The sequence below is a fragment of the Acomys minous genome (genome assembly GCF_964271855.1).
Source record: "Acomys minous genome assembly, chromosome: 16".
Classification (NCBI taxonomy): domain Eukaryota; kingdom Metazoa; phylum Chordata; class Mammalia; order Rodentia; family Muridae; genus Acomys; species Acomys minous.
In genome coordinates, this window is record NC_140498.1 from 60,063,409 (window position 1) to 60,350,679 (window position 287,271).

The window sequence follows — 287,271 nt, forward strand, 5'->3', positions numbered from 1 at the left end:
TGACAGTTGGTGACAATTATTTAGATACATAAAGAACAAAAAGATTGGAGAACAGACACAGTGAGGGGATTGGCTGGGGAAACAGGCAGGAAGATTGAGAGACCAGGGCTAGAGAACTGGTTTAGTGGTTAAGTGTACTGGCTTGGGCCAGGTGTGGTAGCGCACGTCTTTAATCCCAGCACTTGGGAGGCAGAGGCAGGTGGATCTTTGTGAGTCTGAGACTAGCCTGGTCTACAGAGTGAGTTCCAGGACTGCCAGAGAAACCCTGTCTCCCCCCCAAAAAAATTTTTGTACAGACTCTTTCATGAGGTCCCAAGTTCATTTCCCACTACCCACATAGCAGCTCACAACTGTCTACAACTGTAGTCCCATAGGATCCAACACCCTCTTCTGGTGTGCTGACATACATGCAGACTGAACAACAACAACACGAGTTCAAGACCAGCCTCAGACACATAGCAAGCTCAAGGCTGTCGTGATTTGAGGTCAGTATCGTCTGTAGGGTAGACTCTAGAATCACCAGGGAGCTGGGCCCCTGGGCATGCCTGTGGGAGATTATCTTGATTGTGCTCATTGGTGTGGGAAGGCCCGTGTCATGGGACCGTTCCCTGGCAGGGCATCTTGGACTGTGTAAGTAACGAGATGAAGCTGAGCAGCAGTGCCTCCATTGCTCTCTTGTGACAATCAATGTGACAGGATGCTTTAGTCTTCTGAGGACTTGACTTCCTCATCATGATGGGCTCAATCTTGAACGTGAGCTGAAATAAACCCTCTCACCTTTAAGTTGCTTTGGCTGTGATACTTTGTCACAGCAACAGGAAATGAAAGTAAAACACCTGGGCTATATGAGACCTTGTCCCCCACGGGCTGTGGAAATGGTTTTAGCAAGTAAAGGCACTTGCCATGTAAGCCCAGGCAAGTGGATCGCTGTGAGTTCGAGACCACCCTGGTCTACAAAGTGAGTCCAGGTCAGTCAAGGCTACACAGAGAAACCCTGTCATGAAAAACCAAAAACCAAAAACCAAAACCAAAACCAAACCAAACAAAGAAAGAAAGAAAGAAAAGGAAAGGGCAGCTGATCCCCTGGAGTTAAGTTATTAGCTATTAGTTCAATTCCTGGGTGCTGGGAATTGAACCTAGGTTCTCTGCAAGAACAACAAGACTTGAGCCAGCTCTCCAGCCTCTGAATATTCTTTTCTTTAGATTTTTATTTTATGTACAGCATATGAGTGGTCTATCTTCATGTATGTCTGCATGCCAGAAACAGGGCATCCGATGCCAGTACAGGTGATTGTGAGCCACCATGTGGCTGCTGGCAGTCAAACTCCAGACCTCTGGAAGAACAGACAGTGAGTGCTCTTAACCTCTGAGCCATCTCTCCAGCCCTCCTGAATATTCATTTTTAATATGCTCCCTCATCCCTGAAAATCTGGATGGTGTAGGCTTTTGGGGGAGGGCTCAGAAGCAAAGCAGAGGGGAACCTCAGTAGCACTTCAGACAGCTGCCATAGCGCTGATGATCTTAGGACCGTAAAGGTTGCCTTGCCCAGAAGATTGTGTTGCTGTTTTTGGAAGGACTAGTTCAACACACACTACTCAGCAGCTCCACTCCTCGGTGTATCCTGAGAGGACTGTAGGCAGGGACCAAGCATACACTTCTGCTCAACAGCACGATTTACAAAAAGTGGAAGCCATCTAAACATCCTTCAGCGGACAATGGATAAATAAGATGTGGTCCAGTCACACGAAGGATGGAATATCACTCAGCCATAAAAAGGAAGGAAGGTGAGACATGTTGTACTCTAAACAGTCTGAAAACATGATGCCTTGTGAAATAAGCTAGAGACAGAAGAACACCCAGGAGGAGTCTACGCACAGAAGGTCGTCAGACTTGTCAGGCCTACAGACAGGAAATAAAGTGCTGGATACCTGAGTCGGGGGTGTGGGGGTGGGGAACATGAGAAGTTAGTGATTAATGAGAATGAAGAGCCAGTTTGGGAAAGTGAGTTCAGGAGAGGGACAGACAGAGAGGGAGATAGCTGCACAATTCAAATGTAGTAAATGTTGCCAAGCTTTACATTTCAAAAATGGCTCAGAAGCTGGAGAGATGGCTCAGCAGTTAAACCACTCGCTGCTTATGCTGGGTTGTTTTTATGTCAGCTTGACACACACCTAGACACACGCCTGAGAAGAGGGAATCTCGGTTGAGAAGTTGCTTCCGTCATATGGGCTCGTGGGCAAGTCTACACAGTATTTTCTTGACTGTTCAATTGATGTAGGCGCCCAGCAGTGTCTCACAGAATGGGCCTGGGTTGTATGTACAAAAGCAAACTGAGCAAGCCATGGTCTCTGCTTCTGTCCCTGTCTCCCAAGTCCTTGCCTCGAGTCTCTGCCCTTGCTTCCCTAGTGATAGAGTGTGACCCAAGAGTTGTATGATGAAACAAACCCTCTCCTTCTCAAGTTGCCTATGGACACGGTGTTTATCACAGCCTATGGAAACCCAACTAGAGCACTGCTTTGCAGAAGAACTGAGTTCAGTTCCCAGGACCCATGTGGTTCAGCTCACAACTGTAAATCCAGCTCAAGCGAGATCTGACACCATTTTTTTTCTGGCCTCCGTGGGCACCTAAATGCATGTGCCCATGCTCCCACCCAGACATAAACACATAAATAAAAATATAAACGCATCTCTTTTTAAAGAGATTAAGGTTAGGCGCTAGCAAAATGGCTCAGGAAGAGAAGGTGAGTTCAACCAAGCCTGATGGCCTGAGTTTGATCCCCAGGTCCCACAGGTGAAAGGACAGAACTGACTCCTGCCAGCAGTTATACACACAGATCACAGCGTGCACGCACTCCTGCTACAATAAATAAAAATGTAACAATTTTTTTTTTAAAGAAATGGTTAAGACGGTACATTTTAGGGCTGTAGAGATGGCTGAGCAAGTTAAGAGCGCTGCTGCACTAGCTAAGACTTAAATTCAAATCTCCTAAAACATGAAGGATGTGGGTAGCGGGCAGCGGAACACTTGTAACCCCAGTGCTACGGGAGGTGGAGACGGGAGGATGGCTGGGGCTTGCTGGCCGCCAGCGGGTAGCGGGCAGCGGAACACTTGTAACCCCAGTGCTACGGGAGGTGGAGACGGGAGGATGGCTGGGGCTTGCTGGCCGCCAGCTTAGTTCCATGTTCCATGAGAGACCCTGGCTCAAGGAACTACGGCGAAGGGTAATACAGGACGTTGCGTATCCTCCTCTGGTGCCTGCGTGTGCACAAGTGCCCATAGCTAACAGGCATGGTTGCGTGCGTCTCTTGATCAGGCTCAAGCTTTCCACTGTCCCACCAAGTCCAGTGAGTGGCAACTCCTTGCCCGGAATCTCAAGGGACCCAGGCCCAGGCTGGAGTCCCATACAAGTAATATCTGATGAGGCAGGTTCCACAACCAACTTACTGACCCATTTGTGGTTTTAGTGTGAAATGTCCCTCTAGGCCCACGTGTTTAAATACCTGGTCTCCAGTTGGTGGCGCTGTTTAGCAAGGTTGCGAAAGCTTTAGGCGAGGAGGCAAGTGAAGGGAGGGGCCCTACCGCCTGCCTCCTTGCTGCTTCTTGACTGCAGACATGATGTGACCAGCCAACCACCCTGCCTTTCGTGGCGTGATGAGCTATACTCTCTGGAACTGTAAATCAGCCCCCCCTCACCCCCAGTTCCTCCTCCCTCCCTCAACTTGTTCCTTGTCAGGTGTCTCATTACAGTAACTAAGCAACAAAGGCCTCTAGTGATCTACAGTCACTTTCCATGGCTACATTGCTAGAAGCTGGGTTGGGGACTCCCTTTGCCCCCGATGCAGCCTGTCTCCATGACCAAAGCTTACTCTTCCAGCTTTGTTCATGGAGCCAGGCTGCATCGGGGGCAAGGGGTTGTTGGGAATTTAACTAAGGACCTCTGTGAGAGCAATCAGTGCTCTTAATTTCTGAGCCATCTCTTCAGCCTCAGACCTATACCCTCTTTACTTTTAATCTAAATATAAGGTTTCACTAAACTGCCTTGAACTCCCTCTGAAGTCCAGGCTGGTCTTGAACTTGTGACCTCCTGAGTCTTGGGATGACAGGCCTTCACCACCAGTCCGGGCTCAAAGAAGGTTCTAGAAAGCCCTATGTATGCCCATGTTTTGAGCAGAGGTGGTGGTGATCTCTTTAAGACTTATTTGTAGTATATACTGTCACACAGAGCCCCTACACATAGTAGGACTGGCTTAGGTGCACAGGCTATGGAACTTTTAACCTTTTATTTAGTTTGTGTGTATGAGGGACAGTGTGTACACAAGAGTGCAAAGACAGTCAGAAAAGGGTACCACATCCCCTGGAGCTGCAGTTACAGTCACTTGTGAGCCATTTGCAGTGGGTGGGATCTAAGAGTCCAGCTCAGACCCTCTGCAAGAGCTGCGCACAGTGTGCCTCTTCTGAACTGTCTCTCTAGCCTCTGGCTATGTGACTTGAACAAGGAAGGTAAGGGGTGCCTGAGACACCCTGGGATCATCCAAAAGCCTGGCAAGAAGGGACAAAGCATGCTCACGGCTTGACTGGAACAGGGTGCAGCAGACCCATATGGGAATTGTCACTGCAGAGGGACAAACTGCAGGCTCCTTCAGATTGAACACAGACCATATGGTGAGGAGCTCCAGAAAAACCAAAGACAGCTCCAGGCTGCTTCCAAAGGGGCGACAGTTTATTGGGGGTAAGGTTAATATATAGTTGGTCAAAGGTCATCAGTGCAATTCTGCTCTCCCATCAGGGACAGAACAAGTTAGTCCAGTGTATGGGCTGTGGAGCCAAGGGGGGAGGGCCCAGAGAGTGTCACAGTATAGCAGCAGGAAGAAGAGTGTGAGCTCCCCCACAGGCCCACCCACACCCTGGTCTAGGAACAGGGGTCCCCTGCCAAGGTCCTCATTCCTCAGGCATCTGCTACTGAGCTGTGGGTCTCCTGAGGCAGGAAGCGTCGTTGTCGGAGTGTGGACTTCTCCTCCTCCTGTAGGGACAGGCAATGTTGTGTGTTCCCAGACAGGCTGAATGTCACTTTGTGACCTCATAAGCTAGCCACAAACAGAACTGTCCAGCCCTCACCACTCAAACTCAGTTTCATTTCAGGCCTTGCTTGAAAAATGTCACCTTAGAAACAAGCAGTTTGTACATCCATGACACAGTTCCTGGCTCAGGGGCATTAACACACTTGACACAATCTGGAATATCCTGGGGATGAGTCTCAGTGAGGGAGTGCCTTAATCAAGCTGTCCTGGGAGCATGAGGTGGGGGTATCCTTATTATGTTAATCGTAGTAGAAAGATCTGCCTACTGTGGGTGGCACCATTCCCTATGCAGGGCTGTGGAGAAAAGAGCTGAGTGCAGGCATGCACGCATCTATTGCCTTCCTACTGCAGACCTAATGCTACTGGTTCTCCAAGCTCCTGACTCCTTGTCTTCCCTCGAAAGACTGGGCATAACCTTGAATTTTGAGATAAATAAACCCTTTCTCTCCTGCGTTGCATTGAAGAGTATTTTGTCACAGCAACAGAAGTGAAACCAACGTGGGTTTAGTCTGTCAGGTCCAAGACATGAATACCCACATCTTCACACTGGTGTTCCCATGTCCCCCAGCACCACCCCCAAGACTTCATTCATTCCCCCGGGGTCCCTGGGCTGTCCATTCTTACCACCTCTGAGGCAGTGCTAGGGCTTGCGCCCTCAGGGGAGCCCCCTTCATCCCTTGAGCATTCTGGTCCTGCATCTTCCTCATATTCTGTCAAGCAATCCGATTCCTCTCCTGGGGTGGGAAGTAGCAGGGTGCAGGTGAGGAGACTTGGGACTGGGCTGGTATTTCCAGCAATGCATGGTCCCCATCTCCAGACCCAGCACTTCCAACTCTCAAGGGTCCCTTCAGCTCCTTACCATCAGCACAGCCATCGGAGACGTAGCTTGTTGGGGGTTCAATCCGGGACACAATCTCAGCCAAGTCAGTGAAGCCAGAACTTGGGAAGGCCAGTATCTGTGGGGTGGGGCTGGTGAGGCTTTGGGAGTGGGTGTGGTCCAAGGAGTCTCAAGAGCTCAGAGGGGACCCCAAGACAGTGTCTGACACCTGATGGGCTCAGGAAAACCCAGGGATGTATTGGATCATCTGAGATTTCCAGAATAGAGGGGCTTGGGTTTCCGGAATCCCTGGGTTAGACTGGCCCCAGCAGAAGCATTGTAGGCTTACGTCTGCACGGCGACTCTCATTGAGGTCTGTAGACCTCCGGTCTGTGAGCATTTTCTCAATGACTTCACCACGGGTCCAACCTCCAAACACAGCCTTCCCATACTGGTAACCCACATCCTGTAAGAAACAAGGGGGTAAGGGACTATGCCTGAGACCACTACCTGCGCCTGCATTTACACACAGCTTCCTTCAATAGGCCCATGAAATGCTTGACTTCCGGGAGAGCAGGCATTTGAGCCAAATCTGTTTCCGGGTGATGTATAGCATACCTACCTGCCCAGAGATTTCCAGTTGGTGTTCCTGTCAGACATTACCAACCAATCTCTATTCAAAGGCTTTCCCACTCAGCCCCATGAGGTACTCCAAGTACCAACTAACACAAGATGGTAATGTGCAAAATTATTTTCAAGGTCTGCAAGTACGCAGTACATTTGTGAATAGCGTCATGCTCCATGACTGCAGCAGACATGAATCCATTATGGTACACGCTTCTAGTGATCACAGAGGGACATCAGACATTTTAACTTGGGGCCTCGGGGCAGCAACTATTGATCAATTACAGCAGATGTGGGCTACGGCGTGTTTTGCTACACCCCTCTCCAGACCTACGGCAGGCATTACTAACTGATCACCGCTTTCCTTCTCCACTCATCAGAAACCACTACACAGTGCTTCAGCCAGTGCAGTTGGCACAGAACAAATTTTAGTGCAAACATAAAATGCACGCAGCCATTACTGTTTGATAACCCATCTACTTTCCCGCGGCCCACCCACTCACGTAGATCTGGTCGCACGCAGCCATTACTGTTTGATAACCCATCTACTTCCCGCGGCCCACCCACTCACGTAGATCTGGTCGAACTTCCCGAAGTCCATGGTCTTGAAGCAGTCGATGGACGGGCGCAGGTACTCGCAGTAGGAGCTGGACTTGACGACTTCCAGTTGCCGCACACACGACACGTACGCCAAACGGGACTGGATCTCAGCCATGTCCGGCACCTTCACCTTGTTGGCCCAGGGGTTTAGCCGTTTCCACAGCAACCACCAGCCAGACAGGCTGTCCCCATAGGTGCTGAGATCTGTCTCATCCTGGCTTCCCACGTCGATGGCAATGACTGTTTTGGCCCCCATGCTGCGGGCGATGTCCGCTGTGGAGCCGGGAGGTCAGCAGCCTCTCCCAACAGGGAAGGGACGCCCAACCCAGTCCCAAAGATACCACGATGCAAATGGCCATACTGGGGGGGGGTGAGGGGGGGCATGCAAACACCATGCTGCCATGCAAATGGTGGAAATTTATGCAAATGAAACCAAGGGAAGATGGACCAGTGAGAATGGCAGTTGCGTCTGTAGCTGCCTGACTGCATGTCTGTGCACTACAGAGACTGTTCTGTAGCCAACTCCAGCCCAAGCAAACACCTGACTGGCTATTCAACATTGCGTACCTATCCTTGAGTTTATGTTCCTGGGTGGGCACGTGACCTGCACATGCCTGTGAGTGTCTGTTCACATCCTTCTTGTGTGAGACTCTGTGGGAAGCAGTATGTCTGCTGTGCCTACATGTCTGGCTAGGCCTGTCTGAATGCATGTCAGCAGATGTTTATCTGTGTGTGCATATGTATGTGTATGTGTGTGTGTGTTGTGTGCAGGCTGGAGGTTAACACTGAGTGGTCTCCTCTATCGCTTGGCACCTTAGACATAAAAAAGACTAGGCCGGGCAGTGGTGGTGCACACTTTTAATCCCAGCGCTCGGGAGGCAGAGGCAGGCGGATCTCTGAATTTCAGGTCAGCCTGATCTAGAGAGTTCTAGGACAGCCAGTGCTACTCAAGAGAAACTCTGTCTTGGAAAACAAAACAAAACAAAACAAATTTGAAAAAGGATTTCTTTCTGTGTATGTGTGTGTGTTTGTGTGTGCATGCATGTGCTTATATGCATATGTGTACAATGTCTGAAGAGGCCAGCAGCGGCACCAGATGTCCCTGGAAATGGAGTTAGAGGTAGTTGTGAGGATGTGGTGCTGGAAGTTCAGGTCTTCTGCACGAGCAGTGCACATTACTAACTGCCGAGTCATCAATCCAGCCCTGTACCTTCTTTTTAAAGACAGGTTTCCCACTAAACCTGGAGCTCATCCATTCCACTAGACTGGATGGCCAGCAAATGCTTAGGGAATCCTCCTGTCTGCTTGCGCTCCACAGGACTAGGGTAATGGATGAGCACCCCTGTGCCCATCTTTTTTACATGGGTACTGTGGTGGAGCTCAGGTTATGTCTGTACCATCAACAGAGCCATTTTCCCAGCCCCATATGTGTCTGCATATCCAAGTGTGCCTGTAAGTCTGTGAGCACCTGCTCCCTGTGAGGGACTGTGGCAGTGTTTACGTGTATAGCACATTTACAACGGTGGTAGGCATTGGCCAACTCTGCAAAGGACCATTAGAAAATGCTTTCAGTTCTACCCTGGGCTTTTGACCCTATTGTTGTACTATGACAGAAGCTGCAGACAAGAAGTAGATCATGGCGCATGGCTATCAAAATAAAACCTTACTTATAATCAAGGCTCACGCCTATAATCCCAGCACTTGGGAAGTGGACACAAGACGACTATAAACGCAAAATTATCCTCAGTATGTAGCAAGTTGGAGGCCAGTTTAAAACAAACAAACAACAAACAAAAATAAAACCTTAGGGCCACTGAGATGACTCAGTAGGTAGGGGCACTCACCAAACCATGACGACCAGAGTTCAAACCCCAGGACCCATAGTTTGGAATGAGAAAACTAATTCCTTTAAGTTGTATCTGACCTTAGGCCCAGATTGCACACGATGTGCTATAGCTGGCCATGAGTGTGTGTGTGTGTGTGTGTGTGTGTGTGTGTGTATGTGTTTATGTGTGACTTACATTTCTGGGATGTACACTTTTGAGACTGAGGACCTTTCTTTCTTTCTTTCTTTTTTTTACTTTTTATTTTTCTGTTTTTCAAGACCAGGTTTCTCTGGGTGGCCCTGGCTGTCCTGTAACTCACTCTGTAGACCAGGCTGGCCTCTGCCTCCTCAGTAAGCCACTGTGCCAAGCAGCTTCTTATTGTCCCACCTCCACCTTCCAGGTGCTGGGATCACAGGTATGTGCTACTATGTCTGATGTGTGTCCTTTGCAAATGTTCATGTTACTGTCCACAAACACTCATGTATCTATTTGTGTACATGGATATACGCGCATGCATTTGTCACTCTGTATCTTTGTACAGGCTCTACGTATCCTTTTGAGTTTGTCCAGCCATATGTCCCTGCCTCTTTGAGTCTGCATGTGCAGAAGTCAGCTTGAGCATGTGCCTGGTGACAAATGTCCATGCAGGTGTGAGTGGGCAGCCACTTGCCTGGCAGGTTGTTGATGTAGCCACCGTCCATGAGCAGGTGCCCATCCTTCGGGTCGCACAGCGGGGGCAGGTAGCCCGAGAGCGTCATGCTGGCACGCACATACCGCCACAGGGAGCCTGCCCGGTGGGATACACAGACACAGACACGCACAGACACGCTCAGACACACTTGGAGGCCCGGCCAGCCTTTGGGCTCGCTGACCTGGAACGTTGTTAACGTAACACCCGTCCACCAGCAGGTGCCCGTCCTTGGGGTCGCAGAGTGGGGGCAGGTAGGGACAGTAGGAGGCACTGGCCCGGACGTAACGCCACACGCAGCCTGTGGGGGATGGCGGGAGGGGGTGAGGTGCCCGACAAGCCTCCCAGCTCCCCACCCCTGAGAATGGACATACCTGGGGCCTTCGGGACATTAGTGGGTGGTGGTTAGTGGTCGGTGGACGGGCCCAGGTGGACGGTCACTTGTGTTAACAACGTCCCAGATGTTCAGCTGCCCCTCCCCTATAGCCCACCCTCACACAGCTGGCCAACACGGTGGTAGCAGGGCCAGGCAGGATGGCACCCACCATCTTTGTGGACACGCATGGCGGAAGCAGTGATGTCTGTGGTGACATTGAAGTAAGGCAGCCACAGGTCCTGGGATGGGGTAAAACCAAGGTAGAAGGTGAAAACCCCATGGGAAGAGGTGACAGAGCCCAGTGTGTGGGGGGAGGGTGGCATACCTCAATCTGCTTATCCTGGAAGACACGGTGGATACTTCGGTTAAAGGCCGAGCCAGTAAACATGGAGGTAACAGGATATGTGAGGTCCAATACAGGCTCCAGTACAGAAGTCATGCTCTGAGGATCAAATAGTCAAAAGGAGTTGCTTAGAATCACAGCGAGGTCATTGCTTCAGGAATGTGCACGTACACAGGGATTGTGAGTGTCGCTCAGTACATGATTGCTGTGGCTGGGGTTTGGGGATTAGAGTCATCAGCTAAGAAGTCACAGAGGGGGGTCACCCGAGGTCTCAGTGATATTTCTGTAATAATCTAGGCAGAATCTTCAATGGGATATCTACCCACACTACCAGACCAGGCTATGGCATCATCACAGGTCTCCCTGCATTTCTGGGGCCCTGCAGCCCCATCTCCTCAGACCCCCACAAAACACACCTTGGCCCATTCCCGGGCTCGTTGTTTAGTACGGCTGGCGCTGCGTTCCTCTGCATACAGCGCCCCAATGAAGGAGCCGATAGACGTGCCTCCCACAAGGTCGACTGGCACCCCTGCCTCCTCTAACGCCTTCAGGACCCCAATATGTGAGCAGCCTCTGCAGAATAAAAGGTACTCGGTGAAAAGCTGGGGGTCTGCTAGGACCTGTCCCCAGGTAATTCTCCTGTACTTCCCTTCCTGGCTAAGAAAACTGTGACCAGCTACCAGGCTATGGGAGCTCTCCTATGTAATAAGCCCCATCCCTTAAGCATCCTACCCCCCACCCCCACCCCACCCCCCCACACACACCTTAGGGCAGAGTAAGTAAGAAGTGTCTTTGAATATGCCCCTCCCTTGAATGTGCCCCTCCCCTTCACCTTGCTCCACCACCACCCAGCACCAGGGCAATGGTGTTTCCTGTGAGCACTCTTGCCAAGCGGGAGAAGTCACTGTGCCGGTCTGCACGCCTGGAGAAAACCTTCTCATACAGCTCGTGCTGGGATCCAGGAGAGAATAAAGATGCATTAGGCTATTAGGCTGGGGCAAGAGGGACCAGATTGCTCAGGTACATGTTGAGCTTTAATATCTACATCTCCTCCCCACCCCTGCACTGGTCCAGACTCCGTGTCAGCTTCCTAAGTCCTGCTCCTAGACAGAGGAGGGTATGCCTCCTAGGGGCCCTCTCCAGGCTCTGCCTAAGCCCTGGCCCTGGCTCACTGTGGAGCAGCCTGTACCCCTAAATTTTAACTTTAGGCAGATGAGCCTCTGTACGAAACTCCACCCATCGGCGAAAGAGGGAACGTCAAACCATGCCCACAGGTGAAGGAGTGTGTCCCTAAACTCCAACACAGGGCATGCCACTCAGGGCCTTTCTCTCCAAGCCCACGCCCAAATGTCAACCCCAGAGGGAGGAACAATTATCCTATACCTCCCCCACTCCCCTTGCCCCGCCGCTGCTAGAGCAGAAGTATCCCCCAAACTATACTCCAAGAAGAAAGTGTGCCCACGGCTAGCTCTTCTTCATGTTCCACCCAAGTGCAGGCCTTAGGTAGGAGAGCCAGTGTTCCCTGGGGTCACTCTCTACCCTCACCAGCTTGGCTGGACTGCGGCGTGAGAAGAGGCGGCGTGGACAGCGCAGGTGCAGGTGCCCTGAGCACCAGCTGCGCATGTTGAGCCACTCCACCGTGCGAGTGGGACCAGGGCCTTCCTCCCGGTGCAGCAAAACCAGCTGCTTCAAGGCACGCACGGCAGTGTTCTCTAGCATCTGCTCCAGCTGTGGAAGGCAGAGACAGGCGAAGGTCATGGATACCTTCTCTGCCCATGCCTGGTCAAGCTCAGCTCCATCACAGAACTACAACATGGAAGTGCACATAGCCTTAAAAGGGCACAAGAGGGCAAGGGATCTAACAGGAGCATTTAGCAAGGGGTGGGGGTGGGGTGTCACTGTACACAGTCTCCACACCTGACCAACTGTGGGTTCCTGGTCACCCAGGCCCACAATGAGGATGCAGTCAGCCTGACGTAGACAACGCACAGTCCAGGGCGTCAGCGACGTGTCGGTTTGGTAAAGTACAATGCGATGGGCATCTTCCTGCTGGGCCAGCCACCCTGACAGCCGGAATTCTTGAATGCTGGGATGAGATGAGTGTCATCTTGGAACTTCCCTGGGGTCCCACAACCTCTCCCAATATACAGATAGTGCCCAACAATTCAACTTCATGCCAAAGTGTGGGTGGGGATAGGGGGTGTGTGTCAGAATAGGCAAGGGCATACAAATGTTTATTTTCACATATTTGGTTTGCACTATTGTGTCACATGAAAGCTACAAAGTTAATGCTCAAGAACCATGAAGTTGAGTTATAAAGAAAAACCCCAAACAATTAAAAAAAAACCCTCATAATATTGTAAGTATGTTTTAAGCCATGCTCAAACTATGAGAGCTGCGAGGGCCTCTTGGGGTTTCTGGTGAGGGATTTGCCCACATTGTCTCCCTACTGACCCAGCAGATGGGACACCCTGATTCAGAAGCCTAGCATTCCAGCCCCAATCCCCAATGCCCACACACCTATCCAGCGCTGACGCCCCCAAGCGTGCCCGGATGATGTCACTGTTAAGGAGGAGCGTGGGACCTAGTGGTAGTAGAGGAACGGAAGTTAGGGATCTAGTTCAACACTTGGGAGGCCTCTCCATGAACAGAGTACTTGTCACCCATCCCCGTGGCACGGGGTCCTTTCCCATCCCACCCGCAACGTGCCCACGCCAAGGGATACCACTCATTACAGGTGACTGTGATGTATCCACGCAGGGCCCCAGCGGGCAGACTTCCGGCTCACCGATAGCTTGCAGAGCATGTTGCAGCTCCAGGGTAAAGGCCATCATGGGCACTTCAGCACACACGGGGAGGATAGCGACGGTGGACAGATTGCTGGCTGGGTTGGTCAGTTCTGAGTGCTGCGGCACACTGAGACCAGAGCCTGTGGAGACAACACCAGCAGCAGATTGGCTGAGCAACTGTCTGTCTGGAGAGGTACCCTCGTTCTCCGCCCCACCCCCTTCTCTGCCTCTGCCTATCTCTCTTCCCCATCTCTTCTCCGCCCCCTATACGGCCTCTACTTCCTCTTCATCCTCCTCTGTCCCTGCCTTGTACCCCCAGCCTAGGCTCTCACTGCTCTGAGCTACAGTAGCACCATACTGAGGCCAGGGCTGGAGTACCCAGCATACAATTCCATTCTTGCCCATTTCCTATTACGACTTGGCCGGCACCGCCCACTTTTGACCCTCATCTGCAGTTTAGTTGTTGCTGTTCTTTCTGAGACGCGGTCTCACTCAGCAAAGAGTAACCTTGAAATCTCACCTTCTGCATCCAACCCTCAAGGGCTGGGATAACAGACATGTGCTACTATGCCCGGCTACCCACTGTGCAATGTTAGAACCATTCAAATTCACTGTGCCTATGTAGAGCCCAGCCCATTCTGTCTTGGGCTACTATGTCCCAACCCTGAGCTAGATAAGAACATAGCTCTGACTCCTCTGTCACTTCAGTTTCTCAGCTAACAGCCTAGCTGGAGATGTCATTCTCCACCCCCCCCTTCTTCTTCTTCCTCTTTTTTTTTTTAAAGACAGGGTCTCTCTGTGTTAATCTTGGCTGTCTTGGACTTGCTTTGTAGACCAGGCTGGCCTCGAACTCATAGGGATCCGCCTGCCTCTGCCTCCCAAGTGCTGGGATTGAATGTGTCATTTCCATCTCTTGCCCTGGCCTTACTTTGGACTGTACCTGCTGGTTGCTCCTCCCCCATATGATGACTTTTATGAGCTCTAATACTTTCCAACCCCACCCCCCTCTCTCTAAGTTACTCCTTGAGTGACTCAAAAGCACCAAACTCTGGACTAGGGCTATAGGTCAGTTGGTAGAGTGGCTGGCTTAGCATGCACAAAGCTCTGGGTACCCTCCACAACACCACATAAACCTGATGTGGTGGCAGATGCTTGTCATCTAAACACTCAGATGGTAGAGGCAACAATTCAAGGTCATCCTTGGCTACATAGTGAGTTCAAGGCCAGCCTGAGCAACATGAGACCCTATGTCAAAACAAAACCTGAGCAACATGAGACCCTATGTCAAAACAAAACAAAGGCCCCCAACTACCAAACCATGTGCGGACTTTCCTACATCTTTTCCACATCCAGCTTCAGGTCAACTGTGAAGGCTCGGCCCACAGTCCTCAGAAAGCCCTCTGATCCTTCCTTCTCTCCTGCTCTCTGCCTGCAGCCCTGTGTGTCGATCTTGTTTTGTTTCTCTCTCTGTACTTACTAGCGTATAACACTGGGATCTCCATGTATGTTTTTCAAATGATGTCTTTCCTACCTACATGACTTCGACCTTTATGTCCTGAATGTGACGGGTATGTGAGGGAAAGGTTAGCAAAAATGTAGCCGCTCAGGTGCATTTGGTAGCGTGGCTTGAACAGGCTGCACTGTGGTTTATTCTATCTCATAGAAGCCACACTCCAGTATGAAGAACCACACTTCCTAGCTGACTGATTTAACACTGAAAGCCATTTCCCAAGGTGTCCCTACTGCCATATGCCACTCACAAGCTCTCTTGTTATGATAGTGTGATTCTTTCCCAGGATGCTCCCTCTCCACTGCCCCCCATGGTCCTGAGAGATGGCTCAGCAGGTAAAGGTGTTTCTGTAAAGCTGGATGGCCTGAGTCAATCCTCAGGACCCATATGGTGGAAGGTAGAAAACTGATTCCTCTTACCTTCTCTCTGGCTCTCTCTGTCTCTCTCTGTCTCTGTCTCTGTCTCTCTCTGTCTCTCTCTCTCTCTCTCTCTCTCTCTCTCTCTCTCTCTCTCTCTCTCTCTCTCACACACACACACACACACACACACACACAGTGTTATAAAAGTGTTGCCCTTAGATTCTGCCCACTAGCACACTTTAGACCAATCAACAAATGGCCTAGAAACAGGGACTACATTTCCCAACATACACTAGATCCAAGGTCCTAATCCCACCTCCAATTAAGATTTACCATAGAACTTGGTTTCCCATCATGCTGTTTAGCTTGCTCTGGGCACATCCGACTAAATCCCCCAATATTCTCTGGGGCTGGCTCACCTGGAAAGGGTCCTTGCAATTGCTGCAGATTGCCTAGAATTTTCTGGCTCAGCAAATGAATAAGGCGGGTCACGACCTGAGGTACAGAGGGTTGGGGAAGGGCCAGGGGAAATAGTGTTCAATGAGACGGAAGGGTCCCACCTTCGCTTCCTCACCCGGGAAGCTAGAAATCCTGCTACTTGGGCTGCACCCCTACTAGGACAGCTGGGCACACAGAGGCTCCCGGCTCCTGCTGTCCACCTCCCCAACTAGGAGCTGTACCTGTGGGTACCGACGTTTGATGTGGCCTAAGGTGCCCTCAGGGAGCTTGGCCAGCTCCGTGTCTCGCACAGCATGCACAGTGGTGGCTCGTGGCTGCCGGGTCAGAGCCTCCACCTGGGATACAAAATAAGAATTCACCACAGGTGATAATAGGGACCTGAAGTGACATACTGAGGATGGAGTGAGACTCCTCATCCACCAGACTGAGTGCTTCTGACTCACAAGAAGCCCAGTGGTCTGGGATGGGGCTAAAGTTGGAGGTGCATTCTCCATTGCCATCAGATTGCTCCGATGGTGTGCACGTAGGTGAAGGCCCAAGGAGAGATATGGTGGCTGCCCTTACCACACCAATGAGATCCCCACGGCCATACTCCCCAACTAGCTCCTTCTTGCCACTGCCTCGCTGGATGACACTGCGGAGTCGCCCATTGAGTACAATGTAGGTGCAGTCTGAGCGGTCGCCCTGCCTGGAGTGGGTAAAAAGTGGAGGAGGGTCAGACGACATTATAGATAGGGTTTGAGCAGTCAAGTGGGATGGGGACGGTACCTGTAGAGCGCACGACCGGCCTCCACAGCCGTCCAGTCAATGGCAAAGTCCATCTGGCGCACAAAGGGGGACATCCTTGCAGCCACAGTGTGCGCTGCGCTCAGTACCACACTGGGCTGTGCACGCATGATCCTGCAAGCAAAAAAAGCGGGGAGGGGGGGGGGATGTGGAAACAAGTCTTCTTGGAGAATGGGTGTTGGCTTGGGAATGAAACAGGAAGAATTCACATCTGCCCTAGAAGTTGTTGGGAGGCCCGATCTGGGTGCTCTTTTCTATTCTTCAGAAACGGGGTAGGGGATGAGGTCTTGATCTCCCCGCTCCCCCCAAAATTAACTGGACTTTGGTCATCCAGGTGCCACATGTATCCGCCTCCCCGATCCCAGCCTTACTCGTAGAAGTCGGATTTGGAGATCCGCAGGAAGGTGCAGTCTCTCTGGGCACGGAGTGTGAAGATGAGGGGTTCTCCAGTGAGCACGGCCAGCTGCCCCACCAGCTCCCCTGGCTGTGCCACGAACAGGCACACCTCCTCAGCCTTGTCAATCATGCGCTGGTACACGTGCAGGCAGCCCCAGAGCACGAAGTGCAGGCTTACATCCTGTTGAGAGAGAGATTTGGAGATGAGATGGGCCAGCCACAGCACCTTTCCCCTAAACTTGGGTAAGTGCACCCCACAGGAAAACGTAAAAGAGGGTTAGGAAGAAACGGCTGGGGATATAGCTGCAATGTAAAGAGCTTGCATAGGAAGCCCTGGGTGTCATCCCTAGCATCACCTACACAGACACAGTGATGCACACCTACGATCCCAGCATTTAGCACTCTGGAAGCTGAGGCAGAAACACGTGTGGAAGAGGGTTCAAGGTCACCTTTGACTACATAGTAAGTTTGAGACCACCCTGGGCTATTTGAGACCCTGCCTCAACAACACAAGTAAAAGAAAGAGAAAGAAAAAAAAAAGCAGACCAGCCAGCCAAGTGTGGTGTCACATCTACAATTCTAGCACTTGTGAGGCAGAGGCAGGAAGACAGCTGAGTTTGAAGCCAGCCAGGCCCATGTAGTAAGGCCCTGTCTCAGAAATAAGATGGGATAAAATACAACGGATGAGGGTGTAGCACAGTTGGTAAATGGCTTGCTTAGACATCAGAGGCCCCTTCAATTCCCACCACCACAGCAACTGGTGATGCATGACTCCAGTCCCAGCCCCTCAGGTGGGGGCTGAAGAATCAAAAACTCAACGTTACCCTCAGCAGCTACAAACCCAGTTCAAGACCAGCCTGGGATATTTGAAACCCTGTCATAATTTAAACTCACGGAAGTAGAGGGCTTTGGTAGCATAGACGAAGCCTTGAGTTCAATCCCCAGCACCACATATACCAGGTACCTTGGAGCACACTGTGATCCCCATGCTCAGAGAATGCAGACGTAGGGAAACGGGAAAGGCTGGACACGAGCAATGAGTTTTCACCTGGTGTCCAACATAACTCTTCCCAGGGACGACACCTCATGGATACGAAATTCTCAGTGCTTAATTTACCTGGACAAAATGCTACTGTTTTTTTCATCGAACCTGTACACACAAAACTCTCCCATAGACTAAAGTATTTCTAGGCAACTATTTATACTTTCTAGTACCATGTAAAAAAGTGCTATGCTATACTGCTTAGGAAATGCACCTGTCTAGTAGAGACATACTAATCTTTTTTTTTCTTTTTAAGTTTTTTGAGACAGGGTTTCTCTTTGTAGCTTTGGCTGTCCTAGATTCATTGGCACAGGAGACAACATCCTGAACAGAACACCAACAGCCCAGGCCTTAAGGTCAACAGTTAATAAATGGGACTTCATGAGACTGAGAAGCTTCTGCAAGGCAGAAGACACTGTCAAGAGAACAAAGCGACAGTCTACAGACTGGGAAAAGATCTTCACCAACCCTACATCTGACAAAGGTCTAGTATCCAAAATATATGAAGAACTCAAGAAATTAAACACCACCAAACCGAATAACCCAATTAAGAAATGGGGCTCAGAACTAAACAAAGACTTCTCAACAGAGGAATATGGAATGGCTGAGACACACTTAAAGAAATGCTCAACATCCTTAGTCATCAGGGAAATGCAAATCAAAACGACTCTGAGATTCCATCTTACACACATGAGAATGGCCACCATTAAAAACTCAATTGACAGGCCGGGCGTGGTGGCGCTAGCCTAGTCTATAAGGCGAGTCCAGGACAGCCAAGGCTACACAGAGAAACCCTGCCTTGAAAAACCAAAAAAACAAAAATGAAACAAAAACTCAAGTGACAACACATGCTGTGGAGGATGTGGAGAAAGGGGAACACTCCTTCATTGCTGATGGGAGTGGAAACTTGTACAACCACTTTAGAAACCAATCTGGCACTTTCTCAGAATACTGGGAATAAGCTTACCTCAAGACCCAGCTATTCCACTCGTTGGAATATACCCAGAAGGTGCTCCACTACACAATAAGGACATGTGCTCAACCATGTTCATAGCAGCCAGAACCTAGAAACCACCTAAATGTCCCTCAGTCGAAGAATGGATAAAGAAACTGTGGTATATTTATACTATGGAATACTGCTCAGCTATTAAAAACAAGGAAAGCCTGAAATTTGTGAGCAAATGAATGGAACTAGCGATAATCATCCTGAGTGAGTTAACCCAGACTCAGAAAGACTCACATGGTATATACTCACTTATAATTGGACACTAGCTCAACAGGGACGTCCCCTGAAAGTCTTCACTCACTAGGAGATTGGGATAGATGCAAAGACATCCTATTGGGACTCTAGGTGAAAGAAGTATGGGAGAATGGGGAAACAGAAGGACCCAGAGGGTCCTAGAAACCTACAAGAAGAACATCATGACTGGTACATCTGGACTCAGGGAGGTCTAATCAAACTACTGCACCAACCAAGGGCAATACATGCAGTAAATATTAAAGTCCTACTCAGATCTAGCCAAGGGACAGGACACTATTTACAGTTGTGTGGAAAGCAGGGACTGACTCTGACATGAACTCTGGTGCCTCATATTTGACCACTTCCCCTTGGTGGGGAGGCCTGGTAGCACTCAGAGAAAGGATAAGCAGGCTACCAAGATAAGCCTTGCTAGGCTGTGACCAAATGGTGGGGGGAGGAGGTCCCCTTCTGTCACAGACCTAGGGGAGGGAAATAGGGTGAAAGAGGGAGGGAGGGAGGAACGGGAGGATACAAGCACGAGGATAACAACTGAGATGTAATCTGAATAAATTAAATAAAAAAAGTTTTTCGAGACAGGGTTTCTCTGTGTAGCCTTGGCTGTGCCAGACTTGCTTTGTAGACCAGGCTGGCCTCGAACTCACAGTGATCTGCCTGTCTCTGCCTCCTTAGTGCTGGGATTAAATACAGGCGCCATCACGGCCAGGTGAGACCCACTAGTCTTACACCTATCTAGGTTTTACTTATTTTGTTCTTTCTTGAGACAGGGTCTCACTATTAACTGATAGGCCTGGAATTGCTATGTGGACCTGGCTGGCCTTGAACTCTAGAAATCCACTTATCTATGCCTCAAGAGCGCTAAGATTAAAGGCTTGTGCAGCCTTTTTTAAAAAAAGATGTATTTCTGTTTTATGTGTATAAGGTTCTGCTTGTGTATACCATGTGCACTGTGTGCCTGCCTGGTGCCTTCAACGTTCAGAAGAGGGCAACGGATTCCCTGGATCTGGAATTTCAGGCAGTTGTGAGTTATGCGGGAGCTGGGATTTGGATCTGTGTTCTCTGGAAGAGCAGCAAGTGCTCCTTAGCTATCTCTCCAGCCACATGAAATCATTTTCAGTCCTTGCTGGTTGAATTTTGTAGAGAGGATGATTTTATGTATGTATCAACACTAGAATCTATACCCAGAACAGACATTGCTAATGGATCACCAAACTCTTAGGCCAGATTAAGACCCATGGATTCTTTTGAAAAGAAACCCAGCAGGAAGGCTACAAAAACCTACCCAGAGCCAGGCCTGCGGCAGATGCCTGTAACCCCAGCATTTGAGAGGTAGAGAAAGGAAGATGAGGAGTTCAAGGCCATGTTCAGGCACATAGAGAGTTTAAGGCCAGCCTGGACAACGTAGGATCCTGTCTCACAAAAAATAAAACAGACTATAACCATTGAGATGTAACAAGAATAAATTAATAAAGGAGGAAAAAAAATAAAACAGACACATTTTTGGAGACAGAAATATTAGTGACTGCCAGGCCTGGGGATGGTAGCTAAAGGAATGAGATCTTTTCAAGATGGTCAAATGTCTTAAAATTGATCCCACAACTCACTGAATATATCAAAGCTCAGTAAAGTGTCCACTTAAATAGGCAAACTGTATGAGTTATGAACAACTATTCCTTGAAAAGACCCCTTTTGAGGCTTTTGTAATGACTCAAGAGTAAAGACATTTGCTCTCAGCCAAACTCAATTGCTGGACCCCACACAGTGGAGGGAGAACTGACTTTCAAAGGCTATCTCCTACCTACACACATATGCTGTGGCACACATGCCCACATAATATACTCACATTAAAAAAAAAAAAAAAGAAAAACTTTAAAGCAATACACCCTTTGCTCCTGTGAAATTATTCCATTTGCTCCCCCAACTGCTTTTGTTTCCTACACGAGGCATCTTTCTCTCCATTCCAAGATATTTTAAAGTATTTTTCTTTTTTCACCTCCCCTCCTACCCAGTGCTAGTTATCAGTCTTCAGCCAGGTATAGTGTTGAGGTCAGCACCCAGGAAGCAAAGGCAAGAGGGGCTCTAGCTCAGGACCAGCCTGGACTACACAGTGAATTGCAGGCTAGCCTGGGCTTCTTGAAACCTTAAAAAAAAAAAAAAAAAAAAAGTAGGGCTCATCTGGTAAAGGTACTTGCTTCCAACCCTGACAACTTGAGTTCAATCCCATGTCTTCTCACATGGTGAAAGGAAAGAACAGGTTCCCCCAAGTTGCTCTCTGTCTTACACACACACACACATACACACACAATAAGTATGAAAAGAAAGAAAATTCCTGGCCACTCAAAAGCTAGACAGTGTCACAATTTACTCTCTATCTAGACTGACCTTTCCTCCATCTATACCTAATGAACTGCTCCACCCTTCCTCCTTTGCTGGTTGTCACGTCCTTAGAGGCACTGCCCTGTTTAAGCTGGCTTTGTAGTGTCAAGGATATGCCCTTTGTAGCTCTAAGCGCTCCGAGTTCACAAGGATTTATATGCTTCTTTGAGTGATGTCCACGAGAGCCAAAGGCATATAGTTTCTTCTTGCCTCCTGTCTAGCAGGCAGGACAGGATCCCCAACATGGCAGATGCTCAGTAAATGAAGGTAGCTCTCTTTTGTGGTTCACCTGGCCAGCCAGACACATCCAAGCCCCACCCCTCTATAAATGAGGAATTGAAACAACCTGGACATGGGAAGATCTTTCTCCGTCAACCACTCAACTTGTCTGATGCCAGGCAAAGCACCAACAGTGATGGGGGTGGGGGACGACAAAGTGAAAGATACATACATGCCAGAACCTTCTAAGACAACTTCTGGGTAGTGTTTGGGTTACATATAGGCATTACTAAAATCAAGGTATCACTGGTTTCTGGATTGGGAGTGTGCGTGTGTGCACACAGGTGGATGTGTGCATACGAAAGCCAGGTGGACACCCTAGCTTGTTGTTCCTCACGTGCTGTCCTTGCTTTTGTTATTGTTTGAGACAGCATCTCATTATGTATCCCTGGCTGGCCTAGAAGTCGCTGTATAGACCAGATTGGCCTCAAACTCACAGAAGTCCATCTCTTTGTGCTCCCCAATGCTGGGGCTACAAGTGTGGGCCCTGCACCTGGTCTACCTCACTGTTTGTTTTTTGAGACAAGGTTTAACATTGGGACCTGGTACCTGGTTAGATTAGGCTGGGTGGCTTGCAAGGCCCAGGTCTCCTCCTGCCTCAGCCTCACCTGTGCTGCGCTTACAAACACTATCCTAACTTTTCATATGGGTGCTGGGGTTTCAAACTCCTGTCCTTGGGCTTGCTTGCACAGTAGGTAGCTTACCAATGAGCTGTCAATGATTTGTCAACCCTAGATTAGGAACAGTTCAGTGCAGGACTTGTCGGTGCCTTGAGCATGCTAATGAATTCACTCAGAATTTCCAAAAATGGATAAAAGATTATTCCTCAAAACCGGTTTCACCAGATCCCTTGTTTATGCAGACTGAGTATCCCATATTCAAAGCACTTAGGGACTACAAGTGTTTTATATTCTGAAATTTCCCCCAGGATTTTGGAATGTTCACAGAAGTAAAATGAGGTATCTTGGTGACAGAAGACAGGTATAAACAAGTGTTGATCTTGTCTCATACCTACCTTATATGCATGACCTTGGGCTAATTCTTTTTAGTTTATTTTTAAAAGACATTGTCTTGCCCCATGGTGGTGGTGGCGGCGGCGGCGGCGGCGGCGGCGGCGGCGGCGGCGGCGCACGCCTTTAATCCCAGCACTTGGGAGGCAGAGGCAGGCAGATCTCTGTGACTTCAAGGCCAGCCTGGTCTACAAAGTGAGTCCAGGACAGCCAGGGCTCTCCTCTTGCCTCACCTCTCCAGTGCTGGGATTGTAGGTAAATACCACCACATCAGGCCCTGCATTTTAATGTGTGTATGTGGTTCCTGGGGATGAAACTTGTGTCCTTGTGCCTGCAAAGCACACACCTTACCAACCAAGCCATCCTTCCTACCCCCTTAAAGGTAATTTCATCCACTATTTTTCCGGCTTCTGTTTGACTACAGTCTGTGCCAGGTCAGGACACAGGGGTTTTAGATTTGGGAGCACTGTGGATGTGACATTTTCCATTACAGATGCTGAGCCTTAGAGATGGTGCAGAAAACTCACCTGGGAAGATTCTTATGTACAACAGGGTTTCTCAGTGTTGACACTATTGATATTTTAGTCTGGATGATTCCTTGTACTGCCCAGGGAGCCCAGCATCCTGGGTTAGGGGGCACACGAATGACTCCTTCCCAAGTCATAACAATAAAAAAAAAATGTGCCGGGGGGTGGGGGTGGACACTAGTGAGATGGGTTCTATAAGAAAGCACCTGAGGGAGGGAGGAATGGGAGGATACAAGTGATGGGATAACAATTGAGTTGTAATCTGAATAAATTAATAAAATTTTAAAAAAAAGATGCTAAGGACAAGAAAAAAAAAAAGCTAGAGGAAGCAAGATGTTAAGCAGTACGCTTCCGGCCTCTGCATCAGTGCCTGCCTTCAGGACCCTGCCCTGTTTGAGTTCCTGTCCTGATTTCCTTCAATAATGAAGGAAAATAGGGAAGTGTTAGCCAAATAAACCCTTTCCTCCCCAACATGCTTTTAGGTCATGGCATTTCCTGCAGCAATAAAAACCCTAAGACACATACTTTAAAGAAGAATATGAAGGAACCACTGAGGCCTAGAGAATAACTGAGCGGTTAAGAGCCCTGGGCTGTTCTGGCAGAAGACCTGGGTTCGGTTCCCAGCACCCACAATTAGCAACTCACAGCCATCTGTAACTCCAGATCAATCCCAACAAAGCTAAAACGACCAATAAAGCAAGGCCTCCTGCAGGGGCTACAGACCACTCTGGCCCCTTTGCAGGCAAGGGCCGGGTTCCACTCACTACCGTCCCTGGGTGGGTAGGGGATGCTGTGTGTCCGCACTTCCTCAGCTCATCCACCTGGGATCACACCGACTGACATCAGACTCAGCTGACTTCCTCTCCTGAAAGGAGCCTGTGCCTGCTGTGAGTAGTAGAAGGGATAGTAGAACGCGCCCAGCAAGGGACACGACCTCTCAAGGAGACAACAGGGAGCACTCTCCACCTGAGCACCCCCAACTCCAGCCCAAGTTCCACGGATGGCGCCAACTGTCACTAAAGACACACCAAGCTACACGCCCTTGGGAAGCTTTTCCTGGGCGATCACCTTGGCACTGGTGCAAGGAGCTGATTGGTTCTGCTTATTATCTTCTTTCCATAGACCAAGGAAGCCGAGAACTTTCTAGAGTCTTTGCCCAGGGTCACTCAAGGACTTGGAGACAAAGTGTGGATTTCAGCTAAGGGGCTGGGAGCCAAGTCAGCTATTAAAGCTCTTCCTACTGAAGCGTGAAGTTGAAACTTCAAATCCTACATACGTGGCAGAGCCTACACAAATGCCCGGTGGGCACGGCAGACCGCCTGGAAGCCCAGCCTCAGGAGGACACTGCATCACCAGCACACGCTGGCCAGAGACTAAGCTTATGGTAAACTCTATGCAGGAATGAGACATGGCAATAGAGGATAATTGCTGACATCTACCATGAGCCTGCAGATGCATGCATGCATCCATGTGTACATGCATCAACACAATGAAAAAACTGTATGCACACATATACACACATGAAAACATGGGGAGGAAAAGGAATGCAGATTTCAATTCACACCCATTCACCTCGGATTTCCCTCCTCCATCTCTGAATGTGAGGTCCTAGCTTCATGGCTTCTTCCCTTGGTGGACCTCAGAGTCACCATATAAAGAACAGAGAGATGGAAAGACATGCTGCCACATCCCTGATGCTCTAGAAGCTCCAAAACAGTGGCCCAGGGCTATACAACAACCATGCTACAAGCGTGTGACTGCATAGAGACAACAGAAACAATGGAAGTGGAGTGTTGCTCAGTGGCAAAGCACTTGCCTAACTTTGTGTGTGAAGTGCTGGGTTCCATCACCAGTGCCAAAATTACTGAAAGTTGTAGTAATAATTATAAAGATGAATGAAAAACCACCCTAACTCCATGCCAAGTACCACAACCATGGCAGACAAAATTAAAAGGTAACTGTATCCTTCACCTGTATCCATTTGTTTTGTTATGTTTTTTTGTTTTTTTGAGACAGGGTTTCTCTGTGTAGCCCTGGCTCCTGGCTGTTATGGATTCACTTTGTAGACCAGGCTGGCTTCAAACTAACAAAGATCCACCTGCCTCTGCCTCCTGAGTGCTGGGATTTAAGATGCACGCCACCACGCCTGGCTCTTTGCATCCTTCTTAGCAGAGTTGAGAATGGTCTCTGGGTCAATTCTATAATCCCCCCTCACTATTTTTGGTTTTGTTTTTTGAGACAGGGTTTCTCTGTGTAGCCTTGGCTGTCCTGGACTTGCTTTGTAGACCAGGCTGGCCTCAAACTCACAGCAATCCACCTGCCTCTGCCTCCTGAGTGCTGGGATTAAAGGCATGCGCCACCACCGCCTGGCTGCAATAACTATTTTTATATAAAGATATACAGATTTTTTTTTTTTTGGCTTTTGGAGACCAGGTCTCATGTAGCTCAGACTAGGTGTGAGCTCACTATGTTGCTGAGGATGACTCTGAACGTCTGATCCTCCTGCCTCTGCCTCCCAAGTGCTGGATGACAAGTATGCACCACCATGCTCAGTTTATGTTGTGCTGGGGGTGGAGCTCAAAGCTTCATGCATGCTAGGAGAGCACTCTGCCCATTGGTCCATATCCCCAGACCTATCCCTACCTATTTAGTGAGCACCTATTCTAGCAGAATGAGAAGTTGACCCTTGGGGAAAGGAAAGCAGCAATCACTACACAAAAGCCAGGGGTCAGAGGTCAGAGGAAGAGATATGGGTACCACAGGTCAAAGGTCAGCCTCACCTGGTCCCCTTGGCGGGCTATGATGGTGCCGGCTTTGGCATGATGTAGCAAGACTCTGCTGTTCAGTAAAGAGGGGTCCTGGGGAGGGAGGGGAGTTGAGATGGACCCAGCCAGGTCGTCAGCCTGCCTCCCTCACGCCCCACCCCCCACCACAGTCTGCCCACCTCAATCCGCATCAACTTGGCTAGCTCTCTCTTCGCAGCCTCGAAGATGCTGCTTGTCTGGCGGCCCTGGTAAGGCCCAAAGGGACATCCACCTGTGGCTGACTCATCTTCGCAGTAGCTGTATTCACAGGCACCTGCTGGTTGCTCCCGGAGCTCCTGAGTGGGGGTCTAAGTAAGGGAGGACTTGTGACTTCCTGTGTGCCCTCCCAATTGGCCTTTTCAAGTGACTCACCAACTGGTCAAGACCAGAGTTTTGAAAGGGGGGCCTGTAGTAAGATGGGAGAAAATAGAGGACCTTACCTTAGCGGATGCTGCCTGAGGTCCCCCAGATGCCTCTTCTTGAAGGGAAACAGATATCCGGCCACGCTCATAGGCCATGTCAAAGTCAGAACGCGGGCCACCTTGTAAGCCTATGCATGGAGGAGAAGCGATCAGGCCAACAAAGATGAAACTCGGATGGAGTTTAATGAGGAAATATCTGCCTAGAAGGTGTGAGGTCCTGGGTTCCCCCCACCCCCAGCTCCAAGGAAAATAAGTTTAAAAGTAGGTTAGTAACCACAGCTATAAGCAGTCTTAACTCCATGCTAATGCTGCAACCATGACAGACAGGACTAATTGGTGGCCACATTTTACCTCTGCACCTTAACATTCCCACCAAAAATAAGAACCAAGGAAATAGAATCTATACTCCCATTTTGTAGGTAAGGACACAAAGTCAGGACTGAAAAATAGCATGTCCTGGGTTCAAATACAGACCCTTGAGAGTCCTTTCCACACCATCCGCTCCTCCCCCCTTCCCCCACAGGGCTCCGAACCTGAGATGTCTACTGGCATGGAGATGCAGCGGCTCAGTAGAGGGGCTGAGGGGGCTTCTAGGGATGTGGGCTTCACAGGATCCCCTGGGGGAGACAAACACTCAGGAAGCTGCACTCAATTCCACAGGCCTCAAGCTAGGATGAGGAAGTGAGAACCAGAGGCACCTGGGGGCCACGATCAATTCAAATCCACAAAATTAGGATCAACACGGGCTTGGTGCATCGAGCTTGCCGACCGAGTTCTAGCCCCAGGAGAGAACAAACTCCTTCAAGCTGTCCTCTCACTGGCACAGCTTGCTATGTCGTGTGTATACTCTCCCCCATCAACAAACAAATGTTAACACACACACACACACACACACACACACACACACACACACACACAACTAAGGAACTAGAGAACACAGGGCCCAGAGACTGGGATAAATGGCTTCAAATCCCTGACCAAGAGTAGCGGGTAAGAGTCACCTCAGGTACCTGCAGGTCCCGGCAGTGGGGCTCCAGTGGGGTCAACAGGACGGCCAGAGGTCTCCTTTGGGGTTTCCTCGGTAGCTGACGTGCTGACCACCCGTTTAGAGCCCCGGACAGGGCTGGTGCGGGTTGGGAGGCCAGGGCTAGGGAACAGGCGGAGGGGCTGGATCTCCTGCGGTGGGGGTGAGGGTAGAGAGTCATTTATCGCCTATCCGAGTGTCCCCCATTGTGTCCCCCATATTTTCTTGTGCTTGCGTTCAACTCACATGGCTGAAGAGTTCATTGGTCAGACCCAGGTAATTGTGCAGCGCCAGGAAGGTGACTCTCTGCAGCCTCACCATGATGATCTGTAGGGGCGTGGTCAGGCAAGTGAGCAGGCAGCACCAGTGGGCGTGGTCAGGCAAGTAAGCAGGCAGCACCAGTGGGCGTGGCCAGGCAAGAGACCAGGCAGTCAGCACCAGTGGCCTCCATGGAGGTCTGGTTGCTCACCAGGGAGAAGCAGCAGGTACTGCCTAACCACCATTGCACTGATACAGGGGATAGGTGTGGCCAGGAGTGGGGTGTTCTGGCACCCATGGAAGTGAAAGGCCAGCTGACCTGCACCACTCGCACCAAGCTCTCAGGGTACTTGGTGAAGACAGCGGAGAAGGCTTCTACTGGGAGTCTCAGTACTGTAGAGTCCCTTGCAGCCCTCGCCGACACAGTCCGCTGGGGGTGCTGGTGACCCTGGGAGACGTGGAGAACAAAGAGATGTGCGGTGAAGACCTGCGAGGCCACCCACTGCTTCTTGCAGCCTTCCTGGTTCGAGAGACTACAAGCAGCACCACCAGATCTGGTGAAATAAGGGCCTCCCACCTTTATACCCAGCATGGAACTGTCACTCACGGTGATGACATCAAGGATGCTCAGAAGGCTGTTGACGCTGTCTCCAGGAACCACTTCCTTCACCACACACTCCTTCCCGTCCTGAGACACAGGGGCCGTAGACCAGTGCCAACCTCCTCCTAGTGGCTGCCACCTCCCAACCTACCCTGGTAATAACTGAATTCACAACTCCCCTAACCAGCTGCTGTGTCCTCTGCATCACTCTTTGCCCATCTGTGTGGACCTTTCCAAATGGTCATTCGGTCCTTTGATATATATTTTTTAAAGATTTATTTATTTATCATGTATATAGCATTTTGACTGCATGTATGCCTGCAAACCAGAAGAGGGCACCAGATCTCATTATAGATGGTTGTAAGCCACCATGTGGTTGCTGGGAATCGAACTCAGGACCTTTGGGAGAACAGACAGTGCTCTTAACCTCTGAGCCATCTCCCCAGCCCCCTTTGATATTTACACATACCAGGCAAGTACTCATCGGTGAGCACTTCACTGGGGGATTCAGGCACGGGCTCTACCACTGAGCTCCACACTAAGCCATCACTAACCTGACTTCAGAGTACACATCCCCAAAGGCAGTATCCTAGCTCCAGGGGAAACGCCCAGTGCCCAGCCTCCCACGGTCACCCTGCGAGGTCCACTCACAGGCCCTGGCAGGCAGAGCTCCAGGAGCCCATCTTGAACCACATAGATGCTGGCATCTGGCTGACCAGGCCGAAACACGTAGTCCCCCTGCCCAAGACGCTGGAAAACCATGTGCCGGCAGAGCTCCAGGAAGAGCGGCTTCTCAAAGTGACCCAGCACCCTATAGGATGGGCAGTGGGAAAGGGACGGAAGAGGTCAAAGCAGCCCCAGGCTCTGCAGGAACCCTTAAAACACCCGGACCCTGACACTTACCGAACATTCTTGAGCATGTAGAGCACCTCAGAGGGCAGGTGGGAATTGGCCAGGTCGCCCTCTGTGAGGTCAGCCTCCAGCACAGAAGGTGGGGGCTCCTTCCGCTGTAGGGTTGGAGTCTCCTTCTGGATACGCAAGATCCTGATTGGAGGAGGGGGTTAGAGCAGTGGTTCTCATCTTTCCTAATTCTGTGACCTTTAATACAGTTCCTTATGTTGTGCTGACCCCAACCACAAAATCGTTTTCATTGCTACTTTATAACTGTATTTTTGCAACTGTTAGGAATCTACATTTTCTGATGATCTTAGGCAATCCCTGTAAAAGGGGCATTTGACCTCCAAGGGGGTCACAAGCCACAGGCTGAGAATTGCTGGGTTAGAGGAAGACGTAAGGTTCAGGCAGAACTAACATACCCATTTACCCTTCTCTCTGGTTTATACAGAGCCAACCCTGGCCCACTGTCAGGATCAGGCCCTCTACTTACTTTTACCATTAAAGTTTTATTGGCACACTGCCATGTTAACTCATGGCCATCTTCTCACTTCAGTGGCAGAGCTGACTACCCAGCAGAGAGACTGTATACACCCCACAAAGCCTAAACTGTTTACTGCATGCCCTTTTACAGGGGAAAGTTATGGTGTAAACTTCAGGGCTCTGCAACGGACCCTCTAGTTTCTTAGGGGTTTATTTTATTCATTCATAATTTCACACATATGTCTAATGTACTCTGACCACACCCTCCATTGTCCTAACTTTTTCCTCTTTCTGCCAAACCCTTCCTTTTTGGGAAGTCCGCCTCTTACTTCAATGGGGGTATTTTGCTTGGTTTTGTGGCCCACTGAATTTAGTTAGAGGCGCCCACAGGAGCATGGGATGGGGGCCATTTACTTGAGCAAGGGCAACCTGCCAGTGACTACACCATCGAGGACTACGGCTCAAAGCAATCACTGACAGCCCATTTCTCCCCAGGGAGGGGTGGAGCCTCGGGAACCCCTCTCCCTGGACTCTGCAATTTCAATGATTGACTCCTAATGGCAATCTGAGATTCAGGCTGGCGGCAGAAAAGAAAACTCGTATTTGTCGCAGAAGACCTGAAAGTCAGTCACTCCAGCCAGCCTCGCCAAAACCGTGAGCTGCAAATTCAGCAAGGAGACCCTGTCTCAAGGGCGTAAGACAGAGCAATTGAGCAGTACACCTGACAAGTCTCCTCTGTGCACCCACACACCACACATCCCTATACACTAAGTCAATTAATTAAAACAGAAGGCAGCAACGGGAAATAGAAGAGAAGAAAAAATAAAACAGAGAGAGAGAGAGAGAGAGAGAGAGAGAGAGAGAGAGAGAGAGAAGGCCCATGAGATAGCTTCCTCTTGGGTCTCAGTGAACAGATCTGATGGTGACAGATGCCTGAGCTAGCCTGAGCTAGCCCTCCTCCAGTGTGGAGAATGCAGACACTGCAGCTATTCTAAGAACTTGGCAGAACTTGCTCCTGTGAGTCACAGTGGCTGTGGGGCAGGGCCCTTCACTAGCACAGGAGTCATGAGATAGACCCTTTCATACGAGTTCAATTCATCGATATGGAGAACCCCAGGTAGAATGCTTCAGTTTTATTGCTGGGTTTTGTGTTTGTTTTTGTTTTGTTTCTTTGGTGTTTTTAGGCTGTGTCTCATGTAACCCACCCCGGCTTCAAACTTGCCTAAGTAGCCAATGCTGACCTTTAACTCCTGATCTTCCCACCTCCGCCTCTTTAGCACAGAGATGTCAGGTATGCACCACGCTAGGCTCAGAGAGCATTCGTCTATCAAGGAGATCGTAAGCCTTTCCCTAGTTCAAAGTTCTGATATGATCATCCTGAACTCACAAAGACATCAGGCTAGCGTCTATAACATCATATGATCACCACATCCAGCTCATGGGGCAGAAAAGCTAAAGATACCCTTTTGTGTGCGTGAGTGCTTGAATGTGCATGTGTGCGTGCGTGTGTGTGCATGTGCATGTGCATGTGTGTGTGTGTGTGTGTGTGTGTTTACAGGCCAGAGGACAACCTCGGCTATACTTCCTCGGATCCTGACCAACTTATGTGTTCAAGACAGGGTCTCTCTGTGGTGTGGAACTCACCAAGCAGCCTGTGTTGACCAATGAGTGAGACCCAGGGATCTGCCTGTTTCCACCTCCCCAGTGCTGAGATGACAAGTGAGCTACTATAACCAGCTTTCTTTTTTTAAATATGGGTTTTGAGGATCAGATTCAGATACTGAAGGCTTGCAAGGCCTTTACCAATACAAGCCATCTCCTTAGCCTGATCATGACATATTAGAAACAGCCTTTTTACAAAATCCACAGAAAGCTCTGTGGTGACATGGCTTGTCACACAGTTGAGGGGAAGGGTGGCCCCCTGGTGTTAAACACATCCTTGAGAAACACCTTCAGGTGGACCTCAGGATGCAATATGCCAGAATCACATCTGAACTTACAGAGATCTCTGGTAGAGCCTTCTCAAAGACACTGATAAACACCTGACATAACCTTCCTATGTTTCTAATATAAATTATTATTATTATTATTATTATTATTATTATTATTATTATTTTCGAGACAGAGTTTCTCTGTGTAGCCTTGGCTGTCCTGGACTCACTTTGTAGACCAGGCTGGCCTCGCTCTCACAGCGATCTGCATGCCTCTGCCTCCCGAGTGCTGGGATTAAAGGTGTGCGCCACGACGTCTGGCTGCAAGAAATTATTTTCCTAAAAATTCTAACTTATATTTCTTTATCTGTGTGTGTGTGTGTGTGTGTGTGTGTGTGTGTGCGCACACGTGCGTGTGTGTAAGTTTTCTCCTTCCCCTATGTGGGTTCTAGGAGTACAACTCATGTCTTCAGGCTTGATAAGAAGTGCCTTTCCCCGCTGTGCCACCTTACTGGCCCACAAAGGAATCCTTGAAGAGGCAAACATGATAGGCACAGGCCAATCATTCCCCTCACCCAGGGGGCTGAAACAGAAGGGTCACACCTTCACGGCTTGTCTGAGTTACAGAGAAGACTGGACAACTTACCAAGATCTTGTCTAAAAAAAAAAAAAGTATAGGGTTTGGCTCACTGGTAAAAGCTAAGTCTCTGAGTCTAAGACTGTGTATCACAAAGTAAGTTAAATAAGCTCAATAAAACAAAAAAAGTAGGGCCAGCCAGATGGTTTATGGGTACTTTCTGCAGAGCCTTATAACCTGAGTTCAATTGCTGGGATTCACATGGTAGAAGGAGACAACCAATTGTCACACACATGCTATGACATGTCACACACATGCTATGACATGTGCACCCCCACACACAAACACATATACAATAAGTGAATTCTGGGTTAGTGGTATAGTTCAGTGGCAGAGTGACTACAAAAATGAATGAATGGATGGATGGATGGATGAATCAATAGGGATGTGGCTCAGTTAGTACAGTGTTTGCCCAGCACCACATAGATCAGGCACGGTGACACACACCTATAATTCCAACACAAAAGGGGGCTGGGAATCAATGCTGACTATATAGAAAGTTCCAGGCCAGCCTGAGCTAAATGAGACCTTGCCTCAGAAAACAAAACAAACCCAAGCAAACCACTACAACCCCCCAACCCCCCCACCCCCCACATACCCCACTTGGGGCCCCCAGGGAAAAGAACTATCCAGGGTGAACAACACAGACAGTTTCAGGAGAGATGCTGTCCGCCTTGAGATGTCCTGATGGGAGAAGATTCTCAAGACAGTCCATATGTTTAAAGGACTCTAAAATACATATACTTCGGTGTGAACTGACCCCTGCCCAGCACCCGATATACCCAGTGTCAGTCTTATTACATGTTTAAAGAACTCTAAAATACATATACTTCGGTGTGAACTGACCCCTGCCCAGCACCCGATACACCCAGTGTCAGTCTTACTTCTTAGCAATGTTAAGCATCTTCAGTTTCTTCTTCATGCGGGGCCGGGAAGCTGTGGAGACTGATGTGTCCACCAGGGAAGAAGTGGATTGTGACACCTGGGAGAATTAAGAATTTGGGTTCTCTGGGTGCAGTGGCGCAGGCCTGTAATCCCAGCACTCGGGAGGCAGAGGCAGGCATAGCTCTGTGAGTTCGAGGCCAGCCTGGACTACAAAGCGAGTCTAGGGCAGCCAAGGCTACACAGAGAAACCCTGTCTCAAAAAACGAAGACAACAACAACAACAACAACAAAAATGGGTTCATTTCGAGAGAGCGGAAGGGCAGATCGAAGGGGACCTGAATAAAAGCAGAAGTGTCCACTAATAAGTGTAAACAGGGAAAGGGCAAGGCTTTCGGTGGTCAGCCAGGCCAGCAGGAGGTCCTGGAATTTACCTTCCGCATAATCTTCCGGCCATAGAAAAGCACTTTGTCCCGCTTCCGGAACCGATACCGGGGGCCCTCCGGGGCTGGAGTTTCTGGAGATGGGCAGGAGAGGAGAAGGGGGTGCTTTGAGCTCCGCTCAAGTTCCAGCAAATTCCCCACCCTTGCCGTTTGTGGTCTAAGGGGACTGCAGCTCCCCCTCCATCCCTACAGCCTTCCCCCGCCAAGGGGCCCTCAGAATCCTCACTCTGCACCCGCAGCCTCCGCACCACCAAGAGGATGAGCACGGCGGTGACCAGCACTGCCACTCCGGCGCCGATCATCACGCCCAGCACCTGCGGAACGAACGGCACAGGCTGGGAACCGCATGTCGGTCTCACCAAGCCCTCCTCCAGGGCCTTTGAGATCCCTTCTGCCCCGGAGGAGGTCGTATTCAGCTCGTGACTCGGTGTCCCCATCTGCAGAATGGGTCAATGCGGGCTTTCTTCCCACCCCCCACGGTGGGGGTGGGGGGGGGGAGCGACCGCGTCTTCACTGAGGCTAGCTCTCCCGCGATGCATGCCGGGAAACGTAGTTCCGTCTGCATGCCCTTAGTTCTCGGGGAGAATCGCGTGGCGCACGGCAAGCCCGCCGGGAGTTGTAGTCCTGTGCACAAATTCCCTAACCCTTACCATTCCGGTTTGTAGTGGGGCCTCCATTGGTTGTTTCGGATTAGGTAGCAGGTCTGATGGTATGCAGTCCTGGAAATCGAGGAGCAGAAAGGACCAGAGCAAGGCATCAATGAAGCCTACCCAGCCCGGACCACAGGATCTTCCCCCCGTTTCTTCTCACAAGCCACGCCCCCAGATACCTTTGGCCTGAGTGACGTCTCCATTCGCCAGGATTGGGGAGAGAGCGGCTAGAAGGGGTGCTGCTGAACAGAGGAATGGGAGCAAATTGACCTTCTAGCTCAGATCAAGGGGTGAGAAAGACCATCCCCTAGCTTCCTTCACTTATATTTAAAGCCAACCAGACTTTCTAACGTATTCATCTGCACCAAATGGCCAAAGGGTAGCGGTCCTGAAACCCAGTCAACTGCTCCTAGAACAGGTGTCCTTAGGCCATGATCTCTTCTGACAGTGGCTTCTTCCTTAGCCTTGGCCTTCTGTAGGTCTGGACCAACCAATCCTCAGGCCAGACCCCCTTCTACACCCTATAACGACTTGATGTCCCACTCCGGGAATAACCAGGACCGTAAGACAGGAGGCTGAGGCGACAACTGGACTTGAGGCTTCTGACTCAAGCCTGACCCATCGAGGAAGCTGGAGACAGGGGATAGAGGAACACTGTCATGGACTCTCTTGGAAAAGAGGTTCTAGGGCTCTCGGGGTAGGATGAGCTCTCAAAGTGTTATAGGTTTAAGCTTGGAGAACTGTCACGTAAAAGGAAAGTTACAGGGTCTCCTGTGCGGAGCATCCCTGGGACTAATGGAATGATGCAGTAGGTGTAACCAGGGACGCCGGAATTGGGGGAGGTAGGAGGAACCGCGCACTGGAAAGTTACTGAGAGATCCAGAGACATATATAGCTACTAACGGAGGCACACATAACTACTAACGTAGTCTAGGAGCTGGGAGGGGGCACTTGGGCTTCCTGGAAGATACCGAGGGAGGGAGGAATGCTACCGCGACTCTTCTGGGATGCTAGAAATCTTTTTGATGCCCTGGTACTATTAATGGAAATTTAGAGGGATCGGCAGGTCCCTGAGAATTTACCTGGAAAATTGTTAGATTGACTACTCCCCTTCCGTACTCCAGAACACACCTTGCTATTGACGCGGAAACACCGGAGCAAGGAACTCAGGAACTGGGGGTGGGGTGGGATTAGAGCATCAGAAAGTCGGGACCTACCCGGAATCAGGACAAATCGAACAGGGGCAAAGCTGAAGTTCGCTAACGGTCCTCGAAGGGACACCCTTGCTCGGTCGATGGAAACTCGGATCATCCAGGAGTGGCAACCAGTGTCCACCCAGCGTTGGTCAACACCCCTAGTTTTCTGTCCGCTGCCTTAGACGCAGCACCTTTAAATTATTCCACTGCAGGACACGCCCCAGCCCCAGCCCCGCCTCCCGCCATGCTTGGAAGGTCGCACTGCGCCAGCCATGCCAAATGTGGCGGCCTCTTAAAGGAGCTGACAACTTGTGAAAGGTCTACCTCTCCCGCTACAAATTAGACCACCGCATTTAGGTTCCCTTTTATTTAACAGCCACCCGACATGCCCTCCCTTCCCCAGTGTCCGAGTTGACCAGCCTACGCCCTCACAAGGCCTGTCAGAAGCAGCTCTTTAAAAAGCAAAGTCTAAAAATAAATAAGCTGGGGTCCCAGCAGGACAGAGGATAAAGTCTAGTGACAATCATCTTGGACTCAGTTCACCAGCAGCGACTGGTCTTCCGGGGAGAGTCTGGAAGAGAGAAAAGGCAAGAAGGGGCATCAGATCTCTGTGGCACACACTTCTTCGTCCAGCCGCTATCAATCCCCAACCCAGACCCAGGGCTCCAACCTTCCACAGCAGCAGAGAAGGCTGCAAGCCGAGCCACTTCCGCGACGAAACTTGCCAGACGTGGGACTGTCCTGGCACTGCTCAATGTAGGCCTGGAGTTCACTCTTCTCCGCGCCAGTACCTCCTGGGTGCTGGGGAGAGATGAGCCCCCAAAACCTGGCATGAAAGTTGGTCCTGACCTCTAAAGCTCCTAAGGTCCAGTCAACTGGGCATCCCACTGTTTCTGTCTCACTTCTGGGCATTTGCCATGTGGCTTGCTTCCCTGTAGAAATCCTTCTCACCCCCGGATATGGCCCCAGGGCTCAGGTTTATTGGTTTTGTGGCCTCTGCTGCAGGCCAGGAGTCTAGATTGGGTACTTGGCAATCTAGCTTCCCCGTGGGAATAATGTAACACACAGTCATGAGAAGACTATTCTAAGCAGCTACCTAGCGGCACTGGCTTTTGGATACTTAGGTCTATTTGCTTAGTGTGTGTCTCCTGTGTCTTATGGGGTACAAAGAAAAGGTAGTTTCCTGCAGGCTGTGGGGAGCTAGATGAGAGAAGGCCAAGAACACTGTGTGGGGTGGCAGGGAGGCAGGATCCATCCAGCAAACATGTCCTAAGGAGTGTGGCGTGCACTGGGTACCAGGGAGAATCAACTGGTCATCGTCAGTGAGGAAAGTAAATGATGGTCCATGGACGGATGGCTGCTAGCAATAGGTTTAAGGGGAGCATGGAGGTTACAGTGGGACCCTCCTGTAGTTGGGGATTAGGGTGGGCCTGGGAAAGCTTCTAAGCTGGAGATGTGGCTCAGTTGGTAGAGTAATTGCATAGCATGCAGGAAGTCCCGAGTGACACCCCCAGCACCACAGACACGGGATGTGGCAGTACACATCCACCTACAAGTCCGGCTCTCAGGTGGCGGAAACAGGACAGGAGGAGTTCAAGATGGTTCAGAAAGTTAGTTTTTGCAGCCTGGCGGTGGCACATGCCTTTAATCCTAAGGCAGGGTGAGCTCTATGAGTTCAAGGCTAGCCTGGTCTACAGACTGAGCTTCAGGACAGCTAGAGCTATACAGAGAAACCCTGTCTCAAAACAAACAAAAAAAAAAAAAAAAAAAAGAAAGAAAGAAAAGAAAAGAAAAAAGAAAGAAAAGTTTTTTTGCCACCAAACCTGATGATTGCACATGGTGGAAGGAGTGAGTGAGCTGACTTCCACAAGCTGTTTTCTAATCTCTAAACACACTGTGCTGTGCACAGCCCCCTCCAGCGCCCAAGTAAGTAAGCTTTTTTTTTTTTTTTTTTTTTTTTTTTTTAAGAAAGATCATATGGGAGAAGGAGGAATCCAGTGAGATGGCTCAAAAATTCCTGTAGGTTGTCCTCTGACCTCCACACATGTAACAAGATGCACGTGTACAACTGCTCACACACTCATACAGAACGAGAGAGAGAGAGAGAGACAGAGAGACAGAGAGAGACAGAGAGAGACAGAGACAGAAAGAGACTCGGACATTTTTGTACCCAAGCAGGACAACAGGAGCCTGTCCTTTCCTGCCCATCCAGAAGATTCCAGCTGTGGTAGTCCTAGGCTACTCTCGAGAATGACCCTGACAACCCCAACTACCCTAAACCCAGTTCCAGTCTACTCTCTCCTTGGACTTCCCTCAGCCTCTGGGTCTCCCCGATTCCACCTACCGTGCCCCCAGGACACCTTTGTGAAGCCAGGCAGCCCTTGGAACGCAGGACTGACTATGTTCAGGGGAGGGGAAAGGGGAAACAGGACTGTCGGGCTGAGGGGGGAGGGGAGGGCGTGGGGGGAGGAGGGTAAAAGGCGGCTGACCTTGATGGTGTCGTAGGCGCCAGTGATGAGCGCAATGAAGAGACTCAGCACCATGTAGATGAAGAGGCTGATGAAGGAGTAGAGGTAGAGCTGGGAGAAAAGCCACACCAGGCTACTGTGACCCTGCTGGGCCTGCATGGCGGCGAACGTCACAAACATGTCGTCCCCGTTGATGAGTGAAAAGAGACACTCGGAAACCATGGACAGCGAGCGGAACTGTGGGCAGTGAGCTGGGGTTAGAGGGCAGGTGTGGCTGGAGGCTGTCAGGTTCACTAGGGGTCAGTGGGCAGAAAGACTGGCAGCTGAGCCCAGCTGAGGGTCATCGTATCAACGGCAAGGTCATGGAGTTAACAGAAAGGTCACAGGGTCAAGGACTGGTTCCTCAAGAGTCAGAGGGGCTGACAGGTGGAGTAACCCAGGCCAAGACAGTCGTCAGGGACCACAGAATGACCTAGTCACAGGGTCAGTGTCAGGACCACGGGGAGTCAGAAAGGGTAGGACAGGAAACAGCTACAACGTGCACAGGAGGTGGCTGAGCTGGTCAAGTGCTTCACTAGAAAGCCTGAGGTCCCCAATTTGATCCCCAGCACCTACGTAAGAAGCTGGGTCTGAAAATGTGCTTGTAATCCCAGCACTGGGGAGGTGGAGACAAGAGGGTCCTTTGGGGCTCAGAGGCCAGCTAATTTATCCTCATCATGAGCTAGAGGCCAATTAGACCATGTCTCCAAATAAAAACCAAGGTGGGGCTGGACACAGTGGCCCATGCCTTGAATCCCAGCATCCTCAGGCAGAAGCATGCATGACTGTGAGTTTGAGCTTAGCCTGGTTTATACAGTGAGTTCCAAGACGGTCAGGGCTACACTCTGAGACCTTATCCTCAAACAAAACAAAACTATTAGGTGCATGACTTTCTAGAATGGCAGAAAAGGCTGACCTCTGGCTTCCACATACATGTGCACACAGTACGTACACACACACACACACACACACACACACACACACGAACACATTTACTCACACAAATGAAAAACAAAGTGAAAAAACAAAGCCTACAAGTCTGTAGGTGTGCCAGAGGTCAAGGTAGGGTCATTCAGGTTATCAGGCCAACAACTAAGAGACCAGGGGGTGGGAGGGTGCTGGGGACCTGGGACCCCTTGATGGTAGCTCACAAGACCCCACAGCCCCAAGTATACCTTCACGTGGTAGGGCCCCAGCACAATCCAGCCACAGAAGCAATAGCCCAGGTAGATGACAGCCACACAACAACAGAAACGCATGACGCTGGGCAGTGCCACACGCAGCGTGGCAATCAGGATCTGCAGAGGCATAAAGGGACCACAGTGAAGGCCACAGCCATAACCCAACTAGATCTCCGACAGCAGGGAAGGCCTCACCAATGTGGCCAGAAGAGCTGCTGGGAGGAGTCTAGGACATACCACAGCTGGACTCAGCTGGACGGGCAGGTAGGGACAGCCTCCCATGGTCCTGCCCAGGTACAAGGACACATGTGTCTGTGGTAGGTGGGTATAGGAAAGAGATGTGTGGTTTGGTGATATAGCTCAATTGTAGAGTGTCTAGTATGCACAGGGGACTACATAAAGCCAAGCATCATGGCATACAGGAGTTCAAGGTCATCCTCAACCACAGCAGAGCTAGTCTTTTCATTCAAAAGAAAGAAAGAAAGAAAGAAAGAAAGAAAGAAAGAAAGAAAGAAAGAAAGAAAGAAAGAAAGAAAGAAAGATGCCAGGCCAGACAGATGGCTCAGAGGTTAAGAGCACTGTCTGTTCTTCTGGAGGTCTTGAGTTCAAATCTCAGCAACCACTTGGTGGCTCACAACCATCTACAGTGAGATCTAGTGCCCTCTTCTGGCACGCAGGAACACATGCGGGAACAATACTGTGTAGATAATAAATAAATAAATCTTCAGGGGAAAAAAAAAAGCCAAGTAGTGGTGGTGGTGGTGGACACCTTTAATCCCAACACTCAGGGAGGCAGAGGCAGGCCTTTTTGGTTTTTTGAGACAGAGTTTCTCTGTGTAGCCCTGGCTGTCTGGTGCTTTGTAGACCAGGCTGGCCTTGAATTCACAGAGATCCTTCTGGCCTTGAACTCACAGAGACCCACCTGCGCCTGCCTCTGCCTCCCAGTGCTGGGATTACAGGCACATGCTACCACACCCAGCCCAAGGCAGGCAAATCTTAAGAGTTCGAGGCCAGCCTGGTCTACAGAGTGAGTTTCGGGACAGCTGGGGCTATAAAGAGAAACCCTGTCTTGAAAACAAATTTAAAAATAACAAGAAAGAAAGAAACGAAGGAAGGAAGGAAGGAGAGGAGGAGGAGAGGAGGAAGAGTCTTGTGATAAGTCACTGACTGGCAGGAACTAGTGCTGCTTTGTGTGTTTGGGTTTCTTTGAGCGGCATGGAGCAGACACTCCCCAGGGCGGGGCTCAGGTGCAGAGAGGACTCACATTGTACTTGTGGAAAAATGTCAGGTATCGGATGACACCAACCCAGACGAGCAGTGTGGAGGTGCCGAGGAGGATGCTGCAGACGTCATAGCTGGCTAGGTTCTGTGGGCAGGAGCAGTAAAAAGGTCAACCCACGGGCTGGACTCTACCTAGGGGGAAGGTGGGCCCCAAACAGGAAAAGAGCCGAAGGCAGAGACACAGAACAGGACACTGGTAGGACTCACACCTTTGCCTCGATGCCAATCTTCATGACAGTCCCCGAGATGGTAAGTATGTCACTGGTGACCAAGAGGATGTACCAGCCATTGACGAACTCCAGCCGTTCCCACAGGCTGATCTCCCGACCCCGCCGGCGCCACATGAATGCAACAAACTCCTATGGGAGGAGCCCAGGTGAGGGTCTGCCTAGAAACCTCTAGGCCATCACCCCCACCATAGCCCCAGGGCTGGGCAAGGCGGGCACCAGCGCTCGTGACACCAGGGCCTCACGTTCTGGAGCAGGAAACCACGGAGCAGCGAGCGGGCACACAGCAAGAAAGACAGGGAGCAGGTGAGGATGACCACCACATCAAACAGAAGCCGGAAGCTGTTGTCTCCTGCAAGGAGAGGGTTGAATGTGATAAAAACTCATGTGGGGCCGTAAGAGGCTGGGGTGAGGGTTGGGGCCAGAGAAGGAGCCCGGGAGGAGAGGGAGAAGGCCGTGTGTGCATGGCTAGGGTCGGGCCATCAGAACACTTAGGGGCAGAGTGTCGAAATCTCTGATGAAAACAGTAGGATGGGGCATACCCTTTGTTTGTTTGTTTGTTTGTTTTTGGTTAAGCCAAGCACTCTACGAATAAATCTCCACACTGTTCTGTTTTGCTGTCTGTCTCAAAGACAGGATCTCCTATATCCCAGGCTGACCTCAAACTTACTATGTAGCCAAGGTTGGTGATGAATTCAACCTCCAGAGTACCGGGATTACAAGAAACTAAATTTTGGGGGGGTGCGGGGGGAGGCAGGGTGTTTCTAAACAGGGTTTCTCTGTATAGCCCAAGCTGTCCTAGAACTCACTCTGCAGACCAGGCTGCCTGCCTCTGCCTCCTTAGGGCTGAGATTAAAGGTGTGCACAACCACCACCTGGCTAGGAAAAGCAATTTTTAAAAAAACATTTCAAAGCCCTGAGAATTTGAACATAGATCCTCATATCTTCTAGAAATTTTTTTTTTTTGCCATTGAGCTACATCTCCAGCACTTTTTGTTTTATTTTGAGACAGAGTCTCACATTGCCCAGGATAACCCGGAATCCATTCTGTAGACAAGGATGATCCTCAACTCCTTGTGCTGTGAGATATATATATATATATATATATATATTTTTTTTTTTTTTTTTTTTTTTTGGTTTTTCGAGACAGGGTTTCTCTGTGTAGCCCTGGCTGTCCTGGACTGGACTGGCTTTGTAGACCAGGCTGGCCTCGAACTCACAGTGATCCACCTGCCTCTGCCTCCCGAGTGCTGGGATTAAAGGCGTGCGCCACCACCGCCCGGCTGTGATTATATATTTATTTGAAGTATTGAGGATTAAACCTAAGGCCTTGAGCATGGTAGACAACTACTGTACCACTGGGTTACATCCCCAGCCATTTTTTTTTTTTTGAGACAGCCCTGGCTGTCTTAGACTTGCTTTGTAGCCTAAGCTGGCCTTGAACTCACAGAGATCTACCTGCCTGTGCCTGGAGTGCTGGGACTATAGGCATGCACCACCACACCCAGCCCTCCCCAGTTATCTTTTTACCTTTTGTTTTGAGACAAGGTCTCTTCGATACTGCCCAGGCTGCCTTTGAACTCATCCTGTAGCCCAGCGGCCCCGGCAGATTTTGAATTTGTGAGCATCCTACATCAACCTCCTGAACAGTTGGGATTAGAAGCCTGGTTCCCTTTCAATGAACTTGACTGGGCCCAGGATACTCCCAGGCAGGACAAGAAGCCTGAACAACACTGCTCTGTGGGTCACAGGTAAGGCAGGGTGGCAAGGGCCCCTGGACAGTAGCATCTGAGGCCCAGGAAATGCCTGGGAGGACCAGGATTGTTTTGGGGATACTGGGGGTATCTGAGGGTGGGAAAGTTTACCATGTCTGGAGACATTGGGGTGTCTACACTCCTGGATGTGGGTCTGGGTCTCTAGGCGGATGGGGATCCGTCCACTGTGCGCTTTATTGTCAAATGTGATCTGAAGGGGTAAGGGCAGAGTAAGCCAGAGCATCCCCAAGCACCAACCCCAGCCCCTGTGGCAGGCTGGCCTATCCTCTACCCCGTGGCTCGCATACCATCTTGGGTAAACACTCCTCTGATGCCCCTCAACCAGGCAAGGGGAGCTTGGGAGTCCCGAGGGTCACCCAATTGCTCACCAGGACGCTGAAGGTGTAGCAGTCTGGGATCTCATTGTTGATGAGGCTCTGCAGGTTAATTGTCTTCAGCTGGAAGTGGATGGTGACGTTGATCAGCCTATTGGGGGAAGCGTGGGTGAGGGGCAGGACCCAAGGGCAAGCCATTCCTATTCTGTGCTGACTCCGCAGCTGGCGGAGGAAACGGCTCATTCAGCTACCCACCAGGTCACTGCGTGGTGGCCCCACTCCCCTACCAATGCCATGAAAGTGGCCTCAGATCCAGATGGCTGGACTCCTATCACCTCGACCCACTCCATCCTCAGCTGGACCCTTGGGCCCCTCAAAAGGAAAGGGCAGTACTTGTGGAATTTCAGCGTGAGGTTCTTGTAACTGGTGCTGCCATCCGAGAAATCCAAGTCCTCACTGGGGATGTCGGGGGGTCTGTCAGGAGGATCCACCTGGATGCAGTCTGGGGACAGGCAGTCATACAAGGGACTCAGGGAGTCTCCTACAGCACCGTCAGGCCTTCTTCACTGTTTTAACTCCCACTTTATGCTTTATTGCTTTTTTTCCACACTGGGGATGAAGCGTAGGGCTTATGTTCCAGGCCAGAGTCCACCAGAACTATACCTCCAGCCCATCCCTTCACACTTAACTTTCTGCTGCCTCCACCCAAGGCAGGGTATAATCTTCCTTATACTCTATAGAGATCACAGCATTCCACAGCCCCCTGCCAAAGCTCAGTGTCATGCATTCCACTAAGCACAAGGCACATGTCAAATTATTCATGATTATAGAATCCAATCACACAAACAGACATGTAACAAGGTCAGGAGTTTAGATCTTTTCTTTTTTCTTTCTTTCTTTCTTTCTTTTTTTTTTCACCTTTAGCTCCTCACTGGGGGATTCTAGGCAGGCTCTATACTGTTGAGACGCATCTCTACCCCCTCTGTCAGGATTTAAATCCCAGAAGCCTAAACTCCCAACAGGTAGGCCCTGCCCTGGCTACTTACTCACCAGTGACTACCCTTGGGTCAATGTCAAAGGTATCATTGGCTGGGTCCACATGTCCACGGTGGTAGTAGCGCTGGCAGACAGCCAGAGCCGAGCCATTGGCCCAAGGGCCTCCTCCACCGCGGACATAGGCATACCGACCCAGGGATACCTCAGGTAGTATCAGGTACTGTGGGCAGAGAAGGAGAAGGTCTGTCAGCCTCACCTGTACTGTACTCTGTTCCCCCAACCTCCTCACGGCTGCTCACTGTACCTGGTCCACAGCATAGAAGATGGCTTGGTAGAGCTGCTCCTGCGTATAGGCAGCAAAGGTGTCATCAGCCCCATCAGAGTAGCCCAGCAAGAAGAGATGGCGGAAGGCAATGGTGTTCTCTTCCCGGAATGTCACCACCAGCTGGTTGCTGAGCCCGAAGAGAATGAGCTGCCAAGAAGGAGCCAGAGGTTTGCCCAGCAAAGCACAGGGAGAGGAAGAAGAAAAAGAGAGCCCAAGAGATGTTCCCCCGGGGTGAGACAAGATGCTCCTGGCACTGCACGGGCTAGCCTGTACCTCGCTATGCAGTCAAGGATGACCTTGAACCTGACCATCCAGTCTCCATCTCCCAAGTGCTGGGATGATAAGTGTACACCACAACCCGTAGTTTATACAGTAGTGGGGATGGAACATGGGGCTTCATGCATGCCAGGAAAGCACTGTACCAACTGAACCACATCCCTGGCTGTCTTAGGGTTATTATAGTGATGAAACACCATGACCAAAAAGCGACTTGGGGAGGAAAGGGTTTATTTGGCTTATACTTTCATATCACAGTTCATCACTGAAGAAAGTCAGGACAGGAACTCAAACAGGATAGGAAGCTGGAGGCAGGAGCTGATGCAGAGGCCAAGGGGGTTGCAACTTACTGGCTTTGCTCTGCATGGCTTGTTCAGCCTGCTCTCTTATAGAACCCAGGAGCCTAGGGATGGCACCACTCACAGTGGGCTAGGCTCTCCCCAATCCATCATGAATTTAAGAAAACGCCCAGCGGGCTTGCCTACAGCCAGATCTTATGAAGGTATTCTCTCAATCGAAGTTCCCTCCTGTTCAATGACTCTAGCTTGTGCCGAGTTGACATAAAAACCAGGCTGTTGGCATAAGGTTATTGTGTAATTCAAACGCTGATTTCTTTATATGCCACATCTTGTTGCAAGCCTTGTTCTGAGAATTTCCTGTCTCAATGTTGTATAAACTCTGCTCCCCATTTGCCCCCTTGCATGCCAATAAAGAAGCTTATAGCCAGTTGCTGAGGAGGGGAAAGAACAGGGCTGGGCTTCCTGTCAGGCAGAGAAGGAGGAGCTGGAAGTAGGGACTCAGCCACAGGCAGAGGCGCAGGAGAGACGAAGACGACTCAGCTGCAGCAAAGGACGAACTAAAAAACAAGTAACCTGGGGATTTTGGCAAAGATGGAGTCAGGATGACACAGAGGGTTAAGAACAGACTTAAGCTGCTCAAGATTGTGTTCTGAAGCTTTGTAAACAAGTACAAACGAGTCTCAAGTATTTTGTCTGGTAGTCAGGATAAGAGAGAAACTAAGAGAAACAAACACAGTTTTGTAAAAACAACATTACGCACTTTCGTCTCTTCACTTCCCACTCCTGAAGCTCCATGCTACACGGATCAAAGCATCCCCAATGCACAACACAAGGTGGGTACTACTACACCTCATAGCAGTGGTGAACGGTCAGTATGTATTACTGACTGACAAGCTGCGTGTTAAGCCCACACCTCCAGGATAGGTTCCATGAGAGGTCTACTTTTGCTGAGGGGACATTGGAAGGATGGCATCTGATTGACTGGACTTGAATTCCATCTATTCCATGCTCAGCCATGGGGTGACTTTACACAATTATGTGAGCCTCAGGGGCATTCTGGGTATACAACAGAGGTAAGAGTAGCTAGTCATCCCGAGGAGCTAAAAGGCATTACTGAACACAAATCTCAGACTCATTTCTGACTGGTAATACCACTGACATTGTCATTACGTGGCAGCAAGGGGCTATTCTAAGACCAGAACAGTGGCTATAGCGGCATTTGGCTGGGGCCCTGCCATGTTGGTCTCACCTGCACAGTGACCACCAGGATCTTGACCACCTGCAGCATCAGCTTGCAGGGCTTGCGACCTTTGGCCCGGAACTTGTCACATGGACTCATAAAGAAGTACTTGAGGCGGCGGCGGAGGTCTTCCTCTTCTGGGGGAGTTGTTGGGGTAGCTGAGGTCCCCACCTGGGTCCCATACCCAGGATTGGGGGTCAGCAGCCGCTCAGTCTCTAAAAGAAGGGGAAGAGATCAGGGATGGACAATGCTTTCTGCTTGCTTCCCCAGCAAGGCAAGCTACCACCAACCCTACAGGCAAGAATGAGTGTACCAGAGAGACTAGAGCTTGAACCGTAAAATGGCTCAGCAGGTAAGGTGTTCGCCACCAAGTCTGACAACTCGAGGGTGAGCCTCAGAACCCACAAAGTGGAAGGGGAGAACCCACAAGCTCACGTGCACACACCATAAGTGAATGTAATGAAAAAAAGTATTAAAAAAAAAAACCAATAACACAGGTCTGGGATGTAGCTCCTCTGGTAGAGTGCTTGCCCAGAATACACAAAGCCCTGATCTGACTCCTGCATAGAAGAAACTGAGCACGGTGGTGCACATCTGGCACATCTGGCACCCCAGCCCTTGGGAGCTAGAAGCAGGAGGATCAGGAGATCAGGTCCATCTTTGGCTATACAGAAAGTTTAAGGCCACTTTGAGTTCCACAAGACCCTGGGGGGAGGGAAGGGCAACTTGGGAGGAGGTGGGTAGAAAGGGGGGAAGGCAAGGTGGAGAGATGGCTCAGTGGTTAAGAGTTCTGAGTGCTCTTCCAGAGGACCCGGGTTTGGGTTTGATTCCCAGCACCCACATAGCAGCTCACAACTGTCTGTAACTCCAATATCTAACACCCTCACACAGACATACATGCAAGCAAAACACCAATGCACAATAAATAAATGAATGAATGAACAAATAAATAAATAAGTGAAAGGGGAGCAGGCACAAACTCAACCCTGGAAAGTTAAGGAGGAGGATCACAAACCAGTTCTAGATCACACAAGCCAGCAGGGTGTGGTGGTGTATGCCTTTAATCCCAGCACTCAGGAGGCAAAGGCCGGTAGATCACTGCAAGAGGCCAGCTTGGTCTACAAAGAGAGTTTCAGGACAGCCAGAGCTATTACAGAGAAACCCTGTCTCAAAAAAACTACCCAAGCAAACAAAACAAAAACAAGCCAGGCATGGTGGCACATGCTTTAATCCCAGCACTGGGAGGCAGAGGCAGGTGGATCGCTGTGATTTCAAGGCCAAGGCCAGCCTAGTCTACAAAGGAAGTCTAGGACAGACAGGGCTCTTACACAGAGAAACCCTGTCTCAAAATAAATAAATAACTAAAAATTAAAAAAAAAAGAAAGAAAGAAAGAAAGAAAGAAATCTAAACAGACAAAAACAAGTTCTAGGCCGCATAATGACAGAAAGGCTGGCACATGCCTATAATCCTGGCACTTGTGAGGCAGAGACAGGAGGACCAGAAGTTTAAGGTCATCTTCAGCTATATAACAAGTTTGGGGCCAGCCTGGGATTCTGTCTTAAAGAGAAAGAAGGGGAAAGAAAGGAAATGGAGGGGCTGGAGAGATGACTCAGTGGTTAAGAGCACCACCTGCTCTTCCAAAGGTCCTGAGTTCAATTCCCAGCAACCACATGGTGGCTCACAACCATCTGTAATGTGATGTGATGCCCTCTTCTGCCCTGTGGGTGTCCATGCAGGCAGAGCACTGTATACATAATAAATAAATATTAGAAAAAAAAGAAAAAAAAAGGAAAAGGAGAGGAATATGACTGCCCTTAGATATGGTGGAGAGAAAATTTATTATTGTTAACACATGGGAGAGTGTAGCCAAAAGCAGGAGCATCATGTCCCTAGGCCATGTGAGGAGAGGAGGAGGGAAAGGAAAAAAGGAGGGAGGGGGAACAGGTGCAGCAGCCAGGAGGCCTAAAAGAGAGTACACGCAAGGGCCAGGGACCCGAAAATGGCTGGATTAAGTAGGGAAGGGCAGGGGCTGGAGAGATGGCTCAGTGGTTAAGAGCACTGCCTGCTCTTCCAAAGGATCCGGGTTCAATTCCAAATCGACATGGCAGCTCACAACTGTCTGTAACCTCAATATCTGACACCCTCACATCAATGCACATAAATTAAAACTAAATAAAAATATTTTTTTAAAAAAAGTAGGGAAGGGCAGCCAGGAGGAGGAGAGCCCAGCCTCTGGGCTGAAAAGATAAAGCCCCAGGGATGCCAGCCAGGAAGGCCTCATATCAGGTAGGGACTGAGGGATGCAGGGAGAACCTGGCAGCCAGTGTCCACTTCGACATGCTAAATGGGCACTTCAGCCCTGTGTCCCAGGTTTGAAACCTAACCGTTGGTGGTAAAATGGCTCAGAGAGTAAAGATGTTTGCTGGGAAACCTGACAACCTAAATTCCAATCTTGTAGAGCCTCAACCTTATCTTCCAAATGAGGCTACTACCATCCGCCATAAGCTGAGAACTCAGTACTCAGATGGCCCTTATCAAAGAGCCTAGACTGAGGCTGGTCCCCAAGCCCCAAATGCAACAACCTTCTTGTGGGAGCCCACCCCACCCCCTTATCCAAACTCCAGCCTACAGATAATTAGCGCAGAGCAGAGCCCATAGTCCAAGCATTCTCAGGACAAACCCTCCAAGAATACCCTTTGACCTCATTAGAACCAAACCCATCCCAGGCCACAGGTCTGTCCCTAACAATAATAGACACTGACGTAATAACTCATGTCTGCAAGCCCAGCACTCAGAGGAAGAAGAAGTTCAAGTCTTGCCTGAACTACATAGCGAAACACAGGTCAGCTTGGGTTACAGAACCTGACCCAGAAGAACCCCAAAACAGGCGCGCTGGCAAGGTGACTCAGTAGGTAAAGGTGCTTGTGGGCCAAGCCTGACAGCCTCAGCTCAGTCCTCGGATCCACATGGTAGAAGGAGAGGACAAATTCCTACAGATTGTCCGCTGCAGCCAACAAACTCATCACCCACCAGGGAATCAAGTACTGGGAATCACGCAGCCAAGAGCCAAACCCCACACTTAGTCCATCTCCCTCAACTCGTCCAGGAAGTGGAAATTAAAACCATCTACACCTGCCAGGCGTGGTGGTGCACACCTTTAATCCCAGCACTTGGGAGGCAGAGGCAGGCGGATCGATGTGCATTCGAGGCCAGCCTGGTCTACAAATAAGATTCCGGATAGGCAAGGCTACACAGATAAACCCTGTCTCAAAAAACAAAACAAACAAACAAATAAATAAACAGCAACAACAAAACAAACAAACAAACAAACAAAACTATCCCTAAGGCTGGGATCCAGAAGTCACTTTTGAGAGTCCCGACGGAGCAAGCAGGGAAAAACTCACTCTTCAGTGCATAGCTATAGCTCACTCAGGGGCATGGTGCTCACAAGTGCAATGCAAACACTTGAGAGTTGGTGGTGGGGGAACTGTGAACTGTGGGCCAGTGCGGGAGAGCCAACTATGAGTACAGGAGCAAAGTCCCCAGGTGGCAGCAACTGCTGCAGTCCCAGCCAGCTCTGGTTCTCTCTGTCTCTGTCTCTGTCTCTCTCTGTCCTAGTCCAGCCCTAGTCCAGGTGGCCTCAAACTCATTAGAAGATAACCGTAAATTGCTGATTCTCCTGCCTCCACCTCCCAAATAGTGGGATCACAGGCATGCCTCTGCTCTTAGCTTTCACCCGTACTTGTAGATTTGGGGGGGTTTGTTGTTGTTGTTTGTTCAATTGTTTAAAGACAGAGTGTCACTGCTGGCTTAAATTCAGAGATACACCTGACTTTGCATCTTGAGCCTGAGTGCTGGGATTAAAGGCATACACACAACCATGTCTGGTTAAAATATATACTCCCCGCCCCCAAGACTGGGTTTCTCTGTGTAGCCCTGGCTGTCCTGGACTCACTTTGTAGACCAGGCTGGCCTTGAATTCACATCGACCCGCCAAACTCTGCCTCCCAAGTGCTGGGATTAAGGGCGTGCGCCACCACGCCCAGCAAAATAGATTGTTTTCTTTGTGGTGCTGGTGGTGGTGCTGGTGCTTGTACATGCTATACAAACATTCTGTGCGCCCTTCTTCCAGCCCTAAAGCTGCCAGGATTAAGTTGAGCCATGTCACTACCTGTGGCTCCTCAGGTAGTCACAAACCTGGCTCCTCCCCTTTTCAGTCTAGGTGAGCTTGTTTACAAGCTAGTAGAGAGGAAAGCCAAAAGGCAGGCTGTAACTCCCTAGCTAAGATCACAGCTAACCCCTCCCAGGCACTACTACTAGCCAGGACTCCCACAGGACTGTCTACAGCCAGCACCTAGTAGGGATCAACAGGCAATGCCATCCCCAGATTTCCCCCAGGGACAGGCCTGGAAGCTGGGAGGGCACAATCTCAGTTTAGGAAGGCAAGAGTGCATTGGTTTGGAGAAGTGTAACTGAGTTAGCTCCCTAGTTCATGGAGTCCGTCCCTCTAGCTCTCTTCCCGCCTGTGTTTAGGGAGGCTGCACACTTATTTGGACATTGGCTGCCAAAAGGGAAGCCTTGGGTCTCGGGTGCAGGTCACTGTCCGAGTTCCAGCAAACTAAGCAACAGGAACTTTGGCTATAGCTCAGTGGTAGTGTGCTTTCCTAGTGAGCTGGGCCCTGGGCTCAATCCAGAAGGAGGAGGAGAGGAAGAGGAAGAGGAAGAAGAAGGCTTCATAAGGCCTATAATCCCACTACTCAGAGGCTGAGGAAGGAGCCAGAACCACCATGGCTACAGAGAGACCCTGTCTCAAAACAAAACAAAACAAAACGGGGGGCGGGGGGGTGGGGAGAAAGCAAGCAAAACTAATTTCAGGATCTACAGAATAAGACCCAGACCCAAACAAAACCAAACCACCACCCATAAAAGCCTTGAGCTTTAATACTCTCCTAATGGGAGAAGCTGACTGCTGGCCTGTGTTTACAAACTCTGAGCAGAGACTAGGCTGGGGAAGGCAACACTCTGACGGGTCACAAACAACCTTGGGCAGGGAATGCTTCATAATAACAACAACAATAAAGTCATCCATGGTGACACATACCCAGAATCCCAGGACACGAGAGGTAGAGGCTGGAGTTACCAGGAGTCCTGCCCTCTTAAGCTGGAGACTTTTGGACTATCTGCCTTTCTTTCATAAGGCAACTAGGTTTGTACTGGCCTTCAGGATTGACAACAACAACAACAGCTTTCTGCTGTAGGTTTTAAAGGCTGACGCCCACCCACTGGTTCCAGGAACCACAAGCCTATCTCTGCCCCATAGAGCACCTAAAGAAGTCTGCACCAGGCTTTAAGGAGAAAAACAGCAGAGGTCGGGAAGATGGTGTTCACCCACCACCGAGTTCCAAGAGCCACTGCTTGAGGTCAAGCGATGCTCGACCCATGTACTACCTGGGTTCTGGCTACTATGCAGGCTCCCCACCTGCGGTTAGAGATGTTGTTGGTACCCACCCGTCACCCAGGTTCTTTAATGCGATTTCCCATCTCTCCCATGGGGGCTGTGAGGAACTTCAGAAATGGAAGCTGGGAGTACATCGCCCAGGTTCTAAAGGAGCCGTCTGCCCATCCCTTCCCTATGGAACATCTGAGAAGTCCATACTGGACTACAGGAACGGGAAGCTGGGCGCTCGCCGACCAAGGTCGGGGATGTCGCTGCGCATTCGCTGCCCAGGTTGTAGGAGGCATCTGTCAATCGCTCTCCCATAGGAACCCCAGAAGTCCGCAATGAACTTCAGAACGTCAAGTCTGACACTCGCTGCCCACGGTCAGATATGTCGACCGATGCCCACCCGACACCCAGATTCTGTGCTCTGTGGAAGCTCTCCGCTTGAGATCGGAGATGGCTGGTGCCCACCCGCAGCCCAGGTTCCAGAAGCCGAGCGCCCATCTCTCCATCCAGCACTGGAGAAGCGGAAGGCTCGTCGCCGGAGGTCGCGGAGCCGGGCGCGCCCTCCCGCCGCCCGCGCTCACCTGAGCCGCGCTGGCCCGCCGCGGTGGCCATGGCCGCACGGTGAGCGCGGGATGCGGGCGGGTCGGAGCGCGCACCGCGGTCACTGGGGCCTCGCCAGCTCCCGGCGTAGCTTCAAACCCTCCCGCATCAGCTGACATGCGCCGCGGTCACGTGAGCGGGGTGCCGGAGACGGAACACGTGATCAGGCTCGACACCGCGCACTAAGGCCGGGCTGAGTCCGCCCCAGCGGCGCGCACGCGCCCTCAGCCTCTCCTAGGCTGAAAGCAGTTCCGCGGTCCTAGTGCCGACGAGCAACTCTAACAAAAAGATCTAGGAGACAAAGCTGGCTTCTAGGTATGGCAGGGACTGGTTCCGAACTGGTCGGGGCGTCAGCCTCGTGGTGACGTATATGTCCAGAGCTTGATCTGTTACCCTCCATAGTTTCCGGTGATGACATTACTTCCTAAGCTAAAAAATATCCTCCCCTCTTCTCCCAGAAACCTTTTCTGTTTCCCATTTAACCTACAAGAAAACTGCATTTCCTAAACCAAATGGAACCATTTCCCACCAGCCCAAAGACAGGCCTTTCTGCGCTACTGCAACTGCCAGCCTCCTCCTAGGAGCTGCTAAGAATGTCTACCTTCTAGAAACTCCTACTGGCTTCCCATAGCATTGCAACGACCAGAAAACTTCCCACTTAAATTGACCACTAGTCTAATGTCTACCATTCACTTCTTTACGGCCTCGGCATTTGCAGTCTTGCTTGGAATATGACAGCTAAGAGCACAGGTTCTGCAACGAAGGCAATTCGAGTTCAACTCTAAGCACTTCTAACAACCACCTCAAGGTTTTCCAGAGTGCCTTAAACTGTATGCTGTTTCCTTTTTATTGTTAATGATAATAACAATTTTCGCCTCCTTTGCAAAATGGGATTCACCCCGTTAACTGCCTCCCAGAGCTGTACCAAGGATTAAATGAGAGAATTCAAGACCATCGGGGCTGGAGAGATGGCTCAGAGGTTAAGAGCACTGTTTGCCCTTCCAAAGGCCCCGAGTGCAATTCCCAGCAACCACATGGTGGCTCATGGCCATCTGTAATGAGATCTGGCGGGCAGGCACACATGCGGGCAGAATACTGTATAAATAATAAATACATTGTAATAATAATTAATAAATAAATGTTTTAAAAAGTCAAGACCATCTTACAGAGCTGGGATTGTATCCCTGTTGCTAGGGTGCTAGCTTAGCATGCACAAACTGGGATCACTCCCCAGCACTGCAAAAACAAGGCATGATGGCCCATGCAGTCAGTAATAATCCTTCCTCAAAAGCCAGGCATTGAGGCTAGGGAGATGGCTCCGTGCATGGGCACCGGGTAGGCGGCTTAATGGCCCAGGTGTTTGCCCTGCAAGCATAAAGACATGAATTCAGATCCCTAGAGTTCGCATAAAAACCAAGGCCTGGTACCTACAAGCCCAGCACTGAGGCACAGATGAGAGGATTCCCTAGGACCTGGGGCCAGCCAGTCTAGCCAATCTGTGAGCTCCGCGATAAAACAGGTGAGGGGCTGGAGAGCTGGCGCATCAGTTAGGAGCGCTGGTTCTTTCAGAGGACTAGAGTTCAATTCCCAGCACCCACGTGGATGCTCACAAGTTCCAGTAGGTACAATGCCCTCCTCTTCTGACCTCCAAAGGCACTAGTCGTGCTGCACAGACTTACCTGAAAGCAAAACACTCATATATACTAAAAATAAAATTATAAATAAAAAAGTGGTGGTGGGGGTTTGGAGAGATGGCTCAGTGGTTAAAAGCACTATTTGTTCTTCCAAAGGACCTGGGTTCAATTCCCAGCACCCACATAGCAGGCAGCTCACAACTGTCTGTAACTCCAGTTCCAAGAGATCTGACACCCTCACGCTAAAGCACATAAAATAAAATTAAATAAAAGGGGGAAAAAGTTAAGAGTAATTGAGGAAGATATGAACCTGGACACCTTACCTCCACGTGTACACACACAAACACAGGCACTCACATTCACACCTATAATACATATGCTCACACACACACACACACACACACACACACACACACACACACACACAAGGGGCATGCTGGGACATGTAGAAGATGGATTTTGAGACTAGCTAGGTCTGTGAAATGATACCCTACATCCTACACAAAACAAAAAAAAAATCTCCCCCAGGAGAAGTGGTTTCTCCAGCTAAATCAGAAATCTTGCTATGGTTTTAAAATGGTCCACCATCTGTCCTTAGTTTTGAAATATTTCCAAAGTGTCCAAACTGAAATAGTGTCCAAATTGTGCTAGTTGTGCTTGCTGCTGAGACCCCAGTGAGGCACTGATGCTTATTAGGGTCTGGTGGTTAACACCTGGAACGGCAGCACTCAGGAAACTGAGGCAAGCCCAGACTACATAGCAAGCTCCAGTCCAGGCTAGGTTACAAAATGAGACTCTAGCTCAACAAACAAACAAACAATGTGGTGAAGAGATGGTTTCGACGGTTAAAGCTGGGTCAGTACCAGGACACATATGGCAGTTCACGGCTACCCACAGCTGCAGGTCCAGGTGACCCAGCACTATCCTCTGGCCTTCCAGAGAGGTATCTGCATGCACATGATGCACTTGCATGCACGCAAAGCACGCATACACATAACATAAAAATAAAACAGATGGATCGATAGGTAAAGGTACTTGCTGCCAAACCTAATGACTTGAGGTCAATCCCCTGGACCTTCGTGTAGGAGAAGCAACTCCTAGCTGGGCGTAGTGGCGCACGCCTTTAAGCCCAGCACTTGGGAGGCAGAGGCAGGCGGATTGCTGTGAGTTCAAGGCCAGCCTGGTCTACAAAGTGAGTCTAGGATAGCCAAGGCTACACACACACACACACACACACACACACACACACACACACACACAATGTACTTTTTAACTATAGAGGAGACGGCTTGGTGGTTAGGAGCACTTATTGCTGTTACAGAGAACCTGAGTTCAATTCCCAAATCATGGTTTATAACCATCTGTAACTCCAGGTCCAGGGATGCAGTGTCCTCTTCTGCCCTGTGTGGCTGCTCCGTGCACATGGTGCACAGATATGCATATAAGCAAAACATTTATATACACCAAATACAATAAATATTTTAAGATAAAGCAACAATCACCAAGTGATGCTCTAGCATTTTTGTGTGTGTGTGTGTGACAGTCTTACTACATGGTCCGATTTACCTGCTACAAGCCCCAGAGTGCTTAGGTGACAGGCCTACACACTACAGGCTGACAGATGTTCGCTAAACACATAAAGTGTGCAGCATGAACATCCAACCTCCACTCCTCTGGTGGTTTTTCAAGGGCAAGCTTAGCTCAAGGACCCCATGGATTGTGTGGTGGCCATTAGCGGCTCCCACTAGTGCCCCAGCATGCCAGGAATCCCAGCACTGGAGGAAAATGGGTATGGAAAACACCCACCAAAGTTGAGTGACCTGACTACAGTGACCAGACCCAGGAGAGCAGAGACAAAGGCTGGGAAGGACTGTGGGGCCTTGTATGGGAAGCTAGGAAGCCTATGGATTGTGCCTTAACAGATGTGATGACACCCACGACCCCTACCTGTAGTAGGAGAATTGGAAAAGGCAAGCAACAACACAGAGCCAGGACACAGGAAGATTTTACTATGAATATAACACACACCTTCCCAGACCACCATAGACGCCAGCGCCCCCCTTTATCCATCAGGCCCCAGCAATGCCCCTTTCTCTTTTACCCATTTGGGACTCTCTCCAGTTGGAAGGGTTGGTTTGGGACTGTCATGAGTAGGAGAGGAGGGGTCAGTGCGGGACTTGGGTTTGGGGTCAGGCCTGGGGACTAGATCAGGGTTAGGGCTGGGATCAGATTCTTGGTTAGGACTGGGTACCACATCAGGATCAGCATCATGGCCTGGCTTAGGGTCAGAAGACAGAACAAGATCGGGACTGGAGATAGATCCTGAGTGGAGGATGGGATTTCTGAGTGAATTTAGCACAGAAGTAGGGTCAGGACTTCGGGCAGAGCTGGCACCAGAGCTGAGGTCCAGGCCAGATTCCAGCACAGAAACAGCATTAGGACCCAGGAAAGAGATCTGCCCTGGCCTCATCATAGATGCTGGGCTCAAGGCAGACCCGAGGCCCAGCCCAGCGGCAGCTGCTGCAGCGGCGGCGGCAGCTGCAGCTCCTTCATGCACGCGCTTATGCTTGGTGAGGCTGGAGGCCTGGCCAAAGGCCTTGCCGCAGAGCTGACAACGGTAGGGGCGCTCGCCAGAATGCACGTGGAGGTGCTGCAGGAGCGCCGAACTCTGCCCAAAGGCCTTGGAGCAGTGTGGGCAGGCATAAGGTCGCTCACCAGTGTGGATGCGGAGGTGGTGCTGCAAATTGGAACTCTGCCCGAAGGCCTTGCCGCAGTGAGGACAGCGGTAGGGCCGCTCGGCAGTGTGGGTGCGCTGATGCTGCAGCAACGCTGAGCTCTGCCCAAAGGCCTTGCCGCACTGAGGGCATGGATAGGGACGCTCACCTGTGTGGGTGCGCAGGTGTTTAAGCAGCGCAGAACCTTGCCCAAAACCTTTGGCACACACTGGGCACTTGTGAGGACGAGGGCCACCGTGCGTGCGCAAGTGTTGGGCCAGCAATGAGCCGTGACCAAAGGCCTTGCCACACACGGGGCAGTGGTGTGGCTTCTCTCCGCTGTGGCTGCTGCGATGCTTGAGCAGCGTGGACCTCCAACCGAAGGCCTTGCCGCAGGCAGCACACTGGTAGGGCCGTGCACCTGTGTGGATTCCACGATGCTGGGCCAGTGTGGCGCCGTGGCTGAATGACTTGCCACAGTCGGGACAGCGGTAAGGTTTCTCTCCACTGTGGGTGCGTCGGTGCTGGCTCAGCCCAGAGCTGCGACGGAAGGCTCGGCCGCAATCGGGACAGGAGAAAGGACGTGGTGGACTGGCAGGGGCGGGAAGCACCGCTGGGCTGGTGGCCAAGATTTCGGGGGTAGGAGTGAGGCCTGAGGGAAGGGAATCTACTTCTGGAGCAGCCGGGCTGAGGGTGTCACTGCTTGGGTCGAGAACCAGGGGTACCGGGCCAATGACATCAGGATCTAGGTCGAAACTCGAAGACATAGGATCAAGATCCTGAGAATCTGAGTCTGGTTTCCCCAAGATTGATCTTGGGTCCGCCTCAGGGTCCAGGTCTTCCAAGCTGGCGTCCCCATCTTCTGATACAGTGTTGAGGTCTTCCGACTCTGGCTCAGGGCTTTCAGAAATAGGGTCTGGTTCTTGGGGACTGGGGTCTAGGTCCTCAGGGTCTGAAGGAAGGTCTCCATAAAGGGGTCTAAGGTTCTTGTGGCCTGGGTTCCTAACCAGAACCGAGCGCCTCATGCTGGGGGTAGAATTGCTTGCAGCTTCCGGGACAGGATCTGCAGTATGAGGACAGGAGGTTGGTGGAGGGAGGTTCTGGGGAAGGGAGTGGGGGGATGGCCCTGCCACACAAAAGTCCCTGCTGACCACATACAGATCTTTGTCCTTGTCTCTAGCCACAGGAAGAGTTTTTCTAACTGGTGTCCTAAGCAGGATTTGGAGTAGAGGGACCCAGGCTGGGCATGCTGGAACCTTCCCTTTACAGCTTAAACTTGGACGGGAGGCCATCTTGGGATCTTGTGTTTTAAATAGGGCCTTGCGTCCCCCTGATTGCAACACATATGCAATCAACAGTGGCCTTAGGGCTGGAGAGATGGCTCAGCGGTTAAGAGCACTGGCTGTTCTTCCAGAGGTCCTGAGTTCGATTCCCAGCAACCACATGGTGGCTCCCCACCATCTGTAATGTGATTTGATGCCTTCTTCAGGCCTGCAGGTGTAAATGCAGGCAGAGCACTGTATACATAATAAATAAATATATAAATCTTAAAAAACAAAAACAAAAAAAAACAGTGGCCTTAGATGCATCTTCCTGGCCTCAACCTCCTGAATGCAGAATTACAGGGTACGCAACAACCACATTCAGCTTATGTGGTACTGAAACTCCAAGCCAAGGTTTCCCCCTAAGGTAGGTGAGTGCTCTACGGGTGAGCGTCATCGCCGGGCCCCCATCCTGAGCTCTGTGTAGTAGGGGAACTTGGGTCTTATGCAAGGCAGTTCCGAGGTCTGACAACCCTTCATCTAGGGAAAAGGGCATCAAGGCTCACCAATCGCTTCTCATGAGGTCACAGTGGTCTGAATTCTTGCCCCACCTTGGAAAGTGATGGATGCGGAGGTTCCCGGTGGAGAAAGGAACTTGTGTGGCTTCTCCAACTCAAGTGCATAAGGACTGGAAGCTAATGCTACCTAGTACGCCTTCCCTGTCACGGTGAAAAGTGCGTGGGGGACATTGTCTACTCCCGGGGGGGGGGGGGAACTCTAGACCTCACAGCTTGGGTGGAATACACTCTCTCCTGTCCTACAGGACAAGGGAGGGGTGCATATCTGAGCCTCTCCTGGGGAAGGGGGTGCAAGGAACAATAAGAAGTCCACAGCCAGAGGGTGGAGAGAACTGTTAATATATCTGTTTTCCAACTCGCTAGAAAATTGTGAATTTTAACCCCCCTAGTGAAACCAATAGCTGGGGCCCTGTGTGTGTGTGTGTGTTTGGGGGGGTTTACTGAGAGAACTAGGGGGGCAGAGCAGCAGAGGGATGAGAAAGAATGTTTCCGGGGGAAGGAATTCCTGAACAACAGACTTTATGATTGGGATATGAGGGCTGTGTTAGGGGAAAGGCTAGGGGGCAGATGGAGAGAAAGAATAACATGTTTCAATCTTGGGGCTCAGGGAACTCTTTGTTAGGCTGGGGTCATAGCCAGGAGTCAATACACAGAGGGATGCCGAGTTCCCCCAACAGCCTCTCTACCCAGGCCCCACTGTCGGGAGATTAGTGGACAAGACCCCGGGTCTCCGCCCAGGTTTCTGGAGACAAGGGGGTTTTAGATTGCTTTCCAAGGAAACAGCCTCCTGAACTCCCGTGTTGGATGGAAACTCCCATCTGTCTCTTAAAATGAACCCCTGTGGCAAGGGCAGGTGCACCCCATCACCTCTTGGAAAAACAGACTTCCAGAACTCTACATCCCAGGACTGGAGGGAAAAATAACAATGTGTCGTCCCCCCCTACCCGGGTCCTTTGAGATAACACACCTCTTCCTGTCTACAAACACACTATGGAGTAAAAAGGCTTTTTCTGAAGTCCCACATCAGAGGAACAATACCCCAGGCGTCTGTTGGTTTCCAGAAAGCAAGCACCCCACCCCCCACCCCCTCCACCCCCGCCCATCACCTCCTGAAGCAAAGGCGTCTTGTGCTGTGGGACCCCAGAGCACCTCCACCCATCCGGATCTCAGGATCACTGAGGGAATGGGGGGGTGAGGTGGGGGGTGGTCCCGACGGGGGCGGAATAAATGCACTAGGCCTGAGCTCCTCAGGACCCCCCGCCCCCACCGAATCCACCACCCTGACGCCACAGCTCGCACTCTGCAAAGGGTGCATAGAGGTATCCCGGGGCAGCGCCCCCGCACCCTCTCTTAAATGTAGGGGCCTCCTCCAAACCACCTCCCCCTTTTGTCCAGCCTTCCCCAATCCGGCCCGATCCGTTCTCGGGGTCACTCACCCGATGCCCCTCGCCCCTGCCCGGCCTGGCTGCACCCGCGATGGCCAGCCGGCGTCTCCCCGCCCCGGACTTGCCGGAAACCCCACCGCCCGCCAGCCCCGCTGGCGGCCCCCTCGGCCCAGCGGCCCCGCCAGGCTCTCCCTGGGAGCGAGAGGGGCCGGCCGAGGGCCGCTGCGGGAGCTGCTGGGACTTGTAGTTCGCCCGCGCCCTCGGCGGCCGGCGCCATCGCTGCCCCCGCCCCCCAGGGCCAAGCCTTTGTCCCGGCTGGGGCCACCCGGGCCCCGCGCGCGTCTTTTCTTTGTCTGCGTCCAGCCAGCCCGCGCCACCCTAGCACGGTCCCTCCATGCACCCATATCCCTCTTTCGGCTCCTTCTCCGACTCTGATCTTGATTGTCCCCGTCTGTCCATCTTTCTTCCATTCTGTCCCCTCTTCCTCTCTCTTTTTTCCTTCACCCAATTAAAAAAAAAAAAAAAAAGATTGTGTGTTTGCTTGCGGTGTTGCTCATGGAGAAGTCAGAGGGCAACTTGCAGGAAGGCTCTCTCCTTCCTCCGCAAAGGTCCCAGAGATGGAATCAGTGTCAGCATGCTTGGAGGTGCACCTGTACGTGTTGAACAATCCCTCCAGTCCCCTTTTTTTCTGTCTCCATCTCTACCAGAATCTCTATATTTTTCCTCTTTCGTTTTCTTTGCCTCTAGCCCGGTCATTTTCTCTGCCTTCTTTTGTCTCTGCCTATCTCTGTCTTGGCTTTTCGTGTCCATTTCTCTATCTTGTTTCAAACAGCAGCTACCATGATATCCAAACACAAAAAGTAAAGGGGGCGGGGCTTTGAGAAGCCCTACAATTTATAAATGCATTTGGCTGGGCGGTGGTGGTGCACGCGCCTTTAATCCCAGCTCTCGGGAGGCAGAGGCAGGCGGATCGCTGTGAGTTCGAGGCCAGCCTGATCTACAAAGGGAGTCCAGGGCAGCCAAGGGAACACAGAGAAACCCTGTCCTGGAAAATCAATCAATCAAAGTATTTGTCTTTTCTTCATCCAGTATTATCTTTAAAAAGTTTAGGGCTGTCAAAATGGCTCAGTGGATGACGGTTTGTGGGGTTACAGAGGTGACCCAGTTGGTAGACTGAAGCTTGAGACCTGACTTCAGACTTGTCATCTACGTGGACAGACAGACTCACAGTCAGTGGTGGGCACCTAGAATCCTAGCTTTGAGGTGGCTGAGGCAAGAGGATCCGGGAGGTGGGGGGGTCACTGGGCAGCCAGTCTAGCTGAATCCTGGGTTCCAGGTTCATCGCAAGAGTCTGTCTTGAAAAGTAAGGTTGGAGGGTCAGGGAAGGTGGCTCAGTGGGTAAAGGTACTTGCTGAAAGGTTAAGGATCAAGTTGGATTCCCAAGGGCCCACCTAGTGGAAGGAGAGAACTGTCTCCTACAAGGAGTCTTCTGGCTTCCACATGGAAGCTATCCATACCCCACCACATAAATTAGGTGGGGAACCATTGAGGAAGACCTTGGGAGTCAACTTCTGTATTCCACATATATGTGTGTGTACAGGCGCTCTCTCTCTCTCTCTCTCTCTCTCTCTCTCTCTCTCTCTCTCTCTCTCTCTCTCTCTCACACACACACACACACACACACAGTTGTTTATTTTTAGCAGAATCCTCCCCTTTCACCCCTTGACCCCCAAATACTGAAGTCTGACCCTTCCATATGCTCGGCTACCCAGTCAAATGGCAGGTGGTTGCTGTCACCAGAGGCCGTTCAAAGAGGCTGGCTCAAATGCTGATTTCTGGAACGCCCTTAGGCAGGACTGAAGAAGGCTCTAGGCCAAACATGACACAAAGCCACAGCTCCCTTCACCGCAGAGGGAATAAAAACAAGCCCTGGGCAGCAGCGGGCAGCTGGACCCGGACCTTTGTGGCCTAGGCACAGACAATGGTCACAGGGCGAAACAAATGGCACTGCAAGGCTTACCCTCTGATCATATCTGAGCAAAGACAGACAGAGGAATAGGCTGCGACGACCACACCCCGCCCCCCTTTCCCCACAACACAGATGACTGCCTGCCTGTCTGCCAGCCGCTTTCAACCCTCCCACAGATAAAAGTAGCAGGAATCCCAGCCACAGATGGCACTGACCATAACGGCTTCTGTGTTCCCTAAAAGCACCCAGCACAAGACAATGCCTGCCTTCCACCAAGAAGCCTCTAAACACCCCCCGTCCCTCCCCCATAGAAAGCCTCCTCTTTTCATTTTGGTATCTTTCTTACTGAACACAGAAGTGTGTCTCCCTCCCTTCTTTCTTCCCTGCCTCTCCCTACAAGGGCTCATGTATCCCAGGTTGACCTCAGACTTACTATGTAGCTGAGGCTATCCTTAAACTTCTAATGCTCCTGCCTCCACCCCTCAAGTGCTAGGATGATAGGCATCTACCACCCCAAAAGCAGGACTTTGGTCCCTGTTAGGCCACAAAGCCACACTGTGGCTTTTGTATGTGGGGTTTTGTTTTTAAAACAAAACAACAACAACAACAACAACAACAGCAAAAAACTACATGTATGGAGAGATAGTTTAGGGGTTAACAGAACTGGCAACTCTTGCAGAGGGGTCAGGTTTAATTGCCAGTATTTACAGGGAAGCTCACAACTGAGTCTGTAACTTCAGTTCTGGGGGATCCAACCCCCTTCTCTGGCTTCCTGGGGCACCAGGCATATACGCGGTGCACATACATACATGTAGGCAAACGCTCATATACATAAAATGATTTTTAAAAAATAATGTGTTTATTGTGGGGAAGCATCAGTGCGTACCTATATGTGCAACTTGGATGACAACTTGAGAGTCCCAAGAAATGAAGCCAGGTCCTTGGGCTTGGTGGCCAGTGCCTTCATCCACTGGACCATCATCCTAACAACTGGGAGACAGAGGCAGGAGGTTCAGAAGTTCAAGGTCATTGCTGGCCTGGACTAAAGGAGACCTTGTTTCAAAAACAGAGAAACAGACCAAAAGAAACTGAGAAAACAAAACGGTTCCCAAACAAAACCAAAATAAAAGGAGTCACCTCCTAGCAAGAAAAGGATACTGAATCGTGCAGTCGGCCAAATTTGGAGTTGGCCAAGTTCAGGAAGAGAGGCAAGAAATAGGGCCCAACCGACACAGAACTATAACATCCGTAGGGATTCTGTGGTGTGCTCAGTACACAGCCTACCTGGATGTACACAGCATCCCTGTGGAAAACATTCCTCAGGGAACTAGAAATCTGGTTTACAAAAATAAATAAATAAATAAAAATAAACAAACAGTTCCTTCTTTCATTTTGGAACTTAGCAATATGTTGTTGTTGTTTTAATGTGGCCTAAGGGGTTTTAAAGAAAAAAGATCAGAATGTTGGATGAAGCCCTCAGTGTGGCCGTTCTCCTTGTTAGTATTATTATTACATTTGTTTATTATGCACGAACGTGCATGAGCCAGGGCATTTGTGTGGAGGTTAGTGTAGACCCCCCCTTTTTTAAAAAAGATTTATTTATTATGTGTACAGTGGCTCTGCCTGCATGTACACCAGCAGGCCAGAAGAGGGCATCAGATCACATTACAGATGGGCGTGAATCACCATGTGGTTGCTAGGAATTGAACTCAGAACCTCCGGAAGAGCAGACAGTGCTTTTAACCTGTGAGCCATCTCTCCAGTTCACTCTCATTTTTCAAAAACTCTACTTTATTTGGAGTGCTTAGGCCTCAACCTCCCTCCCAACCTCTCAACTCTACATAAGAGAGAGAAGGTTAGTGGGGAGAGGGGGCCCCTTTACTTCTGACTACTTAGGGTCTTTGGGGGGCTATGCTAATCTCTGTCAACAGCAGATGGAGCCAGCAGGTCCAGCAGTCTCCCCGAACCTGCTGTGTTCTAAAGTGTCCCCTCACTGTCTGTCTCCGGTCTCTTCAAACTGCTACAGGGCACACACCACCACTGCACGCCATGACGCACTCTCTCTGGCCTCTGATTTACATCCTCAGCACCCTAGACCACGCCCCTCTCCATGCGGAACAAGGTAAGCCTTACCGGCTGGCAAAAGTCACGCCTCAAATCAAATAATTAACAGCTGTGGGCAAACTAAAGCACAAACTGAGATCCTCCCACACTTGGGATTAAAACAAACTCATATTTACACAACGCAACTGAGTTTACAAAGAACCCAAAACTTCCGTGACAGGTTAGAGTGTACCTAGCTGGCAGGTCAGTTCTTTCCCTCCGCCACGTGGGTTTTCAGGCGGCAACTCCGAGTCTCCCCAGTTGGCCACAAGTTGTACCTGCTAAGCCATCTCACTGGTCCCTTCAGTGGACCTTAAAAGACATAAGCTTCTTGCACACGTTCTTTGCCAAAGAGACGGTTTCTGCGCCATGTGAAACGGCTGGTGCTGAATTCTCTGTCCTCTCTAAAAGAGGAACATGATGAGGCAGAGATACAACCAGATCATCAGAGGTAATCTAGGAGAATTCTAGATGCCTGCTCTCCTGACATGCTAAATACTCCCTATCCACAGAGCCTAAGCATCACTTTCAGTAGTGAGACCTCACTCAGGTTTATTTACCCTCCAGTTATGAGATGGTCTGGGCAAATGTAGGTCTGTTGCTAGGAGACAGGAGCTAGAACTGTTAAGCCCTAGATTGTAAAGATTATGGTATGGCCAGGCATTTAAGGTACATACCTTTAACCCCAGCACTCAGATGTCAGAAGCATGCAGATCTTTATATGTTCAAGGCCAGCCTGGTCTACACAGTGAGCTCTAGGCTCACCAAGGCCATATAGTGAGACCCTGTATCCATCTATGTGTATGTATACACACACACACACACACACACACACACACACACACACACACACATATATATATATATATATAGAGAGAGAGAGAGAGAGAGAGAGAGAAACAGAAGGATGGCTTAGTTGGTAAAGGTACTTGTTGCCAAGCTGAGCTCAAGCCCCCTCCTCATCCACATTGTACAAAGAGAAAACCAACTCCTACAAGCCGTCCTCTGCCCAAGAGACATGACACATGTGCCCCCCAGTCATCTGCACTAAGTAAATGAATGTAAACAAAACAAAGCAAAACAAAAGAAAAGACCAACAACAAAAATAGACTTTAAGAACCCTGGCAAGCTGGTACCCACCTTTAGTCCCAGTACCCAGGAAGCAGAGGCAGGCAGATCTCTATGAGTTTGAGACAGCCTGGCCTATCTAGAGACTTCTAAGCCAGCCTTAGTAACATAGTGAGAACTTGTCTCCAAAATTAGGGGTGGTGGCGCCTTAAAGAGACAGTTCAGCAGTTAAATGCTCTTGCTGCTTTTGCCGAGGACTAGAGTTCAGTTCCCAGCATCCGCACGGGGTGGTTCACAACTGCCTTATAACTCTAGCTCCAGAGGACATGATGGCTTCGTCTGGCTTCTGTGGATACAACAAAGACACATATAATCATATATAATATAGAACATATATTATAATGTTATATATAATTATATGTTTGTTATATATAATATATATTATATAGTATTATATATTGTATATCATATATTATGTATGCACATATATTATACATTATGTGTATATGTATACAAATACAATACATAGATACATATATACACGCATATAAGTATATACATGCTTGTTTTTCAGGGCAGGGTTTCTCTGTGTAACAGCCCTGGCTGTTTTGAAACTCTTCTTGTAGGCTACACCGGCCTTGAACTCAGACATCCATTTCTGCCTCTTGAGTGCCGGAATTAAAGGGGTGCACTACCATGCCTGGCTAAAAATATTTTTTTGTTTGTTTTTTGAGACAGGGTTTCTCTGTGTAGCCTTGGCTGTCCTGGACTCACTCTGTAGACCAGGCTGGCCTCGAATTCACAGCAATCCGCCTGCCTCTGCCTCCCTAATGCTGGGATTAAAGGCGTGTACCATCACTGCCCAGCTTAAAAAAATATATTTTCAAAAATTAAAAAAAAAATGTATCTTTAAGACCTGAAGGAGTCTGGACTGATGCTGTCCCTGAAGCCCCAGGACTGTTTACCACACTCGACATCTTTGCCCAGTGACTCTGTCCAACACTAGCCATCTTTTCTTTTTTATATTAACTACTCTAAAGATTTTTTAAAAATATATTCATTTTTATTTTTTTGTGTATGAGTGTTTGGCTCACATGTATGTCTGTGCACCACATAGATCCAAGTTCCATCAGGGCCCAGAAGAGGGCATCAGATGCCCTGGAACTGGAGTTACAGACGGTTGGTTGTGCTTCACCATGTGACACTAGGAATTGAACCCAGGTCCTTTGGAAGAGCAGGCAGTGATCTTAACTGCTGAGCCATTTCTCCTGATTTTCAGGAGCATGTGCCTATGCTCATATCTCTGTGTTTCCAGCATGGCCCCTTCTCCTGGCATTTCTCCAGACCTCCCCTTTCATGAGGACTGATGGAGAGGGCAAGATGCCCTCTGCTCTAATAACTTGGCCCATTACTATGAGAAGATATCTGATAAAAGCTCACAGTTTGGGGTTATAGAGATGGCTCAGCCATTATGAGCACTGGCTGAGGGGGATGGAGAGATGGCTCAGAGGTTGAAAGCACTGGCTGTTCTTCCTAAAGGTCCTTTGTTCAATTCCCAACAACCACATGGTGGCTCACAACTATCTATAATGAGATCTGGTGCCTCTTCTGGTGTAAATGCACACAAATCACTGTATAGGTAATAAATAAATAAATCTTAAAACAAAACAAAACAAGCACTGGCTGAATTCCGGGCCACAGTGGCACACACCTTTAATCCCAGCATTTAGAGGCAGAGGCAGGTGGATCTTTGAGTTGGAGGCCAGCCTAATCTACGGACAGCCAGGGTTACACAGAGAAGCCTTGTCTTGAAAAACCAACCAACCAACCAACCAACGAGCACGCCAGCTCTTCCAGAAGACCGGGTTTAATTTTCAGCATCTACAAGGAGGCTCACAGCTATCTATCACTCTGCTTTGAGGGAAGCCATTGTCTCCTAGCTTCCCCAGGCACCATGCCTGTACGTGGTGTGCAGACAACCAACCATATACACCAAGGAAAAAGAAAACCTTACAGAGGGAGGGTACAGTTCATCGTGGTGGGATTTAAAGGTGAAGGAGCCACCGAGGCAGCTGGTCACATTGCTTCCACCATCAGGAAATGGCAGGCAGTGAAGAATGCTGGTACTTAGTGTTGGTTTCAGAATCAGGACAAACCCCTGAGATGCCTATTTAACATAATAAAGCAAACCTAGCCTCCCAGTTCTTCCAAAATTCCTCAGTCCCTGCCTATTGTATCCCCTCCCTCCCTCCTTGAACTCCTCACCCCCAGAGGCTCTTCACTATATAATCCAGACATTTTGGTTCTCTGTCTCTCTCTCCTCTGTCTGTCTGTCTGTCTGTCTGTCTGTCTGTCTCTCTGTTAGTCTCTGTCTCTGTCTTTCTCTGTCTCTGTCTGTCTGTCTCTTCTCTGTCTGTCTCTGTCAGGCTCTGTCTCCTCTCTCTCTCTCTCTCTCTCTCTCTCTCTCTCTCTCTCTCTCTCTCTCTCTCTTTGTCTGTCTCCTCTCTCTTTCTCCTGTCTCTGTCTCTGTCTCTGTCTCTGTCTCTGTCTCTGTCTCTGTCTCTCTCTCTCTCTCTCTCTCTCTCTCTCGGGCAAAATTAATGCCATATTTTATATTTAGTCTATATTCTGCAACAACTGATGCCATAGTCTGTGAATGTTCTGTGAGAACTTGTTCTCCAGGTGACTCCACTTCTTCCTGTGTTCTGGATATGACCATGCACTGCCATAAACTGGACCTGCCAGCAGTCTCCAGAAATCCCACTGGAGTGATTAGATACAATTAACTCCCAATGATCCTCTGAGATAAAACAACTTCCCTGGAGAGTCAGCCTCCTAGACCCAATATAAGATTCTAGATGGCTTGAACTCAGCAGTGACACTTTTAGCTAAGGAATAAGTGTTTCATTATTAGCTAAGGAAATAGTGTTTTATTAGCTAAGGAAATATAAGATTCCAGGTGGCCTGGACTCATCCACCATGACAATAGCGTTGTCAGCCGAGCAAGCAAGTTAAGAATTGCAGGCCAATAATGAGAGCAAACAAAGTAACAGCCAAATGAGTGGAGCAAGTTAAAAATTCTCCACTAGTTTCCATCTTGACCCTGCCCCTATCTCACCCTACCTAGAATTTACTACCGTAGACCCCCTATTGTTAGCCTAGCCTCTCTAACTAACCATTGTCACTAAGTTCTGCTTCTGTAAAAGATATTTAAACCCTGAGGTTTTGTAGGACGGGATCTTCCATCTCCTGGGAGCTTGGTGGACCCTGGTGTTTCGGCTTAATAAAATTCCTTTGCTTTTGCATTCAATCTGGACTCTGTCTCTCAATTGGGCTTCCAGGGATGGACTCAGATGGCCTGAGTCTAGCACTAACCTGTCTGAAGGTTGGCATTCCTTTGACTCCCCCCCCCCAATGCCTGTTTATGGTTTTATCTTTACTTCCCTGTGACCCGAACCCCCAATTAACAGCTTTCCCCCTTATAAACTCATTTCCCTTGAAGCTTGGGATCACCCTCGTATCCTGCTGTGTCAAGGAGGATTGTGATCCGAATCTCAAGCCTGTAATACAGGACCTTGTGTATGTGGCATCGGTATCAAGTCCTGGTAGCCATTTGGTGGGTCTCACAATCTGAATGATCTTGGTATTACACTGGGCAATCTCAGTATTACTTTCTCTCTCTCTCTCTCTCTCTCTCTCTCTCTCTCTCTCTCTCTCTCTCCCTCCCTCCTGCCCTCCCTCTCTCTCTCTCTCCCTCTGTTTCTCTCCCTCTGTCTCCCTCTACCTTCTACCTTCATGGCTCACTCAAGCCTCAACTCCTCTCTCTTTCCCTTCCCTCAAATAAATCTCTCCATTTCGTATCTGTTGTGTGTCGCCTCATTTTTAATCATAACACTTGCTAAAAATAAAACTTGGTCCCTGGGGACCTAAAATCAATTTTCTGGAACTCATATGGTGGAAGGAGAGAACCATTTCTTGCAAATTGTCTTCTGACATCCCCACCCCACCCCTGCCGCAAACCCCACCCCTGTGGCACCTGCACGGATCGTGCACATACCAAATCAATATAAAAAGAAGCAGCTCCCCCCAAAAAGAAGCCAGGTGTGAGCTTTAATGCCAGCACTTGGGAGGCAGAGGCAAGTGGATCTCTGTGAGTTCAAGGTCAACCTGGTCTATAAAATAAGTCTAGGACAGCCAAGGCTACTCAGAGAAACCCTGTCTTGGAAACAAACAAACAAATAAGCCAAAAGAAGTAAAAAGATACATTCTGTTGAGTTAATAATCAATTGATATTTATTGCTGGCTCAGGCAAGGATACATAGGGAGCTGGGGACCCAGAGGGTCTACCTTCTCACTCCAGCAGCCAAAGTAGGTGGGCGTGCCTAGGGGCACATGGCTCTCCTGTATGTTACTTAGCTTCGGTACTACCCGGCCCTGGTACTTGAGAGGAAACTGGTCCTGATATTCGGTGGACAAGAAGCGCTGTCCTCCCAGTGGGGGCTCTATGTGGCTGTATTTGCACTGTGAAGTTAAAGTAAGCAGATCCTTAGGGTTGCCGACTCACCCTGGCCACCTCTAGACCCACTCAGGGGAGGGCACGAAGGACGAGAAGAGACCCCTGGAGCCCACATGGTAGAAGAAGAGAATTACAAGTTGTCCTCTGACCATATGTATATACACATACACATGCGATGGTATATATACACTATGGCATGTGTATGTCTATTCCCATATATATATAGGCGTGTGTATGTCCATTCATGTATACACACACACACACACACACACACACACACACACATATGTATATGTGTGTGCGTGTATATGTGTGTGTCCTCGAACTCACAGATACCTCTGGGGTTAACACTAGTTTGAGGGTGCTTATGAGGGGATGCATCCGTTCCCACTGGCTCACCTTCTGTAACAATTCTTCAGTGATGTAGGCTCGAACTAGTCCATGCGGCTTCATCATCCTTTGGTGGGTGGTTAAAAAGTCTAATTCTGAGATTTGGGTTTGGGGAAATTTGGGGAGCAGAGGAAATGAATCAGAGATATGAGGAACTAAGTAAGGGTGGAAGCACCGATTTTGAACTGAGACTGAGGATGGCGCGAAGTATGGGCGGGGATGGGGGGGGTGGAGGGGGGGAGGGCAGATCAAATGAGCCTGAAGGGCGGGCGGGGCCAGGGAAGGAACTGTGCTGAGCCAGAGGACTGACAGAAGAGGAGAAGGAGGAGGGCTAGAGATGGAGGAGGGGAGAGTAAGGAAGGGGGAGGAGCCTTGGCCAGACCAGAGGGTTGGAGTTTCACGAGGGGTGGTACCATAGCCTGGGTGACGGGAGTTGTCTTTCAAGGTCAGTTCAAGGCAGGTGGTGCTGGGCACTTTGGGGGGCGGAACTTTGGGAATGGGGCGGGGTTTTAGGAAGGAGAGGGACTTGGGGATGTGGGTGAGGCTTCCAGGGAGCCCGTGATTGGAAATTATAGTAGAGTCTTCAGAGATAGGAAGGTCTTTGGAAACGGAGTGAGGCTTTAATTTACAAGTAGGGTTTCTAGGCCTAAGAAGTTCGTGTTTGGTGGCTCGCGACTTTAACTTTTGGATCTCTGAGTTTGAGGCTTGGTGTGCGTGTGTGTGTGTGGGTTAGTACTGGTACCCTGCTTTCAGAAGGGTGGGGCATTAAGAATGAGATGCTGTTTTCATCAATGGACAAACCTTCCAGGGAAAAAGGCAACTCTTTAGAGTTGGAGGAGATGGGGTACAGGGCGGCCTTCAAGGAGGGACAGGTTTTTCTGAACGAGGAGGAGACTTTCCGTGATGGGCGGAGCTTCCAGGAACTAGGGCAGATCTTTGTGGGGTGGGGCAGGGCTCTCAGGGACAGGTAGGCCACACTCACCACCTGTGCCCTCTGGGAGGTTACTCTGCAAAAAAAAAGGGTTGTAGACCCTTTGTATTGGGGTGGCAGCCGGTGGGCAGTAGTCAGAGGCCATGGAGGTTTGGAAGAATTCTCCGAGCAGCTTTGAGTCTCCCAAGGTCACGTGATCCTTGAGTTTTTCATGGGGCACATTTCGTCTTGAAGGCTGAGTCACAGGAGGTGGCTGCAGGAATACAGACTTCTAGGTATGTCCAGCCTAGAGGCTCCAGCCCTGAAAGTCATTCTGTGCAGTGTGGAAAGCTCCCACCCCCTGGGATCCACATGGGCTTAAGTGGTTGGGTTGTATTGTATTTAGAGACAGAACCCTTGAGGCTGATGTTGGTGTATGTCCAACCCAGGACCTATTGGTTTACATTGAAATCCACCTCTTATTCTGCCTTTGAGAGCCCCTCTGTCTGATGAGAGCACACTGCCACCCTTTTCCCACTTTCTGCTGACCTCACCGTAGAAGAACTTTGTGGAGGTAACAAGGCTGCCAGGGCCAGGGCACCAGTTTCCTTTCAGGATGTGTGACTCCGGTGTCTTATCGTGATGAAGGACAAAAGGTTCTGCCAGGGAGAGGGCGTGTCAGTGTTAAGCAACAGAGTCCAAGTTGCAAAGGGAACCAGGGGCCAGCGTGCACACACGGTAGGCTCGTACCTGGCTCCGCGGGGTAGAAGTGGTCATTCATGGTGGTCCTGTCATGGAACAGGCGGTCTCCAGGACTAATGCTCACCTTGTGGATGTGGGCTGCAGTCTGGAACTTGTCATACCTCAGACAAAATAAGTTAGGATCAAGGTAGGTAGGTCCTCAGAATTTTCAGGAAAGGTGATAGGGCCAGGTGACCTATGGCTGAGTCTGGGGCGCATGAATTATTATTTGTATACATTTTTTTAAATGTAGCCCTGGCTGGCCTGGAACTCCTAGAGATCCACCTATCTCTGCCTCAGAGCTGTGTTGGTTAGTTTTGTCAACTCAGCACAAATTAGCACCAACTGGAGAGAGAGACACCCTTAGCTGAGGAATTGTTTCCCTGTGGCCTGTGGTACCTGTCTTTGGGGCACTTTCCTCATTAATGATTGATGTGGGAGGGCATGGGCCCCTGTGGGCGGTGCCACACCTGGGTTGTATTGGAAAGCGGGCAGAGCGAGCATTGGGGATCTAGCCAGTAAGCAGCATTTCTCCGTGGTCTCTGCTACAGTTCCTGCCTCTAGGTTTCTTCTTGAGTTCCCTTGACTTCCCCCTCAGTGACAGAATGTAACCAATAAACCAAACCAACACTTTCCTCCCAAAATTGCTTCTAGCCTTCAAAGCCACAGAAACCCAAATAGGACAGGAGTTCCAGAATTAAAGGCACGTGCCACTATACCCAGCCCTTTTTATTTTTTTTAAAAATTATTTCATGTGTATGCGTTTGCCTGCATACACTTAAGCATACCACACGTATTCCTGGTGCCTACGGAAGCCAGATGAGGGTGTCAGATCTCCTAGAACTGGGGTTACAAATAGTTGTGTCACACCGTGTGGGTACAAGGAACCAAACTCGGGTCCTCTGCAAGAGCAGCAAGTACACTTATCTGATGAGATACCTCCCTAGGTCTTTTTATTTTGAGACAGGGTTTCACTATGTGTTCTTGGCTAGCCCAGAACTATGTAGACTAGGTTAGCCCCAACTTCACAGTGAAGCGCTGTTCTCTGCCTCCCAAGTGCATTCACCACCACATCCAGCCCCCCCTTTTTTTTCAGCTTCCCCCTTTAAAAGGTTTTATTGGCTGGGTGGTAGTAGAGGTGCATGTTTTTAATCTCAGCACTTAGGAGGCAGAGGCAGGTGGATCTCTGTGAGCCCAAGGCCAGTTTGGGCTACACAGAAACCATAAAAACCACACAAAAGTTTTTTTATTTTTTCTGTGTATGAGTATTTTGCCTGCATGTATATCTGTGCACCACATTCATGCCTGGTGCCTGAGGAGACGAGAGAAAGGTGTTCAGATTTCTTGGAACTGGAGTTACAGTTGTGAGCTGCCACGTGGGTGCTAGGAAATCAACCTCGGGTCCTCTGCAACAGCATCTGGTGATGTTCATTAATGAACAGCCCCTCCCATTTGTGTTTTTTTTTAAATGTTTTTTATTCTTATTTTGTATGTCTGTGTGTATGTGCCCCATATATGTGGGTGCTGGCAGATGCTAGAAGAGGGTGTTGGATCTCCTGAAACTTGAGTTACAGGCTGTTGTGAGCCACCTCACGGATGCTGAGAACCACACTCTGGTCCTCTACAAGAGCATCAAGTGCTCTTAACTGTGGAATATCTCTCCTCTTTATTTTGGCATGTGTGCTAGTATATGGTTGTGTATATACAGGGTGTGTGCAAGTGTTAATCTCTCTCTCTCTCTCACTGTCTCTGTCTCTGTCTCTGTCTCTGTCTCTCTCTCTCTCTCTCTCTCTCTGTGTGTGTGTGTGTGTGTGTGTGTGTGTGTGTGTGTGTGTGTGTACTTGCCTGTGTTTGTTCCATGGGGCACACATGGAGGTCAGAGGAGTGCTTGTGGGAATCAGCTTCCTCCTTCCACAATGTGGCTCCAGGGGGACTGAACTCAGGCTTGGCGGCAAGCACCTTTAACCACTGAGCCATCTCATTGGCCTGCTTCTTACTCCTTTTGAGATAGAGTCTCACTATACCTGAAGCTAGTCTGGCAGCTGACAAGCCCCAGTGATCTCCCTGTCTGTGTGCACCATACCACAGGGATGACAGGCACATGGTCACGGCCAGTCTTTTAGGTACGTGCTGAGGACTTGAACTCAGGTCCTCATGCTTGTGCAGTGAGCCATTTCACAATGCTGAGCCATCTCCCTAGCCTCCCACAGGGTTCCCTCAGTACGTAACGTGGCGCTGTAGTGGAGCTTGGGATGGACATTGCCAAGGCAAGTGGAAGTTCCAAAGCCCCAAGTGGTGCACATGCTGCTGAAAGCGAACTGAGGGGAGGCAGCGGCCTTTTGTACCTGTGTGGGGACAGCGCCTGAGGTGTGTAGGTCTGTTTCACGAGTGAGCACAGGGGGCTGTAGCCAGCCTTGCAGTTTCCTAGGTTTATACTGGAAGAGGCCTGCGGGCAAAAGAGGATGGAAAGGTCAGAACGACCCATGCTACTGTGGCTGCCCCCAGCTTCCAGCAGAACCAAATGCTACCTCGATTTACCCTTTTACACATCAAGGCGGGTGGGCCCGGGAGGGCCTGAAAGTGTTTCTTGTAGGAGGTGCCTTCCTGTCCCTTGTAGTTCCACTTCAGGGTGTTGGGGCCACCTAAGGAAGAAGAATGCAGAGGAGAGTGGAAGAGGATGGGGTTAAAGCCACCTGGGATGCGGGCAGCCCTGATTATTCTAGGCCGGTAGTGGATGTAAACATGTTTCTGTTCTGATCCCAAGTGTGGGACGTGAAACAGACTTGTGTGAGGATGTGCGGTTTCGTCTACTGGAAATAGACTTGTGAGAGAACACATGATGTTCGTCCACTAGAAGAGGAACTGCCTCTTGCAGGGGCATGATCTTTGCCAGCTGATCAGCATCCTAGTATGGACTCTGAATATGCCCAAAACAAGAGGCTGAGCTTTTTGGTCTTGGCATCATTTCCTATGGTTTGGCTGTTTTATGGCTCTCCTTCAAGATGCTCCTAGAGGGAACCATTCCAGCAAATGCTTTGAGGTTCTGGGTTCTGGCTGCTGCGGTTGCAGTCCCCTTTGCTGAACTGCTGTGCTGGTTTGCTGTTTGATGGGTCTGCTGGAATCCTACCAACTATGCCAGTGGAATTGCTCCAAGGAACTGGTCTAAAAAGGTCTACTTCTCCTGTTCCCATTAATCTCTTCTCTCTTGACCCGGCCTGCGGGGTTCAACTAAAACTCGGGAGGAGATTCACCTGTTGGAATGCAAGTCACAAAGGAGGAGAGCAAGTCTGAAGTATTGATCAAGCTCTCAAACTTTAATAGCCAGGCAGCAGCTTTTATAAATCAGAAGGCAGGGAAGCATATTGCTATAGAAACGCAACTGCAGGCTTTTCTCAAAACACTGGGAACTCCAGGCAGGGTCATAATGTCCTGCCACACAGGGTATCTGGCTCCCTCTTTGTCTAGTCTAACTGCTAAACCATAACAGGGTCGCTCCATCTCTATCTGTCTTTAGTCTAACGGCCGACCCACAACAGGGTCAGCTAGTTTCTGGTGAAAGGCAAGCTCTGGGGAAAACAGAGACTTAAAAGTGCAGGCTTTGACAAGATGGCTGAACATTGGCCATATGGCCTATTGTCCAAAACACTCTCTCTTATCTAGGGTAGGTGAGTTGGAAGGGGAGGGCGGAATAAGCATTAAAGAACCCTAAATAAAGTAGTTTTAAAAGTTCAACACCTGAGGCTGGAGAGATGGCTCAGTGGTTAAGAGCACTGCCTGCTCTTCCAAAGGTCCTGAGTTCAATTCCCAGCAACCATATAGTGGCTCACAAGCATCTATAATGTAATCTGATGCCTTCTTCTGGTCTGTGGACAGAACACTTTATACATAATAATAAATCTTAAAAAAAAAAGTTCATCACCTACAGGTGGCACCCAATGTGGCTTGGGCATAATGGGTAACAACTTCTAATGCTGTAGAGGAAACTACAGGGTTTGTTGTTGTTGTTGTTGTTGTTGCTTTGTTTTGTTTTGTTTTTGTTTTTTGTTTTTTGCTTTTTTGAGACAGTTTCTCTGTGTAGCCTCGGCTGTCCTGGACTCACTTTGTAGACCAGGCTGGCCTCGAACTCACAGCGATCCGCCTGCCTCTGCCTCCCGAGTGCTGGGATTAAATGCGTGTGCCACCACCTCCCGCCTGAAACTACAGGTTTTGAAGATAGAAAGAATACTGTTTCGGGGTATCAGCAAATGGCAGCTCTGATGCAGGGTTTTTTCCTTGCCTTGTAACCAGAGGGATTTTATTTTATTTTATTTTTTACTTTGTCTTCTTTTTGTATTCCATTTTTAAAAAGATCGGAAGACAAAGGTCCTGAGTTCAAGTCCCAGAAACTACATGGTGGCTCGTAACCATCTAAATGAGATCTGGTGCCCTCTTCTGGCCTGCTGGCTCACATGCAGGTAGAATACTGTATAAATAATAAGGAAATGCTTTTTTTTAAAAAAGATTGGAAGAAAGACATGAGATAGGAAAACTGAAAGTGTCACTAAATTCTATAGTTCCGGAAAAAGATTTCAGAGTTGGCGGTACAACAAGACAGTTTACGGGACGGGGTGGAAGCACGTGGGAAGCCAATAGCACCACTGATTAAAGGAGGAAAAAAAAGGGGGGGAAGTTCCCTGCTCTTGCTGCCCCGCCCTGCTCCATGTGCCAGGTGCTCAGAGCACCTGCCTGTGGAAGGGGCTGGGGAAGAACGGGGAGCCAGGCAGGCCAAAAAGGGTTGCAGAAGAACAGGAAGCTCCATAGGCTAAAAGGGCTTTGGAGGCAAATGCGCCACTAGAAGAGTTCTCTAGGGCGGCTACACAGACACCATCAGCGTTTCCAGTCTTGTGCAACATAGATGGATGCAAATAAATAAGTAAATAAATAAGGAAGACAGGATGTTGAGGTGGTTTGGTGAGTAACAGTGCTTGCCACCAAGCCTGACGAGCGTCGCTTAGGTCCCTGATTTCACGTGGTAAACAGAAGTGACTCCTGCAAGCTGTTCTCTGACCTCCACACTCATACCCTGGGATTGCACACACACATATAAACACACACACACACACACACACACACACACACACACACACACACACAAAAGTGTAAGAAAAAAGAATAACTACCAAGAATTGAGGCAGGTGCCTAGGCCAAGTTCATTTCGCCCTTTCCTTTCCATCCCTCCCTCTCGCTCCACCCCGGGGACAGGGTCTCATGTAGCGCAGGCTGGCCAGGACAGGGTCTCGTGTAGCGCAGGCTGGCCTCACCCTTTCCACACAGCTGAAGAGGGCCTTGGATTCCCGCTTCTTCTGCTTCAGCCTCCCTCAACAGTGCAAGCTGTACCAGCTCAGCCACCACGCCCAGGCACCTACATTCTTTCTTCTATACCCTGTTTTGTTTCAGGGTGACACTGTGTGTCAGCACACTGTTGTAACCACTGCCATAGCTGCTTAGGAACTCTCAGTTCTCAGCCTTCTGAGTGCTGGGGTCGTAGGCTGAATTGGCCTTGTAGTCTCCCACCCACTTTACACCCTTGAGGCTCAGAGACTTGGTGTGGGAGCTGGACAGTGGCAGGTCACTTGTCTACCATGTCTGAAACCCTGAGTTGGGTCCCCAAGCAGGAGGAAAAAAAAAAAAAGATAAGGTTGGGGAGACTTGGTAAAGCACCTGCCTCACAATCATGAAGACCTAGGTTTCCGTCTCCAGAATTCATGTTATTAGAAAGTTGCTAACAGTGGCACAGGTTTGCCGTCTCAGCACTGGGGAGGCAGATGCCAGGGCCTTGCTTGCCAGCCAGTGCAGCCAGACAAGAAAGCTCCAGGCCAGTGGCAGACCCTGGGTAATGAACTGAGAAGCTGGTTCTGGGAAGCCAGGCCCTCCTTCTATTTTTAGATCTAAGCATGTATGTCTTAGAGTATTCTCCACAGCTCTTTGTCCAAGGATGGGCTGTCACCCCTAAGTCAGTGACAAAAAGGTGGTGGTGGGGGATGGAGGAGATAGCAAAACAATCCAAGAATAAAACTTGAGAATATACTTGACAACAGCTAGAAGGCGAACCGTTTCCAACAGACATTACTATTGCTCATCCCATGATGCAAAAGCCCCTGCCATGGGAAAGAGAGGCCTGGTGAGCTCAGTCGCCTGCCTCAACTTCCCTTGTCTCTGTGTCTGTCTCTCTGTCTCTGTCTCTGTCTGTCTCTCTGTAGACCAGGCTGTCCTAGAACTCACAGGGATCCATCTGCCTCTGCCTCCTGAGTGCTGGGATAAAAGGTGTGTGCGACCATGATGTCATTTGGATGTCATTTGCACCTGCTTTCATTTGTTCTTCTGTGTGGGCGCCTCACCTGAGAAGACACTACTCTGCCTGGGACTGTCTCCATCCCTACCTCATTGAGCTTTTCTGGATGCTTTGAGGACCCAGAATGAGAATGTTTTACTAGATTAGGCTAGTTAGTACTGTCTGTCTTCAGGTGTTTTTGGTTTGTTTTTTGTTTTTTCTTCTTCTTCCTGTTATTTTGGCTTGCTGTATACTAATATTCTCACTAATTCAAAACCAAAAGAATGGCTATCCTAGCTCCTTCTCGCCGCTCACAAAACGCCCTGTTTTAAAACAAAAGCTGGAAGGTGCCTGAGCTCTGCTACCCAAGGTTGTCCACTAACTTACACAACTGCTCCCAGACACGCACAAAAGAAGAAATTAGAAACGTACAATCCAAAAGCCCAACTCAAAGGGGGATCCTTTTACTGACAGTAACTGCAAGTGCACTGCAGTCGTTGACGGAAAAATTCCCAAAAACCTAGGGCCTTGTACAGGACCAGTCCAGTGCTGTACCACTGAGCTACATCCCTAACTCTGTTTTGTGAATCTCACTAAGTCACCCAGGCTAGACTTGAACTCATGCTGTAGCCAAGGCTGGTCTTGAACTTCTGTCTCAGCCTCTGAAGTGCCAAGATTACTGGCATGCACAACTTTTTGTTATTTGTGTGGGGGTGGGGGGGGGTGAGGTGGGCTTTGTGAGATATGGAGGGGTCTGAGAACAACTTGCAGAAACCAGTCCGCTTCTACCATGTGGAACCCAAAGATTGAACTCAGGTCATCAGACTTGGCTGCAAGCACCCTTTCCCAGTGTGGCTCACAGTTCCTGGAGCCCACGTTTTCCTGATACCTGGAGCTGGCTGAGTCTTCTGTGGGGTTGTGCAGCACCCTGCATGGTAGGATTTGGAGAGTGAGCCAAGAATTTGCAGCAATCGCCTTCCCTCAGCTCCTGAGTGCTGGGAGTACAGGTGTGAGCCACTGTGCTTAGCACACAGTGGGGGGTGTGTGTGTGTGTGTGTGTGTGTGTGTGTGTGCATGTTTGTGGAGGCCAGATGTCCATGTCCGGTGTCACCCTCAATTGCTATCATATATTTTGAGATACGGTCTCTCACTGAACCTGGAGCTCTCTGATTCAATGAGACTGACTGGCCAGCAAAGGGGGAGGTGGGGAGATCCTCCTGTCTCTTTCTCCCAAGCATGTGTTGCCCTGCCTTGCTCTGACACAGGCATTAGGGAGTGGAACTTGGGTTCTCAGATTTGCACATCAATCAGCGTACTGACTGAGTCATCTCCCCGGCCTTGTTTTATTTGATCTTATTCAAGACCAGGCTGGTCTTGAACTCACTACGTAGCTGAACTCCTGATTCTCCTGCTTCCACGTCCCTGCTGCTGGGATGATTGGTATTGGCCATTATACTTAGTGAATACAGAGCTGGGGTTGCATACCACGGATACATGCATACTTAGTAAATAAATACTACTAAGAACTACATGCTACGTAAAGTAAATATTACAAATGCTAAGTAAATATTACCAACTGAGCCACAACTTGAGCCCTGTTTTAGCAGCAGCATCTTTGGTTGGCAATTAGAAGCACTTTCCTCTCTGTGCTGACAAGTGGCCATTTATGGTGGGGGCGGGGCGCGAGGGGCGAGGACTTGTGGGGCCTCCTCGAGTGCCCTTCGGTGCAACATGGCCAGGGCTCGCGCTCACCCAGGTGGCTGCTGGGCGCCCGGGGCTGAGGGGCGGCGGCGTGTGGCGGATAGTGTGCCTTGTATGAAGTGGACGGGATGCGCAACTGTTGCCTGTCGCCTGAGGGCATGGAGTCTCGGTCGAAGTTGAGGCGTGCGCCACGGATGTCCACGCGGTCGCTCGGCGGCAGCTCCGGCCAGCCATAGTCAGCTTGGGCGGTGGACAGGTTGAGGACCGGACGCCTATCCGCGTGCACGTGCAGGTTGCTGACCTGCATGGCTCGCGTGCGCTCCTCTGTGCCCTTCCTCAGCTCATCCGCCGACTGCGGGTTGTCCAGCGGCACCGAGAACGCATGGTGCATCTCGGATTTGTGCGTCTGGGTAGCCCAGCGTGCTTCCCTTTGTAAGACTGAGGATTGCCATGGTGAAGCAGGGGGCTCGGCTGGGGTGATGAAGGAATGGGCCGGGAAGTCTCTGTGCGTTGTGCATTGCATAGTGCCGTCATGCAGCCGCGGATCGGGACCCAGAGCGAAGTGTGAGGCTTTCAGGAATTCCATGGGTGTAGGGCACACCGGCATCTTGAGGTCTGGGTGCCACCTGCGGGGAGGGGAAGGGGAGGGCGAAGACAAAGGCAAGAGCTGGTGACAAACGCCTCAGCTACCTCAATACAGTGCTGCCTTTCAGTCCTTGGCCTGACCCCAGAAAGAGGAAAGAGACATTCTCTTTCTCTCACTGTGTGTAGAGGGCATTGTGGTATTGTGTCTGTTAATTTTAGCTAGAGCCCTTTTAGAAAAGAAACCTCAGTTGAGAAAATGTTTCTACCAGATTGGCCTGAGGGACATATTCGTCATTGAATGTTGATGTAGGAGGGTCCAACCCACTGAGAGTGGTGCCACCGCTGGGCTGGTGGTCCTGAGTTTTATAAGGCAGCAGGCTAAGCCGGCCATGAGGAGCAAGCCAGTAATCAACATTTCTCCATGTCCTCTGCATCACTTCTTGCCTCTAGGTTCCTTCCTTGACCTCCTCAGATGATTGAGCTACAAGCTCTAATGTGAAATAAACCCTTTCCTCCCCAACTTGATTGTGGTTACGGTGTTTTATCACAGCAGTAAGAATCCTGAGACAGAAGGCAGGCATGGTGGCTCGCTCCGTTCATCACAGCACTTGTGAGGCAGACTTAGGAGGATCTCTGTGAGCCTCTGCCAGTCTGTCCTATAGAGTGAGCCCAGGACAGCGATGGCTCTGTTACGCAAAGAAACCCAGTCTCAAAAAAACAAAAACAACAAGAAAAAAAAAAAAAAAAACCCTGGCCGGGTGGTGGTGGTGCACACCTTTAATCCCAGCACTCCGGAGGCAGAGGCAGGTGGATCGCTGTGAATTCAAGGCCAGCTTGGTCTACAAAGTGAGTCCAAGATAGCCAAGGATACATAGAGAAACCCTGTCTCGAAAAACCAAAAACCAAACCAAACCAAACAAAAAAACCAAAACCAAAACCAAAAACAACAACAAAAAACCAACCAAAACACACACACACACACACACACACACACACACACACACACACACCCTATTCCACAAAAACCCCTGCCACCACCAACAAAAATCCTGAGACACACAGATATCATTTAACAAAAGAGAGATGATGTTGGAGGTTAACTGAGTCGAGAAGACGCGCACTGAAAGCGACCCTGAGCTGGGTCCTAGACAGAAATCAGTGGTTCTCAGCACGTGGGTCAGGACCCCTTCACAGTTGATGGCCCTTTCACAGGAGTCTTCTAAAATCATCAGAAAACACATATATTTACATCATCACTATTCACAACAGTAGCAAAATTACAATTATGAAGTAGCAACAAAAATAATTTTGAGCCGGGCGTGGTGGCGCACGCCTTTAATCCCAGCACTCGGGAGGCAGAGGCAGGCGGATCGCTGTGAGTTCGAGGCCAGCCTGGTCTACAAAGCGAGTCCAGGACAGCCAAGGCTACACAGAGAGACCCTGTCTCGAAAAACCAAAAAAAAAAAAAAAATAATAATTTTATGACCGGGCAGTGGTGGCACACGCCTTTAATCCCAGCACTCTGGAGGCAGAGGCAGGTGGATCGTGTGAGTTCGAGGCCAGCCTGGTCTACAATGTGAGTCCAGGACAGCCAAGGGTACACAGAGAAACCCTGTCTCAAAAAACTAAAAAAAAAAAAAAAAAAAAAATTTATGGTTGGGAGTGGGGGGTTCACCACAACATGAGGAACTGTATTGAAGGGTCACAGCACTAAAAAGGTTAAGGACCACTGACCTAAGTGGTCATGTGAGAGGCTGACTGCAGATCTGCCGCTCCCTTTTCCGCCTTCAGCTCGAGATGGTCAGTCCCTCCAATCAGCCAGCTGTGACTTAGAACAGAGCCACCCCCTCCATCCTCCTTGATGTTCCTTAGAGTCCCCGGCTGCCTACCAGCATTCCTGGCTGCTAGGCTCACCTCCTCCAGAAAACTCTCCCTGACTTCACTGAACTTGGTTTTTGTTTGTTTGTTTTCAAGATAGGGTTTTTAATGTGTATTCTTGTCTGTCCTGGATTTGCTTTGTAGACCAGGCTGGCCTCGAACTTACAGAGATCCGCCTGCCTCTGCCTCCCTGAGTGTTGGGACTAAGCAAGAATTAGATGCTTGATTCTTCAGCACATAAAAATAAACAAATAAAAATCAAGTACACGCATTGGGCTAGCCCTCTGGTTCATGGGCAGAATGCTGGCCCAGCATGCATGAGTCCTTGGTTGAGCTCCAGTACTGTACAAACCAGGTTTGGTGATACAGACCTATCATCCCAGCACTCTGAAGGCAGGGATGAGAAACTCAAGGTCGATCTTATCTGGATAGAGAATTCAAGGTTAGAATGGACTACATAAGATATTGTCTCAAGCCGGGCGGTGGTGGTGCACGCCTTTAATCCCAGCGCTCGGGAGGCAGAGGCAGGCGGATCTCTGTGAGTTCGAGGCCAGCCTGGTCTACAAAGTGAGTCTAGGACAGCCAAGGCTACACAGAGAAACCTTGTCTTGAAAAACCAAAACCAACAACCAACAACAACAACAGCAACAAAACAACAACAAAACCAAAAACACAAAAAGATATTGTCTCAAAAACAAAACAAAACAAAACAAGAGCTGAAGATTGGGGCTCAGTCTGTATTTGATACCCATTAGGTGGCTCTTACAATGCGAGCATCGGAGTGGCAGAAACACTGGGGTCCCTGATGTCCTGCTTAGATAACTCAATGAGCTCCAAGCCCATGAGAAACCTAGTTTCAAAGGAGGCGAATGGCAATTTTGAGAGTGACACCTGAGGTGGTCTTCTGGCCCGTGGCCCCCAAACTTGCTTTGTCTCAGTGATGCCAGAATTTAGAGAGTAGAGGGAGGAGAATGAGACAGTCAGGCTCAGCGTTTAGTGTGAGTTTGAGATCAGCCTGGCCCAGTGAGTGAGTACATGAAATAAGGAACACCGCGCTGCATGGTGACACACCTATAATCCCAAGGCTAGAAGGTGAAGGGAGAAAGGTCGCAAATTCAAGGCCATCCTTGACTGCACAGCAAGTGTGAGGACAGCCTAGGCTGCATGCAACCCCTGGCTCAGGGTGAGGGGTGCAGGGGACAAGGACACTAACTTACCTTCCTGGGTTATTGAATCTTGAACTTGGTGCTTGTCTGGTCCCTCAGACTCCCTCTGGCCCTGGTCATGCCAGGGGGGCTGGTCTTCTGGTCCTTTCTGGAGGTTAACCCAAGGTGGTCTACCCCCTGCTCATTGTGACTTCAAGAATTCTCCCAGATGGTGCTGTCACAAAGGTGTCCTGCTATCTCTTGGGGCAGCCTGGAGAGCCTGGGCTTTAATTCTGTCGGAGACCCAGGCATGCAATTTGAGTTCTCAGAGCCTCAGTTTTGGGATCTGGGAAATGCAATGGAGAATAGAGATGACTTTAAAAGAAGCTGTGTGTGTGTGTGTGTGTGTGTGTGTGTGTGTGTCTGTGTGTGTGTCTGTGTGTGTATATGTGTGTCTCTGTGTGTGTATGTGTCTGTGTCTGTGTGTGTGTAGCTATTACTTTTAAAGTTTTTCTTTTTTTAATTTTTAATTTTATTTTATTATTTATTTATTTGTTTTTTACTTTTAAAGTTTTTCTGTCATTTATATCTTGATGTTGCACACAGGGACTGCTGTCCTTGAGTCACTAGCCCCTTCTATGTCATGCTTGGGCTCATAGACTGCCAAAGAACCTTTAAAATTTTTATCTAATTAGAAAAAAACTTTTAAAATTACACTTTGTGAAGATTACCTTTAACTGTAAACTTAATTGACACAACTGAGAATCACTCGTGTTGTTGTTTTAAGCATTGTGTGCGTGGTGGGGCTTGCCTTCAGGGACTTGGGTGGAGGGGTGTCTACAACTCTGAGAATTGGGAAGGTGTCCCAGCCCTGAGGTGGGACAGTGTCCCAAGAGTACCCTGAGGCACAGGAGTCCAGGAACCTCACTACTCTGAGAGGAAGCTATGCAGCTCCCAGGGAAGGGTTGCCCCAAACCCTGAGGAACTGAGGAGCCTGAGCTCCACTCCTTCTTTGTTCTTCCTTCTCCTCTTCTGGTGAAAGAGTCACAGCAGGCCATAAATCTCTTAAAAGAGACTTATTGAAGGGTCCAGTCCAGGAGTGGCTGCCTCTGCTCCTGGGAGGAGACAGCAGAGAACTTGTAGACACAGTCTTTATATAGGGTTTCTTAGGGGGCGGAGCTTTCTGGGGGCTGAGCTAGGAGGACAGTTAGGGATTGGTGGACTTTTGTCCAGACTTCTCATCCCAAATTAGCATAGTCTGGGATAAGTCCTACTGAGGGCCTGGAGATGGCAGTTACAGAGGTGTGGGGCCGGAGGGCTGCTGGAGCTTTCTCAGGCAGAGACTGGGCTAATTTTCTGCCCACTTTATGTGGTGCTAGGGGTGGCACCCAGGGCTTGGTGCATGCTAAGCAAGCACTCTGCCCACCAAGATGTTCTTTAACTGGATACTTCCCTACTACTTGGAAACATACCGTTGGTTAAGTGAATTCTGACTAATTCGACCTGTCGTGTGTGTGTGTGTGTGTGTGTGTGTGTGTGTGTGTGTGTGTGTGTGTAGTGTGTTGGGATGTTTTAGAAAGTACATAGAGGAGTTCATTTGTGTGAGTTTTGGGGGGAAAGAAGGAAGTCAGGTGTCCTGTCTGGGTTTTTTTTTTCCTTTCTTCCTTTCTTCTTTTCTTTCTTTCTTCCTTTCTTTCTCTCAAGATAGGGTTTCTCTGTGTAGCCTTGGCTGTCCTGGACTCACCTTAGACCTAGACCAGGCTGGCTTCACAGAGACCCACCTGCCTTTGCCTCTCTGAGTGCAGGGATTACAGGCACGTTCCACTGAGCCTGGCCTTTTTTTCCCCCCCAAGACTTATTTATTAGTGAATAATATTCTGCCCGCATGTGAACCTGCACACCAAAAGAGGGCACCAGATCTCATTGTAGATGGTTGTGAGCCACCATGTGGTTGCTGGGAATTGAACTCAGAACCTTTAGAAGAACAGAGAGTGTGCTTAAAAACCTCTGAGCCCTCTCTCCAGTCTTTTTCCTTTTTTTTTTTTTCATTGCTGTAGATGGACTCAGGTCCTCCCACATTGGTGAGCAAGGGCTCTGTTAGTAAGGCAGGCATGGTGGTAATGCACCCGTAATCCCAGCTCTGTAATCTCAGCAGAGTCGAGAAACATCACAAACTCTAGGCCAGACTGGACACCTGTTTAAAAAAAAAAAAAGTGGGTGGGGGCAAGATGGCTCAGCAGGTAGAGGTAGAGGCATTTGCCACCAAGTCTGACAACCTGAGTTTGACCCTGGGACCCACATGGTAAAAGGAGAGATCTGAATTCTGAAAGTTGCCTGACCTCCACATATGCATCATGGCATGCATGTATTCTTACTTCTAATTAAATGGTTAAGGGGAATTTCATTGTATATAAAGTATACTTCAGTAATGCCAGTTAAAAAGAGAATATCTCCCCCGATACACACACAGACACACAAAGACACACAGAGACACACACACACACACATACACACACACACACACACACACACACGAGAGACAGAAACAGGAAGAGAGGGCGGTTGGGATTTTTTGTTTTTGTGCATATGCCTGTGATGTGTGCATGTGTGTTTTCAAGACAGAATTTCTCTGTGTAGTCCTGGCTGTTCTGGAATGCTCACTGTAGTCCAGGCTGGCCTCGAACTCACAGAGATCCACCTGCCTCTGACGCTCCCCAGTGCTGGGATTAAAGTCATGCACTACCACAGTCTATGGAGAGAGATATTTTTTTTTTTTAAAGATGAAGACCAGGTATGTGGTACATGTTTTTAATCCCACCATTTAGGAAGCAGAAGTAGGTGGCTCTCGGTGAGTTTGAGACCAGCCCTGTCTATATAGAGAGTTTCAGGCTAGCCAGTGCTACTTGCTGAGACCCTGTCTAAAAGAGTAAAAATTGAAGTTACAACAAACACCAAAACAATTTGGATGGATTCTTTCTCACAAAAGCAATTCCAGCCAATTGTGACTTTTGTCCCCTGGGTTGAGGCGGGCTCTACTCCCAGGCTGCAACTGACCCCCAGGGCTTCGGTCCAGCCAGCCAGACACAAGCATTTATTTCCTCCTCGTTCTCCTGCTTGCTGGGGATGCAGGCTTTGGAGGGCAGACCTCACGGTAGGAGTGGAAGAGCTCATCAGCAGGGTGCTGGCCTAGCATACATAAAGCCCTGTGTTTCTTGAATATCTGCATCATTATAAGGAAGAACTACAAAGAAACGAAGCAGAGATGAAAAACCGTGATGAGTAGGAGGTTTCAGTTACTCTCATAAACTAGGAATAGAGGTGTCGGGGTGGTGAGATGGCTGGCTCAGGGTATAAAGGTGCTCACCACCAAGGCTGACGACTGAATTCAATCCCTGGGACCCCCCCCCCCCCCCGTGATGGAAGGAGAGAACCAACTCCTGAAGTTGCCAGACAGCCACCTGCACATCACAGCACCTGCACGCCCACCTATGTGCACCCACCATATACAAATGCAAAAAAGAACTGGGCATGCTGCTCATGTGCTGAGACATGATAACAGAACACCCTTGTTTTGTCTTGCTCCTCTAAGGTCACACACAAAGTGGCCTTGTCTCATGTGCGCCTTCTGTGTTGGCAGGAGGACACTGGCTGAGAACCAGCAGTGACTGCCAGCCCGGTGCCTGGCAACTCCAAGGCCAGCTCAGAAGGCCAGGGCTTATGCATTTTGTCCAAGGTCAATGGAACTCAGTTCTTCACTCGCTGGTAGGTGCGTGGCCTGCAAGGTTCAAAGCTGTGTCTCAGGGTGGAAAATGGGGAGTCGGAGGGCTGCAGAGAGCCTGGCAGCACGAAGGGGGGGTTTAAAGAAAAGTATCATGTGAGCACAGGCCCCCTGGGGAGAACACCCATTAAAGGGATCTGGCTGGGTATGTTTGTGCTCACCCGAAACCTCAGCATTTGTAAAGTGGAGGCAGGAGGATTGCTGCAAACTCGAGGCCACCTGAGCCATATAGTGAGTTTCAGAGTGGGAGCCTGTCTCAAATAAGTAAACAGGCATAAAAATCCCAGAGTCGGGTGTGGTTGTACACACACGGCATCCCTGTGCTTGGGTGGTAGGGATGAGAAGATGTCAAGCCCCAAGCCGTCCTCAGCTACATAGCAAGTTCCAGTATAGCCTGCCTCAGTGGCTGGGGAGGTGGCTCAGTTGATAACGGGCTGGCTATGCAAGCAAAAGGACCCAAGTTCAATCCCCCTGAACTCATATTTAAAACAAAAACAAAAACAAAAACAAAACAAGTTGAGGTGACATGCTTATAATTCCAGCACCAGGGAAGGCAGAGACAAATGGATCACTGGGACTTGACAATGAGCCAGCCTAGCCTTAATTGGTGAGTTCCAGGCCAGTGAGAGACCCTACCTCAAAAGTAAGGTGGAATACATTATGATCTGGGCTCTACCTGCGTGTGCACACACGTATCCCCACTTACCAGAGCCCAACCCCACCCCCAAGGGGAAAAAAAAACTAACAACCAGGGAGGAAAATACAGATGCAAGGAACCCTCAGAAGATGTGGTGAGGAAGGCCCGCTGCTAAGATGATGGCATTTAGGCAGGGGTCTGAGGATCATGTATGTAAGGTGTGCATAGGCTACAGAGTGAGACCCTGTCTCAAACGTAAAAGTGGGTAAGAAGTTTAAGAAAATATGAAAAGCATTCCAGGCAGAGGGAACTGTGCAAAGGTCCTGAGGCAAAAAAGGTGCTCCATTTGAAGGAAGGAAGAAAGGATAGGATCAGGAGAGAAGAGGAGAGAGAGAGAGAGAGAGAGAGAGAGAGTAATAGTGGCTGAAGTGGACTGGAGATGTCTTTCAAAAATTAATCAATTATTTAGATAGGAAAGTGCAACATGGGGACCACTTCACATCTGCCAGGTTGGACATCAGAATAAAAAAAGTCATTGCAAAGCGATGATACAGTGAGGCATCAGTCCCAGTGTATTGTGGATGGAGACGTACGTAGAATAGCACAGCTGCTACGCAAACAGGTTGGCAGTTCCTCAGAAGGTTAAACACGCAGCCAGTGAGGTGGCTCAGCAGGGAAAGGTGCCTGCTGAAGGCTTGAGTCTGGACCCAACTGACTCCTGAAAGCTGTCCTCTGACTTCCACACATGTTCAGGGACGTACTCACGCATGCACTTATGTGCACACCCACCCACAGTACATTAAATAAATAAAATGTAAAATCAGTTTTTGAAAGTTAAACACAGAGTTTGGGGTGTATCTCAATGATTGAGTGCTCGCCTACCAAGTGCAAGGCCTTAGGTTCTACTCTCAGCAACACAGACACACAGACAGACACACAGACACAAACACACATACACAAACACACACACAGAGACACAGACACACAGACAGACACATACAGAGACATACAGACAGACAGACACACACACAGACACACAGAAAGTCACACAGATACAAACACACACAGAGACACAGACAGACACACAGACACACAGACACAAACACACATACACAAACACACACACAGAGACACAGACACACAGACACACACAGACACAGACAGACACACACACAGAGACACAGACACACAGACACACACAGACACAGACAGACACACACACACAGAGACACAGACACACACAGACTCACAGGCAGATACAGACACACACAGAGAGACACATACAGACAGAAAGTCACACAGACACACACACACACAGAGACACAGACACACACACACACATATACACACAGGCATACACACACAGACACACAGACATACAGATACAGACAACAGAACACAAATGAACATAGAAGCTGGCTCTGGTGGCTCAGGTTGGGAATCTCAGTACTAGGGAAGTAGGGCTGGCCATCATGCTAACAGAATTGGGGAATTCTGGGTAAAGTGAGACACCCTGTCTCAAAACTAATTGGAGAGCAAATAAAGCTGACACCTCTGGCCCCTGTGTGCACATTCTAGCTATACACACAACAACAACAACAACAACCACAAAAACCAACCACTCCTCCCCACCCCACCCCCAAAAAACGGAGAGAAAAGAAATAATCACCACACGACTCAGTGATTCTATCACTGGGATGGAAACCAGGGACTTGAACAGGTGCGTATTCATGAGTGTTCATAACATCTTTATTCATAAGGGCCAAAATGTGGACAGAGTCCAAATGTCCAACAACAGGTGACTGAATAAGCACATGGTGGTATGTCTATCAAGTGGAATAGTACTTACCCCAGAAGAGACGGAATTCTGATACATGGTATCAAGTTTAAAAAACCTAAAAAAAAAAAAAAAAAAAAAAGGAGCCAATATTAGTAAAAGAGGCATACACATATGGTCATAGTATTAGCTTTCTATTATTGTAACAAAATGTAACCAACTTATTAGAGGGTAAGAGTTATTTTAGTTTATGGTCTTAGAAGCTTCAGTCTATAGTCTCTTGGTTTTATTGTTTGGGCTTGTGGGACTCAGTACATCCTGGCCAGAGTCTCTGATTTTTAGGAAGCAAAGAGAGACAGAAACAGGCCCAGATACAAATATCCCTTTTCAGGGCACATTCCTAAGGATCTAGCTCTCTTTTACTTCACTTTTAAAGCAGTGGTTCTCAAACTGTAGGTAAAGACCCCCACAAGGATCGCATATCAGATATCCAGCACATCAGATACTTAGAACACAATTTATAACTAGCAAAATTATACCCAAGAAGTCGAAACGAAATAATTTTATGGTTGAGGTCACCACAATATGAGGAGCTGTACTAAAGGCTCACAGCATTAGGAAGGTTGAGAACCACTGTTCAGAAACAAACAAGGGCTAAAGAGATGGCCCAGGTGGATCAGGGCCCGGGAGGGGGGGGGGTCTGCTCAAACTATTGCACTAACCAAGGACAATACAAGTACTAAACATCGAACCCCTACTCTGATCTACCCAATGGACATGACATTCTCCACAGTTTTGTGGAGAGCGGGGACTGACTTTGGCATGTACTCTGGTGCCCCATATTTGACCACCTCCCCTTGTTGGGGAGACCTGGTGGAACTCAAAGAAAGAATAAGCAGGCTACCAAGATGAGACTTGATAGCCTATGACCATATAGTGGGGGAGGAGGTCCCCCTTGGTCTTAGACCTAGGGGAGGGGAATAGGGTGAAAGTGGGCAGGAGGGAGAAATAGGAGGATACACGTGATGGGATAACAATTGAGTTGTAATCTGAATAAATTAATAAAATTAAAAAAGAGAGAGAGAGATGGCCCAGGAGTTAAGGACATATGCCATTCTGAGTCCCTATATCAGTCTTGAGAGTGCACATGCACACGAGCACACATCACACACACAACACACACACACACACACACTCATGTACACACATGCATGCACACACTCATGTACGTGCGTGCACACACAGACTAAGAACTGATGGGGAGAGGAGAAGGTCAGAAATGCTAGGCTGCCGACCAGCTGAGCAGGAAGCTTTCACGATCTTCCTCCAGAGTGGGGTGGCTTTTCCGAGATGCGTTTGCCTTTGAGTGACCCATGCTTCTCTAGGAAACCTCCCTAAATCCATTGCTTCACCACGTCAGACTAGAGTGAAACCATTCTTCTCCTTTACTCTGGGCTTTTCCTCTTCTACCTGACCTACACCCCCAACCTCCAACTCAGTGAGCTTTAGTAACCAGCCTTTCTCTATCCTTTATCCACCTACCCATCACTCGCCACCCTGAGCGACTCTCATTGGTTACTTTCAGAATACTGCTCTTGGGGCTGTGACTGTGGTAGAACAGTTACTTGGCAAGCGCAGAGAGCCCTGGGTTTCAACACCAGCCCTGCACAATCCAGATGTGGTGGCACACACACCTGTCGTGCCAGTACTTTTGAGGCAGGAGGATCAGGAGTCTAGGTCCAGTCTTGGCTGTAAATTCTGTAGGATTCCATCCCGGACTACATAAGATCCTGTTTCATAACAAGCACTCGGAATACCTGTGTCCTCCACTCCCCGCCCCACCCCCCCACCCCGACCAAAACAAACCACACACAGCTGGTTAAAAATTGAATCCTCTGGTGCCATCTCCAGGTGGATATGGTTCAAAGGTCTTTAAGTGATCAACCTTTGTCCTTCCTGGAAGAGAGAGTGGAGGAGAACTTTGTATATTTTGTTGTTGTTTTACACACACACACACACACACACACACACACACACACACACACACACACACCCCACATGCCAAGGTGTAACTGTGGAGGTCAGAGAACAGTTTGCCTGCAGTCAGTTCTTCTCCTTCCACTATGTCAGTCCCAAGGGTATCTTCAGGCTTGTTTACAAATGCCTCTACCCATTGAACCATCCTGCCGGCCCGATGTAGCTCTTCTTTACAGTTTTTTTTGTTTGTTTGTTTTAATTTAATTTAATTTTTTTTTAATTTTAGACCTTTTTAAAATTTTTTTTTAATTTTAGACCTCTTATGTAGCGCTAGCTATGCTTGAGCTCCCTAGATCTGGCTGGCCTTGAACTCACTGAGAACCTCTCTGCCTCCTGAATGTTGGGATTAAAGGCAATAAGTCCCTGTCCCTGGCTCACTTACTTCTAACAGCTGCCTTGGAGTCGGTAACGCCGCCTACGGATGCCTTGCAGCTCACGTGCTTGTCATCTCAGCACTGAGGAGACTGAATCAGGAGTTTAGTGTCAGTCTGGGTATAGGATGAATTCGAGAGTACAGGGTGAGTTCGAGGATAGCCTGAGCTACATGAAGTCCAAATGAATGAATGAATGAATACATGAAATCTAAAAGACAAACAAACAAACAAACAAACAAAATCTATCACTCTTCAAAGAAAATGAAAATCCAGATCCCTTGTGAGAGTCTACCAGTCACACATGCTCAGTACAGACAAGCTGCTAAAGCAGGCAATGTGCATCTCACAAGCGAAGGAGAAATTTCTTTTGTATGCCTTGGTGTGCTTTTTATTTGGACTTTCTTTTTTAATGTGGGCGATGAGTTCATTTTGAGACATTTCGCTCGTAAAGTTGCCTAATCTAAACAGCCATGGAGCGGATTGCAACAGGCTCAGAAGGTCATTCTGGGTGCGCTTGGGTATGGAGTACATAACGTGGCAGCAATACAGTCGCAAACTGGGTTCAGGTTAGCACGCCTACGAGGCACCGGCTCTGGGACAAAGGGCAGCAGTTGCGCCTGCGCAGACCTTCAGACCCTTCCGAAAAGTTTTGACCCCGCCTCGGGTGACGTCAAGATCGAGTTTCCATGGCGCTGCTGAATGGTCTAGCTTCCGCGCTGGAGTCCTACAGGACCCGGGACCGCCTGGTGAGAGGAAGTTTGGGGCTCTGCGGGACCGGAGTGATCAGTTTGGTCGGAACTCAGAGATGAGGAAAACTGAGAACAGAACTGGGGTCCTAAAAGGACCGGTATCAGCAGGCAGGTGTCTTACCTGGGATCCTATCTCAGCCTCTCAAGTTGCTGGGATTACAGGTGTGTGCCGGCACACACAACTTGAAACCAACAATTTCTGACAAGCAAATGAAATAATAAAGAAACTGGGTCTGTAGCCTAGTGCTCTCTTAGCATAGACAAAGCCTTAAGACCCATCCTCAGCACTGCATAAACCAGATTATACTGGCACAAGCCTGTGATCTCGGGCACTCAGGAGTTCAATGCCAGCCGGGGGCTACATGAGACCCTGCCTCAAAAACAAAAGAAACGAGACAGGGTGGTGAGCCTGCTGCCTTTCAGTGTTCCAAGTCTCTTATTGAATGGCTTCCTTCTCTCTGTTCTAAGCAAATTGCTATTTTGCCTCCTTTCTCGCTGCTATACCAGGAAGAGTCTGGTGCCCCTGCCTGTGGGCAAAGAGAACCCAGGAGCAGGAAATAGTTTTCTTTTCTTTGTCCCTGTCATTTCAACCATTGGTGACACAAACTAGCACTCATTTGGGAGTCTCCATGGCAACCCCTACCTCCTCCTTTCCTCCTCCCTGTCCCTCCAATCCTTTTCTCTTCTCACCCCCTCTCCTCTCCTTTCTCTATTGAAGCGGGGTTTTTTTTTTTTTTTCATATAGCCCAGGCCGGCCTATAACTCACCATGTAGCCCAGGCTGGCCTTGAACTTTCTTATTCTCCTGCCTCAGCTACCCCAGTGGCACTGGGATAACAGGTGTGCTTCCCACACCTAGCTATGTGGCACCTTTTGTTTTTTTTTTTTTAATTTTTAATTAAAAAAATTTTTTTTTTACCTTTTGAATTTTGATGTCAAGCTGTCATCTAGAAGAACCTCTTCAGAACCTGGGATGCTGACTCAGTTGGTAGAATGCGTGTCTAGCATGCAGGAGGCCCCGGTTTTCTGTCCCCAGCACTGTGTATCCCAGAAGTGTTGCACACCTCTCATCCCAGAGCTTGGGAGGTAGAAACAGGAGGATTAGAAATTCTAGTCATGACCATAGGTTAGTCTGGGCTACATGAGACCTTGTATCAAACTCACAGCTACAATAAAGTTGCATCTTTAAATAAAATAGAGAAAGGGGGCTGGAGAGATGGCTCAGAGGTTAAGAGCGCCACCTGCTCTTCCAAAGGTCCTGAGTTCAATTCCCAGCAACCACATGGTGGCTCACAACCATTTATAATGTGATCTGATGCTTTCTTCCAGCTTGCAGGTATACATGCAGGCAGAACCCTGTATACATACTAAATGAATAAATAAATATCTTTTAAAAATAGAGAAAGGAAAAAAAAAAGGCAATTTTCAGTTTGGGTTGGAAGTTTGCCGACTCTTAGAATGTTTTGGTTTTCCTAGATAGGCTGGCCTTGAACTTGTGGTGATCCTCCGGCCTCTCGGTCTCTCAAGTACTGAGAACTATAGGCCTGAGCCACCGCACTCGGCAACTCTTAGAACCCTTTCCTAAAGGGCCGTGGCTGGGTGTGTGGTGGGGATTGCAGCTCAGCCCGTGATGGACACTGCTTCTGGTCTCCTGCAGATCCGGACACTGGGGTACTCTTGCCAGCTGGTCGGTGGGGTCCTAGTGGAACAAGGCCCCACCAGGTCTGAAGTTGGAAGGCGCTTGTTGGTGGTGTCAGCCCAGCTCAGCCATTGCAGGACTGTCTTGAGACTCTTTGATGACCTGGCCATGTTTGTCTACACTAAGCAGTATGGCCTGGGGACAGAGGTAACATGGCTAATGGGGCTGCAGGGAGAGGGGACTGGACCCTCCCAAGGAGCAGGAGCAATGGCCTCAGTGGGTGTTCCAAGAGTTTGCTCCAAAGTGTTTCGACCGGATATATATATATGTATAAATGGCAGTATTGGCCACTGAACTGGGGCTTTAAAAGTTATTTAAGCATTTTCCTGCTAAACCACCTACACTGCCCCTTAGTGGGGGGATTCTAGGCAGGGGCTCTGCTATTGAGCCACAACCCCAGGTTAAAAAAAAAATGCTGGCTATACAAACTTGGTCATCTTAACTTAGGTCCCTGGAACAGCAGACAGAGAAAACACACTTCTAAAAGTTGTCCTTTGACCCCCTCATGTGTGCTCACTTCTTCCTTTTTCTCCCCCACCCCCAGCCCTCCTGTAAAATGCTTGTTGTGTAATCTGTAATCCCGAGGACCTGAGTGTGATTCCAAAAGCCCACGTAAAATAAGCTGGGTGTGATAGCTTGTGCTTGTAAACCTAGTGTTGGAGAGGCAGAGACATGAAGACCCTTGGGGTACACTGGCCAGTCAGCCTAGCCTATTTAGGGCTGTGAGAGACACAGTCTCAAAAAACAGTGCAGACTGTTGAGAGGGCTCAGTGGCTAAAGTGCTTGCTGTCCAAGTATGAGGACCTGAGTTCAAATCTCCAGGACCCACATACATCTGGATGAGGTAATGTCCAGGACCCACATACATCTGGATGAGGTAATATCCAGGACCCACATACATCTGGATGAGGTAATGGGTCATATGACCCTAGCATTTCTACTGGGAGGCAGAAAGTGGGAACTGGAGAATTCCCAGAAGCATGAAGGACAGGTAGTTTGGTGAGCAGAGTGGGAGACCAAGAGACTCTACCTCAATCAAAACAGAAGGTAAGGACAGACTGATGCCCAGGTCATCTTCCAAATGCCACACAAGTACTGTGGCAAGCAAGCATGCAGCTGTACTCACATACAGGAATGCACACCCACACCCTTACCCTCCCCAACCCCCCACAACCCCCAGCCCTCCTCCCCCATATACATACACCAAGTATTGAAAAACAAAAAAAGGGTGCTGGAGATGGACTGGCAGTTCAAATCAGAGTTCAATTGCCCAGTCCCAACACTAGAGGGCTCACAACTGTAACTCCATCTCTACAGAATCCCATGCCCTCTTGTGGCCTCCAAAAGCACTTGCGCTCATGTGCATAACACACACACACACACACACACACACACACACACACACACACACACACACACACACACATTCCTTTCTCCGGGAGGCTGGGCTGAGAATCTGGTCACAGAGTTTTCTTCAGCCTTCTGGAGGCTAGCTGAAGAAGGCTCTGTCCTGAGAACCGGTAGCGGACCTGGGCAGAGAGGGAGCACAGGGCATCCACTCTCAGCTGAGATTGAGACAATGGGAAAAGCCAGATAACCACCGCACTTGATTAAAATAAAGACAGTCAAGACTCAAAGAGCTAGATTTTAATTCACTAAGCTTAGTGATAAAAGAAAGACAAGGACAGGGAGCTAGGGAGGAAGAAATGGGGAGTGCGCTCCCCAAACCTCCAACTTCTGGATTTTTAAACCAAGGGTACCTGAATAGCAGGGGACACCCCCAGGACACTTCCTGGGGCTTGTCTCTAGGGCACCTATGATACGTTTTTTTCTTCAAAGAGCCAGCTTTTGGCACCTTTTGACTTAGGGTTTGCTTTTGAAGTGTCCCTGCAAGGAACTTGCCCTTTTAACACATTTGGGCCTGGTGGGTCGTTTTGCCAGCAGTGGGGTATGGCTCACCTATGTCTGAGCTAGTGGGAGGGAGTGTCTCCTCTGCCTGCGGACAAGCCCCTGCCCCCCAAATACCCCCACAGAGTTTAAGATCATCTTCAGCTACACAGTGAGTTTGAGACTGTCTTTAAAACAAAGTTGCTGACAGGGTAGTTCCCAGCACCCATGTCCAGCAGTTCACCAATGCCTCTACCTCCAGCTTTAAGAGAGCCTATGCCCTCTTGTGGCCTTGGAGGGTACTCCATACACATGGGCGTGCGTGTATGTGCACACATAAAAATAAGTAAAAATTAAACAGTGACAACAAACCTTTAGTGTCTATGCCAGTCCCCCTGAGGCAATGCCCAGGGCTGGGGTGGGGCTTGGGGTTTTGACAGCTCTTGAAGGGATTCAATTGCCTGATTTGAGACCCAGTGAGCTGTCCAGTGAGCAGAAGCAGAGGAAGTCAGGCCTGCATGGGCCCGCCCCCTTCCCCCCAGCTCTTTTCTTGCACACCTGTTGGCGGTGGGCTGTTTTACCTAGGCGCCAGGGCACACACTGTGGTCATGGAGAAATCTTGTGGCCCAGAGTGACACCGTCCTCAATGGGGCAGTTGGGAGGTCTGACCTGCAGGCCTGTCTTCCCCTCTCGGTTTCACAGGAGGAGGATATCTTCATTCGATGGTTGTCTGTCCTGAGTAACATGGCTGACCAACTGTACTATCCCTGTGAGCATGTCGCCTGGGCTGCTGATGCCAAGGTCCTGCAGGTGGACTCTGCTCGGTGGTGGACACTGAGTACAGCCCTCTGGCTTCTCTCTCTGCTCCTTGGAGCTGTCAAGTAAGTGACATCTGCCAGAGGGAGCACCTCAGGTCCCCAAGTGGTGATACCGTTAGCAGGTTCTAGGGGTGCCAAGCCTTACATATTGCACTAGGAGGCCCAGAGGGGCATGCCTTCACATATTGTGGTTCCCTTCATTATGGCTTAAAAAAAACCAAAAACTTGTGTTCGGGTATTTTGTCTGCATGTATGTCTGTGCATTGTGTGTGTGCAGTGCCCATAGAAGCCAGAAGAGAACGTCCACTCCCCTGGGCCTGGAGTTAGAGACAGTTGGGAGCTGCTGCATGGGTGCTGGGAACCAAACCCAGGTTCTCTGCAAGAGCAGCCAGTGCTCTCGGGTGCCAAGTCATGTCTGCAGCCCCTGCTATTGACCCGCTGTGTTTGTGTCTGGTAAGGTAACTGCTGTAAAAGTTGAGACACAAATGTGGTCCTGTAAACAACACAGATAAGTTAGCTCACTGTGCTGGAGGCCAGAAGCTTGAAATCAGTTCTGTAGGGTAAAGTCCAGGTGGGGCAAGGCTGGTCTTCTCTTTTTCCAGTGTCCAGTGGGCCCTCATTCCGTTGCTTGTAGCCTCTTCCTCCTCCAGAGCCTTAGAGTACCTCTCTGCTCCTGATCCCTCTGCTTCTATCCTCTCTCTCCCTCCCTCTCTCTCTTCTAGATCCATTTATTTATCTATTTATTTCTTATACAGTGCTCTGCCTGCATGTACACCTGTAGGCCAGAAGAGGGCATCAGATCACATTACGGATGGGTGTGAACCACCATGTGGTTGCTGGGAATTGAACTCCAGCCCCACTCCCTCTCTCCTAACATGTATTTATTTTTGAAAGCTTTTAAAGATTTGGTTCCAGATTCTGTTGATGGTTTCCTGCATATGAATGCAGTGCCCATGCCAGAAGAGGGCACTGGGGTTCTGGGCCTGGAGTTACCCGCAGTTGTAAGCTGCCCAACCTGAGTGCTGGGAACTGAATCCACCCTCTGCAAGAGCAGTAGACTTGCTCCTGCCCACTGAGCTCCTTCTTAAGTCCCATAAAAAAAAAAAATGAGTTTATTGATTATTTGCGTTTATGTGTGTATGTAGTATGTGTGTTTTTCCTGTGCAGAGCCCAGAGTGGGACATGGAATTCCTCCTCTGTCACTCATTTTGCCTTTTCCTTTAAGGACATGTCTTGGCCTGAACCCAGAGCTTGTGTTTTGGGCTAGCCTGGCAGCCAGCCAGCCTCAGGGACACCCCACCCTCACCCTCAGCGTTGGGATGGCTGGAGTGTGCACGGCCATTCCCAGCTTACTATGTGGGTGCTTCTTCCTGCACCTAACCCATGGTGCCAAGGTTGCTCCTTCCTCCTCTTCTCCTCGGTCTCTCCTTCTCTTCTGGTCTCTTTTCCAAAAGCCTGAGAACCTTAGCCATGGCTATCTCATTTGCCCTGCCTAGGTGTGATGGCTTTTTATTGGTCAAACATGAATAAGCTCTGAGGAACAAACAATTCAGGGTGCATGAGCCTGCTCATTTGGGCAGATCAGACCAAGGTCCAACATCATCACCATGTGCATCTGGGGTTACAACTCAGGGCATCAGGCTTGGCAGCAAGTCCCTTTACCCTCTGAGCCACCCGCCGGCTCATTTTACTTATCTTGAGATGGAACCTCATTAAGTATCCCAGGCAGGCATTGAATTTGGATCCTTCCCCTTCAGTCTCCCAAGAAGTTGGGGCAGCAGGCCTGTGCCACCATGCCAGGTTCTGATGATTCCATTGGTTATGTGGTCCTCTGACATGCTTGGACAACACCCCGATGTATTTTCATGACTATAGTTTCTTGCTGACCTTAGCTGACCAGGTCCCCTCAAGATTGCTGTCTCCATCCCTGCACACACCGTTGGCTGTCCCCCAGCCTCAGAGACTCTAAAGTGGACATTCAGGCCGGGCTTTTTAATGTACCCTGGGCTGCCTGCTCATGGCCTCCTGTCTGTCACTGGCCCATGCTGGTGGGATCTGGGTTAAGTGATGAGTCCCTTCCTGGGTAAGAATGTGCGTTAGCATGCACGAGGCCCTGGATTTCATCCTCAAAAAGTGCATAAACTAGATGTGCTGGCACGTACCCGTCATTGCAGAACTCGGAGGTGGAGGCACAGGAGCGTCAGGAGCCCATCAAGGTCATCCTATGCAGCAAGTTCAAGGCCAGCTTGGGCTGTGTGAGGATTTGTCCTAGTTTCCTTCTGTTGCTCTGACACCCTCACTGCAAGCACACTGGGGAGAAAAGGGTTTATTTGGCTTATACTTGTAGGTCACAGTCCTCGAGGTGAGTCAGGGCAGGAACTTGAGGCCGAGAGCCACGGAGAAACACACTGCTCGTTGGCTCCCTCACAGGTGGCAGCACCTGCACAGTTTGGATTTGGAGCGCTGAGCAGGGTGAGGGAATGAGTGAAGGGTAGTGACCTTAAAGAAGTGCCGGAGACTTGGGTACATGTTCAGAAAAGCTGGGACTCCATCTAGTGAGCTCCAGGGAAGCCAGGGTTATATAGTGACCCTGCCTCAAAACCAAAACCATCCAAACAACTAACCACCACCACCACCACTACCAATAAATAAATAAATAAATAAATCAAAAGGGGGGGGTGTAGAAAAGCTGCGTGTGTGCACTCTAATGGAGTGGCACCTACTGCTGTTCCACACAGAGATCTCAGTTATTATGTACAGCACAGGAGGAGAGGAGAGGTCTATTATGTGCATTATACAGGGAGGGGTTAGATAGTCTGAGAAGAAAATGTCTGCAGGCAGCAGCCTGACATTAAACATCGGAGTGGAGGATGTTTAGCTGCTGTTGCTAGTTTTGTACACACTGGTCAATCATTCACACTCAGACCCCCTGGGAAACCTTTGCCATCTCTCTGAGCCTCACCCTTTCAGGAGGATTTGCCACTCCCACGGAGAAAGGCACTGGAGTCTTTGACATGGCCATGCCCACAATACATATTCACACAGGACTTTTGCTCCCTAGTAAGTAATATGAGGCCCCGCCCCATGCCCACAGGATAACCTGATCCTCAATCAAGGCTCTCCTCTCGGATGACTCTAGGCTCAGTTTGACAAAGCCAACTAGGAGAGAACCCCAACCTTTGCCTCTTCAAGCAACAGGTCTCTCTTCCAAGGCACAGCCAGTTGCTGTGCAGGAGGCTGCGAAGCAGGACCACAGCTGGCCGGCCATGTATGGACAGTTTCCTGGGCTGAAGGCAGTCGAGGCTCTTGCTGCCTCGGCTGATGTGGGGAGCTGACCCTGTAACCCCCACCTTGCCATACTGCTCTGTCAGGGCATCCCTGTGGTCTCCTGTGTTGCAGGTCCCTGTGGACAGTGCTGAAGCTAAGACAGAAACTGCGGAGCCCCACAGGCACCTTCATCAGGTACCACGTCCTAACCTCTCCTGCGAGGTGTGCAGAGTGGCCACTTCTCTGCCCCATGCCCCTGCTGACCTTTGCAGGGCTGATGTGGGAACTCTGTCCCTGGAGAGTTGTCAACAGATGTCTGCCATGCCTCATAGGGCACCGGTGACAAAGTAACGTTTGGTTTAGTCACGCTCCAACTTGTGGAGACAAACAGCCAGACTGTGGGTGACCCCCAAACAGCTGCATCATTGCAAAGTCTAATCCTAGCATGGTACCTCTGTGCAAATAGGGTAGAATTGCATACAACAGGGCTGGGAGGCCAGACGGAAGTGGCTAGAATGTCCAATGAAGGTCCAGTGACCCTCCCCACTTCTCCATATTTGGGGGAAAGTCAGCAGTCAACAGCCCTAACGGCTGTTAGGTTCAGGGATAGATCACTACAAAAGGGAGGTGCGCACATTTGTGTGTGTGTTATACTTGTGTTGTCTCTGTGATGTATGTGGTGTGTGTTTGCTTGTGTTGTCTCTGTGATATATGTGGTGTTGTGTGTGTTATGCTTGTGTTGTCATTGTGATATATATGGTGTTGTGTGTTATGCTTGTCTTGTCTCTGTGATATATGTGGTGTGTGTGTTATGCTTTTGTTGTCATTGTGATGTATATGGTGTTGTGTTTTATGCTTGTGTTGTCTCTGTGATATATGTGGTTGTGTGTGTTATACTTGTGTTGTCATTGTGATGTATATGGTATGTGTGTGTGCTGTGCTTGTGCTGTCTCTGTGATGTGGTGTGTGTGTTATGCTTGAGTGTCTCTGTAATGTATGTGGTGTGTTATCCTTGTGTTGTCTCTGTGATATATGTGGTATGTGTGTGTTATATATGCTTGCATTGTCTTTGTGATATATGTGGTGTGAGCATACATGTGTGCTTTTGTGCATGCCTGTGTTTGTGGTGTCTTTGTGATGTATGTGGTGTGTGCGCATGTGTGTGTGTTTGTGCTATGTCTGGGCTGCCTCTGTGATGTATGTGGTCTGTGTGTGTGCGCATGTGCTATGCTTGTGGTGCCTCTGTGATGTGTATGTGTGTGTGTGTTTGTGTGTGTGCATGCACACGCGCCTTCACAGAGCTTTAGTCTCTGGGAGAGGAGCAGTGCTTTCCCAAGTAGGAAACAGGCTTGCTAAAATGAGCATTGCAGGCTGAGCCTCTTTCATGGCTGCATCATACAGCAGGGTGGGGATGTGAACTTGAGACAACAGCCACACTTCCTATGCTCCATGCCCAGGGATTATGAAAAGGAAGCATGGAACTTAGTGCTTGATCCTTTCTGGGAGATATGGAAAGGGCAGGCAATGAGTGGCTCCCTCCCCTTTCTCTCCCACAGCCAGCTGCCCAAGAGCAAGCGGAAGGCCATGGAGGCAAAGATGTCGTCAGAGGTTTTAACTCTACTCAGCAACCTGGCTGACCTGGCAAACGCTGTGCACTGGTTGCCTCGAGGTGTCCTGTGGGCTGGACGCTTCCCTCCTTGGCTGGTGGGCCTCATGGGTACCACCTCCTCTCTCCTCAGCATGTACCAGGCTGCCAGGGCTGGCAGACAGGCTGAGGCAGACAGCCTCTGATGAGGCCCTGGGCGTGGTAGGTGGAGGACACTGTGGAGCTGAATGGAGGACTCAGATTCCCAAAGGGGGACCCCCCCCCCGCCAGGGGTCCACCCGTAGTTGCGTACTCCTGGAGCTGGCCCCTGGGTGTGCGGGGAAAGGGGATATAATGAGCTCTCTTCAAGGGCCAGCTAGAGTTTCAGGGAAAGATGCTCCTTTAGGGAGTGGCGGGGGGTGGGCACATGGAATACCTCAGGACTCCCAGAAACAAGGCCAGGCTCTGCTAGAGCCTCCTACCTGCTGGCTTGCCTAAAGGTGAGTGGGAGAGACATGTGGAGCCTCAGGTTGGGCTTTGGAAAGCTAGAATACTGAAATACTTATTAAATATCTTGGAATGGTGCCAGTTTGTATGTGCGGTGATTGGAAGAGTCACTCTCCGGCCTTCCTTCCTTTAGGCCTAAGTCACGTGGTTTGCTCACACAGGTGTCTGGCATGTAAGTGGGAAACCACTCATCTCTACTCCACTCAGCCTGCTGGCCTCTCAGTATCTGGTATCTCAGATTGACCCCTGCCCACCGAGCCATGACTGGGAAGTTCTACACTTCCTGCAGTCCTGGGAGGGGATGGTAGGATGTTGCCTCCAGGAAGGGCCACGCCTCAGTGAGGGAACAATCACGCCAGTCATGTGTCTCAGACCTCAAGGGCCAGGCCATGCTTGCTGGCCTCTCTGAAGATGTGTGGAGTTGTATCCTATATCAAAGAGGCTATGGTTGGCAGGGTCTTTGTTTTGGTTTTAAACACTTTTAAGTTTTTTTTATTACATTTTAGTGTGTGTGTCACAACCTCCACCATCCAAGTCGTGGGGACTGAACTTAGTTTGTCAGGCTTGGCTGCAAACACCTTTGCCTATGGAGCCATCTCATCAGTTCACATGTATGGGTTTCAATCTGAAAGCCGAGAATGATTTTTGAGAGGCTCTGGGCCCAGGCTAGAAGACTGAATACAGCTGCCTTTGAACTTGACATGAGACCAACCTTTTGTGTCAGACACTCCTGATATATAGACCAGGCTTGTTTCCTAAGTGCAGAAATTTCTTTCCTCCCCTCTCCCTCCCCCGCAACTTTTGGTACTAAAGACGGATGACTCACGTGTTCTACTGTCCATGTACGAGGTCCCCTAACTCCCACCTTTCTGGTGTTGGCCAAAGACCAAGAAACTTTTTCACAAGGAAGACGTGGTTGTGAACAACTGGGATGCTGGGACCACTTGGAGTACTGGGGTACAAGAGGGACCCCAGCAGAGTACTCTACTCTTTCCCTTGTGGGTGGGGCTCATGGGTAGGCCAGTGTCAGCCTCCTTTCCCTGTGGTGGTCCTACCTGCTCCAGCTATCAAGAACATCAGCCTGATGTCTTGGTGTCTGGGCCCCACCTGCAGACTGAGCCCAAGGGGCCCTCAGAGCAGTGCCTCACCTAGTCAGGGTGTTAGGCGGACAGAGGCTGAGCTTGAGGCTCAAGCTGTGGGTGGGAAGGCCTAGCCTCTGACACTAACCACATATGCTGCAGGCACAGAAGGACAGATGCTCCCAGAAATGGCGGCTCATCTGCCCCTGTGGTTCTAGATAAGGATGGAACTAAGTTCTCACACGTACTAGCCAAGTCCTCCAGCCCCCCACTGTAGCTTGCTCATTCTGTGCTTGAGACAAGGCCTCATGGGGACCAGGCTGCCTTGAACTTACTAGGCAGTCAAGGATGCTTAAAACATTTGTTTTTTATTTGGAGATAGGGTCTCACTTCATAGCCTTGGCTGGCCCCAAACTCATAGAGGTCTGCCTGTCTTTGCCTTCTGAGTGCTGGCATTAAAGCTGTGTGCCACCCTACTTGATGAAACTTTATATATATATATATACAAAACTTGTGTATGTGCCCTAGTGTATGTATGTACAACATGCATGTCTGGTGCCTATGGAGGGAAGAGGTTGGATCCCCTAGAACTGGAGTTATAATTTGGAGCTGCCATCGGAACCAAACCCAGGTCCTGTGCTCCTAAACATTCAACCACCCTTTCCAGCCCCCAGACCTTAAACATTAAAAAAGAGTGTATGTGTGAATGCAGGCATGAGTAGAGGTCAGAGGCCAACCTCAGGCCCCAGCTGCTTGAGACCCGGTCTCTTCATTGTCCGCGGCTGGCCAGTGGGGTTTCCAGGGATCTCATCTCTACTTCCCATCACACGGTGGGAGTGCTGGGATTGTGGATGCATGCTTCTGAGCCTGGATGTTGACCTGGTTCAGGCCCTCACACTCCCACGGCTTGCGAGCACGTGAGCCATTTCCACAGCCCCACCGTTAGCCCCGGATCCTCCCCCTTCACCTCCCGAGCGCTCAGATTGCAAGCGTGCACCACCACGTGCAACTCACCCAACATGCACGGGTCTGCACCCACAGTACCAGCTCACCCTTCTACATTCATGTTCCCTGCCCCCCCCCCAAATCTCGGCAGGAGACAGCTCCGTGCTCCCCACTCCCAAGTCCAAAGAAGGTCTGCTTCAGCCTGAGGTCCTTTGGATGCTTTTATTGCTAGAATCTGGTCGTAAGTTCTAGGGCGGCTGCAGAGTACCCTGTGGCCAGGATGCTCTGTAACCACTGAAAATAATCATAGGGCAGGCGAAGATCACAATGGACAAGGGATGTCACTCAACCTCAGAGATGGGAATGCTGCTGACTCACCCGCTTTACGAACGAGATCCACCAGGTAGGAACCTGCAGCTGCTGGTGACAGATAAACTGACAACACTGTCCTACTGTGCGCAGTGCACGGCTGAGAACCGCCTGCCACCTGCCGAGGGCTGCACTGACTTCTACCTCAGGGCCATGTGTAAATCATTTGAACTTTTAAATAAACCCAAGAAATCATGGTGTCTGATGGTGAGCCCACCCAGCTCAGGGGTGGGGTTCTGGAATGTTCTCTTCAGAGTGGGAACATAAAAGTCAGCTTTCCTAAAGTGCTCTGATAAATCTCAGTATAAAAATACACAAAACACTGATTAGCAACATGGCACAGATGAGGTCTGGTAACAGAGACACACTCTGGACACAAGACAGAGACAGGGTACGAGCTGTTGGTGAGCTGGGGTCTATGAGCTTAGGGGTGAGGACAAGGGGACCCCCACACCACACCTGGCACTCTCAAGTCATTAGAGAGCACCACTTTCAGCACCCTGTGGCCCACCAGCTGTTGGATTCTTGGTCACCACACCCACAGTTACCCCGAGCCTATGGGTGTTGAAGTCTTGGCTCTGGAGGAGTCTTGTTCATGCCAGTGGCCCCTTCATGTTCCGGTTCCACAGCAGTGGGGATGGCCTGGCTCTCTGCATTTGGTACCACAGGACAGGGCTTCTTGGTAAGGGTTCCCTAGGATGCTGGGCTCTGGGACTGAGAGCCATCAGTGTAGGGCTTGGTCCCTGCTGTCATTACTTCAGAGGGCTGCAACAGGGAAGCCTGGGTGAGGATGACTGTACCTCAGACAGCCAGGCCTCAGTCTGCTGGGAGCTGGAACTCAGACCTGCCCAGCTTTGGGAACAAGCCCAGCCCAGCCCAGCCGTTGTCCTGACTCCTGCACAGGTTGTAGGACTTACTTAGCAAAGGTGACACCAAGATGGCCACCTGTGGCTACTCACTGCCAATGTCACCGGGCCATCCCTTCATATGTCTCTGAAATGTGTTAGCTCTGCCTTTCTGGCAGGCCACTGATGGGAGCAGGGAAAAACCTGCTCATTTCATAGGGACCAAACACTGACTGACTGGGATCTGTGCTGCCCTGCTGAGCCTGGATCCTGCATCTCAGGACATTAGGTTGGGAAAGACACCAACCTAATATAAGAAGTGACAGTCCGGTAACTCCTCTTCAGATTGATTTCAGAACCCACAGACCCAGTCCATTGCTACCTGGCGTCCGCCCGAACCTCCCCACCCCTGTGGCCCCGACACTGCCAAGTTCATTTACTGGTCAAAGCTCCCTGTGGCCTCTGGTGCCTAATGACTCAGGATTCCAGGGGTTATGGAGACTGCCCCTGGAACAGATGTCTTTTCAGATGTGCCTCCTCAGTTTCCCGGCCCCCTGGGTTTGTTGTGCTCTCAAACAGCTCCATGTGGTTTAGCTGGGGTTCCACCTTCAATTTAAAAGACCTTTGTTTGCATGTACGTATATAAAAAGAGGCTTAAGGGACTACCCACACTTTACCACTAACTCTATAGAGAGCGCTGAGACCCAAAACACCAACAGGGCAACCTCAGGTGAGCAAGTGCCTGACGGCTTGGGCAGGGGAAAGACATGGCCAGTGAGGAACACCCATGGGATCCCCAGAAATGGAAAGGGTTATCAGGACAGAAAAGGGTCTGCTCTTGGGGCCATGGCCTCCTCAGAAGAAGATGACATCTTCCTTGCCAACTTCATCCTTGGCGGTGAGTGGTGTGGTTGGCAGCGAGGGTGCCGGGGACGCAGGTGGCAGGGATGTGCCTCCGGACTTGAAGAAAGCCTCAGGGGGCATGGCAGCTGGGGCCGGGGTTGGGGCTGGGAAGCAGGGGTCTAGAAGAGAGGTGGGGGGGGGCACAGAGGTGTTAGAAGCTGCCAGGAGCAGTGGGTAGCCCTAGTGCCCAGTGGCTGGGCTTACCTGGGGCAGGGGCAGGAGCAGGGGCAGTTCCATGGGTGGCAGTCAGGATGGGGCTCAGCGAGCGGCGGTTTCGTGATGCGTTTTCATCCTTGCCTATGATCTTGTTGAGAAGCAGCTGCTGCTTGAGGTCGAAGGATGCTGGAAGAGAAAAGGTGCCAGAGCCAGACTTGAGGGCCACCTGGTGGGCCTCCCCTACCTGATACTTCCCCATGGGCAGCCAGATAAGCACTTTGAAAGGTGGCACAGAGTCACTCAATGCTGGGACAAGAGAAGGGTGTGGCTTCCAGCAAAGATCTTCTGCCAGTGATCCTTAGGACATGGATTCTGTTCATGGAGAAGGTCCCACAACACCCTCTGTGTTAACAGGGGATAGGCAGTCTCTATGGGGAGGGGACAAAGATCCTGCGTACAGCCCCTAGGGTCTGTCCTGTGGCCCGTTGTGATGTTCTAAGTAAATGGTATGGTGATTAGTTTTGCCAACACATAGCCTGGGACAAAGGTCTGGGGGGAAGGACAGGCTACGTCCGGCTGACCTGTGGGTATGTCTGTGTGTGTGGCTGCCTTGTTAGCCTTAACCAGTGTGGAAGACCCAGCCTGAAAGTGGGCCCCACGATCCCTTAGATTTGGCCCCTGGTCTGGGTAAGAGTGGAGAAAGCTGGCCGGGCACTGAGCAAACATGCATCCGTGTCTCTCTGCTCTTGGCAGTGGATATGCCCGGCTGCCTGAAGCTCCTGCTGTCTTGATGCCTCGTGGGCTGAAACCTAGAGCTGTGAGCTAACAAGGCATTTCACTAAGTTGCTTTTTTTTTGGTCAGGGCGTTTTTAATCACAGCAGCAAAAATGCAACCGGAAAGAGGAAGTACTCTGCCTTCTTGCCCGTGATGGTGCTTGGCTGGCTGTCTCACTGTTCGAGGTTTGCATTTCAGTTCTGCTGCTGGGACAGAGCTCTCCATTGGGAAGGGTGGTGTGGGGCCCGTGAGCTTTGGGGGTGGGGGTACAACTCACTTGAGCTCTCCCAACGCTGGGAACCCCTACTCTTGCTGCTCTTATCCTTGCCACCCTTGGTGGAGGCAGCCAGCTTGGTGGGGATCTGCTGCTGCACAGCTGTCTGCCTCTGAATCTGGTTGGTGGCACTGAGCAGCTGGAAGGGCACATCGCTCTTGGCTGGCCGGCTCTCTGCAGGGGCACTGTCCCAGCGGGCCACCTCAGGGCGCTCTCCGTACTCAGGTCCTGCGCCAGGCAGCAGCACGCTCCCCTGGGTCCCTGGTGCTTTGGTGAGGGCCAAGCGCCCCTCCAGCCCGTCGCCATTGAAGCTGGGAGGATGGCTTGCGGGCTGGGCCTGAAAGTAATAGGAAGACACATGCTGTCGCTGCTGAGCCTGCTGGGGGCTATTAACCCCACACCGGGCTTCCTAGCCTTTGGTTCCGGCTTGGAGAGGACCTGGTAAATCTCTGAGACGAATGGATGTTGCCCACCCAGCTCTGGGCCCCGTTGGCAGCCGGGAAGGTCTAGTCTGCACTCTGCGGAGCATTGCTTCCATCTAAAGTTGCTTCTGGTGACTGACAGTCAGTGGAACATACTAGTATATGCATACCCATGGTCACACTGAGCCTTACACTAGTATACGCACACCCATGGTCACACTGAGCCATACACTAGTATATGCACACCCATGGTCACACTGAGCCATACACTAGTATATGCACACCCATGGTCACACTGAGCCATACACTAGTATACGCACACCCATGGTCACACTGAGCCATACACTAGTATATGCACACCCATGGTCACACTGAGCCATACACTAGTATATGCACACCCATGGTCACACTGAGCCATACACTAGCATATGCACACCCATGGTCACACTGAGCCATACACTAGGATATGCACACCCATGGTCACACTGAGCCATACACTAGTATATGCACACCCATGGTCACACTGAGCCATACACTAGTATATGCACACCCATGGTCACACTGAGCCATACACTAGTATATGCACACCCATGGTCACACTGAGCCATACACTAGTATATGCACACCCATGGTCACACTGAGCCATACACTAGTATATGCACACCCATGGTCACACTGAGCCATACACTAGTATATGCACACCCATGGTCACACTGAGCCATACACTAGGATATGCACACCCATGGTCACACTGAGCCATACACTAGGATATGCACACCCATGGTCACACTGAGCCATACACTAGTATACGCACACCCATGGTCACACTGAGCCATACACTAGTATACGCACACCCATGGTCACACTGAGCCATACACTAGTATATGCACACCCATGGTCACACTGAGCCATACACTAGTATATGCACACCCATGGTCACACTGAGCCATACACTAGCATATGCACACCCATGGTCACACTGAGCCATACACTAGGATATGCACACCCATGGTCACACTGAGCCATACACTAGTATATGCACACCCATGGTCACACTGAGCCATACACTAATATATGCACACCCATGGTCACACTGAGCCATACACTAGTATATGCACACCCATGGTCACACTGAGCCATACACTAGCATATGTACACCCATGGTCACACGGAGCCATACACTAGCATACGCACACCCATGGTCACACTGAGCCATACACTAGGATATGCACACCCATGGTCACACGGAGCCATACACTAGGATATGCACACCCATCGTCACACTGAGCCATATACATGCTTTCTCCTTCACACACATATATGGCCACACAATTTATATCAGACTACTCATAGAAGCTGTTTTGTTTTGTTTTGTTTTTGAGATAGGGCCTCTCTATGAAGCCCTGGCTCTTTTTCGAACTGTATGTAGACCAGGTTGACCTTGAACTCACAGAGATCCATTCCTGCCTCCTGAATGCTGGGACTAAAGGCGTGTGTCACTTGGAGTGGCTCGCCCCTCCCCTCCCCCAGGGTTTCACATAACCCATGTGGCCTTGAACTTGCTAAAGTTTTAATGATCTAACCCTCCAGCCTCCCCATCTCCCGTGGTTAGGATGGCAGGCCTGTGCCACCACACTTTTTTTTTTTAGTGTTGGAGTTGGAACCAGGGGTTTTGTGCACACGGCAAGTACAAAACTGAGCCCCGTTTCTATCTTAGTGCGTTTGACTATACAGGCCCACTCACCTCTGCCAGCACCTCTGGTGGTAACGCTCCCGGTGCGGTGTTCTGTTTCTTGAACCTGCGCAGCAGCTCTAGGCGCTCTCGTTCGCGGTCCACCGCACGCTGGGCCTCGCGCAGACGCTCCAGGTCGTGCTGGTAAGCCTGGCGCTGGCGCTCCAGCTCCGTGCGCTCCTGCTCCAGCCGCTGGCGCAGCTGGCGCGCCTCGCCCTCTCGCTCCTGCAGCCGCGCCCCTGCCAGCTCCAGTTCCTGCTGCTGGCGTGCCCGCTCCCGCTCCCAGCGCTGCTGCTCCTGGCGTAGTTGGCTCTGTAGCTTCTCCACTCCCGCCCGCTCCTCACGCTGCTTCTCAAAGTTGCGCTGCCGCTCTTGCTCTAGCAAGAGGTTCCCACGTGTTGACTGCAGGCGGAACTGCTTCTCCCGCTCCTGGATGGCTACTCGCTGCATCTCCACGTAACTATCCTGTTGGGCAATGACTGCCTGGGGACAGGGACAGGGACAGGGGTGGGGCTGATGAGAATCATGCCCTTGGCTAGACCTGGGCAAGCAGCTACGGGCCAGAGCATCCATTCCCTCCCTGATGCTGCAGGTACCTGGAGACTGAGAAGCAGCTGCGACAGTGTCTGGACCCGGTGGACCAGCTGCAGAGAGAAAGCCAAATTGGTCTACCTGGTGATGGTCCACAGGGCATGTGGGCATGCCCTCCCTGGGGGGAGATGGACCGGGGACGGTACCTCTGACTCCAGGACAGTGGGCAGACATGAGCCACTCTCTGTGCTAGGCATCTCTACCTGTGAAAACAAGGATGCTAGTATCAAATGGGACTAATCTAAAGCACCACATCTCACTCTGAGAGGAGGCACGTCCTTCGCAAGGGATGCAGAACTCAGCTGGGCTATGATGGTGAGGCACAACGGCCATCTGATGTACACGCCCATCTGAGAATCTGGAAAATGAAGGTGTGGGGAAGCCTGGGGGCTAGGTGGGTAGCTGACGTCCAGCTCTATAGCAGGGTGGGTTGGAAGGGAAGCTTGTGTGGCCATGCCGGGCACAGGGTCAAGCTTCAGATCCAGCTAGGGCGGGTGGCCTTTGCTTCTAGAAACCTCAGGAACAATGGATAGTCAAAGGGGGAGGGAAGGGCCTGCCACATGTCAGGAGTGTGGGCAGACACTTGTTACATGCCCAGGATAACTTGTGGTACCAACGTGGGGTTTTGGGCCTGCAGAGGTCAAGGCAACTACATTGTACTTATCCTCTCCTCTGCTTCCCTGGCAAGATTAATTTTGAAGGCTGTCATATCAGTGGCAGTTACGTCAGCTTGGGCTGTCTGCACTGGGGCAACCAACATTACCAGAAGCCACTCACCGCCTGTGGTGATTCCTCGCAGCCACTGGGGGTGTTGCTGTCACAAGGCTTGGAGTCTGGACTGCTTGTAGGTCCCTGCCAGTCTTGGGGCCTGGGGTCACTGTTGTACATCTTCTTTAAGCTGCCACCTGGTGATCCCAAATCAAGCACAAAAGGATGCTATGAATCCCACAGGGCTTGGGGTCCCCTTGCCCCCGCAACCCCATCTATGTAATAAATACAGCCTAGGGTGTTCCTGGAAGCCTGCTGCAGAGCCCTGGCTTTGTGGTACAGAGCCCACGACACCCAGAGGGCTTAGGAATGCTCTCAGAAATTACACGCCAACTCCAGAGAGATAGCTCAGCTGTTAAATGCTAAGGCTCACAACTAAAAATCTCAAGAAATTACACTGTACAGGATCCTGGATCTGCTGCTTGTGAGCTTCCCAAGGCACAGCCCCAGAGGAAGGTGACATACTTACTCTTGCTGGGGCTGCCCACACTGTCATAGCCTCCGAAGGTCTCAGCCCTCCGAGGCAGGCCTGCAGAGACACCTCCCTCCTCCACTTGGCTATTGGTACTGCCCAGCTGCTGGCAGATCAGACTCTGGATGCCTTCAACTGTGAGGAAGAGGTGGGGGACATGAGTCAGCAGGTGGTGGGGCAGCCCAGACCTTGGCCAGGAACAAGCGTGGCAGTGAGTGCTGGGATGACAGGTACACATCAATATCTTGGCATAGGTAGCGCTGGTGACAGAACCCAGGGCTAGGCAAGCACTCTAACAGCGAAGCCCCATCCTGAGCCATCATCCTCAGCATCGAAGGGAGAGGCAAAGGCAATCGGCCAGCCATTGACTTTGGAGGCAGGCTTCTTAAGATTCAGGGAGTTTTGAAGGGAGGCTTATTTAAGATTCAAGAAGCCAACAATGCACAAATCTCAGGAAGTCCCTGAAACTTACCAGAAGTTTGATAAACAGAAAGGACTGCTGGGAAGAAAACCCTTTCCAACCTGTCCAGCCAACTTCACTTGTAATCTTTTTTTTTTTTTTAAAGATTTATTTATTTATTATTATGTATACAGTATTTTGCCTGTATGTACACCTGCAGGCCAGAAGAAGACATCAGATCACATTAGAGATGGTTGTGAGCCACCATGTGGTTGCTGGGAATTGAACTCAGGACCTCTGGAAGAGCAGGCGGTGCTCTTAACCACTGAGCCACCTCTCCAGCCCCTTCACTTGTAATCTTGAAGAGAGTTTCAGGGTCCCAGCTTTCATTAGCTGTTGCCTAGGCTAGGGTGGATTTCAGCAACGCAGCTGCCTTTTAAGTTGTTAGTAACCCCTCACCCCTGGTCCTTCTGTGACCCCCGCCAAGTTGGACTGGTGTTATGGTTACTTAGGTGTGTCATCAGTTCCCTATTTGGGATGAAGATATGTGCATTCATGTCTCCTCAAAAATATTCTCACACAAACTACCGAGAGGAGCCATATGGGCTTTGTGACTTTTCTCTGCAGCTCATCAGGGCACCTGCTGCATCTAGGCCCCTAAGTCAGCCTAGGGATGTGATGCACCAGTCTCTCTCTACCTATGTCCAGTAACAAGCAGATGTTAAGTGAGAGCCACACACAGGAGGGCTGCCCACGGGGGTAAGGGTGGTCTACATACCCTTTAATGGCCTGTCACCATTCAAAGTCTCTAGCCAGCTGAAGAGGTAGGGAGAATATCCCCAGGCCAGGTACCAGATTTGTGAGTGTCATTGGAGGCTAAGAACAATGGCCACAGAAGACAGAGTTGGAAGGGCAGTGTGGGCGTGGCTGGAGGGAGAAAGATACCCACTGGGTCTTTGCTAAGCTGTGCAGGCAAGGGGTTCCATGGTCTGACTTGCGGATGGAAGAGAGCCACTAAACACCACTAAACACCGTGCTGGACAGATGGGGTCCTAGTGGCTGCAATGGTGCCACTAGCAGCTCCTGTAGCACTAAAGGCTCCCCTTACCAGGACTAGCCTTGAGGCTAGCAGAGGGATCTCTGCAAGGTCAGGGTAGAACATGTGTGGAGATAATGTGTAACCAGTGGTTTACACAATGGCTATTAATGCCTAGCAGCCTGCCAGAGCTGGAGGTGGGGTTCAGGCCCAAGTTTAGGGTTTACTTCTGGACTCTAGAAGTCCCTCAAAAGAGCATATATACACATATATATATATGCTTTCCCCGTGGCCCTCCCCCTCCCAGGGGTATTAACAGGGACCTATCCTAGCAAAGAAGGGAAACCTGTATCAGGGAACTTTGTTTTACTAAGGAAATTTAGATTTCAATTTACTTATTTAATGTGTGTGAGTACACACATGTGACAGCACAAATGTGGAGGTCAGAGAACAACTTGCATTTATTTGTACGAGTTGCTTCTCTCCTTCTACCATGTGGGTCTTTAGGGTTGACCTTACGTTGTCCTATGTGAAGGCTGCCACCTTTACCTACTACCGGCCATCTCTTAGGCCCAAGCTTTGTTTTCCACCCCTGAAAACAAGGGTCTCACACATAGCAGACTAGCTTTAAACTCATTATGGAGCTAAGGATGACCTTGAACTTTCGAGCTCCCTGCCTCAGCCTCCAGAGCGAAGGGATTACAGGTGTGCTACACACCTGGTTTACACGGACACAGAGGACGGAACCCTGGGGTTTCACATATGCTTGGCAAGCATTCTACCAGCTGCAAATGTTTTTCTTTCCTCAGATAATGGGATGAGAGCTGTACCCAAGCTTTACTAATACATGGCTTGAGCTGAGCCCAGAGCGTTTCTATCTAACCATCCCTAAGGCCTCGGCCTGGAAGCTCTGTTGGAGGGAGGAATTTTAATCCAGCAACATGGCTACTCTGGCAGGGGATCATCTCCAAAGACCTAGGTCTGTGTGATCCAGCTGGAATACAATCTAATCTTCTGCAAGTCCGGACCCTGAAGGTTTCAGCTTCCAGCCTCTGTCTGCTAACCTAGGCCTAGGATGTTTTTGGCCTCCAAGACTTACCGCTGAACAAACTCAGCCTTTTCTAGCTTATCCTGAATCCTCTCTGGCTGGTTCATCTCAGCTGTCCTGGCTCAAAACTCCTCTCCAAGCTGACTGATTCAAACTGGCTTCTCTCTACTTAGAATTACTCTGCTTGGAAAAACAGAAAAAGTGAACTGCACCAGACCCAGCCAGTCTTGAAGTGCACTGTACCCCTGCATGGACTTCTCCTGTATTCTTACGCTGCGCTCTACCCTCTGTACTCTTTCTGCACTGTTCTTAAGTAGCTTTCTCTTCTGTCTGTTCTCATGAGAGCTGGGCGTATCCTACCTCTGGCTCATCCTGCCAAGTCCTTCTCTCATTCGTCACTTTGTCTGTCCCTCAACTAGACAGCATTGTTTGGGATTAAAGGTATATAGGAAAGGTGTGTCTGCATCCCAGCCAGAGGGCGTGCCTGTATTCCAGCTGGATCGCACAGACCTAGGTCTTTGGAAATGATCCCCTGCCAGAGTAGCCATGTTGCTGGATTAAAAGTCCTCCCTCCAACAGAGCCACAGCCCTAACCCTGAATCAACTTTAGGCCCCTTAGGTTAACAAGGTCACCCAGGGAGTGTTTGCTAAGAAAGTGCTTAAAGGATTTGGGTGGAGCTTAGTTGTAGAGCCCTTGCATGTGTTGGATTCCAATCCCTGGATTCCACAAAACCAAAATGAGGTAGTCCTGGATAGGCAGGTCGGCCAGAGTCCTGGGCCTAGCTTTGGTCCACCCCCCAGGCAGCCCACTGGTGACATAACAGCACAGTGAGATCACTGACTTACTCTCACTCATGGCAGATCTGAGAATCTGTTCCCCGCGGAGGGTCTCGGAGGGGTCTCCGCATCCTCGGAAGAGGGCTCGGTACTGGGATGACTCATCCATCCCACTCAGCTCGGCCATCTCTAGGTAGATCTGCTGCTTTTCCAGAAGGCTCTGGGTGATGAGCTGGTCTTTCAGGCTCAGTCGCTCTATTGGAGAACCCAGAGGTGGTGGTGGTGGTCAGCCTCAGACACCTGCTCTTAAGAGTCAGGCTGTGAGGATGGGGCCTGAGGCTCAAAGGCAGGCAGACCTCCCTATCCTCCCTCCCTCCAACACCACTAGCCTTGCAATGTGGTCCTGTTCTCTTAACTGCTCCCCACATCCCCAGTATGAACACCAAAATGGTGGGTTAGTGCCTAGACAGTTAGGAGTCTGGAAGAGAGCACCGTGAAAGACATTTTCTTTCTTTCTTTCTTTCTTTCTTTCTTTCTTTCTTTCTTTCTTCCTTTCTTTCTTTCTTAAATTTAAAAACTGTTATATGCTGGGTGGGTGGGTGCTGGGTCTGAACTCCGGCCCACGAGGTTACGCAGCAAGTGCTTTTAACCACTGAACCATCTCTCCAGCCCTGTTTAGTTTTTTGTTTGTTTGTTTTGGTGTGTTTTTAAGAAATGATTTTATTCTTCCCCCAGGCTGGAGACCCCTATCTTAACCTGCCAAGTACACCAATGGCGTGGGTTGTCAGGCTCAGTGGCAAGTGCTTTACCAGCTGAGCCATCCTGTCTGCTCAGAAAACAGAGCTGATAGCGACTATTTTTGATTTTGAGATGTCCTCTTGCTATACGCTCCTGGTTCTCCTGGTGAGGGCTGTATAATGCAGGCTGGCTGCGAACTCCTATCAATCCTACTACCACCTCCACCTCGAAGGCTATAGACCTCGCGGCTGGTGAGGTGCCTCAGCGGTTAAGGACATTTGTTGCTCTTGCCGAGGACCCAGGTGTGATTCCTAGCAGCCTCAGGTGGCTCACAGTGCCTGTTAACTCCCTCTTCTGGCCTCTTCGTGCACTTGCATGCCTGTGGTGCACAGATATAAATGCAGGCAGAAATGCCCACTGCCCACACACATACAATTTTTTCAAAAAAGTAAATTCCATGCCCCCCACGCCAAGACTACAAGTCTGTGTAGTCCTGGCTGTCTTTGAACTTAGAGTTCTGCACATAAAGGCAAGTGCCACCATACCCAGCTCCATTCCATTTACTTATTTTTTTATTGTGAAGTTTTATTTTTGTTCATCCATCCATCCATCCATCCATCCATCCATCCACTTACTTACTTGTGAGGCGGTCTTCAGCTCTGGCTAGCTTTGCTTACCACAAGCTGAAGATGCTCTTGAGCTCCTGACACGTGTCCCTGGGGCTGGGTTGGAACCCAGAGGCTTCAGGCAAGCTAGTCTCAAACACTACCTACTAAGCCACATCCCTGGCCCTGAATTGAGCTCTTGAAATGGGGGGGCGTTATGGCGCATGTACATTAAACCTCCATGAAGTGGCATAAACTTGATGCGGATCCCTGGGTTCCAGAGAGGGGCCTGCCCATGGTGTGGACCCTCTTACCTTGAAAGTCCCGGAGTTTCATGGTGCGGGCTTCAGTCATCTTCCTCTCCTCTGCCTCACTGAAAAGGCCCTCCTCCTCGTCAGGACAGCTGCAGGGAAAGGGGGACAGCTGCCGTCAGTGGGCTGGCTATCCTGGCACCGGCACTGCAGAGCATCCTCTTTCTGTCCCCCTTATGCTGGCGAGATGGCTTAGGACATAACGGACCTCAGATCTAGAAGAGACTCTCTCAGCTGTACAGGCTAAGAATGACAGAGGACATCTGGCATACTCTTCTGGCCTTGGTGCCCTAGTTCTATCTGCAGGACCAACATGATTGATGAGAGTAACTGACTCCCAAAAGTTGTCCTTTAAACCTCCACATGCATGGCAGGGCTCACCTTCTCTCCAATAAAGAAAGGTAATTATGAAAAACCATTGATGAGCCAGGGCCTGTATTAGCTATGAAAGGTCTCTTCCACTGACTTACACCCCCACCCTATACCGCTGATTTTTTTTTCAAGACAGGGTTTCTCTGGGTAGCCCTGGCTGCCCTAGAACTCCTTATATAGACCAGGCTATCCTCCAACTTGGGATTCACCTGCCTCTGCCTCCTGAGTGCTGGGTTTAAAGAAAGGTGTGTGCTACCACTGCTACTGTTGTTTTGTTTTGTTTTGTTTTTAAGATAAAAGGTATCATGCATGTCAGGATAACCTTGAACCTACTGTGGCGAAGGATGACCTTGAATTTCTGATCCTCCTGTCTCTACTAAAGAGCTGGAATTACAGGCACACACCATCACTCCCAGTTTCATTAGTGCTGGGGTTTGGACTGAGGGCTTTGTGCATGCTGGGTAAGCACTGTACCAATAATGAGTCACAGCCCTCGGTCCTGCACTCTGCTTTTGTGAGGGACTTTGTTTAGAGGAAGAGACCAGGAGGCAAGGACAACCAACAACACATGACAGTTCTCAAAGGGGTGAATTTATGCCTCAGTTCCTGATGTGGGGAGGACAGGCATGCGCCACCAAGCTCTGCTTCTTGCACACTTAAAAAAGTATGGCTATATTTAATTTACATATATGTGAGCATGTTATGTATGTGTAGGTGCCTGCACTGGATCCCCTGCACTGGAATTATAGGCAGTTATGAGGCGCCTCGTGTGGGTGCTAGGAACTTAACTTGGGGTCCTCTGCAAAGGCAGTAAGCACTGTTAACCATTGAGCCATTTCTCCAGCCCCTCGGGTACAGGCTTACAGTGCCCAGCTGTGGCATGGAGGAGGTGGCCAGTGGACAGCTCACTTGCAGATGACTGTCAGACACTGGAGGCTGTGGACCACTCAGAGCTGAAGTTACTGAGCGTGGTGCGAGTATGGAGCAGGAGGCTGGCTACAGGTTTCCATGTCCACCTGTCAGGCAGACTCTGGTTCAGGCAGGTGGAAAAGAACAGGCACTGGGCTGAGATCTGAAGGACACTCAGCCCAAGAAGCAAAGGCGGATATTACAAGGTGCTCCAACAAGGCTGGCCTCAGAACTGGTCCAGGTTAGAGTTGCCCGGCCCCTCATCAATTGTATATAGAGATATCCAGGCTCAGCTGGTAGAGTGCTAGGATGCCTGCTTAGCCCTCACGGAGCTTGGGTTCCATCCCTGGCACTGTATAAACTGGGTATGGTGGTGTATTCCTTTCATCTCAGCACCTGGGAGGTAGAGGCAGGAAGAAAAGAAAGGCCATCTTTGGCTATATAGTGAGGTGGAACAGGCCAGCCTGGGCTGCAGGAGACTATTTCTCAAAAACCAAGCAAGCAAGCAACTGGTCTGTCTGGGAGGTCAAGGTCACAAGTGAGTCTCTTATCAGTCTCGAGAGCATGAAGCAGGCGGGAGGAGCCTGCCTGAGGAGGCAGGAAGGAGACCCCTGGGCTTGTCTCACCTCTCCACGGCTCGGCGGATGTGGGCCATCCAGGTGTTCCTGTCCTCTTTGGAACTGGTATACATCTCGTACATCTCTGGGCCTTGCATGGAGGCACTGATCAGAAACATGGCCTTCTCCTCGTTGGCTACCTCTCTCACAATGAGCTTTTGCAGAGAGATGACGGGCGGCTTTGAGTCCTGTACAGGGGAAGGGGATGGAAACTTCACTGTTGCCCTGCTATGTCTGAACAACACTGGAACCCTGAGTCTCGGGGGAGGGGAGCCATACCCCGACTCTCAGTGTGTACACACATTCGTGTGGAAGGCAGAGGATGATCTTGGCTGTTGTTCCTCAGGTGCCATCTACTTTGGTTTCTGACGTGCTGTGCCACTGGCCTGAAGCCCGCCAAGGGCTAGGCAGGTGGCTAGTGAGCCCCAGAGACCCGCCTCCCCAGCACAGGGTGACAGATGTGTGCCACACCCTACATTTTCATACGGGTTCTGGAGAGTGAATTCTGGTCTTCAAGCACTGAACTGTCATGCCAGCACAAGGCAGAAACGTTTATCTAATTGATATCCTAGTATTCTTTTTAATGTTTTTTTTTCCCCCGAGGCCTTAAACTGTGAAACTCTGCTGACCTTAAGTTTATAGCGATCCTGCCTCAGCTTCCCAAGTGTTGGGATTTCACCACCATGCCCAGCAAAGGGTACCTCCCGCCCTCTCCTTCTTTTTTTTTTTTTTTTTTTTTTTGTTTCCCCCAAGACAGGGTCTCTCTGTGTAGTCCTGGCTGTCCTGGACTCACTTTGTATACCAGGCTAGCCCCGAACTCAGAGTGATCCTAAAGGTACATGCCTGGCCTCTTTGTTAATAATTTTCTTTAACATTTATTTGTGTGTGTGTGTGTGTGTGTGTGTGTGTGTGTGTGTGTGTGTGTGTGTGCGCGCGCGCGCATGCATGGTGCACCTGTGGAAATCAGAGGAAAACTTGTGGGAGTGATTTTCTCTTTCCATTTTGTGAGTTCTAGGTATTGAACTCAGGTCATTAGGCACCTTACCCACTGGGCCATTGGCTGGCCCTCAAAGGCACATCTTAAATAGTGTTGTGAGTTAAATTGCCCCAAGTACCTCAGAATATGTGATGGTGTGTAGAGACAGGACCTTTAAATATATAATCATGTTAAATAAGGTTTATCTTTATAGTGGCCTTAACCCAATATAGTTGGTTTCCTTATAGGACTGTTAAGATTAGGCCAGGTGTGGTGTCAAAGGCCTGTCACCTCAATGCTTGAGATTTGGAGGTAGGAAATTCAGAAGTTCAAAGCCAGCCTCAGCTAAATAGTGAATTCCAGGCTAACCTGGGCTATATAAGACCCTGAATTTATGAACCTTGAGGTGACAGGTGTGTGCCATCATGCCCGGCTTGGATGATTTTTCTTTTTGTTTATGTGCCTTTCTGAATAAGAACTCCTGAAACATATTAACACTGGGTGACTGTGGCTGCATTTCTGGGGATAAGAACAGGCTACTTACTTACGTCTCGCCTGTGACACAGTATATGGGATACATAGCGATCCATCTAGAAACATCATAAAAGGAGGCAGGACAGAGGGTCTGGGAAGATGATGGTGTTTGCATCTTTACTGAAAGCTCTGGGCCCAACTAGTTCAAGTCCACTAATGTCCCAAAGCCTTCTGAGAGTGAGAGAGGGCATGCAGCTACCACAGTGGACTGGAGGCTTAGAGGTGTGCTGGGCCAAAGAAGGGGAGCAGCTCTTGTGACAAAATAGTCTGACCCAGTTTGTGGAGAGGTGGGGTAGGGTGACGAGGGGTGGGAGACTTCCTGAAGTGCATTAAGATCAACAAGCCAACCCGCCAGCGTTTGCCACTTTGAGACAGGAGATTGAACCTTCCACCTCAAGGCCTCCCCTTTCTGCCGTATACAACACTAAGCCTTGGCGCATTCTTCACTTCTACAGAGACTGCTGTCCTTTACTGATTAAAGGACAGTCGGCTTTGGTAGAGGTCAGGGTCATCTTTTGTTTCCACATCACCTCTTTCCATCCTGGGAGGGGATCTGGGGTCCCATACCCTAGCCCTTCCCTTTGGTCCACCTTTCCTCACTCCTCTTACCATCGCCCTCCTTTTCCTGATGTCCACCCAATGGAGAGCATGGCCACTTGCCCGTCATATGTGGAACCTCTGGGACTTTGTGTCCTTTGCTCTTTGTCTATGTAAATGGTGCATATCCCGAGTGGGGATTTTTCTAGTGTGCCACATACATTCAGTGTAGGCCCTTCTCTTCTGCTCCCTACCCTGCCCTCCAGTCCTCCAGAGCAGAGGCCTTTCACCACCTGCCACACCAGTGCATCCAACGTCTACAAACCAAGGTAAGGTTCTTCTACCCATACCCTGGAGCCTGTGAGTACCCGGGGACCCACAGAGAGGTAAGGAGGCTGGGAAGACAGAGGATGCTTTAGAATCTGGGCTTGGGGCTAATCAGGCGGCAGCCTTTCCTCTCTGCCTAGGCTCGTCGCTACAGGCGAGCCCTCCGCACCCTGGAACGGAGAATGTATCTGTGAATCTGTACCGGGCCCCTTGGGCACTCCAGGAGGGAAGTACGTAACTCTAGACCAGACACTGCTCAAGGTACGGCCACCCGCCGTCCCCTTTTATCTCTATCCTCAGAGCAGATGCTGGCATCCCTGCTGCTGTGGGAAGGGGCACGCACCTGTCTCTGAGTCCGTAAAGACTCCCCAGGCGCCATCCCAGAAGAATGATGGGGCTCGCTTCCCCAAGTAAGTTCACAGACCTCAACTAGATGCGCTTCTCCTCACATCCTCCGAGGGGTACATCCTACCCTGGAATTCTGTCCCTTCTCTCTGCCACCCAGAAGTCAAAGACAGCCCGTGTGAACCCTCACCTTTCTTCTCAAACCTATAACAATCAGTCCCTATTCTGCCTTGTGAGCCTGAACTCTGTTCAGAGCCCCCTCCACGTTATCATCTGTCTGTATGCTTATGGCGTTACTAATTGTTTTAACAAACTTCTTACCCGATGATAATTCACCTTAGTGTCCTGCCTGAGGTCCCCCCCAATGAGAATGAGAGCCATTAGCAGGGAGCAGGACAGGGCTTCATTCTCTTTAAGTTCCACTCCTGTCCCCGCTGGAACCTTCTGGAAGGACCTTGATGCGACAGGGTGCCTCTCAGTGTATTTTCCTATATGTGTTTCCTCTCCATGCTTTGTCTTGGGTATCCCCTCGTCATGGGGCCCACTGCTGCCCGGTCCCAGCAACAGCGCCCCGGAAGACTTTAGACACATACACTGCTGCCCGGTCCCAGCAACAGCGCCCCGGAAGACTTTAGACACATACCACGGAAGCAAAGACATATTTCTGATCCTTTTCTTGCAGCAGCAACAGCACATCAGTCAGCAGGACAGCGAGGACATCTGCAGAGACCAGCGCGTGAGAGACTGTCTGAGAGGTCACACATTCAAAGGAGCTCAAGACAGCGAAAGCATCACGGTGCTTCAGCCTCTTGTTCCGAGAAGTTTCCATTCTAACCCCTTTCCACAAGGTCCCTGAGCCTCACGTTTCAGTGTCAACGAATGCCAGAGGCTCCCATTAGATGGCCCCTTGAGTGGCTCCTGCTCAGAATATTCGGAACTCAAGCCAGAGAGCACCAGTGTACCATGCAGTTCTTTCATTATTTCAGGGTTTTGTTTTCAACTCTGCACGTGTGTGTGGCGGTGTCTCTGTGTGGTTTTGTGCATGTGTGTGTAAGTGCTCTCAGTGGCTATAGTGTTGGCTCCCTGCAGCTGGGGTTACAGGCAGCTGTAAGCTGCCCGGTGTGGGTTTTGGATGCTGAATTTAGAGTCGTCTACAAGAGCAGCAGGTGCTCTCAATATCTGTGCCGTCTTCCCAGCCCTTCATTTGTTACCATCACCGTTTTGCGTATATGGGTGCACGTGCCATGGGTATGTATGTTCATATGTGTATGTGTGTGCACACGTTTGTGTGGGTACACCTGTGAATGTGTATCTGCACGCACTAGGGTGTCTTCCCTGATCACTCCCCACTTTTTTCACATTTATTTATTTTGTGTCTGTATGGCAGGCAGGGGGAGTGGGTTGGGGAGCGGGGAGGGTGTGTGAATGCCCCGTGTGTAAGTGAAGGTGGAAGGACAAGCTGTGCAGGCTGGTGCTGTGCTTCCACTGCATCTCAGGCACCTAACTCGGGCTGTTAGGCTTGGCAACAAATACCAGTGGACGGTGAGTGAGCCATCTTGTCAGCCCTCCACCTGAGTTTTTAGACAGGCTCTCTGAACCTGAAACTCATTTATTTGGTTAGGCTGGCCGGACAGTTGGCTCCAGGAATCTGCCTGCCTCTGCCACACCCCAGCATTGGGGTTACAGGTATGTGCCACCATGCCTGGCTGGGGGATCGGACTGAGGCAAGCATTTTACCCACTGAGCCATCATCTTTCCAGCCTTTGGGTGGGTCTCTTGGTTGAAGTGGATGTCTCTCTCTCTGCCCCACGTCATAGCTTGCCTGCAGTGATGCAGGAAGAACTGGCCTCAGGCCCCTTGAGTCCCAGTCCTGCTTGGTGCCTTGTCCCTGTATGACTGTATGAACATCTCTCACAGAGAAACTTTTGCACATGAGTGCCATTGGGAGCACACAAATACTGCTGCTTGAGGGAGCCTCTTGCCTTTTTCTCTTTTGAGACAGGGTTTCACAGATCCTACTCTGGCCTCAAACTTGCTCTTGTAGCTGGGGATGACCCTGAGCTCCCAATCGCTTTGCTTCTACTTCCCTAGAGCTGACTGTCCCTACACTCAAGTTTACTTGGTGCCGTAGACAGAAACCAGGACAAGCATTTAACAGCCGACCTACAAGCCCATCCCTGGAGGAGCCGTTCCTGATGATCTTGTCTAAACTAAACACTCCATCCAGTTCTCTGTAGTCCACTGGCTCCTTTAAACTTGAAAACATTCAAGTGTTGCAAGTTTGGCTGTGCTCCCATCTCTCAGCTTGGTGACAAACTCAAATGTGTATCAACCCAAGTTAGGACCCAGCACTCTAAGATGGTGCCTATTGCTCTTAACAAACCAACCCGGAACTCCAAGGCTGAGCCAACATGAAACGCCCTAGAGGTGGCCAGAGGCAGAAACTTACCTTTCAGGCGCCCTGACGTCTGTGACTTCCAGCACAGGGTGCCCTCCAGGTGGAGCTGGCGCCGGAGCATGTCCTCCTTGCGGAAGGAGAGCCCGTTCTTGAGTTTGCTGGACGACTTCAAGTCCATCTTCCCCGTGATCTCCCTGAGGCGCTGCCCCTTCTCGTACTCGCTGACTTTGGCATCCACTTGGGAGATGATGTCTTTGATGAGGTTCAGGGCCTGGCTCAGGTCTTTGTAGTCCTCGGTGCCAGCTGTCACACAGAAAGCAGAGGGAGCACTGGTTTCTGCGCCCGTGCTCACAAACACAACAGAGGTGGGTGTTGCCGGCATCTGGGTGGGATCTGTGAGGCCCACTGCTCGGCGGGCCTTTCAGGGATCTCTGCAAACTGTAATTTCTGAGATGCAAATGGCTCCCCCAAACTAACAACAGCCCAGAGTTTAATGACATCAGTTTATTTCTGTCTGTATTATGTTTTGAGACAGGATTTTATGTAGTCCTGGTTGGGCTGATCCTGTGGAGGATCTTGAACTCCTGATGCTCTTGCCTCTGTCTCTCAGGTATATACAGGCCTGCAATAGCATACTTGGCTAGTTTTGTTTGTAGGCAGGGTTATCTCCACATGCCCCATTTATCATGGAACTCAGAGATCACCCTGCCTCTGCCTCCAGTGCTGGGCCTAAAGGCACTTGCAATACCACACCCAGCCTTCTTTTTCTTTTTTTCTTTTTTCTTTTTTTTGCTTGTTTGTTGTTGAGACAAGGTCTCATTCTCTAGCCTTGGCTAGCCCAGAATTCAGAGTAGAGCAGCCTGTCCTCAAACTTGCAGAAGATCTTCCTACCTCTGTCTCTTCAATGTTGGGATTACAGGTATGTGCTACCATGCTTGGCTCCGAGTTCAGCTTTTGCTCAAAAGCAAAAGTTAGGGTGTGGTGGCTCAAATGGCACAGACTGTCCAGCGCGTCATATCCACTCCTACCGTTCCATTACTGTTCACAGATTCCCCTCAAGTCCTTTAGCTCTTTATAAAAAGCCTCCTTCTCCCTCCTGCTACAAACAAGAGTTGGCCCCACCTACCTGAAGGACACGGTAGGTGAAGGGTCTCTAGCCAGCCCCAAAATGGCCTTGCTAAAAAACAGAATCTTACATTCCTAAAGCTAGCCACCCTTATTTGGCCACCACCTCCTTCCCCTGAGGCTGACTACCAAGGTCCAGCTATCAAGGTATTGGAAGTCCAGCAGTCTAAAGCCCCATTGTGGCTGCTCTAGTTAATCTGTCCAATTAAAATTAAACACCTCATCTAACGTAGGGTTTCCTCTTCCACCTTTATAAACTGCCATTTGCCTATTGGCTAAATCTGTCTCCTTTGTTTCTCCAGGATAAATATTTAAATATTCCTTCCCTCTCCCTCTTGTTCCCTTCCCCTTCTCCTTCATGCTCTACCTCTTGTTTTTGTCTCTTAGTCCCTGCCCTTTGTCCCTCTGAGGTAAATAATCTCCTTTCTGCTGAGAACTTGGCCTTCTGGCGTCTTGAGCTGATACTGGTCTCTTTCTTTAGTAGGGAGACTTGCTATTTTCTCATGGCCCAAACCTACCAGACATGTGGAACAGGATTGTCATCGTGCCAGCTCCCAAAGAGTGCCTAGAAAGCTATCTGACCTTTCACCTGTGTTCTGGGTGGCTACCAGCACGCCATCTTCTCTCCTTTCTGTTTGATCAGGGTCTCATAATGTAGCCTAGGCTGGTATAGAACACGTGGATCTTCCTGCCTACATGTTGTGTGGCAATTTCCTCTGAACTGAATGAAACGTTCTATCCTGGTGGGAAGTTGTTAAGACTCAGGAAGTAAACAACTCACAAGTCTCAAGAAGTCCCTGAAACTTACCAGAGTCACATATCAGGTCTCCCTAAGATTACATAAGCAATAAGGACTGCTAAGGAGAAGAGGGTCTCTAACATGGTTGGTTGCCTGCAAGCCCTGTAGAGAGCTCCAGGAATCCAGCTTTTTTGAGTCATAATCCATGCTGGGGTGACTTTTGCTGATACAGCTGCCTTTGACTCATCCCTACTCCCGTAAGTAACCTCAATAAAGCCATTGGCTCAACAGGTTGTACTTTGGTGGTAGGTTATATTGGTCTATAATCAGTTCCCAGTCCCTATCTGGAGTGAGTAGACACGTGTTAATGTCTCCCCCAGGAAAAGTGTCATACAACACTAGGCCTCCTGAATGCTGGGAGAGAACACATGTGCCCACTGCACCTAGCTCAGATCAGGTCCTGGCCACTTAACACAGAGGTCATTTCCATCTGTCTTTAACATTTAAATTTAAAGTTTTTAAATTCTATTTCACGCATACAGGTATTTTGTCTGCATGTATGCTTGTGCACTGTATATATGTGTCTGTGGAGGTCAGAGAGCATCAGATTCCCTCAGAACATGGGTGCTAGGACTTAAGCCTGGGTCCTCTGAAAGAGCAGGAGTGTTTTCAATGGCCGGGCCATCTCTCCAATCCCAGAAATCATTTATTAATAAGCCAGGAATCATCTTGTTTTCATCTAGTTCATATTTAGTTTACAGATACTGTCCTGGGACCTGCCACGGCCCAGCCTTTGCTATGGGCAGAAGTTCACCCAGCTCCTCTCCTCACATGCTGTCTGCCTGGCACCCACTACATGGCATTACAAGAGGGAACCTGGCCAGTTCACTGAGGGACTCCAGAGCAGCAGAACTGAGACCCCCATCCGCCCGGATCCACGCGCATGTGGCAGGGTATGTTCCCACCTTCTGTGTTCTGGATGATGCGTTCCACCAGCACTGGGTATTTGGTTATACGCTGCGTGACCAGAAGGATGCACTCCTGCACTCCCAGCCGTCGCACAATGGAAAAGTTGCCGATTTTCTGTGAAATGGAAAACAAACTTTGTTTTCATTTCTTTTTCCCCTCTCCTGATTTTTATTTATTTATTTATTTATTTATTTATTTATTTATTTATTTTTCCAGTGCTTTGAGACAGAGTCTCTCCATGTGACCCTGGATGTCCTGGGACCCATAGAGATTTGCCAGCCTCTGCCTCTAAGTGTTGTGATTAAAGGTGTGCACCACAGTACCCGGCTCTACTTCCTACTACTCTCTCCGTTTTTCTTCTCTTTTTCCTTCACCATCCTCAAGCACTTGTATTTGTGACTGAACGAGGGCCTGAGGCATGCTGAACAAATACTAAACTGCATCTTAAGGCGCGCGCGCGCGCACACACACACACACACACACACACACACACACTGGTAATTACAGTAATTACAGGCATGCGTTATTATAGCAAGTTAACATATTTGTTTTGGGGGGTCTGTGTGAGTATGTTTTCAAAGACCAGAAGAGGGTGTCAGGTGTCCTTCTCCACCACTCTTCAACGAGTTGGGTTTTTTTTTTTTGGAGATAGTGTCTCAGTAGGCAGACCAGGCTGACCTGAATGCTGGGATTAGCGGCCTGTGCCACCATGCCCTGCCCCTTTGAGGCAGGGTCTGTCCTTGAACCTGGAGTTTCTGTTTTTCTGTTTTATCAAGGCTGGACGCCAGAAAGCCTCAGCGATTCTCTTCTTTCCTCAACCCCACAACAGAGCTGGAGTTACAGGCGTGTGCAGGATGCCACACTTGTTCCAAGAGCTCTGGGATCCGAACTCACGGCCGAGCAGCAAGCACTAAGTACTACTAAGCAGTGTCTCTGGCCTCTTTGTATTTTCTGAGACAGTGTGGGTTTTGAGAGATGTTTCTCTCTTGTTGAATCAGTTAAACATCTCAGGCCAGGGGCGCCTTTCACCTTGCTGTGACCTTTCTTCTATGATCCCTAAGCAGGGATTACCTTCTAAATAAATACGGAAAGGCCACAGGAGTGTGGGCACTCAGTTAAAGCTGTTAAAGAGGAACTTAAGGCAAGTGTGGTGGGGCTTGCCTATAATCCTAGCGCTGGGGAAGCTGAGGCAGGAGGATCCTGAGTTTGAGGCTAGCCTGGATTACAAAACAAAATCCCATCTCAAATAACAAATAAAAACAAGACCGAAAATATTAAGGTGAGGGTGATGTAGTGTGATCCCAACATCTGGAAGCCTAGAGTAGGAGGATCATCAGTTTTGGGTTAGCCTGGGCTACAGAGAAAGTTCTAGAGCAGCCTGGAATGTACAGGCAAGATTTTGTCTCAAAATAAGAAAACAAGGGACTTGAGACATGGCTCAGTGGCTAAGAGCACTTAACTGTTCTGAAAAAGGTCCCAGGACCCATATGGTGGCTCATAATCACCTTTAACTCCAGTTCCAGGAGATCTGATGATTTCTGCCATATATACATACATACATACATACATACATACATACATACATACATACACGTAAATATAAAAGTTAAAAAAAAAAAGATGATAGGTGGTAGTGTTGCATGCACTCAGGAGGCAGAGGCAGATGGATCTCTGTGAGTTCGAGGCCAGCCTGATCTACAGAGTGAGTTCCCGGACAGCCAGGGATACATAGAGAAACCCTATCTCAGTAAAAAAAAAAAAAAAAAAAAAAAAAAAAAAGAAAGAAAAAGAAAGAAAGAAAGAAAAGGAGGAAGAAGCTGAGTATGACAGAATGTCCCTATAATTTCAGTACTTGGGAGGTAAAGGTAGGACTTCAAAATCCATACTGAGCTACACCGTGAGTTCAAGGATAGCCTAGGCTACATTAGAAACTGCTTCCAAACGAACCAAAAAGAACAAAACAAGAAAGTAAAATATCAAGAATGGAAGAGAGAATCAGTTCTGGAGTAGTTCTGAGGAACATGAATTAGGTGTTCAGTGTGCACACAACAGAGACCAGGATCCTTTATCCTGGCTGACAGCTGGTATCCCAGGACCCTCTAGAACCAGACTGGGTATCTGCCTTTTTCCAAATCTGGCTCTCTGGTCACTTGCGATTTACCCACATATCTTTAAGAACCAAAGTGGGTGGCCACTTGAACCTGTTTCCTGGTGGGGGCTGAGAGCATGCTGCACATTCTAGCGGGCTGTTCCCACTGCTCTTGTTAACACTTGGGAATGTGTCAGCAAAGGAGAACAGCCGCCCTTTTTTGTTTGCTTGTTTTTGAGACAAGGTTTCTCTATGTAGCCATGGCTGTCTTGGAACTCACTTTGTAGACCAGTCTGGACTCAAACTCAGATCTACCTGCCTTTGCCTCCTGAGTGCTCTGATTAACGCCATGTGCCATCATCACCGCCCTGACAAGCATCCAGCCAACACACCTGGTATGCAGTGCAGGGATGGAACAAAGGGCTTTTGTGTATGCTAAGCAAGCACTCCAGTAACTGCGCTACACACATCCTCAACCCCAACCCAAAGAGCTATTTCTCTTTTCTTTTCCCTTTCTATTGAGACCAGGTTCTCTGTCAGCCATCCCGATGTCCCTGTATCATGCCACAAGAGCTGGGGGATCACAGGGACCAATAAAAGAAAAGAGAGAATGCATACCTCGCAGAACTCTAGGAAGATGGCATAGCTCCGAAGGGCAGTCCCCCCGGGTGGGACAATGCCTCAAAGGACCCAACGCTAGGCGTTACGGCACATGCCTGTGATTCTAGCTTGAGGCAAACCAGAACTATATATACTGGTTTCAAAAGGGAGAGCTGGGGGTGCTGTAGCTCAGTTGGTATCAAGCCTCTCAAGCATGCATGGAGCCCTGGGTCATAAGCCAGCTGTTGTCACGCAGTCCTGTTCCCCAGTACGTGGGAGGCAGCGGCAGGAGAATTAAGAACTCAGGGCCATCCTTGGCTACACAGAGTGTCTACGGTTAAGTATGGGCTCCATGAGACCCTGTCAGCAAATGAGTGAATGCAAGAGTCGGAAGGCGGAAGCAGGAGGATCTGCAAGTTTGAAGCCAGACTGGGGTACACAGGGAGACCCTGTCTCAGTGAGCCAAGCCAAGGCCGTGGGAGGGGGCTCAGTGGGTCATGGTCTTGCCACCAAGCACGAGGAATTACGTTTCGATTCCTAACACTCACACGGAGCCAGGTATGATGGTGTGTGTCTGTAATCACAGTACTCTCAAAGGGAGATGGGAGGCGGAGGCAGGAGGGTCCCAGAAGCGCCGAGGTCAGCTAATCTGACGGAGAACCACAGAGTTACTATCTCAAACAAGATAGAAGGAAGAACCGACACCCCAGGTTATCCCTCTGGCTGCCACAGATGTGCATGGGACATGTGTGTGTCCACACAAACACCCCCACATATTGTGTGTGTGTGTGTGTGTGTTTTACCTTGATTAAGTTCTGAAACTTCTTGCTCTGCTGCAGCAGTAACTTGTAGTGACCGACTGCGTCGTTGTGGCCACTACAGAACACGCCGTATTTCTCCTTCATTCTCTCTCCGCTTTCCCCTGAAAACTAAAAGGAAAAGTGATGGAAAAGTTAGCCAAAAATGACTGACGGATGTGGTCAGAGTATGTTTCCATCTAGATCGTCCTGTTTTGTTGTCGCTTCGTTATTATTATTTCTTGCAACACCTCCTTGGCTTGGTGCTTACAGGGCGCCTCAATGCAAGGCATAGGGGAGTTGAGACAACTGTCCTGAGCCCTGCCTGTCCCCACTCTCCAGGCGCCTCGGGTCCACACTGTCAGGTGGCCTAATCTACCGATACAGATTAAGTGAGTCCTAAAGGTAAAATGTCCCTTTCAGATCCATTTTCTGCAATGAGCACGGGATGATTTCTTTCGTTCAGTGAGGGGTTTTCTCAGGTTGTGAGGCTGGCTTCAGACTTGATCCCACTCCCTTCTGCTGTCTAGCAGCCCTACAATGTATGGCTCTGGCCCAAATGCATGCTTGTAGCCATCAAGGACTGGGTCGCGGGGAGGTGGCTCAGTGGGTACAGTATATATGTATAAAGATCTGGGCTACAGGTCCTCAGTAGCCGCCTAAATATCTAAGTCTGGCAGCGTGTGTCTGTAACCCCAGGACTGGGAGGCTGAGACAGGACTGTAGGGGTTCACAGGCAGCTGACCAGTCAAAACAGTAAGCTCAAGGTTTATTCAAAGGCCCTATCCCAGTATGGCATGGTGGCGCATGCCTTTAGTCCCAGCACTTAGAGGCAGAGGCAGGTGGAACTCTGTGAGTTCAAAGCCAGCCTGGTCTACGGAGTGAGTTTCAGGACAGCCAGGGCTACCTAGAGAGACAAACAAATAAAAATAGAACATTTATACAAACAAAACGGGAGGGAGGAATAGAGCTGGCAAGAAGATTCAGCAAATAAAGACATTTGCTGTCAAGCCTGATGACCTGAGTTTGATCCCTCAGACCCACATAGTGGAACGAGAGGACCAATTCCTGTGAAAGTTGTCCTCTGACTTCCTCAAGCATACCATGGCACATGCATGGCCACCCACATAATAAATCTTTTGTTGTTGTTTGCTTTTTCAAGACAGGGCTTCTTTGTGTAGCTGTGGCTAACCTGGAACCCGCTCTGTAGACCAGGCTGGCCTTGAACTCCGAGATCCACCTATGCCTGCCTCCCAAGGGTAGGGATTAAAGGCGTGCACCAATACCACTGCCCAGCTTATGACTGATCGCACAGCATCCATCTCAGGCGTCACGGGGCACCTGCACTGGCATGCATATACTACCCCCAGCAGCTGGGGGCTGGAGATGCGACTCAATGAAATGTCTGTCTCCCATACCCAAAGCCCTCGTCATGATCCCCAGCACTGCATAAACTGGGCGTATGGGAACATCAGTAATCCCAGCACCCAGGAGGTGGGAGTCAAGAGGATCAGTTCAAATCAGGGAGCTGCATGACACCCTGCCTGAACCTCCTCCTATCCCCCAGCAAAATACCAATCAATGAAACAAAACCATAGACTTTTTTTTTCCTTTTGAGATAATAATCTCTAGCCCCCAGGATGGACTTCAACCCACTATGTGGATAAGGATGATGAACTCCTGATTATCCCAAGTGATTTACAGGCAGAAACCAGCATGCTCCAGTTTTTACACTGTGCAGGGGATGGCATTCAAGGCTCTGTGCATACCAGGCTCTACCAACTGAGGTAGATCCCTACCTGAGAGTGAAATTCTGAACAGTGTTTAGATGTGTTTGACTGACATTCCAGCCTGGGGGTTCCTAAGATATGAGCATGGAGAGAGGGAAGACAAGGTGAAGAGAGGCCTGGCCCATCCTAGACATAGCACCTACCTGCTGAACCAGGACATCCCCGATCTTTTGGATGACATAATTCCGATCACTGCCCTCCTCCAGAAATTCCTGCCGGCGTTCCTTGAGGCGGGCGAGGAAGTGGCTGTGCATGTCCAATAGGTCATCAGCACATGGGAACAGGCGACTGATTGCCTGGCCACTGAACTGCAGCTCCTCCTGCAAGGCTCTGGAGTACACTTTCAGCATGATCTTGAGCGTGCGCACGTGGTGTGCCTCTGTCTGCATCAGCTCTGCAGGGACAAAGGCATTGGATGATTCATCTTAACTCCCAGGGCACTCACGGCGGCTGTAGGCCTGCTTCAGCTCGGTTGAGCTGGCCAGCTCTCTGCCCACACACTCTCTCCTTCTCCTTCCCTCTTTTTCTGTGTGGCACACAAGTGCATGTTGAGGCTGGGCCTGATGTCATACATGTTTAATCCCAGCCTGCTGGAGGCAGAGATATACAGGTCTCTGAGTTCAAGGGCAGCCTGGACTGTATAGTAAGGCTCACAACCATCCATACCTCTAATTCGATGGAGTCTGACACCCTCTTCCTGCCTCTGTCACTATTGCATGCACATGATGCACGAACATATACTGAGCAGCCCCCCCCACATAGATATAAAATAAAGTATTTTAAAAATTACATTAAATATAGGACATAGGACTAGAGAGACGGCTTAGTGGTTAAGACCACTGGCTTCTCTTCCAGGGGACCCAGGTTTGATTCTCAGCACCCACATAGTTGCTCACAACCATCTTTAAGTCCAGTTCCAGGGCATCTGATGTCCTCTTCTGGCCTTCTTGGGGCACCAGGTACATAAGTGAGGTATAGTCACACATATAGGGAAAACACACACACACACAGAAAAGAAAAAAGAAAAGAAAAGAAAAGCTTCAAGCCAGTGTTGGCAAAAGCGCTTACTCCCAAGCCTGACAGTATCAGTTTGATCCCTGGGACCCACAGAGTAGAGAGGATCACCTCCCACAAGTTGTCCTTTGACCTCCATACCCACTCCATGCTACATACCCAACTAATACAGTTTAAAACACTGTTCTTCTGTGTGTGTAGGGGCAAGTCGTGCCTTGGCCAGGCTGGTTCATGGAGTGCTAACACTCCTCCTGTCTCTGGTCCTGCCTGTGGTAGGGTCCCAGGAGGCATGCATGGCCACACCCAGCCTCTCAAAGACCAGCTGGGACCCAACTCAGGTTTTTCATGCCTGTGTGTAGCAAGTGCTCTTATTTTCCAAGCCACTTCCCCAGCACAGCTAGCTGGCCGGGATCCTCTAGTCTGCCCCCAACCCCACTGGTGAGCCTGTGCTAGGCCCAGTTTTTCATACGGGTCTGGGGGGGTGGGGGTGGGGGTGAGGGTGGGGGGGGGTCTCTGAACTCATGCTTGTGCAGCAGGCAGTTTACCAATTAAACAATACCCCCAGTCCTTATTGGTTTCTACTTTCTTTCTTTTCCTTTTCTTTTTTCTTTCTTTTTTTCTTTTTAAAGAGAGGGTCTTGGAGGGGCTGGAGAGATGGCTCAGAGGTTAAGAGCACTGACTACTCTTCCAGAGGTCCTGAGTTCAATTCCCAGCAACCACATGGTGGCTTACAACTGTCTATATTGTCACCTGATGCCCTCTTCTGGCCTGCAGATGTACATAAGGCCACTGTATAAATAATAAATAAATATTTAAAAAAAAAAAAAAAGAGAGAGAGGGTCTTGGGACTGGAGCCATGGCTTTGTAGCACTAGTGTTCCACACATGGGGCCCTGAGTTCTAGCCTCAGTGACTTCAACAACAACAGGAACAAACAACAGGAAAGAAGAAATAGTCCTGGGGCTGTGGATGAAGCTTTGTAGGTGAGGGTACTCAGCTAGTGTACACAAGGCCCTGGGGTCCATCCTCAACACTACTTGCAAAGTAGAGGTGGGAAGACCAGGAGGTCCAGGTCATCCTCCCTTTCAGTGACACTAGGGGGTAGGGACTGACTCTTAAACTTGCTGTGTTGCCTAGGCTGCTTTAGTAACAGCAGGTGTGTCCCATCACACTTGGCCTTGTGGCTGTTTTTAATTAGAAATCTCCCCTCCCTGAAGTGAGACTGAAGCCAAAGCAACTGAAAAAAAAAAAGTATTTAGAAATGTGCTGTGCAACCTCAATGCCCCAGGAGCCTCTGTCCTTGAGGTCAAGAAGGCTGTGCTAAGGAAATTCTAGCCTTGGTGGGGGTGAAGCTTGCATATTTATGAATGCATGTGACCAAATACAAGCTTCAGTGGACCCAGTGTCTGCGCTGAAATTTAACTTCCACGCTTTTAAGACGCACAGCTGTAGGAGTGCTTGCCTATCATGAACAAAGACCTGAGTTCTACCACCCAGCATCCCATAAACCGGGTATGGTGGACCAGGCCTGTCATCCCAGAACACTGGCAGTGAAGGCAGGAGGATCAGAAGTTCAAGGTCATCCTCAGTTACAAAGCAAGTCTGAGCCTGAGCTACATGAGATATCCTACCTTAAAAAAAAAAAAAGCAAGCAAGCAAGTAAACAAACAAGTGAGCCTCTAGGAAGTTAAGATAAGAAGAATGCTCACAGATGGGAAAATATCTTTTGTTTGCTTGCTTTGTTTTTGAGACAGGGTTTCTCTGTGTAGCCTTGGCTATACCAGAATTTACTCTGTAGACCAGGCTGGCCTCAAACTCACAGAGAGATCCATCTGCCTGTGCCTCCCAAGTTCTGGGATCAAAGATGTGTGCCACAACTGCTGCGTGGGAAAATATTTTTATAGAATAGGATTCTGGGATGGCTAAATGGGTCAGAGTACAGGCACTTGCTGCATAAGCTTGGTGACCTCTGGTTCAGTTCCCAGAACTCACAACAGGCAGAAGAAGAGAAATGGTTCCACTAAGTATCCGCTGACCACTACACACATTATGCATACACACGATGTTCTGTTGTTGTTGTTTTCTTTCCCTCAGGGAACACCATGGAAGAGGCAGAAAGACCATGAGAAGCTCTGGACCAGGTCATGTGAGGGTCCTCTGGACAGATCAAGAAATCCATGAAATCTCAATAATAGGGCACCTGCCCAAGACCTGAAAGACCACACATGGAAGGAGGAACATGTAACAGCCCCACCCCTAGCAGAAGGGCTACAAGTAGTTAATGTCTGCTGAAGGAGGGAGGACCATTTCAGCAACCCCCTCTAGAAAGGAGCCCTCCATCCTAAGGAGTCAACTGTAAATACATGTACATAGGAGCAATGTGAACTGGACTCAGCGGGTGATACACACACACACACACACACACACACACACACACACACACACACACACGAGTGTGTGGGTATGAGAAGAGGTCTTGATTTTAAGAGTAGGAGGAGTTGAGGAGGTAGAGAGGAGTCAAAGTGATATAAATACACTGTCCTCAGGTTTGAAATCCTCAAAAAAACAAAACAACAAAATCCAAGAAGATTAGAGATGCAATCGGTGGTTATCATTAACACAGACACACATACACACACACACACACAGACACACAGACACATACATACACGAAGCTCCTGTCCCTGAAGTGGTCTGAAGACACAGTGGGGAGATGCTGTCTAAGACCAGGAAGCTGGCTTCACCAAATCCTGAGCCTGTACCCCATCCTGGACTTGTCAGTCTCTAAACGCTGTTGATGACATTCTGTCCTAGCAGCCCAAACACAGGGAGATGGTCACCAACAAGGTAAGAATGAGTCAGCCCTGGGCACTTGGCCAGGCAGGTTTGCAGGGACCTGTGCTAACAAAGCCCTCCCTGGTACAACAGACAGGGCGGTCCCTGGGGAGTGGTAGGTGAGACAAATGACAGGGTCTCCTGAGAGACTGGCTACACAGCTCAGACTCTTAGGTGGAATTGGGGGGGGGGAAGGGAGGTGCTGGAACGGTACAGTTTGTGAGGTGCTTGCTTAGCATGCACAAAGCCCTGGGTTCCGCCCCGCAGCACTGCATAAACAGGGTGGGGGTGGTGCATGCCTGTAGTCCCCAAGAACTTGGGAGGTGAAGGAAATTTAAGGTTATTTGAGGCTACATGGGAAGTTTGAGGCTACAACACTCTATCTCAAAAACAAAAGAAAACAGAGCTGGTAAGACGGCGGCTCACTGGGCAAAGGTGTTTGCTGTCAAGCCTGATGACCTAAGCTGGCTCTCTGCATCCTATATGGTAGCGAGGACTGATTCCTGCATGTTGTAGTCTGACTTCCACATGGAGCCCCAGTGAGCTTGTGCGCAAACACACACACATACACACACACACACACACACACACACACACACACACACACAGAGACAGATAAACACACACAGATAAACACACACACACATACACACACACACACACACAGAGATAGACACACACACACACACACACACACACACAGACACACACACATAGACACACACACACACACACACACACACACACACACACACACACACACACACACCTATATTTACAAAAGTGCAAATAAAGAATTAAAGAGAAGGCTGGCCCGGCGCCACAGCAGTTAGCCACCTTACCATACAGGACATCCTGTCTTTTCACCACCTCCTTCTTCTGTTTCTTGGCATACGCTAAATCCACAGAGAGGCTCCAGGACTCCGCCTCAAACTCATGGGCATCTGATTCGATCTCACACCTCAGTGAGGCAATGGAAGGATCTGGGGGAAGGACGACAGAAAGCTGTTGATAAGGATGGGGTGCTTGCCACATCTTCCTGTCCCTTTCATGGCCACACTGAAGCCTCTGGCCTTTCCCCGTAGAGACAGTAACCTCGTGGCATCCCTGGGAGAACAGAGGGCTGACCATACCTTCTATGAAAACAGACTCAGCATTCGAGGATGTGAGTGACAGGGAGTCATCGGCCGTCTGCTTCAGTTTCGAAAATACGGAGTCGGCTTCATCCATGTCTCCAGTGGCTGGACTGAGTGCAAACGATTGAAATATTTATTTCACAAAAAGAAATCAGGGTCAGTGAGATGGCTCTGTGGGTAAAGTTGCCTCTAAGCCTGACCGGCTGAATTCAGTCCCTGGGTCCCTAACCCTAACCCTAACCCTAACCCTAACCCTAACCCTAACCCTAACCCTAACCCTAACCCCCCCAGAGTGAAGGAGAGATCCGACTCTTCAACACTGTTGTCAAGCCTCCACATGTGCACAGTGAAATGTGCACACACACATATTCACACAGACACAGACACACACAATACAAACAAACAAGAAAGGCAGCTTAAATAGGCATGTATACATACTGGAATCAGTAAGGCAAATGGGATTGTTACTCCTTCTAGTTAGATGATTGGAGAACTTTCTGGATTCCAATAGGACATTTTAACTTGTTACAGGTCATTTTAAAAAATTAGGAGACTACTGGGCTGTGTTAAGTGCTTGCTCAGGATGCTAAAGGCTCTAGATCCCACGCCAGTAATGGGGGAAGGGCAATGAGGAGGAAAGGAAAAGTGGAAGAAGAGGAAAGAAGCGGAGAAATATAATTTGGAATTCTAGGGCCGGAGAAATGGCTCAGCGGTTAAAGAGCACTGGCTGCTCTTCCAAAGGACCAGGTTCAAATACCAGCACCCACATGGCAGTTCACCACTGTGTATTAATTCCAGTTCCAGGGGATCTGACACCATCACACAGACATGCATGGAGGCAGAGCATCAATGTGAAAAATATATAATAATAATAGTAATAGTAATAGTAGTAGTAGTAGTAGTAGTAATAATAATAATAATAATAATAATAATAATAATAATAATAATAACAATAATAAAAAAATTGGAATTCTAGGTGAGTCCTGAGAGACACCACACTAGGGAAAAGCCTCGGTTGCTGACCCAAGTGCAGACTTGGTTTAGGTTGGCTCCGTGTATCGGCTGATGGTTCAGCTGTAACCAGTGTGCCGCACTGGCATAACCACAGAGGCAGCTGTGTGGGTGTGTACTGAGGTGTAGGCTAGGGAAGAAGTCTGGAGATTCTGCTACTTGCTCACATCTTCCTGTAAACTTAAAAATATTCTAGCAGCTGGGAGTGTGGCTCACTGGCAGAGCACATACTCAACTACCGAGGACACAGTACAATGTGTCAGTAAGTCTGTGCATGACTACGTAACGCGCACTGCCTTTACTGGCAGACACAGGCTCCTCCTAATGACTCAGGGGGTACACAGCCTTACAGCAGGAGTTAGCAGGAGAGAAGGAAAGGAAAACCAGCTTTTCCCAGAACTCAGCAGTGAACATGACCGTGGCTTTAACTAGTGCTGCTGGTCCTGTTTTGATAGAACCATCTTGATATCCTGTGAAGCCAAGTGAGGCACAGACACTGAGCTGTAGGACCATAGCCATGTCTTGGGGGCAGGGACGCCGACCCAGTATGCTAGGTGAACTGCCTCTACCTGTGGCTAAACACAATCAGGGAATATATCGATTTTACAAAAAGAAAAGGCATGGGTTGGGCCAGTGAAATGGCTCACCCAGTAAAGGTGCTTGCCCTCAAGACTGAGGCCATAAGTTCAATCCTTGGGTCTCTGACAGTGAAAGGAGAGAACGAACTCCTGAAAGTTGTTCTCTGATCTCCACATGTCTGCTGTGGCACATATGCCCCCATACATACATACATACATACAAGTAAATGCAAACTAAAAAAAAAAAAAAAAAGGTCAAGGTCATCTTTGGCTACAGTGTGAGTTCTAGGCTAGCCTGGGCAGTTAAGACTTTGGATGATGATGATGATGATGATGATGATGATGATGACGACGATGAAGATGGTGATGATAAATCTTGAACAACTTCAGGACGCAGAGAGCATGTGCTAATGAGGCATACATAAGGATTTATGCACTGAATGCACCTGCCAGCAGAAGGGAAAATCCTCAGCTTACCCAAGTCGCACCCCAGATCCGGCTGGGCTCAGTGTTGGCTGGGGACCCCCTTTCTGAGAGACGGTCATGCCGACATTCCTGGAAGGAGCTGGGCTGCTGCCATCAGAAAGAAGCGTGCTCCGAGGGTTCTCCTTTAGGGAGGCTGCAACAGAGGCAAATACGGAGTTGGTGCTGAGAAAGTGGGCAGGGTAGTGGAGGTCTCCTGTCCGGAAGCCTCGCTCCGCCTGGGGCCTCAGCACCGACAGGATCTTGGAGGTCAATAGCTCATTATCCAAGAAGACGTTCTCGCTCCATTTCCTGGGGAGAGAGCCGTAGAAGGACAGCTCAGGGCGGCCAGGGAGTGCCCCCCGCCTGTCGCCACCCTTAGAGTGTGCAGTCCCCATGCCGGCGACCCGGTGCTGCACCCAGGCTGTGATGTGCTGTTTTTGATGCCTTGGGTGGGATCCTTCTAGAAAACGAAGCTGCGCCTTCCCTGGCTGTATTGGCTGGAGAGGTGGTGCTGGTGTGCTGGAGATTGGTCCCCACTGTGACTGTGTGGTGTGGAAATGGCACAGAATTTCCTCTTTGGGTTAAAAAAAAAAAAAAAGAAAGAAAGAAACTCTCCCACACCCTGCCTGCTCTTTACAGGTAGCAACAGCAGAGGACAGCTAGCGTTCACAGCAGATAATCTACTATCGGGAGCTGTGCACTTGCGTGTTTGGCGCAGACACTACACACAGGATGATAATTAATCTGAGACTGGATGGCAGGCTAATGCGGAGACCCCAGACCTGGAGGCATGACACTGACTGAGCTGGCTGTGCTCATCAGCCCTGGTGTAGAAGGACAGGACACTAACATCAGGGTAGACCCGGGGCTCCAATTCTGCTTTACGGATGCACCCAGCACACATCAGAGCTCTGAACTGTTATTTCCTCCAGCTGCTTACTTTTAGGGTCCGGACAGGAGGATCCATCATGCACTCACTAATGGAGTGTTTCCCACTGACTGAGAGATTCTGGGGATAGAATCCAAGACAGTATCCATGCAGGTCCTGCCCTACTGAACCACACCCTAAATTTACCTCATGAAAAGACTCCAGGTGTAAGTGTTCTACCTCTCTCTGAGCATCCCCAGCCCAGCCCTCACTGGGGAATTCTAGACAGGGGCCAACCCTCTCAGGGTTGGTTTGGTTTAAAAAAAAAAAAAAGTGCTTTTTTAGCTCTCTTGGCTATGCTGCCCTTCCATGTGTTGAGATAGCAGGAAGGTCCTTGCTGGGTGCTCTTGCTGTAGTCTTGATTTCTTTGCTTCCAAAACCACTGGCCAGATAAATTCCTTGCCCCAGTCCCGTGTGTGTGTGTGTGTGTGTGTGTGTGTGTGTGTGTGTTTGTATGTGTGTGTGTGTGTGTGTGTGTGTGTCTGTCTGTCTGTCCCTGTTTCTCTTATCCCAGGACAGCCAGAGTTATACAGAGAAACCCTGTCTCAAAAACAAACAAAAACAACAATAACAAAAAGGAACAACAAACAGACTAAGAATGCATTAGAGATTTTCTTACAGAAAGGTCATGAAGGAAGCTTAAGATGTGAATTACTACCTGCGGCAAGTATTTTCAATTAAAAGTCATTCATAACTTTTAAAAGTTTACTTATTATTTTTTTGAGACAAAGGGTCTCTTTGTGTAGCTCTGGTGGGCCTGGACCTCAGTAGCCGAGAACAACTTTGTACTTCTGGAAGTCCTGCCTCTGCCTCCCAAGTGCCAGGATCCCAGCTGTGCATCAGCATACCTTTTATTGGGTGCTGGACACGGAATCCAGGGCTTCCTATGTAGGAGGCAAGTGATCTACCATGCCTAGCCCTCATAACATCCACTATTTACAACAGCCCCCTATGGTGGGGGTGTCATTCATCCCTGCCTCATGATGTCATGTTAGCAAATGTCTAACAGTTATTATGGTGGATGATGGCTGGGAAGATGTCATACATCCACAAACACCATTTACAAAAATTAAAAACTATATATATATCATAAATGGAAGTGGCTTGGGTCAGGGCTGGCATTTCCTGGTATTTGTACACCGTAACAAACCCCACCCAGGGCATGATGATTTAAACACACAAATATGGGACAAACCTGAATGGCAGCCTCTGCCTGGCCTCTTTGCATGGCTAGCTAGTTCCTGTGAACTATGGTCTGACCTTACGTTGTACAGACTCTGTTTTCACGCTGCTCAGAGGAGAGAAAGCACAAATACCACCTAGGAATGGGCAGCTCCAAAGAATTTTAACAGATACGGTTAATGGTGGGCCTTGGGGACATGCACCTATCATCTGAACACTGGAGAGGATGACACAGGAGGATTGTGAGTTTAAGGCTAGCCTGTCTCAAAACGGAAACCAAAGGTACAGGGCTGGGAGAGATGGCTCAGTGGTTAAGAGTTCTTGCTGTTCTTGCAGAGAATCCAAGTTCCAGTTCCCAACACCTACATGGTAGCTCACAAGCACCAGTTTCAAATCATCTGAGACACTCACCTGGCTTCCTTGAACAGCATCATCTATCTGTACAAGCATGAATACATGCACATACACCATATACCTGTACAGGCATGTATACACACATAAAGTACGCCAGGGTGTACCTGTACGGGCCTGCAAACACACAAATACACACTATGTACACCAGCCATGTACATGAATAGACATGCATATACACATTAAGCACACCAGCATGTATCTGCACACACACACACACACAGTACACTACTGTATGTATATCTGTACACACATACACATTAAGCACACCAGCATGTATCTGTACACACACACACACAAAGTACGCCAGGGTGTACCTGTATAGGCATGCACACGGTGCGTGTGAACATGCATACACACACACAAAGGCTAGTGAGACGACTCAATGGATAAAGACCCTTGGCTACTAATCCTGATGACCTGAATTCAATCCCCTCAATGCCCTGGGCGCACATAGTGGAAGGAGAGCACTGATTACTTCAAGTTGACCTCTGACCTACACACACGTGGCCTTGTTTCCCCTCCGCCAGTTAAAACCAGAATAACAAACTAAACAAACAGCAAGAAACCTAAAACCAAAGGCGAGAGGCGTAGCTTGATGGTAGAGCGCTTACCTAGCGTGTCCGAGGCCAGGGCTTGTTCCTAGCTGTTACAGGGACTGACAGCTGCCTTGGAAGGCCATGGAGGATGGAGACCCCAGTCCCCAGAAAGGAAAGCCACTTCTTAGCTCTTAAATCGAAGGCCCAGTAAGATAAAGCCACTTCCTCCTGGTCAAAATAGACTAGAATCTAAGTTGTTCCTCTGGCCCTGGGAGGAGACCTGGCATTATAAATGACCCAAAACATCACTAACTATTAGAGTTGTTAATCCAGCTCCGTTTGTCCCTCCCCTGCCAGCACTCATGCTACAGGGAAGGAAAGGCTAATTGTGCCTTTAATGAAGTAATGTGCTCATCCCTTCAGGAGCGCCTCCCTCAGTGCAGCTGCTGTCAGGGTTTTGGGTCCTCAGAAAAGCTAACCATTCTTTGTTTTGTTCCTTTTTCTTGGGGATACCAGCCAAGAGTTCAAACAGGCTTTCCCTGTTGCTCTGGGCTTTTCAGTTTTTCTCTGAAGCTCCCCCTCCACCCTCCCTCTACCACGCAGTGGCTTGGCTGACCTCCACTGCAAAAGGCACAGTGTTGTCTCTTCCTCTTCTCCATCATCTTCCTCAGGTCTCCTGCCAGGTTTACAGTCCGTCTGCTCTGTTGTTTTCCCCTTACACTCTAAAGTGTTAATGATTATTTTTTATGTGATGTATGTATGTATGTATGTATGTATGTATGTATGTACGTACGTACGTATGTGCACATGCATGTGAGTTCCTAAGAAGAGATGAGCCAGAAGAGAACACTGTTTACCCTGGAGCTGGAGTTACAGACATTGAAAACTGCCCCATGGTGTGCTGGGAATTGAACTCAGGTCCTCTGCAAGAGCGGGCCACAGTCTAAAACCACTGAGACATCCTTTCAGCCCTTATTTTTCTCAAAATAAAATTGTCTTTGAGCTTCTTTCCAAGTCCAATTTAAAATCATTTTACTATTGAGACTAAGAACCCAAAAGGAGACCTCAGCTTCCCAGGACAACAGCACTGCAAATAATAACAACAAAGTAAACTATTAGCATGGGCAGAGTGTGTTCAAGACCAGCCTGGTTGGACATAGCAACTTCTAGACCAGCCAGGACTACACAGTGAGACCCTATCACAGACAAACAACTCTCCAAAGAAAACCAAAATTATCATGGGTGCTAAAAGTGGTGCAGTACACTTGAATGCTCTTATAAAAATCCAGGAAGCAATGTGAAGTATTTATGTTTTTAAAATGTATTTTTTAAAATGCATAGTGGTGTTTTGCCTGTGTGTGTATCTGTATCTGTGTACCAAGTTAATGACTGGCACCTGTGAAAGCCAGAAGAGGGTATCAGATCCTCTGGGACTGGAGTTACAGAAGGTCATAAGCCACCATATGGGTGCTGAGAACGGAACTCTGGTCCTCTCAAAAGTAGCCATTGCTCTTAACTTCTGAGCCAGCTCTCCGGCTCAAGTGTTTATGCCTTACGGTGGATGGGCCCAAACTGACTCTGTAATGTACGTAGCAATGGAAGAGAGTTATGAGCCAGGAGCTCTGCCTTAAACAGCTGTATGAACTGTGCCTTTTTATTCTGAGTTTTTGATGCTTTTGATACTTTGGGATTTACAGATCCTGGTGGGATCCTTCTTAAGTGCCGAGGCTAGCTATTCCCTAGAGACAATAGAAACTTCACGTGTAGCCATGAGATGGCTCACCGAGCAAAGGCTCTTGCTGCAGGGCACAGTGACCAGTGTTTGGTCCCTGAGACCCACATGGTGGAGTGAGAACCAACTATTGGAATTTGTCCTTTGACTTCCACAAACATGCTGTTGCTCAGCACGTGGGCCCGGAAACAAATAAGTCAACAGATAAATGTACACTTAAAAAAAAAAAACAAAAAACAGAGACCCACATATTTCATATGGAAAGCAGTCCATCTATAGTCAACACCCACAGACAGGGTCTATGGATCATTATACCTTACTCTCTCATGCTCTTCCAGGCACAACAGATTCCTCAAGGGGCTTCTCTTTATCTGCCCACCTGACACAACCTTCAGTCACCTGGGAAGAGTCTCCCTCAGTGAGGGACCATCTACACTGGACTGACCTGTGGGGGTGACTGTAGGGGATTGTCTTAATTAATTGATATGGGAAGGTACAACCGACTGCAAACAATACTATTCCCTAGGCAGGGGGGTCCTGAACTGTGTGAGAGTACCGGCAGCAAGCTGAGGACAAGCAGGCCAGCGAGTCTGCCTGTATTCATTTCTCTCTGCCCTTGACTATAGATGTCATGTGACCAGTTGTGTGATTGTGTGAAGCTCTTGCCCTGGCTTCCCAGGCCACAGCAATAAACTACAACCTTGGGTTGCAAACGGAAATAAACCCCTTTCTCCTCTAAGATGCTTACTGCAGCAACAGAAGTCCCCCCTGCCCCCCCCACCCCCCCTTCTATAAATTGCTTCTGACCTTCCTGATGCTGCGGCCCTTTAATGTAGATCATCATGCTGTGATGACCCCCAACCATAAAATTATTTCCGTTGCTACTTTATAACTGTAATTTTGCTACTGTTATTAATCATAATGTAAATGTCTGTCTTTTCTAACGGTCTTAGGTGACCCCTGTGACAGAGTCACTCGAACTCCCAAACGGGTCTCTACCCACAGGTTGAGAACTGCTGCTTTAAGGGCCTAAGGCTCTAAGGCTGCCGGAATGATGGGCATCCATCAATCTGAACCCTTGCCGTCTGGCAGAAGCCACCCTTGGGCCTACACTTCCCCTTTGCTCTCTCTGCCTTCTGACTAACCAGGGTGCTCCCGGCCTGTCTCATAGGCAGTACTGTGTTGCCTGCTTCTAGGCAACTGTGAGCCAAACTTCCTTAGCGGCAGTCCCTTCAGTGTTTGCATGTCTTATCATACCTTACACAAACAGGTCCCAGCCACTCTCCACACTCCAGAGCCCAGGGTCCTGGAGGTCTGCTTCTTGGGACAAGTGAAACCATGCATCTCTGTCTCTCTTCGGCTACACGGCACAGAACGGAAGCTTGTGGTGCTTTGGAAAATGTTATAAACTAGCTGTGGGGCTGGCTCAGTGGGTTAAGAGTACTTGCCGTGAGAGCAAGAGAACCGAGTGTAAATCACCAGCATTCTTGTAAAAGCCTTGCCTGCCCGGAACGCATGTTGCCACGTGGAGACAGCAAGAGCCTGCTGGCTGCCTAGGCTACTCAAAACAAAGAGCTTCAAGGTCCGGGGGAGAATGTGTCTCGAAATCAAGGCAGAGGGGCTTGAAAGTTAGCAGTTGAGAGCAGTGGCTGCTCTCCCAGAGGACTCAGATTAAGACTCCCTCAATCCCAGCATCTGGGAGGCAGAGGCAGATGCATTTCTGAGTTTGAAGCCAGCCTGCTCTACAGAGCAAGTTCCAGGACAGCCAGAGCTACACAGAGAAAGCCTGCCTTAAAAAAAAAAAAATCAAAGCACAAAAGAAAACAAAACGGTTCCTGTACCCAAATGATGAGCTAACGAAAGGACTGGAAGCTGGCTTCTGGTCGCCCCAGTGTACCACTGAGCACGTGTGGTACACACCCATCTATAACTCCAGTTCCAGAGAATGTGACACCCTCTTCAGGCCTCCAAAGGCTTCTGTGCATAAACAGCACATATACAGACATGGAGGCAAACACTCGTACACAAAAAATAAAAATAAATAAATCTTTAAAAAAAAAAAAAAAAGCCAGGCACGGTGGCCTGTGCTTTTAGTATCATCACTCGGGAGGCAGAGACAGGGACGGCTAGCTCTGTGAGGCCAACCTGGTTTACAAAGCAAGTCCCATACAGCCAGGGCTCTGTTGTACAGAGAAACTCTGTCTCAAAAAATAAATAAATAAATAAATAAAAAATAAAAAATAAAATAAGAGGTGGAGAGTGATTGAGGAAGGCAGTAGATGTTGACCTCTGGCCTCTTGAATACACAAACATTGTACTTCATATCACACACACACACAAACACACACACACACACGTTGTATAGTCTTGGATGTATGCACTAAAGCAACACAAATATGGACTGTTCATAGTAGTGCAGTTTGTGGGAGTCAGTAGTTGAAACAGCTCAATCATCTACCAACCCACTGGTCAATGGATAACCTGACTGTGGTCCAGCGTAGCCATGAGAATACTATCCAGCTGTGAAGGGATGCTCTGGAGGGAAGTCACGTCCAGGTCCTTCAAAAAGGCTCAGTGGGGCTGGAGAGATGGCTCAGAGGTTAAGAGCACTGACTGCTCTTCCAAAGGTCATGAGTTCAATTCCTAGCAACCACATGGCGGCTCACAGCCATCTATAATGAGATTAGGTACCCTCTTCTGGTGTGCAGGCAAAATGCTGTATACATAATAAATACATCTTTCAAACAAAACAAAACAAAAAGGCTCAGTGGGGAAAAAGTGATTGAAGCATAAACCAGAGTGTGTAAAAAAAAAAAAAAGCTGAATTTGGGCCTGAGAGACAGCTCAGCGGTCAAGAGTATGTACTGCTCTTGTAAAAGAGCTACATTTGGTTATAAGCATACATACTGGGTGGCCCATAACCACCTGTAGCTCCGGCTCCAGGGGCTCTGGAGACTTCTAGCTCCCTTGAGCACATACATGCATGTCTGCCATGTGCACACACCCAACACACTCGCATGATTTAAAAATAAAATAAAACTTAAAAAACAAAAGTTGGACGCGATACAGCTGTAATTTCAGCAACCCTACGGCAAGATGGGAGGTGCAGGGAAGCTCTCAGGCCGGCTGGCCTGGGGAACGGCTCCCAACGGTAGAACGGGAGAACCCTCCATGACAAAGTAAATGAAGAGAATAAGCTCCCCAAAGTTTTCTCTGCTCTCCACACATGCGTAATGATGAACACGTACTCACAGCCACATGACAAACAATAAGAATAGAATTTAGAAAATCAAATCCAAAAGATTACTGCTTACATGAATCAACCGACCAAAAATGTCCAGGCTGGACACGGTCCAGGCGGGTAACTGTGAGTGGTCCAGTGGGTATGGAGTTTTCTTTGTTTCTGATTTTGAACAGGGCCTTATGAATCCCAGACTGGTATCCAGCTTGCTATGTAGCTGAGGATGACCTTAAACTCCTAATCTTCCTGCCTCCACCTCCCTAGCACTGGGGACGGATCCCAGGGCCTGCTGTATGCTAAGGAGTACTCTACGCAGTGAGCTGCATTCCCAGCCCTCCTTCGGGAGTTCTGCATTTGATTATGGTCACTGTGACCATATTAAAAGCCACTGGGCTGCATACTTAAGTGACCAATTGGGACAATATGTGAACTGTGCCGCAATAAAGCTGCTAGGCAAGCACACACAGCTGTGTGGAAGCTGCCATCTTCCTGATTTGAAGCTCACCATCCCATCTGCATTAGTCAGTCTGCCCTCGGCTTTGAGGTAGGAAGCCATCTCTCGAAGCCCACATTCCTAAAGAAGACAGCCACGGTGGGAAGGGTGGGCAGCGAGTGAGGCTTGGACCTGGCCACACAGGAAACCTAGCTTGCTGCTGCCCAGCACTATCTGTGAAGCCATACAAGACAACTTGGGGGGGTGGGCGGGGGCTCGGGATGTAGCTCATTGGTATAACGCTTGCCTAGCATTCAGGAAGCCCTGGGTTCAATCTCCACCATTGAATAAACCAGGCAAGGTGGTGCCTGCTTATAATCCACCCCAACTCAGGAGGTAGAGGCAGGTGGATCAAGAGTTCAAGGTCATCCACAGCTACATAGTAAATTGGAGCCCCATCTTAGATCACCAGAGAACCCTTCTCAAAAGATAAAAAAAAAAAAAGCCGATTTAGCCTGGCAGGGTACTTGGCTGGCATTCACAAAAAGTTCTGGGCTTGATCTCCAGCCTTGGGAAGGGAAAACAGAAGTCACTCTGGAGCTCAATTAGCACTGTCTGCCCTCCCTGCAGAGAGGTGGGATTGATCTGCAGGCCCCTGGTGGCTGTAGCACTTGTGTGACACAGAGCTGTTTCTGCAAGGGACCCAGAGAGGAGGGGGAGGGGACTAAGCCAACAGTGAAAATGGAAACAATTCTTGGTATACAGAGGATAAGAAAACCCACTCATTCTCTGTGACAGACAACAGGCTGTCTTCAAGGTGGCTAAGCATTTTTATTTAATGTGTGTATGTCTCTGCACACACGATGACATGCATATGGAGGTCAGAGGCAACTGGGGGGGGTTGGTCTTTCCATGTGGGTCTTGCAGAACTCTGTCATTAACCTTTGTGACGAGAATCTTTACCCACTGAGCCATCTCACTGGCCACAAAGATTTTTAAATCTATGTGTATGGAAGTTCTGCCTGCACACCACATGCATGTCTGGTACCCAAAGAGGCCAGAAGACAGCACCATGGCTATGAACCACCATCAGGGTGCTAGGAATTGAACCTGGTTCCTTTAGAAGAGCAACCAGTGCTCTTAACTGCTGAACCATAAGCCTCAAAATAATTTTTAAAGCCCTGCTTGAATTTTTTTGTACTTAACAGCAGTTTCCTGAACAAGGAGGCGGCTTTGGGTTTGCATGACACATGCCATGGATCTCACCCACAGAACTTTACCAGAGCACACAGTCTACCTTATGACTCAGCCACTCATAATTTCTTCTGAGTGGCTGAAGAGCCGGTTCATGTTGCCAACTGATTATGGAACATGCACGAAGGAAACTCACAATGAAGACCAAGCTGGCCTTGAATTCACAGAGATTAATGGGATTAAAGGTGTGTGCTGCTATGCCAGGCTATACTTTTCTTTAGTAGAAAAAAGTTCTTTCACTGTTTTGTGTAGAGTGTATGTGTTTGGCAGCGGGGGCAGACGGAGCTCATGCGGACAACTTGAAGGCATCAGTTCTCTCGTTCTACCATGAGGGTTATGAAGACTGAGTGGTCTTTGGGTGTACCTGCTGAGTCACATTATCAAACCTATGAGGAGCTACAGAAAGTTACATTAAAACCAAAACAAAAAACCGAACTGAGGGAACTTGGTTAGAAGTGAGCTTGGTGAGTGAGTAAGAGTGATTCTCTCAAACCCATGTGAAAGCTGAGTGTGGCCACACACACTCATAATCCAGTGCTGTAGGAGGAGAGGCAAGAGGACCTCTGGGGCTTGCTGGCCACTGGCCTAGCTCCAGGTTCAGTGGGAAACGCTGCCCAGAGAATATGATGGAAAGTAATACAGCAGGTACTGGGCATCCTCAGGACTACACAAACGCAATCAAGTAGTTACTTCCTTGTAGACACTACTTTCATAGGAAGTCCAATATAACACACTCAGTGGCCTTCATTGGTTTTAGGCTTTACTATATAATCCAGGAGAACACAGAAACTTCTAGAATCACCATTTTTTTTTTTAAATGAGGCATCATGGCTCACGTTTGTGATGCTAGCACTTGGGAGAGCGAGGCAGGAGGATTGACACAGGCTTAAGGCCCGTCTGTGTTACAGTGTAGAAAATGCACAAATCAACAAACAAACATAAAATATAAAAACAAGGCACAGATAGATGGCTCAGCAGATAAAGTTGTCATGCCTGTCAAATGAGTTTGATTGCTTGGACCCACACAGGGGAAAGAGAACTGACTCTTACAAGTTGTCCTCTGACCTCCACATGCCCAATAGGGCATGTGCACCATGTCCCATAACAATAATAAATAAAATGTGATAAAAATGTAAATATGAGCTAGGCAGTGTTGGCACACACCTTTAATCCCAGCACTTGGGAGGCAGAGGCAGGTGGATGGATCTCTATGAGTTTGAGGGCAGCCTGGTCTACAGAGCAAGTCCAGGACAGCCAGGGCTACACAGAGAAACCCTGGCTAGAAAAACAAAATATAAATAAGAAAAAGAGAAAACTATTCTGTTTTTTGTTCTGCCAGTGCCTGGTGAGGCCCCATGTGGCGGGGGTAGGGTGGGAGGCAACATCAGAAAACTGGTCCCTTCACACAGAGGCAGCACTGATACCCAATTCTGTCATCTACTCTTTTGGGGGAAGATTCCTGTTACAAGCTGAAAGCGCTCGCTGGCTCTGGAGAGTTCTAGCAGGTGTTTGCTTGCCCTAGCTCAAGTGTTCAAGAGACAATTAAGAGCAAAATCGGATGCAAAGTGCGGTTTGCAGTTCACAGCTCCTGGTGTTTTTGCCACCTGAGCATCGACTGGGTCGATCGATGAGAGCGGGGGACTCATTGATTTCTCTGCCCTGCCTCGTTCTAAGGTTAAAGCGGCAAGGCAGAGTGAAAAGGAATAAAGTGCGCAGGCGGGAGGGATAACTTGCTTAGCGCTACACCTCAGGGGACACGGCAAAATTAAAAGGACATCTTGTAGCTTGGAAGGTAAGCATGAGTCACAAAGGACATCCTCCCTAAACCCGAAACAGTCACCACTCTCCACATCTGCAGGCTATGGCCGAAGAGCTTAGCGAGTTGGGATGAAAAATACTGGGGGGAAATTGCTTCTTTAATTAAAATTTTCTTTTTGTTTTAAGTTTGAGGGAGAACTGGCTAATTTTTTAAAAAAGTTTTATATTTATATTTGTGTGTGTGTGTGTGTGTGTGTGTGTGTGCGCACGCGCGTGTTGGCCCTAAAGCTCCTGTCTCTGCCTCCCACTTCACTGTAGGAGTGCTGGAATTAAAGATGTGTTCCACGGCATCTGGCTTTTGCCATAGGTACCAGGGACTGGAACTCAGGTCATCGTGCCAAGCCCTTTGCCCACTGAGCTACCTTCCTGCCCAGACACTGTGCCAGTCCTGTGTGATCTTTATTCTGGTTGCTATCTCCAATATGTTGTAACAACTATGCATGTGGCATTCACACTGTGTGAGAGGTTATCTTCAGCTATAGAATAAAGTCCATAGAAGAGGCTGGAGACACGGTGATGAGGAAGACACCTGCGTAAGAACGGACCAGACTGCTGCTTGGGCCACAGTATCTGCCTGAGGCAACTCCTCTTCTCTCTGGTACCCACAGGTACCCACTGAGACACTGCCTGCAAACTGCTGGCTAACAGATTAAACCCTGGAGAAGTGAGTGTACATGAAAGTGGATATTGCTGGCCACATCTTCAGCATCCCGGCCACACCTTCAGCATCCCAGCCCCTGCCAGGGAATCAGAGCTCAGGCTGGCGGGCTGGAGCTGTGAAACGTCCCCTCTAAGAAAGGTATGAAGCTCTCATTTCTGTTAATAGGGGGTGGGGGGAAGGGGCCTAGGGAACCAAGTTCCTCTTAAAGTTCCCCCCATGTGGTCCCTGATACTAGGGCATGAACTCCCCCCTAAGGGACCCCATTAAACTGCTGTCTGTCTTCTCATGTCACTACTAACTCCTTCAATACATTTCTTAAACACAACACTCCATCTCAGTGTCCCTTTTGGATCTGTATCTGAGACCTTTCAACAAGATGGTGAACCCAGCACAGGTATGCTAATAAATAATAGAGTCTATAGGAGGATCTTTATAGAGTCTATGTAAAGACTACACCGTGACATTTAAGGAACGGAAGTGTCCAGGGGGAGAGTAGAGTCCTGGAACGAATTCCTCCAAGAGGCAACTATACCCTCATTAATTGCACCAAGATGCATACGCTCCCTTACCCTCAAACCACACGTCAAACTCAATAACCACATTTGAAGAAAAAAAAACAAAACTGAGAGGCTCAATGGGAAAAGACGACTTACTGTAGCCAAGCCTGACGACCGGTTTTCAATCCCAGGGAACCAACCCACACAGTAGGAGAGAATGATGCTTGCAAGATGCCCTCTGACCTCCACATGTGGGCTGTGGCACAAATGCCCCCTTCCTCCAAATATAATTAAAAAAAAAAAGATCCAATTGTAGTTGTACCTAGTACTTAGTAGTACAGGCCTGTCACCCCAGCTATTCCGAGTTGAAGCAAGTTGAAGGCCAGCCTAGGAAACTTGGTGCGACTTTGTCTCAAAGTGTTAAAAAAAAACAAAAACAAATTCAAATGGAGTAAGCATTTTAGTGAGGCGGTTGAGGCAGGAAGGTCAGAGTTCAAGATCATCTTCAGCTATATATGAAGTCTGAGGTGTGGGCTAAATAGATCCTGTCTATAAAAACTCATCAAACAAAATAAAAAATTAAAATATCTAAGAAGGGGGCTGGGTAAATAGTTACACTGGCTAAGTGCTAATGCCCAGAACGCAAGTGGAACGGTAAGGCATGGTTTCTGGGGGCTCTGGCCAGCCAGTCTAGCGTCACTGCTGAGCTCCAAGCTAACGAGACACCCTAATGACAACTATTCTGTCCTCCGGACACAGGTACATATATGTGCACATACACCTGCATACATGCGGGTGTCAGCAGCATACTCTGCAGATACAGATTCACATGAATACAGCAGTTTCACATCTTTCTTTTGGGACTTCACAATGATATTTTACATCTTCCCCTCCCCCCCCCCCTTTTTTTTTCTGGGAATTGGACCAAGAAAGGACCAGGCATTATACCACTAAGCCACATCTCAGCATGGGCTTGCTCCAGCCTCCCTGAGTGCTGGGATGACTGAGTGCACGTGCTGAGACAACCATGCTGGGCAGTTGGGTGATGTTATAACATACTGAGTGATCACACCTGAGTTCTTCCCCCACCCCCCACACCCAAGACAGGGTTCCTCTGTGTAGCCCTGGCTGTCCTGAGACTCTCTCTGTAGACCAGGCTGGCCTCAAACTCAGAGAGATCTGCTGCCTCTGCCTCCCGAGTGCTGGGATTAAAGGTGTGTGCCACCATGCATGGCTCTTATTTTCACTTTTATTTAATGTTATGCTGTTAAGCCATTATTATTTTTAGCGTGTGTGTGTGTGTGTGTGTGTGTGTGTGTGTGTGTGTGCACGCGCGCAAGCGCATGTGGGGGTATGTGTGCAGGAAGAGGCCAGAGGAGGACATTGGATGTCCTGATCCATCCATCACAGAGTCTCTTGGTGACCCTGGAACAAGGTGGGGGGTCATGGAACCCCAGAAACCCTCCAGTCTCCACCCTGCAAAATGCTGCCAGGGTTCTAGGAGTGTGCACACGGCCATGGCTAGCTTTCTCCACGGGTGCCGAGGATTCAGGCACAGGTCCTTAGCCTGTGCGGCAAGTGCTCTCAGGCCCTGAGCGTCCCAGCCCTTGTCTGAGTTAATCCTGATTGTTAGCATGCCTGAGAAGCACCTAAACCAGCAAGCAAGACTGGTCTGTCTCCTGAGTGGAACAGCTGAGTGTGGAACACCGGCCCCTGTGGGCAGCTGATCCCACAGGCTGAGGGCTCCAACAGGATAAAAGGGGAAAAGGAGAAAGCCACCCACTCTGTCTCACAGAGCATTATGTAGAAGGACTCTGCCTCTACTGCAGCTGTTGATACTGTAAACAGCTAAACAGTCCTTGGCTGAACACATGGCAGCCTTGGCCAGCCCTCCCCCTCCCCCTCCCCATGAGCTTGCTGACTCAATAAGTCAGTCAGTCATGTTGGTTCCCTTGGAGAAACAGGTAGAGAGAAACAAATGGCTCATGTCCTGGGACGGGGTAGGGGAGACTTTAGAATGCATAGCTCTAGGGGCTGGGGAGATGGCGGCTCAGGGGCTAAGAGCACTGGCTGCTCTTCCAGAGGTCCTGAGTTCAATTCCCAGCAACCACATGGTGGCTCACAACCATCTATACTGAGATCTGGTGCCCTCTTCTAGCTTTCAGGTGTGCATGCAGATGGAGCATTGTATACTAAATAAATAAATAAATAAATAAATAAATAAATAAATAAATAAGTAAATTTAGAATGCACAGCTCTACGTGGAATTTCTCTGTCCCACTCCTCTACTGAAAACTCCGGTTTCTATGAGGAAGATGAGGTGGTAAGACTGAAACGGCAAGAGATAACAGATGTAGGTGGCCAAATCTCTTTAGGCTGATTCAGTGTCGGGCATACTGCCCACACAAACTTTTAAAGGGGATTTTTATTCTTTTAATTATGTATATGTGTATGCAAGTATGAGTGTGTGCATGTGAAATGGCGTGTGAGTTGGTGCCTACATAAGTGTGTGGGATCCTCTGGAGTTGGAGCTCCAGGAAGTTGTCAGCTTCTAGTCACGGGTATTGGGAGCGAAACTCAGGTCATCTGCAAGAACAGTATATACACCTAACCAATGAGCTGTCTCTCCAGACCTTTCCTGCTTTAAAAAAGAAAAATCATTTCTTTTTGCCTCACTAATATGAACAAATCTTCCAACGCTAAGCTCTATCCCAGTTGTTGTTAATAAACTTTAGCTCTTCAAGAACATTGCCGAGCCATACCCGCAGCCCAATTGAGGGATTCTACACAGAAGTGCTGCCCCTGAGCCACACCCCCAAATCTCTCACTGAGCCAAGCCCTCGGGCCTCTCACTGGGGAATTCTAGGCAGAGCCTCTGTCACTAAGCCACACCACTCAGTCCATTTTTCTAAATTGAGATCCAAAATTATGCCCAAGGGGTCATGTTATTATTACAAAATACTTGAGACAATCAACCTCCTGGGGTGTGGGGGAGGGGCGGAAGAGAACTGGCTGCTGCAAGTTGTCTTTTGACCTCTGTTAGGTGTGCCAAGGCATGTATAGGCACACACACATTAAATAGATGTTTAAAAAAATTTAAGGTTGGGAGCTGGAGACATGGCTCAGCAGTTAAAAGCACTGGCTGCTCTTCCAGAGGACCCAGGTTCAATTCGCAGCACCTACAAAGGCAGTTTACGTATCTGTAACACCTGTTCTGGGGAACTGGATGATGCCTTCTGACCCTCACAGGCACCACTCATGAAAGGGGTGCACAGACACACATGCAGGCAAAACATCCATAAGCACAGAATTAAAAAATAAACTCTAAAAGAGTTTTAAAATGAAGTTGACAATAGGGAGGGAGAGTAGGGAGAGCTCCACATAATCTTATTAAATTCTATAAATTTAAAATAATTGCAAAATGAAAGAAAAAAAAGCCTTAAAGGAGATAGCTGCAAAGTTTTTTCTTCCTTCTTCCCTCTCATTCACTCTCTTTCCCTCCTCTTCTTTTTTCTCCCCTCCCCAGGCTGTCTTCCAACTCTATATGTAATGGGAGATAATCTTATTCCCCTGCCTCTGTCCTCCAGGGGCTGGGATTTCTGGTGTGCACGACCACAGCTGGCTTGTGTAGTGCTGAGGACAGAAGCCAGGGCCCTGTACATGTAATGTGAGCATTCTACCCACTGACTCCCAGTCCCGGCCTTTCCACTCTTTCTTTAATGAGAAGGGGGCTCTTGTAGCCCAGGCTGGCATCCAACGTCCTCTGTAGGCAAGGGAGACCCTGAACTTCTGACCCTAGCCTCCACATCTCAGATGCTGGGAAGGCAGGCTCACACCACCAGGCTCACCATTAATTTTTCTGCTGCCTCTACTGCCCTGCCTGGCTTCAAACTTGAGGTGATCCTCCTGCCTCAGCCTCTGGAATCACACCTGTAAGTTAGTTCTCAGATGGCTTGCTTCTACTTGAGTTCTGCAGGCCGAGAATGTCCCTAATCTCCAGATTTCAAACACAAACTACATTAAAATCCAAAGCTTTTAGAGCACCAGAAGATAAGGCAAGTGTACAATTTCATACCTGGCCTCGTGATGGGTCAAACAGATATGTACAAAGACAAGAAAAAGATGACAGCCAAAACTATCTTCAGTGGCTCAGCAAGACGGCTAAGTGTGCAGAGGCTTTTGCTGGCAAGCCAACTCTGAGCCTGACGTTTGACCCCCCAGGGCCCCAGTAGACAGAGGAGAGAAGTGGCCCCTGCAAATTCCTCCACATACATGGTCCCCAAAAACAATAAACAAAAAAAAATAATTATTTTCAAGCCATGTGTATGAAGTATAGATGAAATGTGAATGGGTTTTGTATTTATACTTAGGTCTTATTTGAGGCTAGCTCATTTGCATATGCAAACATTCCAAAATTGTGTGAAATAGTTTAAAATCTGGATTAGGGAAATTTAACCAGAAGAAATATCCTCAGGGCTGGAGATATGGCTTAGAATGTTTGCCTAACAGTGCTCAGAGCCCTGGTTCCATCCTCAGCATCTGGCGGGTGGGGCAGAATCAGCTTCTTTCCCCAAGTTTAGGGAGGTAGATTTAAGAATACTGTGGCACATGAGAACTGTCTCCAAAAACATAAACCTAAGAAATTACTTCAAAGCTAGGTCTTGGTGGTGCACAACTTAAATGCCAATACTTGGGAGTCAGAAGCAGGCGGATCTCTGAATTTGAGGTCAGCCTGGTCTACAAAATGAGTTCCAGGATGGCCAGAGCCTCACATAGAGAAACCCTGTCTTGTAAAACCAACCAACCAAACAAACAAACAAACCAAAATAAGTAAATAAACAATAACTTCAGGGAGGGCGTGGTAGTACACACCTTTAACTTCAGCAATTGGGAGGCAGAGGCAGGTGGATCTCTGTTGAATTTGGGGGAAACCTGGTTTACATAGAGAGTTCTAGGACAGCCAGGGCTATGTAGAGATGTTATCTCAAAACAAAAAGTAAACAAACAAAACCCTTTTACTACTGTATGTATTATTTATTTATATTTATATTATTTGTTTATGTTTATATGTATATTATTTATTATTATTTATTACTGTATTTACGTGCGTGTATGTGTGCACATGCACAGTAGGGCGTACAACGGAGGTCAGGAGTTGATTTTCTCCTACTACATGCGTCCTGAGGATTAAATTCAGATCATCATCAGGCTTGGGGCAAACGCTTTCATCCAATGAGCCATTGCAAGCTCTAACATAGACAGGGCTTTGGAGGCAAGCAAAGCCGACTACTTCCCAGGGCCTGTATAAACCTTACGATCCTAGCCAGCGGTGTGCCCACCTCCCCGCGGGCCTGCTCAGCTAACTGGTGTCTTGCTGAGACCAATCGAGGGGGAGTCCTGTGTCCACGGCTAGAGCAAGACTCCCCTGCTGGCTTCCCAGTCCCCAGGCTACTTCCTGCCTAAGCGATTACCCTTTCACGCAGCCCCAGGAACTTTTCAGAGCACAGCCAAGAATCATCCGGACGGGCTTCTTACAACTCATAAGACCTCGAACAAAGCATCGGCAGGTGGAACTGGGGTTTCAGCTCTGCACCTCATGGTTCCTGAACGCCCAGGCTACCATCCCCCAAGTAAAATCCATTTACTTGGATTTTAAAATATCTCTGGAGAAAAGGGACACGGATCACATCCCAGAGGAGCCCAGGTGACCAAAGAATGGCAGCGCAGTCCCACGGTTACCAAAGGAACCTGGATTGTTTTAAGTCCTTTCGCCGAAGAAAGATGTCATAGGGTCATCTGGGCTGGGTTTTGAAGTATGAGTAAGAGGTTGTTAGCAGAAAAGGGGAGGCGCGTTCCAGAAGAGGACAATGGGAAAGGGCAAGAGGCGAGGCGAGGGAATGAGGGCACACCAGGTGGAGGTTAGCTGGCAGTGGGTAGCATGGGTTTGGCTCGCAGGGCCGGGTATGTGGTGGCCCCTTCCTTTGTACTTTTACTTCCTGCACTAGGGTGTCAACAGCGGGCGCGGCGTGACGGAACCTGCACTTCACAGAGGGAATGTGTCTTGTGACGGGCAGGCCAGTGATCCCGGGGACAGAGCAGGAAGCCAGTCAGGTCATCTGCATTCCAGATGACTAGCCTTTAAGGAAGCCACGGGCTGGGAAGGCAGGTGAGCAGAGTTTCGTACCCTGTGAAACATACGGGGGCGAGGGAGAGACAGGTAGTGTGATCTGGATCGCTGAGGCTGGATCTAGAGACGGAAGGGAGAGTTGAGCTCCTGCCTTCGGAAGGGCCCAGGACACCTGGGTCCAGGAGCCCTTGACAGTGCCTGAAACAACGCAAAGGTCAGCCGGACGCTGACAGCATGGAAGGACGGTGTTCACTGAAAGCAGGAATCGAACTTAGGATCTCATGCATGCCAGGCAGGCTCCGCACATCCTGAGCCACATAGGCTGCCCACCCAGCTCTCTCAGAGGGTTCCCAGCAGTCTCCCCACTCAAGCCACGCCCCTAGCTCCACACTGGGGGATTCTGGGTACCGTTTCTATCTTTGAGCCACACCCCTAGCTCCACACTGGAGGATCTGGGCAGCATGAGCTACATGCTCGGTTCCTGTCCCGCTGCCTTGGATTATTGCAATGCGGGACTGTGGGTACCACCTGAAGGCATTCGCCAGGACAGCCCACCACAGTCTCTTTAACTCTAAACACCAACGACGCTGTGCGTGGGAAGACCTCATATAGACTGAGCGCAGGACACTAAGGGATTCTTTATACGCAGGTCACGCTTGCTGGCTGCAGGCAACTGCTGGAAGCTGCTGGGAGTTTTCAGATCTTGGCCTCTCACACGGTAGATCAGGCCCTCTGGCAGTCTGCGGCCTCCAGCCTTGATAGAGGCCATCTCTCTACATAACACAGTAAGCAGAGGTTTACACACTCGTGTAGGGCTATGGCCTGGGGCGGCCACCTTTCAGGTTCATAACAGTTCACTAATAAGCAGTTGGAAGAAATTTCATCCATCCTGTTATGGGCCTGGCTACAGGCCAGTCAGCTCAGAATGATCTCAGGAGCCCTGTGCATGTCTCCAATGGTCCCCAAGAAGATGGTATGAGAGCCAAGCATGTGGCCAACCCGGCTTCCATGGCTGGTGGACTCCATGTCACAGCATGGGCGGGAGGCTGAGGTGACAGTTTTCCCATATGGATTTGGAGGCTCAAGAGCGTAGCCTGCCTTTACTGTCATTGTCATCAGAACAGCAAGATGGCTCAGTAGGTAAAGGCATTTGCCACCAAGCCTGATAACCCAAGTTCAATCCCCAAGAACTCGTGCGGGGGAAGGAAAGAAGGCATCCTCCCAACTCCATATGCACACTGTGACACACAAATTCCCACCTCACCCCCAATAAACAAATGTAATTATTTTTATTTTGTGCTTTGTTTTTTGTTGTTGTTGTTGTTTTTGTTTTTGTTTTTTGTTTTTTGAGACAAGGCTTCTCTGTGTAGCCTTGGCTGTCCTCGACCCACTTTGTAGACCAGGCTGGCCTCAAACTCACAGCGATCCACCTGCCTCTGCCTCCCGAGTGCTGGGATTATAGGCGTGCACCACCACGCCCAGCTTTGTGCCTTGTTTTTAAACAAGACTTTGTTAGGAAGCCCAGGATGGACTTGAATTTGTGAGTTTCTTGCATAGCCTCCCAAGAGCTGGGATTAGAGGTGTGATTCCCAGCCTTAAAAAAAAAAAAATTAAACAAACAAACATTGGTTTAGCAAGTCTGAGAAAGCGAACTGAACTAGGCTGTCAGGCTGGAGGGCAAATGTTTTGACCTGCGGAGTCATCTCACTGGGCTTAGCTTGTCTTTTAAGCTGCTCTTTAAGGGCTGAAGAGGTGGTTCAGGGGCTAACACACCTGCTGGGCAAGCATGAGGGCCTGAGTGTGAATTTCTTTCATCCAAGAACAAAGCCAGGTGTGGCGGTGAGTGCTGGGGTGGGGAGGGTCAGAGACAGGAGGATTGCTGAGGCTTGCCAGCTGCCTGCCCAGCTCTAGCTTCCATGAGAGACCCTGTTTCAAGGGGGAAAAAAAAGTGGACACAGATACAACAGGGCACCTGATGTCCTCTCCTGGCCTCCACGTACACACTTGGGTGCATGTACTTGTCTGCACATGCACACCAACACTCTGCATTCATAGTCACACACATACATACAGATTTACATGCATACTCACACACCAAAAATAAATAAATGGCACTCTGTGTCAAATGTGCCATTTAGATTGTGTGTGTGTGTGTGTGTATGAGACATCAAAATAAAGAGAAGACTTTAAGAGGGGAGGAACAGGAGATGGTAACAGAATAAGAATTATATCACAGTTTCTCCCATACAGAGATCCTAGGTTTGAATAGACAAACAAAACAACAACAACAACAACAAAAAAAACCCAAAAAAACAAAAACCAAACTAAAACAACAGCAACAAAAACTCAGTGGGGCATGCAGGAGAGATGGGTCAGTAGACAATGTTACCATGTAAGCATGAGACCAATCTTTGGCTCTCCTGGACCCATGCAAAGGCTGGGCAGGCATGGTGACTGGTAATTCCAACACTTGGAGGGTCCCCTAGGATTAACTAATTGGCTGAGACCAGCAAACTCACCGGTGAGAACCCCCCTCCCCCGCATAAAGTGGGGAAAACCCAATGTCAACTTGAGGCCTCTATGTGCATTGGCACACATGTATGCCACACATGTGACCATGCTAAAAGACCCATATCCTTTTCTAAATGCATGCATGTATACAAATAAATAGATAGACAGTTAAATGTAATAAGATAATTAAAAGTAGCTAGGCACCACGGTATATGCCTGTAGTCATAGTGCTTGGGAAACATAGACGGAACCGGTTGCAAGCTAGCCTGGTCTCCCAAGAGAATTCCAGGCTAATGTGAGACTCTGTCTCAAAACAAGACAAGCAAACAAAACCAACCAAACAAGAAAAATCAAGAGCTGGGCATGGTGGTACAATTCCTGTAACCCCAGCTCTTGTCGGGAGCGGGGTGGGGTGGGGGGAGCAGAAGGACTGGAAGCACCACGGACAATCTGTGTTGTGCAGCCAGTTCAAGGCCAACCTGGCCTACATGGGACCCTTTCTCAAAACACAAAACAAATGCGACAGAAAAGGGGACTATGGTAGGGGACTTTGGGAAGATGAAGATGGTGGTGGGGTGAAGAAAGAGTCTAGGAGGGCAAATATGCAGCAAGTTCAATAGGATCACGGTGATATCCATTATCTTGTATGCTAACAATAAGTAAATAATTGAATAGTAAGAAATTAGTTAACAACAACAAGAAATAATATAAGTAATAATAAAACTGTCAAAAGCACTACTCATGATCTTGGCCGTTTTAAACTTTATTGTTCATAGGATATTAAATAAAGGCTATTTGAACACAAGGGAAGGGGACACCTAACCCTAACCGAAGCCCTTCAAGTCTGACAACCTAACTCTGTTCTCAGGCACGTGGTAGAAGGAAAGGAAACACACACAGACACACACAGACACAGACACACACACACAATGTTACACACAGACACACCTCTATTTTTTTTTTAAAGGAATAAAGGAGGAAAAGCCTTAGTGATTTTGTTCCTTCCCTGCAGTGGCCTTAGACTCTGGCCCTGATTTGGAGGAAAACAAAACAAAAAGGAGGAAAAAGGCAAAAGATAACCTAGAACCTTGCCCTACATCCCTGCATTCTTAATGGCTGACTTTCCTGAATGACAGGACCTGGGTGGTTTCCTGAGGACATCAGCTCCACCAGAGCCAGCCATCTGGAAGGTCCCTGCCCGTGCTCCTGGCTTCATACTCTCTGAAACCCACCTGGTAATGACAGGCCAGCTAATGAACAAGCATATCAGACGCCCCTATTGGGTGTCTGGAGTCATCATTAAGGTTAACTATCATGGTACAAGGTGATGGAGTGGAGGGTACTGGAACTGTTGGTCAAGATGGATGAACTACAACCACCATTAGTTAGAGCCACCAGTGAGGAGCCGGGGAGGTGGCTCAATGGGTCACTGCACTTGCTGTGCAAGCGTGAAGACCTGAGTTCAAATCTTCATTATCCATACAAAAGCTGGGTGTTGCTAGTGACCGTATGCACCTCTAACCCTAAGGCTGGTGATGGGGGCAAAGAGGAACACTGAGACTCCAGGCTCAAAGAAAGAGGGAGAGGGAGGGAGGAAGGGAGGGAGGGGGGGGAGAGAACACCCCCAACCAAACCACCCCACCAAGAGTAAGATCAACCACCAGCCAGAAGAAATGGCCTTTGTATGTGCACTTGGAGTGGGACATCCATGCAGGGCACCAGAGGAACGAGCTCAAGACGAAGCAGACTGAGGAGGTAAAACAGTGAGTCAAGTCACCACTGTTAATGGATCTGCAAGGTGAAGCTGGCCCTGTGTGACCCAGGGTTGTCCTACAGGTCACTTCCTTCCAAATTCCAATTTTGCACTACTTTCTGGTATAGGGTGGTGGGACCTTTAGACACATGGAGCTAGGTGCATGCCTGCCATCCCAGCACATAGGAGGCTGAGGATTGTGAGCTGGTTGGTAGCCAGCCTGGGCTATACAGAGTTCAAGGGTAGCATGTGCTAAAGACTCTGCCTCAACACATCCACGCTACCTACTGAAAGGCCCACGTGAATTTCATAGATACTGAAAGAGCGTATGCTTTTGACTGAATCAAAGCCAGGTGCTTGGGCCAGCAGAATGGCTGACAGGGAAAGGCCCTTGCGGCCAAGCCTCAAGAAGAGTGTCTGACCCCTAGAGCCCACATGGTGGAAGAAAACCTCTTCTCCAAGTTGTCCTCTGACCCTCACACAAGGCATGATATGTGTACGCCTTTTCTCTCTCCTTCACTACTCCACTAAATAATTATAAAAAAATAAAATTAAAAAGGCAGGGGCGGGTTGGGGGGCAATGGCTTGTACCTGCTATTCTTGCAGAGGACCAGGGTTTGGTTCCCAGCACCTATAAGGTGGCTCACAACCATCCCTAACTCCGGCTGCAGGGAACCTGAAACCCTGCTGTGGCCTCCTTGGCCCCAGGCATGCACCGTGTGCACATACATACATGCAGGCAAACCCTACTCATACACATAAAATGAAAAGAAACAAATCTCCGATATAAACAAAGCAAGCAATCCAGATGTTGAACTACGGAGGTCCTAGCAGAACAAGCCCCCACTTCAGGTCAGCATACCCAGGAGTACAGCTGCCTGCTTTTCTTCTGGATATTTGTTTATTCGTATATTTAAAGTCACTTGCTCACGTAAGCTCAGGTTGGTCCTGAATTCTCTTATGAAGCCTAGGGTGACTTTGAACTTGATTCTCTCCCATTTTCACCTCTCGGCTACTAGGGTTACAGGTACCCCACCACGACTGGTTTATGTGGCACTGTGCATGCTGGAGGAGTGCTCTGCCAATTGCACCTGAGCCCCACCCCACTTCTGGGAATCTTTCCTGTTTTGTCTTCATTTGTTTCCAAGACAGAGCCTCACATAGCCCAGGCTGGCCTTAAACTCACTACGTAGTTGAGGATGACCTCAAACTTTGATCCTCCTGCCTCTGCCTACAGAGAGCCAGGATGACAGGTGAACATTTACATAGGTTTCTGCTTTATGTGGTACTGGGTATCAATTTTTTTTTTTTAAAAAGTTATGTCGACTCAACTGGTCACTCAGATATCAAAACTAGGTGGTAAGATGGCCAGATGAGTCAAGGTGGTGCCTCCGAGCCAAACAACCTGCGTCCTATCTTCAGGATCCATTAAATAAACACACTAAAATACATTTAAATAAAATCAATGTTAGTGTCTTGAAATAAGGAAAGTGGTTGGTTGGGAGAAGATATACTCAGTGACAGTGAGTGCACATCAGAAAGCTTCCAAACCTCGACCTCGGGGGCCCTGCCCGCCCCTTAAAACAAAAAGGGGCATGGCTGGAAAGATGGCTCAGCACTTAGGAGCAAAAGCTACTCTTGGAGAGGACCCGGATTCAATTCCCAGCACCCACACTGTGTGGTTCGCAGCTGCCTGTAACTCCAGCTCCAGGGACGTGATCTGCTCTTCTGGCTCCCGTTGGCACTACACGCATATGGCACATATACACACTTTCAGGCCAAGTCACACATAGAATAAAAAAATAAACCCTAAAACAGAGAGACAAGAGCCAAGCTTCATGAGTGAAACCAAGAGCACATGTCAGTAGAGGTGGCCAAAAGGAGGACAGAGGGTTTTTTCTTTCAACAAATAGAAAAGCATTCTGTCCCGGGCAAGAGCAGGACAGAACTGGTGCACACAGAGTGCCCCTCCTCCCCAGGGGGGATCTCTTTTCTTTGATGACTTTGGAAACAAGTCTTTTGACTCATTGCATTTCTGGAAAAAGATACACAGACTGGAGTCAAGGTAGGGGAGCCCCGGAAAGATGTGCCATGGGAGGGATGCTCTGGTCTGAACTTGCCCAAGGGAGCAGAAGAATAGAAGGCCTTATTGTTTTCAGCCTGGTGGAGGGTTGGCAAGATGGCTTAGCAGGTACCGAGGCTTGCTGCCATGCCCGACGAACTGAGTTTGAGCCCTAGGATTGACATGGTGAAAGGAGAGAACTGATGCTCCCCAGGTGTTCTTTGGCCTCTACATTTGCACCCCCACAGCCGTAAATAAATAACCTGGTAGTACCTAACTCTTTGATAACCTGTCCCCTAGATAACACGCGCCACAGCAGAAAAAGGATCCCTGGAGGAAAAGGTGGACCACACTGTCACTCAGATTCTGAGACATGTGAATTCCAGCTGTTCCTATCTCCCCACGTGTGGCCTTCACAGAACCGCACAGCCTTGAGACAGCTGTAAAAGGCCAGGTCTGGAGGCTAGGGAGCTGGCTGGGCAGTAAAGTGCTTTCCGTGCAAGCATGAGGCTGTCAGGAAGGGTGCCCAGCAGCCATGGAGCAAGCCAGGTCCGCAGGAGTGTGCACCTATAATCCCAGCTTTGGGAAGGTGGAGACAAGGCAGGGATCTTAAAGGCTTACTGGCCAGCCAGTCTAGCCAATCAGGAAACTCCAGGTTCAGTGAAAGACTGTGACCCAAGAGCAACGGAGGGCGATTGAGGAGAAGACTTGACGCCGGCCTCTAGGCTCCACTTTTGTGTGTATGGGTGTGTGAGTGTGTGCACGCACTTGGACGTGTGTGTGCTTGTGCACATGCATGCACACAAACACACACTCACCACAAGTGCTGACAAACTATGAGCCATGGGTCAGATACTTGAATTTGTAAGTAAAGTTTTATTGGAGGAAGGCCACATCCACTCATTTATGTGTGATGGGCTGGTGCTTTGATCAACTGAGTAGCTGCAATCGATTCTGTATCCTCAGCCTAAAACATTTACTCCCTGGCCTTTTTCTTTTTTCTAATTACTGTTCGATCAAGCCTGTCCTCGTTTTCCCTTTCCTCTATCCCAACTCTTGCGTACTCACCATCATTTTCCTCTCCCAACTTCCTGTGTTCTCTGAAATCAACCAAACCAACCAAACAAAACCCCCATGGAGTAAGCTTACTGTTCCGACTACTGTATGCACCTGGGTGACTGGAGCATGGGTGGCCTCTTAGGGACCACATCCTTGAAGAAAACCAACTCTGCTTCCCCCAGCAGGCACTGACTTTGGCTGGCTTGATCTTGTGCTTGCTACCAGTTTGCTGGTCCCTCTACTGTATCTAATTGGCTAGTTCCAGAAGGGAGGGCCAATTTTCTACCGTAAAAACAAACAAACAAACAAACGGCTTGCAGGAATCAACATCAGGCAAAAAACACCTACTGTTGCTCTTGACAGCAGAAGGGATTAGGATGAAGGACAGGCAGAGTGGGTTAACAGTGGGGAAGCACCACTGAGGGCCAGAGGGCTAAGCTTGCACACAGGGAGAGATTGGCCCCTGAACACCTAAGAAGGATGGCTATAGTGGCTTGGAAGCAAAGGGCATGCACTGGCTGCTCTTGCAGAGGATTTGGGTTCAATTACCAGCACCCACACGAAGGCTAACGACTGTCTCTAACTCCAGTACCAGGGTAGCCAGTGCCTTCTCCTGACCTCTGCAAGTCTCAGGCACAAATCAGGTACGAAAACATACGTGTAAGCCAAACACTCATACAAAGAAAATCAAAACAGTATCAAAAATTCTAAAATTCTTTTAACTGAAAAAAAAAAAAAAAGAGCCAACTAACTATTCATGCAGGTCAGCAGCGGGCTGGCAACATGGCACAGTGAGTAAAGACTGCTACCAAGCCTGACCGTTTTGAGTTCAGTGCCCAGCCCCAGGACCCATATGGTGAATCTTGTAAGTTGTCATCTGACCTTCACAAAGCTCCCCCGCCCTAAATAAATAAATAAATAAATAAATAAATAAATAAATAAGCAATAAGCAATAAAAATTTAAAAAACTGTAAGTCAGCAGCCAATTCCTACTATAGGAAAATTCCAGAACCTTGCAATGGCCTTCATTAGTATTCCTTTTACAACTACAATGGCGTGAGCGTGAATATATTTTAACATATCCTGTGTGCCAAGGTCAGGGTGCAAGCTGGGTATGACGGGGCGGGGTGGTTGAAGGGATATTTTCTTCTCCCTACTTTTGTCTTTAAAGAGACAGGGTCTTGTTGTTTTCGTTGTGTGTGTGTGTGTGTGTGTGTGTGTGTGTGTGTGAGCTTGTGCATGCGCGTGTGAATGTGTGTATGCATGTTTCCCGAACATTCGGATACACATGTGTGGGTGCCAGTACAAGGGGCTGTGTGTCCATCTGCGAGCACAGCATTTGGAAGTCAGGGGTTGACGTTGGGAATCGCACACGATCGCCCTCCCACATTACTCACTGAAGCAGAATCTCCCAGCCGAACCCAGGGCTCACCGGCATGGTTTGTCTCACGAGCCAGCTTGCTCAAGGGCTCCGCTCTCTCTGCCTTCTGAAGCCAGAATCACAGGTGAGCTGCCAGCCTTGCATTTATGTGGGTTCTGAGCCTGAGCAGCAAAACGTTCTAACCATGAGTCGTTTCCCAGCCCCTGTCAGGTGGGTATCTGAATACCCGGGTGCTGGAAGGGTTATAAACTGCAGGGACAAAGGTATTTGACAGGCTGCAGTACAATGTATCCATTTGTTTATTAATTTTCATGAAGCAGGTTCTCATGTAGCCCAGGACGGCACTTGAATTCATGATGACGCTGAAGATATCTTGACCTCTGGATCCTTCTGCCTCCACCTCCCACAGGCTGAGATTATATGTATGTGTCACCACACGGGTTCACTTTTGTATCCTTTTACATTGCAGGGGGGGGGGGCAGTAAAGTGTGCCATTGCCATCAGGCTTAGCAGCAAGCACGGCCATCTCCTGAGCCACCTAGTTAGCCCTCACCTATTTATTCTTTACAGTAAAATTTTCTCCAGAGAGCCCAGGTTCATAAATGTTCTGAAGAGTCCAACATCCTCATCATCTCTTCCTTCTCTGGAGTAAGCGAGTTTAAATCTACCACGCAAACTGCAAAATGCTGGAAAAGCACCGCACACAGCGAAGCCCTCACTGTGTAATAACTGGGAGCGGTTAGAAGCCAAGGGTTCTGGAGTGGGGAGGTAGCTCAGCCGGTAAAGCATTAGGACCTAAATTTGGATCTTCAGCACCCGCTTTAAAAGCCCCGCTGTGACTCCAGCGCTGGGGACGGGGAGTCGGGAAGATCTCTGGCGCTTACTAGCGGTGTCCAGCAAGCGCAAGGACCCGAAGGTGCTTGCTGCTACGCCTGGCAACCTGGGTTTATGTCGGAAGGACCGACCCAACTCGGTCAACCACACTGTTCTTGTTTTTCTCAGCAGCTGCCAAGGCTCACTCCAGCAAGCTTTGCCTAAGGAGGACTTCCTGTCCCATGTAGTAGTGCCCCGTATCTCTGCCTCAACCCTCGCCACACCTGGCTTTGTAACTTTCTCCTGTGGGGCACTAATCTAAGTCTATAGCCGACTTTACTCTCCACGCGCAGCGATTCCCTATTTAGCCCAGGCTGGCCCTGAATTCAGCACTGCTAGCTTCAGCCTCCAGAGCAAGAGGCTATCTTATGCCACGATGGCTAGTTTATCCATGTTTCTTCAGAGCTCTCCAAAGTTGCTCTTCCTTGACCTTACGACTGACTCAGTTTCAAATTCTTCCTTAAGATTCTGTCCCAGCGCCAGCAAGGTGTCTCAGTGGGTAAAGGCACTTGCTGCCAAGCCTGCTGACCTGAGTTTGATCCTGGGAACTCACACGGTAGAAGGAGAGAACTTCCTGCTGGCTGGCTGACTTCTACAAACACACTGGGGCAGTGCCATGTGTGCTCACAACAGACAAAATAATACACATAATTAAAAATTGTTTTTAATAGCTCATCCCATGGGGTCTGGGGAGATGGCTCAGAGGGTAAGTGTGGGATGTACAAGCATAAAGGTCTGAGTTCAGGTCCCCAAGTAAAGGCAAACCCAGACACACACACACACACACACACACACACACACACACACACACACGTGTTTCCAGTTCCTTTCCTGCCAACACATTCAGTCCGGAATTCACTGTTGCTGTCAACTTTACACTAATTAACATATTTGTGTGTGCAAATGTGCCACAGTATCCATACGGAGGCTAAAGGACAATATATATGTAAGAGTTGGCTTTTTCCATTCTTTTTTTTAAAGTATTTATTTATTTTTTATTATTATGTATACAGTGCTCTGCCTGTGTGTACACCTGCAGGCCAGACGAGGCATCAGATCACATTATAGATGGTTGTGAGCCACCATGTGGTTGCTGGGAATTGAACTCAGGACCTCTGGAGGAGCAGTCAGTGCCCTTAACCTCTGAGCCATCTCTCCAGGCCCACTCTTTCCATTCGTCAGAGTCCCAGTACTAAACTTGGGCAATCAGGTAGGACAAATGCTTTTATCCCAATGAGCCATTTTGCTGTCCCAGTTCCCATCAGTTTCAAAAATGTTTTTAATCAACCAAAAAGAAACCTACAACTGTTCTCGGTTGTCAGTCCCACTACTGGCAACCACAAAGTCACTGTGTCTATGGGAAATGCCCACTCTGGACACTTTTAAGTTCACTCATGTATCAGAGCTTTCTTCCTTTCTTTTCATTACTGAATAATATTTCATCACGTGGATAGGCTACATCAGATCAGCACGGACGACTGGTTTATCTCCATTACTTGGCTTGTATGAACAATCCTAGGAACGCCTGTGCACAGATGGACCCTGGCTTCCAATGGTTTGTCTTACAATTTCTAAACTTTATGACTGTATGAAGCAATATTCATCTGTCCAATAGGAACTGTATTATGAGGCTGGTGAGATGGCTTGGTAGATAAAGCCTCACATACCTGATAACCTTGCTTTGATGCCTGGGACCTATATAACAGAAGGAGATAATTGACTCCACAAAGTTGTCCTCTGACCTCCATCCACTGAGTACCATGGAAGACATGTGTCCCTCTTCCATCTCCCCCCGCCTCTCTCTCTCCCCTCTTCCCCCCCTCCTCTCTCTCCCCCCCCCTCTTGCTCTCTCTCTCTCTCTCTCTCTCTCTCTCTCTCACTCACACACACACACACACACACACACACACACACACACACCGAACAATAACAAAAAAGAAACTATATGCTTCTTGCTAGATTGTATTACAATGTAGTTTTTCTTTCAGTGGCACTAGGATTCTAGGGCTTTCATGAGCAGAAGGCAGGCACGGTACACAACCCTAGCAGCCCCATTTTTACTTTTTGAGACAGAGTCTCACTAGGTTGTCCAAGGTGATCTCGAACTCATGCTGAATTTATGACCCTCCTATGGCAGCTTCTCAAGTAGTTGGAATGTTAACCCTGTGCCACCAGACCAGGTTTTATTTACTTATTTAAAATTATCTTCTAGGGCTGGAGAGATGCCAAACCTGGCAACCAGAGTTCAACTCCCAGGGCTAACACGGTAGAAGGAAAGAACTGATTTTCCCCAAGTTGTCCCTGTCTCCGGCTGGCCCCTCACACATGCTCACCCACCATGTACACATATGCACACATCCCTCTGCACACATAATACATACAGTTAAAAGCTTTTTTAAAAAAAAATTAGCTCACAAAGTAACAGATTTCTTTCTTTCTTTCTTATTCCCCCCCCACACAAGACAGGGTTACTCTGGCCTTGGTTGTCCTCAAACTCAGAGAGATCCACCTGCCTCTGCATCCCCAAGTGCTAGAATTACAGGCATGTGCCACCGTGTCTGGCTGTAATAGGTTTCTTTATGATATTTTCATACTTAGTGTTGGTGCATCTCCACACTTATGTGTTTTATTACTTCCCTCATCTCACGGGACTCTTTCCAGTTTCCTTGTCTTCATTCCCACCTAGGAGACATATATATATATATATATATAAAATAATATATATAATTATATACATAATTATATATTATAATATATATTATATATTATAATATATTATATATAATATATTATATATATAATTATATATAATATATATATATATATATATAAAATAATTAGAAGCAAAGACCCATATGTTCAATAAAACGTGGTATTGTGAGCAATGGGCCCAGCTTCAAATGTACTCCAACTCCTGAGGGGCTTATCAGGATGCTTTCCCACAAGAAATCAAGGACTATGGCCGGGCGTGATGGCGCACGCATTTAATCCCAGCACTCAGGAGGCAGGGCCAGCCTGGTCTACAAAGTTGAGTCCAGGACAGTCAAGGCAGAAAGCCTGTCTTGAAACCGCCGCGCGCCCCCCCCCCCCCACAAAAAAGCATTATTACGTGGTGTATGCACACCTCTGTGAGTACAGGCGCATATGCCGGTGTTGTCGAGAGGAGGAGGACAGTGTGTGTCCTGCTCTGACACTTTCTTTCTATCTTATTCCCCTGAGTAAGTGTCTTTCACTAAACCCGGGGCTTCAGTGGGAGCCGACAAGCCCCCAGGTCCTACCATACTGACCCAAGGTGACTCAGAGACTTTCCACCCCCACTCCAGAGTGCTGGACTCAAACATGTGCTCACACAGGAACGCCAGCAAATGCAAGTGCTAGCATCTTTACGCGGGTTCTTCTGCTTACACGTCAGGGGCCCTCACCCACCTAGCCATTGCTGTAGTCTTGCCATACAATTTTATAGAGCTCTGTATTCCTTCCCTCTGGCTTAGACACTTAGTTCTAGGTTTAGCCCCAGGACTGTCAGAATTAGTTTTTCCAAAGCAACTGGCACCATTCTAAATTCCTACCCAGAAGTCCAGAAGGTTCTCAATGACCTCATTCTGACCTTCTCTCCTTTCTTTTCTGGCTAGAAAATTGGAACCTGCAGCCTCTACCCCTCCCAAACTTCCGTTAGCCCTACCTTGAGCCACTTAAAGGAAGGCTGCCGTGACCCATCAGCTACCACACCACATAAGCACCACACTCCCGTTTCCCTTGCGGCAGATACCCAGCAAAGCTCAATAGTTTTGCTCTATAATCGCAGAACAACAAAAATCACCAACCGGGATATATATATATATATATATATTTATATATATATATAAAACTTTATGACTATGACTTGTATCCCTATGAATCTGCTGCATTAAAAGAGTAACAGAATGGGCTAGAGAGATGGCTCAGTGGTTGGGAGCACTGACTGTTCTTCCAGAGGACCCGGGTTCAATTCCCAGCACCCACATGGCAGCTCACAACTGTCTGTAACTCCAAAAATCTGACACCCGTAGACATACAATGCACATAAGATTAAAAAAAAAAAAAAAAAAAGAAGTAACATAAGATCCTAGACAAACTGACATATTGAAAATGTAACCCATACAGTATTTCTTTAAATACAGTATGTTCTTTTAGAACACCTTCCCCCCCCCCCCAAGATATGGTACAAGTCAGTGTATCTGATATTAATACTTTGTTTTTCTACACGGGGGGTCTCATGTATAGCCCAGGATGGCCTCAAACTCACGGGCAGCCAAGGAAGCCCTTGAACTCCTAATAATCTTGCCCCTGGCTTTTGAGTGCTGGAGTTACAAGCTTGCACCACCACACCCTGACTCACATAGTGCTGGGGATGGAACCTGGGCTGTGTGCAGGAAGGACAAACACACACCAAAGAAGCCACATTCCAGCACAGCCTGACTGCATTTCATACTTCATTGAAGGGGTGACTCTTACTCACAAAGGCAGAGAAACCAGCTGAATTCAGTTTACTTACAACTTGATTTGAATGAGAAAGAGAGAGAGAGAGAGAGAGAGAGAGAGAGAGAGAGAGAGAGAGAGAGAGAGAGAGAGAGACAGCTGTGTGGGCTAACCGCACCAAGATCTCAGGGAGTACGTTGTTTTAAAGTTTCCCTCCCTCCAATAGCTTGGCTGCATTCCTCCCCTAAAAATAAATTCCTTCAGGTCCCTCCAGAGCCACCCCTGAACTGTCTTGCACCTGGTGAGAGGGTTTTTCACAAGGGTTCCTTTCGGCAGGGAAGGTGTGAGCTTAGCAAGCGAGAAAGAAACAAACCGGGCTTGGGTTTGGACAGGATTTGGGGCTTTTAAATAATTTAAGGCATCTGAAGGTGAAAATTGCTGGAAAGTCACAGATGGTGTTGAAAGCAATGGACTAAGGAGCCCTTGATACAAGATCACAAACTATGTTAAACTCGTGGTAGATAAACAGAGGGCGGCACCGCTGCTTACCACAGCCAGGGTGCCTGGGGTGGGTAAGCAGTGCAAGTGGCCAAATTGCTACTGTGTGACAAGAATGCAAATTTCACCCAGCTATGCAAAGGAACAGCCCCTGGGCCACTTCAAGAGAGAAAGTTCCCGGGGCCATTCACCAATAAACTTAAGAAAGAAACCACAGAACCTCTGAATTTCTCTAACCGGTGACATTGAAAATAGAAACAACCTGGGTGCCCAGCCCTTGAGAAGTGGAGGAAGGGGTTCAAGGCCTTCGCTGTGCCAGTGTGTGAAAGGTGGAAAGACAGAATCCACTTCTCCACGACGCAAAGGTGCACTCTGACCCCCTGAAAATAATAATAAATAATTGAAATAAGCGGCTGGGGAGGTGAACTTGGTGGTGGAGTTTTCCTAGTATGTGCTAGGAACTGGGTTCAAGTCTCAACACAACAAAATAAACAAATAAATGAAAACAAATGATAGAAAACAAAACACAGGACAAGATTAATCCTTTTGAAAGACGTCCTTGTCCCTTTCTCCCAGGAAAGGCTTGGGGACGGACAGAAGTAACACAAACAGGCACAAGTCTAATTACTGACCCAATACAAACAACGAAGACACTCAACTTCCAGGCTCACACCTCCTGCGATCTAGGCTTGGAGGTCAGAGATGACTCAGCGCACAGAAATACTTCCAGCACAAGCCTGCTGACCTGAGTTCGAATCCTAGAACTCAGGGACAGGTGGAAAGAGAATCCACTCCACAAAATTGTCCTCTGGGGGCCGGAGAGATGGCTCAGTGGTTAAAGAGCACAGCCTGCTCTTGCAAAGGACCCGGGGTTCAATTCCCAGCACCCACACGGCGGCTCACGACTGTCTGTAACTCCAAGACCTGACACCCCCACACCAATGCACATAAATTAAAATTAAATAAAATATATATATTTTAAATTGTCCTCTGGCCTCCAACACTGCCTCTCCCCACCCCCCACGCACACACAACCATCCTCTGGATACGGAAGCAGGTCCATGTGCAGAGGTTATGTAACACTGAGTACCAGCCATATGCCAGACATCCCTTTCACATATTACCCCACTCAACCCACATCATGTCTTTACTCTCATTTTAACGAGGATGTTACTGAGGCTTGGTGATGTGACATGGCCCATATGATCGAATTGGGACCAGAAGCCCAGGTCTGATGTGACACTCAAGAAATCTCCCTCTCACACTTCCAAAAGCTAATCATTCATCCATACGCCTGCAAAACAAAACAAAACAAAGCAAACCCCAAACCCTTCAATCTTCAAATCGCCCTTGCTTATCAAGCTGTGTGTATGCTCCCAGCCAAAAAGTGGAAAGGGGCCTTGAACGTCACAGCTCTGGGTCCCAATTTTGCCCCGAGAACTGAGCAAAGACGGAGGAGGGTGGTAAACTTGGAGAAACTTTCTCCCTCCTGGCTAGCGTTTCTTCAAGCCAGCAACAGGTCATTTAAAAAGAAGATAAGAAGAGGACAGCAATAACACAACGCTCTGTTTGGCTGCGAGCAATCAAAGTTGTAGCGCACCTGCTGAGTTCTCTGCCTAGAAGGAAAATCCAGAAAGCAAGAAACAAAACACGCCCAGTTTGCACTGTGTTGCACCCAAACGCTCCTCGTAGGCAAGGGTATCAAGATTTCCGGAGGGCCTAAAGTAATGCAAGGAATTGCTGGGGGGGGGGGGGGGGGTAGAGGCACTCCACCCTTGACCCTGGCCCTGGTGTCCCTAAGCCAGGAGCAAAGAGCTGCATGCAGTTGAGTGACTTTTCTCTCTCCTTTCCAGGAAAGGTGGCTGCAACGTCCAAGGCGCTGGCACAGGGTGGCTGCACTACTGCACCCCCACATTCTCCACTTGGAGCCCCCCTTGTATGGGAGAGGTCACCTGCATGGGAGGTGTGCACAGCCTTGAGGCACCTTTGGAAAAATGCAGTGTACCAGGTAGTTTCCAAAGGGTCCCCGCCACCGGACGCGGCGCTGTGAAAATCGCCGCAGCCCCCCTCACCTCCGCGGGGTCCCTCATAGGCCGCTCTCTGTCCTGCTGGCTCCTGGGTCGCTCTCGCAGCCTCCGCCCGGCCTCTTAGGAGCCGGAAGCGGAGTGCCGTGAAAGATCAAGCTGCGCATGCGTAGGACGTCCCCAGAGGGGGCGGGGTCCGGAAGGGGGCAGGGCCTCGTCAAGAGGTTATTCCTCCAGATGCCTGGGACTTCGGGACTTTGTGCTTAGCTAAGGCGGTCCTTATGTCAATCTCAGCCCTCAGCGTACCTGAATGTACACACTCAGACACGTATGTGCCCTCACACATACAGACACGTATACACACACAAGTACACACCACATGCAGAAACATATAGGAAAAGAGAAAAAGAGCAGAAAGCAAAACAGTTACAACAAAAATTCCAAAGGTAGTAGGCAAGGTGTGAAAAGCACAACAGATTTCTCAGAGTACCGCCCACTGCTAGCTTTAAGCCTCAATCTTGTCCATTGCTTAGGAGTGCCTTTTTCTTCTTTAATAAACTCTCTCTCTCTCTCTCTCTCTCTCTCTCTCTCTCTCTCTCTCTCTCTCTCTCTCTCTCTCTCTCACACACACACACACACACACACACACACACACACCAGACACCCCCACCTAGGAAGCGTCAGACGCCCGCAAACAAGCTGCTGAACATTGAGAAGGGTATCACAGACCCCCGTGGGGGGCGGGGCAGGGTGGGATGGCAGCGAAACTTCTCAATGGGTAAAGTGTTTGCCGCCAGCTTGATGACCTGAGTTGATACTTGGGACCCACATCTTGTAAGGAGAGAATAGTTGCCACAAAGTTGTTATTTGACCTCCATACACACATATGCCATTACATTCAAGTGCCCCCTAACCCCCAACATAGGAGGGGGTGTCAAGGCTCAAGGGGTAGCATTGCTGGTGATAAGCCACCTTAGCTAGGCTGACAAAGTAGTTAATTCAGTAGAGTGCTTGCTTAGCATATAGGAAGCCATGCCCTGCACTGCACAAATTCTCATCCTAGCGCTAAGGTCAAGGATAGAAAATTCCAGAACAGATTTGGCTACAGGGCATCCTGTCTCAAGTAAATAGTTTTAAAAAGTGAATCATAAAAAAAATAAACAAAGCAAAAAAGAGACAATGGAGTGAAACAATGGCTCTGTCCTGAGTTTGAATCCTGACTTAGGCAAGACATTTTTAAAATATATTTTTAAATTGCTTGTGTGTGTTTTCTGACATGTATGTATGGGCACCATGTGCATCCTGGGTGCCTAAGGAGGCCAGAAGAAGATGTTTGTTCTATTGTAACTGGAGTTATGGGTGGTTATGAACCACTGTGTGGGTGCTGAGAACCGGTTATGGGTCCCCTCTGCAAGAGCAGCAAGTGCTTTTAACCACTTAGCCATCTCTCCAGGCCAGGATGACTTCTAGCTAGGCAAAAGAGCACACACATATATAGTCCCAGATATTTAAATGGCTGAAGCAGAAAAAAATCATGTGAGCCCAGGAGCCCAGCCTCCATGAGATAGCAAGACCCTATTTTTAAAAAGAGCACTATAAAACAAAACAACCCCTTCCTCAAAGAACAACAACAAACTAAGAAAGAGAAATATTTAAAGACTTTGGAGGGCTGTGATGTAGTTGTTAAAGTGTTTGTCTGGTGTACATAAAGCCTTGGGTTTCCACCCCAAGGGCTACATAAAAACCTTTGTGGTGATACATACTTGCAATCCCATTCCTAGGTAGGTAGCAGCCAGAGGAGCAGAAGCTCAAAGCATCCTTGGTACCTAGTCAGTTTGAGGGTAGCCTGGGTTACCTAAGATCCTGTCTCCAAAGCAAGACCAAAATTCCTGTGGGCAGCAAGATGGCTCAGCGAGTAAAGGTGCTGGCTGCCAAGTCTGACAACTCCAGTTCGATCCCTAAACGTGATGCAAGGGGAGACCTGACTTTAGGAAGAAATGCTTCACCTTTCACAGCTGTGCTTTGGCAAGTGTGCCACCCCCGCGAAACAGACAGACAGACAGACAAATGCGGAGTTTTTGTTTCAGCCTCAGACTGACTCCTCAGTCTATAAAAGAGAACATGTCTTTGAGCTGTAAAGGTGGATAAGGATGCCCCTTCAAGTCGTTAGGTGTTTGGGGGCAGGGGAAATGCTCAGCACAGCAAGGCTACCTCTTGCGGTTAGCTACACAAAACCTTCACAAAGTGGCAGCCAGGAAACTGGAGACTGCAGGAACCGTTGTCCTTCAAGGATATATTTGTTAGGGGCTCTGATAGCTCTGGCAGGTCACACCCAACAGTTTGCTTAGCTCACTGGATGATTTGGCTCAGGTCAGGGGTGAGCCAATGGGTTTCTCTCAAGAGTTCTCCAGAGAATAGCTCCAGTTTTGTGTTCTGTGCTGTAATGGACTCCCTCCTAGCATTCTTACCGGAATGCTACAGTAGGCAAGACACACAGTAGGGCAGGGTAAAGACGTAGCTGTTGGTAGAGTGCTTGCCTAGACTGTGCAAAGCCTAGAACGCAGCACCGCATAAACTGGATGTGATGATAGAGGACTGTAATTCCAGAAGGACTGAAAGTTCTGGTCATCTTTGGCTACATGGCAAGTTTGAAATTTGGGGGCAGCCTCGGCTATTGGAGATGCTTTCTGAAAGAAAAGAAGAAAGAAAGAAAGAAAGAAAGAAAGAAAGAAAGAAAGAAAGAAAGGTGGGAGAGAAAGGGAAGGATGGAGGCCAAGGGGTGGAAGGAAAAGAGAAGGAAGAGAGGAGAGAAAAAAGAAAAAGAAACCACAACATTACACCTGCTCAAAAGTAGAAAGACAGCTGCTTGGCAGTGGTGGCACACACCTTTAATCCCAGCACTGGGGAGGCAGAGGCAGGTGGATCTCTGTGAGTTCAAGGCCAGCCTGGTCTACAGAGGAAATTCTAGGATAGCCAGGGCTACCTCAAAGAAACCCTGTCTCAAAAAAACTAAAAACAACAACAAACAACAGCATCAACAAAACAACCAAAAAGCAACAATAACAACAGAAAACCCCAAAACTAAGTGGGCTCAAGGGCAACCTGGATAGCTAAATGAGAGTCTGTCTCAAAAAAGTAAAAAGCAGGCTATAGGTGTGTCGCAGTGGTAGAACACCAGCCTAGAGTCCCCAATGAGGGTCAGTTGTAGACTACTGGCCTAACGCGTCCTCTCTCCTGTGTCCAGTCACCATTCCAATAAACATCAGTAGCCACAGGTAGACTGTCCATAGTCCCTTAACTAGCACAATGACACTTTGAGAAGAAGGAGGTGGCGGCAAGGTAGAAACTTGCCACTTAAGTGTCTGGGAGGCACGGCACCAGGTCTGTTGTTCTTACTTTAAGGTCTATGCATACCTTAGCACCCCCAGGTAGTCTTAGATAACTGGGGCTCCTCTGGAGGCATTTTGTCATAACTTTAGGCAAGGCAGGTGCTATTAGTGCCTAGTGGGTCAAGGTTGTTGTTCTGAGGGAATTACTTGGCCCTAAAGGCCAACAGTCCTAACGTCCGGCACTTGAAACTTGAGCTTGCCCGAGTCTTGCCTATAAATACCCTGTAGTTTGAATTCTTGCTATAAATGAATACATGCATGGGTGCGTGAGTGCTTAGATTCACACCCCTCCCCCCACAGTAGGATCTCATGTATTATTACTACCTAACCTACTTCAGTATTGGTCCTCCTGCCTCCACCTCCCTGAGTTCTGGGGTCACAGGCATGCATGGCTCATGGTGGCAGTGGAGCCCAGAGCTTCGCATGTGCTAGGCAAATACTGTCCCAGCTGGAGCGCATCTTCAACATCACACACATGTTTTCTAAGAAGCAACTGCCATATCAACTCCTCTTTAATTCTCTTCAAAATTGGACTTGATTTCCAAAGGGCAATGCTTTAAATCCCAGTGAAAAACAGAGTTGTGTGTCGCCTCTCTCTCTCTCTCTCTCTCTCTCTCTCCTATTAAGCTAGGATTGTTTGTTAAGCATTGACTTCAGGAGTTTTGGGCAGCCCCAGGAAGGAGGAAACTCCATGCTATGGGTTGAACTGTCTCCTCTCAAGTCATACATTATAGCCACTAATGGCAGGCTAAGACCATGGCTCAGTGAAGGAGATTGCCTCCAGGCCTGATAACCTGAATTCTTTTCCCAGAACGCACATGGTGGGAGAAGAGAACCATCCTTCATATCCACACACACATATTCACGCAGAAAATAAAAATAAAATGTAACTGAAATAAAGAGTAAGGTCTTCTTTGGAAATATTTCCTTGCACACATAACTCAGTCTTAAGTCACCGTGAGTTTCAGAATGAATGGACTGGGCCGAGCCCCTACCCCACCGTGATGATGGGTCCTTAAAGGAAGGGACGCTGGAGACAGTAACACAAAGCCCTTTCCTTGCAAGAGTGAGGACCTGAGTTCACTCCTCCAGAAATTATGTAAATAAATAAATAAATAAGTAAATAAATAAATAAGCCACTAATCCCAGTAGGCAGAGACAGTCAGATCCCCGGGGACTTGCCAGCTTCATCAGCAGGCTCCCAGTTCTGTGAAAACCTTGTCTCAAAGAGTGAAGTGAAGCGTGACACAGGCAGACACCCAGAATTAATCTCTAGTCTCCACATGCATGTATACACACGTGATGCATTACATGCATGTATCTACATATGTTACACCTAAAACAAGATGGAAGGGCCCGCGAGGCAGGACTGCCAAGGCTGTCCTTTGGCATACACACAGGAGCACCTATAGGTGCACATGTAGACAAGTACACATATAACAGAACCGGGGGGTGGGGAGAAAGAGAGCGTTTGGGACCCCAGTGTGCACACAAGGAGAGCATTATAGGATGGTGCTGTCGTGAGCGGGAGGAAGGGTTCGGGGGAAACCTGACACTCGGCAGATACCTTGTGTTTGGCCAGCCAGGTCCCAGGACTATGACAAAATACATTTCTGAGATTTTAGCCACTAAGTCTCAGGTATTTTTGTCACCAGATCTGATAAATACCCTGCTTACAGTCTAGAGTCTGCTGGGGTTTTACAAAGGCCAAAGCTGAGAGAGGGAGCTTAGTCACCATCCTCCGTGACTGACTGGTCCCTCCGGTTCACTCCAGCTCACTGCTGTTCATACTGGCTCACAGTGGCGGGAGTGAAATGGGGGGGGGGCGCGCGGGGGGGGGCGTATACCAGAAAATAGAGGGACATTATGAAGGAAGAGGGTTGGCACCCCCATTGGGTGGGTGGATGGATGGGGCTGGACTCACCTGAGCTCAGCAAAGGTTTGCCACACAGAGGACAGTTGGAGTGGCCCGAGAAGGTTCCTCGAACCAGCTGGTGCCCATTGACACACTCCCGCCGCCCTGGGGTGTCCTGACTCTTATCCTTTAGATGCGCTGGACTTTTCCCCTGTGTGGGACAATGACCGGGTCTCAGGCTATCTCCTGCGGGGTCTGGCCCTTTTATGCCCTCCACCTCCATTTATGCAGCCCTGGTTCAAGCGCCAGGGTTCCTGAATCAAGGGTACTTTAGAGAGCTCGAAAAGGAAGGGCGAGTCCCCCCCAAAAGCTCCAGGTCAGGCCCGCCCTCACCTTCTCCTTCTGCCGGGTGACCCTGCTTCGGAGGGAGCTCAGGCTGCGCTTCACTCTGGTGCTCTTGTCAGTCTTCTCACTCTTGCCTGCACCGTCCTCACTCCTAGAGGGAAGGAAGCAGGTGAGGAAAAGCTCCATGCCCTTCCGAGGCAACTCTGGGAGGTGCTCCTGGAATATGCCTCCCCTTGATGCGACCCCCATCTTTGGTTCCCAATTCCCCCATCTTTCCTACCATCCTCCTTTTCTATTTTCTGCTACCCTCTCTTTTCTTCCTCCCCTCCCCCCCCCGCCCCCAGCATCTCAAGCAGGTCTTGAACCCCTGATTATCTTGTCTCAGCCTTCACTGGCCTAGGTGAAGTCAGCTCTCAGGGAACTAGGCACAAAGGCCCTGCTGTAGCCACCTCTGGCAGCTTATGCTTACTCAGACAAGAATTCAAACCAGGTGATGTTGGAGTGAGGTCCTCCAGGTCTGATGGATGTGTGACTCTGACGGGCCCTGGAGAAACAGAGTGGGACAGACATGTAGGTCCCCCAGACAAACTCAGCTCTTATCCTGCATTTCTGCATGTCAGGGCAGAGTACAGGCGCCTCTCGGGTCCTCCCTGAGATCCCGCCAGTGACTGTGGGCAGGTATACAGGGACATGACAACAGCTGGCCAGCAGAGGGCGCCAGTACTGTGTCTTGGGACAAACCACATCAGCATGCTAGCAAAGTCTAACAGATCTTAGGAAACAGACATCTTTTCTTGTTTGTCTCATTCTCTGTTAGGCTTCCTTCGTCTCTCCGTCCTCCTCTGCCGCACCCTCCCCTCCTTCCTCTTTTTCTTTTTATCCTCCCCCTCCACCCCCTACCCAATCTAATTCCTAACCTCCTCCTTCTTTGGCAGAGACTCACTAACATAGCCCAGGTTAGCCTTAAACTCACGCTCTTCTCGTTCTCCCGTGCCGGGAGGACAGGCGTGTATCAGCGCACACATCAGCTCCCTTCATCCTGTCAACTGTCAACTCCCCCTGCCTACGCCCACGCTGGTCCGCTCACACCTGTTCCCCCCAATGCACAGACTCCACGCCTCTCCCTGACCTGTCTCACCGTTTGTCTTTTCCAGCATCTTCCCGCCTGCTCCCTTCTCACTTACCCGTGGTACTGCCGCAGTTCCTGAAGCACTTGCTGCACTATCAACCTAGGGAAGGCGCGGGATACAAACAGACGAACCATGATTACTTGACCAGACCCTTGGCACCCATGCACACTCTAACTGGGTATCCTGAAGATTCCCGGGTATCTTCCTCCCCTCTGGGCAAAGTTTGTCTGAGAGAGAGAGGGGGGGCCCCATTATGTGAGAACTGGCAAGATTAGACTAGCATGGTCAATTATTTAAAAAAACAAGGTCTCATGTATTTCAGGCTGACCTCTAACTCACAGTTAGCTGAGGATGACCTTGCATGCCTCCAGTCTTCCTGCCTCCACCCACTGAGTGATGGGATGGCAGGTAGGTACTTGCACATGCCTGGCTTATGTGGTACTAGGCATGGAACCCAGCGCACACTAGGTGAGCATTCTATCCAATGAGCCCCAGCCCCAGGCTTGGTTGTTTGCAAACAGCAGCCTGGCATTCTCTGGCCCCAGCCTCTTCCTGGCTCCTCCTACTTAGTCTACTGGGTGCTCCTGTCTGCTGTGGGGGCAGACTCTCTACCCATCTCCACCTAGCCAGTCCCCTGGGGGCCACTCCTGTCTGTCGTGGGTCGGATACTCACACGTGATCTGGTTCCACGTGGTCCTTTTCCAGGCACTCTAACACGGGGGGTTCAAGGCCTAGAAACAGTTCCCAACAGAGGGGGACACAGGAATTGAGCAAGGATCCAGTCTACAGCTGCCCACCTCCAGGCTACGGATGACCAAAAGCTATGCATATAACACTAGCAATCTCTCAGTGAGGAGAGACAGGAAGCCTTGGACCAAAGACTGCACCGTCATCTTAGTGTGACCGCACAAACTTAGAGGCTCTCCCAGTCACGCTCAGGAGCTATATTCACTGTTCCTTCTTACCAAGGAAAGCCAAGGAATAACAGGTTGGATTTGTGTGACAGTTTGAGTGACGAGAGAGAAGTGTGGCCTTTGGCTAGAGACTCAGAGACCGAGAGAGAGAGAGAGAGAGAGAGAGAGAGAGAGAGAGAGAGAGAGAGAGAGAGAGAGAGAGAGAAATAAAGAGAAGCAGAACAGGGGAGGGAAGAAGAGAGAGCAAAGAGTGGGAGGCAGGCATTGAAGGTGGCTCAGTAGGTAGATGTGCTTGCGCCCAAGGCTGATGACAAAAGTTCAGTCCCCTGGACCCACACAGTAGAAGGAGAGAACCAACTCCTGACCTGTGCTATGACATGTCAATGCCTCTGCCAACACGTCACACACACAATAACAATAATATAACATTGAAAAGGAGTGAAGGAGAGAGAGGAGAGAGAGAGAGAGAGAGAGAGAGAGAGAGAGAGAGAGAGAGAGAGAGAGAGAGAGAGAGGAGAGAGAGAGGGGAGAGAGAGAGAGAAGAGAGAGAGAGAAAGAGAGGAGGTGGGTAGAGGCACAGAAAAAAGAAGCTGGAAGAAGGAGCCAGAGACATCCCAGAGAAAGGCAGATGGCAGACAGTGGGAAATGATACCCTCTTTCTGGATCCACAGGAATGTCAACCTCCTGCTCAAGTGACCCTGTGCTCCCTCCATCAGCTCCAGTCCTCCCTGAGGCCCAGCTGGGGTTCCACTCATGGAGCTCATCCCTGTTTCAGCCACTTGGTATAAAGACATTTTCAGGCCTGGCTACCTTGCACAGGTGGAGTGGGCTCATCTGAGCCTGAAGCCAGTTCCAGACAGCGGATCTCCTCACAGGACACAGGCACTGACTTGGACCTGAGCCTTTTCTCAGGGCTGTTGCATTCCTGTTGGGGGAAGAGGATTTGTACCCCAGATACACACAGCCAGTGCAACACCTCCCCCCAGATCCTGCTTCCATTTACACCAGGAGCTCCTTTTACTCGGCTGCAGAACCCTGAGTTATATTTGAGTCTGTGGGACTCAAATCCAGATGAATGGGATATCTGTGACAACCGTGGGTCATGTTCAGCCACAGGCTGTAGCTCCAAGCATGCATTCCCGGAGACTCAGTTGCCACCTCAGGTCTGAAACACACTTTCCCTGGTTGCAGACCCCAACCTGTGTCCTTCTTATTTCAAGCTCCATCCCATGAGTCCTCTGTGCTTGGCTGGGGCTTCAGCATGAGGGGACAGGCTCCCTTTGCCACAGCCCACTGGTGACATTTATGGCTGAGATTCTTCTGTCTCTCTCTGTCTCTGATCTCTCTGTGCTGTGTGTGTGTGTGTGTGTGTGTGTGTGTGTGTGTGTTTACATACACAGAGGTCAGAGGACAATTTGGTTTTCTCCTTTAACTGTTGGACTGTGAGGATTGAACTTAGGCCATCAGGCCAGTGCTTTTACTTACTTGCAAGTGCTAGTCTTATCACTGGCCCTCTACTTTATTTTTTGAGACAGCATCTCTCATTGAGCATCACTGAGCCTGGCGCTCATCATCTAGGTCAGGCCAGCTGGCCAGTGAACTCCAGGGATCACTTGCTATCTCCCCCCCACAGCTCCTTGATAGGATTACAGGCTTGTACCCCCATGCCAAACCTTTACATGGGAGCTAGGGATCCAAAGTCAAGTCAGCATGCTTTGCAGCAGGGGCTTTACTGCCTGAGGAATAGCTCCACCTCTGGGCAGATTTATCAGAAGGGACAGAGGACTGTGGAGATGGCTCAATCCCTAAAGTGACATGAGGATCCTGGGGGAAAACCCTGGGCATATGGCTCATGTTTATAATCACAGTGCTGGGGAGGTAGAGATAGGTAGGCTCCTGGGACTTGGTTGGGGGCAAGCCTTACTGGCTTTCTTAGCAAGGTCTCTCCCTTTCTTCTTTCTTTCTTTCTTTCTTTCTTTCCTTCCTTCCTTCCTTCCTTTCCTCCCTCCTTCCTTCCTTCCTTTCTTCCCTCCCTCCCTCCGTCCCTCTGTCCCTACCTTCCTCCCTCGCTCCTTCTCTTCCTCCTCCTCCTTTATATAGCCCTAGCTCTCCTGGAACTCACTGTGCAGACCAGGCTAGCCTTGAACTCACAGAGATCCACTCACCTCTGCCTTCCAAGTGCTAGGATTAAAGGCCCACTCCATCATGCCCACGCCTAGCTATCTTAGCAAGTTTTAAGCCCTTGAGAAAAGCTTGACTCCAAAGAAATAGATGGCACTGAGAACTGAGATTAGAAGTTATCCTCTGGCTTTCACACCCTCTCCATACCCTACATGTTTGCGTGTGTGTGCACACGTGCACACACATGCACATATATACTTATACACACAATTGCAAGTAATATCTCAGGACCCAGAGATGTCACAGCCGTGGGCCAAATTAGGGAGATTCCTCCTCTGTGCCCTCACTATAATCAGTAACCCTGACAGCTATGGGCAAGGTGCTTCCTTTACCCACGGCACCACAGCCGAGAGGGGTGCCTACTGTTGGGGTTGGTGCAGATTCTGCCAACCTTCATTGAGGGTTCTGCTGGAGTCCCATTCCCAGATAAGCATCCTTGGGTCCAGGTCTTCTGGCCTTCTCCAGACAGATTCAGAGCAAGGCTAGCCAGAGTCCGGGGGAGACAGGCTCCTTCGTCCACTGTGGAGGCATCAAGACTGAGCCTGGGGAAGGGCAGATATTGAAGCGTTTAGTGTGTGGGATCCATCTGGCCATGGCCTTAGGGAATTCGCAGGCATGTTTACAGGTTTCAGAGAAAAAAAGGCCACTCAGAGGGGCCAACCACCCTCCCAATACCAGAAGAGTTCGTATCTTCAGAGAGATTCCCCCCGCTTTCTTCTATGGTGGTTTTCTTTCTTCTTCCCTCTCTCACTTTGTCCCTCTCCCTAGTCCTCTCTCCTTCCTTCCTTCCTTCCTTCCTTCTTCCTTCCTTCCCTCCTTCCTTCCTTCCTTCCTTCCTTCCTTCCTTCCTTCCTTCCCCTTCTTTTGAATATTGAACATGGAACTCAGGGCTTCACGCATGCTAGGCGACCACTCGGCCATAAGCTACACTCTGGACCCTCTTGGGAGGAATGGAGGCACCAGTGTGGGATGGTGATGACTAAAGGCCTTCTGCTTTTGATGCTGTTACTGTGGGAGCAGGGAGATGAGTGCGTATCTGTGTTTTGGTCACATCTGAGTCTGTAGCATGCAAGTGGTGGGCACGCTTTGCGTGGCCATCCCACTCCTTACACCCGTTAGGCACGGGCTTAACAGGGAGAGGGGGAAGCAAGTGGATGCTCTATGTACACATGTGTGTTTGCATGTGTGGGAATCTATACACAAACACGCATGCACACATGGGTTTATGAGAGCACGTATTTGGGCTGCCTCTCACAGCACAGACACCTTAGTGGCTCTATGAGGCGTGTTTGTGAGTGCCGGAACCTGCACGTACGGGCTCACACACGCTTCCTCTCAACTGAAACTTCCCCTCTGGAAGGAAGGGGAACCCTCAGAAACTCAAAAGAAAGCTCAAGAATCTGAGGTTATACAAAAAGGTCAAATACAGTTGCCGGGAAGAAGAGGCTCTTTGGTGGAGCTGCCTGCACCTCCAAGCTGTACAGGGATCCCCAGCCATGTAGCCATGTAGCTTTTTTTTTTTTTTTTTTTTTTTTGGTCAGCATTGGCATTCATCATGTAGCTGCTTTTTAGTTATCTATGCTCATATGAGTAATTCTTCACCCAACCCCCTGTAAGTAAACTCCAATGAAGTCGGTTCACTGAACTGGCCTTGGATTGGGTCATTCCTTTGATTTGTTACTGGTGCCCTTGCTGAGGTGAATAGAGGCTTGCTTGTACCTCCTCAGCAAAAGTCCCACATCTGGATAACACAGGCAGGACAGCAGTGTGTCCTAAGAACTGGCTGTGGCCTCCCACATTCTTTCCTGTGGCATCCCGGAAGGTAGGCAGTGGCAGGGGCTGACCTTCGGCAGCGTTCTGAGCAGCTCCGTGGCCTCTCCCAGCTGCGTCTCTGAGGCGGGGCTGGAGCTCCTTCACAGCACGAACGGAAGGACTCTCTTCTGCCTTCCTTTCTGGGCCTCGTAGGCTCCATGATCCCTTCAGAAGGGCCTCCTAAGCCCAGATCCCGGAGGTACTCGCTACCCTGAAGGGCTCCCATATCCAAGCTGAGGTCTTCTGAGCTCTCGCTGAAGTGCCTTGAAAACCCATCTTCCTGTGGGTTGGGAAAAGAGGATGTTGGTCAAGAGGTAACAGAGAGGAGGTCTCTTGGACTCAAGTCCCCACTCCTTAGTACACAGATGGGCTTATCTTCCTCATCTCTCCAGTGGTATGCCGTGGTGGTTTGAATAAGAACTGGACCTTTGTTTGGTCCAGTATATCTTCACTACTCTCCCTTTCCTCCTTTTTGGAATGGGAAGGCATATTCTGTGCCACTGTATGTTGGAAGTATGTGATCTGCTTTTTGGTTTTGATTTTTACAGGGGGTTACAGTTTGATATGAGCCTCAGAAGAGACTTTGGAGTTTTAAACAATGTTGAGACTGAGATAGACTATGGGAACTTTTGAAGTTGGACTAAACACATTTTGCTGTAAATATGAATATAAAGCCGGGAGTGGCGGCACACACCTGTAATCCCAGAGCTCAAGGAGGCAGAGGCAGGCAGATCTTGGTGAGTTCGAGGCCAGCCTGGTCTACAAAAGTGAGTCCAGGACAGCCAAGGCTACACAGAGAAACTCTTATCTTGAAACCCACCCGCCTTCCCAAAATATATATGGACGTAAGCCTAAGGGGAGTGGATCATGGTAGTTTGAATAAGAATAACCCCACAGGCTCATATATTTGAATGCTTAGTCACCAGGGAGTAGCACTATTTGAAAGGATTAGAAGGATTCTATAGGTGTGGCCTTGTTAGAAGGAATGTGTAACTGAAGTTGGGCTTTGAGGTGTCAAAAGCCATGGTAAGGCCAGAGTCAGTCTCTCTCCCCCTCTCTGTCTGTCTGTCTGTCTGTCTGTCTGTCTGTCTGTCTCTGTCTGTCTGTCTCTCCCTCTGTCTGTCTCTCTGTCTCTGTCTGTGTCTCTCCCTCTGTCTGTCTCCCTCTCTGTCTGTCTCTGTCTGTCTGTCTGTCTGTCTGTCTGTCTCCTTCTCTGTCTGTCTCTGTCTCTGTCTCTCTCTGTCTCTCTCTGTCTCTCTGTCTCTCTGTCTCTGTCTCTGTCCCTGTCTCTCTCTCTCTCTCTCTCTCTCTGTCTCTGTCTCTCTCTGTCTCTCTCTCTCTCTCTCTCTCTCTCTCTCTCTGTCTGTCTCTCTGTCTCTCTGTCTCTCTCTCTCTCTCTCTCTCTCTCTCTCTGTCTCTGTCTCTCTCTCTCTCCCTCTGCCTATAGATCAGAATGTAGCTTCTGGTTACTGCTCCAGCACCTGTCTGCCTGCGTGCTGCCATGATGATAGTGGACTAAAGCCATGACACTGTAAACAAGCCTCCAATTGAACGCTCTCTTCTATGAGAGTTTGCTTGGTCATGGTTTCTCTTCACAGCAGTAGAACAGTGACTGAAACATAAGCTTAGCCTGGGGTTCGAGGTTTAATTTCCCTAAAAGCCTTATATGCTGGATCTCTAAGCTTCTTAACCAGAATTCACTGTATGAGTAGGCTACATTTCACTGGTGTGCATGTGATTTGTGTGTTCTGGCATGTGGAGGTACAGTGCATATGTGTATGTAAAGGTCAGAGGGTCACCTTTGGATGGTTTTCCTCAGGGTCTTATCCTGTGGCTGTTATAATATGCTATCTAAATAAACTTCAGGGAGAAAGGGTTTATTTGGTCATAATTTCAAGTTGTAGGGGATGGTGCCACCCACCCAGTCAGTTGAGTCTTTCCTTTTCGGCAAATATGACCAGGACAAGCCCCTTAGACATGCCCACAGGTTAACCCAGTGTAGACAATCCTTTTTGGAGACTTTGTTTCCAGATGCTTCTACATGTGTCAATTAGACAGTAAAAAGATAACCATCACAGGTACCAACCACCACTGGTTTTTGAGGCCTGAAATGCACCCATTTGTCCATGCCTGTTGTCCAGTGAACCCCAGGGATCTGTCTGTCTCTCTCCACTCCAACACCGGGATTACCAGTTTATCCTGCACCTCCAGGCTATTCTGTTTTCTGTGGGCTCTGGTATTGAACTCAGGTCCTCATCCTTTCATGGCAAACACTTTCCTGACTGAGCCATCTCCCCATCCCAGACTACATTTTGTTCATTTGTCTTTTGGTCATTGCCAAGGAAAGGATCATACAGATATCTATTTGCGATCTGGTTGCAGTGTTTTTGTTTGGATTGTTTCTCAGGCAGGGCTTCGCTGCTGTGGTTGATGGGAAACTCACTAGCCTCGAACCGGTGAACCTACTGCCCTAGAGTGGTCCCTGTGCTGGGCTTACAGACATGTAGTACCACAGCTGGCTCCACGTTCAGTTGTTTTGTCATTTTTTAAAACATTTATTTGTTTGTTATTTATTGTGTGTGCTTCTGCATCAGATGACAACTTGTAGGAGCCCACTCTCATTTACCATGTGAGTCCTGAAATTCAGGTCATTAGGGTTTGGTGGCAAGCTCCCTTGCCTACTGAGTCAGCTTACTGGTCCTCCTTTCAGGTTTTTGGGGGTTTTTTTGTGCATATATCCAGAAGCAATATTGCTACCACTTATAGTAGTTCTCTGTTTACGATTTAAAGGGGGTGGCAGATTGGGGATTGAATCCAGGGACTCCTGTACACTAGGCAAACACTCTATCACCAAGTTACATCCCTAGCCCTTGTGTGTGTGTGTGTGTGTGTGTGTGTGTGTGTGTGTGTGTGTGTGTGAACATTTGGGTATCTTTGTCTATCACTTTCCACCTTATATTTGGTGACACAGGGTTTGTTGGCTATGCTGGTCGGGCAGTGAGCTTTGTGATCTCCATGTTTCTACCCCTAGTCCAAGTGCTGGAGTTACGGACGTACACCATCATGCCTGATTTTTTTTTTTTTTTTTTTTTTGGTTTTTTGAGACAGAGTCTCTCTGTGTAGCCTTGGCTGTCCTGGACTCACTCTGTAGACCAGGCTGGCCTCGAACTCACAGCGATCCACCTGCCTCTGCCTCCCGAGTGCTGGGATTAAAGGCGTGCGCCACCACGCCCGGCATCATGCCTGATTTTTTTTATGTTGATGTTAGGGATTTGAACTCAGGTCCTTACGTTTGTGCAGCAAACATGCGTTAAAACTGAGCCATCTCCCCAGCCCATTCTTCCTCCCTCTGTCCTTAAATACCACATCCAACTTTTAGCTAGTCTCTTTCTTTCTTTCTCTCATTCTTTCTTTCTTTCTTTCTTTTTTTTCAAGACAGGGTTTCTCTGTATAACCTTGGCTGCCCTGGACTCGCTTTGTAGACCAGGCTGGCCTTGAACTCACAGAGATCTTTCTAAAGGATCACACTATAGCTGTGGCTGGACCAGAGTGACCTTTCCCTTGCTCTCCTGAGACATCGGTGGCAGTCTCTTTTTAGCTTTCACCTATGGCCTGGATTGCTCCATTTCTGTTCCTGATGCCTAGTCAACCTCGTGTGGACTCCTGTCTCTTTCCCCGTCGCTTCCCCACAAGGTTCCCTTATATCTCTGCTTTTCATCTTCCCATAAATATAAACATGTCAGGATGGGCTCTGAGCTGGTGCTGGGCTCCCTCCTCTTCCAAATGTCTGGCCTCTCTCATCCCAGGCAGAGGTGGGAGTCAGGCCAGAGCTTGGGAGGAGGGTTCTGGGAAACTAAAGCACAGCCTGTCCCAGCTCGCTAGCCAGCAGGCACACTGGATGGAGGGAAAGCCCTACCGCTCCTTTGTCTGGAAGCTTGGACACTTTTTCAGACTCATTTCCCTGGGTGAGAAAAGAAGGAGCGGGCATGTCCACCGAGGGCCTTCCCAGAGATCTAATTAAACACTGGGCCCCAGGCCTGACACCCCGGAAGAGGATCTAGGAAATCTCAGCTCCTGCTCCACAGACTCAGGGAGCCTTGGGTTTTCCCCAGCCACCCCTCCCCCCACCAAATTTTTGCTGATTTCAAGGTAGAGGCAAAACACCCCAAGCTTCTCTTTGGGGACCACATGCACGCTCAGGTTGTACACAGACACATTTTGGTTTTGAAGTGCTGTGAGTGGATCCCAAGCCCTTGTGCATGCTAGGTAAGTCCTCGGTGACCGAGCCACACCCCAGGCCCCTCATGGAGAACTCTTGGCAGCACACGGTCTTCCCCTCACTGGGGAGTTCTAGGCAGTCACCCTATCTCTGAACAACACCTCCAACTCTTGGGTGTTGTTTGAAGACAGATCTGACTATATGGCGTAGACGAGCTTCAAACTTGAGGTTCCCCTGCCTGTATTCCCCCCAAATCATAGATAGGTTTTTATTTTAAAACCATAAATAGTAACTTATGTCACTAGCTCTTAGGAAGAGATAGCACACTGAAGCAAATTCAACCATACAGTGTCTCTATTCCTATTTTGCCATGCAACAAAGTGTCTTTGTTTGAAACAAGTAATCAAGGTAGAAGACACTAATTTGCAAACTCAAAGTCTAAAGGCTCCAAAATAAGTTGGAGCCCTGGCATGACAATGCAGATGGAAAATTCCACATTGTGGACAGATCACAATCAAAATGCAGTGATGGGCACCAGAAAAATGGCTCAGCAAGGTTAAAGCCTTTGCTTCCATGGCCTGACAACCTGGGTTCAATCCCTGAGAACTACAAGTGCCATGGCACTCAAGCAAAACAAAACAAAGCAAAGCAAAATACCATTAAAAAATAAGACAAATAAAGCAAAACAGGCTAGAGAGGCGGCTCATCAGTGAGAAGCAAGCATTGCTGTTGCAGAGGACCTGATTCTGTTCCCATCACCCACATGGTGCTAGGACACAAGTGCACACAGTGCGCAATAACCAGCAACTTCAGCTCCGGATGATCTGCTGCCCCCTGATGGCCTCTGTGGTTCCTGCACTCATCTGCACAAACCACCACACCCATAGGTTTAATTTAAAAGCAATATCTTCCCTAATATACACAGAAAAGCAGAGACGCAAAGTAGTATATGAAATACCTGCAGGCCATGGGTTTACATGAGACATCAATGAATCCAAGGTTTAGACAGGGTTTTTTTTTTAATCCCCAAATTATCTCATTTAGGTTTACACAGATATTTCCAGCCTGAAAAGTCCAAAATCAGGGCTGGGGAGGCCACCCAGTCATTACAGTGCTCTCTCAACAAGCACAAGAGCCTAAGTTTGATTCCCAACATCCACAGAAAAGCTGACGTGTGGTGGCACCCTTCTGTAACCTCATCATTTGGAGAAGGCCCAGGCAAGAGGATGTCTAGGCAGCCGTCAAGTTTCGGGTTCAGTGACAGACCAGTGTCTCAAAACATAAGATGAAGAACAATTGAGAAATATACTCAACTTTGACCTCTGGCATCCACATTCATGGCTGTGCATCCACACAGATACATACATGCCTGCCTACCTACCTACATGCATGTATACAAACCTAAAATCAAGCTAGGTGTGGTGGCTCATGTGAGACTCTGTATCAATGAAAGCACGCACACACACAAAACTCCTGCCTGGTGGTACACGACTAAAATCTCAGTACCTGGGAAATGGAAGCAGGAAGAGTAAGAGTTCAAGGTCATCCTTGGCTATTTACTGAGTTCAAGGTCAGCCTGGGCTACAGGAGACCCTGCCTTATAGAAACAAATAAACAAGGCACTTGGGAAGTAACCCAGCCTGAGGTCTTGAGAACCCACTTAAAAGAAGGGTAGGTGGGGCAGGCAGCCCCACTATAATCCAAGTGTATGGGAGGCAGAGACAGGAACTCTCCAGAGCAAGATGGCTAACCAGACTGGCAGCAATGGTGAGCTCCAGGTTCAGTGAGATACCTTGCCTCAGTGTATAAGGTTATGAGTGGTTGAGGAAGATACTCATCATTAAACTTGGATCTACATCCATGAAGACACACATACTCACATACACAGCTACCAACACACAGACATACACATGGACACACACATACACACACAAAGGATACACACACACACACACACACCAGAACAAATAAAACTAATCTCAACCATCTTTGGATAGGGATGTGTAGCTTATTTTATTTTGGTGCTGGGGATTGAATAGAGTGGCCTGTTAGTACATGCTCTACCACTGACCTACATCCCACCACTCACTTTACTTTTTAGTTCTTTTAAGATATATGTGTGGTGGTTGGTTTGAATTGTCAACGTGACAATCACTTGGGAGGAAAGTCTTGGTGAGGAGTTGGGTTGGCCCATGGGCATGTCTGTGGGGGATTGTCTTAAGTTAGTTGATATGTAAAGACCCAGATCACTGTGTATGGCACTGTTTAGGCCTCTAGGACAAACAAGAAAACAAATGTCCTGGTTAGTTTTTACTGTCAACTTGTCATAACCTAGCCACCTTAGAAGAGGGAGCTTCAGTTGAGGAATTGCCCAGATCAGCTTGGCCTGCAATCATACCTGTGCCTTGACTGAGGATTGGTTTGGGAGGTCCCAGCCCACTGTGGGTAGCACCATCCCTATGTTCGTGGGCCTGATTTCAAGCTGAGCATGAGCCAGAAAGCAGGCCTGTAAGCAGCATTCCTCTACAGTCTCTGCTTGAGTGCCTTCAATGACAAAAAAGTAAACTGAAAATGTAGGGTGAAATAGGCCCAGTCCTCCCCAAAGTTGCTTTTGGTTATGGCATTTGTCACAGCAGTGGGAACTGGGCTGGAGCAGCAAGCAAGCACGCACGGATTCACCAATTCTGCTCTTGATTGTAGATAGCATAGGGCGGGCTAATGGAAGATGCTGCTTTGATTTCCCTGTGACCTACAATTATAAACTAAAACAATGCTCTTTCTATCCTGCATTGCTTTTGGTAAGGTTTTTTGTTTTGTTGTTTTTTGTTTGTTTGTTAAATCACAGCAATAGAAATGAAATTAGAACACTGGGTCTCTTGCTGGGTTGGCTTTGAATTTATGATCCTCAGACACCTGAACAGCTGAGAGGGGAGAGCTGTGACCTCAAGGACCTGAGTGGGGAGGGCTGTGACATCAAGGCCCGAGAGGGAGACTCACCTTGTCGCAGAGCACCGGTTTGAGAAGGGTTGACTCATAGAAAGACTACAGTCAGTGTCCGCATCAGTATGCTGGCTATTGATTTACTGAGTTATAAGATCTAGGGTCCTGAGCATTCGAGGCAAGTACTCTGTCACTGAGCTACACCCGACTTCCTGCAGCAGCTTTTGCTAGCTTAACCTTGGATGTGATCATTTTGTTTTTCACTAAATATTTTAAAAATTACATTTTATTTATTTATTTATGTGTGTGTGCATGTGTATATATGTGTGTGTATATGTATGTGTGTGTATGTGTATATGTGTATGTGTGTATATGCATGTGCATGTATAGACATGTGTTGTGATACACAGGTGGAGGTCAGAGGACAATTTGTGGCAGTTGGTTCTCTCCTTCTACCATGTAGATCTTAAGGATCAAATTATTATTCTCGGTGACAGATGCCTTTTTACCAATTGAGACATCTTTTTATTTTTTATTTTTATTTTTTAAAAGATTTTATTTATTTATTATTATGTATACAGAGCTCTGCCTGCATGTACCCCTGCAGGCCAGAAGAGGGCATCAGATCACATTATAGATGGTTGTGAGCCACCATGTGGTTGCTGGGAATTGAACTCATGATCTCTGGAAGAGCAGTCAGTGCTCTTAACCGCTGAGCCATCTCTCCAGCCCCCGAGACATCTTTTTATTTTAATGTGTACGTGTGTGAGCCGCATGTGTGCTTGTGTGTGGAGGTGTGCTCACCTGTGTGCACGCACAGAGACCAGAGGAGGATGTCAGGTGTTCTCTGTAACTCTCCACCTTGCTCTGTTGAAACAAGGTCTCTTACTGAACTTGGGGTTAGGCCGGTCCCAGCAAGCTCCAGTGATGCTCCTTCTGCATCCTCCACAGTGATGGGGTTACAGAGGTGCACATGGCCATATCTGACTTCTTACGTGGGTGCTGGGGATTTGAACTCAGTTTCTCCTGCTTGCAGCATCAAGTGTTCTTACTCACTGCTATCTCTCTAGCCTCTCAGAACCTCAGGGCTCCTATCTCTAAAATAGACACACTATGGCCACTTCACGTGATTGTTATGGTGGTAAAAATAGGGTGGGGGAGATGTTTGGCATGGGGCATTGCTGGGTTAGGTTGAAGTCCTACCCACTCTGGTTAGCCGTTCTAATGCACTTGGAAAAGGGGGCGAATCCCTTTCGATCCTAGCAGGACTCCTGAATCCCATCAGGTAAGATGCGTCACAGACCTGGTCCTGCTCTGATAAAAACTTCAGAGCCACCTTCAGATTACCCAGGGCTGTTTTGTCCTTCCTAAAATAAGGCCCTCAAGATATTTACTATAAACAGGAGCCACATCCTGTGACTTTCTCCCTTTTACAACCATCAGGTCCCCTTCTTACAACTCCCAGGGCTTAAAAAATCCCAGACTCTCGAGTAGGAGTCGCCTTTGTGGTCCCTCCCTTTTGAGCCTCGGGGTCCTTTTTGTCTTGTCTTTTTGATCCTTTGTGGTCTTTTTTGTCCTCCCTGCCTGTCCTTTTGGTCTTTTGGCTTTTGGTTCATCTTAGACTCCCCTTTCTACACAGAATGCGTGAGGCTTAGAGTGCACCATCACGTTTAGCTCCCGGATTTTTCGACTGTCCCTTTTCGGCTCATGATTCTGGCGATGGCGGCTGCTTTCTGCGCTTTCCAAGCCCTGGCTTCCCTCGCGGCACCATTTCTTCACTCTTACACAGTCCACACCCCAAGGGAACAGTGCCATCTATGGTAGACCGAGTCGTCCCATACCACCTCCACCCTGCAACGGGTTTCCATATGCAGCTCTGGCTTTCCTGGAACTTAATCTGTAGTTAGTTCCAGGCTGGCTTGGAGCTCAGAGATCTGCCTGTCCTGGGCTCCTGAGTGTTGGGAATATAAAAAGCACGCCAGCGCGCGCGCACGCGCGCGCGTGGTGTGTGTGTGTGTGTGTGTGTGTGTGTGTGTGTGTGTGTGTGTGTGTGTGTACTCATGGAAGGTGGAAGAGGGCATTAAATACCTTGGAGCTGTAGTTACAGGCCATTGGTAGATATAGAATGTGAGTGCCAGGAACTGAATTCAGGGTTTCTGCAAAAGCAGAAAGCTCTCTTAACCATTAAGCCATCTCTCTGGCCATAGGAGACCCCAGGCTCAGAGAGATGGCAAAGCCTTCCTTGCGGGGCCAAGTGGGAATAGAACAGGAACGTGCTCAGCGGTTAAGAGCAACCGACTGTTCTTCTTAAGATCCTGAGTTCAATTCCCAGTAACCACATGGTGGCGCACAACCATCTACTTCTTAAGATCCTGAGTTCAATTCCCAGTAACCACATGGTGGCGCACAACCATCTATAATGAGATCTGGTGCCCTCTTCTGGAGTGCTGACATACTTGCGGACAGAGCGCTGTATATAAAATAAATAAATAAATAAATAAATAAATAAATAAATAAATAAATCTTAAAAAAAGAAAGAAAGAAAGAAAAGAAAATGTCCACCATAGCTTTCTCCCCTGGCTATTTGTCCCCTGCAGGGAACGTTCCTGCTGAGATTAGCTAAACCTGTCTCCCTGATCCAACTGTATACCTCAGGCCCTGCCTCCTGAGTGTTTGCGTTAATCTTGTCCCCTTGTGCAGCTGTGTGCAATAACCCCACCTCTCCTTTCAGCTCTGTATGATAAGCAGGCTGAGCTTGGAGATGGGTGCTGTAGTCCCTTCAGCTAAGAGTCCAGAACACCTGATTCCCAACTTTTCTGCTCCCTATACTAGCACTAGCACATGAGCTCTTGGAGAGTGAGAGACCCTGTCGTCTCAGAAAACAACGTAGATGACAGACAAGCAATAAGAGCTGAGGTGTCCTCTGCTTATATGCACACACAAGCACGTGCACACACATAGACACAGAAGAAACATGCTTTTAAAAAAATTCCAAGGGCTTGCCTGTAGGAACCAGGCCCGACTGGTCTGCCTGCCTGTCTTGTTGTTTCATGTCCTGTTTCTAGCAGCTTCCACGTCTGTGTTTATCTTGGTTAGCTAGTGTGTTTACTGCTCTGAGAACGCGCCCCTCCCTTCCTCGAGACTTTTCCTCCTGTGTGAGATCACCTCTTGAGGGATTTCACCTGGGAGGAGGAGTCCTGTTTTGCTGCCCATAAGAAGGCTCTTTGGAACTCTGGACCGAGAATAAACTGCTACCGCGGCTGCTGCTCTCTTAGCTCAAAGGACCCGCTGTGTTATTGTGTGTGTGTGTGTGTGTGTGTGTGTGTGTGTGTGTGTGTGTGTGTGTGCATGAGTGTGTGCATGAGTTAAATCCGCAGTCCCTTGCCCTCGACTCGGGACTGCGGTGGCGCGGGCGCCACACTTGCCTTTATAGTGTACCTTGACTCAGGTACTTTGTTATATCAATGGAGAATGGGCTAATACATCACGTCAGGCACACACCATCAGAGTCAACTCCCTGGGGGATCCAACAGTCACCATTTGTCTGCCTGTCTCATCACAGCTGGAGCGGACTTGTATTCATCATGTCTCTCCTTGGTCTCTTCCAGCTTAGGATTAGCCTCCTGTATGCCTCACCCCTAGCCTCACGCCGTTTTTTTCTCAAGAAGAATGCTGAGAATTGTCATGAAGGCCACTGTTAAAACCCCAGACCCTGCTGAGCCCTGGGTGCCGGGGAGGGAATCGTCTGTGAAATATTGTCTCTCAAGGGCCTAGTCAACCACAGCACTGACTGAGCAAAGTGTACTTGCTGCCAGCATGGTCGTCAGCTCCTGTCTGTCCCAGCCACCTAATACCCGCCTGCTCATCCTCCATGGTCGCGAAGAAATCTGAAGTCTCAGGTTTCCAGGGTCCACGGCTACCCTTGGTGGCTGGGGCTGCAGCTCCAGGCTCCAAGGTCTGGGCATATGGCTTGGGCTCAGAGCCTGTAGAGAGAGAGAGAGGAAGGATAAAGGGGTCAGGATTAAGTCAGGAGGACAAAGGAAGACACCCTTCTAGGTGTGTCTGCGAGGGATGATTCTGATTAGGTTAACTGAGACAGGAAGACCCGCCCATTCTGGTCCCACCATTCAAAGCTGTGTCCCTGGACTAATAAAAATGAGAAAGGTGAGCCAAGAACCAGCATTTCATTGCTCTCTGCTTCCTGATTGTAGTCGCAATGTGGACAGCTGCCTCAAGCTCCTGCTAACATGCCTTCTCTACCATGATGGACTGTGTTCCCTTAAACTGTGAGCCAGGATTAACCCTTACTTTTAAAGGTGCTTTTGCCAGGTTTTTTTTTTTAATCACAGCTGTGAGACAAGTAAGATGGAGATGTTGAGAAGGGGCTGAGGTGGAAAAGTTCTTTAAAGGACCTTGAAGCCAACATGGCACCTCTTCCTTAACCTTTGCTTGTGACACACACGCCTAGTCAATCACAGACGAAGCTCTTTTCTGCTTAAGTATTTGTTTCTGGGAACCTCAGTGTATTCATGGTAGAAGTGGCTCTGGTAAAAGTCCTCATTTGATAGATAGTGTCGGGATGAGCACTGTCTCCGGTGTCTAGACTGAGCCCTCATCCTATAGTCTGAGCTATAATCTTGGTGTTATACGCTATGCCTCACCTTCCTGTCATAGATTGAGCCCTAACCCTGGTGTCATAGACTGAGCCTTATTTTTGTATCTTATACTAACTCCTCATCCTGTTGTCATATACTGAACCATGATCTTGGATTCATCTATGTGCCTCATGCTGCTATCATGAGCTGAGCACTGATCCTGGTATCACAGACTATCTTAGTCTCCTCTCCTGTTGCTGTGATAAAATACCCAGACAAAAGCAACTTAAGGGAGAAAGGGTTTATTTTAGGTTCAGTGCAAGTTTCAGTCAAGGCAGCAGAAGCCAGAAGCAGAAAGCAATGGATGCTTGTTCTTAGCGTATGCTCTATATTTATGCAGGATAGTTACCTAAGGCCAAGTTATCTTTCTACCTCAACTAATCCAATCAAGACAATACCTCAGAGGCAGGCCCAAAGACCCATCTCCCAGGTGACTACAGGTTCTGTCACATTGATAATTAACACTATCCATCACACAGATTGAGCTCCATCCTGGTTTCAGAGACTAAGCCATGATCTTGGCATTATATTGCACGCCTCATTCTGTTGTCCGGCTTAGCGCTGACTTAAAATGTCATAGACTGAGCTCCCATCCTGGGATCATATATGAGTCACTGTCTTGGTGTCACAAAGATACAAGCTCTGTCCTTGTCTCATAGACAGAGCCATAGTCTTGGTCATACAACATGCCTCATCCCGTTAGACCTCAGAGGGTATGACACTAATCCCGGTGTCATAGACTGAGCCCATTCAGGCATCATACCCATCACATGATATGATCTTGCTGTCAGAGTGAGTCTGGATCCTAGCCCGATCATAGGCTAAGCTCTCATGCTGATGGGATGAGATGAAGCTAAGCCTCATTATTATCTGATCATGGCCACCTTCTGTCCTTACAACATCTCTATGACACCTCACTGTATAAAGTGGGACACAGAGTAAAAGGGGCATACTGGCTTCACCCAAGTCACATGCGACTTGTACAAGGGAGGGGGGGGTTAAATCTAGGTATCTCTGAGTTCAAAGGAGGGTTCAGGGCAGGCCAGATGGCTCAGTCAGTACACTGCCTGCCATGCAAGTGTGAGAATCTGAGGATAGGGTCGCAGCACACCCAGGTGCAATGGTACATGTCTGGTACTGTCTGGGGAAGTGCAGACAGGCAGATTCTTGAAGCTCCTTAGATAGCCTAGCAGAAACAATGAGCTCTTGGTTCAGTGAGAGACCATGTGCCAAAAACTAAGGTATAGAAATGGCACAGTAACTAAGAGCACTGGCCGCTCTTCCAGGAGACCTAGGTCAAATCCCAGAACCCACATGACAGCTAACAACCATCTGTAGCCCCAGCTCCAGGGGATACACTGTCCTCTTCTGGTCTGTGCAGGAACTGCACACAGATGGCATACAGACATTCAATGAGGCAAACACTCCTACACATACAAATAGATAAAATCTTTTAAAAAAAAGTTGAGTAATGGTGGCGCATGCCTTTAATCTCAGCACCCAGGAGGCAAAGGCAGAGGGTTCTCTGTGAGTTGGATGCCAGCCTGGTCTACAGAGCAAGCTCCAGTACAGCTAGGGCTACAGAGAGAAACTCTGTCTTGAAAAACAAAAACAACAAACAAACAAAGAAAAAAATAAATAAAGCAGAGATCAAGGAAGATGTCTGACAACCTCTAGCCTGCATACCCTCATAAACATGATATCACACACACACACACACACACACACACACACACACTACACACACACACGTGCTACACAGACATACACTACACACACATGCTATACAGACACACACATGCCACACACACACATGGACATACACACAAGGACACACACACACACAACTGCCAGGCTACACACACACTACACACATGCTACACAGACACACACTACACATACATGCTATACAGACACACTACACATACATGCTACACACACACACACACACACACACACACACACATACACAAGGACACACACACACACAACCGCCAGGCTACCTTGTGCTCAGCCAGGTTGGGAGAGTGGTGCCTATAAATTTGCTGATGAATGGATAGATAGGTAGAGAAATGAATGGAAGAATCCGTGAGTGACTTAATAGACGGCTGCACGGCTGGATGGTCGGGTTGACAGGTCGATGAGTGGATGGATAAACGGCTTTTGGATGAAAAGAGAAGTAGATAGTTAGATGGATGGATGAATGGGTAAGTGAAGGACTAGGGGGTTGGATAGATAAATATGCATAAATGGTTCATGGATGGAAACACAAATGATCGCTTGATTGGTCGGATGAATAAGTAGATGAATGAATGGGTGGCTGACTGAAGAGACGGGTAGGTGACTCGAAGAGTGGTTGGGTGGCTGAGTACTGATGTGGATGGATTTTTTGGCTGGCTAGATGGTAGGTTTGGCTGGCTGGTCAGTCAGATAGATGTGTAACCACACGAGTGGATGGCAGATAGTTAGATGGATAGCTAAATGGTTAGCTAGCTGGTTGGCAGGCTGTACGGAAGAAATAAAGGTGGGCAGATGCATGTGAGGATGACAGGACGGATGAACCGAAGGACGGATAGATGGATGGATGGATGGAAGGAGGATGGTTGGCTAGTTTACCAGCTATATGCCAGGCTGGCTGGTTGGGTGGATAGCTGTGTGGACGAATGCTTGGGTGGACGGAGTGTGTGCGCGCAGATCAGCTGGACGGAGAGATGACGTGACACTGCTCGGGAGATGGTAATGCACAAGGCTGGGAGTGCTAAAGACAGAAGTGGACAGAAGTGAGTCAGAGAGGCAAGATGGAAAGGGACCCAGGGCGGACACACTGTATTATCACTAACTACAGGCTGGATGAAAAAGCATGACCAGACGGTGATAGTGACGTAGCTAAGGAAGAGAGCACAGAGCCCCTCTGCCCTGGGAGGGGGGGCACATCAGATCCCAGACAGCTCCTAAATTTTGCCTGGCTTTGCAGTCCAGCCTTATTATTTCCCTAGTGGGTCCTATGAGGGACTGAGACCATCAAAGTTTTACTTATTTTTATTTTTCGAGACAGGGTTTCTCTGTGTAGCCTTAGCTGTCCTGGACTCGCTTTGTAGACCAGGCTGGCCTCGAACTCACATCAATCAGACTGTCTCGGCCTCCCAAGTGCTGGGATTAAAGGCATGCACTGTCATGCCCCAGTTACAGAGTTTTAAAGAGGCACAGAAAAACCTTTCTTGGGGCTGGGGTAAGAACACTCGCTGCCTAAGTATGAGACCTTGAGTCCCCAGCATCTGTGTAAAAAGCCACATGTGGCTATGAATGCTTGTGATCCCATTGCTTTGAGGGTGGAGGAGAGTGGAGACAGGGGAGCAGAGACCCGTGCACATAGCGTATTCTCTCTCTCTCTCTCTCTCTCTCTCTCTCTCTCTCTCTCTCTCTCTCTCACACACACACACACACACAGAAGCAGACACACAGAGACACACAGATACACATACATACATACATACACACACAGACACACAGACATACATACATACACACACAGACACACACACATACATACATACATACATACATACATACACACACACACACACACACACACACACACAGACACACAGACACATGCCATCTTTTCCCCTTGCAACTCTGGACTAAAGACCAGGGAAACAGGGTAAAGGAGCCACCGTGCTAACACAGATAAAGGAATGAGAGCCGGAGCAGCGAGAGGGACTCAGGCCCGTTGGCTTCTCTCTAGTGAGCAGCCTCTCAGCTTAGGTTCAGGCCCAGGGCAGCAGCGCAGCAGCATCCTCCCTCACCAGCCCCTGTGGCCTCAGCCATAAAAGGGTGTAACAGTCATTGTCAGAGCTTGCAGTTCACTCCCCCACCTGCCGAGCCTACAAATCATAATCTCAACCTTCTAGGACTCAAAAACAGGGTGTGCTGCCTGGCCAGACTCCAAGACCCAGGCCACAGAGGGACAACTTAGTGACCCATGCCCTGTGTGCTAATTCCCCAGGGTTGCCACTATAGATGGATTTGGTACCCTCCCCAGGCTCCGGGACTCTGCCCACATGGACAGCTCTGCTTAATGATCAGAACCCATCACAAAGGCACAGCCCCATAACTGAACTGGTTTCAAATTCCATCAAATTCCAGCTCCTCTGATAAGTGCTTGTTGTGTGAGCGAGAAGCTCGGTCTCTCTGAGCTCAACTTCAGTGGGGGTCACTTTGATCACACCCCAGTTCCCAGGCCACCCCGTCTCTCCAGCCCCAGCGCACAGTCTGGGTCCTCTAGTGCTTCCATCTGCTTTCCAGTCCCAGCACAGAGAGAGCATGTGAATCGGATGACCAGGTGTGCCCCCCCCCCCCCCGTGTACCCAGTTTCCTTCACCGTTGAACCTTATGATACTCTGGACAAGGATTCAGCTCCTGCAGGTGGCCTGGGTGGTCAGGACCCATGAAAGTCTGAACCGGGCAGCAGCTATGATTAGGTGGGTATAGGGCCAGAAAAACCAAGGTTGCCATGAGAGTACGGGCCAGCCCCTATCACACGGTCCACCCATCTTCTGTGACCAGAACACCATTCAGTTATTTTTCAAGGGTAGCTCAGTGGGTAGAGCTCTTTCCTTGCATGGCTGAAGTGCTGGGCTCCATTCCCAGCACTGTCTGGTGTGCCCACACACGCCTGTCATCTTAACACTGGGGAGGTGAGGGCAGGTGAAGGAAGGCAGGAATTCTAGGTCATCCTTGACTACACTGTGAATTTGAGACCAGCTCAGGTTCCATGGGATGCTGTCTTAAAGGGTGGGAAGGAAGGAAAGTAGAGAGAGAGGGAGGGCAGGAGGGAGGACGTAGAGAGGGGTCTCTTTGTTAGGAATGATCGTGCAAGTCACAGGAAATGTAATACAAGCATCTAATCCCTACATAGTTAAGCCAAGGCCTGGCCACTCTGGAAGAACATGAACCGCTGTGTGTGTGTGTGTGTGTGTGTGTGTGTGTGTGTGTGTGTGTGCGTATACGATCACATGTTCGCACAAGTGTGCATATTTGAGGGAGGCGCATGCTTCAGAATCTAAAATCTCCTCCTTTGCTCTTTTCTTTTTTGAGACATCATCTCATGGAGTCCCGCTGGCCTTGAATTCAACTATGTAGCCAAGGATGACCTTAAACTCTTGATCCTTCGCTTCCCCCTCCCAACGGCTACGATGAGCGCCACGCACCAGCATACTGAGCATGGAACTTCCTGCAAACGAGATGAGCACCCTACTAACTCCATCCTTAGCTCCCTCAAATCTCCCCATTTAAACTGTCTGCCTCCACAATTAGCTTGTCCTGTCATGGGCCCAGGCAACAATGACCCAGGGACCCAGGCTATGTTAACTAGCTCCCGCGACGGAGCACATCAGTTGGTGATATCGTGGAATTTTCCTGCTGTAAATTTCTCCCAAAGCACTGGGGAGACATTTTCTGTGAGAAACGATGGAACCCCAATGTTCACGAAGGTCCTTGGTGCTCTGGGAAAATTTGAGAGTCAATGGTCTCTGAGGCTGACTTGGACATCGGCTAAGAAAAAAACAAAACAAAACCCCCAAACCAAACCAAAACAAAAATGACAAAAAACCAAAAGACCACCCGTGAGGACAGTAAGCCAGTGGTTTAGGGGTTTCTGCCTGGGTGATGGGTCCCCACTTCTTGCCTCCTTACCTCGCTTAAAGGCCCATCTTTTCATCCACAGCTTGGAGAGAGCCGGCCAGGAGTGGTTGAGCACCGAGTCAGCCATCGGTACCTCATGCATGTGAGTAGGGTGTCCAGCTCACGCCCCGAGGGAGGAAAAGCTCAGAGTGGGGATCCCTGCCAGAACCTGGCTGCCAGCAAGGGGGCGGAGACTGCCGCCAAGGCCTGCCAGAGACATCAGCTGATGGGGAGCCTGGGTTGGAGGAGGAGGGCTGAACGGTGCAGCAGTGGAGAGGGGCAGAGGCAAGGCAGGGCCCTGTGCTTTCGGGTCTCCTTCAGCCCTGACCCAGTTATTCCTGAGAGAAAAATAAGCCCATCTTGCATTCTGAGGGGAAGTTTGGCCATGTCTCTCTGTCTGTTTCGGTGTGTATTTCTGTGCTCATGTGCAATTCATTGTGTGTTTGATGGGGGCAGTTATTTATTTATACAGAGGATACAAATATTCTCTATCACATGTATATGCACACGCACACACATGTATGGTTTGTGATTGTACGCTTAAATGTGAGTCTTGTATATGGTGTATGTGTGTGCTTCAGTATGTGCTCGAAGGTCAGAGGTCAACCTCGGGCTCATTCATGAGGAGCAGTGGTCATGCTGTTTTTGGGACGGTGTCTTTCACTGGCCTGGAGCTCTCCCATTAGGCTACACTGGCTGGCTAGTGTGGCCCAGTGGTCTGGTTTAAGGAAGCTGCTTGAACCATCACCTCCCCTGTGCCACATTTAGTACATCTCAGTGGACTCGGCAGTCTGAGTAACCACCTCAAAGCTGTGGGCCTTTGCTTCAGCTTTTTTCCTTCCACTGTCAATTATGTCTCGATGAGCTTATTGACCACACGCAAAACTCAAAAACAAAACAAAACAAAAAACAAAACAAAAAAACAAAAACCAAACAAAACAAAAAAACCCAACCACAACAACAACAACAACAACAACAACAACAAACAACCCCCCCAAAAAACCAAAACAACAAACAACCTGGCAGAGTCGAAGCTAGAAAAAACAGTTAGCTTTATGTCCCCTCTCATGACTTATGTCCTTCCTCATCGTCTAATATTACCCGTTGCTCCATCAGTGTTATGCTCCATCCACACTTAAAGCTGCTTGCAGATATATACCCATGTGCATTATGGGATAGGATCTACATATGAGGGAGAACGTGGTTTTTCTTTTAGAGAAGGTCTCGAGCAACCAGGAATGACCCTGTGTAATCAAGGATGACCTTGAACTCCTGACCTTCCTACTTTAACGTCTTGGGGGTGCTGACGCGACAAGTGTGCCCGGTATGTGTGGTGGTGTGAACAGAACCAGGGCTTCCTTCATGCTAGGTTCAACCCCTACCAACTAAGCTGTACCCCCAGCCCTGCTTTCGACTTTCTTGAGACAAGATCTCGAGTATTCCAGGCTGGTCAACATTGTTACAGAGCAGAGGCTGACCTTGAACTCCTGAGCCCCCTGTCTCTATCTCCACATGACTGAGATGGCAGGTGCGGACCACCATGCCTAGTTGAGTTTCAACTTGTATAGGTGGACTCACGTCTGAGCATCAAGGAAGAGCCAGGTGTGGCTGTAGACACCGGGACTCTCAGTATTCAGGAGGTGGAGGCAGGAGCATCAAGAGTTCAAGGCTTAGGATGGACTGAAATTTTTATTTGGCTGTGAAGAATGAAATTGTGATGTCCATAGAGCAATGGACGGAACTGAAGAAAACACAGCAGCAGACTCTGAAATAAAAATGTTGTCTGTTTTCTTTCACATATGATCTAGAATTAAATACATATTCATGCTTATATGTGTGTAGGGCATTGAAATACAAAGAGAGGCTATACAGTGTTTGTTTGAGGCCAGCTTGGGCTACATGAAAGAGAGAGAGAGAGACAGAGAGGAGAGAGAGAGAGAGAGAGAGAGAGAGAGAGAGAGAGAGAGAGAGAGAGAGAGAGAGAGAGAACAGGGGAGAAAGAAGTAGTCAAAGCAAGGGAGAAGAGGAAATGAAGACAGTGTAATGATATATATTTGAATATGGCTCCCAATATATATAAAATAATTGAAACAGAAGTGGGGAGCATGTGGAGGGAGAAAGAAGTCAAGCAAGAGAAGAGGATATATTGGCAGGGCACAGGCATGTAAATTAGCACAAAATAGGGCATGTTTACAGTGCACTCAATTTCGTTGTATGCTAACAACAATAACAACAAGATAACAACAAAACCGGTAGTTTTGAAAGCCTTTGCAATGCCAACGGGCAGGCGCATGACCGTTTGCGCTTCTCTGTGCAGGTGCTGCCCCCTGGCGGTAGAAGCCCCACATGTGGCTTTGTTCTGCACGTCCCCAAGCTCCAGGCTCTATCTCCTTGGTTCAGTTCACTCTCAGGAGGATAAAGTCATCTCATAGAGCAGCCCTGACTCTTCATAATAAAATGTTGAGTTGTCTATCAAACTCTGGCAATATTGCACTAGAAGCAAGTTCCAGAGCGGTGGTGTGGGCACACAATTTCCCAACACTACAATTGTAAACTATCTCTGGTTCTGTCCCCACCCCCCAACCCCGCCTCTGCCCCCACCACGAGAGAGACCAAACCAGAGGCAATTCTGAATCCCTCTCTCCCTCTCCAGCACCTAAATGGCCCCCAGGGTCTCTCCCTAGTCTTATTTCTCTGTGTTCTACTTGGGTTGACCACTGTCTTCTCCCCAGACCATATCTCCCTCTCCCGGGAAAGATAAAGCGAGGGAAGAAAGGGGAGTAGAGGAAGAGGAGAGGAAGGAAAGGTAAGGGAAGGAAACGAAACAGAAGAGAGGGAACGGAGCGAGGGTAGAAGGGCATCTTTGAAGACCCAAATGCCCTCTGCAATGGACCAGAATGATCCAAGCATACCATGTGCTATGGCTCAGCTTAGTTGTTTATCAGAGAGGCAAAACAGGTTGAAAGGAACCTTGTAAGATAAATATCCACCATAGATGAGGGTGTAACGTAGGCTGGTAAGTCTGTTTACGGTTGTGTTTGTTATCTGAGTCAGTGGGAGTCGGTGACTTGATCCCCTTCTAACATCCTCGTTTCTTTTCTAAGCAGGACTTCCTCTACTGTCCAATAAACACAGAGCAAAACCCTTAGTTACGGACACACAGACACAGGGACAGATTTACGGCAGCATTCGGTCAGGCACAGATTCAGAGAATGAGCAGTCAGGAGATGATGGAAGATGTTAGGAGAAAGAAGTTAAGAGTTCAAATCTGGTGTCTTTCTTGGTAAAATTGCTCCAAAGGGGAGTGCTTTTAATTTCTTTCACTCAATTTGGCACTGATGTATTATTAGCAACTCTTTTTTTAAAAAGATTTATTTATTTATGTGTGTATTTTTTTTTTATGTACATGAGTGCTCTTTCTTCATGAGTGCCAAATGCCATGATAGATTATTGTGAACCACTATGTGGTCTCTGGGACTTGAACTCAGGACCTCTGGGAGAGCAGCTAGTGCTGTTAACTGCTGCGCCATCTCTCCAGCCCTATTGGCAACTCTTGAGTTAACCACTACTGTGCTTTCCTTTACCAACTAAGTATCACTCCAGTCCTTGAGATACCTTCTAATGTCCTAAGTGTATGGGGCAAGACCTGCCCCATACAAAGTCTTCTCCGTGCTTATATAGCTATGATAAAGTTCAACTAGACCAACAACCATAGCCAGCCATAAAACAGAACAAAAGTGTGGTGGGCATGGCTGTAATTGCAGCACTTGGGAGACTGAGGCAGGAGGATCTCTGTGAGTTTGAGGCTAGCCTGGTCTACAAAGGGAGTTCAGGACAGCCAAGGCTATGTAGAGAAACTTTGTCTTGAAAAAACAAACAACCAACCAAACAAACTGAACAATAAGTGCCGAGCATGTTGGTGTGTGGCTGTAATGTCAGCACTTGGGAAACTGAGGCAGGAGGATCAGGAGGAGTTTGAGGCCAGCCCCTGGGGTTAAGTTCTGAGTCCCAGGCCAGCCTGGGAAAATGGAAAGACTCTGTTTCAAAAAGATAAAACAAGGGCTGGTGAGATGCCTCTTGTCCCCAAGCCTGAGTACATGGAGCCTACAATTGTGAAAAGAAAGAACTGAATTCCAAAAGTGTGTGCGCGCGCACACACACATGTATGTGAGTGTGTGAGCACGTGTGTGTGTGTGTGTGTGTGTGTGTGTGTGTGTATGTGCACACATCCACATGTACTCTTTCTCTCCCACACTCTCTCTCCCAGAGGATGAGTTTGGTTCTAGCCTTTATCACCAGGTATAACCACCCATGACTCTGGCCCCAGAGAATCCATCTTCCTCTCCTGGCTTCTGACGGTACCTGTACTCATCTGCTCCAACCTCTGACATAAAAAGTCTTAAAAGTCAACAACCCAGGCCTGTTGAGTTGGCTCAGTAGGGAAAGGTACTTGTTGTCAAGTCTGACAATCCGAGTTTGATTCTCAGAACCCCTACGGTGGGACGGAGAAAACTGATTTCTGGGGGTTGTTTTCTGCTCCCTGCACACACGCAGATAAATAAATGTAATAAAATTGCCGGGCGGTGGTGGCGCACGCCTTTAATCCCAGCGCTTGGGAGGCAGAGGCAGGCGGATCGCTGTGAGTTTGAGGCCAGCCTGGTCTACAAAGCAAGTCCAGGACAGCCAAGGTTACACAGAGAAACCCTGTCTTGAAAAACCAAAAAAAAATTTTTTTAAAGTAATAAAATTAAAATTTAAAAGTAAATGAATGAATAAAATAAAAACTCAAACATAAGAGACGAAGGCAAATGATCATAAAAGACAGTAATCAAAATGTAATCCACATCTTTCAGGACACTTTTGAAGGTGCGTCTTTCAGTAGTCAATGGCTTTCAGGGTACTTCATACTATGTAGGATTTTCAGACCTGGGTTGAAACTGAAAAACCTCAGAGAAACAGGGACAGTGAGGCTAGCTGAGAGATGGCACATTGTGAATCTTTCTTTCTTTCGAAAAGAATTTATTTCTTTTTATTTTATGTATGTAGTTTTTCCTACGTGTATGTATGTATGTGCACCACATGTGTGTTGGGCATGCAGTGGGCCTGTAGGTCAGAAGATGGTGTTGGGATCTAAAAAGGGGCTGAAGGTACAGGTGGTTGTGAGGCGCTCTGTGGGGTTGCTGGGGACAGAATCTTGGTCCTCTGCAAGAGCAGCAAGTACTCTTAACCACTGAACCCTCTTCTCCAGCCCCACTGGGCTTTCTTTTGAGGTACAACACAGGAAGTGACTGTGACATACACATGTTTTATGGGTGGGGGACAGCCCAGGAAGCAAGGCTTTAACCACAAGAACACAGAACAAAGGAAAAGGCGGGGCCAGTGATGTTTTCTGAGCTGCTACAGTGTGCCAGGCACCAAGCTCAAAGATCTCACGTGCGTGACCTCAGGATCCCTCTCACACCCAGGTGCTCATAAAGAGGCCTGTGGGGGTTGTGCAAGGACCTGTCATCACACACAGTTGGGAGTGTTAGGATTCAAACACTGCCTCTCTAAAATGACACTCTAAGGGAGCAGTGACCACAGGACTGACCACAAGCTTGTTCCTAGCTCTATGCTGGGAGTTGGGATGTGGAGATAATGCAGCCCAGATATCCTGGGGAGCTTAGTTAACCATGTGTGTGTGTGGTCTGTGCACGTGCTCACGCTGCTGTGTGTGTACAAGTATGTGTGCATGTGGAGGCAGGGGCTTAACACTGAGTGTCTTCCTTTAGTTTAATCTTTCAATTAAGCTTAGTTGTTTTGGGATTAAGATGTTTTTAGGTCTAGAAAGATGTTTTAAGTTGATAGATGTTGATTTTCATTCAGAATTTTAGACTCACCAAGATACAAAGATGTTTTCTTCAAGTTTGCCAAATACAAAGAGCAAAATCACTATGAGTGTAACATTAATATAATTCCTGATCGTTTTGCAGTTCTTGCTGTATATAGTTTATTTTATTCGTGTGTAAAAATATAAATATATATTTAAAAAGAAATATAATAAAATATATAAAAGAATGTCAACCTAGAGATTATAATAATTCTATAACAGTGCCCTAGATTGCTTTCCACTTTATTTTAATTAGTTTGTGTGTGTGTGTATGTATGCATGTATGTATGTATGCATGTATGCATGCACGTATGTGTGTGCACATGCCACAGAGTGTGTACAGAGGTTAGAGGACAACTTTTCGGAGTCAGTACTCTCCTTTTCATATGTGGGTCCTGGGGACCAAACTCAGGTGCCTTTAACTGCTGAGCCAGCTTGCTGGCCCCCACCTTATTACTTTTTTATTTTTTAGACAGGCTCCCACTGAAGGGCACTGATTCTCATTGAAGTTCGCTCATTTAGCTAGACTGGTTGGCTAGAGAGCTCCAGAGACCCCCACCTTGCCTCCATGGCACTGGGATGTTAGGCTTGCACCACCATGCTCACATTTTTTTTTTTTCATGAATGCAGGAGATCTAAACCCAGGTCCTCATGCTGTGCCATTATCCTCTGGCCCTGAATTTAAAATTCTGCTGGCTCCAAGACCCACGGAAAAGCTGTCTTTTCCAGAAACTTACAGTCACAGGAAGGATGCTCGAAGGCGAGTACAACTTTCATTTTCCCTCTTTTGCAAACCAAGGTGACTCTCTTGGAGGGTCAGCCCTGTGGCTGCTGCATTCAAAGCCTCCTTCTCACTTAACTCACCACCTCCGTCAGAGTTGGTCCGCTCTAAACCTACTTCTGCAAGGCTCTGGGGGTCGCCTTCCTGCACCCTGGAGTGCTTGAAGTCAACAGATAATACTAGGGCCTGAGGAAGCTGCAGGCCTGGGTGTGCCTGATACAAACCACACAGCCTGCCTCCCCACTTCACCCCCCTCAGGGCAGTTGTGGTGGGTGGTTCCTGAAGCTGGACCATGAGGGGAGCTACTAGTGACACCCCAAGGTTGAGGGCCCACAGCTGGAGGGCTGCTGTGCCGAGGGCGGTCCCTCTTTGGAAGACATGAAAAGCTCTGCTCTTTAGCAGTTGGTAGTCTTGAGTTTGCTTTGAAAGAGGGATTCTCTGAGTCTGTGTAAGGCAAGGCAGAGCGGAGCCCCAGAACCGATGCTTTCAAAGGTGAAGAAGTCAAGCTAGGGTGTGGTGGCAGGCGTGCATACCTGTCATCCCAGGGCTGCGGAGGCATGGGGACGGATACCAGGAGTTGGCGGCAAACATGGTGAGACCCAGACTCCAAAGCAAAACAAACCAGAGGAGGATGGAACATGGACACCTGATGAAGGGGAGCTTAAAGTCCCTCTTTCACCCCTGCCCCCTTCTCCTCCTGGTCCCACACAGCCTTTGCTTTCAAAGTGCTCCTCCATAACTCCAGCATGGGTCTCCTATAATTGAGGATTACCTTAAGCTCCTGATCCTCCCCGCCTCTGTCTTCCAAGCGATGCTCGCCAGGCATGCAGTACCCAGTCTTGATTTACAAAGTGCTGGGGATGAACCCCAGGGCTTTGCCCATGCTAACTAAGCAAGCACCCCACTAAGAGAGCTAAATCCAAATCACCCTTAAGGGTCGTTTTAGGAATACTACTGATCTCTGTAGAGCAAACATGAGGGACAGACAGCTGTCCCACTCTGGCGTGGTTGTGACCTGGCTGTAGCAGTTGATCTGCTGCCTCGCAGGCTTGCACGGACCCATTATTGCTTTCTCCCCGAGGGCCCGTCTGTCCACCACTGCCCAAGATGGTTACTTACCCACCGGCTCTTGACTCTTGCTGAATGAGGTAGCTAGCTTTGTTAACAGCTCTTGCAGTCTCTGTGTTAGACAGCCAGGGCTTTAAGGGGCACACGGTGGCTGCTGCGGGGCCAGGCTAACCACAGGGTGGCTCAACTCTGCATAATTTCCTCTTTCTCAACAACTTGCTTTCTTTGTCTCCAACTTCAGGCAGCGGGCAGCAGCATGGTGGGGGGTGTGTGGGGGCTCTACAATGAGAATGAAAATCAGGAGGAGGTGGGTTGAGAGAGTCTGGGAGTCCACCTTCAGCCTGGACTTGCTACAGGTGTCACGAGGAAGTAAGACAGGGAGTCAAGAGGGGAGCACCACTGAACCCCTACCCAACAGCTTCCTGTGGAGCCAACTGCTGAAGAGGAACGGGGCGTGTGAGCCTCGCCCTAACACATGGGTGCACAAACAGAGACACATGAAACATGCAAGTCACATGTCACCAGAAAGTCACACACCATCACAACATGCGTGGGGACAGGAATGAAGGTGGGTGCGTGGACCCACAGAGAGACACCTGTGGAGCTGAACGCTGTGCTGGTTAAACGTCTAACAACTACCATTCTGTTTGGCATCTGTCTGTTCTCCTGGTATAAATACTCCAGTTTTCCAACTAATGCACTGTAAGCAGAGCTTGTTAAGGTTAGAGCCTGGGTCCTGGCAATCCATTAACAAGCTGGGGAAGTGGCTCACTGGGCTAAGTGCTTGCCATGCAGGCAAGCGGACCTGATTTCCGATCCTCAGTCCACCTGACTAAAAGCCAGGTGTGGTAAGAGCACTTGTAATGATCCCAGAAGTGGGCTGGTGGAGACAGAAGGATGCCAGGGTAAAGCAGGCCAACCAGCCTACCCCAGTGTTCCAGGTTCAGGGAGAGACCTTGTCTCAAAAAATAAAGTGGAGCTGAGTGGTGGTAGCGCATGCCTTTAATATTAGCATTTGGGAGGCAAAGGCAGGTGGATCTCATGAGAGTTCAGGGCCAGCCTGGTCTTCAGATCGAGTTCAAGGACAGCCAAGGCTACACAGAGAAACCATGTCTCAAACAAACAAACAATAAAATAAGTAAATAAATAAAGTGAGAGCTGGGAGTGTGGTACACACCTATACTATCATCACGAGGGAAGCAAGATCTCCATGGGTCCAGGCCAGCCCAGTCTTCAAAGTGAGTTCCAGACCAGGTAAGGAGTCCTTAGAGACAGGCAGGGATTTAAACTTGCATCTGAAGTCTTGGTGGCCCTGGTCTCTGAGGAAAAGGTAGACTGTCTCCGGGGAAACAGACAAATTAGGAATGTGAAGTGGGAATGCATACCTTCTGAATGAGTGGTGACCGAGTGTGGAAATGCTTGTAATGGTCTCACAGTGCTGTGGCGACAGAATCATCACACTGGACCGCAGCCTGTGGACCCCCTCTGAGGTCATTTTAGCTACAAGGGCACTTAGCTTCCGTACTAGGAGGTTGACTGAGCGTGGAGTTATATGTGTGGTCCTAAGGCAAGAAGTCTTTTTTTTTTTTTGTCTGCTTGTCGTTTTGAGACAGATGTGTAGCCTTTGCTGTCCTGGAGCTCACTCTGTAGAGCAGGCTGGCCTCGAACGCTCAGAGATCCTCCTGCCTCTGCCTCCTGAGTGCTAGGTCTTAATGTGGCCGGGTTAGGTAAGACTTCTTTAGTTGCCAAGAGGTGGCTGGGCAGGCAGGTACCTGCTTGAGGGAGGAGCCAGTCTTCTCCTTCTACCCTACGCAGCAGGCAGGGATGGGTGCATATAGTGTCCCCCAACTCCTAGTTAGGGAACTCCTCTCATTGTCGGGTCTATACAGTCCGGGTGTGAAACCCACACAGTCCCACAAAGCACACGTGAGAACTTTAAAAGAGAGTTCACACTGACTATGGGATAAAAAGGAGAGCCTCCAAATTAAAAGACTTCCTGTGAAATGGCTTGGCCTTCCTTTGATGTCGGCTGGCCATGAGAAGGAATTCTAGACTTTATCCTGATTAGCAGCAGAGTCTGGGTGGGGGCTCTGTTATGGGATGCCTGGCCACACAGACCAGTTCCCACATATTGATTCATGGTGTCTGGTGGCCCAAGAGCCTCCGATGGCTTCTCTACTGGAACCTTCCGGGCCACAGACCATATCCAACTACAAAGACTGCTAAGTCTGAAGATACCAAGGAAGAATCCTCATTAGCTTCCCCCAGAGGATGAAAAGTTGCCCATAATTCCCTCCTCCCTACTGGCTGCAGTTGCAAGTGCTAGCCTCATGGCTCCTAGGTAGTTGCAAGATCTCCTGGACCTGTCGTGTCAACGGCATCCATCCCAACACAATGCTCACCAGTCTCTTCCTGCCAGCCGGCTCTGCCAGACTCAACATCTACATGGGGATGCTCACCAGACTCAGGTCAGATGTGGTCCTCAGAAAAGTCCTTTCCAATATGCCACTGAGGGAAATTCCAGGTCAAGAAGATGACCGCTATGGTATCTGGCCCTGAATCCATCCACATACTTGCCTGAAGAAGTGGAAGCATCCCTTTATGAATGCCGAGAAATTATAAAAGAGATTTTTCTCCTCACAGCCTGACTTAAAGAACAAGCTGCTCTCCAATTCCGACATGGAACCTTTTACTGTTGGGAACTGAAGCCTACGCCCCCTTGTCACTGACCCCAGCACAACAGCAGGGTGCATTTTAATAATCGACAAAGGAGATGCTAAGAATCAGGAGGGCTGGATGATTACCACAGCTTCCAGTCCTAGTCCAACAAGCTCATGAAACAATCCCGTTGGGGGAAAAAAAAACTGTCTCACAGGAATTGTACCAAGGGTGTTTGGTGGTTCCAAAGTTGCCAGCACTGACCCAATAAGGTAGCAAATCCCATCTGCAATGTGTTCAGAACAATTTCAAGCAGGGGACCTGAGGGCCCCATACTGACACAAAACCAGGGGTCCTACACGTTTGAACATCTGGAGATGTCAGCTTTGCTGACATTCAAGCCTGAAGAGGGCATCAGCGCTTGCTGCTATGCTGTGCACTTTTATCAGGCAGGCCAGAAACTCTTCCTACCTGCACAGAGAGTGAACTTGGGACTTGAAATGACCGCTTGAGAGAATGAGTGAAAAGCTTTTAAAATGGCACTGGTCACATTGCCAAGGAACAGACCTCTCAGGCCAGAAATCCTGCTGCTTGTATTTGTTCAGGATGCATTCCATGCCTCGTAAATGCAGTTTCTCTATTTCTGAGATCATGTTTGGCCACCAACCTCCATTGCTTCCAGAGGACTCAAAGGACCTCTTGGAGTATGGACACACCTGTCTCTGATGGTTCTTGAAAGAGTTAGCTAACATTGCACATAAATTGCCCACTCTCTCAGCTCTTTGCAGGTGTCAAGTGGTGGACACACTGCACCCATACCAAGGCTGCTGTAGACATGAGCCAGGAGTAGACTGTGCGAGCTGACCCAGACCAGCCTCAAACTGACCAGCTCAAAATCTTGGAACGGGGACTGCAGCTCAGCTCCTACTCTGCTTTCTGGTGACCTTGATCCCACGGCCATGTATCTGTGTCGTCACTTAGCCTGTCTGATCCTGTCACCTAAATTAGTCTGGAGGGAAACGTTGTCCCAGGAGGACCCCAATTTCTAGACAAACATCATTATTAGTAATGGCTCCCCAGCATGGTTCTGTCTTCTTCAGAGCAGGAAATAGGCCAGCCACAGATCATCCCTTGGACCTCATCTTGCTGTGATGGAACTGTCCACACCAACAAAACAGGCTGTGGTTCCTTTTGGAGATAGCTCCAGCCAGTGACAGCCTATGGAAGGCAGCCAGAAGACAAAAGAGCGATTGTGGATTGTGGGGAAACTTATTGGTCTTATCTTAAATACCGGTCATGGATAGACTTTGCCTTGAAAGGTGCAGAAAAGTAAGGGGGAACTATAGTGGGACAAGGAGTTATGGACACTCCTTTGGTTGGGGAGAAACAAGGATGAATAATATGGGAACTGACCATAGAAAGGTCCTACATCTGGAAAAGTAATGCCTTAAAATGCTGGCTTTAGTAAGTGCTAGCCATGAGCTCCCTTACCAAGGTCAGGATTACTGAATATGCTCACAATCAATCCAGGTTATCAATACGGGAGTGGGAATAAGTAACCAAAGCCTGACTAAAGGGATACATGACTATATTAAAAATAATGTATTGTAGTCAGCTGCCGTGACACACTCTTGTAATCCCAGGACTTGGGGAAGGCAGAGGCAGACGGATCTCTGAGTCCAGGACAGCCAAAGCCACTCAGAGAAACCCTGTCATCTGGATAAAACAAACAAACAAAAATAAGGTATGCTTGAATAAGAGGGTAGATCTTAATTTGTCTCCACACCAGAAAAGATAAATACATGAGCTAAAATTATGCACTAATTATATAGATATAGCCAGACATATCAAAACATGACATAGATTTTGGGGTATGGCTCAGTGGTAGAACCTCTGCCTAGAATTCCCCAGTGAGGGGCTGGGCATTTCACTCAGGCACCTGCCCCCAAGACACTAATTAAGGAGATAAGAAAGAGGGTAGGAGAGATGGCTCAGAGGTTAAGGTCACTGTCTGCTCTTCCAGAGGTCCTGAGTTCAATTTCCAACAACCACATGACGGCTCTCATCCATCTATAATGTGATCTGATATCCTCTTCTGGCCTGTGGGTGTACATGCAGACAGAGCGCTGTATACATAATAATAAATAAATCTTAAAAAAAGAAAAAGAAAAAGAAGATGAGCAAAAAGGAAAAGCAGAGAAGGGCATTTTTCTTTTTATTGTGGCCACATTGGGAAGAAGAAAAAAAAATGAGGTCAGTGACCCCAATTTCACCTCTGGGGTCCTGATAGCAAAAGGTTGAACAGCTAAGCAGTCCTGGTCAAGGTGTGGTCCTGACCACCATTACCCCATCACTGTCTTACCTATGGCCTCTGTGGAGATTGTTTCCCAGTTCCCCTTCTGGCTGTCCCAGGGCTTCAGCCTTTCTCTTCCCTTAAAATGAGATTCCTTGGGAAATTTTAATTCCTTGGGGCCATTGTTCCAACAGTTTGATATCTAAGAGGAGTATAAGTGTCTCTCATAACAATACTTTATCTCCTGGGGCTGGGGAGATGGCTCAGCCAATAAAACGCTTACCGTACAAGCATGAGGACTTAAGTTGGACTTACGTTGTGTGGGTTTCAATTTCCAGGACTAGGGAAGCAGGGACGGGAGGATGGTTGGAGCTTGCTAGCCAGCCAGCTTAACTCAATCAAATCTGTACACACACACACACACACACACACACACACACACACACACAGAGTGTATTTCCTTTCCTGGCATGGTGGTTACACTCATGTGGACACATACAATAAATGTGCACACACATACTACACAGGCACAGATACACACAGAGATACTTTCACACTGAGTGTCTGGAATGTCTGATCCCACCGTGTTTTAAATCACGTGAGCCTCTTAAAGTGACAGATGCTTAGATCCGGAAGCAGCTCAACACAAACACCAGTATAGTATTTCAGACTTGTCTCCAGGGGCATGCAGGGGACTGTCCAGAGAAACTAAAACAACCCTCACTTGCATGAATGCATGCACACAGGAGGCACCGGAGACACAGCAGTGCACAGATTTGCATGTATACATTCTATGGTTAACTATTTCTTCAATGAAACAGACACTTATTTATTTTTGAGACTGGGTCTAATGTAGCTCAGGCTGGTCTCCAACTGTATATACAGCTGAGGATGACCACACTTTTCATAGGCCTGCCTCCGCCTCATCAGTGCTGAGACGATTCGCGTGCACCACCCTGTCCAGTTTTATTCAGAACCCGGGGCTTCATGACTGTTGGGCCAGCACTCTACTGAGTCACATTCCTAGTAGGCAACATGTACTTATTAAGAACCAGCTTGTTCTGGGTACTGTCTGTTGAACAAGGTAGATGAACCTAAAGTGGATCACAGGTCAGTTGGAGAGGCAAACTGAGAACCAGAAAACAGATCTGATGAGAGGCACAGGCATGGTGAAGCCGGCTTTGGCAGGAAGTACACAGAGTGAAGGGACACAGGATGAGTCATGGAGGCTGTTGTCTCAACCTGGGGGGGGGGGTCAGGAAAGGCCATTTGGGTTGAGACCTGAAAGCTGTCAAAAAAGCTAAACTTTCTGGGAAAGGTCAACTGGAGAAGGATATGGGCAGGATGGAGGCTGGGAGGCAAGACAGCCCAGAGGCCTGAGTTCAGTCCCCAGCAACCATGTAAAAAGTGAGTATGGTCATGTGTGTGTGTGACCCCAGTACAGGGCCATGGCTAGCCAACCAGTCTGGAATGGTGGGCTCTCGCTTCAGAGAGAGGTGGTGAGGTGGCTCAGTGGGGAAGTGAAGGCACTTGCCGTCAAGCCTGGAGTCCTATCTCCACGATGCACAGGGTATAAGAAAAGAAGAGAGCAAACACCTACAAACTGTCTCCTGACCTTCAGAAGTGTGTTGTGGCACATGTGTGCATGCACACCACAAACGCACATGCAATAAGTAAATGCAATGAAAGTTTTTTTTTTTTTAAAGTGGAGCAAGATGGAGAAAGATACCTGAATTTAGAGTCCTGATGCTGCTCACACCGCAGTGCCTGCAGCAGCAATTCTCCCCTCTGAGACACCCACAACATACCAATGAGACCTTGTCTGTGAGTCCCTAGCTAACAGACCTCCCGCTGCTAAAGCTTCTCATTTTTTGTGTCTCATGCCATTTACTGCCTCCAGGTGAATAAGAGGGACTGGCTACAGGCTCTTTTTGTGAAACCCCACTTACTCAGAGAGCTAACTCTGCCATAGGGGCCTGACACCACTTTCTACCCTTCTCCATGATGTCTGCCTGTAGGCTGGGGCCTCCTCTGAGCCCACCATCTCATGCTGGCTTGCTGAGAAAAGAGCATCTCTGGGACTCACTGGCCCATGACCCTGAGACTCTGTCTCAAAAAAATAAGGTGAAGGCTAATTGAGGAAGTCACCCAACATAGACCTTGGACACCTACACAGAGAAACACACAGACAGAAGCAGACCAAAAGAACAACGCGCGCGCGCGCACACACACACACACACACACCTCTTAGATGTCTTTTTAAAAAGTTCTGTTGACTTTTACCAGACTTTCAAAGAAGAGCTAGGCACGGTGGCACATGTCTGTAATCCCAGCACTTGGGAAGATAGAGGCAGAGGCAGGCGGGTCTCGGTGAATTTAAGGCCAGCCTCGCCTACAAAAGCAAGTCCAGGTCAGCCAAGGATACACAGAGAAACTGTGTGGAAAAAATGAGAGAGAGAGAGAGAGAGAGAGAGAGAGAGAGAGAGAGAGAGAGAGAAGCTAATACCAACACTCTTCAAACTATTCCAGAAAATAGAATCAGAAGGGATATTCCCAAACTAATTCTATGAGGCCAAAGTCACATTGATACTTAAACCTCATACAAAGACCCAACAAAGAAAGGAAATTTCAGACCAATTTCTCTTATGAACATTGATGCGAAAATACTCAATAAAATACTCACAAACTGAATCCAAGAACAAATCAGCAATATCATTCACCATGACCAAGTAGGCTTTATTTCAGGCATGCAGGAGTGGTTCAATATTTGGAAATCCATCAGTGCTATCCATTATATAAACAAAATGGGAAAAAAACCCCACATGATCATCTCCTAAGATGCCAAAAAAGCATTTGACAAAGTCCAATACCCATTCATGTTAAAAGTCTTGGAGATACCAGGATACAAGACACATATCTAAATGTAATAAAGGCAATATATAGGAAGCCAATGGTCAACATCAAACTAAACAGAAAGAAACTTAAATCAATTCACCAAAATCAGGGACAAGACAAGGCTGTCTATTCTCTCTGTATCTCTTCAATATAGTACTTGAAGTCCTAACTACAGCAATAAAACAATTAAAGGAGATCAAGGGGATACAAACTGGAAAGGAAGAAGTCAAACTGTCACTATTCTTGGATGATATGATAGTATACATAAGTGACCCCAAAAATTCTACCAAGGAACTCCTACAGCTGCTAAACTCCTTCAGCAAAATGACTGAATATAAAATCAAGTAAAAAAAAATTCAGTAGCCCTCCTATATAAAAATGACAAATGGGCTAAGAAAGAATTATGGAAACTATACCCTTCACAATAGCCACAAATAATACAAAGTATCTTGGTATAACTCTAATGAAGCAAGTGAAAGACTTGTATGAAAAAACTCCAAGTCTCTGAAGAAAGACATTGAAGAAGATACCAGAAGATGGAAAGGTCTCCCATTCTTGTGGATTGGGAGAATCAACATAGTAAAAACAGCCATCTTACCAAAAGCAATCTGCAGATTCAATGCAATTCCCATCAAAATACCCATCCAATTTTTTTATAGACCTTGAAGATAAATTCTCAACTCCATATGGAAAAACAAATACACCTATAATAGCTAAAACAATTCTGTACAATAAAAGATCTTCTAGAGGAATCTCCATCACAGATCTCAAGCTGTAATATAGAGCAAAAGTAATAAAAAAAAACCCAGCATAATATTGGTGTAGAAATGGGCTGGTTGATCAATGGAATTGAATCGACGACACAAAAATAAACCTACCCACCAACGGACACTTGATTTTTGACAAAGAAGTCAAAATCATATAATGGAAAAAAGAAAGCATCTTCAACAAACGGTGCTGGTCTAATTGGTTGGCTATATGTGGAACAATGCAAATAGATCCATATTTATCACCCTGAACAAAACTAAAGTCAAAGTGGATTAAAGACCTCAACATAAATCCAGACACACTAAATCTGTTAGAAGAGAAAGTGCAAAAGAGCCTTGAACTTGTTTGCACAGGACACAGCTTACTGAAGAGAACACCAACAGCTCAGACTCTAAGATCAACAATTAATAAATGGGACCTCATGAAGTTGAGAAGCTTCTGTAAGGCAAAGGACACAGTCAACCTAACAAAATGAGAGCCTACAGACTGGAGAAAGATCTTCACCAACCCTACATCTGACAAAGTGCTAATATCCAAAATATATAAAGAAATTAATCAAGAAATTAAACTCCACCAAACCAAATAACCCAATTTAAAAATGGGGTACAGAGCTAAACAGAATTCTCAACAGAGGAATATCAAACAGCTGATAAATACTTAAAGAAATGCTTAACGTCCTCGGTCATCAGGGAAATGCAAATCAAAACGACTCTGAGATTCCATCTTACACCCATCAGAATGGCTAAGATAAAAACCTCAAGTGACAGCACATGCTGGTGAGGATATGGAGAAAGGAGAACACTCCTCCATTGCTGATGGGAGTGCAAACATGTACAATCACTTTGGAAATCAATCTGGTGCTTTCTTAGAAATTTGGGAATAGTGCTACCTCTAGACCCAGATATATCACTCCTGGGCATAAATCCATACAACAAGGACATCTGCTCAACTATGTTCATAGCAGCCTTATTCATAATAGCCAGAATCTGGAAACAAACCTAGATGTCCCTTAACTGAAGAGTGGATAAAGAAACTGTGGTCCATTTACACAATGGAATACTATTCAGCTATCAAAAACAATCTGCAGGCAAATGGATGGAACTACAGCCAATCATCCTGAGTGATGCAACCCAAGCCCAGAAAGACATGCATGGTATATACTCACTCATTAGTGGATATTAGTCACTTAATACAGGATAACTATATTACAATACAGAGACGGAAGCACCAACAAAAGACCATGCGTGATGTGGACCTAGACCCCCTGCTCAGATGTAGTAGATAGGCATCACAGTCTCCTTGTGGGTCCCACAATAAGGAGAGTAGGGATTACTTCTGATATAGACTTTGGCCTTCCAACTTTGATCACTTCCCCTCTGCCAGGCCACAGAGGAAGAGAACACAGACATTACAGATGAGGCAGAGTTAAGAGGCTAGGGGAGGAGGGCTCCCTTATCTCAGGGCCAGGGGAAGGATGAGGGAGGGAGGGTGGGATAGGGAGGTGGTGAGGGAGGGGCCTACAATCAGGATGGAAAGAATTCAAAGTGCAGAACAAGCAGGTAACTTCTATTGCTAAACCCACTACATGGGAAAAGCTCTGAGACTGGCTGAGACATGAATTTACACGCATAGACAAGGCTTCTTGGTGGTCACAGAATCCCTGTGACTTATTAGATGCCATTCTTCATACGGCATGAATGAAGATTAGCAGATGTCTTTCTTCTGCTCATACAAAGAGCAGGGGACAAGCCTTGATTGTTCTGTGCATCACGTACACCCCATTTTATTTATAATGTTAGGACAGTATAATGCTTGTGAGAATTTATATGTTTTCAGAACAAAAGAACCGGACATTGAAGCTGGATCAGACCTGACAGGATTCATTCCTCTCAGCATGCAGGATGCTGACATCCTGTATCCTTTATGGTCCAGCACCAAGTGTTTCAGTCGCTGTTACTCATCAGAACAGGGCAGCTCCTAGGACAGCTTCAAAGAAAGCTTCCATAAAAACTGGTCCAGCATTTTAGATTGTCCCACACAGGACTTCTATTAAGCCTGGAATTTCTCAATATTTGGAAACTGGATCACAAGTGCTATTACTGGCTTGATTAACCATGTTTCCCAATTTTATTTGGACTGCTACAAAGATACTATTTGCCCCAAATCAGGCAGAAGAAACCCTAAGAGAATGATGCCCCACTTTCCCTAAGTGGGGGAGGGGTCTGGGTAGGTTTATGATTGCTCTCTTGGGTACAGATGTTTTTTTCCCCCCATTGGGAGTTGCTTATAAGTTAAGATTAGTCTTATTCAGAGAGAAAATGAGGTTGGACTCAGGGATTGTCTCTCTCTTCCTCTATCTTTCTTTCATAGATATGGAGATAGGGGTTGAAAAGAGAGAAGAGGTGGGTATAGAAATATATAGGGATGATAGGATAAAAAGTAGATTATTAAACCTACTCCTGAACCTAAGGCCTTATTTGTTACTAACAAAAAAGGTTACCTTTAATTCATTGGTATAGAATTTTGTATATTGATACAAAATAAGATAAACTTTGATACATTGACATAGAATTCAAATTTAAGACTATTCTGTACACACATTATATATATTTCTACTCTAATATGAGGCACTGAACCCATACAATTCAGTTATAATATAAAGCTTACTTCAGACTGATTAGCATAATTAAGTAATACAAGCCATTTGCTAGTTGATCAAATTATGGTCATATCAACTACCAGCCTATTTTTAATCACAACAATATAATTCTAGGTTTAACAGATAGATACGAGCCTATAGATAGATAAGGTAAATGAGTTAGATAAAGTCTTCAAGGCCTCAGAGACCTACAGAATATGGCATTTAAACAACTTTTAATATCTTAAAGATTCTTTGACAGCAAGAAAGGCTAACTCCTGGCAACACCCAGCCTGACTCAAGATGATGAGCATCAAAGATCTTCCTTATGGAGATGGCTTCAAATGTGGCAAACAAGCCACTGGGCAAAATGTCCTCATTTCTGCCGCAGACAGAATTCTGCCTGAAAATGGGCAAACTTGGATACAGGCAGAGTTGATGGCCAAACTCTTCCAAGACAGGGTAAGCAAGTCCTCAATAGTTCCTGTCTCACAAATATGTCTGTCAGATATATTGGGCCAGAAGGCTGAAGATGATGCTCCAATGTTATAGAGAGTTTTCCATTACTGTTCAGGCACTAAACTGTCCCTGTCAATTTTTTTTCTTTTCCTTATTATTTTGGAAGCTGCCAACTTGAACTTCCAGTTCACTCAGGTAATTAACTTTCATTCCTTCTCAAGTCTTTGATGAGGTTGAAGACCTGATAGTTTAGTCTGACAATTAACCTAAGCTGTTTAGGGGTTAAGATGTTTTTAGGTCTAGAAAGAGGTTTCGAGTTGGCAGAGATGAGAGAGGGTAGATATCGATTCTCATTCAGAATTTTAGATTCACCAAGGTAGGAAAGATGTTTTCTACAAGGTTGCCAAATGTAATTAGCCAAAACACTATGAATGTAACAGTCATGTGATCCCTGATTGTTTCGTGGTTCTTCTTGCTGTATGTAATTTTTCTACTTATGTGTAATAATATAAATGTATATGCCAAAAATCAAAATCAAATTAAAACAAATCTTTAAAAAAAAAAAAAAATTCTGTTAATCATAGTTACTATCCCCGGTGTGGCCACTAGAGGGCAGGCCTATTCCTCACAGACAAAAAAAAAAAAAAAAGAGAAAAACAACTGGTGGATGAGGAAACCCCAGACTTTAAGGATTAAGTGTGGCAGAGCTGGAGTATGAGCTTCATGACATTTTTCCCTTGCACTTTTGGCAAAGGCTTCATCGAATGAAATCTTTTTTTTCCTCTAAAGAAAGACGCCCCCCACTTCCACATGGGACAAGAACAATCAATACAGATCTCAGTGAGTCTATACCTCAATGTTTACAGCTTAGAGATAAAATAATGGCTTGTTTGGTTCTTTTGCTTTTGTTTTTGTTTTTTAAAGACGGAAGTCAGGCATGCTAGTGTAGGAGAAGGCCCCGCAATCAAGTGATCTTTGAGACAGCAAGACCCAGTATCAAAACAAACTCTGTCATCCTCCAAGTAAACTTTCACTAAATAAGACCAAAACTCACCCAACCAACCCACCCAACCCATCCATCCACTCACCCAACACATTCATCCCACAACCGCTTCCACCACAACAATAAATGGACCCAACCCCACCTCCCCCAAACCCAACCAAATAAACTCCCAGGAAATGGAAAGTTTAGGGAAAAGTGGGATCATGGCTCAGTGGGTGAAGGTGTCCCTGCCAACCCTGATGACATGAGCTCCATGCCTGGGTCCCACATGGTAAGGGAGAGAGTCTACTCCTTGAAAGTATCTTCTGGCCTCTACACTCATGCTGTGGCATACTCCTGACTCAACAAACAGTAAACTCGTAATGAACTGTTTTTAAAATGAGGGCCAAATGTTAAAAATAAAATGAAAAAAATGTATATAACCTCACATATGTGTGTGTGTGTATATACACACACACACACACACTCACATATAAACTTAGGAAAATAGTCTTTGTTTTGAGACAAAGCCTTTTAGCAATATTATTAATGTTATTATTAGATACAGATGCTACTTATTTAGTACAAGGTGACTGCAAACTCCTGATCTCTTAAACCCATTTCTGTAGCATTGGTACTACAAGCCTGCACAACCAGCCCCCACTTGGGAAATAATTGTAAAAATTATTAGGCAAACTATTATTGAGGAAAAAAACCCCAACAATAAGTAAATGTCACTTGCTTTCAGCTTTTTTGGATAGCTTGGATGAAGGTCTTGAGGATTTACCCTGCTTATAAAAGATGATTTAGGTGGGTGGATGGGTGGGTAAGACGGCTCAGTGAATAAAGCTCAGTGATTAAATGTGCTTGCTGCCAAGCCCAATGACCTGATTTGACACCTGGGGCTCACTTGGTGGAAGGAAAAGCCAACTCCTGAAAGTCGTCCTCTGACCTCCACATGTATGCTGTGTCACTTGCGCGCGTGCGCACACACACACACACACACACACACATTAATTTAAAGGTAACAAATAAAGACAATTAAAAAAAAACTATGGTTAGAGAGGTGTGTGTGTACAAGCCACATGTCAAAGTTGGACATCTTCTGTAGCTTTTCATATAGGCTCTGGAGATTCGAACTCAGCTCCTCAGTTATTCACTGAACCATCTCATGAGACCCCGCACCTCACACATGTTAGTCTCTAATGCAGCTGCTGTCTCTGATGTGGCCACTAGAGTGGGATGCTGTCCCATGGCTTCTTCTCTAGCCAAAAGTTAGATAAGGAAGATTTGACAGGTTGGCAAGGAACCGCAGGAAGCTTTGGGCTCCATCCCTCGGCCTGGTGGGACACACCTGGCATCCCACCACATGGGTCGTGGAAACAGAAACTTAAAAGAGTTTGAGGTCAGCCTGGGCTTCATGGTACAGCACGCAGCTGGGTGCTCACATTAGGCTCATGGGACTCTCACAAGCAGATCTTTGTGATCATCAATAGTATGTTACAGATCCAAGATGAAGCCCCAACCAGGATGTGTTTATCATGCAACAAGAAAAAGATATGCTGGGCGTGATGGCTCACGCCTGTAATCCCAGCGCTCAGGAGGCAGAGGCAGGCGGATAGCTGTGAGTTCGAGGCCAGCCTGGTCTACAAAGTGAGTCCAAGACAGACAGAAACCCTGTCTCAAAAAACAAAAACAAAAACAAACAAACAAACAAACAAAAAACAACCCCCAAAAAACAGAAAGGAAAAAGATGTAAGAGAACTCAAATTTGCAAGGAGCATCTACTTACAAAAGACAACACAAACTCTGAAAATGACTCTAACTTAGTGGTTCTTCTTGTCAATTAATCCAAAGTAGACACCTTTAAATATTACTCAGTTGCCTTTTGGGAACGAGGTAAAACTTGAACACAATTGTAAAATTAGCTTTGAAGTCAGCTCTTTTTTTGTGTGGTAGAAAATCTACTTCCAGTGAATTGTGTCTTTGCACACTTTGTAAGGCACATTTTGCTCTATTTATATCTCTATATATTTTACCTTATTCAACTCAGTTTCACATTTTATAATAACTATTCTATTTATTTTATAACTACAATAAACATATATATAATTTCTATATAGTTTTATGTTCTCTTCCTTTTTTATATTATTTTTTCTTTTGTCCCTGTATATGCTGTAATGCCAATAATACATTGTTAAAAATTATGACTTCCTGAAATTTCATATTTATTGAGTAAGGTAAGAAAATAAAGAACAAAATATGTTTATCTCTTTCTTATTAAAAAAAAAAAAAGAAGAGGAAGGGGAGAAGGCAATGTAAGCAGGAACTTTGAGGCTATCGACAAGCATGCCCATGAAAAGCGCTCCTTTAACCTTCAAGGACAGCACTGAAATGGAGCTGGCAGAGCCCAGAGAGCTATAAATCTCAGGTGTACGGTATTGCTGACCCGCACCTGGGATCACAGCCACAGAGACCACAGACAGATGTGGACTGGCTTCTTACTGTAGCTACAGTTACATTGGCACTGTAAAGTTTACATGTTTAATTTGTACATGATTTTCCAGATATTGTCATAAAGTGTGTAAAAATAAAGTGATTAAAAAACATTGTGGGTGAGGGATGATAAATTGTCAGGTCTGTGATCCTGCCTTTCACCTCCACCCGACCATTATAGCCTTTAGGTTATATTTTTATTATCTGGACACCCTGCTAAATTCTAACCATTGATAGAAGGTGGGGTGGAAAGACAGCAAAAGTGAAGAGAATGTGGAAAAAGAAAGTAGCCTATCACCTTGAGACTTTCAGATGGAAACTTTAAAGTGCGAGCACAACTGATACAGGCAAAATTTGCCTACACAGGAAAAAAAAACACGTGTTTTTGTAAAGCCATCTCAAACTAAGATGTTAAAAAACATTTAAAAACCAAACACCAGTGCATGGCAGCACACCCCTGCAATCACAGCACCCAGAAGGAGAGGCAGGCAATCTTGCTGAGTTTGAGGTCAGCATGATTTACATAGAAAGTTCCAAACCAGGTGGGCGTGATGGCGCACGTCTTTATCCCAGTACTCGGGCAAATTGCCATGAGTTTGAGACCAACCTGGTCTACAAAGGGAGTCCTGGACAGCCAAGGCTACACAGATAAACCCTGTCTTGGAAAAAACAAACAAACAAACAAAGTTCCAAACCAGCCAAGGTTACAGAATGAGAACCTCTTTAAAAAAGAAAGAAACAAAGAAAGAAAAACAAAAGAATGAAGCAATGAGGAAATTGTGTTTACATAGGGTCGAAGAGTCTATAATCTTGAATTTTACCATATTAGCACTCCTTTCAACCCTAAATCTAAACAATGTATCTCCTAAAACTACCTTACAATTTTACTTACAAATGTAATTTATTAAGAAGAGTTACTAAAGCAGTTAATATATTATATTTAATTTTAAATGTTATTTAAATTTTAAGCTTTGCTTAATCTTTAAACATTATCATAATTTTTTTTTTTAAAGCCAGAGTTTCTCCGTGTAGCTTTTGGCTATCCTAGACTTGTTTTGTAGACCAGGCTGGCTTCGAACTAGCAGAGATCCACCTGCCTCTGCCTTCCCAGTGCTGGGATTAAAGGCGTGCCCCACCATGTCCAGCCTCTTATCATAGATTTTATCCTTTGAGAAATATGATGTAGAAAGTCACAAGATCATTTATATAGGATATAAATATACACACATATACATATATATATATATATGCTGGCTATATCTATATGCATTGAAGACACATCCAAATGAGACACCCTGTAGAAGCCCACACTTGTGTCTTTTTCCTATATAACTTTCTGACCTCCACTAAGCTGGGTGATGATGGTACACGCCTTTAAACCCAGAACTTGGAAGCCAGGGCTGTTACATAGAGAAGCCCTGTCTCTAATAAACAACAAAAATCTAAACAAATAAATACAACAACAACAACAACAAACCACTGAGGGCTGAGGAAATGTCTGATGATCTCAGTTCAGTGTCTGGGACTACATGGCAGAAGGCGGGAGCCAACTGCCTGAAATTGTCCTCTGCCCTCCACAGACACACAAAAGAACTCAGCATCCAAAACAACCCCGCCCCCCAAACCACTGAGCTGGAGAGACGGCTCAGCGGGTAAGTCATTTGCCATTTAGCCCAATGGCATCAGTTCAGATCTTCAGAACCCACGTAAAGGGCCAAGCAGTGCAGCACATGTCTGCAACCCTAGGGCTCTTACTGTGAGATGGCAGGCAGAGGCAGGAGAGTCCTCGGAAGCCCCAGAGAGCCACCAGACAGCAGCGGACAAGAGGGACCTCACAGAAGGTGAGGATTGCATCCTGTCCTCTGACTTCAACACATGCTACACACAGTACATGCAAGCCTGCACCTACATATACATCCGTGCCTCTCTCTCTCTCTCTCTCTCTCTCTCTCTCTCTCTCTCTCTCTCCTCTCTCTCTCCCCCTCCCTCTCTCTCTCTTTCTCTCTCTCTCTCTCTCTCTCTCTCTCTCTCTCTCTCTCTCTCTCTTCCCCACACCCACACCCTAGTTTCATATATGAAGGAAGCACGTGACATTTGTTTTTCTGAGTTGCTCTTTGATTAACATGGTAGCTTCCAGTACCATCCATTGCCCTGCAAAGGACATGCTTTACCCTTCTTCATATCCGAATTGATATCTGCTGCCTTTTCCTTATTCACTGTGGAGGGCATTTAGCCCGATTCTATCATCTCTTAGCTATTGTAAATAGCACAACAATAAATATCGCTCTAGTTTGGTTTCTATTGCTGTGATAATGACCCAAAGGATCTTGGGAGGAGAGGGTTTATTCCATCTTACAGGTTACAGTCCCTGACAGAGTAAAGCCAAGTCAGGAGCTGCAGCAGAGGCCTTGGGAGAGTGCTGCTTACCGCCTTGCTTCTCATAGAACCCGGGGTCACCTGCCTAGGAGTGGTAGTACCCACAGTATGCTGGGACCTCCCACACCAACCAGCCACCAAGAAAACGCCCCATAGTCACAGGTCAGTGGAGGCAATTCTTCCATTGAGCTTCCTTTTTCCCTGAGGCGTCAGGTTGACAACCAAGATTGGCCATCACAAATATGGATGTAGAAATATCTCTGTAATATGCTCTGTATGTGTGTGTGTGTGTGATCATTTCTTGCTCCCCACTCTTTCCTTTGACGGAGGGTCTCAGCGCAGGACGGAGATAGCTAGGTCACACAGCAATACTATTTTCAGCCCTCTGAGGGGCCTCCAGACTGACTCCTACAACCCCCACAACAGCTGCACCAGTTAACATTCCCAAACTCAGTGGATTGAAGGCCCTTCCCCCCACCCCCCACCCCCGAGGGACTGTATTTGATAAACTCTGAGTCTTCAAGGACTGGCTTCCTAGGTCAGAAGAGTTACTTGAGGTTGGGGACAGCAGGCCCGTCCTGCCTGTGCCTCTGGGATGAGGACCCAGCCCCCACCCCCCCATGCTGTTCCTGGACTTCCAGGGAAACCACAGAAGAATCAAGAGCCTCAACAGGAAAACCACATCTTAATATAACTGGGAACTTAAAGTCCTCGTAATTCAACGTCCATGACTTAAAGCTGCTTCTATGGCTGTCTATGAATCATACGGGCGACTTACATGTGACTTATACCATCATATCTTGGTCTGTCTTTGTAACTGTCCCGAAAGGCAGGCCTCAGTGGCACCATTTTGCAGAAGAAGAAACTAAGAATTAGCGAGACAAGGCACTGTGACACATTGTTTCCTGGAGGCTGCAGTGGGTAGACCCCCTTAGAGACTGCCTTAGGATTTCTAGTGTGAAAAAAAAAACCCACCATGGCCAAAAGCAATTTAGGACGGAACGGGTTTATTTCAGCTTACAGTTCTACATTACACCCGCCATCATCGCTGAGGGAAGTCAGGGCAGGAACTGGAGGCAGAAATTGATGCAGAGAGGTTGGGGATTTAGCTCAGTGGTAGAGCGCTTGCCTAGCAAGCGCAAGGCCCTGGGTTCGGTCCTCAGCTCTGGAAAAAAAAAAAAAAGACAAAATAACAGAAATTGATGCAGAGGCCATTGGAGGGTGCCCACTTACAGACTTGCTCAGCCTACTTTTTTATAGCACTCAGGACACCTGCCGAGGAATGGTGACCTGAACCTGTAGAAAAAACGGGAGGAAGCAGGGTAAGAAGACAGATAGCTAGGACCAGAGATCTTGGGTAAACTGGTGACTTACGGCCAGGCAAGGTTCTTAAGTAGCTCAGCGGGGGGGGGGGGGGGGGGGGGGTAGACTGGAGCTCAGGAGAGAGCTCAGTAAAGCAATGGTGGCCAAGGGAACACAGGGTGCCTCAGATACTGATAACCACAGCCCTTCAGGGGAGAAAGCTGGGTTTCCAGGGACTGAATCCTTAATTTCTTTGAGGCTGGGGGCCTCGAACTCCCCACAGGCCTTGTCAAGTCTTCCCCAGTAAGGACACAGAACTAGGTTCCCTTTTTTCTTTCATCAGGGCCTCTGAGAAAACCTTGGGTCAGTCTGACTTTTAGCAGGGTGGTCCAGCCCACAACTGTGCCCTCACACATCAATCATCAATCAGGAAAACACACCACAGGCTAGCCCACAGGACAAACTATGGGGCCATTTCCCCTCAGTTGAGGTTCTTTCTTCCCAAGCGACTCTCGGCTTTTGTCAAGTTGTCGTAAAACTAGCCAGAATAGAGACCTTCCTTGTTAAAAATGTATAGGTGACACATGCCTTCGGTCCTAGTGCTTGGGAGGAAGAGGCAGGCAGGGCTCTGTGAGTTTGAGGTCAGCCAGGGCTATATGGTAAAATCCTGTCACAAACAAACAAACAAAAAATGCATTGAGAGGGGCAGAAGAGGCGGCTCAGTCCGTAGACCATTTGTCTAACGTGCACAGAGCTCAGGATTCCATCCCCAGTACTGCAGAAACTTGGTCAGTGGTGCACACCTGTGAGTCCAGCACCTGGGGATGGAGGCAGGAGGACCAGAAGTTCAATGCCACCCTCAGCTACACAGTGAGTTTGTGGCTAGCCTGGGCTACATGGGACCCCTCTGCAAGACAAAATTCTTTGAGAAAGGCTCTCATCCTTACTATTGACTTTCTTCTTTCTGCTACTGCTGTGGGCTTGTGAGACCAGAGATGGAGGCATGTCCTGTTCACTACTGCCATTCTGGAAAGGTTATTTCCCTTCTCTCTTTCTCCTTTCCCTCTTCCTCCTTCCTCCCCCCTTTTCCTTCCTTCTTCCCTCCTCTCTATATTCTCTCTCTCAATCTCTCTATTTCTGTCTCTGTCTCTGTCTCTCTCTCTCTGTCTCTCTCTGTCTCTCTGTCTGTCTGTCCATCCGTCTGTTTCTCTGTCTCTCTGTCTCTGTCCGTCTCTCTCTTTCTCTCACTCTCTCACTCTCTCAGTTCTCTAGAGAAATAGCTGATAGAATGAATATATATCTATATTTACATATATATTCCCCTCTATAGTGTATACATATATATCTAAATATGGGTATATAAGGGGCTTTATTAGAGTGCCTCACAGGCTGTGGTACAGCTAGCTTACCATTGGCTGTCCTCCAATGGAAACTGTGAGAAGTCACTCTTCAGCCCATGATGCTCCATGTCTAAGGTGGTCTTCAGTACACACGGGAATCCTGAAGGAGCAGGGCTCTAGTGCCAGTGAGAGAGTGGACTTGCCAGCAAGAGCCAAGGACAAGCAAAGAGCAAAAGCTCCCTTTCTCTGTGTCCTTTGTAGAGGCTGCCACCAGAAGGCGAGGCCCAGACTCAAGGTAGGTCATTCTGCTTCAAAAGACTCAATCAAGAAAACCTTGTCACAGGTGGACAGCCTCTTGGGTTTTAGTTAATTCCGGATGTAGTCAAGTTGACAGCCAAGAAAGCCACCCACACTTCCCCCTTCCCTCTTTGCTTTCCCTGGTCTCTCACCTTTCCTTCTCTTTTTCCTGTTTCTCTGCCCCTCAGGTGGGGCATGACTGTGTCACACAAATTGGTTTCCAATTCCTGGGCTTATTGATATTAGAGATAAGGACTGGAATTCAGAGGGCAATGGGTAAGATTTTCCTGTGTCCCGGGACAGAAACAAATGACAGGGACACACGGCTAGAATTAGAAACAGCCTCAGATAATTAAGGGGACACACTCCCTAGGATGTGAGGGGCCAGTGAGCTGAGGGAAAAGCTGTTCTCAAAAATGCTGTACATCCCCGTTGAGTTTTGTGTATCCTAGGCTTTTTCATTCCTTGTAGAAAGCCCAGGAAAGGACTTCAGTCTCTCCCTGCCTCCTGGCTTCCTCCCACGTTAATCTTGATGCTACTCTGTGGGTCTCTGCTCCTTTGCCACAATGGTTAGAGTTGTTAGACTTGTAGACAGGCATCACTGCCCCAGATCTCCCATTATTGTTCCCTGGGCTTCTCCAAATTTAAAAATTACATTGTGTGTTTGTGTGTGTGTGTGTGTGTGTGTGTGTGTGTGTGTGTGTGTGTGTGTGTTTAGGTCAAAGAACGATGTGGGGAAATCACTTCTTTCCTTCTACCATGTAGGATACAAAAATTGTAGGAGAGCATGAGGTAAATTCATTCAGAGCTGGGGTGCAGCTCAGCTATAGCACACAAGAAGCCCTGCCAATGATCCTCTGCAAAAACAAAAACAACAAAACACTGCCCCCTCAAAACAACCAACAAATAAGAAAGAAAGAAAGAAAGAAAAAAAGAAAGAAAGAAAGAAAAGTGCAATTAGACCCATATTTGTCACCATGCACAAAACTCAAGTCCAAGTGGATTAAAGATCTCAACATAAAACCAGAGACACTAACTCAGATAGAAGAATAAGTGGGGAAGAGCCTGGAACACATTGGCACAGGAGACAACGTCCTGAACAGAACACCAACAGCCCAGGTCTTAAGGTCAACAATTAATATATGGGACCTCATGAGGCTGAGAAGCTTCTGTAAGGCAGGACAACAGAACAAAATGACAGCCTACAGACTGGGAAAAGATCTTCACCAACCCTTCATCTGTCAAAGGTCTAATATCCAAACTATATAAAGAACTCAAGAAATTAAACACCACCAAACCAAATAACCCAATTGAGAAATGGGGCTCAGAACTAAACAGAGAAGCATGGGAAACAGAAGGATCCAGAGGGTCCTAGAAACCTACAAGAAGAACATTATGATGGGCGGATCTGGGTCCAGGGGTCCTGCTCAAACTATGGTAACAGCCAAGGACTATACGTGCAGTAAGCATCGAACCCTGACCCAGATCTAGCCAATGGCCAGGACATTCCCCACAGTTGAGCCGAGGGTGGGGACTGACTTTCACCCAAATCCTGGTGCCTCACATTTGACCATGTCCCCTGGATGGGGAGGCCTGGTGGCACTCAGAGGAAGGATAGCAGGCTACCAAGAAGAGACTTGATACCCTATGAGCATATACAGTGGGAGGAAGTCCCCTTCAGTCACAGTCATAGGAGAGAGGATTAGGGGGAAAGAGGGAGGGAGGAAGGAATGGGAGGATATAAGGGATGGGATAACTATTGAGATGTAAAATGAATGAATTAAAAAAAAAAAAAGAACATAAAAAAAGAAAGAAAGAAAGAAAGAAAGAAAGAAAGAAAGGCACTCTTCAGTTTCTAGATTCTAACTCTATGCTGGCAGCTGCTGATGCAAACACTTAGCTCTCACCTCAAAAGGGAGAAGAGATAGTTGTTTAGTTTGGAGCCACACATGTGTGACCATAGCCTGAGGACATCGATTTAGGTCACCTCAAACATCATGTGCCAACGAGCTAGTAATTTCATGAACTTTTTACAGTACAGGTCAATAACAGACCAATACAGTAATGAATCAAGGGCTTTTTCAAATATCTTGGTGGGTATGGCAGATCAGGTAGGTGGGCTACACTAAGATGGAAAGACCTTTGCTATAGGCTTTAGATACTATCTGACAGTACATACCCCCTTTATTGGTGGGAAACTAGAGTCTTGTTAAGTAAACAGCTACCAGAAGATTTTTTATCTACTTAGCTAGGATGTTAGGCATGGTACAGAGTCGGGCACAGAGTAGCTGCTTAGTGGGCTACAGATGGCCCAAGATAAACTGTAGTTAGGCTCTGAACCTGCAGCATTCTGACTTATCTGTATGACTGAAGTTCTAATGAGCCAACCAGCCTTTGCAGGCACAGCTTCTTTCCAGGATTTCTTAGTCACAGCACCCCCTGTTGGTCAAGAGTCATTTTTCTGCACACCAAAGGTCATATACTGTTTGTCAAATATTATAATATAATGTGCACATGACTAGGAAGGCTCATCCCTAGGATCTGATGTAGGTGGAAGTTGAGTAGTGGGTCAGTCTTCAGGAGAGGGGAATAGCTGCGAAGGCCATTAAGAAAGACCCTCCTCATTACATAAAAACTATTAGCCCTCATGATCCACATCTGACTTTTGTACTCTATATCTAATGTAACATTTACACGTGCCATATAATAGCATTATCATGTATAAAATTTAAAATTAAAATAATCAAGAGCATTGGTCTAAGGGAGTGAAGGTGACACATGGAAGAAATGCCCATTTTAAATAATCCAAATTTGCATTATTAAAAAAGCTACATTGACCGTATGTTTCCCCTGTACTCTACAAATTATCAATTCATATTTGAAACACTTTAAAATCTATCTATTGTCTTTAAATTTTAGCCTTTCTTTAAACATTTCTTAAGTTAACTTTATTTTATGCATATGGGCGTTTTGCTGCATTTGTATTTGTGCACCACTTGTGTGCACTGCTCTCAGAGGCAGGAAGAGGGCATTGAATCCCCTGGAACTTGAGTTACAGACAGTTGTGAGCGTCCGTGTGGGTGCTGGGAACTGAATCTGGATCCTCTGCAAGCGTATCCGCTACTCGAAAAAGCTAAGCCATCTCTGCTGTCTTCTGAATTTTAGTTCCTCTTTTATCCAGTTTGGTCGTGTGGCCATAACTTCATGTGGACGGGCTAGCTGTCTCTTTAGGGAAGACTAATGCTTACTGCTGAAATCAGCACAGGTCTTATCTGCGGACACGAATGTGATCTGTCACATCGCACTGGGATTACAGCAGATTCACTTTGGACAGTTGAGTGGAAAGCCATGTTATAGAAGAAATTAGATAACAACATAAGATTTTAAAAAAAACTTTCTTCTAACAAGATTTAAAAAAAAAATGTACCAAATATTAATAACACTGATAGAAGCAACAGTGCAGATTCATTAGAAACCACAATTTTATAGTCCTTGTAGGCATAACCAAATCTTGTTTATTATGTTAGTGGTACGGGGGCTGGAGAGATGGCTCCGTGATGAAGAGGACCCAGGTTTGGTTCTGGTTCTCAGTGTCCACATGTGGCTCACCACCCCTTGTAACCCCAGTTCTGGGAGATCCAACACTCTCTTCTGGCTTCCCAGGGCACTACACATGGACGATGCACAGATGTATATGGAGGCAAACACTCATGCACATAAAATAGAAACAAAATTTTTTAAAAAAGGAGAGAAATGTGAGTGGGATAATAGGAGGTAGAACAGTCCACTCCCTTTTTATTAGAAAAATACAAATATTAGGGATATTTGATTTTGAGGGTTCTTTTGTTAGCTTTGTGTTTTTGAGACAAGTTCTGGCCATGTGAACTCACTGTGTTCTTTTGTTGTTGTTGTTGTTGTTGCTGCTGTTATTTTGAGACAGGGTCTCTCTGTGTTAGCCTTAGCTGTCCTGGACTTGTTTTGTAGACTAGGTTGTCCTCGAACTCACAGTCATCCGCCTGCCTCTGCCTCCCAAGTTGCTGGGATTAAAGGCGTGCGCCACCACGCTTGGCTTAACTCACTGCATTCTTAACTGGCCTGGAACTCACTCTGTAGGCCAGGCTGGCCTCAAAATCACAGAGATCTACCTGTCTCTGTCTCCTGAGTGTTGGGATTAAAAGCATGCACCATCACAGTAGAATATGATTATTGCTTAATTGACTTTTAATTGTACTATGGACACCTTAGATACTAATTTATTCAAGAAACATAAATACCTAAGATTTAAGACATAAATTCTGTTGTTATCAAAGACTAGTTTTAAAAATTACTTTATTTTTGTAGATATACATTTATATTATTACACACATATATACAATAGATTACTTATGGCAAGCAGAACCTTGACACAATCAAGAATTATATAAATGTTACATTCTTAGTGTTTTGGCTATTTGTATTGACAGCCTTGAAGAAGACATCTTTCCTTTCTTTGTGCATCTAAATTTCTGAATGTAAATCAATCTCTATCACACATTGTCATTATCAACTTAGAACACCTATTTAGACCTAAAAAACATCTTAACCTCTAAACAATTAAGTTTCATTGTAAAACTAAGCTACCTGGTCTTCAACTCCCTCAGAGGCTTGAGAAGGAGTAAACTTGATTATCTGAGTATGCTGGGAGTGCAGGTTAGTAGCTTTCCAAATGAAAAGATGACAGAGACAGTTTTCTATCTAAATAGTCACTCAAAACTCTATAACATTGGAGCCAAAGACCATGCTTTTTGGTATAATTTATACAGAAAAGATGATGCATAATCTTTGGGTATCTCTAGCTAGAGTAATTGGAGCACAAATCTAGAAAGATATTTTAAGTTAATAGAGATGAGATATGGAAGATATTGATTTACATTCAGAAATTTAGAGGCAGCAAGATAGGAAAGATGTTTATTTCAAGTTTGCCAAATCCAAATAACCAAATCACTATGAATGTAACATTTACATAATCCCTGATTGTTTTGTGGTTCTTCCTGCTGTATGTAGTTTATTTTATTGATGTGTAATAATATAAATGTATCTGTTAAAAAAGAAACATAATAACAAAATGGAAAAAAGGAGAAACAAAAGAAAAATTATCTTGTTAAAAATATTTTCTAAGCCAGATATGGTGGCACATGTCTTTAATCCCAGCACTCGGGGATGCAGAGGCAGGTGCATGTCTGGGAGTTCATGGCTAGCTTGGTCTACAAAGTGAGTCCAGGGAAATCATGTCTCAAAAAAAAAAGTTACATGCTGACTGGGGAACTCATTTTAATGGACAAGTTTTTAAATCACTCTATAGGATTAGGCTTGTTCGGTAAACAAGTAACACTAATAAGTTGTAAAAATTAACTATAATTTTGGCTTTCTTTTAAGATTTCCCCCTTTGGGTCCTGGAGAGATTGTTCAGTGGTTAACAGCACTGGCTGCTCTGAGAAACCAGAATCCATTCCCAGCACCCACCTGGTGGCTCATGAATATCTATCCCCAGAGAAGCCAACGCCCTGTTCAGCCCCCTCCAACACTGCATACACAGGAGGCACAGAATTCATACATGCAAGCAAATACTCATATGCATAAAATAAAAGTAAAATCTCAAAACACTGAACAAAAAGATGTGCTCCTTTTAGAAAACATCCATCATCTCCACATAAAATAAATACTTGACAGCCTATAAAAATATGTGAAAACTCTACAGGTCTCTACACTGTTATAAAATAGTCCTCCTCAAAGGATAAGAAAAGAGAGAGCATCACATTAAAACTCTGTTCTGACTGGGGAAAAAAAAAGAGGACTTCATCTAGACATGGAACTGTCTCATGTCAAAGACATGCCAGTTTCACTAGGAAGCACGTCCACATGTGGACGTCAGAAACACTGGACCATGCACATCTGCAGCTCCAACTAAATGAACATTTATTTCACATTTTATGTTCATCAAATGCCTTTATAATTAGATTTTTAAAAACTATATGATAGCTAATATTTCACTTGGCCTATTCCTAAGAGATAAAATGATGGTAGCCTTAGGTTTAACGAAGTTACAAATGGAGATAGTATGTCCTTTCCTTAAACATGATTCCTAAAAAAAATTATTTGCTTATCCAGAACCTCTACCTTACTCAAATGGTGTTCATGTTTAAAACATTCATGTGCTTTCACTATCTTTGTTTTAATTTTTTCTCATTATTCAACATAATTTGTATTTTCTTAAACTCATATTTAAATCGACAAAAACTTAATTTGAATCTTCCAAAGGAAACTCCATTTTGGGATAACTATATTTGAAATTTCAATACATAGAGCTCTTGCTCTAAAAACAAACTTTTTTTCTAATATATATGTAGATATATGTTAGCATATAGTACCTTAAATATTTAATAGTTATACATACATGTAAAACACACCAATGGTCTTTAAAAACCTAATTTAAATTAAATATTGGTTAAAGATTTAAGACATGTTGAAATTGTTTTTCTCTAAACAAAAGCACTCACTTCTCATTAGATCTGAGACATCAAAAGCAGGGTAAAGTGTAACCTTTACTGTATTCCCTTTAGTCACCTGTTTACCTTTGCCTTAAGTATGTTAATCATTTACCAAGTATTTACCGAAAGTATTTTATCTTTGTTTAAAGCTAAAAACAGCCAGTCAGAGTGGCTCGCACCTTCAATCCCAGCACTCAGAAGGCAGAGGAAGGCCAGCCTGGTCTACAAGAGTGAGTTCCAGGATTATCAAGGGCCACATAGTAATCCCCTGTCTCAAAAACCAAAACCAAAACCATCAACACAAAAAAACAATAAAAAAAATTGAAAACGGAGATGAATAATTATTTTAAATGTATTATGATATAATACATTATATTATCTCTAATAAATATTAAATCTTTAACAAATAATTAACTTAAATTAGTTTTTAAAGATTTTTTTTGTAAGCCTTAAAGCAGGTTTTAAAACTGGCAAAAAAAGCCGGGCGTGGTGGCTGTAATCCCAGCAGGCGGATCTCCCTGAGTTTGAGGATAGCCTGGTCTACAAAGTGAGCTCAGGACAGCCAAGGCTACCCAGAGAAACCAGGTCTCAAAAAAAAAAAAAAAAAAAAAAGACAAAAAATTGTTTAGTATTGTCTCTTACATAAGCCTATCAAAGATATGGGCCTGGAAAAGCTATTTGTTAATTTGTTCATTCATTTTAAAGAAGCATTCATTGAAAATATTCTTAATGTCCTTCAAATGTTTGTATTTATGCATATGCACACGTTCAATCTCAGACCTTGGAATGAAGGGCTTTGCAGCTCAGAGCCGAGCAGTTATCCAACAGAAAGACGGAGCAGGAGCAGGCGTCTCCTCAATGAATCAAAACCTTCAAGCAATAGAGACCATGCTGTGGAACCACGATTGAGATAAAGATCAAGGAAGTGACACTGTGACCAGAGCTTTTGTACATATGTAACATAGGGTGTTTTTGTTTTGTTTTGTTTTTGTTGTTTTGAGACAGGGTCTCCCTACACAGCCTTGACTGTTCTAGAACTCACTATGTAGACCAGGCTGACCTGAATTCTTTGAGATCCTGTATCTCTGAGTGCTGAGATTAAAAACACGGGATACCATGCCCAGCACAGATACATTTTTTTAAAACCAAAATCTAAAGGTTATTGTTTGTTGGCTTTATATCTCCTGCAATCCTTACCCCCAAAAAAAGGAAATTTAACAAGATCTTTAGTAAATATATATTTATTAATACAAACCTTATATTTAACAGTTTTATATTAAGAATATTTGAAAAACAGCTCAGACAATTAAAACTTTTTAAAATTTAGTTTCATGTGTGTGGGTGTTTGCCTGCATGTACATCTCTGCACCATGTGTGTTGCCTGGAGGCCAGAAGGGGGCGTCAGATTCCCTCAAACTGGAGTTACGGATGATTATGAGCTGCCGTGTGGGTGCTGAGAACTGAACGCAGCTCCTTTGGATGAGCAGCCAGTGAGTGTTCTTAACTGGTGAGCCATCTTTCCAGCCCCAAATCACAACGACTTTTATGTTATCCATAACTATTATACTAGAGAAATAGAATTTTATTTACATATTTATTTAGAACCTGTTTTGGGGAAAAAAAATCACCAAAATGTATATAACATTAAAATTTATAGCTAAATGAACTCTTGGTCTTATGATTCTAATAAATGTGGTTTTTTATATAAGCAGTTAAAGCGTTTTGATTTACTAAAGTCATTGTTTTTTTTAACAGCTTTTTAAAGATGTTTAGGGTCCTCAAGTTTATAAGTCAGTATGTATTTATCAAACCTTTTTAGTACATCATTAAAATACTCAGTCTGGAGGCTGGAGAGGTAGTTCAGTGGTTAGGAGCACTTGATGCTCTTGCCGAGGACCCAGGCTTGATTCCCAGAACCCACACGGTGACTGTCGACCACTTGTAACTCCAGTTCCAGAGGATCTGGTGCTGTCTTCTGACCTCTACAGCAGCAGGGACACACATGATACACAGTCATACATGTAGCCAAAATACTTGAACACATAATATAAATTGATACACTCGTAAATCTGCAGGTGTGTTTTAATTGGGCATGCCAAAAATAATTTAGCACACAGTTTAAACAAATACAAAAACCTAAAAGTAATAAAAGTTTGCTAATTTTCTTGACACAAACACTACGTGACAACCATAATCATGGGATACACATGAAATAATTAAACGGAATTTAGGTGCACCCAGTTTTTTTTTAAGTCCGCAACTTTATACTCGAATTGATTAACCAGCCTGCCTCCATCTTAGACTTGAAAGTCATCTTATAGTAAAGACTAGATTCATCCCTGTTTGTGATTAAACCTCTGTTCTCAAGGACTGGACCATGCCCCACCTATAACCCTAACCACAAATAGGTCTGTACTGCCTTTTCCAGGAAACAGCAACTTTGTTTCATAAAGTTATCACTGACTACCTGTTGTTATGACTAACTTGTTATGCTTATATTCTGCTCATGTAATCCTGCCCATTTTGCCCATCAAATTCCCCATTTGGAAACTCCCTACCCCAGAGCTATAAAATCCTCCTTTTCCTCATGTCTAAGGCTAACCTCTAGAGGCAGCTTCTGTACAAGTGTAAAAAAAAAATCTTGCTTTAATTGATTGCTTGCTTTAATTAATTTGGCCATGATGACTTGAGTTTATGGTCTTTCTCCTTGAGTCTTTGGGATTAACAGCATTTTAAAGGTGTAAAGTGGCTACAGTAGCATGCAAGATTAAAAAAAAATGTACAGTTTGCCATGTGATTTAAGGGAATATCTTTTCCTCTTAAAAATCATTATGCATTTACTTACTTAATTTGCATTGGTGTTTTGCTTTCGTATACACCTGTGTGAAGGTGTCAGACAGAAGTTATAGACAAATGTGAGGGTCTATTTGGGTACTGGGACTTGAACCTGGGTCCTCTGGAAGAGCAGTCAGTGTCCTTAACCACTGAGCCATCTATCTCTCTAGCTCCATCTTTTCCTGTTTTTAAAGCTAGATGCTAAGGGGGGAGATGCTTTTACTGATGAAAATGTTTTTCTCAGTACTACTTTAGACCAAAGCTTGTGTTTGTATCTAAAAGAAAAAAAGATTTCCCTTATCTTCCATTCTTAGGCTTGGAGAATAGGGGTTGAAAAGAAAGAAAGGGGAATATAGAGATATATAAAGAAGATAGAACAAAAAGTAGATCAGTGAATCTACTCCTCAACTTAATGCCTCAATTGTCACTCACAAGGTTATTTTTAATACACTGGTATAGAATTTTGTATATAGATGTGAAATAAATTTAATATTAGATATAGTGGTATAGAATTCAAATGTGAGATTATTACTCACATATTATATATATTTTTACTCTAATATGTACCCATATAACTCAATTATAATACAAGGTTTACTTCCAATACTTTGAAAGTGCTACTGCAGGCTGTTTAGGATAAAATAAGTTATACAAGTTAATTGTTAGTTGATCAAAACATGGTCATATCAGTTACTAGTCTATTTTTATTAGAAGAATATACATCTTAGGTGCAACAGATAGATATGCTTCTGTAGAAAGATAAGGCAAAATAGTTAGATAAGGTCTTCAAAATTCTCAGAAACATACAGAATACGGCATTAATTTTTTTTTTATTATTTTAAAGATTCATTGACAATGAGATAGGTCAACTCCTGGTAACACCCAGCCTACCTCAAAGAAGACGATGAGCATCAAAGAACCTCCTCATGGAGATAGGTTCAAATGTGGCCAACTAGCCACTGGGCAAATGTCCTTGGTTTTTTTTATTTTTATTTTTACTTTTTATTTTTATTTTTTATTTATTTATTTATTTTTTTTTACCACAGACAGAATTCTGCCTAAAAACAGGCAAGCTTGGATGCAGGCAGAATCAATGGCCAAACTCTGCCAAGACAGGGTAAGCAAGTCCTCAATAGTTCCTGGCTCACAAATATGTCTGCACATGCATTGGCCAGAAGGCTGAAGATGATGCTCCAATGTTAGAGAGAGTTTTGGGTGACTATTCAGGCAGCAAACTGTCTCTGTCTTCTTCTCATTTGGAAAGCTACTAATATGCATTCCTGGCATAATTGGGTAATCAATTTTATTCCTTCTCAAGTCTCTGATGGGGTTGAAGACCAGATAGTTTAGTAGCTTAGTTTTAGAATTAAATTTAGTTGTTCAGGGGTTAAGACGTTTTTAGGTATAGATAGATGTTTTTAAGGTGATAATGATGAGATGTGACAGACACCGATTTACATTTAGAATTTTAGATGCACCAAGATAGAAAAGATGTTTTCTTCAAGACTCTCAAATACAAATAACCAAAGCCACTAAGAATGTAACATTTATATAATTCTTGATTGTGTCATGGTTCTTCTTCCTACAGGTAGTTTATTGTATATATGTGTAATAATATAAATGTATATGTAAAAATATTTGATTTTTAAAAACTTAAAAAAAGAAAAAGGGAAAGAAATGAAAGACTATAGTTTTTTGTTGTTGTTTTTTTGTTATTTTTTTTTAGATCAGGCATCTGCAATATAGTTTCCTTCCTGAATCTGGCAGTGCTGGCCCCCTTTCCAATCTTGGATCAGGCAACACAGACCTATTCCACACAACCACTGACCCAGCATTTGGTCATTACTAATGGTACCACCCTATCCCTCTAGACAATCCCTGGAAGCCCTGGACCAGGAATGCTTCTGTCCAGAGTAAAGTTCAAAGACACTGATGCACATGGCAGCTGTTTCACTTAACCTCTCGTAAAGGGAGAAAATGCGAGCTTGCTTACTTTAAACTTCAGCATTTTAGAATTCAGCTTCTCAGAACATCATAAGGGAAGCTTGGCAGAGTGCCCATGGCTGAGCTAAGCGATTGTCTCTGCAGAGGGCCAGCTTTACAGACCCCAGAGGAGACTTGCAGGAAGGCAGGAAGCAGAGGGTGTCAGGGGAAGAGGAAACACTAAAGCAGCTGTTCCTAATGTGCTGTGTCGGGAGAGTCATTCTCTGCTGGGTCTCAGCTGCTCTCTTGGAGGCAAGAGATTGCCACACACTGTTCGTTCAATCTGACTCATGGATTTTTTTTCTATTTCACATCCCAATTAAAGCAGGTTTTCCTGTAGGCTCAATTTTCTTAACAAATATATTTTATTATGAACTTATTAACCGAGACTACCTCACTTATAACCCGACTAACCTAAACTATAGCAAAAGAAGATTAAAGAATACAATAATGAAACCGTAAGGATATCAGTTCCAAGGAACGATTCTCCTGGCGTAATCAGCATGATTTCTTCTGCTGGAACCTGGAGCAACCAGAATCTGGAACCTCAGCCAGAGCCAGGAGCCCTGAAGCCTTCCCTAGAGCAGTTCTCTCTAGGAGCGTCTTGAAGTAGAGCGATGGACAGCCAAAACTATCCCAAGTCTCCAAAGGCCCCGCCTCTTGTTTTTGGCTCATTTTTATATCTCCTCTCAGAATTTGTTCAAGGATGTTTTTCAGCAGGTTAAAAACCAATCTCCCCCACATGGTAGTTTGATTTCTAAAGGGATAAACATCTCCTGCTCTCTCACAAGTCTTTTCTCATCCCCAACTTGTGATCTAAACAAAAAACATTTTTATCTCTCCTTCATTATCTGGTCATTATTTTTTTTTTCTATTTGGGTTATGGCATACTTTATTTTTTGGGGGGAGGGGACACAAAGACGTTACCTGCCAAATTACCTTCTCTTTGTTAGTGTGCTTCTTTGGGCAACACTGAGGTTATTCCTTTTTCAACACCCTCTGTGCCTTATCCAGGTAAACAGATGGAACTGGCATATAAATCATACTGTAGAAACCGCCCAGACTCAGGAAGATGCACACCACTTGTTCTCTCCTTGGCAGCTCCCAATTCAGAATCTTTAGATGTGTGTGTAACCTGGAGAACCTGTGGAGACCGGGAAAGCAGAAAGGGGGTTACGAGAGAGAGAGAGAGAGAGAGAGAGAGAGAGAGAGAGAGAGAGAGAGAGAGAGAGAGAGAGATGATGTCAAGAGGGACTTTGTAAGGAATCTGAGTGTTGCTATGCCATTCATAGCAACAGTGGAAAATGTATCCCAGCGCTTTAGGTTTGTACTCCTAAGGAAATAGGGAGTCATAGAACAATTTGTGAGAAGTGCCAAAGTTGGAAATCTGTAGTTGAAAGCTTCCTCTGGCTGGCCATGAGGAGAATGGAAAGAAGGGTAGTCGGACTCTGGGATGCTTGGATGCTGGAGAGGTGGCACAGTAACTGTCCCAGCAAGAGAGAATGTACCCTAAAGAGAGATGCTGGTGCTATGTAACCCATTGAAACAAAAGACCCAAAGAGGTACAATTGTTTTCGTTTTTATTATGTTTCTTTTTTAATGTATACACTTATATTTATACCACACATGAATAAAATAAAGTCCACACAGCAGGAAGAGCCACAAGACAATCAGGAATTATGTAAATGTTACATTCATAGTGATTTGGCTATTTGTATTTGGCAAACTTGAAGTAAACATCTTTCCTATCTTGTTGGGCCTAAATCTCTCAGTCATTTTTTTTTTCATTTTGCAAGCTGCTAACCTGCACTTCCAGTTCAGTCAGGTATTTAAATTTTATTCCTTCTCAAATCTCTGATGGGGTTGAAGACCAGATAGTTTAGTCTTACAATTACATTTAGTAGGTTAGGAGTTAAGATGTTTTTAGATCAAGATAGATGTTTTAAGTTAATAGAGATGAGATATGATATTGATATTCATTCAGAAATTTAGACCTGAGAAGTACAGTTTTCCTCAGGAATCCCATGCTGGGGGAGGAAGTCAGAAGCCCTAGTCCAGGCAGGGGGAGCTGGCCTCACGCGGAGAGACTCCTTGCTTCTGAGGTATCCTTTTCTTAGGATTTGTGTGCTTGTGGCCAAGGTGTGGCTGGTCAGAGACAATTTGTGGAGTTGGTTGTACCCTTCTACCTACTTGTGGGCTCTGGGGACTGAACGCAGGTCATCTGGCTTTTCCTGCAGGCACCTTACCCACCAGGCCATCTCCCCGGCTCAGATTACACTCACTTCTGATAACTTGTTAAACCACCTTGCAAGAGACTAGAGCTTAGGTAATGGTAGGCTAATGACGGGCCAGACCCTCTTTGTTTCTCTTTCCAATGTGATCTTACTGACTAAATCCTTTTTCTCTGCTTTTCATTTTTGCCTCCCCCACCTCTTTCTTCTGTCTGTCTGTCTGTCTGTCTCTCTCTGTCTCTCTGTCTCTGTCTCTCTGTCTCTCTGTCTCTCTCTCTGTGTCTGTCTGTCTCTCTCTGTCTCTGTTTCTCTCCTCTCTCTGTCTGTCTCTGTCTCTCTGTCTCTCTCTCCTCTCTCTCTCTCTCTCTGTCTCTCTCTGTCTCTCTCTGTCTCTGTCTCTCTGTCTCTGTCTCTGTCTCTCTCTGTCTCTCTCTCTCTCTCTCTCTCTCTCTCTCTCTCTCTCTCTCTCTGTGTGTGTGTGTGTGTGTGTGTATGTGTGTGTGTGGCCTGGAAGACAACGTCTAGTGTCACCCTCACCTCAGAAAGGCTGTCCGTCTCCTTTGAGACAAGTTATCACTTGTTGAGGGCCTCACAGTTCAGGCTACGTTGGCTGGCCAGCAGACCTAGGGATCCTCTCGTCTCTGCCTCCCCAGCATTAGTAGTACACTAATAAATCTAATAAATCCTCCTTTAATATATATGCATTCCACCCACACAGTTCCCTTAAAGAACTTGACTAATACATAACTCAATTATGAAAAAAAAAATAATAAAATGACTTCCCTAAGTGGGAAGAAAATAAAGACAATACCTAAAAATCTTGGAGGAGGTTTAAAGACTAACGGAGAGAGACATAGAGAGCCCTAAAGGGGTACTTCTGAGCAGAGATGGCATTCCAGAAAAGACAGATGTTGTTTCCAGGTGACGTGTGTCCAGGTCACTAAGATGTCCAGCCTTCAGGTGCAGTCCTAGGTTTTGAGAGCTCACTCTTGTGCAGCTTCTCCAGCGCGAAGACCCACATCTTTAAAAATCTTTTTTAAAAAAAAGATAACAAATATAAAAATAGAGGGAACTGCCCCTGCCTTAGTTCCCTGAGGCTTTGAGTACGCCGCCACCTGGTGCAGAAAGAGGGACTTAAAAGGAAGGATTAGGATCTTGGAATGGTGTATCCAGGCACACCCAAGGCTGTGAAGGTGCTTATGAGGAGGAAGGAGGACCAAGGGCAAGTGTATACTACCTATGGCATTTTATGTGGTTTCCGGGGATCAAACTCAGTTCTCCATATTGAAAGGCAAGTGGTTTATGACTACATCAGCCTACCACCCCTTGGTCATCTCTTTCATTGGAGTCCTGGAGTAGAGTAGGGGAGATTATCATCCTTTTTGGATTGCCAGAACCCAGTTTTACGTCCTAAAAGCTCCAGAAACAGTATTACTGTCATTTAGGGGACAGGACGGTGGCTTAGATGTTAAGAATAAGAAAAGCGAGCAGAATGCACAGCTACTCAGCAGGCAATGTAGCTCTGCAGTGCTCGCCTAACATGCATGAGGTTTTAGGTTTATGCATGAAGCGATGCATAAACTGGGTAGCGGGTGCACATCTGTCATCCTAGCTCTCAGGAGGGGAAGACAGAAGGATCAGAAATTCCAGGCCAGCCTTGGCTATATAAGAGACAGTGGGAGCCAGATTTTGTGTATCTTTGAGGTGTGGGGAGGGAGAAAGATGCCTGGATCTCTGCCTGATGACCCAAGGACATAGTCAAGGGAGGGGATAGTCTAGGGTTAGTGATTTGGACCCACTGCCTTCAATTCCCGACATCCTGTGAGGACAGATCCTCTACCCACTTCCTGACATTTGCCTTTCCTGAACCTGGAATTTTCCAGCCACTTCTCTCATCTCTCTGGAAAGGTCTCTGCATGTCTCCACCCCAGCAACTAGCTCACAAGGATGACCTGTGTTGACGGCCTTCCTTTTCCTCTGCGTGTGCCAAGGACTCTGGGAACTCTGAAGGAAGGGCATGGTGTCCAGGGACAGGCCACGTCACAGATGTGAAGGTCTCTCTTGCAAGGTTCTCACGGACTCAGAATCCAGCCATCCGCCTTCAAGAGTGAGCTCTCAAAACCTAGGACTGCACCTGAAGGCTGGACATCTTAGTGACCTGGACACATGTCTGAGTGTCACCTGGAGACAACATCTGGCTTTTCTGGAATGCCATCTCTGCTCAGAAGTACCCCTTTAGGGCTCTCTCTGTCTCTCTCCGTTAGTCTTTAAGCCTCCTCCAAGATTTTTTAGGTATTGTCTTTATTTTCTTCCCACTTAGGGAAGTCATTTTATTTTTTCATAATTGAGTTATGTATTAGTCAAGTTCTTTAAGGGGGATTTATTAGATTGGCCTACATGATGTGGGTCTTCGCGCTGGAGAAGCTGCACAAGCCTGTCTCAGTTCTTGTCTCACACTCCACAAGCTTGTCTCAGTCTGAAGGCCTGGAAGATGCCAGGAGAAATGCTATCTTCAGTCCAGGTTGGAAGAAGCTGTGTTCTGCTGTTAGGAGGAAATGCAGCTGTGAAACAGTCGGTGAACTTGCCAGTGAGGGTTGGAAGGGAGCCGATAAGAGCAAAGCTTGGGGCTGGAGAGGGGCTTAGTATGCACCCCAGAAGGCTGACAACTACCTGTAGCCAGTTTCAAAGGATCTGATGCCCCTTTCTGACCCTTGTGGACACTGGCATGTGTACAGTGCACATCCTCAAACACAGAAACATGTAGACAAAATAAATCTTTTTAAAAAGATAACAAATATAAAAATAGAGAGAACCTCCCCTGCCTTAATTCCCTGAGGCTTTGTGTACGCCACCTGGTGCAGAAAGAGGGGCTTGAAAGGAAGGATTAGGATCTTGGAATGGTGGATCCAGGCACACCCAAGGCTGTGAAGGTGCTTATGAGGAGGAAGGAGGACCAGGGGCAAGCTCAGTTAGCCTGAGATGAGATGGTGAGGGCAGGGGTGAGATTAGAGTTTGAAGACGTTAGAATGCTTGGTCATAGTCATTGAGGTGTATGGCCAACACTCAAAGGGATAGATAAAGATGTACCCAGAGATATGGGCACATAGACCTAGACAAAGGTAGAAATGCAGGTGCCCAGATAGTTATAAATCCAGGTGTCAAGAGAGGCCTAGGGCAGATGTGGTTATGTCTATCAAACATTACAGAACTATGCCCCGTGTCTGCTATTATCCTATCTCTCTGTCACTGTCTGTCTGTCTGTCTGTCTGTCTGTCTGTCTGTCTGTCTGTCTATCTATCTATCTATCTATCTATCTATCTATCTATCTACCTATCTATCTACCTATCTACCTACCTTTTATCTATCACCTACATTCAATCTATCAATGAATTATTAATCAATCAATACATCCATCCACTCAATTTTCTATCGGTCTACTTCTTTTTCTTCCTTCTTTTTTTCCCCACTATGAATTGCTTTAACTTTTCTTTCTTCTTATCTCTATCATTTCTCAGTCTCAGTCTCTCTCTTTGTGATTTAACTGTGTGCATGTGCTGGCACGTGTGAAGGTCAGATGACAACGGTCAGGAGTGGGTTCTCTCTTTTGCCATGTGTTCCAGGAATCAAAATTAGATCATGAGGCTTGTCAATTGAGTTCCCTTACCTACTGTGCTATCTTGTCAGCTCCTTCTTACCCATGCCTCTATTTAATTTATGCTCTATCTATCTATCTATCTATCTATCTATCTATCTATTTATCTATCTATCTATTTATCTAATCTATTATCTTCTACTAAATTGTCCAACCATTGAGTCTCTTTATTCATGCATTGATTCCATCTCTTTCTCTGATTTATCTCCCCAGTCCTTACAGTGTTTGAATATCTCTCTCCCCCCCCCCCCTCTCTCTCTCTCTCTCCAATCTTGGTTATTTCTTTCCAAACATGAATCAAACACGGGTGTAAGATAGAGTCAGTTGTCATGTGATGCCTGGGTTGGGGTTGGGGCTTTTGGGAGAAGACAAAGACTGTGTTGCTGTGTTGAAGTCCAGATGTTTTGCTGACAGGTGGATGTGGGTTGCCCAGGGCTGCTTTAGGTGCTCTTAGGAAAATGGCACCAAGCCTATTGTTTCCCCAAACATGACCTTCCTGAGCCAGGCTGGGGTGGGTCCCCCAGCATGTACTTGTACCCTACCTCCAAGTCCAAGTCATTTCCCAAGTTCATCCTTCCAGGATGCTGTGACGACTCCCACCTTTCAGAACACAGTCTCAACAACAATTGTCACATTTAAAAAGTATGGCTTTGTGCCAAGCCTGGACCTTAGCACTTACAAAAGTCATTTATGTGTTTCCCTTCACAAACAGGGCCCGGTACACTTCCGCCACATGCAGGTCGGACTATGGCTGCAGAGCGTTCTTCCAGGGCTCTTACCCTTATAGACTCATTTGTTCACTGCCCTGTTTTCTGCCCCTCCTCCCCCCAACTTCCTGGGCGAATGAAGCCTTCTCATCTTCCAGGCATCAAGTTAAAAGTTACTTCTGACAAGAAGCCTCATCTCTCCCACAAAAGACTCCCCACCTATCATTAAATTCTATTTTTTAAAAAAATGATTTATTTGAGACTCTTGGTGTTTATCCACTGATACCTTGGCCTCCTCCTCCTTGTTATCTTCCTCTCTTCCTCAGCCTCCTCTTCCGTTTTCCTGCTCCATTTCTTTATCTCTTTTGTTTTTTTCCTCCTCTCCCCCTCCATCCATCACCTACTCCATCTCCTTCTCCTCCTTTTCCATCCCATCTCCTCCTCTTTGGTCAGCTCCTTTCCTCTTCCATGTCCTCTTCTACCCCACCTTTCCATATTTTCTTTCTCTCCCCTTTCCTCCCCTCCTCCATCTTTTCCCCATTTCCTCTTTCTCTATCTCCTCCTCCAGCTCTATTTTTGCCCCCATACGCTCCTTCTCCTCGAATGCCATGAGTTAAAAGAGGAAGACAAAACAAATACCTACTAAACTAGCAGATGAGCGGATAGACACAATGTGCTATGTGTGTGTGACAGAATATGGCTCAGCCTTGAGTAGGAAGGCAGCTTGTCTGGCCTCAGTGGGAGGGGACGTGTCTAGTCCTGCATTGATTTAATGTGCTCCTGGGTCCCAGGCATCCTTCATCCTGAGCAACAACATGTGTGTATTGTAGGAAAATGTAAGGTTATTGATGTTTGTTATTAATGAATAGCCTATAATTATTGTGGTGGTTATTAGCACAATACCATATCAACACAACCACTTGATAGATTTTTATTAAGCCCGATTTCACCTGGGGCTGGGCAGATATTAAGTCTTAAAACTACCTTTTATATCCCAGTCCCACATCTCACACCATTTTCTCTAATTATTCCTATTTGGGCTACTTACCACCCAAAATAATAAAATACTTGCACAGGCTTTGCATTTGAGCTGCTTCTCTCCAGCCACACTGATCCTCAGAGTAAATTCCTCCTGGCCACGTGGACTCTTCCTTCTTCTCTCTCTTCCCTTCCCATGATGCTTCTGTCCTCCAAGACAGAGAACCTTGGCTCTGTCTACCTCTCTTTTGCCCTGCCCAGGTGTATAAGCAATGTTATTTAGCCAATCAGGGATAATATTGGAGGCAAGCTTACACAGCATTATTTGGGATATCTGATAGTCTTCTCGTAAAAGACAACAAAGAGATATCAGGGACAAAATAGCTAACAATTAACACAAAGCCACAGACCCTGCGGTAATGAGTATATGTTTCTGTGTTTGTATGTGTAGTGGGTGTGTGTCGGGTCTCTGTGTGGTATGTCCATGGTGTGTGTCAATATGTGTGTGTTGTGTGTGGGGGGGGTATGTTGTTGTGTGTGGTGTATGTGTGATGAGTATGGTGGTAGTGGTTTGTGTGTCTGTGTGTGTGTGTGTCTGTGTGTGTGTGTGTCAGGGTAGGCACATGACTGCAGGTCTGTGAGGAGGCCAGGAATACTGGGTTTCCTTAAAAGTGGAGCTGGGATAACAGGAGGTTGTGAGTTGCTTGGCTTGGGTCTGGGAACAGAACTTGGGTCCTCTGCAAGAGCAGTACATAGTGTCAATTAACGAGTCATCCCTCTAGCCTTCCTCTTGGTTTTGGCAAGGTCTCCTGCATCCCAATATAGCCTCAAGCTCACTATGTAACCAAGGCTGGCCTTGAACTCTTGCTCTGTCTGCCTTCTCAAGTTCAGAGACTGGGAAAGGCCACCACACCGTTTATATGATGCTAGGGATGGAACCCAGGGATATGTGTATATTAGCAAGTACTTTACCCAAAAAGCCACATCCTTAGGGCCCGAATCTTTTGATCAATATGTTTTCTCCTTAATTCCGAGGCATAAGCAACTACCATTGTACTCTTTAATTCTGAGTATGACTTTGTGTATGTATGTGTGTGTGATTGTGTGCTTTTGTGCACGCCAGTGTCCATACATGCCAGAAGAGGATGCCAGATGCCCTGCTCTATCCTTTTCTACTGTGTTTTGAGTCAAGTTCTCTCATCAAGCCTGGAGCTAGGCTGGCATGGAATGAGCCTCAGTCATCCTCCTGTCTCCACTTTCACAGATCAGGGGGTACAGGTGGCTTCACTTAGCTTTTTCCATGGGTACTGGAGATTTGAACTCACTTATTCGTGCTTGGGCATCAAGAGCTCCTACCCACTGGGCCATCTCCCTGGTCCCTTAGCTGTTTCTTGTTCTTCATTTTACAGAAGAGCTTGAGATGCCAAGAGGTTGACCTGCCTAGCACATAATCTAAAGGTGGCGTAATGGGAAGAAGCTTCAATGGCTTAGGTGACACAAAGGAGAAAGATTGGTCCCAGACAGGCAGCAGGGAGGGCTACGAGTATAAGTGTGAGTTGTGAGGTGACAGATTTGATCCAATGGCTTCCTCCTCCCCCATCTTTTAATGGGAAGGAAGGAACCATGTGGGTGTACCCGAGGCAGATGCTCGGGGTGGGGTACCATTCCTGGAACTGAGGGTAGCAAAGTGTGAATCTGCTTATGGGATGTGGGAGGGGTGCAGTTGATGGGTCATTGGGGGAAAGGTTATTGTCCATATTCAGAGGTTTCCTGCATATGTTGAGCTGCTGACTCACATATTTTGTTGGTGACTGGAAATCTCTGTGGGCTTCCTATCACCCGGTCCACAAGGTGTTGGGCTGGAAGGCTGAGTGGTTGGAGACAGAGTCTGTGAGATTTGACTGTCACCTTCATGGGTGGAAGAAGAAGCTGAGGAGTTGGGGTGTGAGGTGTTTATTAGGATAAAGAATGAGTGTTGGGTGGATGTGGGGAAACGGCAAGTCTTGTGTACTGTGGGAGGGCATGGAAATGATGTGGTGGCTCATACTATATCTGTGCCCTTCTGTAAAGTGTCCACAGGCCCTTTCTAATTTCCAGGCTTCTACATGAACTCCAGGTTAAACACATGCAACTAAGGTCTGAAAGTTAGGATCCACATTGAGATAGTGTGTGTGTGTGTGTGTCTGTGTGTGTGTGTGTGTGTGTGTGTGTGTGTGTGTGTGTGTGTGTTACGCTCATTCACAACTATTGCTTCTAGCTCCATATATTCGCCTGAACGTTTAAAAAATGTTTTCTCCTTCTTGGTTTTGGGTTTCTTTGTGTAGGTACAGCTGTCCTAGAACTAGCTCTAAAGACCAGGCTAGCCTTGAAATCCCAGCGATCCTACTGTCTCTGCCTCCCAAGTGCTGGGATCAAAGGCGTGAGGCACCACCCATCTGCTCAAATTCAACAGTTAAGAAATAGTCATTGTACACACAAGACATTCTTCATTCTTATCAGTTCATGGACACCTAGGCGGATCCGTTTTCCTGCATAATTGAATAGAGGGTGACTATGCGTGAGTGAGCAAGAATTGCTCTGGTGGGGTATAAACTACAGTACTCCCCATTCCCAGAATGCTGTGGATAGTTCGTTTGGCATAACAGTTTCTGGCTTTCTGAGGCTCAGCAGTGCCAGCAACAGTTTTCACCTCCATCAGCAGTAAATACATGTTCCTCTTTGCATAATCCATGCTAGCATTTACTGCGTCTTTTCTTTTCTTTTTATTGCTGGGATAGGTTTTCTCTATATAACTCTGGCTGTCTTAAATTCACTGTGTAGATCAAGGTGGCCTCGAACTCTCAGAGATCTACCTGCCTCTGATTCTCGAGTTGGGATTAAAAGTGTTCACCAGCACACCCAGCTGACATTTAGTTCCTTCCTTTTAAGCCATTCGGACTGGGGTGAGATGCACTCCTAAATTATGTAAACTTCTCCCCTGACAACTCTGTTTCTTAGACACAGAGGAAAACGCAATATGTTTTATTATATTGAGATTTTTTTTTTTTAGTTTCCCTGTCCCCACTGGGAATGGCTTAATTAATGGTAAAGAACGGTGGGGTGCACATCAGCCGTTCTGCCACACGCCCGCTACGTAAACACACGGCGCTAAGGTGTCCAGCTATTGATATATGCCATAGGGCCCTTTCTTGACCCTTCCTGTCTATAATTGTTTTATTCCTTAAAAAAAAAACTGATCTAGCTGCATTATTTTGTTCGTGGCCCTCCTTGATGATCATATTATTTTCATAGCTTCCTTCGCGCACATGTCTGTTGCCTGTTTTGCCAGCCGTAGCGGGCCAGCTCCGCTAAGAACAGGAATCCTGCGCCTCTCAGTAGTTGTGCCACACACTGAGTAGGGTTTATTTAAGAGGCAGAGGCAGGAAAATCATTATACTTTCACCCCCCCCTAAGTTGAAATAATGCCATTTGAATTGTGTTTTCATAATGCAACTCCTGGCAGCTTAACTTGGGTGGAGAGATGGCGGACCAGTTAAGCGTGCTTACTGCTCTTGCAGAGGACCAGATTTGGTTCCCAGTACCAGCGTGAGGCAGCTCACAACCGCCTCTAACTCCAGTACCAGGGCATCTGATACCTTCTGGACCGTGAAGACACCTGCACACAGATAGCACACAGAAACTCAGAAAGCCACAGACACAGACACATTCACGGAAATAAAAACTGTTTTTTAAGTAATTTATTCAGATTTCATCTAAATTTTTATCCCCTCACTTGTATCTTCCCGTTCCCCCTCCCTCCCTCTTTCAGCCTATTCCCCTCCCCTAGGTCTGTGACAGAAGGGGACCTCATCCCCCACTATATGATCACAGCCTATCAGGTCTCATCCTGGTAGCCTGCTTACCCTTCCTCTGAGTGCCCCCAGGCCACCTAGGGGAAGTGGTCAAATGGGGGGAGAGGCAGAGTTCATGTCAGGGTCAGTCCCATCCATTTACCTGCAAATTTCAAGATTTCCTTGTTTTTAATAGCTGAGTAGTATTCCATAGTGCAAATGTACTACAGTTTCTTTATCCATTCTTCTACTGAGGGACATCTAGGTTGTTTCCAGCTTCTGGCTATTAAAAATAAGGCTGCTATGAACATAGTTGAGCAAATGTTCTTGATGTGTGGTAGAGCATCTTCTGGGTATATTGCAAGGAGTGGAATATCTGGGTCTTGAGGTAGCCGTATTCCCAGTTTTCTGAGAAAGCACCAGATAGATTTCCAAAGTGGTTTTACAAGTTTGCTTTCCCACCAGCAATGGGGGAGTGTTCCCCTTTCTCCACATCCTTGCCAGCATGTGCTGTCAGTTGAGTTTTTTTTTTTAATCTTAGCCATTCTGATGGGTGTAAGATGGAATCTCAGAGTCATTTTGATTTGCATTTCTCTGATGACTAAGGATGTTGAGCATTTTTTAGTTGATAGTCAGTTGATAGTCCTCTGTTGAGAATTTTCTGTTTAATTCTGAGCTCCATTTCTTAATTAGGTTATTCGGTTTGGTGGTGTTTAATTTCTTGAGCTCTTTATATATTTTGGATATTGGTTCTTTTTCAGATGTAGGGTTGGTGAAGATCTTTTCCCAGTCTGTAGGCTGTTGCTTTGTTCTGTTGATAGTGTCTTCTGCCTTACAGAAGCGTCTCAGCCTCATGAGGTCCCATTTATTAATTGTTAACCTTAGAGCCTGGGCTGTTGGTCTTCTGTTCAGGAAGTTGTCTCCTGTGCCAAGGAGTGCCAGACTCTTCCACACTTTTTCTTCTAACAGATTTAGTGTATCTAGTTTTATGTTGATGTCCTTAATCCACTTGGACTTGAGTTTTGTGCATGGTGATAAATATGGAACTAATTACATTTCTCTACATGTAGACATCCAGCACCACTTGTTGAAGATGCTATCATTTTTCCATTGAATAGATTTGGCTTCTTTGTCAAAAATCAAGTGTCCATAGGTTTGTGTGGATTTATTTCTGGGTCTTCAATTCAATTGATCAACCAGCCTACTGCTATGCTAGTACCATGCTGTTTTTATTTCTGTTGCTCTATAGTATAGCTTGAGATCAGGTATGGAAATTCCTCTAGAGGATCTTTTATTTTATAGGATTGTTTTAGGTGTTCCTGGTTTTTTGTTTTTCCATATGAAGTTGAGAATTGATCTTTCAATGTCTTTAAAAATTGTGTAGGCATTTTGATAGGGATTGCATTGAATCTATAAATTGCTTTTGGTAAGATGGCCATTTTACTATGTTAATTCTCCTGATCCATGACAAGAGAGATCTTCCTATCATCTGAAGTCATCTTCAATGTCCTTCTTCAGAGATTTGAAGTTTTTTTCAAATAAGTCCTTCACTTGCTTGGTTAGAGTTACTCCTAGATACTTTATATTGCTTGTGGCTATTGTGAAGGATGTAGTTTCCCTAATTTCTTCCTTTGCACGACTGTCATTTGTATACAGGAAGGCTACTGACTTTTTTGAGTTGATTTTGTATCCAGCCATGTTGCTGAAGGTGTTTATCAGCTGTAGGAGTTCTCTGGTGGAATTTTGAGGGTCACTTATGTACACTATCATATCATCTGTGAATAGGGATAATTTGACTTCCTCCTTTCCTATTTGTGTCCCTTTGATCTCCTTTTGTTGTCTTATTGCTCTAGCTAGAACTTCAAGAACTAGATTGAAGAGATATAGAGAAAGTGGGCAGCCTTGTGTGGTCCCTGATTTTAGAGGCATTTCCTTGAATTTCTCTCCATTTAATTTGATGTTCGCTATTGGCTTGCTGCTTATAGCCTTATTATGTTTAGGTATGTGCCTTGTATCTCTCTTCTCTCCAAAATTTTAAACATGAATGGGTGTTGGATTTTGTCAAATTCTTTTTCAGCATCTAAGGAGATGATCGTGTGGTTTTTTCCTTTCAGTTTGTTTATATGGTGGATTTCTATATATTGATTACCATATATTACCATATATTGATATATTTCCATATATTAAACCATTTCTGCATGCCTGGGATGAAGCCTACTTGGTCATGGTGAATGATATCTTTGATGTGTTCTGGGAATCTGTTTGCGAGTATTTTATTGAGTATTTTTGAGTCAATGTTCATAAGAGATATTGGTCTGAAATTCTCTTTCTTTGTTGGGTCTTTGTAAAATTTAGGTATCAAAGTGACTGTGGCCTCACAGAATGAGTTTGATAATGTTCCATTCATTTCTATTTTGTGTAGTAGCTTGAAGAGTATGGATATTAGCTCTTCTTTTAATGTCTGGTAGAATTCTGTGCTGAAACCATCTGGCCCTGGGTTTTTGTTTTTGTTTTTTTGTTTTTTTGGTTGGGAAACTTTTGATGACTGCTTCTATTTCTTTAAGAGAAATAGGACTATTTAATTTGTTTATCTGATCTTGATTCAACTTTGGCAAGTGGAATCGATCACAAGAAAATTGTCCATTTCCCTTAGATTTTCAAATTTTGTGGCATATAAGTCTTTGAAGTAGGACATAATGATTCTTTGGATTTCTTCAGTGTCTGTTGTTATTTCTACCATTTAATTCCTGATTTTGTTGCTTTTTAGTTAGTTTGGCTAACAGTTTGTCTATCTTGTTGATTTTCTGAAAGAACCAGCTCCTGGTTTTGTTGATTGTTTGAATTGTTCCTTTTGTTTCTAATCAATGATTTCAGCCCTGAGATTATTTCCAGCTGTCTACTCTTCTTGAGTGTTTCTGCTTTTTTTTCCCCCTAGGGCTTCCACATGTGTTGCTAAGTTGCCTATATGATATACTTCCAGTTTCTTTATGAAGGCACTTTGTGCTATGAATATTCCTCTTAACACTGCTTTCAGTGTGTTCCATAAATTTGGGTGTGTTTTTACCTCCATTTTCATTGAATTTTAGGAAGTCCTTAATTTCTTTCTTTATTTCTTCCCTGACCCAGGTGTCATTAAGTAGAGAGTTGTTCCATGTCTATGTCAGCATTTTGTTATTTCTGTTGTTGTTGAAGTCCAGCTTTAGTCCACGGTGATCTGACAGGATACAAGGTATTATTTCAATTTTCTTGCATCTGTTGAGGCTTGCTTTGTGACCTCCTATGTGATCAATATTGGAGAAGGTTCCATGAGATGCTGAGAAGAAGGTATAATCTTTTATATTTGGATGAAAACTTCTGTAGATATCTGTTAGATCCATGTGATTCATGACACCTGTTAGTGTCATTATTTCTCGGTTTAGTCTCTGTTCCATTAACCTATCCTTTGGTGAAAGTGGGGTGTTGAAGTCTCCCCCTATTAATATGTGGGGATTGATGTGTGGTTTAAGCTTTATTAATGTTTCTTTTAAAAAATGTGTGTACTCTTGTGTTGGGGAGTAGATGTTCAGAACTGTGATGTCATCTTGGTTGAATTTTGCTTTGATGAGTATGAAGTGTCCTTTCTAATTTATTTTGATTAATTTTTACTGAAACTCTATTTTATTAGATATCAAAATGTCTATACCAGCTTGCTTCTTGTATCTGTTTGCTTGGAATACCGTTTTCCAGCCTTTTCCCTGAGGTAATGTCTATCTTTGTGGTTGAGATGTGTTTCTTGAATGCAGAAGAATGTTGGGTCTTATTTTTGCATCCATTCAGTTAGTCTGTGTTTTTTTTTTTTAATTAGAGGATTGAGACCATTGATGTTGAGAGGTATTAATGACCAGTGACTGTTAAGTCCCTTGATTTTGATGTTGGTTGCAATAGAGTGTTTGTGTGATTATATTTTGACACAATGAAGTTATCTATTTCTTGTGTTATTTTGGTCGTAGTTTGTCCCTTTGGGGTGGAGTTTTCTTTCTAGTAACTTCTGTAGGGCCAGATTTATGGATAGGCACTGTTTGTTTTTTTTTTGTTTTGTTTTGTTTTTATCAAGGAGTATCTTGTTTTCTCCATCAATGATTATTGAAAGTTTCATTGGGTATAGTCATCTGGACTGGCATCTGTGGTCTCTTAGGGTTTGCAGGACCTCTGGCCAGGCGTTTCTGGATTTTATGGTCTCTGTTAAGAAGTCGGGTATAATTCTGATAGGTTTGCCATTATATTTTACTTGGCCTTTTCCTCTTGCCTCTTTTAATATTTTTCTTTGTTCTGTACATTTTGTGTTTTGATTATTATGTAGCTGGAGGATTTTCTTTTTTGGTCTATTCTATTCAATCATAGATTCTCTTTCCACTGTGTTGGTCCCTGGGCAGAAAGTCAGGCCCTTGGGCTTGGTGGGAACTGTCTTTATCACTGAGCTTTCTCACCAGCTTGGTTTGCTATATTTTTCGAACTTTTGAAGGCAGCAGGCTATCAAGGACACTGATCCTGATCTATTTGCTTATTATCTGGTGCTATTTAACCCTTATCAGTTAGTGAACACTTTATGTAGTACAGGTCCAAAATCAGTTTGCAGCAGGCTTAATGAATGAACACTCTGCCTAGCTAAAGTGCTGCTTAGGTTTTTTTTTTTTAATTTATGATGTTGATTTTCATTACATTTTCTCTTCACCTCTCCCACATCACTGCCCCCAACAAAAAACACAAATTAAATCTTAAAAACAATCCCCCCAAACAGATTTTAGTTTTTAAATAAGTACTTCTTTCAGTAAAAGGATGAGTTTAGGAAACACACAGGTATCACTATTCTAATATCTGGCAGAACAGATTTTAAACTGAAATTATTCAATAGACATGAAGAGGGGATACTACATTCTAATCAAGGAAGCAATTAATCCAGAAGATATTACTGTCCTAAACATATATGTGCCAAATTCTGGGACACCAAATTTCATTTTAAGAAGTATCACTTTATCCTATAGTAACTACAGAAATCAAAAAATAAAATGAAACTATTGCCAGGATAGGGGGTTCACAGTAAATGGGAGGGGGGGACAGTGATCTAACGAGGGAACTGGGAAAACAGGGCTCTCTAAGAAAGTACATTCCGCTGGGCAGTGGTGTTGCTCGCCTTTAATCCCAGCACTTGAGAGGCAGAGGCAGGTGGATCTCCGTGAGTTCAAGGCCAGCCTGGTCTACAGAGCGAGTTCAAGGACAGCCAGAGATGTTAAACAGAGGAACCCTGTCTCGAAAAACCAAAAAAAAAAAAAAAAAAAAAAAAAAAGTACATTCAGAAGAAAGGAGGAAGCAGGTAAAGGGGGATGGTAGGATACAATATTATGATAGGGGAAATAGGATAAGAGAAGCCTCTTTATTGTGGCAGGAGGGAGATCAATACAGAAGAGTGAGAAGAAGTGTAAAATAACAGTAAGGATATCTGAAAAGGTCGTAAAGAGTCATACTATTAGCTAATTACCTAATAAAAGCTCTATAATACATAATCCTGTATACAAATATACACATATAGTTTAAGTGACATTTTTTTTCTCTAGGTTGACAATGCTCCCTGTAAGCACCAAAGACTAGCTAGCAAACAAAAACTCCATTACCTGGCATGAGAAGACCTCTCTTGAGAGTTTTGGTCAGGGTTGTCCAAGAGACTCCTAAACAACACAGCCTACTGCTGTTGCTGTTGGCTGCTCCCCAGAGTTGGAAGGCAAGTCCCTATTGCTGAAAAGACCATGCACTTCAGAGACAGGGCCCAGAGGCCTCTGAGATGGAACTGGCCTGAATGTGTTGTCCTCTGAGGACTCGTTTTCATGGTACCAAAAGGCACTATGTAAGCTTCCAAAGAGAAGAGGCAACCAACATCCCACCCAGCTATGGTGTCTATGAACCCCAGCAACCAGCACGGTGTGATAACTGTAAGGGTGCTGTAGTGGCACACACACCTTGGTGGTGAACAGCAGCTCTCTTATTGGACTTAAGACCAGCTGAAGAAGAGGAAGACCATGCTGGAAACCTACCCAACTACTCAGTGCTAGTGAACATATACTTATTGGAAGAGAATCTACAGCCACTATGCTACTAAAACATCATAATCCATAACATCAATCTATAAACATTTGTTCTTATACCTACAAATAAGTGTAATATTCAACCCTCACCAAAGAAACTTCTCTTCGTAACAGATGGATATTATTTCAGAAAACCACAACCAATCAAAATACAGAGTTGTGGAGCCTAGTCTCACTTTCTGGAAGTGTAAGCAAGTACCCCAAAAGTCTTTCTCTTAGAAGTTGCCTTGGGGAGCTGGAGAGATGGCTCAGAGGTTAAGAGCACTGGCTGCTCTTCCAAAGATCCTGAGTTCAATTCCCAGCAACCACATGGTAGCTCACAACCGTGTATAATGAGATCTGGTGCCCTCTTCTGGTGTGCAGGTGTGCGTGCAGGCAAGACACTATATATGTAATCAATAAATAAATCTTGAAAAATAGAAGTTGCCTTTGTGTTGTCACAGAACTTGAAAAGTTGTCACTGAGACATGTAGGGAAGTGTGGTGGAGAGAAGAGCTAGGGAAGGGGTGTGAGCGTGACAACAAATACACCGTATAAAATTCTTTTTAAAGAATCTTTACTCAGTATGCATGAAGCTCTGGGCCCCGCCTCTATAGTACAGGAACCAGTCACACCTTTCATCTCCGGATCCTAGAATTGGTGGCTGGAGGCTAAGGAGTTTAAGATCATTCTTGACTAAATAGTGAGTTTGAAGCAGCCTGTGCTGCTTAAAAGCAAATGAAAAGAAAAAGAGACAAAAAAAAAAAAAAAAAAAGAACAACCATAATCATATGTACACTATGGTATTCTACAGAAAAGTGTTTCCATTTTGTTTCTTTATGTTAAGAGAAACAATTTTACCTTAATGATAAAATTTCCACAGCCATTTCCACTATGATCTTAGGGTTTCCTTTGGTGCTGTGGGTCAAATGTAGGGCCTTGCACATGATAGGCAGGTGCTTTCCTGCTAAGCTATACCTCCACCTGCAAGGAGGGTAACCTTTACCAGTTACCTACTTCAAAAAACCCACTGAGGCAGCAGGTGTGGTGGCTCACACCTTTAATCCCAGCACTTGGGGAAGGAGAGGCAGGTGGATCTCTGTGAGTTCTAGTCCAGCCTTGGTCTACAAAGTGAGTCCAGGACAGCCAGGGCTACACAGAGAAACCCTTCCTGGAGAAAAACCAAAGAAGTTAAAAGAAAACACAACCTCCCAGCAGCAACAACAGCAACAAAAAAACAAAACAAAACAAAAAAACCAAGACAAAACTCCCCTAACCAAAAACCCACTGGGAAAATACCATTAGGATTCTGGATGTAGAAAAAAAAAAAGAGCTGTGCTGTATGCTATGAATACTCTTGTCTTAGAAATAGATTAGACCACAGAGGTTAATGGAAGAAAGAAAGGAGATGGAAATGGAGAAGGAAGAACGAAAGAGGGAGGGAGAAGGAGGAGAATTTAAGCCAGGCTTGAGGCTGGAGCAATAGCTCAGCAGATGATAGCATTGGTTGCTTTTTCACAGGACAAGGGTTCAATCCTCAGCATCTGCTTGGCAGCTCACAACTATATGTAGTTGCAGTTCCACACGATGCAATGCCCTCTTCTGGCCATTAGGGGCATTGCACACACATGCTCTACAGATAGACATGCAGGTAATCCGCCCCACCCCCCAAACACACAAAATAATTAAATAAAATAATTTAAAAACAAAACAAAACAAAAGACAGGCTTGCAGGTCTGTATAGGCCTGTTGTCCTAGTTTATTACGTTTGGTTTTGTTTTATTTTTTTGTTTCTGTTTTCTTTTCTTTTCTTTTTTGTAAACTTGACACAAGCCAGGGTCATCTGGGAAGACGAAAGCTCAATAAGCCTTCATAAGATCAGTTTAAGGTAAATCAGTGGGGAATTTTCTTGATTGATGACTGATGTTGGAGGGCCCAGCTCACTGTAGGTCGTGGCACCCTGGGCAGGTAGGTGGTCCTGGGTTGTATAAAAAAAATGCTGGAGAGCTGGAGAGAGAGTTCAGTGGCTAAGAACACTAAGGAATCTTCCCAGCATCCAGCTGGCAGCTCACAAGTGTCTGTAACTCAAGTTCCAAGGGATCTTACACCCTCACATACACCAGTGCATAGAAAAAATAAAAACAAATGAATCACAAAAAGGTAAGCTGAACAAGTCATGGAAACAAGGCAGCAAGCAGAGCTCTTCCATGGGCTCTGCTTCAGTTCCAGCCTCCAAGTTCTTGGTTCAAGCACCTGCCCTGACTTACCTCAGTGATGGAATGTGACTTGAGAGTAATAAGCTGAAAATAAATCCTTCCCTTCTCAAGTTGCTTTTGGTCGTGGTGTTTTGTTATAGCAACAGAAATCCCAGCTAAGACACTAGACAGTGCAGCTATTCAGGAAGGTGCGGTAAAATTACTACAAATTCAAGGCTAGCCTGGGATACAGAGTGAGTTCAAGGCCAGCCCAAGTAACTTAGTGAGGTCCTGTTTAAAAAATAAATAAATAAATAAAGATGGTAGACTACTCAGCCACCATTAACAATGCAAAGTTCTATACTGAAAAAACAAATAAGTAAATACATGAATAAATAAATGAAATTAAGTGCATTGAGTGCATTATGGAAATGTTCTTACACAGCCAACCAGAATGGGCAAGGAAACTACATCAATTAAGATACAAATGAAAAAAAAATATTATAAAACCCTACCCAGTGACTTGAGTTGGATCCCAGAATCCATATAAAGGAGGAAGGAAAGAACTGACCCCACAAAGTTGTCCTCAGACCTCCACATGCATGATGTGGCATGCACGCACACACGCACGCACACACACACACACACACACACACACACACACACATATCACACACACACACAGTTAGTTAAAAATAACCTTTCCCAAGAGGTTTGAATAAAGATCTAAAAAATGAAAGCTTTATGACTAAGAATACTGGCCCAGTGCATCATGCATACATACCCACAAATATAACAATAAAAATTTAGGGAAATCTGTGTTTGGCCTAGGGAGATGGCTTGGTCAGCAAAGTATTTGCCTTAAAATAATGAGGACCTGAGCTTAACCTGTAGAACCCAAGTGGAAAGGGCTGGGAGGTAGAGACAGGAGGATCTCTGCACGGCTGGCTGGGGAGCTTAGCCCACTTGGCAGATTGCAGGTCAACTGAGAGATCTTGCCTCAAAACAAAACAAAAAACAAAAAACAAAACAAGACAAAACAAAAACAGAAAGGATGATGGTTCCTAGGGAATGGCATCTGGGGTTGACCTCTGGACCCACATGCACGTGTGCACATGTGTGCACGCCAAGAATGCACACCGAAAGAGAGCTTTCAAATGGCATGAAGAATGACTGATGAAGCCTCAAGGAATATCTCTCTCTCTCTCTCTCTCTCTCTCTCTCTCTCTCTCTCTATATATATATATATATATATATATATATATATATATATATATATTCCATGTGAGCTGACAATGCTCCCTCAAGAGTCATAGATGATTTAACAAAAATCCTGGCACCAAGCATGAGAAATCTCCATTTGAGTTGTTGGTCAGGAGAGTCTAAGTGACTCCCCGCCCCCCCTCAAACAATAGGTGCTATTGCTGTTGCCTTTTGTTACTGCAGGTAAAATCTCTCTTGGTGAAGACACTGCATACTTAGGACACAGGAATTGAAAAACTCAACCTCAGTTTGACCTGAAAGCCTTGTTCCTGCAGTCCAGATTTCATCACACCAGAGGTGCTAAGCGAGCCGCTAAGAAGGGGGGGTAACCAATAGTACTATCCCACTGTATCCCTAAAGGTGCAATGGTGGTGCTCATATCTTGACAGTAACCAACAACTGTCTAGTTAGTGGTAAGGCATGCCCACTGCTGGAGACCTAGCCAACTATCTGGGGCTAGTGAGGTCATGGATCTTAGAAGAGAGCTGATGATCACAGGACTTTACTAGACCAGCATAATTTTTAACTACATCATAAAACATATCCTTATTGTCACAGGTAAGTGGAACTCTCACCTCTTATCAAAGAGTCATCTCTTTACAGCAAAGAGAGATTGTTCCAGAAAACCACAAGAGGTCATAATAGATACACCTACAACATGAGTACTGCACCTAAGGCTCAAGGAATATCAAGAAAGAATGAAAAAAAAAAAAGGGCTGGAAAGATTGTGAAAGCCAGAAGACCAGCAAGTCTGCTGTGAGATTGTATTTCTTAGAGATATCAAGGAAACTACACACCCACTACACTCAACAATATGGCTGCCCAAACAAGACAGGAACAAGGGCGGTATCAATAGACAGGCTAACCTGAAGGGGATGAGCTCACATGGTACAACACCTAGATAAGCATATAGCCAACTAATTTTTAATTGGTCTGTGTGCTGTCTGTCTGTTCTGTTGTATTTTAAATCTTCCAATGTGATCCCCCTGTCTACCGGACACCCCCACAATATCCCACTAATGACTGCGGAGAGTAGGAGAATTAATCTTCCTTAGGGGTGAGTCCCTTAATTGGTTGGCCCTGATAATAAGTGATCAGCCTGACATCATACACACCCACGTCACAATAAGTGGACTCAGCAGGTTTTATTTATACATTAATAACAGTAATTAAAAGAGGCCATCAATTTGAGAGGTAGATGGGGGGATGGGACGGGTTTGAGAGGGCCTTGGGAGAGGACAGCGAAGAGAGAAGAGAGCGGGGAGGAAGGAGAGAGATAGAGGGAATGAGGAAGGGGGAAAGATTAAGTGGGGGGGAGGGAGGGAGAGAAGGAGACAGACAGACAGAAAGACTCTTTCAAAATACACTCCTGGGGATCAGGAAAGACAGGGGTGGGTGTGCAGGGACTAATGACAAAACATCCATTTCTTTACAGGAATTGCATGCCCTGATTCTATTTCCCCAAAGCTTCAAAAAAAAAAAAAAAATGGGGAAATAAAGGCCATGAGGGAGAAAAATAGGAGAAAAGCACATATTCTTTTACTAACTTGTGGCTGCAAATTCATCATAAAAAGTGTTGGGCGATCAAGAGAGATGGAAAAAAGGAAATAAGACAAAATCTGTGAATGAGGTGGGTTTATTGCAAGTTATGTGTTGAAAGTGATTATCAAATCCCCACTCCACCTTCCTCAGTGAGAAGAAGTACTTTCTTCAAAAGTTTGATAAGCCGAGTTTAAACCCTCAAATTCATTTAAAGGCAGAGGACAGAACGGGTTCCACACGCTTGTGTGCTGCCCTCCGTCTCTCTCTCACACACATACACCCCTACACGACAGTAATACATTAAAAAATGTGAACAGATCAGATATTTCTGTGGTGTGTGTATATCTGTGGGTAAGTGTGCATAAGTGTGTGTAGGTGTGCACATCTGCATTTGAAGGCCATAGGGTCAACCTTAGGTGTCATACCTCAGAAGCCAGTCCCCTGACTTTATTTTTCCTCATTGGTTTTTATTTACACGTATGTGTGCATGTCTCTGTGTCTGTCACGTGGGTACAGAGGCCAAAAGAGGCAGTTACTAGGTACAGAGCCTGCCTCAGCCTTGTAAGTGTTTATATTATAGGCATATGCCACACATTCAATTACTTTTAAAATTTAAACTGAGGACTCAAGTCTTGGTTAAACAAGCCTTCTCTTTGTATATGACAAAAAAAATCTTATTGTGCCATATGCAAAAGCTGAATTGTGACATTTGGATGGAAAAAGATCTAATTGTAAATCACTATGTTAAGGGAAGCAAGCCAGACTCAGAAGTCCAAATGATGTTGCCTGACAAGAGGACAAGCAAGCCCTGGATCCATCGTTCTCTTCTCCCACAGACTGGGGTGACAAGAACAGACTGTCATGCCTGGCTTTTGCTTGGGTCCTAGGAATCTGAACTGAGGTCCTTGCCCTTTCTCAGCAAGTGCTTTACTCAGTGAGGCCCCTTTTTTGTTGTGTTTTGTATTGTTTTCTGCTATGCCTGTTTTCTGTTTAGACACAGCTTGGCTTAGTGCAGTGTTGCATTTATAGACAATGTTCGGTGTATGGTGTTTGCAGAAGTTTGTACCCTGAATATGGCTGGCTACACCATACAGCTGATGTATGTACAAATACAGTGTGTGATGTTTGCCCAAGGACAAAATCTCAATGGCACAGCTGTCAGCACAAAGCCAGGTCATTGGTTGTGTGTGGCAGACAGAGGTGGGCAGACGATGCCATTGCTCTGTTAACCTGCACTGATGGGTCTTGCCTGCATCAGTCACCAAAGAGGAGATTACAAGGTGCTAGTTCTCTCAATGATGCTGTTTTCGAGACTGAGGATTAGTCCAAGGGTTCATGAGTGTCCTACCACTGAGCTACACCCCCAGCCCTCTTTTCACCTTTTTTTTTTGAAACAGGGTTTCACTAATGCTGGCTCTGCACTTGCTCTGAACCCCATGTAGTCCTTGAATTTCAATCCTCCTGCCTCAGCTTCCTGAGTAGCTGGGATGACAAGTCACCAGATCCAGCTCTTTTGCTGTTGTTGTTGTTTTAAACTTGCTGTGTAGTTAAGCCTATACTTGAACTCCTGACACTCCTGTCTCTACCACCTTTAGCAGCGTGCACCCCATCCCCTGGGGCAGAGGTGCTGGGATGGAACCCCGGGTTTCCTAGAGGCTTCACAGTCTCACTATATTAACTGAGCTCCAGCTCTGGCACAAAGTAATGAGTCTGAAAGTAAATAAGGAAATAGTTTATTATGAACCAAAGAGTGAACTTGTGTGCCACTGTGCATATGTGGCGCCTCTGCTGTTGATCCTCACCTGCCACAGTATTTGAGACAGAATCTCATGTTTACTGTTGAAGGTGCCAGGCTAGCTGTCCTTCACCTTTCTTGGTGATTTTCCAGCCTCCGATTTTTGTCTCCTTGTAGAGAATATGTTCGGATAATAGATCCATGTTTATGTAGGTTCTGGGTGTCTGAACTCAGGTCCACATGCTTGTTCAGAAAGCCTTTATCTATTGAACTATCTCCTAAGGCCCTGCCCAAGCTTTTATGCGGGCATAGAGAGAAGCAATTTTGTCATCTATTGCTTGTGCCAATTCCGTTGGTGGGAATATCAGATAATCAGGCGCCGATAACAAAACAAAATCTTGTTGGGTGTGAGATGGTCTTAGAGTGGGAGGAAGCCAGAGGTGTCCTAAGAATGGCTTTTCCTTTAAAGTTTATCTGTTACTTGGGTCAGGGACAGATGTTAAGTTGATGATTGATTATTCAAGGTCTAAGACTGTCAGAGATCAAAATGGCTCATGATCTATTCCAACACCACCGTGTCCTCATTGGATAAGGCCAAGCTTTCTGCAGGCTGGTTGTCCTGGAAAACAGCAGTTCCTATTCCTAACATGCTGCCTTCAGCATTTGGTGCCTGCCTGGAATTGTACTGATGTTAGTTTGAATTACAATTTGAGAGCAAGTGCATGTGTGCATGGGTGCATGTGTGCATGGGTGCATGGGTGCATGGGTGCATGCGTATGTGCGCGCATGTGTGTGTGTTGGTCAGAGGACATCTTGTGGGAGTTAGCTCCCGTTTTACTATATGGGTCTTGAGTTGAGGTTGTACAGCTTGGAGGCAAACACCTTTACCCATTGAGCCATCTTCCTAGCTCCTGACTATTTTTTGAGACAGGCCTCTCACTGGGAACTGGCACTAAAGATTTGGTTAGGGGCTGGGCGGTGGTGGCGCACGCCTTTAATCCCAGCACTTGGGAGGCAGAGGCAGGTGGATCACTGTGAGTTTGAGGCCAGCCTGGTCTACAAAAGAGAGTCTAGGACAGTCATGGCTACACAGAGAAGCCCTGTCTCAAAAAACCAAAAAAAAAAAAAGTGTGTGTGTGTGTGTGTGTGTGTGTGTGTATTTGGAAAGATTTGGTGAAGTCATTCCAGGGATCTTACTGTTTCTGCCTTCCCAGTGCTGGGATTAAAAGTGCATAGTCATACCTATATTTCTATATGAGTTCTGGGGATTGAGCCCAGGTCCCTGTGTTTGTGCAGTAAGCAATTTTACCAACCAAGCCATCTCTTCAGCCCCTTAGTTAATTAATTTTTGATTCAAGGTCTTAATTTATAGCCAAAGCCAGCCTTGAGTTCACAAGCTACCTGCCTCAGCTCCTAGAGCATTGGGATTACAGATGTGTGCCACCACATCTGGCTGATAGACAAGGTTAGAAATTTTGTTTACTCAGACCTTAGCTCCTCATTAAAACCAAACCAAACCAAACCAGTGATCCGGGAACTGGAGAGGTGGCTCAGCACTTAAGAGAGCTTGCTGTTCTTCCAGAGGAGCTCTGTTCGGTTTCCTGTTCCACCTAGGGTGGCTCGCTACAGGGGATACAACTCCCTCTTCTGGCCTCTGTGGCATCTGCTCATGTTCCCCTGCCACCAAATAAAAGTAAGGTTGGACACAGTGCCTTCATTTGATTTCAGCTCTTGGGAGACAAAGGTGGGTGGATCTCTGTGAGTTCAAGGCTAACCCAGGCTACACAGTGAGACCCTGTCTCAGAAAAACCCCTCAATCAACAAACAAGGAGAGAAGGGGGGGGTGGGGGGAGGGGGGCGGGGGGAGAGAACTCAGTCCAGGGTCTGATGAAATGTTGGAGTTGTACAGAGTTTTGCTTCCCAAGAACTCATATAAAAAACTGGATGCATGTGTGGTGGTCCATGCCAGTACTCCCAGAGTTTGGAAAGCAGAGGTGGAAGTATCTCCAACGTTCACTGGCTCACTGGTGAACTCCAGGTTTAGTGAGAAACACTGTCTCAAAAAATACGATCTAAGTTTATCTAAGAAGTGATCTATGAGGACACTTGGTGTTGGGGGTTGGTCTGGTACTATGTATTCCAATGCTAAATGCTGGCATCCCAGATCTGGTTGTTACCTAGATGAATACATTTTCACGTGCACCATGTAATGTTGTGTAACCCTACTCACCAATATTCTCTGACTGGTTAAATAAAGTTGCTGACAGCCGATAGCTGGACAGAAGCAAAGTAGGAGGAGCTTAGGTTTGTGGGGGTGGGGCGGGGGGCCATCAGAGTGGGAACACAAGGCTGGAGAGACAGGCAGGGGAGGAAGCCAGAGAGAAAGACGTGGCCGTGGGGCAGTATGGACCATAAGCATGCGGCCATGAGGGCTGGTCTGATGGAACAGAAACAGCCCAGGTAAGAATAATTATGGCAATTATGGCAAGTAACTTGGGGTTGATAGGTGGGAAATAGCAAAATAGCTTAGCGGATTGATAACTGCCCAGTTACTGTGCTTTAATAAATCCAAAAAGTCTCTGTCCAGATTATTTGGGCACTAGCCTGGGTAGAGAGGCCCTCTAGAGTCTAATATCCCTTCCACAGCGACCTGATGTTGACTTCCGGCCTCTACAAGCCAAGGTGCACATGTGGATGTACATGCGACCTCCACCGATACACGCATATGTACAACACACACACATCAAGCACATCTTGATGCGGCGATTGAGGATCTGCGCCTCCTGGTTCCCATCCAGGCTCTCCTGTCTCCTCTCTGCACCTACAGCACCTGAAAACTCCAGGGCCATTGTATAAGCCCCTTCACGCCACTGGGGCATTTTCTCCCAGAGTCTCTTGGTTGCCATCTCTCTCTCTCTCTTCACATTACAGCTTCGAATAATTTCCTCCTCAGACACTTCTCTACTTACCCACTACCTCAACTCTTAACACAGGATGTACGTGCCCCACTCTCCAAGGAGACAGATCGTGTTGATTTCCTGTACTGGAAATCCCTCACTACAAGTGGCCTGTTGATGCTTCCACTGAGCAAATACTTATTAGCCAATAGGTCTGTCGATAGGTAGGGGGAGGCAGACTGATAAGCAATGACAACTGAGGGAAGACATAAGAACTTCAGAGAGGGATGTGCAAACGATAGACAGGACTGGGGGAAGGGAAGGTAGGAACTGGGAGAGGGTTTGCAAACCGTGGCCAAGGTAGGAAGCTCATCGGAGGAGAAGCTCAGCAAGGAGAAAGGGTGACAGTGGGGGCGAGGTTGGGGCAAGGCTTTAAGGCAGGAGTGCATTTGCATAACGCAAGAACCATGGCCCCAGTTCTTAGCAAGGTTTTTGGGTTTTTTTGGTGCTAAGGATTGCAACCCAGGACTTCATGTGTGCTGGGCAAGTTTTCTACCAAAGAGCTACAGCCCTAGGCCACTACTTAAAAGTAATTTTGAAAATGCTTACATTTATTTGTGTGTGTGTGTGTGTATGTATGTATGCATGTGTATGTTTGTGTGTTTCTGTGTGTGTGAATGTGTGCGAGTGTGCGAGTGTGCACGCACATTCCCTGTGGGAATACAGGATTGAACTCAGGTCTTTAGGCTTGGCAACGAGTGCCTTTACCTGATGAGCCAGCCCCACTGTTGTATTTTCAAAGACAGGATCTTAAGAGTCCCATGCTAAGCTCAGACTCCTCATCCACCTGCCTCATGAGATTAAAGACCTGCTTCCCCAAGCTTGGCTTTTTGTCTTAATGGAGTGTGTGTGTGTGTGGTGTGTTAGTCCAATGGTTGACTTTGAATGTCTTTCTTTCTTTACTGTTTGCCACTTTATTTTTACTTTTTACAGATGTTGTCAAACCCATAGAACAGCAGCCACAGTCCAGGAATGGACAGGGGAAGTGATGAGTAGAGGCCTCTGGCCTGCACTTATTTGTAAGGCCCAGACAGGTTAGCGCTCCATGAAGATGGCTGGGCAGGACTTCCTTAGATATACAGCCACCTACTGGTAAGTGTGTTGAAAATGGATAGGTCTACCTGCTCCTAACTGAAGTTTCTAACGTTTTTTTCTAGAAGCTTCGTTACGTCGTTCTTCTAGGACTCATTTCTTTATTGATTTCTGCTGGAATTCAGTGCTGGGTGGAGGGGCTCAGGCCAGGGAACACAGGCTGCTGGCATTGTGGACACGTGGCTGTGGCCTGGAGGCTGCTGCAGCCAAGCTTCTGGGCGAGAGCTCGCTAGGGAGGGAACTTGTTGGGCGCCCATTAGCTCCTAGAGAGAGCCAGGGCTGGGGAAATCCAGTTTAGGCAGTAGTCGCAGAAGCTGCAAAGAAAAACAGAACCAAGAGTAAAAATGAATTCCCTACGGGAGACAAAAATAGTAAAAAGAGCAAGAAAGACAGGGTCTGTTTAGTTGAATCTGACATCTGGAGCATCTTGGGGGCTCCCACGGTGAGGTCAGAGACTCGGGGCTATTTGGTAAGATATTAGAATAAGACCCCTAAGTTCTGATACTGAGGTCTTCTCAGAGCTGTTTGGAGTGTTCTTGTCCTGAAGGACCTGGAGGCTTTTCCAGGCTTTTAAATTTTGTTATATCGGGGCTCTTTAGGGTGTCCGGATCAGGTGGCGATCTGACGTGCGCTCCAGACTTTAAATTGGGACCTCAGGCTTTTAAATTTAATTTGATTTATTTTTTGCAGTTTTCGAGCCAAGCGGGGATCTGGCAAACCGCTCCCCACCCCCCACCCCATGTTTTTAAATAGGAACTTCGGGACTCTTTGGGGGCGTTCGAGTCAGGCGCGGATCTGGGCAGCTCCAGACATCTGTCACGGGAGTCTCACACTTCCAAGCGTTTAAATCATAACCTTTTCAGCATTTTGAAGTGTCAGCGTGGAGAGAATCAGGGGTGAACTCCCACCTCCAGAGCAAGAGGTTCCATTGGAGGCGAAGCAGGCGTGGCATTGTAAGCTCTGGCCACGCCTCCCTGCGCTCGGCTTTCAAGTCCCCTTCTGCGGGCCCCATTTGAGCGCACAGTCCCTTCCCTGTCTCGATCCGCGCCACCTTTTCTCTCGGTCCGCGCGGGGCCCAGCTGACGGGCCGCGTTGTTTACGGGCCAGAGTCGAGCCCTAGCTCCCGCCGCCGCCACCAGCCCAGGTGCCCGCCAGTGCGTGCGTCCCCACCGTCTCAGACTCCACACAACGCGACCCACCCAGAGCTGCACCGGGCGGAGACGCAGGGGCCCCGGGAAGGGGACGCGCCGCAGTGAGCTCTGGACCCTGCGATTGCAGGCGCGGGACCGGGCCTGGGTGACCCGGGGCTGTAGTCTGCGGGCCGCGCCGCCGCGTTGGTTGCAGCCGAGGCCTCAGCGCTCTTCCCGGGACTGTCCCCAGGGCACTCTAGACTGGATAGCTGCGGCCCGTGAGCCACCGTCGTGGAAGAGAAGGACGCGCGGCTCCCAGCGTCTCTCTGGCGACCTCATCGCGGAGTATGTCCCTTGCGGGCCGGCGTGGTGTGCTCTGATAGCCGGGGTCCCCTGCGCTCCTACAGCCATGGGCTCCGGGAGACGACGTGAGACAACGGCCGCGCCGTTGCTGGTGGCCGTGGCCGCGTTGCTGGTGGGCGCAGCCGGCCACCTGTACCCTGGAGAGGGTAAGTCTGGGATCAGGGGGGTGGGTGGATCACAGTGTGTCCAGGACACTCCTCCCACCGTCCCAGCCAATCTAGAGCCCCCACCCTAAGGAGTGAGGGTCGGAGATACCCCTCTCCACCAAACTACAGAACTCTCACCTTTGGAGTAAAGGTGGGGGGGGGGGGGACAGCTTTCCCATCGCTTCTTACAGCTTAGATCCCCTCCCCGCCCCTGCCCAAGGACACCCATCTCACCCGCCCCAACTAAGGACTGGGAATTGTAGACACCTCTTCTTCTTTCTTGGTCAACATAAAGACTCCTCCCCAACGACTGAGGGTTGAGAAAACCCCTTGTGTCCTCCTGTCTGTGTAGAGTCCCCTCCCTAATGACAGATCACCTTTCCCCTGGGGAAAGGGGAAGAGTGGGCTTGATGGCCCTGGCCTTGCACGAAGGCTTCTGACCTTGGCCTTTGCCCGATGGGCTTGTGGCTCTGCACCCCCCCCCCCCCCCCCCCGCGTGTGCCCAGCTCCGGTCTGAGGAACCTTGCCCCAGTGCCCGCCCAGCTTTCGGGTGTCTATCCCCAGTGCACCTCTCAACCATGTCTGTTCTTTTCTCTAAACCCAAATCTTCCTTCCTAGACTTCTTTGGGGGGGGTCCTCTTAAATAAGCAGAGTTACTGGGGGTTGCAACAGGTTCAGACACCTGAGCAATTTAAAGCTCAGTTTAAAGCCAGGGGTAGCCTCCTTACCGGTGGAGGATGCTTCTTGGACAATCGACCCCTCGTGTGTAAGCTCATGGCTGCGATGTTTATAATTCTCTGCCTCCAGATGTCTAGAGGCAAAGTCTACATACCTTTGGCCTCACAGCAATCATAGTGTAACAGCAGGGGCAGCTTTCGGGATGGTTATAATTAGAGTGATTATGAGCCTCCAGGCTGGTTTGCTCATTTCTCTAGAACCTCTTCCCCCCCCCCCCCCCAGTGTTCCCTGGAGGCCAGAATTGTTGCACACCCATTTCAGAGAGGGCTAAACCGAGGTACGTCCAGTATGCTTAAACCTCACTTTTTCAGAGGTTGTCTTTATACTTCTGTGCTTGGTTATGGCTAAGGCAGGAGGCTAGTGAATTGTTTGAGGCCAGCCCAGCTGTTGAGTGAGTTTGAGGCCAGCCTGGGCTATGTATGTTTCCCAAAAAAAAAAAAAAAAAAAAAAAAGCAATGAAAAATGTCTTCCAAGTCACTGGTTCAGCTTTCTGTGCACAAGGAAGTTAATTGCAAATAGGAAGGGGTCAAAGAGAGAAGGGACTGCCGCTCCTTTGTGAAGGAGGGAGGGGTGTGTGTGTGTGTGTGTGTGTGTGTGTGTGTGTGTGTGTGTGTATTCTGGAACAGGCTGGACTTTGAGTGGGTCTGCTAACCCTGTAATGTCTTTGAGGCTCTGAGGATCTGATGTAGAGAAGGGTGCTCAGCAAAGGGGTAGCCATCGGTTTGGTTTTGTGTGTTTATGAGAGGGAGTGCACACGTGGGGTGCCCGTGTGTGTTTGCAAAGGCCCTTGGTGGACGTCAGGTGTTTGCGTCTGTCACTCTCAACCTCACGTTTTGAGACAGGGTCTCTCAGTGAACCTAGAGTTTGGTGATTCGGCTGTGCTGACTAGCCAGCGAGGCCCCGGGTTGCCCCTGGGTCCACTCTTTCATCACTGGAGTTACAGGTGTTCTGTTAAAGTGCTGGGATTGTATGTGGGCGTTGGGAGGATTTGAACTCAGGGCCTCATGCCTGAGCACCCAGTGCTTTTACCCACTTAGCCATTACCCCAGCCCATGGTTTGGATTCTTATTAAGAAAATCCAAGAATTGTTAACACCTATGCTCTTCGAGGCTCCTTGGGAATCACCGGAAGGAAGTAGGGTTAATTTGCTTGCGTACCTGTGCCCTTGGGCGTACAAGTTCCCATGTGTTCCTTGAGTTCTGCTTTTGCATTTTTGGTGACTAGTTGTTCCTCTCTGCCTGGCTGTTAGTACCTGAGTAAGTGCCCAGCACATAGTAGGTGCGTATAAATATTTAATCTCTAATGGCGTACAGGTCGCCAAGACATTGGAGTCTGTGCAGTAAATGTGCACCTTCAGGTGCTCACTGGCCGGGCATGTGGCTCAGCCGGTACGGTGCTTCCCAATGCATGTAGGAGGCCCCTGGGTTTCATCTAGACTCACATAAACCAAGCATGGGTTGTAGGTCTGTCGTCACACACTCCAAAGATAGGAGGGTCAGGAGTTCAAGGCCATCCTGGGTTGGATTGTATAGTGAGTGCATTTGCAGCCAGCCTGGGCTACAGGAGACCCTGTCTCAAACAAGTCCTTATTTTCTCGAAAATCCCCATACTTTGTAAATGTGATGATCTCTTGAGTCCATCTCACGCCTCTTGAAAGCAGTGGCCACCGGCTAGGCTAGGACGGGTCTTCCCTGTCTTCCTACTGGGTTTCTTTGTTTCCCCATTTTTAAATTTAATTAATTAATCAACTTATCCAGCTTGAGACCCGGTCTTCCCGTGTAGCCTCGGCTGGCATATGTGGACCAGGCTGTCGTCTAACTCACAGAGACCTGTCTGCCTCTGCCGTAGAAATGCTGGTATTAAAGTAACACGCCATTATTCCCAGCTCTCCTGTTTCCTTGTTTTTTAAATTTAATTTTATTTATTATAATTGTGTATATGTGGGGGCAGCATGCATGTGTCACAGTGTGGGGTCGGAGGGCAGCTTTCAGGAGGTGGTTCTCTCCTTCCACTGTGGACTCCGGAGAGTGGACTCAGGTCATGTGGCTTGGCAGCAAGCAAGCACTGTTAACCCATCTCTCTTGCCCTTGTGCTGGATTTCTTAATAAACACTTGCTCTTTTGGATTGGAGCCTTCCCGCCCCTGCTTTCGGGTAATCGTTAACAAAATCCTATCAAACAAATGAGTTGTGATGCCTCTCAGAGGCATCCTTGTGTAAGGCAAGGAACTTTCTAGAACATGAATATGTGATGTCCAACAGCAGGGCACGCTTGCTGGACCTGGGAGCTGGCACTGGTGGTGAAGACCTATGTGACGTGTAAGAAAGGAATGGGCCTTTTTTGCGAGAAGTGTCCCTAAGGGCGAGGTACCCAGTTCATCTTTGGGTGCAGTCTTGGTACCTAAGTCTTGGCTAAACAGTGGCTAGCTCTCCCGTTCCTTTCTTGATCAGGCTAGTTCTTGGCTGAGATAGAAGGCAAGACAGTATGCACTGGTGACAATTGGAACCTTCTGAGTATTAGGGATGTCAGTCAGGTTGACTTTTGGAGGCATGAGCCATTGCCTTCTGTGGGTCTTGTGGTGTGTGTGTGTGTGTGTGTGTGTGTGTGTGTGTGTGTGTATAGTACATATATGTGTACTCATGTGGGTGAGTGCATGTACGTGAGGCTAGAAATTAATACCAGGTATCTTCCTAAATTGCTTTCCACCTTATTTATTTATTTTAATTTTTTTTTTTCTTTTCAAGACAGGGTTTCTCTGTATAGCTCTAGCTGTCCTAGAACTTGTTTTGTAGACGAGGCTGGCCTCGAACTCATAGAGATCCACCTGCCTCTGCATTCCAAGTGCTTGAATTAAAGGCGTGCACCATCACCACCTGGCTTATTTATTTTATTTCATTTTAATTTTAAATTAATTTTTAGATTATTCGATTTTTGTATATCTGTGTGTGCCTGAGTGCACGGTGTGTGCACGTATGTGTATGCTTGTGCTCATATGTGTCAGGGCATGTGTGTGGAGGTCAGAGGACAACCTTGTGGAGTCATGTCTCTTCATCCGTCTTTCCATGTGTCCCAGGGATCAGACTGAGGTCCTGAGGCTTGCGTGGCAAGTGTTTTGACCTGCTGAGCCATCTTGCCAGACCCCAAGCAGGTCTTCTGAGCTTCAGCAGTTGGGGTCGGCTCATTCTGGCTTGTAGGGACTGTCCTAGATCTGCTAAGGTGTTTAGCGGGCAACACTTGGCTTCTGCTAGCCTGATGCCAGCATCATCTGGCTGTCTTTAAGTTGCAACAATGAAAATAGCTTCAATCATGACAGTGTCTGTCTCAGACACTTGCCTGTAGAGGCCTTGCTTTTTTCCCTTTTCCTTGTTCTAGAATCTTCCATCACCCTGCAACTCTTCTCTGTTTAGCCTACCTAGAAATACTGAAAACATCCTAAACTCCATTATTCACTTTTGACCTCCAATTCTGCTGTCGCACTCTTGCTGTCTTCTGTGTTGGTTGCCATAGGACGCCTGGCTTGCGTCTGAACACAATCCCTTACCTTCCGGTTCCGTCTCCTGCCAGCCTGGCCTCAGGAACCACCCTGAGTCTGAGACTTCCTGGGTCCTTCCTCATGAAAGGCGTTTTCACTTGTGGCTAGCTTTCCCTTGTTCTGCACTCCCCTCCAGCAGGGATAAGCTTGTTCTTTTCCTGTGTGCTATGTAGACTGCCCTTCACCCGTCTCCTGTCCCACTGTGACAGTTCTATCTAGTCCAAGTCTTTCTTCTACACAAAGGGGTCAGTAAACTGTAGTGCTAAATTCACTGTTTTTGTAAATAAAGTTTTATTGACACAGGGCCACACACCTTTGTGTACTCCTTCCTGACTATTGTATTGCTCTAATCTTAGGTCATGAGAAGTAGTAACAACAACAAAAAAATATTTACACTTTGGCTTTTCACCCAGAGTTTTCCAGATCATGCTCTTTTTCTTCTTTTTTTGAGGTGCTGAGAGTAATACCTAGGAACTTGAACATGGTAGACAAATGCCCTGTCACTGAACAGCTCTTCTTCCATTTCCTTCCTTCCTTCCCTCTCCTCTTCCTCTTCTTTCCCCTTCCTTCTTTTTTTCTTTTTTACTTTAACGCTTCTTCCTTCCCCCTTCTCCTTTTCCTCCCTTGCCCCTTTTCCTCTGACTTATTTCTTTATTTTCTTCTTTTCATTTTGGAAACAGGGTCACAGGTAGCCCAGGTCAGCCTCAAATTCGTTATGTAGCTGAGAAGAATGTTGAACTCTTCTCTCTCAATTCTCCTGATCTTGCACGCCAGGATGGCAGGTGTGCACCATCACACCCGGTGTATGCAGAGCCGGGCAGGCAAGCACTCTACTAACTGTGCCGTGTCGCCAGCCTGCTATGTGTTAAACTTAACCAATTAGCCTTTATCTGCATTCAGCTGCCTACTCATAACTCGCCACAAAGTCCTGACCCCTAGTCATTTAAGAAATACTGTTCTGGGGCTGTGACTCAGTTGGTAAGGCGCTTGCCTAATGGGTCCTGTCCATAGTGCTGCATGTGGGTGATCTCTCGTAACCTCAACACTTGGGAGGTAGAGACAGATCAGTTTAAGGTCATGTTCAGCTACACAGGGAGTCAAGGCCAGCCTGGGCTATTTGAGGAAGAACTTTGTCTCAAAACAAGGGGGCTAAGAAGGGCCTGGAGAGGTGGCTGGCTCAGTGGTTAAGAGCACAGTTACTCTTTCAGAGGCCCTGAGTTTGGTTCCCAGCACCCAAATCAGGAGGCTCTTAACTGTAGTAACTCCAGCTCCAGATGTCCCTGAAGGAATGGACACACAGCCAGTCATGTATAAACACACTTAAAACAACAACAACTGGGTGTAAAGTTGCACACCTTAAATGCCAGCACTCAAGAGGCAGAGGCATATCTCTGTAGTTCAAGGCTAGCCTGTTGTACATAGTGAGTTCCTCCAGGCCAGCCAAAGCCATATAGTGAGTTAGACCTTCTCCAAATGAACAAACCAACAAATAAGCAAACAACTCAAATCCAAAAACAAACAAACAAACAAACAAAAAACACCCAATACTCTCCAAAATAACAAACAAAAGCCAGGCAACCCCTCCCCCCACAAAAACAAAAAATAACCCCAAACCAACAAAACAAAACTTAAAAATAAAGAAATGTTATTTTTAAAAAAATTACTGTTAAGCCCCTACCCAGATCTAGCCAATGGACAGAACACTCCCCACAGTAGAGTGGAGAGTGGGATATGACTTTCTCACATACTCTGGTGCCTCACCTTTGACCATGTCCCCTGGAGGGGGAGACCTGGTGGCACTCAGAGGAAGGACAGCAGGTTACCAAGAAGAGACTTGATACCCTATGAGCATATATAGGGGGAGGTAATCCCCCTCAGGAACAGTCATAGGGGAGGGGAATAAGGGGAAAATGGGAGGGAGGGAAGAATGGGAGGATACAAGGGATGGGATAACCATTGAGATGTAACAAGAATAAATTAATAAAGGAGGAAAAAAAATTACTGTTATTGGTTGAAGATTCTCTGTGAGCTGAGTGCTGTCCCCTTCTGAGACTCACCTTTTCCTTTGGGTAAATGGGGCCCATTCACACACTGCTCTGCAAGTCCCCAAAGGTCGCCTTTCCCCCTCTTAATCCTTTAATTCCAAAATTCCATCCTGGCTAAGAACAAAAGGGGGGAAGGAAAATGACTTCTTTCTTTACCCTGTTCTGTTTCTCCCCTCCTCTGCTCCCTAGTTAGTTCATACCAACTGCAAAACTTGCTTTCCCTATGTATTTACCTACCTATTCTTTTGCTTTTATTTTATTTCCATCCATCCATCCATCCATCCATCCATCATCTTTTATCTTTTTTTTCCTTCTTCTTCTTAAGACAATGTTTTTCTGTGTAGCCCGCTGTCCTGGAACGCACTTTGTAGAACCAAGGATCTCAAACTCAGCATCTGTCTGCCTCTGCCTCCCCAGGTGCTGGGATTAAAGGTGTTCGTCCACCACACCCAGCTTATTATTTTCTATGTAAAGATATTGTTTTAATTATGTGCACGTATCTGTGTCGGTTTGTGCTTGTGAGTGCTGTACTCATGGAAACCGGAAGTCTGTGTCAGATTCCCCTGGAGCTGGGGTTCCAGGCAGTTCTGAGCTGCCTAACACGTGTGCTGGAACTAAGCCCTGGGTTTCCGCAAGGGCAACACACACAACACACACTCCTAGCCACTGGGCCATCTTTTCAGTCCCATTTTTACAAACTTCATCCATGGCCAGACTCCCTCATACCACTTCTTTGTTGTTATTATTTTTAACTAATTAATTCATTTATTTCAAAATTTCCTAAGGCAGGATTCACTCTGTAGCCCAGCCTGGCCTGGAACTTGTGGCAATTGTTCCCCCCTGTGCTTCCAGGGTGCCAGGATTATACATCTGTGCCCAGCTTCCACCTCTCTGTGATGGCATAACTCCATCCCTATAATCTTTTTTTTTTTCCAGAATGAAAGAAAAAGTCCTGTAATGAGATGAATAAATTCTTAAAACTGAAATGTTTGGTCCTCTTATCCCCAGGCCTGGGGATTTACAAAATTCCTTAGTTGCTGAAATTTATTTGGAACCTCTAGATTAATTCTCATGACAATACTTGTGCTGATTTGAGGATATTAAAAAAAAAGTTGGAGCTTTGAATTTGCAGGCCAGCAGGGTGGTACTTAATGTTCTTCAACAGGAAGCTGGTCAGGTCATGCTGTTTTCATACCTGGGAATCATTGTATGCAGAAGTTTTGGGGTGTGTGTGTGTGTGTCTGTGTGTGTTTTCCCCCTTTGGGCAGTATCTCATGTAGTTCAGGATGGCCTCAAATTCTCTGTATAGCTAAGGCTGATCTTGAACCCCTTGATCCTCCTGCCTCCACCTCCTGAATGCTGGGATTACAGACACACACTCCCACACCTGGATAGAACCCAGGGCTTTGTGCGCGCTAGGCAAGTACTTTACCCACCAAGCTACAGCTGGGGCCCACAACTGTCTATTTTGTATGTGGCATGTTAGGCTTCCTGTTTGTTCATTTTTTGAATCTTCTGATGGTGATCTGGCTGCTTAAAGTGGCCCCTCTGCATATTTTGAAGGCACCGTCTTTCATCCCTGAGGCATGCAGGCTGTGTCTCACTTTGAAAGTCGGTGTATACTTGCTCATTTGTGTTCATTGCTGAAGTATGCAGAATAGCCAAGATTAGAAACAGCCTAGATGTCCATTGATAGATGAATGGGGGAGGGGGGAAAGGTCTATGAAATGGAATTTTATGCAGCCTTGAAGAAAAATGTAATCATGGCATTTTCAGGAAAATGAATATAATTAGAGGTCATTATGTTAAAAGGAAATAATCCAGACTCAGAAAGACAAACATCACCTACCTCGTGCTCTCTCTCGTGTATGGAACATAGGTTTAAAAGTATGTATGGCGTGTGACTGTATGTGTGTGTGTGTGTATGGTGTGCATGTGATGTGTATGGTGTATGGTGTGTGTGTGTGTGTGTGGTGTGTGTGTATGTATGTGTGATGTGTGTGTGGTGTGTAATGTGTATGTGTGTATGGTGTGTGTGGTATGCATTTGTGTGCATAGTGTGTGCCTGTGTGTGTATGGTATGTGTGTCTGTGTGTTTATACAGAGGATTGTGAGAGGGAAAGGAAGTGAATTTAAGAGGAGTGAGACATCAGTTGATGGAATGCATATGGTATGATAATGAAGTCAAAGGTGAGCTGGGCGGGGTAGAGTAGAATGCTTGCCTGGCATGCACAGAAGGCCCCACCCCCAGCACTACATAAACAAGACCCCCTGCTGCCATCCCAGCACTCAGGAGGCGAGAGGCAGGAGGATCAGAAGGATCTGTTGTCCTTGGCTACATGGTGAATTTTAGGCCAGCTGGGGCTGCGTGAGACCTTATCTCAAAAGTAAATAAATTCATGATTGTGGGCAGACATTCAGAGGAACCCAGCCCGTTATCAGGTAATTGATGATGTTCCACAGTATAGAACTAACATGAGCAATTGGTCATAGGTGTTTCTCATGACTTGTGGTGTGACAGGTTTGTTGGGGCTGGACAGTTTCCTATCTAGTGCACTTTGGAATGCAAATGATTGTTTCTGCTAGTGTTTTCATTCTCACGGAGGTCCTTGCTTATACCTTCTGGGAACTTCCTTTAGTGGTTCAGGACACTCCAGGCTTGAGCTCCAGTGAACAGGCTGGACCAGGCTAGACAGTACTGCTGCACTCACTTTGGAATTTAACAAACTAATTAAAAAACCTTTTAAACATTTATGTATTTTGTGCACATGGGTGCTTGCGGGGATCAGAGGACAACTGGTAGGACTTGGCTCTTTCCTTCCACCCTGCGGATCCCAGGGTTCAAACCAGGGTCGTCAAGCTTGGCAGCTGGCACCCTTATTCCCTGAGCCATCTCAACAGCCCACAATTCTGAGAATTTAGAAACCTGTTTTGTTTCCAATAGGGGACGTTTTCTGCTCTGCCTGATGAAGGGCGCAGGCTGGTTCCACTGCCGTGCGAAGAAGGCTTGTGCAGGGTCTTTTTTCTTTTGCTTTTCTGGGAACATGCAAAGTGTTGGAACTTTTGTAAGCTGTGTTGGTCCAGAGTAGGGAAAAGTGACACAGGGACAAGAAGGAACACACAACTACAACACTGTGCCTGTTTGAAGTATCTGTGTGTGTGTGTCCATCTGTCTGTCTGTCTGTCTGTCAGCATTGAACAATCCTGTTTTGTTGAGCCCATCTTCCCTGGTAGGTCATTGGAACATCACAGAATCTGAAGATCTGTCTAGACTTTTGACATCCCAATCTTGTACCTATAGAGGTTTGAGTATGTGCCTTCTTCCTTGGAGGAGAGGGAATTCTTTAGGTTCTTTGGATGTGCATGGTGTATGTGTGCTTGCATGTGTGTGTGTGTGTTTGTGTGTGTGGTGGTGCTGAACATGTATGTCTGAATGTTTGTAGATGCCAGCTTTTGACATCACTTGTCTTTCTTGATCACTCTCTGACTTACATATTAATAAAGAGTCTGTCATTCGACCCTGAAGTTGGCTGATTTGGCTAGTCTAGGTAGACATCTTGCTGTGAGTTACTTCTATGTCTGCCTTGGAGCTCTGAGATTGGAGGTGGCCACTCTGTCCATCCACAATTTAAGTAGGTGCTGGGGATCTGAACTCTGGTCTTCACACTTGCAGGGAAAGCACTTCATGTCTTACAACAGATAGCATTAGTTGTCAACCTGACACAGCCTAGAATCACCTGAAGGGGAGTGTCAAGGAAGAATTGTCTGTATTGGGTTGACCTGTGGGCCTGTTTGTGGCGGATTGTTTAAAGTTAACTAATATGGGAAGACCCATCCACTATGGGTGACACCGTTCCCCAGCAGGGGTCCTGAACTGTGTAAAAGAGGTGACATTAAGTGAGCATGTGTGACCAGCTTTTTGATGTTCCTTCCTTGATGTCCTCCCTGCAATGATGAGCTGTAATCGAGTTGTAAATTAAAACAAACCCATTCTGCGATAAGTTGCTTTTGTCAAGGCATTTTATAACAACATCAGGAATGAAAATAAGACACCTGCTGAGCCATCTTCCGAGTCTAAAGAAGTTCGTTCCGAGGGACACCTTTGGAACCACATGCTGGCGTCAGCTTCCAGGTGCACATTTGATTTGAGAGGGAGGTCCTCTGGGTGCACCAGCCTGCACGCATGCTCAACAGTTGTGGGAGAAGTTTGCAGAAGAATAATGGTCCAGATGGGGGAGGCCTGTCACCCCCTGCCACCTTAAGCTCACCCTTTGTCTCTCTCTCTCTCTTTTTTTTTCTCTCTCTCTGTTGGTAATAATAGAATAGCCTTCCATTTTGTGTCAGTCACTTGTCTCATTGCTGTGACCAGTCATTCGATGAACATGACTTGAAGACGGACAAGAGGGAGGGTTTATTTTGGCTCCCGGGATCCAGGCTTGGAAGGTGTGGCTGCGGGAGCCTGAGGCAGCTGTTCACCTTGCATCCACATTCAGGAGTACAAAGAGGCAGGTGCTGGTGCTCAGTCTGCCCCCCCTCCTCATGCAGTCCAGTATCCAGCCCATGGAATGCTGCTGCCGCCCAGCTTTAGGGTGGGTCTTCCCGCCTCAGTTATCCCAATCTAGAAACTACTTCACAGATGTGCCTAGAAATTTCTTTCTGTGATGATTCTAAATCCTGTCCAGTTAACAGTGAAAAATCAACCACTATACAGGGCTGGAAGATGGCCCACTGCTTGGAACTGAAAGATGTACTCAGCCGTGAGGACAAGCATGAGGACCACATATCAGCTCCCAGGGGAGCCCAGAAAATTCAGGGTACCCTCTACTAGTTCCAGTCTGGGAAAGTGGAGACAGGGCAGCCGTATCATTCAGTTCTGGGTTTGATTGACAGACTCTGCCTTAGCGAGTAAGGTGGAGGAGGGACCAGGTATGATTCCATCCCCCACGCCCTGCGGCCCTTCCCCCACCGAAGCCACAGGGTTTCTCTGTGTAGCTTTGGCTGTCTTGGACTCGCTTTGTAGACCAGGCTGGCCTCGAACTCACAGCCATCTGCCTGCCTCTGCCTCCCTGAGTGCTGGGATTAAAGGCGTGTGCATCGCCACGCCCAGCTCAAGTATGATTCTTGACGTCAACCTCCAGCCTCCTCATGTACACGTAACCCCTCACCCACAAACATGCGTCCACATACACACGCATACCGTGCGTTCCATGAGAATTGAAAGACAAAATAAAGAGGTTAACCGTCATACTTTTCATCCAGGTAATATCCTTTTCTTCCCTGGGCTCATGACTCATGAGTTTCTCATAAGAGGAAAGAGGTGGGAGAGAGGACCGGGACTTGCTTATGGCCACACAGCTGGGAAAAAGCAGAGGAGGGATTTGAACACGGGATTACTTCCCTAGGGCTCTATTTGCAAACCGACCTCAACACCCGGTGAACTCAAATAGTCCAGAGCCCAAATCCACAAGTACAAAGAGTTTTGGTAGTGCAAGCTTTTCTAACCCGGGGAGATGGCGTATTATGTAAGACAGTTTACTATGCAACCGTGAGGAGCAGAGTTCAGATCCCCAACACTTGTTTAAAACAAAAGAAAAGGAAAAAAGCAGACAGAAGTGGAAATGTGCACTTGCATCCCTGCACTGGAAGTTGGAGACTGGAGGATCAATTCGGTTTCTAGGATACTGCTCACATATGTAAGCTGCATGTCCCTTTATTTACCATATTCACAAGTGATACTGGATCACACAGCCCGCCCAGTCTTGGAGGTCTTTCTGTGTCATTGAAGGGAGCTTCCTGGCATTGTTTTATAGTATTCTGTCACATCTGGGGCTCACTGAGAGATCCTGTTTTTGTGTCCTCTCCCTCACTACCTACCTGCCTTGTAAGGTGTGGAGGACCGTCTCTTAGTAGTTGAACAAAATCCCAAAGTTCTCTTTTATAACCCATGAAATGTGGAGTTTGAAAGGCAATATCTATTTCTCTTTAAATTTTTTTCTCCTTTATTAATTTATTCTTGTTACATCTCAATGGTTATCCCATCCCTTGTATCCTCCCATTCTTCCCTCCCTCCCATTTTCCCCTTATTCCCCTCCCCTATGACTGTTCCTGAGGGGGATTACTTCCCCCTGTATATGCTCATAGGGTATCAAGTCTCTTCTTGGTAACCTGCTGTCCTTCCTCTGAGTGCCACCAGGTCTCCCCCTCCAGGGGACATGGTCAAAGGTGAGGCACCAGAGTATGTGAGAAAGTAATATCCCACTCTCCACTTTCTCTTTAAATTTTTAAAAATTACATTTATTTATGTAGAGAGTGTGTGTGCGCGCGCACACACACTAAAGTACACAGATCAGAGGATAACTTGTTGGAGTTGGTTCTCTCTTTCCATTATGTCAGCCCTGGGTGTTGAACTTAGGTCAGAAGGCATGGTGATGATACTCTTGTATGCCGTGGGATAGGGGACCAGGAACAGTTTTGGAGGCAGCTATGACTATGGAACAGGGATGCTGATGGTGGAAAACAGAGAGGCTCAAATTCTGAGCATAAAAACAAAACCAAACCATTTTCAGAATCTGCGGGGCACTACCTTCCTTACTCCTCCCAACACGTCTCCTTTCCTGTCGTCACAGTGGAGAGAAAGCCACAGAAGTAGAAACTTCCAAGATGGCTCAGGTGCCATTTTTTCCTTCTATAATTCTCAGGCTCCTAAAAAACAGGGGTCAGTCCCTTTCTAAGGAAACATTCTGTTTTGAGGGCTGCCTCGATGGCTTGGTGAATGGGTGCTTGCTGTGAAACCAGGTGGGTCCCAGTGCAGATCTCCAATATCTATGCAGGAGCAGGGCATGGTACAGTCTGATGGGTCCTGGGAACTCACTGGCCAGAAGTCTAGCTGAAGCTAATGAGCCTCAGTTTCATGGGAGACCCTGTCTTCAAGGCAGTAAGGTGCAGGGTGATGGAGGAAGGCACCCAATGTCCTGCTCTGTGTACTTGCACATGCATTTTCTTATTCAGCTCAGTCCAATATGGCAGCCCCTATCCGCGTTCTGAGGTACTTGAAACTGGCCAGGGACACTAGTTTTAGACTATATTTTTGTAATTATTTTTTTTAACATTTATTTATTTTTGTATGTATGCATACGGGCTCATGGGGAAGTCAGAAGATAGCTTGGCAGCATCCAGTCTCCTTCCGCCATGTGGATCCTGGGAATGGAACTCTGGTCATCAGACTGGGCAGCGATAGTCTTGACCCACTGAGCCATCTTTTTGGCCCTTAAATAAAAAGATTAACTAAAAAAAAATTATGTGGGCAGGATCAAAGGAAACTCCATTTCTCCAAATTCTGGTTGTTGGACAAAAGGCAGCATTCCTCAGGAACATATGTAGCCAGTAGGTAGGTAGGTGTGTGTGTGTGTATGTGTGTGTGTGTGTGTGTGTGTGTGTGTGTGTGTGTGTGTGTGTGGTGTGGTGGGGCTCTACTAAAAGGAGCCACTTCCCTTTATCACTGGCAGAAGGGACAGATGACTCTCTGTGGTGCCTGTTAGCACACCAAAGCGCATGGTGGCCCCCAGGCTCCCACAGGATCACGACACTAAACTTCTCCAGTTCCTGAGCTTCCCTGTCTCCCCAGCTGCTCATTGTCCTTATAAACCTGCTATTTCAGCTGTGCTCTCTCTTGGTCTTCTCTTTTGTCCTCACTCTTGTCTTCCTCTCACACTCTCCTCCTCTCTGTGTCCCTCTCTCTCTCTCTGCTCTGCTCTGCTCCTGCTTCTCTCACGGCCAGACCCAGTCCGCTGGCCATGTTCAGGCCAGACCCAGTCCGCTGGCCGTGTTCATTCTGCTACTTTCTCTCTCCGCTCTGAACTCTTCCAGATGCCGCTGGTGGCTCTCTGTCTCTCACCTACAATAAAACCCTTCCCTTAAACAGGCCATGGAGCCGTCAGTTTATACAGTGTGTGTGTTTGTTTGTGGGTATGTGACTGAGTGCACATGCCCTTGGAGGCCAGATGTGTTGGGCCGCCCCTTGGAGCTAGAGTTATATTGTAGGTGGTTGTGAAACCACCCAACGTGGCTTCTGGGTCTTCGACAAGACCATTACAAGCTCTTAACCACCAAGCTATCTCTTCAGCTTTTTCCACCCCTGCAATTGTGCTGTGTAGTCTATGTATGCGTGAGCACATGTGGGTGTATATGGATGCCAGAGGTTGACATCAGGATAACCCCTCTAAAACTGATCTCCACCTTACTTGTTGAAAGGAGGTTAAAGCTGAGTTGATTAGGTTTGACAGCCTAACGAACCTCTGACAGGCCCGTGCGGCCGGGCGGGATAGTCATGCCCGTGCTGTAAGCACATGACCCACAGAGCCACTTCCATAGTCCTCTGGTGTGTGCTTTTTTGCTTGTTTATTTTTGCCACTGGGCCTCATGTCTCTCAGGCTTGTCTGGCTCTCACTGCAGCAGGAACACCTGAGTGCTTGAACCCCTGCTATTTCTGACCCTCACCAACTGAGTGCCGGGAAACCTGTGCGCACCACTATGCCCAGTTAATGTGGTGCTGGTCAGCCTGGCCTTCATCAGACTCTTATCTCAAGAGCATCATCATCAACAACAGAAACAATAAAAAACAACAACAACAACAACAACTGGGTGGGGGGGTGACAGCATAAGG

At 47.7% G+C, this 287,271-nt stretch overlaps 7 protein-coding genes across 17 annotated transcripts in view; 2 read left to right on the top strand and 5 right to left on the bottom strand.

Moving 5' to 3' along the window:
• Positions 1 to 4,700: 4,700 nt before the first annotated feature.
• On the bottom strand, positions 4,701 to 35,528 carry PNPLA6 (patatin like domain 6, lysophospholipase). 6 transcript variants are annotated; one of them, XM_084764480.1, is made up of 35 exons: positions 35,391 to 35,528; positions 34,353 to 34,415; positions 34,174 to 34,242; positions 33,750 to 33,837; positions 33,515 to 33,597; positions 33,083 to 33,180; positions 29,157 to 29,297; positions 28,905 to 29,064; positions 28,260 to 28,340; positions 27,972 to 28,100; positions 27,641 to 27,721; positions 27,381 to 27,546; positions 26,904 to 26,987; positions 26,389 to 26,498; positions 26,089 to 26,256; positions 25,925 to 26,002; positions 16,628 to 16,833; positions 16,239 to 16,370; positions 16,035 to 16,158; positions 15,692 to 15,805; positions 15,431 to 15,506; positions 13,142 to 13,282; positions 12,874 to 12,937; positions 12,271 to 12,439; positions 11,899 to 12,081; positions 11,186 to 11,304; positions 10,770 to 10,926; positions 10,336 to 10,452; positions 10,180 to 10,249; positions 9,819 to 9,935; positions 7,092 to 7,393; positions 6,246 to 6,362; positions 5,939 to 6,035; positions 5,704 to 5,813; positions 4,701 to 5,021 (listed from the first exon to the last, which is right to left on the bottom strand). In XM_084764480.1, the coding sequence occupies exons 2-35, from the start codon at positions 34,374 to 34,376 to the stop codon at positions 4,947 to 4,949; spliced, it is 4,050 nt and encodes a 1,349-aa protein (XP_084620606.1). In that variant the 5' UTR covers positions 34,377 to 34,415; positions 35,391 to 35,528; the 3' UTR covers positions 4,701 to 4,946. The 6 variants fall into 6 exon arrangements, with proteins under 6 accessions (XP_084620606.1, XP_084620604.1, XP_084620603.1 ...); XM_084764478.1 differs by lacking the exon at positions 9,819 to 9,935 and adding an exon at positions 9,617 to 9,733 and having other exon boundaries at positions 34,353 to 34,412; positions 35,391 to 35,527; XM_084764477.1 differs by lacking the exon at positions 9,819 to 9,935 and adding an exon at positions 9,617 to 9,733 and having other exon boundaries at positions 35,391 to 35,527.
• Positions 35,529 to 35,721: 193 nt separating this feature from the next.
• Positions 35,722 to 52,008, bottom strand: MCOLN1 (mucolipin TRP cation channel 1). Its single transcript, XM_084764502.1, has 14 exons — positions 51,819 to 52,008; positions 45,800 to 46,005; positions 43,955 to 44,122; positions 43,705 to 43,870; positions 43,048 to 43,156; positions 42,709 to 42,805; positions 42,431 to 42,530; positions 40,811 to 40,917; positions 40,548 to 40,697; positions 40,322 to 40,423; positions 39,052 to 39,174; positions 37,859 to 38,074; positions 36,040 to 36,170; positions 35,722 to 35,940 (listed from the first exon to the last, which is right to left on the bottom strand). The coding sequence occupies exons 1-14, from the start codon at positions 51,847 to 51,849 to the stop codon at positions 35,904 to 35,906; spliced, it is 1,743 nt and encodes a 580-aa protein (XP_084620628.1). The 5' UTR covers positions 51,850 to 52,008; the 3' UTR covers positions 35,722 to 35,903.
• A 3,450-nt stretch (positions 52,009 to 55,458) lies between these two features.
• Positions 55,459 to 59,687, bottom strand: ZNF358 (zinc finger protein 358; the record flags this gene model as incomplete). The annotated part of the gene is made up of 2 exons (XM_084762265.1): positions 55,459 to 57,248; positions 59,462 to 59,687. The coding sequence occupies 2 exons, from the start codon at positions 59,685 to 59,687 to the stop codon at positions 55,534 to 55,536; spliced, it is 1,941 nt and encodes a 646-aa protein (XP_084618391.1). The 3' UTR covers positions 55,459 to 55,533.
• Positions 59,688 to 68,843: 9,156 nt separating this feature from the next.
• SAXO5 (stabilizer of axonemal microtubules 5) lies at positions 68,844 to 82,948 on the bottom strand (the record flags this gene model as incomplete). The annotated part of the gene is made up of 9 exons (XM_084764508.1): positions 82,799 to 82,948; positions 79,170 to 79,744; positions 73,646 to 73,749; positions 73,453 to 73,553; positions 71,117 to 71,229; positions 70,916 to 71,025; positions 70,439 to 70,640; positions 69,466 to 69,551; positions 68,844 to 69,071 (listed from the first exon to the last, which is right to left on the bottom strand). Exons 2-9 carry the CDS (start codon positions 79,723 to 79,725, stop codon positions 68,844 to 68,846), a joined length of 1,500 nt encoding a protein of 499 aa, XP_084620634.1. The 5' UTR covers positions 79,726 to 79,744; positions 82,799 to 82,948.
• A 9,015-nt stretch (positions 82,949 to 91,963) lies between these two features.
• PEX11G (peroxisomal biogenesis factor 11 gamma) lies at positions 91,964 to 101,917 on the top strand. The gene is made up of 5 exons (XM_084764518.1): positions 91,964 to 92,075; positions 93,735 to 93,923; positions 96,366 to 96,544; positions 99,881 to 99,943; positions 101,305 to 101,917. Exons 1-5 carry the CDS (start codon positions 92,016 to 92,018, stop codon positions 101,537 to 101,539), a joined length of 726 nt encoding a protein of 241 aa, XP_084620644.1. The 5' UTR covers positions 91,964 to 92,015; the 3' UTR covers positions 101,540 to 101,917.
• A 2,155-nt stretch (positions 101,918 to 104,072) lies between these two features.
• Positions 104,073 to 210,800, bottom strand: ARHGEF18 (Rho/Rac guanine nucleotide exchange factor 18; the record flags this gene model as incomplete). Of its 4 annotated transcripts, none has more annotated exons than XM_084764469.1 (29): positions 104,073 to 106,100; positions 106,186 to 106,323; positions 107,190 to 107,523; positions 109,353 to 109,823; positions 109,937 to 109,984; positions 110,078 to 110,134; positions 110,709 to 110,836; positions 111,169 to 111,306; positions 114,502 to 114,687; positions 116,090 to 116,178; positions 117,994 to 118,172; positions 121,347 to 121,423; positions 123,153 to 123,404; positions 125,931 to 126,048; positions 129,427 to 129,552; positions 131,354 to 131,604; positions 135,901 to 136,041; positions 136,192 to 136,304; positions 138,261 to 138,402; positions 179,004 to 179,145; positions 179,328 to 179,430; positions 179,749 to 179,823; positions 180,464 to 180,508; positions 181,083 to 181,140; positions 182,134 to 182,248; positions 183,896 to 184,046; positions 185,349 to 185,596; positions 196,334 to 196,458; positions 210,582 to 210,800. In XM_084764469.1, the coding sequence occupies 28 exons, from the start codon at positions 196,346 to 196,348 to the stop codon at positions 105,934 to 105,936; spliced, it is 4,107 nt and encodes a 1,368-aa protein (XP_084620595.1). In that variant the 3' UTR covers positions 104,073 to 105,933. The 4 variants fall into 4 exon arrangements, with proteins under 4 accessions (XP_084620595.1, XP_084620594.1, XP_084620593.1 ...); XM_084764468.1 differs by lacking the exon at positions 210,582 to 210,800 and adding an exon at positions 209,996 to 210,068; XM_084764467.1 differs by lacking the exon at positions 210,582 to 210,800 and adding an exon at positions 202,825 to 202,915.
• Positions 210,801 to 271,642: 60,842 nt separating this feature from the next.
• INSR (insulin receptor) overlaps positions 271,643 to 287,271 on the top strand; it is a 130,920-nt gene continuing 115,291 nt past the window's right edge. For 2 of the 3 annotated variants that reach the window (XM_084764472.1, XM_084764474.1), the window contains exon 1: positions 271,644 to 272,295. In XM_084764472.1, coding sequence (XP_084620598.1) covers positions 272,196 to 272,295 — 100 coding nt within the window. In that variant the 5' untranslated portion in view covers positions 271,644 to 272,195. Of the gene's footprint in view, positions 272,296 to 287,271 lie in introns of all 3 variants that reach the window. The other variant, XM_084764473.1, reaches the window with a different exon arrangement.

Excerpts from the sequence above, each read along its gene's own strand:
- PNPLA6 (XM_084764476.1), bottom strand. The coding sequence starts at position 33,960 with ATGGGGACACCGAGTCACGAGCTGAATACGACCTCCTCCGGGGCAGAA. Across the intron at positions 26,499-26,903 it reads CATGCCAGTAGACATCTCAG|GCTTACAAGGTGGCCCGCGT; the intron begins GTTCGGAGCCCT and ends CTCCATGCATAG. Across the intron at positions 12,082-12,270 it reads AGGAACCCACAGTTGGTCAG|CTGGAGCAGATGCTAGAGAA; the intron begins GTGTGGAGACTG and ends TGCCTTCCACAG.
- MCOLN1 (XM_084764502.1), bottom strand. The coding sequence starts at position 51,849 with ATGGCCACCGCGGCGGGCCAGCGCGGCTCAG. Across the intron at positions 42,806-43,047 it reads CTCACGCTGAAATTCCACAA|GCTGATCAACGTCACCATCC; the intron begins GTACTGCCCTTT and ends TTCCCCCAATAG. Across the intron at positions 40,698-40,810 it reads GTGGTTTCCTGCTCCAGAAC|GAGTTTGTTGCATTCATGTG; the intron begins GTGAGGCCCTGG and ends CTCCTCCCATAG.
- PEX11G (XM_084764518.1), top strand. The coding sequence starts at position 92,016 with ATGGCGCTGCTGAATGGTCTAGCTTCCGCGCTGGAGTCCTACAGGACC. Across the intron at positions 92,076-93,734 it reads ACAGGACCCGGGACCGCCTG|ATCCGGACACTGGGGTACTC; the intron begins GTGAGAGGAAGT and ends GGTCTCCTGCAG. Across the intron at positions 96,545-99,880 it reads CTGCTCCTTGGAGCTGTCAA|GTCCCTGTGGACAGTGCTGA; the intron begins GTAAGTGACATC and ends CCTGTGTTGCAG.